Source organism: Aquila chrysaetos, chromosome 24 (assembly GCF_900496995.4).
Source record: "Aquila chrysaetos chrysaetos chromosome 24, bAquChr1.4, whole genome shotgun sequence".
NCBI classification, from domain to species: domain Eukaryota; kingdom Metazoa; phylum Chordata; class Aves; order Accipitriformes; family Accipitridae; genus Aquila; species Aquila chrysaetos.
The window spans coordinates 8,803,768-9,092,125 of record NC_044027.1 but is presented as its reverse complement, the minus strand read 5'-3'; the positions used below and the strand labels follow the sequence as shown (position 1 = coordinate 9,092,125).

The 288,358-nt window shown below is 45.8% G+C and overlaps 1 protein-coding gene across 42 annotated transcripts; it reads left to right on the top strand.

Moving 5' to 3' along the window:
- Positions 1-123,121: 123,121 nt before the first annotated feature.
- ZNF618 (zinc finger protein 618) lies at positions 123,122-287,670 on the top strand. Of its 42 annotated transcripts, XM_041120041.1 has the most exons (20): positions 163,919-168,943; positions 169,804-169,923; positions 191,878-191,921; positions 208,830-209,086; positions 212,939-213,034; positions 215,754-215,831; positions 222,759-222,797; positions 235,975-236,058; positions 241,258-241,347; positions 242,763-242,798; positions 243,556-243,633; positions 244,677-244,766; positions 246,744-246,842; positions 252,145-252,333; positions 255,865-255,948; positions 257,060-257,116; positions 264,390-264,434; positions 272,339-272,416; positions 277,498-277,599; positions 278,689-287,670. In XM_041120041.1, exons 4-20 carry the CDS (start codon positions 208,918-208,920, stop codon positions 280,251-280,253), a joined length of 2,979 nt encoding a protein of 992 aa, XP_040975975.1. In that variant the 5' UTR covers positions 163,919-168,943; positions 169,804-169,923; positions 191,878-191,921; positions 208,830-208,917; the 3' UTR covers positions 280,254-287,670. The 42 variants fall into 42 exon arrangements, with proteins under 42 accessions (XP_040975951.1, XP_040975950.1, XP_040975956.1 ...); XM_041120017.1 differs by lacking the exons at positions 163,919-168,943; positions 169,804-169,923 and adding an exon at positions 123,122-123,606 and having other exon boundaries at positions 252,175-252,333; XM_041120016.1 differs by lacking the exons at positions 163,919-168,943; positions 169,804-169,923 and adding an exon at positions 123,122-123,606 and having other exon boundaries at positions 255,868-255,948.
- Positions 287,671-288,358: the final 688 nt, after the last annotated feature.

Sequence of the window (288,358 nt, the reverse complement as noted above, 5' to 3'; positions counted from 1 at the left end):
AATTTGAAGAGCTCCCCATAACACCACCTGCGACATCGACGGGCAGCGCCCAAGACGAGGCACCTCACCTACTGGCAGCGCCAGCAGCACCCTGGGTACACCAACCGTGGAACCCGCAAGCAGGGTTCGTGGGCGGCCTTTATGCCCACACCTGGGGGTTCGTTTTCAGGGAGTACCCAGCTGTCCTCCAGCTCCTGCGGCCCTGGCTGCAGCAGGAGCTGGGGCGCATCTTTGGGGAAGAGCGTTCCCAGGCTCTCATGCTGGAACACATGATCCTGAGCGCCCTGCCCGTCTGCGGTCTGCATGAAGAGCGCCTGGTCGAGGAGCTGCGGGCCGACCTCGGAAGCCGCACGGCGCCGTTCGTGCGAGGACTCATTGCGTCCGCTGTGGAACGGTGCGAGAGGACAGCCCACCACCTCCTGCTCCGTGGGAACTCCCATGCTGCCAGGGGGCTAGGGCAGAGCCGCAGGGCCACCGTCGGCTCCGCTGTCTTCATGAGGTGGCGGGAGCGCAGCCCCGTGGGCAGCACAAGCTGGGCTGCCTACCAAGAGCGAAGGGAGGGCAACCGGGTGGCCAGAACGAGCTCCGCTGGCTTCCAAGGGAGAGGGAGGAGCTGCGTTGTGACCTGCATCACCTGGGATGTCTCCCAGGAGGGAGGGGAGCTCAGCCCCGTGGCCAGCACCAGCTCCGCTGCCAACCGAGGGGCGCGGGAGCTGAGCCCCGTGGCCAGCACCAGCTCCGCTGCCTCCCGAGGGGGACGGGAGCTCAGCCCCGTGGCCAGCACCAGCTCCACTGCCTCCCGAGGGGTGCGGGAGCTGAGCCCCGTGGCCAGCACCAGCTCTGCTGCCTCCCGAGGGGGGACTCCTGTGGCTGGACCAGCCCCCTCCAGCAGCGCGGCCGCAGATGAACTCCCGGGCACCTCGGCCGCTGCGCTTCAGGGGGGTCCCGGCTGCCCCCTCTCTGTCCCCGCTCCCATTCCAGGGGAGCAAGAAGAAGACCTGCACGAGGAGCCGGGGCAGGCTGCGGCAGGTGCCTCTGCTCCCAGGCGGGACAGGGGCTGCTCACGTCAGGGGCCCCGGCGCCCTCTGAAGAGGAAGGCTAGCAGCTCCGAGGACTCTGCCGCACCCGCCAAGAAGCCACCTCGGCGGTGACGCTAGAAGGCGGCCCCGGCAGCTGGCGAAAGGAGGGCTGGGCCAGCAGCGGAGCCGTGCACCGACCCCCACGTGGAACAGAAGGCTCTGCGCAGCGCTCGAAAACCTAGCTCCCCCAGAAAATAAAGACATGCGAATGGCAGAAAGAGTCTGAGTGCTATTAACAAGGCGGCTGGCATCGTTATCCCCACCCATGCTGCTTTCTCCCCCTTCCCCTGGTGCTCGGCCCACCTTTTCCGCCCAGCTCCGCTGGGCCCCAGGGCCTACGGGGTCAGTCTGCTGGGAGAGGGACTACGGCGATGGACGTCATCCATTGCCTTGGGCCACGCTAGCTGGATGGTGTCTGTCGCACCTCCCGAGGCTTATGGGGTCAGTCTGGTTTGGAGAAGGGCTACGGCGATGGGCGTGACCCATTGCCCGGGACACGGTCCTGGGCGACTGGCTCTGGGTGGCCCAGGCGACCTCCAGAGGTGCCTTCCAACCTAAACCTGGCTGGGATTCTTGGGCCTTCCGTGAAGCCTGGGTTTGCTCCCCACGTGGCAGCAGAAGGCACAAGTCGCAGCCTGCCGGCGTGCGCAAGCTGCTGCTTTTTTCTTCCCGCTACGGCATAGGGCCTTTCCTTTGGACTCCTTGCTAGTCTTCAGTAACGTGACGGTTGTCAGCCGGTGGTCGCCACAGTGTGGTTTATCATGTTCGCGTCACGCGCTGTCGTGACCTTCCGGCTGGTGCCTGAATGGCGGGGGAAGGCGATATTCAGTGCCAAGGTTTTCATGGCTATAGTCTGCAGCTTCTTCCTCCTCCTGTGTCCATTCTCAGCATCACAACACTTCCCGCACTTTGTGCCCTGTTACAGCTTTGCTGCCAGCCATGCAGCATGACGACTTTCTCCTTTAAAACCAAAGGCAACGAGATCACAGAAGAAATCACCTTCCAACGACTTCAGGAGGGATAACACGCACGCCAAGGCTTTCCAGGGAGATGGAAGGACCGTCCCAGAGCGGCCGGTTGTGCTCAGGCAACGGCCAGGACACGTGGCCTTAGGAGGGAGGCCGAGCTGCAGGTGGGTGGACACAGGTCGCTCCCTGCGCAGTGGTGCTCGATTTGGGGCAACTTTTGATCCTGTGGCTGCTGCCACACTGAGGGCACGAGGCCGAATAAGCACCCGACTAAAAGCTTGCCTCCAGTTCTCCTTGTTTCTGCTAGTTTGTCACTGATGCAGCCAGGGCTCCAGTTCTCCCCGCCTCCCCTGTAACTGCAGCTGCTTAGCCAGAAGAGGCAGCAAGGGGGATGCTGCAGGGATGAAGCTGCACTTGGGGCGGAACGGGGAGTTGGCCATTTCAGGTGAGCTCAGGAAAGCTGCGGCACCCGCTGAGGTTTGCATATACCTGACATTTGCAAGAGGTAGGTCCATCCCTCCAGCCCCTCAGTGAAAGGGTCCCAAATTGAAATCAAAGCACAGCAAAGCTCGGGAGCCACCATGCAGCTTTTGGAGCCTTTGCAGAGTGCAAGCGCCTGAGCTGCAGAGCTGCAAAAGCTGCCGGAGTCTTACGAAAGAGCTCAGGAGCACGGGGGCAGCGGGGCCGATCTCCAGGCCCCTGCAGACCTCCGGCCAAGCAGGACAGTAACCTGACGTGCCGGCCTGAGGTTTGCTTTTGAAGAGGTATAGCACAGCAGAGGCACGGAAGGGGAGCTGTTTCCACGAGCATGTGCTCCGAGGCAAGCCCAGAGCCAGGAGAGCCGCGCTGCAGCTTCTGGAGCCGGTGCTGCTTACCCAGGCACGTGTTCCCCCAAGGCACGTGAAGATCATTCACCCAATAAAAGAAAAGCCCTAAGCCGATGTGGGGTTTTTACCACTATCTCACTTTTAATTTGGGACTTCTTTCCTACCTATCTTGTCTCCTAAACCGTAGCTCTCCTTCTCTGTTGTGCACTTCCATGTGCTCCTTTCCCTGGCTGCGGAGGTTTGGGGCAAGAAACTGGAGGGATCTTTGGCTCAGATCCCACGCAAAGTAGGGAGGCAGCTGCGGTCAGTCGGTGTAGAAAGGTTTCCGTCTCTCAAGAGTGGCAAGGGGAGAAAATGGTGATTTAGCTGTTGCTTTATCCACGGGCAGAGACTGCATCCTCTCTGGCTGTGGGCAAACTGTAACTTGAGGGAACTCTGCTCGGGAAATTAGCAGAGACTAACAATTAGAGGGGAGGGCTTTATAGACCTAAGCTGTCAATAGAGTAATTAACTAGTGTTTCATCAAATCAGATGATGGGAATGTACTTAAGTAGGCCCGAAACAAAGATGTCGGCAGCAGACCCTGTATCAGTCAGCGATAGCGAGGGCACTGACAACAGCACAAAGGTAGGGAAGGCTAACGTTGCCAGTTGTGACTTCTCCCTGGCAAGAAGCAGGAGGCACTGGAGTTACACAAGTGTGATGAGGGCCTGCTCCTGTAATCCGTGGCAACTCCTGAAGCATCTGAGGGATCAACACGTAAAAGAAGCTGGGTCCAGATAACGGACGCAGAAAGCAACGTCTGGGCTGGTTGGCGGGGTCTTGCCCTGCAGCCAGATGGTGTCTGTAGCATCCCGAGGCTGCTCAAGCCACCTGGAGCGCTGTGCTGTCGGCTCCTTCTTCTTGTGCTGGGCTCCCCAGGAAACCTCTTGCTGCGTGTGCCTGGAGACGTGTGCCACCTGAGGCCAGAACGACCTGACGGGGCCCAGGGAAGCCACGGCCAAGGCCTCGGTGGCTGGCTTGAAGCACCGATGAAGACGTGGGGGACGGAGCGGGCAGTGGCACTGCGGTAAGCCCCGAGGCGTGTGCCGGGGCCGCGGGGCCGCTGGGGCGAGCGCCGCAGGCGAGGACGGCCCACGGTGACATCGCCAGCCATGCGCCGCGACATCCCCCAGCGACGGGCCGTGACATCCCCCGGCCGTGCACTGTGACATCCCCCAGCCGTGCAGTGTGACATCGCGGCCCTCGCTGCTTACGTTCGGGCGCCCAGCCTCTCCCAGCCGGCTCGCGCCTTCACTCCGGCTGAGTGTTTCGGCGAGGCTCGGAGTGCCGAGCAAGCCTTCGGCTCGGTGCTGGGCTTGTGCCCTGGGAACTGGGGGCTGGGCGCTCAGTGCCCGTTCCCGGAGCCGCTGCAGGTTTTTGCCCGGCCCTGCCTGGTTCAGGCAGCCGGGGCACCCAGGAGGCGCGCTCGCCGCGGCAGAGGTGAGCTGTGTGGGGAAACTTCACCCTGGGGAGCCGGGCGGCTTTCCTTCTTGAGGGCCCTGGGCTTCTCTTCCACCCCTCCCCGGGCCAGCCCGTGACCGTGGCCTCTCTTCCTCTTCTAGCGGGACACCCGCCGCTGCAGCGTCGGAGAGGAGTCCTCCTCCGTCCCCACCAGCTCTCCCCAGCCCACCGCAGCGCGGGCTGAGCATGGCCACGGACCGGGAGGAACGCTGCCCGATATGCCTCGACACCTGGGACGACGCAGCCTGTGCCATGCCGTGCCTCCACCGCTTCTGTTTCAGCTGTATCCGGCGGTGGACAGACATCAAGCCCGAGTGCCCCCTCTGCAAGAGGAGGGTGACTTCCATCCGGCACTCGCGGCGGGGGGACGAATTTGAAGAGCTCCCCATAACACCACCTGCGACATCGACGGGCAGCGCCCAAGACGAGGCACCTCACCTACTGGCAGCGCCAGCAGCACCCTGGGTACACCAACCGTGGAACCCGCAAGCAGGGTTCGTGGGCGGCCTTTATGCCCACACCTGGGGGTTCGTTTTCAGGGAGTACCCAGCTGTCCTCCAGCTCCTGCGGCCCTGGCTGCAGCAGGAGCTGGGGCGCATCTTTGGGGAAGAGCGTTCCCAGGCGCTCATGCTGGAACACATGATCCTGAGCGCCCTGCCCATCTGCGGTCTGCATGAAGAGCGCCTGGTCGAGGAGCTGCGGGCCGACCTCGGAAGCCGCACGGCGCCGTTCGTGCGAGGACTCATTGCGTCCGCTGTGGAACGGTGCGAGAGGACAGCCCACCACCTCCTGCTCCGTGGGAACTCCCATGCTGCCAGGGGGCTAGGGCAGAGCCGCAGGGCCACCGTCGGCTCCGCTGTCTTCATGAGGTGGCGGGAGCGCAGCCCCGTGGGCAGCACAAGCTGGGCTGCCTACCAAGAGCGAAGGGAGGGCAACCGGGTGGCCAGAACGAGCTCCGCTGGCTTCCAAGGGAGAGGGAGGAGCTGCGTTGTGACCTGCATCACCTGGGATGTCTCCCAGGAGGGAGGGGAGCTCAGCCCCGTGGCCAGCACCAGCTCCGCTGCCAACCGAGGGGCGCGGGAGCTGAGCCCCGTGGCCAGCACCAGCTCTGCTGCCTCCCGAGGGGGACGGGAGCTCAGCCCCGTGGCCAGCACCAGCTCCACTGCCTCCCGAGGGGCGCGGGAGCTGAGCCCCGTGGCCAGCACCAGCTCCGCTGCCAACCGAGGGGCGCGGGAGCTCAGCCCCGTGGCCAGCACCAGCTCCGCTGCCAACCGAGGGGCGCGGGAGCTCAGCCCCGTGGCCAGCACCAGCTCCGCTGCCAACCGAGGGGCGCGGGAGCTGAGCCCCGTGGCCAGCACCAGCCCCGCTGCCTCCCGAGGGGGGACTCCTGTGGCTGGACCAGCCCCCTCCAGCAGCGCGGCCGCAGATGAACTCCCGGGCACCTCGGCCGCTGCGCTTCAGGGGGGTCCCGGCTGCCCCCTCTCTGTCCCCGCTCCCATTCCAGGGGAGCAAGAAGAAGACCTGCACGAGGAGCCGGGGCAGGCTGCGGCAGGTGCCTCTGCTCCCAGGCGGGACAGGGGCTGCTCACGTCAGGGGCCCCGGCGCCCTCTGAAGAGGAAGGCTAGCAGCTCCGAGGACTCTGCCGCACCCGCCAAGAAGCCACCTCGGCGGTGACGCTAGAAGGCGGCCCCGGCAGCTGGCGAAAGGAGGGCTGGGCCAGCAGCGGAGCCGTGCACCGACCCCCACGTGGAACAGAAGGCTCTGCGCAGCGCTCGAAAACCTAGCTCCCCCAGAAAATAAAGACATGCGAATGGCAGAAAGAGTCTGAGTGCTATTAACAAGGCGGCTGGCATCGTTATCCCCACCCATGCTGCTTTCTCCCCCTTCCCCTGGTGCTCGGCCCACCTTTTCCGCCCAGCTCCGCTGGGCCCCAGGGCCTACGGGGTCAGTCTGCTGGGAGAGGGACTACGGCGATGGACGTCATCCATTGCCTTGGGCCACGCTAGCTGGATGGTGTCTGTCGCACCTCCCGAGGCTTATGGGGTCAGTCTGGTTTGGAGAAGGGCTACGGCGATGGGCGTGACCCATTGCCCGGGACACGGTCCTGGGCGACTGGCTCTGGGTGGCCCAGGCGACCTCCAGAGGTGCCTTCCAACCTAAACCTGGCTGGGATTCTTGGGCCTTCCGTGAAGCCTGGGTTTGCTCCCCACGTGGCAGCAGAAGGCACAAGTCGCAGCCTGCCGGCGTGCGCAAGCTGCTGCTTTTTTCTTCCCGCTACGGCATAGGGCCTTTCCTTTGGACTCCTTGCTAGTCTTCAGTAACGTGACGGTTGTCAGCCGGTGGTCGCCACAGTGTGGTTTATCATGTTCGCGTCACGCGCTGTCGTGACCTTCCGGCTGGTGCCTGAATGGCGGGGGAAGGCGATATTCAGTGCCAAGGTTTTCATGGCTATAGTCTGCAGCTTCTTCCTCCTCCTGTGTCCATTCTCAGCATCACAACACTTCCCGCACTTTGTGCCCTGTTACAGCTTTGCTGCCAGCCATGCAGCATGACGACTTTCTCCTTTAAAACCAAAGGCAACGAGATCACAGAAGAAATCACCTTCCAACGACTTCAGGAGGGATAACACGCACGCCAAGGCTTTCCAGGGAGATGGAAGGACCGTCCCAGAGCGGCCGGTTGTGCTCAGGCAACGGCCAGGACATGTGGCCTTAGGAGGGAGGCCGAGCTGCAGGTGGGTGGACACAGGTCGCTCCCTGCGCAGTGGTGCTCGATTTGGGGCAACTTTTGATCCTGTGGCTGCTGCCACACTGAGGGCACGAGGCCGAATAAGCACCCGACTAAAAGCTTGCCTCCAGTTCTCCTTGTTTCTGCTAGTTTGTCACTGATGCATTTGGGGCTGTTGCAGCTCTAGAGGCTGCTCAGCCACGACACTGCCTACCCAAATCTGGCTGATATCTGCCCCAGCATGTCGGAAAAAGGGAAAGTGGAAAATTTCCTGCCATAACGCAGCATTTTTCTAATCACTTACATCAACAAGATGCTGCTGGGTTCCCTGTTTCACTATTCAAATCATGCTACATGGTACAGTCATTTGTAAGCTGTAGCTCCAGCCTCCACCTTTACTCTCTGGATCTCTTCAACTGAGAACCATGACATTGTTTTTTTGGGTTATTTTTTACTCAGCTGTGTCAAACCGAGACAGGTTGTCCACTGGCAATGAGCAAGGCAGGGATACTTCAGCCTATTCTCCTTCTCATTGCTGAGTCAGCATGTGGGGAGCATCCAGCTGATGGATCAGCTTTTGTTCTCTTCCTTCCCTGCTGCTTTATCAATGCAAAAGATCCTCCCTTGGTCAGCCCTCAGGATGCCAATTCAAGGAAACAGAATAGATCTGATGGTCTGTGTGTCTGGCCACTCCTCAAAGTCTAAGTTTCCGTCAGGGGATGAAACAGTTGCAAATATGTCGTGAAAGTAGAGAGAGCAAGAATCAGAGGAGTGGAACAGAATTTCGTATTTAGCATTTGACCAAATGTTGGACAATGAAAACCCTGTCATCCCCATGAATATTTGTGTAGAAGTGTAAATATGGGCAGTGCCAGGCTGATTGGGAGACCTCATATAGAGCCTCTACCTTAATGTTGTGCACTGGGCTGTTACTTGGATGATTTTCAGGCACAGAATAAAGCAAGTTCTTTCCCTGCAGAGTCCCTTGTGCACCATGCCTTGGCTTCTTCACATCAAGTAGGCAAGTCCTCCAGAGCTGGGGTGGAAAGGCCCAGTCTGGAGTACCTCAAATTTGAGGGCAATATTTATGGAGACTCTGTCAGCCTGCAGAAAGCCTGGGAGAGGATGTTGGTTGTGCATGAAACCCTTAGGCACAGAAATGTCTCACAGCAGGGGAAAACGTACAGCAGCAGCTGAAGAGGACTCAGAGTTTCAGGGTCTTAGTCAGAAGATGTACAAAGAGAAAACATCAGTACAAATGGTTAAAGGGTGACTCAGAATAAGCCACATTTTATCTATTATTTCTGGTCTTTTTTGTGGAAGAAAATTGCTCTCTTTGAAAGAAATCAGAAATTAAGACCGTCCATCCTCCCAAGTGTAGAAAAACACAAACCCTCGTTAGGTAGGCTGAAAAGCAATTCTCAGGCCTTTATCTGACAAGCTAAGAGCATGATTCTGTCTATAGCATTTAGGGAGAAATGATGAATTACCTGGCATGGGTTCAGTGCCTGAGCTTGGCATTGGGTAAACTCACAAAGAAGCTTGAAGCCAATCAAGCAACAAATCCTGCTGAAAGCAGCCCTTTGGGGGCATGCTGTGAGGACATACACCAATAAAATAATTCTGAAAATAACAATGAACATCCCATGCAAGATCATGTGCTTGGAGCGCAGTTTACAAGAGCAGCTGGGCTTGTAGCCTGGGAACACATGGCTGAGCCATGAGAGACACTGGTTGGCAGAAGGAAATAGGGGAAACAATTTGGTACAGGCTGTTTTCAGACCCTGATTTGAAAAATAACATGGTTTAAATGCGTACTGATGCTGGAAGCACTTTGATGAGAAATAAATGCTTCTGGTAATGGAAAGTGATGGAGTGGTGTGAATGTGAAAGGCTTGCTGGTGCTGGAAAGGCTCTCATTGCTTTCCGGAGTGAAACTCTGCTGCAACTGCATTTCTCAAAGTCAGTGTTTCCTGAGATACTTTGATATTTTCACCTCAGTGGTAAACCCTTGCAATGCTGAGAGCTGTCCCGGAAAGGAGCTGTTACTGCTGACTTTACAAGCAGGTCAGCTAATGCACTGGAAGCTGCCACTACCACCCCTGTGCTTTCGCCTCTGACATCAGTGAGCACTAGAAGAGCTGGTGCTGTGCCCTACAGCACTGTCCCCACTGCTTGGAGCTGTCCCCTGATTTCAGTTTTTGTTTGATCTCTGCCACCATCCATGCCCATCCCAGGAGCCTCTCCTGGCACAGCTCCTGTTTTGCACCACCTCCTCATGGGGAGCAAGTAGCTGCTGAGGTCTGACCCAGGCCAGGCAGGAGGTTGAGGTTTGCATCTTGCCTTGTGACCAGTGCTCCAAGTGGGACTATACCTACATCCTCAGACGACGTCCCTGGAGGGTGCAAGGCTGGCAGGTGTTACATTTTTATCACTAACCCTCCTGCAAATAGCTTACTTCCCACAGCCTAGAGGCAAATCTGCCTCCTTCATGGATGTAGTGGAATCTGGCCCAGTTAGACAAGTGATGTTAGTCCATCCCAGGCTTTCTCTGTGTTGGAAAGCTGCGATAATCCTCTGCCAGCTGGTAAGAGACTGCCAGCTCTATTGTGGCAATGCAGCTAGGATCAGTAGTAAAGCACACATGAACGCCTGCCTTTCCACACAGACCATGTGAACCAAAGCAAAACTGTCTCCTGCAGTGCTGGGAGTGTACTTCTGAGGGCCTCTGATGGGAATGCTACTGTGAAAAGTGAAAAAAACTAGAAGGAATAATAATTGCCAAATGAGACATAAATGCTAATCTATCTGCTAGGTCCATGCAGTGCAGACTGCCGCTGCTTCCAACAGGCTTGATAATAAAGGAACTTTCTGCTGGTGGAGTCTGAAGGACCTGAAACAACCTGCCCTTAAGTCCTTCCATACAGTGCCTTGGCCAATTCCTGATGAAAGGTTTGTCCAGGGTCATTATGAAATGACTGTTACTAAAGGCATTAGGGCTGGATTTTCTTGTTCAGTGGGAGCTAAGCTAATGAGAAACCATCTTTTGATTCATTTTTCACAGTCTATTTTCTGGATCTAAGCTGCGTTTATGGCCAGGTGCTATGATTTGGCTTCTACTCTAAAAAACACTTGATTATCAAAAACATATACAGCTCTCCCCAGCATTTCTCCATGAGATATTTCTTCAGTTCAAAACCAGCACCAATACATTATATATGAGCACAATGCTTCACTGGGCTGTTGACATAATTCTACTTTTCTTCTGGAATAGATACTTCATCTTCTTCCTGTGGCAAGATGTAGAAGTCATCCTCCTGTCAGGCATGATTCAGCACTCATCTAGGAGCAGTCCTGGTGAAGCTGGCTGCTTGGGCTCTGACATGCAGCCCACCTTGTCCAGCTGTTAGTGATCAAATTAGGAAAAAGAGAATTTGGTGGGAGATGGTGATGACTGTGAGACTTGAGGAATTCAGCAGGGTGGGCTACGGAAACTTAATGCAATTGCACAATTTGGGGATAAAATGTGTGTTTCTTCCCATCTCTATCCCAGCAAGCCCTATCTTGCTGAGATGTTTACCTAATACAGCTGGCTTTTCCCATTCTCATGATTGACTTTTGCTCTGGTCAATCTCATCATGCTGGCTGCTACTTGCTCATGGAGCAGTATGCATTGCACTTACCCATTGTGGTGGGTTGACCCTGGCTGGGTGCCAGGTGCCCACCAAAGCTGCTTTATCACTCCCCCTCCTCAGCTGGACAGGGGGGAGAAAATATAACAAAAGGCTCGTGGGTCAAGATAAGGACAGTTTAATAAAGTGAGAACAAAGGTCACGCATGAAAGCAAAGAAAAACAAATGATGTTATTCTCTACTTCCCATCAGCAGGCGATGTCTAGCCACTTCCTGGGAAGCAGGGCTTCAGTACGCGTACTGGTTGCTCTGGAAGACAAAAATGCCCCCCTTCCATCTCCCTTTACTTAGCTTTTATATCTGAGCCGACGTCATATGGTGTGGAATATCTGTTTGGTTAGTTTAGGTCAGCTGTCCTGGTTACGTGCCCCCCCAAGATCTTGCCCTGCCCCAGCCTGCCATTGAGGGGGGGGCAAAAATGTTGGAGAGACAGCCTTGATGCTGTGCCAGCGCTGCTCAGCAGTAGCCAAAACACTGGTGTGTTATCAACACCTTTCTAGCTACTGATGCGGAGCACAGCGCTATGAGGGCTGCTATGGGGAGTATTAACTCCGTCTCAGCCAGACCCAATACAATCGCCAACCCTTATTCCATACCATTTGTGTCATGCTCAGGTCCCACATAATTTAGTACAGATATCTTCTAACCATGCCATTGTATTTAATTCTCATTACTGAAATCCCTTCTTACCAACGCTTACAACTGAAACTACACACTTAAACCACTTTTATACCCAACATACAGATTTATACATTCTTATTAATTACTATCCCCTGTCCTTTAAGAGATAGATATTCCATGGGCTTCTTCCACTCCTCCAGATGTTTACACACAGGTTATGACTTGGGCCCCATCCATCAAGATGAGTGGTCAGGACAGGAGAAGCAGTGTGTTCGATCGTTGGGCACCAACACTGGCTTGGTTTGGGTCACCGATGCACTTGTCTGGTTCCTTGCAAAGTTCACTCCTCTGCAGTTCAGGTCATTCCCGCTACATTACTTCCTACAACATACAACTCACATCACAGTTTATTTTTCCCCCAAGGTTAAATGTCCTAGAGGCACACACTGGGTCTCCCCATCCTTCTGCATTACCCACCAAGTACACCCAGGTCCTTGAGCAAAGACAATCCCACGAATGGGTTTGCCTTTTCCCATGGGAGGAGAAATCCACACTGCCTTCCCCAGCTACTTCCCCATGTGCACTACAGGGACCTTATCTCCTCCCACAGTATGTAGGGGTTTTGTCTGGGCAGGACCAGGACGGTTAGCAGATCCTCTGGTGTTAACTAGCCAAGTGGCTTCTGCTAAATTTGTACCCAATGCTTCCATGCCCCATTGCCTAGCGCTCTCAACATAGTCTTCAACAGTCCATTATATCTCTCAATTTATTACAAATCAACCAGAGTAGGGTAATGAGAAATAAAACCAAATCTCAGAACACCTTCCCTCCACCCCTCCCTTCTTCCCGGGCACAACTTCACTCCTGGATTCTCTACCTACCCCCCACTGCGGTGCAGGGGGATGGGGAATGGGGTTTACGCTTCATCCTCCTCAGGGGGAGGACTCATCACACTCTTCCCCTGCTCCAGCATGGTGTCCCTCCCACGGGCTGCAGTTCTTCACGAACTGCTCCAGCATGGGTCCCTTCCACGGCGAGCAGTCCTTCAGGAGCACACTGCTCCAGCATGGGTCCCCCACGGGGTCACAAGTCCTGCCAGAAAACCTGCGCCGGGGGCTCCTCTCTCCACAGATCCGCAGGTCCTGCCAGGAACCTGCTCCAGCACGGGCTTCCCACGGGGTCACAGCCTCCTTTGGGAACCCACCTGCTCCAGCGTGGGGTCCTCCACGGGCTACAGGGGGACAGCCTGCCTCACCATGGTCTTCCCCACGGGCTGCAGGGGAATCTCTGCTCCGGCGCCTGGAGCATCTCCTCCCCCTCCTTCTTCACTGACCTTGGTGTCTGCAGGGTTGTTTCTCTTACATGTTCTCATGCCTCTCTCCGGCTGCCATTTCCGTCTGTCCCAACTTTTTCTTCCTTCTTAAAAATGTTATCACAGAGGCGTTACCACTATCGCTGATTGGCTCAGCCTTGGCCAGCGGCGGGTCCGTCTTAGAGCCGACTGGCATTGGCTCTGTTGGACACAGGGGAAGCTTCCAGCAGCTTCTCACAGAAGCCACCCCTGTAAACCCCTGCTACCAAAACCTTGCCGCACCAACCCAATACACCCATATTGGCTATTGTCAGTTAAACTTTATCTGTTTAGCTATAGCAAACTTAAATATTGCCTGACCACTTTGGCAATACCTGTCGAGGGATAGACTCCCAATGCTTACTGCAGATTCCAACTACCAGAAAAACATCTTTTAGATTGTTTCTCCTATCAGATGATTCCTGTCTGTGTGCCTGTTTTTTCTGATCCAGACTGCTCAACAATGCTGTTGAGTTGTCCCAGTTTTACCTATGAGATGTGGAGTATGAAAAGCAAAACTTGACAGTTAAAAAGCTTCTGCTTTTCATAGAAAATAAAAGCTTCCACCGTGTTCTTTGCTTTTACCCAGAGATCAGGGAAATGGCTACAAAGTGGAAATGTTTGTGTACAGCAAATTAGGCCTTATTGGCATGAATCATGGATAATCTTAGCAATCTTCAAAAATATTTTCTGAACAAAAGTCATATAAAGGGAGTCACAGGACAGTGACCTCCCACTGCTATGTAAAGGCCAAAGCTCAGCAATGGGTAGCGTCTCTTGCAATAAAGCAACAAACCAAAACCGAGATGTTTGTTTTCCATAGCTGGCAACATCCATCCTGAAGCAACAGCGAGCTTTGGTGACATTATTTACAGGGCTATTTATCTACAGCAAAAGAAATTGTTATGTCATGTTGGATTTCTAGCAAGCCAACAATAGTAGCCCACTGGAGCCCAGCTTTCAATTCAAATTGTGTGATACTGTTGATGAGAGACCACCTCATCATACAAACAAAGGCTTGACAATGTGATGGACTCCGTAAATGGCATGAATAGACCCTGATAATTATTTTATCAAAAGCTAATAAGCTGCATACTATCAATTATAAGAAACCTGACAAATTTCAGCAGTACATTTGATCTGATGCATTGGAAAAGGAAAAACATATTTTGTTATTGCTCTTGTAGCCATACTTGAAAGATTTTTTTTTTTTAATCATTCTAACAGTGGGAAGATGAAGCTAGATAAGTGAAAGCTGGAAAAGTTAATACAGTATTACATGGCATGGGATTCCTTCTGGCCTTAAAATCAACCTTGAAGTTTGGCTCTCCCAGGCTCTCCTTGCCTGCTGGTGCTTGTGAGCAGCCCAGTGGCAAGCATTACCTTAAAGTTGCTGGCTTGCTTTAAAGTACCCTTGTAAAGTTTTCTTGGAAGCCAGTAGGAGTTGCTTCAAGCTCTGGAAAAAAAATTGTCTGATGTTTGGAATAAACATCTTGCTCCAAGCGTGCAAGTTTTGTTCCCTGTGCTGAGAGAAGAAGAATTATTTCTGGAATGTGGCTGTCTCTCTTTACGCTGCTGTAACTTCTCCCAGGAGTCCCCCTTGGAATACAAAGTTGGTCAAAATTTTACCCTTGACCCCCTTCAGATTAGCAAAGAGCAAAATCCAACTTTGAACAAAGTGTAGCTGTTAGTGCTGTGCAGGCCTAAGGAGATTTTCAGACACAAGTCAACTTGCCTTTCCAAGAATTTTCAAGAACACTTGTGAAACATAAAGAAATTGGTATTTCTCAGTATTGTATCAGCCACTTCCAGTCCCCCAGAAGCACAGGGGTTTATGCTCCAGCTGGCAATTTGCATTTAATAGGTGCAGGCCAGCAGCCTGCTCTGCCATGGGCACAGCAAGTCCTGCCAGGAGCCCAGGGCCACCACCCTGGAGAGCTGGTGCCCATCACACAAAAGGCCTGATGGTCCCCCCTGGTCCCAGGAGGGGTTGGCAGAGTCACTGCTTCTAACAAGGTCTGTCATTGTCTGGGAACAAAACCTCAGCTAATGGCAGTCATTAGCACCTGTCAGCACAACAGCCCATAATAGAGGAGGATGTTTTCTAGACAGATGCCCTTAATTACAGATGAGTTGCTAAGCTACAGGAACTTAACCATTTCTGAGCCATGTCAAACCCCCCAGCACTCGTGTTAGCTGCAGAAGAAAAATGACTTTGGTTTATTGAGTAAGTCTCAATGCTGATCTATATGTTAATCATAAAGAAGAAATAAAAGTAATTTCCCATCCTCGGGATAAGGGGTGCAGTATATCACAGGTTCTGATGCAGTAATTGCTAGGATAGACTAATAATGTAAGTGCATAAAAATAGGGGTTTACACTTCTGTTCTGAAGTAACTACTTCAGCAGAAGCAGAGGTATAAGCTGTACTGCTTCAGCACTGTAAAACACGGTGTTTCAGTGCGCAAATAAGCAAATATTGCCACTGTCATTTTGCTGTGTCACAAATCAGACCCAACAATGTAAATCATACAAACTAGAGTGTGGTGAAACTTCCATGCTGGTCCCTGACAGCATCGGTGCTTGCTCCTCATTTAACTCTTCTCCAAAAACTCAGCTTGTCAAGGCTCAGATGAAAGGTTTGGGAAAGCACAGCACCCCCTGACAGTTCAAATACTCATCACAGCTCTGTAGAAAAAAAATGTAAATACTAGGAATGCAACAAATGCAAGTAACTAAGTGGCAGGAAGGCATGCTTTATGCCAGAATCTCCTCTGGCTGGATCTGGCAAACCATCCGCTTTCCTGCAAATATAAGCTAGTACAAAATGAGAGCAAGAAGGGTGTGAAGAGCTTAGCAATCCTTGGGTACTGCAGAAAATTCTTGGCCCCATGATTGGTAATGTCCCCCTGTAAAACTCACAGAGGCAAAGCCAAAAGCAGTGGCAAAGTCTCCCACTTGCACAGATGACCTTCACATTGCTGCTCTACAATACTCAGTGTAAAGGACAAAACCAGCGCAGATGGTCTAATACAGAGCTACATATTGTAACGTGCCGTGAGATTTACACTAGATGTGTTAGGAGTGACGCTGTACATGTCCAGCTGCCTGATGATAAGGATCTTTCATACCATTTAATTTCCAGGAGACTCACTCCAGATTGTAACTGCTGTAGCTGTAACAGCACCACATGGTAAGTTTGCAGAATTAATGGAATTTCAAGAGGAGATTTAAAACTGTGTACTGTAAAAATCTCATTGGAATGCCAATGTTATTTTCTTGAGTGCAAAGGCTCAGACCTAGCTCATCGTGGGCAGCAGGAGCACACAATTTAGGGACAAAATAGGTAGGACATGACAACAGGAGTTTGTTTGACCCAAACTGCATCATGAGACCACCAGACAAAGCACCATTCTTTGTTGTGCCCTGGTGAGGATTCATTCACTGCTGCATGTTGATTCCTGCCTGCGCAATGCCAATGCTGATCAGAAGGGTAGAAGACAACTTCTTATCTACAGTAGAAAAGACATATGAGCTGAGCAGGCTGAGCTTGACTCAATAGTGGGTCTACCAGGGCTGAGTAGAAAAGAGATGGTCCATGACTCATAACTGTGGCGGAGGGTATAATTCACTGGGGTGCATTATGGACCCTTGGGTACTTACTAGACACCCAGCAGATGTAGAACCATTGATTCCTGAACAAATATTTCCACTCTGGCTTATTGCAATTGCTGGAGATACCATCTTTCGTAACTAATCTCAAACCAGCAGCAGGCACATTTGTAGGATTAAACAAGCTGTTGTTCATCCAGAATGACCAGGATTAGGTGGAGGACTGTCTTCTGGGTGCCCTCAGGAAGCTGTCCCTGAAATCTGTTTCCCATCAGACCCTCTAATAGCATACATCCTCATTTCTGGTCTTATCCTGAGCAAAATTCCCTCTAGGTCTCTTGGAAAGGCTGTTGTTCATTATCTTTCAGGGCATTGCAAAGAACCACCAGCATGTTTTCTCTCTTCTTGGCTTGTGCCATTCTAATGAACGTAGTAAAAAAAAAAATTAAAAAAAAGCTTCAGTACACCTGAATGACTGGTGGGAATGAAGAAGCTTAAAGGAGCGTTTGTTTTGTCTCCATTTGTTTAGTTGGTTGGTCAGAGTTCAGTGGTTTCCAACAGAAACCATTGTTAATCCCTTCATTTAGAAGATAACATACTGCAAGAATCACCCCAGACTTCCCATAGCTTACTCTGTGCTGTTCACACCATTAAATCTGTGCTTGAGGGGGTCTGGCTTGTATTCATTTGGGCAAGCAACATCTGGGAACAATTAAGTAATCTGAAAATCTTCCCCCAAGTTTGGAGAAATGTCCTTATGAGAGACACATTAGCTGCTCTGTCCAGAGCTTATGCAACATGCTGGTAGCACCCAAAATCCAGTGCTTTTTCATTGCTACTATCACGTTGTGGTTTGGGTGATTGTCAGCAAGGAACCGCTGCAGCTGTCTTTCTCTTCTGCCATCCGTTGTAAATAAATAAATTCAGTTAAGTAATACAGTAATTTAGAAGAAATATGTTAGTAAATAAAGCAATTCAGGGGATTTAATGAGCAAAGCATGACAGCAAATTAAATGGGTCTTGCTCAAAGTCATCAGGCTTAAATTATGGGGACGAGATGGTGCACTTTTCATGTGAAAAGGCAAGGACCAGACATTGCCCTCTGGGACGGGCCCTTGCTGTCCTTCTGATTTGAGTAAGGTTATCCAGCACAAACTAAAAGCAAGGCTTTTCCTCTAAAGCAGGTACAGCCTGGGGATGTGTGATCTCTCTTTTCGTGGGTACAGCTATCAGCAAATGGACGGGGTAACTTTAGAATGAATAACCAAACTCACAACAAGCCATCTACAAAATAAACACTCCAGGGACTAACCTGAAATCAATAACTCTTCACATAAACAAAGAAACAGATGGTGTCTAAATCAATTACAGTGTACTTAGAGGTGTTTGCCTACCATTTGAAGGGCAAGGAGATGGGGTTGCAGGGATCTTAATATCTCTATTTGACACACCTCTGAAATGTTGGCCATGCTAACAGCTGAGATTCAATATGTTGGCTTATGCAAGATGAGCTTAGGTCAGCCGTGACCTACACGTGGAGATGAGCCCTTCCAGAAGATCTCCCAGATGACTGCATGAAATAAAAGCTTCTCTGCAGGGATAGAGGAGGGTGGAGAGAGTATCACAAGCCTTACGGTCAGCACATGGACTTGGCATGTCAGGCTTTTCATTTTGCTCTTCATGCTTTGGAAAGGCTGGTAGGGTGCACTTAGCTGTGTAGCTGGCAAGTGCTGGAGCTTTAGGGAACATACCATCAGGTTCCCATACCTGCTTCCTCAGAGACGCTTTTCTGTTGGGTTGTCTGCTAGGGTGTCTCTATATATTAGCTGTATTTTGGGACATATATGCTTCTTTCTGCAGCATGCTATCGTGGCATGACTAAGGAAAAGCAGTGGCATGACTGTAGAATCCGGGAGGGCGGTGTTAATACCCAACTGCCAAATGTTACAGTGTGAGAGTCTATGTGTGCACCAGCCTCTCTTCCAAAGTTTGTGTTCAATCTTGCTCTAGTGAAGGAGCTCTTGGACAATAGAGCAGGATGTGCCAAGCTGTGGTGTGCTCAGAGGACACAGCCAGGTCCCAGAAGAGCAGCAGGTGAAGGCACCTCCAGCCAAGTGAGTCAGACTGTGGTCAGACAAAGAGGGGACACAGCTTGACCCCCAAGAATGTGGTGCTGTGCAGGCCCCTATTTCCCTGCCCTTGTGCTGCTACTGAGGTGCTCCGCCTGGCTAGGACAGCCCTGTCCAGCTGCCACAGCCTCATCACAACACATTGCTTTAAGTACTCTGAGGAATATGGTTTAGGGGCAGATCTGCAGGCTTGGTGCACCTTGGCCAAAGCAGTTTGTCCCTGAGCTGTAACGAGGCAGAGGGGTACAATTACCTTCTAACTGCCTCCAGTGCAATATTGCTCCGAGTCACTCATTTGAGCAGTAATTAAAATATTTCCGTTTGAGTTTCATGTGGCCCAATCCTTTTTTTTATTCCAGACCTTTTTTTATTTTGTCTGTTTTGTGAAATAAGACTTCAAAGGAAGAAAGACACTCCGAATCCAGTTTGCCTTCTTATGGGTCTAGAAAAGCCAAAGGAGCATGCTTTGCTCTTCCAGTCCTCTGAGCTCCAGCAACTGGAGCCTGGCTTGCACGGATGGCAGTTATACATGTGCTTTGCTCATTAAATGCAAACAGGTTAGAAGCTCCCCTTTTTCTTGTTAGGTAGGCTGGATCCTGTCAGCTACAAGCGCCTGGTGCTGCTGAGGCAGAGTGAACTCCCCCCCCCAGACACAGCAGTCCTTGGCTTTGCAAGTTCATTAAATTACAGCTGGATCTCAGACCTGTCCCTTTGTGCTGATCCTCTTTGTGAAGGAAATATAGCATTTTGCACTTGTCCAGTCCTATTCGGAGTCGTCAGAGCTCTCCATGCTGAGATCGCAGCAGTGCTGTCAGCAGGCCTCTGCCAACCTGGGCCCAGTGACTGAAAGACATGTCACCCCTGCTTTGGCTGAGTCCTCGACCTTTCTTCTCTCCAAGGACTGCCTTCTTCCTACCCAGGTGACTAAATGGAAAACTGGTCCTTGTGAAGGAGCTATGTCTTGCTGTTCCTTGTGAAAGAAGCCCTGCCTGCAAGGGACAGAGGCACCCAGCTACGAGCAGTGTGGGGTTGGCCAGACCAAGGGAACCTGGGTGTCTAGGCCGTGTCCTGACCCACCAGGCACCATCTGAGCTGAGAGGCCCTGCTGCTTCCCTTGGAATGGTCTCACACGTCCTCTGTAATGGCCAGTCCTTCACCTCTGTACATTTCTCCTGGCCTGAGAACTGGCTTGATGGAGATGGAGCAACTCTTGGCTACTCTGCTAAAGTGCTAAATAAAGTCCTGAATATTTCTCACTTCCCATCAGGTCAAAGGTGCCCAACTGGTGCCAGGCAAGGCTGGGTAGATACACTGTCTCCTGGCACTTCTTAACTGTAGATACACTGTCTCCTGGCACAAGGAAGCCTTGGGACTAAATGTTGGGTTGGCTGTGTTGTACCATCAGTCTGCTGAAAGCTGCATCCTTTTGGACACGATGGGACTAACACCTCTCCTCCACACATCCCTCTTTTTACATGGTGGGAAATGTAGAGATCACAAGAACAAGCTGAAGCCAAGATAGGTGAGCAGTCTACAAGATGGCTGGGGAGGAAAGGAAGTCATGATGGTTGTGGTGGTGTCTCTGTGTCTCTGATCTCCACCTCATCTCTAGTCTTCCCCATCACAACTCCTACCTCCTTAAAATAGACTCCGAAATGTCCCAGGAAATGGCCAGTGGTTTGGGCAGGAGGCTGGTTTTGTGCTCTAAGTGTTCAAGTGCAGCCCATGCATGTGCATCCCATTAGAGAGAGACAAGAACCGGGCATCTGGCAGGCTGGAGGAAGCTCCTTGGAGCTCTTCTCCAATGGCCTGAAAGGACAAGAAAGCCCAGAAATCACTGGTTTGTGAAAGCAGCTACTAGCAAGTAGGGAACAGGACTTGGGGGATGGGCAGAAGACACTGACCTCTCAGCAAGGAGGCTAAGCTTTCAGCAAGGAAAAATAACTATCAGAAGAGAAGAACTGTCATATCAGAGAGAAACAGCACCTGTGGATGGCTCTGGGGTCCTGTTCTTGGGACTGTCAGCTGAGACAGTCTTATTTCTCTTCTCTCTGAGCAGGCTTTCATATTAAATCTCTTATCAGTGGGTTTGTGCCAGCACAGCACAATGCATGTCTGTGCAGCCTGAGCAGGCAGAGGTCCTCAGGAGACAAGTGTTTCCAAACATCCAAGGGTAGAAATCAGCCATAGGAAATGAGGTCTGTAGGTGGGTTTAATGAAAGGAACTTTTGCAGAAGCCCAGAAAGCAGGTTTGCAGCTCTATCGGAGGTTGCTGATGTCTGGACTCCATCAGACTCAGGCTTAAAGGTGGGGGAATAATGGATCAAGCACAGCCCTAAAAATCACTGCAGTGAGAAACACTTGGGCCCATGAACTCAATATTTACCTACTACTTCACACACCAGCCAGGGCCTGTTTTGACTTTACGTATAGAAATTTGCATGTGTCAGTCTACCAAAATGACCTCTCTGCCTGTTGTACACACAAATCCTTGTTCCTTATTCAAGTAGGAACCAAATCCTCCTCAGTGCAAGCACAGCCCATTTGGGGAAGCTCAAGTTTTCTCAGTTAATGCAAAAAGTGTCAGTCAACATAGTTTCCAGCTTCTTGGGAAACTAAAATGTGATCCTTTTTACTTCTTTATTAAGGCAGCACAAGGCTTTATTATTATATCCCTAAAGAAAGGACAGGGCAGAGGTGATTAAAGCAGAATTTTCAGGCAGCAGCACCAGACTCCAAGTGGCAGCCCAGATGGATCAGTTGCCTCAATAAATAAACTGGCTACAGACAGGAAAGTTGTTGTCTAACGCTCAGCAGTGCCATACAGTAGATGTGATATGGGGAGTTTATTTGCCATATATATTTCACGTCATCTGAACTAAACCCTGACAGCAAGTAAAAACAAGACTTAACACTGAGGAATCTGATCCCTGTGGGACTGGATTTTGGCAGCAAATGCAAGATCAGGCATCGTGTGTGGCAAGAACTGCATACTGTGGGGGCGACATGGTGGCTCCTGCCAGAGAGGGTTGACGTTGTGTTGGTTCCTGCTGGAGATGGTGAGTGAACTTCTGTTCCAGTCGAAGAGAGACTTTCATACTTTCATGAAATTGCCTTATTCCCATGTGGTGGCGGTGACCCTGGAGCCCCTTGTGTTTGTCACCAGTTGTACCAGTTTACACTTATCTACACCAGATTTCCTCTTCCATTTCACTGCCTGTTCATACAGTCTGGTAAGGTCCTCCTAAAGCTAGTCACATTTTGCTTTTCTCCTTACTACTTCGAGTAACTTTTTATCACCAGCAAATGTTGGCACTTTGTGGCTCACTGCCTTCTCCAGGCCATGAATGTGTTGAACAGCCCAGGTCCCAGCACAGAGCCCACAGGGTCTGCTGGAGACCTCCCCGCCATGAGAGCTGACCATTCACCTCTGCCTCCTCTTCTCTACCTGCTATCAACTACCAGTCCATGCCAGGACCTTCTCTCAATTTCCGTAAAACTTTTTATAAGGATTTTGTAAAAAGCCTTTAGAAATCCAAGTAGACTGTATCAACTGGATCACCCTTGGTCCATGTGCTTGTTGGCCCTTTCTGGTCTCCAGAATACTGATGAAGTAGCATTTCCACTTAGGGCAGCCACGTTAACTCTTCTCGAACAGATCACATTTATGTAGGTGCCCACTCATTTCTACCTGAACAGGCCTAATATGGCAGATTGAACACCCCTGCTTGGCCCCTGATGCCTCTAACAGATCTGGGAGCCTGAAACAGCCCAAGAAATACCAGGCTCCTACCCCTGTTTGAAACTGCTCCTGAGACAGGGCTGTCCCTTCAAGGACAATGAGACCTGCACTTCATACATCTCCCTGCAGACTCCAGAAGGAGATTTTGGTCGGGAGTGGAAGGCAGGCAGGTGTAGGGGGGTTTCTCCATTGCAGTCCCTCTCCCTCCTCATGGCGCAGCCGTGTATCTCCCCTGTGCGCTCTGGTCCGACTGCAGCCTAGGAAATAGCCTAAATCTTTCTGGAAAGCATCTGCACAACTTTTGCATGGCAAGAGTGCCCTCTAGTGCAGACCCAAGGCTTGCTCTCCTTCACCCCAACCATTGTGCACCTCTGAAAAAGGGAGCCCCAACCTGACCCCCAGGCCTTAAAGACAGTGCACTCCCCATGGGCCAGCTGCACTGACTGAGTTAGTGACGCCTTTGCCATGGGAATAGCAAAAAGGAAGAGGGACAGGGAATAGCTGTTTTAAAAGTTGTCTAATGCTTTAAAGAAATTCAGGTTATTTTAATACTTTTCAAATAGGTCTGAGATTTCAGCATTGTTATGGAAACTGCCTTTCTGATGATTTGTTTCAAATTTTGCACACTTGATGTCTGGGAAGAAAGGCAGGTGAGAAATGTCTCCCGTCAGGTGTCACTGAATAGTTACATAATACCAAAACATGTCACATCCACAGGATTTCACAGCAGAAACCCAGATCATCTCCTGAAGGAGAAACTCCCATCAAGAAAAGCCCAGTTCATGTGGGTAGGCTTCCCTAAAGGGAAAGGATGGCTGGTGCACCCCGTTGCTGCAGAGCAGAGCTGGGTGTCAGGCCACCTCCATCCCGCTGCCTTCCCTGTAAGAACCGGTATCAGAGCCACTGTGCTGCAGCGACAGCAACTCAGTGCACAGGGCTGAGATCCTGGGATGTACCCTCAGATAAAGCATTCAGGCACAGGGGAGTGCATGGCTGTGGGCAGGCCTCACCCTCTGAAGTGCCAGTGACTCAACCAGAGCATGTTGCACCAGGATCAGGTCAGAGTTTTATTGAGATGGGCAAATTGCCAGCTCTAAAGGCACCTGGCTTAGGGTAGAAGTCCTCAGGAGCAATGATTTGAGTCGTTCATGACTCTTTTTATTTTCTGCTGATACTTGCAGAATAGTATAAACTTTCCATATGGGCTGTTAACATCACGCAGGGCAGTGTCCTCCAGGGTCTTTGCAGGGTAAGTACCAATGGGCATCATCAAGAGGTTTTGGGGGTTTGGGTTTTCTTTGCCATACCAATTCCAAGCTGTGGTGTTGCGAGTGGGCGTTGCCTAGTTACTGGAAAGAGAAGACTTTAAAAAACATGGCCAAGGCAGACAGGCTGAAGGGAGGTGCTTTTCCTCCAGAGGACCTGTCTGAAGCTATTTTCCTCTGAGCCTGGGAGGCTGACCTCGGAGCAGTGCCAGCAGATGAGTTCAGGCAGAATGAGGTAAAAGCAGGCTTTTCCCACAGAATATGGATGATTTGTCTACACTGATTTTTGACAATTCCTTCAAGCTGAGTCGGCTTTCAGGGCAAATGCTAATTTTCTTTTTTTGTTGTTGTTTTCTCTTTAATCAGAGCAAATTCTAGTCTGCTTTCCATTTTGTGAACTATTTTTCTGTGGCTATTTCTAATAGCCCTCCTTATCCAGCTGAGACAGGACAGAGATGCAATATCACCCTGGTAGCCATTGCCTTGGGTCCCAGCCTGGGACTAGGGAGGCTGGAGTATCCCTTGGGTAGTCTGTGCAAGCCAATTTCTCTCTCTCTGCCTCATTTGCAAAGTGGGATAATGGCCCAGTCCCATAGCCCAAGAGTGATTCTCTGCAGCAGGGATCCAAGAGCTTTAGCTAAATTTCCTTCAAAAATCCCTTTATTTATAAAGCTGCCCTAAATTATACCATTTAAACTAATATGACAGCATCCGTGAAAATTGCATTTTCCCAATTGTTGGCTCCTCCTGAATTTGGGAGCATGTTAATTTTCTAGAGCAGCTAAATAGTTCCCTCTGATGATTAAAAAATGAATAATAATAGCAGTGCCCGCCTTCCCGAGGCTCATGTAGGACTCACCAGCAAGAAATTAAACACAGTAGGAAATTCCTTGAAAGAGTTAGAAAACAAATGATTGATATGATCTCTCCCTCCCTCCTGGCTCTGTGATCTGCTTTTAGAATGATTATTAAACACAGCAAAATTCATTTGGTGCTGTAACATGAACAAGACAAATTACAGTCTCTGGAGCTCAGTTAATTGCTAAAGAACATACTGACCCTCTGCGGGTTCATCAGTTATGGTAACTAATGAAAAGAAACGTAAGCCTTGCTACGTGGGTCTGCAGCAAGACTGCCCTCCCACTGCATGCAGAGGCAGGTCCACCTCAGCCCTGTGTGCTTTGGGCTAAATGATGTGAAACAAAGAGTCCGCACTAGCTTACTGGGCAAAATGTGGTTGCCCAGGACCCATTGAAGGGATGAGCAGTTCGGTGATCAGACTCCCACTCCTGATTGGCTGCAGCTACCCTGAAGGGTCTTGCTAAGACATTGAGTCTTCCTGAGGTAGGGTTCATTTCACCTCACTTTAGATCTTTGGAAGTTCCCCATTGGCTTCACCAACACCCAGCAAACCCTGTGGGCATTTTCCTTACCCCTGCCACCCAAGGGCAGGCAGCAGCTGCTCTGGCAGTTCCACACCTTCCTGCGGGTTCACCAGTGTGATCCCAAATCTCATGGCAGGTTGACTTTGAAAGATTACAAGACTGCCCTAAAAATCACTGGGTAATACTTAGGGATGGGGGGTGGTTCAGGCCAAATTCGGGTGATCATTTTGATTTTTTTGGTGTCATCACAGAGGTGGAAGTTTGATATTTGCATGTGGACTCTCAATGCTCAGTGCAGGCACTGTGCACCACAGGAATGATGATAAATTCATGAGTGCTGACAATGCTGCATGCAGTTTCATAAACAGACCCATTGCTCTGTTTTCATCAAAACATGCCCAAATTATTTTTTCTTTTTTTCTTATTCCCCATTCTATTGTATTAGACCAAGATGTAAAATTATTAATAGAATAGTCCATTAATTTTATGATATTTCATTATTCAATTATTTCCTCCATTATTCTTCCACATTAAAGCTGAATAATTTATTCAGTGAATTTTGCAAGCAAAGTGTTCAATGCATAATTTTCTCCTTTGTTAATATTCTCCCAGCTCTAATTGTCCATGAGAATTTGATCTAATGCTCTACAGAAGAGCAACCTGAAGACAAAAGGCCCAACACAGTGCTATGCTGAGCACGACTGTTGATGTTTGTTCCCCATTTAGGCTCTGAATGCACCAAGTGTGTGCTGTGAAGCCAGCAGAAGGAGGCAACAGGCTGTACCTGGCACGGGAGCCAGCAGTAGCTCACACTGCACATGAAGCAGTGTCATTCCATGTGGGAATGTAGCACAAAGCCTTGAGAACAGCAGAGTAGGAAAGTGACAACATGAACAACTCCCTTCTCCCAACATCATCCTCTCTGACCCTGTGCAAAGAGCTCGCAACCCCTGGGGGGACATCAAAATGAGACAGAAACAACTTCTTTCCCACCCTGTGCATCAGATCTGTGCTGATCTCCACTGGAAACCTCAGGAAGAGGAGGCAGGTTGGCTTAGGGGGCTTTCCTGGGGACACACTCTGCACATTGACTGCAGCCCCCCAGCCCATGTAGGAGTCCAAACTCATATCTCTGAGCTCCCATGTTGGCCTTTGGGCGTGCTGGAGTTCCCCCTTGCAGTGCATGTGGGTTGAACACGCTGTGCCCAGCCCAACCATCTCCATCTGTCCCCTGGCACTGGCGATGCAGTCCTGTGGCTGTGGAGCTGCTGGAGTCTCCAGCTTGGGTTTTCTTATAGCGCAGGCACACACAGACTGTGCCACAGGCATCCTACGGAGGGGAATACAGATGTGCAGGATCAGCTCAGGGTGTGATGGGCTATGACTCACCTACTGCACATGCAGACTTGGGTCCAGCGAGCATGGGCTGTGTCCACATTGTACCTAAGTCCTTTCCTGTGGAAAGCAGAAAGTACAAGCACTAGGTAGTGATGATCTTAAGGGTAGGATTGGCACCATCTGTATTTGGCTGCCTGACAGCCTGGTGGCTGCCCAGAGACCCTTACAATCAGCCATGAGAGAGCAGCTCCTTCTGCTGGTCATTCAGACCATTTGTCAGGGTGGACAAACAGCACTCTGCAGGTACATCTGTCTTTCCTACACAAGGAGCCTATGCAGATGGCCAGACACCAAACTTTGAGAAGGCAGATGTTAGGTGACTGAAACTCTATTCCATCATGAATAACGTCGATGACTTCTTTGCAAACAAGCAGGTCCAGTTTTATCTTCAGTTAAGATTTGTTTCCAGTTTTCTGTTGTGCACTTTTCAAAAAGACACTCACTCTGCCTGATATCTGCTAGCAGTTACCAATTTGCTTGGAGGACTTCTAGTCTGGGGAGTGCCCGTGAGCAGGGACTGAGCTGGGGACGGTGGGAGACCGGCAGCACATGGGCTGCTTCCTGACAGTGAATGAAATGTTTTCAAATGACAGAGTAGAAAATAGTAAATAAGTAGCTTTAAGTCAGAATAATCTTTCGAGCCAAAATTTTGGGGAACTTTTGGAATTCACCTTCATTTCCATGGAAGCCTCAGCCATCGCTGGGATGTTTTTAGCAAACATGGTGAGCTCTCACAATTTCCCAAATGAAAACCATAAGAAAACTGAGCCCTTTTGTTTTCTTTGAAAACCATTGACCAGCCAGTCACCTTCACTGTTTACTCAGCTCAGCTGCCTGTGCCGTTTTATAGACAATATCCAGTTAAAATGGGACACAGTAACTCCATATTAAGAGGCTGCTGGAGCCACGATGAACTTAACGTTGGCATCATAACAGTTGCAATTCAGGGAACAACATTTTTCCTAGCCTAGTCAATAAATTAGTGGTAGAAATAATGGTAACATGAAGTGGTAAAAATAGAGCCCCACAAATGCAAGTTTTCCATGGTAAAAGCTAATAACTACTATTTTCTAAAATAATATATTAGTGCTTACCAGCCCAGCAGAAACATATGGACTGTATCAATCCATTGCAGGGTTCCCACCAACCCGCATGAATGGAGATTTTCCAATCTACTTGGACAAAAGTCTCTAGAAACAGACCTGCCTCAAATCGCCTAGAGGTAGACGCACTCGAGACACAAAGAATAACGGGGCTACAGTGAAACCCAAGTGCTCCGGCAACCCAAGGAGCCTAGTCACCAGTTGGAAATATCCATGCCAAGTCCTGCAGAGTGTGAAGGCAATAACAGCTTCAGACCCTGCTCTCCAGGGAGGGGAATGTCTCCTAGAGACTTTGCTGAACTGCAGCCGCATTGTCCCTTGGTGGTTTGGCCATTCAGAGGGGCCAGCAAAACCCAGCCTGGAGCCTGTATCTCTCCAGGGAACTCTGGTTTCTGCCCAGGAGTGTCTGGCTCAGCCATAGCTGGTGACTTTGGGTTAGTCCCGATGGGTGTTTCTCTCAGAAAATCTGTGGCTGCCCTAAGCTCTTCAGGGGCACCCTGGAGAACCTCATTCATAAAGGTTTGCTCAGGGTGGGGATGGTCTTTACTACTGACAGTATTGCTCCATCAGTATTTAAAGCACTGAAGATCCTGGACTGGATGGAGAAGAGGGGGGCAGGGAGACCAGCGGGAAGTGTTTCACATGCCCCAAGGGAAGACAACATCTTGGTTTTTCACTTCTGTGGAAGACTTGTCAGGGTAACGTTAAAGGTGTTGTCAGGTGGTTGGACTTCCCCTTCCTCCTGCCTTGTCCAAAACAGATATAAAAAATTGACCAAGGAAAGAATGCTCACTTAAAGGCTTCACACATTGTCCCTGCCAAAAACAAAGAGTTAGGACTGCAGCCAAATACAGCCCATACAATACAGGCACCCAGAAATAATGATCTAAATTCCCTCAGTAGGAGGCTTCATACTTTTAGGAATCATTAAGAAAACACAAAATGTAGATTAAAAATAATATTTTCCAGGCAACACAGAAACCATCTTAAATCTGACCTTGCTGCAAGAACTGAGCAGAGGATCCAGTGGACTGAGCAAGGAGCAAGTATGATGGAGCAAGGTATTTGCAGTGGGCTTCAGATGTCACCTGTGGTTGCAATACCTCTGAAAATAGTTTTCTTACCCAAGTCTGGGCATGGAGCTCATAACAGGAGAAAAAGCCAAGAAAATAAATGAAGGAAAGCTTTTTTTTTTCAAGTATTATTTCTTGTGAGGAACAAGCGAGACGCTGCTGTAATAGTAGTGTCTGATGAGTACTATGACTGTAGACACGAGGATACTAAAAGGGAGTATTAGCTCTTTTAATTGAAATAAAAAAGCCGAAAACAGACTTGATACTTCTTGTATAGTGCAGAGAACTTGGGAATCCACCTAGTACTTTGGAGCCATTAATTATTGCTTAATTAGAGCAAGGAGCATTTGCAGGCTATGTGATAGCAGTTAATGGCTGATTCTCCTGAGACTCATGGATCTGGGTACAGAAATAGCAAGTTCCTTACACAAAGGGCAGCTGATTTTCTTGGGAAAGAAAGAGAAGTGGCTGATCGAGTGTGTGTTCATGGGCAGGGTATATGTTCATGTGGTAAAGCCACATGAACATCCCTGTGCCAACACCAATCCCAGCAAATGTTTTAGAGAAATTAAGGGGAAAGGGAGGTGACCTGCAGGAGAAGGTCTGGTGCTGGCGTTGAACATACATCCCTGTGGAGGATGGAGAAACCTCCCTTCTCATTAAAGACGTCCTTTAGGGAAGCTGCCACCAAGCCCCCTAACTTCTGTGTGGTCATCCCGATTTGGGGTAAGGCTCCCCGTGCCGGGGCTAGCCCTGGTCTGTGCAGTGATTTGCTGCCCAGCAAGGGGTTGTGGTGGGGTGAATCCATCAAGAGCAGCAAGCTTGTGTTCAGAGTCATTCCTGCTCAGCACTCAGCAATGGAGCAAGAGAAAATCCTTTCCAGACTGTCATTTTGGGTATACTGGTGCCTCTCAGGTCTGGGCTAATAACGGCAGGTGATGCTGGGTCAGGTGGACATGGGATAGGCACAGAGGGCTGTTGAGGTCAGTGGTGCCTAGCCCACGGCTGCCCAACAGACCCGAGGCAAATTGCTGGGTTCCAGGGGCCAGGCAACACAGTGTACCCACGGGGGCACACCTGCATGGGACATTTTGCATCTGTTGTGATATGGTAATAATATTAATGTAACAATTGAAGCAGAAGATCTGATAAAAGCCTGCAAGAGCCAATAAAACAATCTTTCCTTTGGAGTCAGCTACAGGTGTTCTCTAAGTCCCAATGTACAGAGACCATTTGGATTGTGGCCTCTTCAAAGAGACAAAAAAAAATGTTTCTTGATATTCATCAAAAACCACCCATTTAAAATTGTTTATCTCTTGTGCAAAAGTCAGACATTTGAGTTACAACAAAGCTTTGATTTGCTTTTTTGGAGTACATGTGTATACTTTCCACAGTGCTTTTTAGAATAAGAAGGTACAGCTCGCTTTGTCCCACTTGCGCTTTCCCTAGCCATCACATTTATCCCTTTAATAGACATGTTTGAAAACAATGGTGTGTCCTATCACCATGGCTCCTGTTGACAGAGTTGCGTGACTTGAGTCCTGCTGTTCAGGACCTTCTTCTAACTCCTAGCCAAATCTGTTTATGGTTGCCTATACAGCTCTGTTCTTGCACTATCATTGCTCTTTAGAGATCCCTTCCTTCCCTAAAGGTTACTCTGCTGTTTAATTTATAAAGATCAATCAATCCTCTTCCAGCCTGGCTTCACAAACCAAGCTTTTCATCTCCCCCTGGAGAACAGACTCTTCATGCCCCTTTGTTGCACTTACTCCAATTTCTACTCACCTTTTTGAACTGCAGCTATACACGGTGTGGCAGATGATGTTTGATCAACAGCTTGTGCAGCAATTTTAACATGTGAAACTTCTGTGGAAACACTTTATCTGTTATTGTCTCATACCTTTCAGAGTTTTCAGTTACATCATGATAGTGGCAATACAATGACTGTATTTGAGTATTTCTCCACCTCTCTTTCTTCCAGCTGGAAGCCCTATAACATAGCAAAATTCTGGTACTGAGCCCACAAATGCATAACCTAAAGCCTTACTTGGGAATTTCATTACATTTCTATTGCTCCAGCTCTCGAAGTCACCAAATTCTTTGGATACTCCACTGAACCACCCTCGCCTCCCAGTTCTGTGTCAGTAGTAATTTCATGACCTCATTCCTGCTTCCTCTGCCAAGGTCACTGAGTAAACGATCAGTTTGATCTGCTCTAAGGCTGAGTCCTGAAACCTCACCACTCCCCTCCCCAAGCCCGGCAGCTCGCCTTTCAGCACAATGCTTGTGTGTTTTTTCTAGCTAAGTCTTTAGCTCCTTACAATTCTTGCACTAATCCCCATCTTTTCCAGCTTAAATAATAATTTCCCAGGAGGCACTGTATCAAATATTTTACTGAAGTCCATGCAGATGAGATCTGCATTTCCTTTGCCTAGAGTATCTGGTATCTAATTGAAAGAGGGTACTGGGTGTTGTGTTAAAGGGTAAAGTTTGGCAGAAAATAAACCCCCTTGCATTCCAGCTTGTCCTCAGATATCAGAGGGGCTGGGGGTGGCTAGTCTTAGATTCTGAGTGATGCCCAATTCAACACTATAAGTCCTGTTGCGTTCAATATATATTGAACTATCACGATCATGGATGCACTAGTAGCTTAATATACTTTCAATCCAGTCGCATTCAAGGAACTATCATGGCCAGACTTAAGGAGCATGGTCATGTTCAATGAACTATCACAGCTAGATTGTAATGAACAGTACAGTTTATTAAAGCAAGACTGGGTTAGTCTGTCTTGGACTGTCTTGGATAAATAGGTGTCCCTTTTCCTCCTAGTCTCTAACTTCACTTCTCTCATCTTTCTTTTGAAATTTGTTTTAAACTCCCATGTCCATGGGGGTCAAACGGCATTGTTCCTGCAGTTCCCATACTACCTTTTTCAGTTCAGCACAGAAATTCAGTGTATTAAGTGCTCTGATTCAGGCTTTTGCCACAGGCACAGGAATGTCCAGTTCAAAACTTTCATTCATCAGCCTTTCTAAAGTTGATCTATTAGTGTGGTGCTGTTACACCTCATTATTTTAAGCCTTGAACCAACCTTACTGTCTGGTAGCCCCATATCTTTCCTCATCCTCCTGTTATTCATAAACCTAACACCACCTTTTCTAATAGGATCCCATAACACCATGGCATGATGTAATCCTCCTCTGCTGTCTGCTCTCCTCACCTCTCTCACAGGAGCCTCCTTTTCTGCTCAGCCCCTTGCTCCCATCCTCAGACCTCACCACTCACTGCTCATATCCTTCCTGAGGTTGTTATTTGTGGAGTCACTTGGGAGTCTTTCCTGCCTACCGTTTCCTCCCCGCTCCACTTGAGCTGTAAATTCCATGGTTTTGGACCTTTGACTTAAAGAAATCCCACATCTCCTCCACATTTAGCTCCCTGTGCCTCTGTGTCCAGTTGACTTCCCTAAATAATTTTCTTAGTTTCTCCTAACTTGCCCGTTTTGAAACCAAAACCCCACTTACAGGCTTAGTTGTTTTGGTTTTTTTCCCCTTCCCTTTAATTCAAACTGAATTAACTCCTGATCACACAATCCAAGGTTATTCTCTACAACCAGTGCCTCTACAAAGTCTTCATCCCTTGCCAAAACCATGTCTAAAATAGCATCCACCTCTTACTGTTTCCATGACTAATTGATGAAGAAAGTGGTCACTGTTCCATCCACGAATACCTGGCTCCTTCTATTAATAGGACCATTTGTCCTCCAATCTATAGCCTATAAGATGATGCTTACCGCTATGCTCTTGCTACCAGACTTTTCAGCTCTCAGACTGAGCTCCGTAATTCTCTTTACAGAGAATCTTAAATGGATTTTATGTTGACTCCAGCTATGTAGGAATACATGTTTAAGGAGATCTACAAGAAGATCTGCAATTGCTATCCAATGTTCATACTAGAAAACTACTAAAAAGCGTGTTCAAATTCACCCAAATAACCTGTCTCCCTATTACAGCTTTGCAGTGAAATAGATGACTACAGATGAGATTATCTGTGAAGAAAATTCATTCATCAATAGCTTTGAAAAATTATAAACCATCATTATGTGCAGTGATTTTCCAGTACAGTGCTTAAACTAAACATGTCTGTACTTAAATCACTCGCCCATATTGTCTTGTGTTGGACACAGGAGTGTACACAGCATGTTAGCACAGGAAGGGCAGTGCACATGGCCGGGCAGGAATTAGCCACTGGCCCCTTCTGGTATTGTGTCTCTAAATATGACATTTATTAGCAGCAGTACCAGGGGAAGGTAAAGTTCAGCTACAGTGACCATGACTGTGTAATTTTGATAGACTCTTAATTTCAGTTTTCCCAGCTTAACAGTATTTTAAATCACACTTTAACTTTACAGTCAAGTGATTTCTACAACCACAGAGTGCAAAACAGAATTAGATAATTATTCCATGTTTACTGAGCCTTGCAGTCTCAGAACTGCAAAACAGGGACCGAATCCAGTTTTGTCACGAGGCATGATCTGCCTATTTCCATATTTTCTGAGGCAAGAAAGAATATTTGAGGCAGACGGTGTGACAGTCTCCCCGCAAAGGGCTCAGCAGCCAGGTGGGTTGGGGTTGTACCCAAAGGATGGAGTCGTGGGCATTTTGATGGGCAGTGCTACCCATCCATCATCCCCACACACCAGTGCCTGTGGAAGCCGGACGGACCCCCAACACCTGGAAAATGCTTCAGTTTTTGAAAAACTCTGATTGCCTTTGCACCACTAGAGGGAGGTGCCTGTGCTGATGCGAGCTCCGGAGCCCCGCGAGCGCTGCGACTTTAAAGTGTTTGTAGATAACATGAAAACATCAAAAAGGAACTTGAATCCGTGTTACCAGGCTGACAAATGGCAAATGAAATATAAAATAAAAGCTGTCAACTAACAAATGTGCTGCTGAGGGTATGGAGAGCTATCGAAGGAATCAGAAGGGAGGGGAAGGCTGTGGGTGCAGCTCTGCTTCTGGGTGATGGTGGGGAAGGAGCTGGGGGTGAGCATGCCACTGAAGCGGATGGGAAGGGAAATGGATTTTAAGCAGAAAAGGTGCCAAATCCCCAGAAATTGCTCTGCAAATTCCACTCACTGTCAGGTGTCTGGTCTAGAGCATCTAGAGTCTTCCAAACACCAGGCTTTTTCCTACCTGCATCCCCCAAGACATCACAGCAAAGCTGTCCCCCAAGGCTGTGGGGTGGGCTCATGGGGTGGCAGGGGAGCTACGAGATGGCTACGGGGCTGTGCCGACTTGTGGGAGCAAATGGGCGGTTGCCCAGGTCTGGTTTATTCTCAGTGTGGGACAGAGGGGGAACCTCACCCAGCAGCATGTGCAGGAAAATTATTTGGGCAATTGCATTTCTCCTGACCTTGACTGCAGCAAAGCTAAGAAAGAAGAGGAAGAGAAAAGAGACCTGCAGTGAGATGGGCCAAGGAGAACTTGTTCATATGGAGAACAAGTCTCATTGCAAAACTGCTGTAGGGAATGATTTTTTCCTGTTGTGGCATCTGCCCCCCAATTTTATCAAACTATACACACTCATGTGAATCCACCTGTTCATGTACTTTACCCCCTCTGGCACAGGACAGTGTCACTGTCACCATGCATGCCCTGCATGTGCAAGGAGGCAAACACGGTGCTGCTGTCACGTGCTGCCTGCCACATCCATCCAAGCAGCCCAGCCTTTCCTTGTCTGTCACTTTGTTATATGGAATGTACAGCAATTAGTGGCTCAGACTTCTGACTGTTTCCTGGTTTTTGCTTTTTCTTTCATATATTATTCATTTTTCCTACTTGTATTAGATGTTTGCAAGTCTTCCTGCTTTGAGCTGTGAAGAGAGCATTGGGCTTGAAATGCTTGATGGTGGTGACATCTTGGATTTTTCATGCTGATGTTTGCTTGAGCAATTTTTTGTATGAATGTGGAATTTATGAGCCGGGAAGAGAGGGTTGGGATTTGTGAACCAAGCTGCATCGCTGCCATGGGCGTTCCTCCAAAAAACAGTCCTGGAAGGTGCTCCTAACCTGCTCTGTGCCAGGCTCCCTCCCATCTCAGGCCGGGTCTACCTCAGAGATGCTGAGGAAGAATGAGGCTTGAATATTTTTAGATGGTGAACATTTTTTATATACTTTCTGCAAGGTATCTGTCCTAAAAGGCCCCTTGTAATGCAAAATATCCAAGCTTTGTTTACCCAAAATACAAAAGACTGAGCTCTGTGTCCCATGGCATTGAATGAATTTGTTAATTGTTTCTAAGTAGGTGCCTCTCACTTCTGCAAAATTCTTTTATCTATTCCTGAAAGATCAATTAACCGAAATGGATAAATTTTTTTTTAAATCATTTTAGAAAGTTAGCTCACACCCCTTAGCATTTCCCAAAACATCTGTGTGAATGTGCACTTCCATCAGCACCCAAAATGAGCCTCTGTGAGGTGCTGGGGTGAAGTATTTCCTGGAGAACATTGACTGGATAGGCAGTGTGTCCAGCCAGAATGGCTGAGAAGCACATTTCCAGGCTCAAAAGGCAAAGCTAAGATGATATCGGAAGGAATATTAATGGCACAGACTCCAATATGACTTTCATTTGGAAACTGCCAGGCAGTGGTTTAAAAATGCAGCATCTAAAAAGATGTCTGTCTTTCAGCATTTAAACAATAATTTTAAATTCAGTTCACATCAATAACGTCATTTGAACACAGTATCTGGCATTTATTTCACCTGGAGTTGTAAGTGCTAAGCTCTTGTGAAAATAGGGACTCAAGAGCAGAGCTGTCCACAATCATATTAAAAGATCTTGCTCTTAAATTTTTGAAACATACTACATGAGTTTTGAAGGGTCTGCCTTCACTGCAAGATGTATTCAATATTCCTTTAAAATATGATTATGGCCCAAGCATCAACATCCTATTGTTTCAAACAGAGATTGTCAGAGAACAGAAGATTTTGTCAAAAGATTTTGAGGAAGGAACATATGGGGGGCAATTCTTGCTTTTGTCAGAAGAATGAACCGCCAAATTTCAGCAGATTTTAGGCAAAGAATGGGAACTCAGAGCTGGATAACTTGCCTGATTTTTCAGAAGAACCAAGCTAAGTTGCTGCAAATGATCCTTCCATACAATGTTTAATTTGGTCAAAACAGAAAAAGAACACCCTCACTCAAGTGTTTTCCTTCAGTAATAGTAGTGGTGGTACTTTTTCCTCTTCCAACCATCCTTGAACAGTATTGGAAGCGCATATATATATATATATATATATATATGATTTTAGTGGTATCAGTGTTTTATCATGTCAGAGGAGTGGGTTTGTCCATTCTTACTAAGATTTTGGTTAATGTATTCAGGTCTGGTGGACTCTGTTATTGTGTCACACTAGAGACAGATATGGAGAAATGCAACAAGTCAGTCCCTACACACTTATTATAGAAACATCCACAGGGACTTTGCTTTGGTCAGTCTGTCTTGAAGGAATAATTATTTCAAAGTGGATCAAATAATGCCGTACGGGGTGGACTGAGATGCAAGACTAGGATTTTTTTGCCATTCTACGAAGATTCAGACCTGTGGGGAACCATTTCTACAGCATTTGGCAGACTGACTGGCAGATGCTACCAGACAGGTTTGGGAGCAGCAAACATAAGGGGGTTTTGAGGGAGATCAGTTTTATTTCTACCACTTGTCCAGATGCATTTTATTACAGTTGCTTTGCAGTTGTGTAGGAATTTTAAGTAGGATGGAGACTGGAAGGACCTGACAATGATAATTAATGTGGGACCTGGGACTCATCTGTGTGAGAAAACAATAACAAAGTTAAAGCATTTTAGCTTTGTCTGTAGCAATCTGTAGGCTTGGGATAATTCTGTTAAAAGGCCTTAAAAATGTTTAGCAATAGATGCTCTGTGTCACTGTATCCACACAAGAACCAAGGGGGAGGAAAAGTTGTCCTAAACCAAACCAAACCAAACCAATAAAAATCTACATATGCTTTTCTGATGAAAAATAATAATGAGCCCAAGAAGAAATGTGGGGAAGTTTAAAAGGATCCTGTGGTGGAGGGCAGAGGTTGTGGGGCAACTGATGAGGAGTTCTCTGTGTATTGTACAACTTGGTAGGCATCACAGGTTTGGTCTTTGCTCCACATGATGGGTGCTGCACTGACCAAACTGGATGTAGTTCCTGACCTGTTGGGGTTGTACCCATGTAAAAGGACATTACCTGATCTTTGGTTTCACACAGGTTTTGCACCTACTTCCCACCACCTGCAGAGCAAAAGCCAATGTGATGGAGAAGGCCAGCAACAACTCGGACCCTGAAAGTTCTCAAAATGGAGCAGCAGCTCAGCACTGGAGGGATTCAAGGGCACTTTCCCATCATTGGGAGAAGCCGGGGTAGGGGGAAATCTGCCTTTAAGAAAATAGGTAGGCTTGGTTTGAGGCATGGCACAGGTCCATGGGCTCCATCAAGGAAGGTATGATGGTGAAAATGGACTCCCCTCTACTGGGAGAGCCCAAATCTTTTAATATTAATGATCGTCATGGTTTTGTACTCAGTACAGACATGTCTGGAACTACAAAAAAAGCTCCAGGGAGTTGCAAGGTGTACAAAAAAATTACATTAAAAACTGTCCAAATTGGAATAATTTAAAGAGAGTTAAAAAAGGGTATTCAAGAATAGACTTGTTCTAAATGTCTCCATGCTGATTTCACTGCCTCCAAATGTGAGGTACAGGTATTTGTGGAGTTATAAGTAGGTCAGTTATTTTTGTCACTCATTATTACTTGTGAAAAATGTGTGTAGCAAACGTACTAACATACTGTAGCAGCTGAATTTGGGATGCTAGCATTTCTTTTACACATTTTTAGGATATGTCTAAATGACACAATTTCCTGATTGCAATGTAAAAGCCAATTATTTCCAAAGTCCAGCATATTGGGACATGCCATATGAAACTCCATTCTGCTATCATGAAACTGCCTCTGAAAATATCTGTGTCAGTTTGCTGCACTGTGGTTCTCAAAGGAGCTGGGTACACCTTGCTGAAGCTTGGTGAGCTTGAGCCTCACCTGAGCTACAGGATTATTTCTTTTGCTGTTATTTACAGAACTGTGTTCAGCCATACAAAGCACACAGTACTCAAGACCCCCTGCCAGGGCATGCATAGTGTCATGGAAGGATACCTCTCCTCTTGCTTCAGAAGTCAATGCTGGCTGCCTCTATAGTCAGCAGAGACATTTGGGCTCCCTCAAAGGGGAATCCACCTTGTCTGGAGGTGGGGGCTGGATCTTCTCCAGGAAGCTTTTATCTCTCTATGGACTTGAGCTGGAGATGGGCATCTTAGATGTTAATGTTAGGGTAGATGAATCTAGAGTCTATCACCATCAGCAGGGATATTTCCACCAGCTGACAGATGCCCTTGGTGTTCACCCTTTACAAAAACCCTGTTGTAGCCAGGTGCTCTAGTTACAGCATGAAGAAGCACAAGTAGCACAGCTACATGCACAGCCGAGCATTATGGGTAGATGAGGTGCGACCAAGGGCTCATCATCCTTGCACTGAAGGGCAATGGCTGTAGGGAAACAAGGTGCTGGCTCCTGAACTTCTGAAGAGCAGACAGGGACAGATCAGTTTGCAGGGCTTCCCCTGAGGTGTGTGGATAGTCACAGGGGAAAAATGAAATTCTGGGCCAGGTGGCGTGGTGTGTTGAGCTGGCTGCCTGGGTAGGGCAAAATTAAAATGGCAGCTAGACAGATTTCAGGATAATCAACTCTTTTTTGGAAAGTTGCTGAATATGCTGATTTATGGTCTTTGTTCCTGCTTCTTTCCAAATGGTAAGTCATCTTCCAACATACCTGCCTTGAAGGGGAAACCGCATCTGTATTTTCACAATCAGAAAAGAAAATTTTTGCTCCTTTTTTTTTTTTTTTTTCCCCTTTAAAATACAATGGATGACAAATACATGAGTGTCTCTTTGGTTAGGACTCTCCTGATCTAGAACTCCCTCTTGCTCTCTGACTGCATTTGCTTCCAGCACTGCTAACTGTGGCTGATACAGGGAATATTCCAACAAGAACAGAGTGACTTTTGGGCATGAAATATGGACAGAGCTCCTGGAAATGCCTATGGGAAGGTCAGGTCAGCCCCACAGGGCTTCACTGGGATTTCCCTCATGCTCTTTGGGGTGTGCAGGGCTGATGGAAGGAGCATGGGATCCTGCACCAATGTCTCAGTTTGCACTTAGAAATGTCAGTAGCAATCTGGATGTTCTGTTGGTGTTTCTCATCCTGCGCTAGCAATGTTCACTAGAGTTCAAAAGAAAATTTTAGATATTTTCCAGGTAAAATGAAGATATCCCCCCCCCCCCCCCCCATTTTGGATCATCTCTTGGAGCTTTTCTTCTTCCTTGGGGAAGAAGACAAAAAGGAAAAAAAAAGTTTTTTCTACTTCTTGCGCTGTAGACTCTGCTAAAATTCTGGCCTCGAGGCTAAATTGTGACATTGAGTCCCTCAGAGTGTTCATTTATTGCAATTTCTTTCAGTATTTTTAAATTTCATGTCATTCAACTTCATAGAATATTCTTTGGTGTTCCAAATACAAAAATAATGAATGAGAAAATTACTTCTTTCCTCTAGACCATTCATTATTTCCCATTACCTTACGTAGTCCCCACTTTTTTTCTCTCCTTCAAAACTTAGTACTCCCCATCTTTGAAGTCTGTCTTCACAAGAGTGCCCTTCTCTTTCTGTAATGCTTGTTTTGAGATGGAGTTCTGCTATTCAGAGATGCCTAAGGGTGATCCTCAGAGATGTTTAAACATCTAAATTCCACAGAAATTGAAGGGAATGAGCTTTCTAAATGCTTCTGAAAAGCTGGGGCTTGTACTTCCACATTAGGTGCATTTGAAAGCCCAGCTCTGAGCAGAACTGAATGCAGCCGCAGGGATGACATGCAGACAATCTGGGCAATGGTTTTAGGATGTCCTTTGGATTTATTTTTTTTCCCACTTGTTCCAAAAAATCAGTCAAAAGGCATTTATAAAAATGGTTGAGTCCATTTGGACATGCTCTCAAACTGAATCTGTAATTTCATTCTAACAACTGTGTGAGAACAATACTTTGAAATACTCCCTCACTTAAAAATCAGAAAAGTTGACCAAACCCAAAGAAATCACACACAAAATGATAGATGATACTCACCAGGCAAACAAGGCATTTGCTGTTGAGCAAGTAAGCACTTGCGAGCAATTGTGAGCACTGTTGCCGATTGCCTTATTACAACACTGACCTATGGACCCAGTTATCCATGCTGAAATTTCACATTCTCCTTGAGTAAGTTTTCCATCTCCCAAATCTCCCTCTTCTTGTTTAGACCATTCCACTCATCTGATTTGACTTTTAATATGTCTGAGAAAGAGAAGTATGACTTTTAAAATTTGGACTCTATTAAGGTCAGTGGTAGTACAGTGCCAGCAAGAACTGGATTTGGCTGAGTGCATATATATTTTTATATATATATATACACACACACATATATATATATATATTTCCCAGCTCGAGGAGAACCCAACTTACTTTGTGTCCCAACCAGTGGTAACAAACCCCTAATTAAACCAACACAGGCAGCCAAAAAGATAGCAAAAAGAAAAAGCACACCTGCAGTGCTGCTGTAAGAATATATTTAAACAAAGCCAGAGGTGCAGGACTGAGAAGCAAACATCACCTACATAAGAAAGGAAACCTGGAGTTTCTTTATCTGAGCAGGAAAGCACCACTCCTCTTAATTATGTAGGAATCCTGGTTCCCCTGTGACTTGGTCCTAGGAAACTTATGCAAAAGGTACAGACTTCTGAATGCTATGGTAAATCCCTGCTTCCACAGAGACATTAGCTTAAAGCTGGAAATTACATGTGAAGAGGAAAAAAAAAAAAAAGGAGGGTGAGGAGGTGCCGTCAAATAAAGGAATACTTTCTTGAATAAAAACTGCTTTGCTGGCAAGTGGCAAGGATGCCCTTCTGGCCAGGTGCTCTGTGTGTGTGTGATGAGTTGGGGGCTAGAACGCATCCAGGGTAAGGGACCAGCGCTGCTGCAAGGAGCCTGCGCTGAGTGTAGGATGAGTGAAGAAAATAACTCACCCGGGCCACTCATCAGCCCCTCCCTGCCCAAAGCAGGGCTGACAAAGGGCCCCTTCCCAGAAGGAGAGGAGGAGAAGTGCTTGTGGACCTTCTGCGTGTTACACACACCCCACCCATGTCCCTAGATAATGGGATGTGGAGGAATGGAATAATGCAGGAAAAGATTATTTTGTGAAATGCCCACTACTGGTACCAAGAGATATAACTAAGCAGCCATGTTTAGAAAGGAGCTAGAAGCATTCTGAATTTTGGACGTGTTATTACCCTGATTTAGTGTCTTTAGCCACTGAGTAGGTTGAAACATGTCATGTCCTTCTGTTGGGCTTGCAGTGTTTAACGGAAGGCAAAACCTGACTTGAATCTGTATTATGCTATGGGTTTTAAAAATAAAACCAGAACAGGCTAATTCCAGACATCTTTCCTCATTTTCAAGCTGGGCTTTCCTTTGCTGCAGCTTTACAAACCATTTTTAATAATGGAGATGAAACATCAGACTGTGACCTATCACATCACATTGCATCAGTCAAATTGTGTTACATCCAATAATAAACTACTGCAACTGATGTTACCCAACATGACAAGCCAAATATAAACCTAGAGCTGGAGAATTCAAAGAAAAGTGCAGTTTTGATAAGCCAAGATCTTAAAAATATCTGAGGTGCTTTTGATGGTGATTGTTAGATTTATTCTGAAGTCTAAAACCCTTGGAGAAATTGGACTGGCTGTGAGCAGGCATATTTTCCTAGGCAGTTTTGAGGATATGTGTCCTATAATTACTTTTAAAATAAACTTCAGCTACTGTTTCTACAGAAACAGCACTTCCTTGCATGAAGCGGGTAGTAGAGAAACAACAAGAAAACTAGGACCTAGAACTTCCTCTTGAAATTTAGGGTGGCAATTCTATCTGGATTTTATTAATTCAAATATCCAGTTTCAGGATGCTCCAGGCTAGCAGTGAATTCCTGTCAAAAGAAGAATGGGTGAAAATGTATGGAAAAATCAGAGTATTTCCAACTTTTCATTTTCATGCAGTTCATTTAGAAATTTAGTTGTATGGGAATTTTTACTAAAGGGAAGAATATTTCATCAATCAAGGCAAACCAACTTGCTTTGGGTGAAACATTTCGTGATTTTGCATTTGGAGAGATTTGTTGTTTTAGGACACAGGAAGGACACAGAAAATATATTTTAGATAGAGCTAGTTTTAGATAGAGTGCAATAAAAATATGAAATCCTTCACCTTGGAACTGAAATGAAAGCTCGAAGTCCTAATTCTTTCACGATCAGTAGCAGCATCTTATTTTCCTATATCCACTGTATTTTAAGGGTGTGCACAGGAGGATGAACAACAGGGTCAGATCTGTATGTAGTTCAGCAGAGTCATTTTCAAAATGTGAATGTCTTGGCATGGTTTAGCCCATTTTGTTCTTAGTTACTTTTGATCTAGTTTAGCTCCATGTTTTGTCATGGCTCAAAAAATGTGTACTCTGTAGCAGTAGTATGGTATGACTTTGAATAATTCCATATCTAGTAGCTATCAAGAATAACGTTTCAAAAGTACCTATGTTTATAAACTACTTTGCACCTGCATTTGAGAGATGCTTATGCATTCAAGTTGTATATATTTACTCATAAATACCTATTAAAATCTACTATCTAATAGTCTAAATCTCATCGGCCATACTTTCTGGTCTTTCTGACCAGTAGGCCAATCAGGATCACCAGCTATCACAAAATCATCATTATTTTGAGCTGTGAAAAAGTCCTGAGATCAGCCAATTATGTTGGTAAGTGCTGTTTTGGGTCAAAAACTCATGGCAGCAGCTGCTTACCTGAAAATTCAGACAGATCCCTGTTCCTGTTGTTCTGGGGTCCATATTATCCACAGCAGTGTATTGGACAACACATGCTTTCACACAGTATAGTTGAAAGACTGGGTGATAAGGCCATAAGGATTTTACATGACAAGTCATGAGTCATTCAAAGGAAAAATCATATTAAAGCTCCAAGTATTTTACTACTAAAATGAAACAAAAATTGGAAATCCCCAAGTTTTTAAATATCTCAGTCTGTTTACTGGATGCTTTGATATTAAACAAAACTCTATCAAGTTGCATCTACTCTTAGTATGTCCATGTACATGGGGAAAAATATCACACATAGTATATCCACTGTTTCTTACTCTTTTTCTTTTATTCCACACAAAAAGAGAAAAAAGATTGATAGAGCTGAAATTTGAAGCCAATCTCAGGGGATTAGTTTCATATTCACTTAGTTTCCTGTAAAGCTTCTACATTTATAGTTATTTTTAAAGAAAAACTAAACTGAAGGTTGAAAGCCATTAGCAATAACTCACTTGGATTTTAACTCATTCTGATGTTTACTTATTTTGATTTTAATGTACTTTGATATTCTTATGCCGTTTGTTGGCATATTTCCATGTATTCAAGGAGCTGAATTGTTCTTATTTGCAATACTGCAAGCAAGAAAGAATACAGAGTACCAGACCCACCAAACAACCAAGTCCCTTAAGATTTAATCTATCCATTTAATTGCTATTGATAAAGATTTAGTTTAACCCCTTCAGAAATTTTGCCTTCATCCAGTTTGATACAAATGCCTCCAGATTCATTGAAGAGTTTTTTGAAGGCCATAAAATCTCAGAGCCACAATGACCAGAAATATTTTTTTGTTTAGTGTAACCACAAAGGTGAAGAGTAGGTACCAACCTGCCAAGTGCTGACGCCCAGGCTGACGGGGGCTGTGTGTGACTGCGGGCTCTCTGGTTCTCCTGTGTTCTCTCCATGTTCTCTTGGATGGCAGCACATCAAGTCAGAGAGCAAAGTGAGAGTTGTGCGAAGCTGTCTTCAGTGGGGGGTGGCAGAAATCAGTGCTCAGTGCAAGAGGAAAGCCTGTTTCTGAAATAAAAGTGCAGATAACTCACGCTATGAGTGCTCACCGGCTTCAGCGAGAGCAGAGGATGGATGGGTTGTGTCTAGCACTGTGACTCCAGACCACGCACAACCAGAGGGTAATTCTTGGCATTGGTAATGAAAACACTGAGCATTAGAAAGCCATGGTTCTTGTCGAGCACTGTGAACAGTGACGGTCTCCTCCCTCCCTTACACAAAATGTACCAGAAAGCCCACAGACGATCCTCAACTGCAGGGCTGACAGAGAACACAAACTCAGCATTGCCCTGCTGAGATGCAGGGGATGCTATTTTTGGCCAGCATAAATGTTGACAGTGTTAATGTTAAGCCAAGAAGTCCCCAGACAGATCCCCACTGGTGTCCCTATTAGATTACCTGGATAAGGGCCTTCCCTGTGCTTTAGATGCTGTGAACACGCTACTGTTTTGTGTTTCAAGGGAGCTTGAGTCTCTCTCCCCTGCCTTACTGGTGTGCCTAGGGCTGGCTTCATGGCTCTGCTCCAGAGGAGGGACAGAAGGGGCTTTTCCTTAGGGCCAGGAGGGTTTGACCAGGACTGTTAAAAACTACGCTTCTCCTCCACTGCATCACCCTGAGTGGTTCCTCCCGCACAGACCCTGCTTAGCTCTCCCATGGGTCTTCTCCAGGTCTGCTGGCACCCAGCATCCCCTCTACTGCATGTAAGTGGTGAAGGGCATGCATGTAGCTCATGCGTATGCCATGGATGCATGTACATACCCAGCATGTGCCCTCCCAGAAATCACCACTGGGTCTTTCAGACACAGAATAATAAAATATATTCCCAACACACCTATTCACACAAGCACACATGTGTGAGTACACACCCATGCACCACGTTTCCACTCACTGACTCATTTCCAGCCAAAATCCCCCAGTCGTCCTGACAGGGAGTAAACTCAGGCCTTCAAGGCATCCAGAGTTCCCTGGACAGATCCTTGTTTTCTGCTTGCAAGCTCCATTAATCTTCATGCCTGTGAAAGTTATTCTTTTTCTTCAACCAAATAAAAAGCTATTATCAAAAAAAGTGAGTGCACTTCTGGCTGGAAAGACCTTATTCAAGACTGTCAGTAATTGGCTTCCTCTTATATGGATGATATTTCTAACAGATTTCACCAGGATAAGAGCCGGGTTTGACTCTCACCAACATTTCTTTCATAATGCACGTGGTGGCATTTGAAGTATACTTGTGAAATCCACTTCTGTGCATGAGGCTGGGAAAGGTTGTGAGCACTTCATGAGACAGCATTAGTGATTGTGAGATGCTGGAGGAGGAGTGTCAACATCTTGGAGAGAATCCAGAAAATAACAGTAAAAATTATAAGAGATTGGAAATCACGACCTCTGAAGACAGCTTAAAAGAATTGGGTTTCTCTAGTCTAGAAAAGTGGAACAGTCAATTGTTTCTCATGGCTGCTTTGGAATAATTGTAGGAAAAACCTTTATGTTATGTTTAGGATATGATATTAGGATGGTTTTGCATTGGACTGGATTATCTAGAGGAGTTGTAGAGCCTTTTTTGTTGAAATATTGGGGTGTGGGGAAGCGGTACACAGCACTTCTCAGAGCAGCGCAGTGCACACTTGGTCAGAACTTGTTGGCTGAGGTCACATTTGCAGGTTCCCAGCTTTCAGGAGTGGAAGGAGGGTGCCCTGACTTGCACTCTGCTTCAGGAAATTGGGAACAAGTACATATGCATTGATGCCAGTAGCTTGTCATTGGCCAAAGGTGATTTTCCAAGGAGGCAATCCTGGCTTGTAGACATTAGGAGATGAGAGAACCACCACTTTCCCCTGTGGCTAGCTCCAGTAGCTTATGTGCCTCTCAGAAACTTAAGCTTTATTTCTCATCTCAGTTAAGTCTGGTTTCATCTTCCAGCCACTGGCTCGAGCTATGTCTTCATCTTCCAGGTCAGTAACCTCTTGCTCTTGTTAACTTGTGCTTAACTCAACACAGTTAAGCAACTTCGCCATCTTTTATATACTGAGACCACAAATCCTACACATTTGTCTTGGATGTTGCTCCTGACTAGCACCTACTGCACCTCATCTTTTATTAAAGGAAGTGATAATGTTGAAAAAGAAAGCCCAAAGTTGAAACAAAAATCTGAGACGTCAAAGCTGTAAGACTGTAAATGTTCAGAACAGAAACCTGTTGATTGGACCTTTGGCTGTCACCACCTTTAACCACTCACCATGAAGCTTGCCCTTCTGCCATCTCCAGGCTATCATGGCCACTATATTACTGTTATCTTCCATGATTGCTTGGTGTTAGTGATCCTTTTAATACATACTGATATCCCTGAGTGCAGTGCTTTTTCCCAAATGCTACGCTATGCAGCTACGATTTGAGTAGCTGCATCCAGAGCAGCTGTAATCTCACCTGATGAGAGAGCAGTGTAATCAAAACAGAAACCAAGATGTGAAATGTGCTTGGGAACTTGAGGAAATACTCAAAAGTCTTCCAAGCTGAGCTTCACTACCAATTCTTCATCTGCTTAATTCAAATTATCTTAGCTTTGACTACACTAGCTCCATTGCTCCCCTGGGTTGCAGTGTAGACACTCTGGCACACCACACTCCACCCGTTCTGTCAGCTGCAATCACATCTGCAATGTGAGAAAAGGAGGAAATCAGGTTTATTTGAAATAGTCTATTTTTCCATAAAATCCTGGTGATTGACATTCACCATATTGCTAGCTCTGCTTTCATTAGCAGCTGGAGCTGATTCTGCCTTTTCCATTATTTTGCCAGGACTGATGTTGGTTTGCAGTTTCCTCAGATATCCTCCCTGCCCTCTTAGCACACAATTACCACTCCTGTTTTCTAGATATTTGCCTTGAACTCCCAGAGGAGTCAAAAATGAACATCTGTAAGACAGAGATCTCAGTCAGCTCTCTTAGGGCTTTTGGTACAAGCTACCCAAGACTGCTGATCTTAAAATGTTCTTGCACAGCAGATGTAGCATGTTTTATCTTTGGTTACTGATGATCTTGTAAATACTTCATTGACTTTATGTGGGAAAAATACATCAACCTCCTTCTTTCCAAGCATATAACAAATATTTATTGCATATAGCCATTCCCATTTTTAAATATCCTCTTGGCAGTAAATAACTACCAAAGTAATAAGTATTTTTAAAGTACCACTGCTGGGCAATCTGCTGAAAAATAAGGATGTGTGTGGTTGTCTCCAGGCAGTGTGGATGCAATTAGCCTCCTCTTCTTTTTGAGATGTCCAGGTTGCTGAGGCATCCTTTGCAGAGAATACAAAGCTGTATCCCAAGTCTACCCCACAGCCTCATGCAATGGTAGAAATACTCTCCAGCACGGTATCACCACAATACCACCCTGCCTGAGGTTATTGTCTGCAGCACTGATTGCTGGAGACAGAGGAGGATACCAGAATGTAGCATCTAACATCAATAAGGAATAAACAGCAGGGCTGCTAAAAAACAAATCATGCTAGGCAAACCTGACGGCTTTTATTTTGCTGTATGGCTGAATTGTTCCAGTTCTGTGGCTTTTTTGCTGGGAAAAATGAATCTTTTTCAAGCTTTTTATAGTGAAGGTCAGAAGACAAAATGTTCAGGACAAGGTTTCTCCATACTGGAATAACCTGATAAACTCAGGGAAGAGAAACAAAAAATTGTGGGGGAAAAAAAACTTTGGAGGAATTTGCTCTTGGAGAAAGAGTGAAAGCACTAACTGCTATAAAATATTTAAATGAATTCAATAGTATCGCAGTGTAGATTCTGTCCTCAGTATGTGACTCCAAACACAAGTAGTGAAATAAGTTACAGAATCAGAGTTTTGTAGATCTGCATCATCAGCCTCCCACAGATATGAGCAAATGGGATTGAGTACCACTCTCCTAAAATATTGTTTAAATGATCCACTGCAAAATTCTCTGCTTAGATTTTGGCAGCGGACCAGAACTTGGATTTGACTTCACTGACAGCATGATACAATGGGTTTTCCCAGCTTGAAAAGTCAGTTGGATGAGACAGTCTTTTGTCTTTTGGTGCAAGAGCGAGGATGCACAAGAGATACCGGACAATACTGATAGGAGATGCTCTAGATGTTTAATTTCTGACTCCTTTCTTCCCGTTGCACAGTCAGGATGCTAGAGTTACTGCTAATGATGGTTTTGCCACAGCAGCTCTAGCAAAAGTGCATTCAAGTACCATGTTGAACTGTGCTGACTGAGGATGTCCACTCTGCAGATGAACAAACCCACAAACCTTCACCTCACCTGCAGATTTTCCAGCCCTGGTCTACTGAATTGAGCCTGGTTCTGTCTAAAAAGAGATTTAAACTGTCCTCCTTTAGGCAGCAGCACCTCAGGACAAGCAGGCGCCCTCTGGAGTTACGTGCATATCTCCCAGTGTCTTGGTCTAAGATCATATGGTATGTGCAGCTGGAGGTTCTACCAGGTGAAACTAAAGAGGTTTGCACATTTGTGTAGACTTCATCATCAGTTTTAACCTTGCTCTGTCTCTTTGGCATGAGTAACAGATGCTCAAATTATCATGAGGAAGGCTGAAACATATTTCAGAGTCTGTAAAAATTCCATCAATTAAACCAAAACTGTATGAAACAGTGCTTTTCATTGGCAGGGTGTCGTGGTTTAATCCCAGCCAGCAACTAAGCACCACGCAGACGCTCACTCACTTCCCCCTCACCGAGTGGGATGGGGGAGAGAATTGGAAAAAAAGTAAAACTCGTGGGCTGAGGTATAAACAGTTTAATAGAACAGAAAGGAAGAAACTAATAATGATAATAATAACAACAATAATAAAATGACAATAATAATAATAATAATAAAAGAATTGGAATAGACAAAACAAGTGATGCACAATGCAATTGCTCACCACCTGCTGACTGATGCCCAGTTAGTTCCTGAGCAGTCATCCCCCCAGGCCAACTCCCTCCCCCCAGCTTATATACTAGACGTGACATCATATGGTATGGAATACCCTTTTGGCCAGTTTGGGTCAGCTGTCCTGGCTGTGTCCCCTCCCAACTTCTTGTGCCCCTCCAGCCTTCTTGCTGGCTGGGCATGAGAAGCTGAAAAATCCTTGACTTAGTAGAAACACTACTTAGCAACAACTGAAAACATCAGTGTGCTATCAACATTCTTATACTGAACCCAAAACATAACACTATACCAGTTATCAGGAAGAAAGTTGACTCTATCCCAGCCAAAACCAGGGCACAGGGTCAATTCAGAATGCAACAAACCCCACTGATAACAGAGGCCAAACCATGCTGGGGCAAGGATAAGGTGTGTTACCTCAGAGATGGTATTTGGGAGCTTCATTCACCTTGAACAAGTAACAAGTGTCCTCTGATACAGCCGTCTTGATGTGACAAAGGTGAGGACAAAACCGGTTTCATTTTGTCTCAGAGTCATTCTGCTAGCTTTATAAATAAAAAATATGTGACGTTACCAGTTCACAGAAGAAATCTGAGTATTTGGTTTCGTTCCAATTCAGAACACCAACAAAATGTTGAAACATCAAATGAACTGGAAATTTTGGCCAGCTGTGAGGGGGACTTCCTGCTGGTTCAGTCCAGCCTGCAAGCAGAACCACAGACGTGGTGCCAAGAAAAAGACACAATTAGTGAGCGGTATTTCATCTTTTGGTGAGATTGAGGATGTCCCCCTGCTGCATGTGGGATGATGAGGATGTCTGCCATAAAATAACACAGCTGTAATGACAGTGTCTATCTCCAAGGCTTAGCAAGTCAGAAAAGGGCAATTCCTACCTTGACCCATGAACAGCTCTGTACCTCACCTTTTAATTCAAGCCAGTTTTGTACTTCAGTCCCTATCCTGCTGCGGGGAGGGACTGAAACTGCCGCTCTCAAACTTATCACATCCAAAGAGCTGAATCCAACCTAGTTTCAACCTTCCCTTCTGCAACTGCCATCTGATCGAGTGCAATGGGAAGAAGCAATAAGGAAATTATTGCTCTTGGGAGCATATTCACCTGGTGTTCCTATAAAATACACAGAAAATGTACAGTGATTAATGCCAACGATCAGCACCAAAGGAAGATTAGGAGCTTGCTCAAATACAGTGTGTCTACCATGGATATGTGCCAATAGCTTAAAGAAGTGTATCTATGCAGTGCACTTGATGAGCTGTGATCTTTAAAGTAGTTACTTTGGATGGACCTTGGTCTAATCCATTTGTGTTGTGAATTATCAAACCTTTTCATTATTACCTTTTCCTTTCTGCCATCCTGTTGGTCTGCTTGTGATCAGCCCTCAATCCACGGTTCATAAGATTCCTCTTAGGGCTGCTGCTATGGGGAATCATGAGCACACATTTTGTTTCTATCTAAAAAATCACTGGTCTAGGTGATCACTTTAATCATAATTGCAGGAGTGCCTAATGCCAAGCAAAATAAATGGGAGTTGCAAGTACTTCTGGTACCTCCGACCTGCATGAGCTCTGGTAAGCAAGAGGAGGTCAAAGTGGCTTTGAAATGGAGCAGAGGCACCAGAAAGGCCTTTTGGAGCATCTTCTGCCCATAGGAACTCTTCCTGTGCTTTGAGCCCAGCACATCTCAGGAATCTGCCCTAGCTGACCCTCCTTTAGGCAGGCGAGTTGGACTAACTGGTCTGCAGAGATCCTTCCAACCTCAGCAGTTCTGTGATTCTATTATTCTGTATACTTGCTTTCTTTCTCTCTCTTCTCTCTTCATCCCATGCCTTTCTTTTCTTATCTTGCTTCCTGGCACAAATGAGCTACTACGCTGAGATCAAGCTATCAGGTTGCTCTAAGACCCACCCCTAGTTTGTAAAATGAGCATAGTAACAGTCTTCTACATGGCAGGAGAAGGTTAGTTCATTCCAACAGTATCCAAGAGGTGGTAAATCACCTGCCTTTATATCAAAATGTTTAGTAACAGTTCATGTGAAGCACTGAGCTGGCACAAGACACTTTGCTGGCTCAAATTTCTTGGAGATTGTTTACAGGGGAACTTTGCCTTAGCAGGCTTTCTGCCTGATCTGGTATTGCCCCTCCCGCAGCCAGCAGAAAGACAGCATTAATACAATGTCACATGGTCTGGTTAATTCAACAGGAATCTGATCAACACTCGTGCTTGATCTGGACCAAACTTGTACTGAATGGTGAGCTGAGACTGCACAGATTGCACTACTAGACACAGCCTAGGAAAAGTTACTCACCTTGAAATTCAGTTAGAGTAAACCTATTGTTTTACTGAAATAGTAACATTAGGAAAAACCCCAAACGTTATGTTAACCTTCAACTGCAATGACAGAGAATAAACAATAAACATCCTGCAGCCGCATCCTATTACCTTCAAACCTCCATCATCTTAGGAGAAGGTCCTATGCAAATGCTGTCGGCAGAAAGTTTGATTGCTCCATGGGGCACCCATGGTTTGTCCCTGTTAGCTGTTAGGACAACCTTCCTGTCACCGAGTTACATGTGGGCAGATCCATCGCCCTAGTGTCTGCAAATAAGATAAAAGCTCACCTTCTTGAAGTGCCCCTTTAGCACACAGGCAAATTTGCTAACATCCCAAAGAAAACAGAAGTGTGCAAAATAAAAAGCAAGTTGCAAACCCAGCCGCAGCAATTGTGGCTGGAAGTATAGTTGAATGCTTTGCTTCTCTTGTGAAGTGCTGTCAGTTCAAACCAAGGCTGGAATCTTGAATAAAATGAACTAGTTTTTCCTGTCTGGAAACATCCCAGGACTTCCAAGTAATCTGGTGTCACATTGCCAGCAGAATTGGGCAAATGATTTATTCCACAGTTTTGGTCTCTTTTTTTCTCTTGCAACATCTGTGAGTAGTTCAGAATGTCTTCAAATATATTGCTTGATCAGATTTCTTCAATGAAATCATGGCAGGGCTTTTTTCCACTCCGTGATCATTATGCTAGGAAAATCAGACTTCTGCCTTACTGTGAGCTGTGTTGCAGTTTCCATTCCTGTACAGTTTCCTGTCACCCTTACAGGCTGAATTAAGAGCCTTTAGAAGTTACCCCAGGTATGCCTGTGCGATGCATACTGGGATTTAGGTTGCCTAACATATGTAACTCACAGTTGCTCAAAGCAAAAGGAGCAGTTGTCTTGGCTGAGCCAAATACTATCCCAGTTCCCCTTGTTGGACCACTTGGGATACATGGATGGTGTGTACCTAACCCAAAGAGGAGAGCTGGTAGACATGCGTAATGGCTAGAGGAGAGCCATGGCCACCTCTGGAGTGACGCCCCAGAGAAAAGGGTGTTTGCACAGCTGGGAACAGGAGGGTCAGTCCCTCTTTCAGCCTGAATGGGGGGAGAGCTCACAGGTCTTGCAGATCAATAGTATGCCCCAACAGCCAGCCAAGGCTGCAAACGCACTTGGGCTCCAGACGTCTACTCAAGCTTGTAAAGTCCTACTGAAATATTTGGGGAACTGAGATAGGCTTGCTGGACTTGGCCCAGTCACCCATTCAAGAGACCTAAGAAGTTATGTCAATGTCTACTGTGCAACTCCAGAAAAACAGTGATAAGAAATCAAAAGCCCACTAAGGATCTTTAGTGCACACAGACAGGTGAATATTAAATTTATGTACAAGGTGGGGGGAAATGGTGGAGGCAGCCAGAGATTGTTAGTCCTAGCTCAGAAGAGTTCAGGCTTTAGAGCAAACTAGAAAGAAAGAAATATTAAAGGTGTGGTGGAAAATGGGATTCCATGCAACAAGGAAATTGCCTTAAAAATAATTCAATATCTACTCTTTAAATGGTTGGTGTATCGGACAGCAAGTTGCAGCAGAGTGTTTTAGAAATATATTTCACTGGGAAAAAAAAAATCATATCGTGCAGATAAGTGTTTCCCTCTTGGCAGACAGCTAAAGAAAATTCACTAAACAAAGAAAAGAGAGTGGCCTAGCAAGAAATGTAATCCAGGTGAACAGGTTTAAGGCAGAAATCAACAATAATTGCAGACAGCAATGCCCAAATGTGCTGACACTTCCCATTATGAGACTCAGTTTTCACTTTTTGATAACTTTGCTACTTTAATTCACTTGGGCTGCAGCTCTCCCAACCAGGGTCTGCTTCAGACTTAGTTTGAAAAATTGCTACTATGGATCAGCGCTGGGGGGTAAGGTCTTTATGAATTTGTTAGCCCTGACTCTGACAGCAGCACATGCAAGAATGACTCCATGTTCTTTTCCTCCAAAATGTTTTGAAAATCAGGAAATCCATCCAAACATTACATTAAAAGGAAAGTGAAGCTCTAAAGGGAAGCACCAAAGAATTTGAAAATGGCAGTGAGGAGGTTGCCCTGATCTGTTGGCCATATGGCCAAAGAGCCCCAGCTTGCCTGCCAGGCAGAACGGTTGTGTAACATCACTGCAAGAAGTCAAGATATTATAATGCCATATAATACCAGATTTTCCATTTTAGCCTGGGAAAGAAAAGATCTGTAAAAATATGACTTTAACATTACAATTTCATTTGAAATATTTATTGCTGTTTGTGCATAGCTTCAGCAGTGGAGAGAATCCCCCACTTCAGGTTGGTTATGACTATTTCGGTGAGGGTCATCAGTTACATTCACAAATGGGTTTTGGTGCTTAAATATCTCTTCAGCTGTTTAAATCCAACCCGCAGGCTCCCCTGACATTCACTAATGCTCTACCTAGCAGTCATCTTCTCTTGGAGAGACTCAGACCTTCTACGCTTTATGGGCTAACCCACCTCAAGTCCTGGCACTACCTCTCTGCTTACAACCCCGACTGGAGTCTGCTTCTGGTGAAACCCAGGTTAAACTCTCTGTATCTGATCCAGACACACAATCAGAGCTTTCCCAGCTCTGCCAAGAGATGACCAGAGGGAGACCCTGGACCCAGAAGAGCGAGCTAAACAAGTGTCTTCTGTATCTAGAAGGGTGCCCTAATGCGGACATGCCAATGTGGACAGGCTTTTTTGGTCTCCCACACTGGACAAGATACTCATTGGTCAGGAAGAAAAAAGCCTGAGATGCTTTTGCTACAGCTCAATGGCTTTGGCCTTTGCCAGGGATTGATGAGAGCCACGTTGGCACCCTCCTTTTTTGCTGGTCTGACACTGGAGCAGGTTGCCCAGGCAGGCACTTCCACGATGTGGAGTCTCCATTCTTGGAGACATTCAAAACCCAAACAGGACTCAGTCCTGACTGACCTGCTGTAGCAGGACTAGGTGATCTCCAGAGCTCCTCTCAACCTCAGTAGTTGTGATACTTCAGAGTTATCTCAGACTCTTGTCTCCTGAAGATCTACATCCCATTGAGGAGTGAAGTTATGAGATCCTTTATTTTACAGGGACTAGAGGAATTCTCAAAATTTGGTGTTTTTATAAAAAGCATATGCTAGTGGTAGATGATAGGATTCTGGGATAATATGAACCAAATTTGATTTTAGGTTAGTCCTTGGAACAGAACTTTGTGATGCTCAGAAAGCTATTAAATCATAGGCTGATTTTGCTGAGTTCTTCAGCTTCTTGCTTCTTTTTGCACACATTCCCACAGAGCAGATGCAGGTGGAGATATGTGACACACTTTTATTTCCATCAGTTTGTTCTGTATTTGGGCATTGTTTGGGTCAATAGTGGCAGGATGTGGCCCTTTATGATCATGTTAAGCTACCTGCCAGTGGTCTCACCTGCAGAAGATCTCACTTATTTTTAGATGAAGTTTCAGTGCAGATCCCACTTTTCCTCAGACAAACATGTACTAATCTGTTCTTCGGAAGGCTGCTGACCTCCAAATGTAGCTGAGGCACTTCCCAAGCAGTCGTGTCCATCAGAAAAGCACCAACTGGTACTTGGAGTTTGAGGTGTGCTCCAAAACAGCCCCCCAGTAATAAACAATAGCGGCTAAAAGAGTTATTAGAGGGTGCCCAATCCTAGGAACACTTTTTATCACCGTGAAGTCAGAAGAAATCTCAGCACTGCTGCTGCAAATTTCAAAGGAATACAAGGATGCATATGGATGTAGGCACACGGATCTAGTCTGCTTGCAAAGGAAAATTCAGCAACTTACTTTACCAGGGTAATTATAATCCTACAAGTACAACTCCTCACATGAGCACTTGTATGCAGCACAGTTTTTTGGTTTATCTTGCATTGCATTCAAAGCAAAGCAAAGACACAAAACTGTAAAAAGCATCTGTAGGAAGGGATGTGAGTGGGAGTTGTACTGGTAAAACTATAACGGTGGTATAATTATCCTGATCAATTTTCCATATAAAACAGACTTCAGAAGAACTCATTTGTTAAACTGTAAGCCTCAGCCTTTACTCTAGTGGTGTCTCTGTTCACCAATCAACATAATGAACATAGGCAATTAAGGTGCACCAGAAACCTGGTTACATTTCCTAAAGGCATTTCCCAATGTCCAAATGCTTGATTTGCAAAGTTAATGAGCTGCTAAGGTCCCTTGGTATAAATGAGCACATCTTGACTGATTTCAGCTGAGATCCTCTTATACTTACCAGCTGAAGGTTGGGTCCTTTGTAACCCATGGACTGCTCTGGGAAGCAGAATTATGGTTATTTTCAATATTCACAATTTGATCCTAGAAGTTAATTTGGACAGTGTAACCAGTGATTGAATTAAATAGCAGCCTCGGCACAACCGCGAGCACTTATGCTAAGAAAAAAATGGCAGTTTCCTATGGTGTGATTTCTGCAGAGTGAGGTGCCATTCAATGCCCTACCATAATGGCCAGGCTTACAGCCCCTAGTTTTCATCCAAGTAAATTTCTTCCCAGAAAACTGCATAAAAACTGCAGGATTTAGCCCCCCAGAAATCGGGAACCAGCACTGCCTCCTCATTAGCAGTAGGATATAATAGTAGCTGTGGTACATTTGCCATTTGCTAGGTGAATACCATTTAAATGTATAAAAGATTCTGGTACTTGATTGTTCAGCAGCAGAAAGCGAATGGATGTCAAGTCCTTTGCTCACAACTGTGTTGGCTAATGCTGCCCTCAGGGGGTGAGACTCTTTCTAAAATCTGAAGTGTTTACGGCTGATTTGAGTGAAAGTGATTTGCTCAAAACCCTCCCTGTATTTAGCGGTTTTAGTGTTAAAGGACCGGCCCTGCTCCTACAAAGGATCCGATTTCAATTCTGTTACCAGCATTTTGTTCCAGAAAAGTGTCGAGAGGAGAAAGAGTGCAAGCAGCAGTGTCAGAGAGGTAGCAAGTCCTGCATTAGCAGCAGTGTGACCCCACAGCTTCGTCACCCTGCCCGCAGGCATCTGTTCTTACACCCACTTGGGAGCAGCAGTGATTTGTAGGGAAAGGTGCCACTTGAGAAAAGGGAGGAGTTTCGGATCTGAGTTTGGTCCATACCTGCTGGCTGCATCCCTTCCCAGGGCTGCCGGCATTCCTCAAACTCATGCTTAGGAGGTATCATTAGGACAAGACTGATTATTGGCCCCCCTTCACTGCTCTTCTCTTGCATGTTTATTCTTATTGACAAGGCTCCAGGCTACGCTGTACTAATCAAACATCATGCAAAGTAGGGCTTGCGTATCCCGAGGCAAACTCCCTAACTTTTAAGGCAAGAGTTTTGGCCAACTAAAGCAGATGTATGGAAATCCTAAAGGAGACATGTAATTTTAAATGGATGGTGAATTATGGCTTTCCCATGAACCTGATTATGTGTAACTGCTGGCATAGTGGTCTTGTGCAATATCAGAAAGGTGATTGCAGCTCTGCAGCTGAGCTACTGCCATAGAACAGAATAGAGTAGAATAGAATAGAACAGAACAGAACAGAATATTTCTATTGGAAGGAATCTACAATGATCATCTAGTCCAACTGCTTGACCAATTCGGGGCTGACCAAAAGTTAAAGCATGTTTTTAAGGGCATTGTCCAAATGCCTTTTAAATAATGACAGGCTTGGGGCATCGACCACCTCTCTAGGAAGCCTGTTCCAGTGTTTGCCATGTAGTACAGTAGGGCGGCTGGGTGACTTTCAAACAATGTTTAGGGATGAACATCCCAAGGAAAGCCAGCAGAGCACTTCTGTTTGCTGGGTCTCAAAATAATCTGAAAATCAGGATGCGCATGGTGACAACAAAGGACAAATTCTCCTCTGCAGCCCACTGTTGGGGCAGTCACTGAGGCCATGGGGACAGAAGACTGAAAAAGAATTAGAAACTACCCCAAATATTATAAAGACCACCAGTGACTCTTAGGGGAGTAAATATTATTGCAATAAGCATTTATGTTTCTTGGTACATTAAATCACATTTAGAGCTGGTAAAACTTCCCTAATGTCCTTAAGGGTGCAGACATCCTGTTCACTTGGCTCACCTCCTCTTACAAATGTGCCTCATTTCAACTGGTATCAGACCTGGTGGACCTAAGTCTGAAATGTTGGTAAATGGAGACTTACACTGTTGATGTTGGGGTTTATTTCCTGTTGGAGACACCACTTAATGGCTTTGACAGAAAGTGAGGGGTCGGATTCTAAATCTTATACTAAGTCAGGAATTTTTAATGTTTTCCTGAGATACCAGCCACACCAGAGAGACAGGTCAGAGCATATGAAAAAAAAAAAAAAAAGAAACTCTCAGTGGCAAAATTTCAGTTTGCTTTTGGTAGCAGCTGTTACATAGCTGCTCTGAAGGCTGGGTTATTAGGAATAACTCCATTAGAGAAGATGGGTAGGCTGGTGGAGGACAGATGAGACAATCAGTGGTATGTAACAGAAAGAAATTTTCTTTGTACGTTAGTCACTAGAAAGATCAAGGAAAGGTTTGATCTGCTATTTGAGTAGAGTAAAAGATATCAATAGGTGACACGAAGGTGATCAAAACATTTAATGTCTCTTTGGCATTCACTAAAAAAGTCAAATGCAGTCAGACAGAGATTACAATTAAAACTGGCGTTAAATGGAAAGTCCTTAGCCTTGAATATTTGCAAGGACTTGTAAGAAGATACTGTATTTGTATTCAACAAGAGCAAATTGTCTGCTGTTTATTTAATTTCATTCTAAGACTGGCAAAGGAGTTGTGTGGACAAAAATCGAATTGTATACCTGTACTTTAAGGACATGACTTCCAAGTGCCCCCACTCTAGTAAGCAAGTGAGGAAAAAAAAGGTCTGAGTGAATCCACATCTGAGTACCACAGAAGTTGGCATCAGTGGCTACACAGAGGGATGGACTAACAGGGACTCCACAGATGTCTGCCCCGGGAGCTGGGTGATGAAGTAAAGCCATAGAAGACATCAAGTCCAAAGGGTCTGTTAACATGTCAAAAGACAGAGTTAAATTTCAAAATTTCTTGGTAAACTTGAGAAACATTCTAGGGAAAAAAAACCAAAGAAAGGGTCATACTCAGAAGTGCTTTGGTACCAGTAGCCCTGGGTGGAACAGCTGGCTGGAGAGCAGTATTTAGGAAGAGATGGAGCAATACATGAGCAGTGATACTCTGCTGCTACAAAAAGACCAAGCTACATATAGGAGTCTATAAATGGGTCTTTCGCCTGCTAGATATGGACCGCAACCTTGATGTTCTTATTAGCGCTGGGGCAGCCTCAGCCAGAGCTGGGATCCAGGCTTGGGCTCTGCACTTCAAGAAAAATATGGGACAGTTGGCATAGAGGACAGTGGTGAGGGGGACTAGAAGTCTAGAAGGCTGTGGGTTGTTGAAGCTATGGTAGAGAAGGAGGGATAGGAAAAGAACTAGTAGTGCTATCTTCAAAGAGGTCTTGTCCAGTCTCTGGGGCAGGCAGGAGGAGAAATGGGGGCTGGATTTTCTCCAGGGATGATTTGAATTAGCTGCTGGAAAAGCATTCCTAAGGATAACTAAGCACACAAGCTGGTTGTATTGAAGACTGTTAAGTGTGTGTCTTTGTTAGTCTTACAGAAGGACAAACTTCTGAGTTTCACATAGACAGAGCTCATCTGACCCTAGGGCAGAGGATGGACCAGGCAGGTCCATGAGGACACCAGTGACCTTCTGACTGTAATTGTGAAGCGCTCCGTTGTTTGCCACAGCACTCTAACATGAGTTTTGTGCTTCTGTCTCTGTGCATAGTCATAATCATAGATAGACATGCTTGCATGTATGGCTTAAGTGTTTGGCTCTGTACAGTCTCTGCCAGCAGAAAAGCCTAGGAGAACAGCAATTAAAGATCTGTTCAGCAGCAACAGGACTATGAAGAAGGGTGGAGATGGTGCAGGAAGTAAGAGCAGAGCTGTTGCCCCACCGTGAAAATGCATCCTTGTGGTTCTGGGACATATTGAGCCACAGTTCAGGAGAAGCACAGAGACTTTTTGAAGAACCCTATACACTTCCAGAAAAAGTTGCATTTCTTGTAGTGCACAAATAGGCCAAGCTGAATGTCCTTCACAGAACAAGGACACTGAAGTATTTCAGATGCAGAATTTAAAGCATTTTTAATGACCCATTCTTTACTCACATTCATTATTTAGGTCTGTTTCAGAAACCTGACTATTTCTCCTTATTCTTAAAGACAGATACTGACGCTGAGCTGGAAGTTTTTCATCTTGTATTTACTTTGAGTTGACCTCTGTCTCTCCTCCTAACACAAACACTGAAATACAGGAAGACAAATCCAGAGTCCTCATTCTGTTCTGAAGGGCACAGAGGCTAAAGCCTTTCCTATCACTGATAAATTGGTGTAATACAAGTTATGTCTTTATCTCACTGGGCATCTGTATCAGGCTTATCTCTTTGTATCATGAGTGCCTTACAGCTTCTCAGAGTCCACCCTGCTCTTCCCCTGTGGCACCCTCAGGCCTCATCTAACACTCAGCTATTTCTGATAAAGCAACAGCAGCCCTAAAAAATGACATGTTGTTCCTCAGTGAGTACCCTGAGAGTAACACAGGGCCCTTGCTCCTGGAGAAGTTCATGCCAGACCATGCAAAAAGCCAGCCTAGCTCTGGGGGAGCTAAATCAGGAGCGGGCAGAGGAACACAGTGGAAGCATAACATGCTGTACTTTGAATTAACCAGTTCAGTTCATTAGTCAAGCACACTGGCTAACTTGTCTTTGTTACCTCAGTTTGCTCTTGCAAGGCTGGGTATGACTGCACAGCATGGCTCCATCAAACAGAGGGTCTGACGAGGCCAGAGACTTTGAGATGGTTCATACTGCAGTGACAGATATATTAAATAGTGCCTGCTCAGGAGGGACCGAGCTCAGCTGGAGACATTATTGTGTCATGGTTACCGTAATCATCACACACGCTGAAAGCAAATATTCACCAGCCTCCAAATTTTCTGCAGCAAAAGCTCAACAGGCATGGATGAATACTGCCACCAGCTGCACCTCTGGGTTTCAGGGGGTTATAATGATTTAAATGGGGCAGAATTTGGTCTCTCACATGCTGTGTGGAAAGGGGCAGATAGAGGGGGACACTGAAGTTTCCATGTAGAGCCAGTTGTTTTGGCCCATATTTCGTATTTTACAGGTTTTTATGTGTTCATTCTAATTTCTTGCTCTGGTAAAGCCTCTGAAGGTTGCACGTCAGAAATGTGCATAGGAGAATGTCAATCTTGCACAGATTCTGTAGATGGAGATAGTGTTTTCTGACCTGAGTTTGGGAGGGGAAGACAGGGACAAGCCTCATCCTGCATCTGCAGGTACATAAGTAAAAGCCTTTTACCTTTATAACAAGTCTGAGCTGCAGCCTGAATTCTGGAAAAAAATGACTGATGGGGACCTAGCAACCTTTGGTATTTTAGTTCTCATTTTACAGTATCCATAGGCAATTAACATTCTGCAACCTCCTTTAGAAGCTCTTGTGCTCCTTTAGAAATACTCATGTTCTTTTGGGCAAGCTGACAGGCTCTGCCAAGTCACTGTGTCACTTTGATTCAAAATGTTCAGAATTGCTGTTATCCAGTCAGGAGAAAATAAAAAAAAAATCTTCCTGTTTCTGAGGCACGAACTAGCTCCGGGGGGTATTTTTATAGTTGTAATCCTAAAAACCACAATGGAAACCAGGGTATCTACTGTAGGGTAGCATTCACACACAACAGCTCCTTGGCTGTTCAAAGGAGACCTGCAAAAGGAAATAAATCTGTTTCTGGAATTTTTTTGGTAATGCTTTGGTTTTGCCTCTTCTGATGCCTATTTCAGTTTTATGTTAAAAAGTCAAGTCCTGTTTAGTCCACAAAAACCATTGGGGCATTTGGAAATAGCTTAATAGGTGTAACAGCCTAGAGAATGGAAGTTGAGTGGTCACAAAGAGAAAGCAATGCTGAAAATGTTTTTCTATGTGTACAAATAAACTGAACTGTGCACTAAACCTTGAGATCAAACAAGAGGAAAAATTACATTTGGTAAAAGCAAAACCAAAAGGCGCTTCCCTCCCCCCACCCAATTTGTCTCTCTGTGACTAAATATTGCGTCTTTGTGTGGGTCAAAGTAGCCAATACAATTTCTGGCTTTGAAAATGTATACAATTTCATATCTCTGTGGATATCAGATTGGACAATATTCTGCAAAGTCATTGTGAAGAGGGTGTAGGAAACACACTTGTGAACTCCAGAGACAGTAAGTGGAGGAAAAAAGCCTACAAGAAAATAAAAACTGTAAGTGAATTTTAAGAATTTAATGTTGGTTTTGTTTGGCTGAAAATGAAAATCATGTGGAGGCACGGCAGAAAATATTCTGTGGATAATTTATTTTCTTTTTTCTTAGGCTAAGTGGTCCTTCAGGATTAAAAGGTGGAGAAACATTCATCCATGCATGCAAAAGTGAGACACTCCCTTTGACAATTTGGGCTGGAGGGGACAATGATGATCTGGGAGGAGAGAAGATCAGGCTGCAAGCAGTACATAGGTACGATGGCATTCAACGTCATGAACAGGTTGCTCCCCTGTGTGCTCCCCAGATTACAAGATCAAGGACCACAGTACCTCCCTGATAATAGATTTTCTGAGAAACCGCTGTCTTTAAAAGAGACTGAAGATTTCAGAAGGATAGTTTAAAATGAGACATAGCCTGCTGCTGTCACTTTTTAGTTTTGCTTAATTTTCTCAACAAACCTGTAGAGCTGAGAACCTGCGACTACACACCTGGAGTGAAGGACCTGAAGGCTGTATTTCTAATCTGAGTCAAATGTGGCTGAAGATATTTCAGTCAGATGCATTTCAGGACCTCCAGCCTGAAATGCTAGGAAAAAAAATCCATAATGATTTCTCCTGAAGAAATACACCAAAAATAAACTGAAAAATAAAAGACAGGCTTCACATACAGTGCAAGGAGCTGAATGCTAAAATCCCTTCAAACAATAAGCAAAATGTGCACTCAGCTCTTTCTCAGTTATATACGCTTGAGCTGTCTAGTCTAGTTGTGCACCTTGGTGTGCTGTGGTGGGGCATGCACCACCCTGTGGGGCTGTGTTTGTGTAGGTGGTGTGTTGAGTACCAGGTGGCTATAGGATGCTGTCAGTGTGTAGCTGCACCGGCCTGTCTCCTTGGATCATTTGCTTTGTGCTATGGGACCTGAGAGTGCCCAGCGTCCCTCTGCCCGCCAAGCACCAGCCCATTGCTTCTACAATGGCAATGACTGGTCCCTGGGCAGCTTTGGAAAATTAAAGGTGATGAAATGGATAGGATATTGTCCCTAAGCTGTGCATGAGCTTCAGTGGAGCCATCTTCACATACGGATCAATACCACAGAAACCTGGGCTGGACCAAACAGGTCTTCGATGATACTGGAGCCTGCGACCTCATTTTGTTAGACTGATCTCCTGCTCTCCAAGGATCAGAGTGGATGATGTTCCCCAGGGAAGGAGTAGATGTGGAGTCCAAGCACATAGTAACATGCAAGGAAACAACAAAGTCTGGGAAAAGATGTACAACTCTGGGCCAAGTTTGGTGTGGGTTGTATGGCTTCAGGTTTAGGACTTCTTGGTTGTGGCAAGGTGTTTGCCTCATACCAGGAGAAGAGACCTCTCCAACGTCCCTCTGCTCTGCAGGTTTCTCGGAATTTATATTTATGGGTGATCACAAATTTTCGTGTTTCTGGAGTGCCACCTTTTCCTCAAGCTCTGCCCATCTCCCTGTTCACTCAGAGAGGTACTGGAGCTTGACAACTGGCAGAAAATTCCTGTCCACCCTGATTTCCTCAGGCAGCTTTCACTTAATTAAGTCCTCATCATGGTGCCTTTGTCCAGAGAGCACCTTAGCACCAGGCACATCAGATTCTTCTCCTGACTCACAGGTAATGGGTGTTTTAACCTTTAAGTAAATGTTTTTACACATATAAAGAAAAAAAGATAGGGAGGGAATTTACTTTTGAAGAATTGAGGGGCACAGAGTGTGTTAAGCAGATTTTGCCATCAGGCTCTCCGGAAAGTGAAACTTTGCTCCAAGACCATCACTTGGCAGCCAGACTAAATGTGCCAGGGAGCCCAGGAAGGAAGAAATCAAGAGGGAGAAAGTTTAACATGGCAGATTGAAAGGTCTTCAATCAAATTCAGATCCTGCTGATCCTGACTCTTGCCTTGAAGTTTCTACCCCGCTCCTCTCTTCATTGGCACAGGTATTTCTGATCAAATCAAAGGCTTTTGTCTTTGGTGGCTGCTCTGCTCCTCTGGGTTTTTTTGGCTTGCTAGAACGAGCAGGGAAGTGACCCCAGCAGCTCCAAAACCCAGTGCCCCCCTGCAGATCTGGCAGCATCTTTTCCCTTCTGCCTCTGAGCTACAGAAGGGCATTTTGGCAGCCCAGGGCAAACAGTGTAAGTAGGATTCAGGGATGCAGATGGATGGGATGGGTCAGAGGTATTTAAAAGTGAATTAGAAACACAGTCATAGAATCATAGACTCATAGAGTGGTTTGGGTTGGAAGGGATGTTAAAGATCACCTAGTTCCAACCCCCTGCCATGGGCAGGGACACCTTCCACTAGACCAGGTTGCTCAACCCCCTGTCCAACCTGGCCTTGGCCAGTCAATTCTAGTTAAAGCATGTGTCTGTTTTATATGGGTACCAAAGCTTTTTGAGACCTCAGATACAAAGGGAAATTCAAGAAATGAGAAGCCAGGAATGTGAAGTATGTGTGATGTCAGGCGGAATGGTATTTAATACTCTGGACATTTGATGATGCAGTTTGAGGCGAGAGGGTGTGACACAGTGTTTACCCCAGAAAGAGAAAGAAGGGTGGGAGGCAGAATAAGGGACCTCTCAGAGGTGCTGGTGTGGTGGCAGCACCGCTGTTTCCAAACTGCGCTGTAGATGATATGCAAACACGGAGTGTACTAGCTAGAAACCCCCGTGATGGGAGGTGACCTGCTCCTAGCAGGACAGGGTATCAGTTCTATTTGTCTGGTTATTCGGTGCCTGAGAAGATGGGTAATTCCAGCAGTTTCCCATTTCACTGGCTGGGCTAGCCCAGACCCTGCACTGCACCAGTGATAGCTTTTCCTTCCGTAATTAGCGATAAGTTTTGATGCCGCCATGGTGTCAGCATCAGGCTGACAGAGACTTGGTGGCTGCCTTTGGAGAAAACTGGCTGCATCAATTCATTAAATACTAACCCAACTTGAATTTGGCTGTTGGTTATTCGTGTATCTTTGTAAACACGTGCCCCACTCCAGCAAAGGTCTGTGTTTCCCCCCATCCCCTCTGCGAGCTCTGCACTGCTGAACTCCAATGCAATTTCTTCTTAACCAAAGCAAAACCATGCAGTTCTTGAAAGATGACTTATTTCAGAGGGAGAGCGCAGAAGCCCAGTGACTCACCCTGCAATGTTATACATATGAATGGAAACACAAAAGGGCAGATGCTGAGGCACAATGAGGCCTCAGCATTTAGGGGTGAAGCATGGAGTGAGCAGGGTGACATCCCCCCATGGCTCTGAGCATCTCATCACCACGCCTGTGAATGGGGAGGAGGGGGCACTGAGCCCCTCCGGTCATGGACAGAATCTGGTTACTGCCAGTCCCTTCCAGTGGGACCAAGAGGAGCAGATCACCCCAGGTGGCCTTCCTTCAAGGGCTGCTTGTCCCCAGACCAAACACTCTTTGAAAAACCTAGATATTTTTTGATAAAATGTGGTTTTTGTCTTGTGAAGGATGGGCAGTGCCTCCCAAACCAGGTGCTGTCAGTGATCATGTTCACCTTCAATCTGCTGCTGCCACAACTGACGTTGTCCAAACTAGCACATATTTTGTGCTTGCCACTAATTGTTGTGCTGTGGTAATCAGGCGTGTTTTGCCTTTCCTACAAACCTGCTAACTCTATTTGCCTGCCTGTTTGCCTTTTTCACATTAAAGTGCTTAGCAGTTGTGCTTTCTAATTCTTACTGCTTTTAGAAAATAGATTAATATACAAAATAACATCATAAGCAGCAGGGATCTGATAAACTCAATTGGCTAAATGACTGATGGCAGTGTTTCTTCCTAAACTGGCAATCATTATGTAAGGTACAGGATTAAATGAATAGTGAGGTTCAATGGTATGTTGTCTATGTGTGTGTGCAAACGTGTGTGTGTGTGTATATAAGCACTTGTGGGTGTTTTTTTAAATCAGCTCAGCATGCAAATATATATTTCTGCTGAAATTATGTTCAAACAGTCAAAGTAGAAACAGATGTATTGAAAATATCAATACAGGGCTTAATAAATATTTTATCATCAAATATTTCAAAAATGTCATCTTTAAAAACATGAAGATTCAGCCTCAGGAGGACCAAAATATTTAATCACTCTCAAGAAATTCTTAAAAGGGAATCTTTTTCTATCAGATTCCTTCTAAATAGTAGAGTGAATTTCCAGGTGCTGTGAGCTATATTTATTTTAATCAAAATCAGTCACTCAGTTAAAGGAGATAGAATAATCAGTGAGGTCATTATTAAGTGAGATAACAACTTCTGAATGAATGCTCTCATTAATCTAATTATAAAATGGAATAGTATCTTACTAATCAGGCTGTTAACTGAATCACTGCAAATGTAAGGCTGTAATCACAGTTACTTGAACCATGCCAGGCTCCCGACACCGATGCTGTGGGAAATGAGCAGGAATCACGTTCACCACAGCCATGCGGGGACAGCCGTCCCCATTTGCACAGGTGCACACTGGTGATGCAGATACCTGCCGGTGGAATATTACCTGCCTCTCATCTTCACACAGCTGAAAGCCATTTAAAAATTGTCTGAAAAACCAATAATTATGAAATCTGCATGGGGCAGCCTCAGTGACTGGGGCGAGGGTTGTGTCTGGGGGACGCACACCGGATCAGGCTGACGGTCCCTTCTGAACCTCCTGCTTCACCTCCACTTGTTACCATGCCTTGGACACAAAGCAAGCATGAGCATTCCCAAGCACCGAGGATCACCCGGACCTCCAGCAAAGCCCATATCTGCTCTGCAGAGGAGGGTTTATAGCTGGGGGGGTTGTTGGAAAAGGCAACATTTTTTGGAGGAAGCACATTCAGCTGGGCCCAGGCCAGTGAGGAGGGCTCTGGACAGCCATCCCCAGTGTGGGATTCACAGCCAGGGCTCCTGCCACCCCAGCTTCTGCTTAACCTGGGCACACCTTTATAGACAGAAATACCTGGTTTTAACATTAGGACTTCAGAGACCCTGGTGATCTTCATACAGAACACCAGGTATGTCCAGATGCTCCAGTGCTCAGCTCCACCTACCAAGTACCCTTTGCTTTCATTTTATGGCATCTTCCCATTTTCTGTGTATGTTATGTATTTAATTAATTTTTGAGGGGTTTTTCCATTATCCAGGCAAGCTGTCCCCTTGGCCTGCCCTCACCAGGGGCATCCAACTCCCCCCTGCCCCCATCTTAGCAAGCATCCATGTCTGTCAGTGTGGGAAAACAGCACGAGGGCCCTGGAGACCAGGGTTGGCAGACCTGGCAGAGGGGGCAGGCAGCAGGTCTCTCAAGGGCTCTGACTGTGTCTCCTGCAGATCGCAAGTAGTTTCCTTCACCAGTTTTTCTCTCTAAGTTGGTGATTGCTGGTGATTTACCAGTGTCAGTGTTCCTGGTCCACATAACACCAGGGTGAGGATGTATCAGTAAGAGTAAGCACACACACAAGGAGTATCGACCTACCATTGAGGCACATTGATCAGGCATATTGAGCCTTCCTCAACCGGAATGGCTAAAGCAACCTGCGTCTTCCATTGTTAAAATCAGGCTGGTCAGTCCTGACCTGGCTTGTCAGTCATCTTGCAGAGTGCTGGCACCTCTGGCTTCTGAGGGTGCAACCAGACAAGTTTTTGTGGAAGTTTGTGTTTCAGCTCTAAACCGTTCATCCAGCATTGCACACAGGTATTGCTCCTCTTCTCAGCTCCTCCCTTTGCTGCTTGCAAGGCAGGACAGTTTGGAGCAGAAAATGCTGTCAGTACATCTCTCCCTGATCCAAGTCATCCAGTAACCGAACAGAGATTGCTCTGCTCAGGAGGGAGAGCTAAAAATTCCGCATGTCTAACTGATGCCAGGTGAATGAGGAGTCCTTGCTTGTTTTAAAATGTATACTAACAAATATATGCATTGGAGCTTGATGGAAGGCTAAAATGACATACCCCTGAGTCAGCTTTCCAAACAACACAACAGGTTTTTAAATATTTGAGAAGAAAGATAACATTGTATAAATTGCATAAAATGTATGCAGCTGTACCACTGCACCAGCAAGGAATGCCTTTCAAGGGGAGCAAAGGTTTATTTCTTGTCCAGGTGTTTTCATAAATCCCACCCACTATTTTTCTGCATTTTTAGTTCCCAAATTCCTTTAAATTCTGACATAATCATTTATTTCCCTGGGGTGGAAGGAAAAGAGAGAAAAGATATTTCTCCTACTTATTAACGCCTGCTAAGAATTTTCACAGCTATTAGTAAAAACACAGTATTTTATTTCACTTCAGCAGATACAGGAGCCAAGTGATATCCTACCAGACATGTTTTGAAATTTCCAGTAAAAATACTTTGCCACAAATAATACGGAGAGTGCAGTTCATCACAACACTCACTCTATTTTCTGTTGTCCATATAAATGTTCTACAGCCAAGTGCATTCAGATTTTGAAATATGAGATAAATTTAAGTTTAAATTAAGTAAGAAAGGTTACTGGGAACCTGTTGCAGAAAAAGTCTTCCTTCCTGAAAATTTCTGGTGAGTTCCCCTGGATTATGGGAAGAAGGTCCTCAGAGAAGTGGAGCATGTGAGGAAAGAGCAGCAGGGTTGGACTGAGGGGTCAGGCTGGAAGTTGCACAGAGGTAGGGCTTGTTTTCTGGTGCAGTAATACACATCATTATTTTATATTTTCTTAGATGAATAGTAAGAATTACTCAGGTGGTTCAAAATAAGTGCTTGGTTTTGAGAGTGGCCAGGATCAGACACACCAGCGGAAGGTAAAAGATGTCTTTGCTGAAGGATGTATGTTAGCACATGGAAGATGCCACATGATGGGGCAGCAGACCTGGTCCTGCACGTAGAGGTCCTCCTGTCTCAGGCCTCTGCCTTGCTTCCAAGCTCTTATTTGAACTTTCCATTAAAGGGAAATTTTCAACCCTTCATAGTATCTCTGCTTTCCATAATTTCATGCATCATGCCATACTTGGACAACTTCTCAATCATGAGTTCAATGGAGGATGAATTTGCTGAGTGACTTAGGGAATTTTCAAGAACATTTGGAAAGTCCTATGCCTGAGCTAAGAAAGCAAGCAAACAGTGTCACCCTCCTGTGATACTGCATTGATGCACATCACTCTCTAACATTGAAGTCACTGTCATCCAGATATTTCCAGAGGAGATCAAAGCTACGGTTCAGGAACACTGCCTGCAGTTTGAGAACATTGAAATTCAAGATGTGAAACTATGAAATGGGAGCATTAGCCAAGATGTAAGCCTGATTGCCCAAATCAGTGCTAATATATAGAGAGAATTATAAGTGCAGGCTTCTCTTGCCAAGCTATGCCCTAGACCCTGCTGAAAGCTCAAATGTTTCCATGGAAAGTATCCAGAGGCAATGGTCCAAAATCCAGACTGATTTCATTTGGCTTGTTGAGGGAATGGACTTCCAGGCTGTGGTGGTTTCTTACTTAAAATAGCCGGAGATGGTTTTAGTCTTATTACAGTCATCTACCACAATCACCTCTGCTCTTTGGGAATTGGTACCATTTGTGGGTTAATGCATAACACAATATCTGAGGGTGGAAATGTCATCACCTTCAACAAGTTGGAAGATTTCATTCATAGCAACCTGACTTGAATTGTCATCAAGGTGCCATACAAACAGCCCCCCCATGTGATGGTGAGGCTGAACAGATCATACAGAAGTCAAAGATGCCTCAGAAGGGATTGCTGACGCTTGGCGGGCTCTCCATCACTCATCAGGCCAGTCTTTATATGACTGTTGGAGTGAACCAAGTTCATCTGCTCATAGGTTGATATCTGCAGTGTCACAACCCTCATCTATCTAAGTCCTGACACAAACAGGATGCTTTTTAGTGTATTTGTCATTGTGTCCCTTGAGTTCCTCTGCGTTGCAGCACTCATGTTTGAAGGCAACTATGGATTTGGAATAAAGTAGACTCCTTCATCAGCTATCATGTCCTCCACAGCTGTTTCATTGAGATCTAAACTGAGGAAGACAAAATCCAAAGTTGTTACACTGCTCAGGGGAGAGCATCCTCAGGCAGCACTGCTCTGGATGAGCACCAAGCTGTGCTGTTTGAGGACATACTCTCAGTACACAACACAAACAAAGCCTTCCTACATCATTTTAGTGACTGCTTTGTAAGTGGAACAGCACGTGATATGAACTCCCTTGGCACCAACGAAGAAGCTTAGCTCATGTGTGACACCACACAGAACTACCATTCCCCTCGTGCAAGGTGGAGGCAGCATCCTGGTGTCCATGTCCCAGTCCCTGAACTGGATCGCTCTAGTGGTGAGGACTGTCCCCCAATAACATCAGCCCCCTCTGACACAGCCCTTTGTACCCTCAGCTCTGGTGACCGATGGCTCTGGCTCCACTGCAGAGCCCCATCCTACACCTTAGCTTATCCCCCTTCATTACACCCTCTTTCCTGCCCTAAACTACCTGCACCTATGGATCCCAGACCCCTCGGTGCTCCTGGACTTCCCCTCTCACTTTGTCTCCAGTGCAGCCCCCTTGGCCCAGGCCCCCACAGAGATGCCCCCTGCCCACCCAGACAACCCTCACAGCAGCACCTGGGATATGCATCGCCCTCATCCTGCCCCATGTCCCCCTGCCCCAGCTCTCCCTGCAGCAGGAACACTCTGCTCTGCGGAGGGGGAACCCTGTGGTGGGCTGCACCACAGGGACTGAGGGAAACCGTGATGGGGCTGGGAGCCTGCAGCACCAGGCAGGGATGCTCCATCTGCAATGGGCAGGCACTGAAGTACTGCTACCATGGAAAAATTTCTGCAGAAGGCACTGAAAAGGCAGTCAGGGCCAAGTCCTGGTGTGTTTGCTGCCATCAGCTTAGCTGCTTCGCTGGAGTGGGTGTGTGTCTGCTAGATGAAGGGTGAAGCACTTAAGATAAAGAAGAAAATCCACCATTATTAAACATTCCCTTCCACCATTTACCAAATCACATAATACTGATACTCTCACTATTTCGCCTCAGGAAAGGCATGGTGGGTTAAAATTAACAGTGATTCTATATTCATTGCAAGCTCCTAATTAACCAGGCTGGGCTGTACTGCTCCAGCCAGATAATTCCCCAATATTTAGCCATTAGTTCTTTCCAATTTGGCCTGCTGCTGCTTCTGGCAAGTTTTGTCTCATAAACAATTACAGTGAATGCCAGATGTCCCAATGGACTGCTCGACTTTCACTAGCGGCTGTCTCATCAGGCCAGTTTTGCTGGAGCTGGGGAGACAGTTTGACATTTGACATCCGTGTGTGTATAAAGCTAAGGGTCAGCCAGGATCCCAGGGACGACTTTTAATTACAGCAGCCTCACGGGCTGAACACACACATCTGTATCACAGCTATTTTCTGACAAGCCAGCACCCATGTTTCATGCTCCAGGGAGACCCACTGCACATCCAAGCTCCCACCATCCTCTTCTTCAACTTGAGTTTGATTTGCACAGAGAGGGATTTGGAAACTGTGACCTGGATATGGGGACAGGGCAGAGTATGTATCAGTATAAAGTTGATGTTTACTCTGAGGAGGAAAATAAAATAAAAATGCAGAAAACAGAGACTCAGGTAGTCTTCTCAGCTATCCTCCTGTGTGCAAGAGCCCTTGAGAAGCTGCAGGTCTTTTACCTGCAGACCCCCAGCAGAACCATGCATAGGGTCCTCCTGTGGGCAAGATTTACACCTCCAGCACAGGATGCTCCCAGTCCAGCTCCATGTGCAGTGGGGCTGAAACCGGAGCTCTGGAAACCCGTGTGTGGGGCCACCTGAGTGGGGCACGATAGTGGTAGATGATACCTTTCAAATTTCATGACACCACCCTAGCCAGGTGGATTTTGCTGAGAGTCCCATGGCCAGCTCACCCCACAGTGGGGATGCAAAGAGGCACTGGGGTCGGTGGGATCCTCCTCTGTGCCCTCTCCCAGGAATGCCCTCCCTCCATCAGGCTGCTCCTGGGATCAGGGATTTCCACCAGCTCAGGATTGGGGTGCTATGCTCGGCCACGTTTCTCTAGACCTGTCTTGGTGGACCAGGGTGTGCAATTGCAGGTTTTACCACAGGAACACAGAAGATTGCGGGCCAAAGAACTGTTTTATTGTTTATTTTAAGGCAAACTTCACTAAAAGTTGTGTATTACATGAAGAAACTTTTATAGTTGAAAAGGCTTGATTCACATTCATGTGGAGGAAAGCAGTTGCCAGCTGAAATTCCCTGCAAGAAAGTCTCATGAGATTCAGAAGAGAAGCAAAGAAATGTGCATTTTAATATAATATTCTTTCAGTTTCCCACATAAAATGCTGCATGTTTTTATGCTCAGTGTGGCAGGTTACTTTTATTTTAAAATAAACAAGTTCAGGTTTAATGGAAGGGCACTTGTTGACAGACACATTAATTTCTCACTGGAGAAACAGAGAAAAAACACAGGTAAAATCCTGAGACAAGTGTATTTTGAGATAAAAGGCTAGTGATGTTTTGTATTCCTGAGCTGCTGGTGTAAGTAGCTGAGATGAATTGATCAAGCTGGCTCTAGGGCAAATAAATAGTGTGGTGGCACTAGTGGGTACCGGCTGTGAAGATGCAGGGGTGGCACACAGGAAAACAAAAACTCTTACAAGACAGGGTTTGTCTGTGACACTTTGCTGTGATTTTTAAGCAAGTTGAGAAATAAAATAGAGGAGATTTTCTACACTGTTGTCATTGCTAAAATACTCCACTGGTGTCCACCCCTGTCCTAGATCATTCTCCCAGCAAACACAAGTTAGTAACACTTGCTCCTAATCATGAGCATGTCGTAATTTAGGTCCTATTCCCACTCTTCGTTATTTGCAGAAAAACAGTGAGCCCCTTGAAGTGACATGAAATTCACTTCTGAGAAAAGTTAGGTACACCTCTGTGGTCCTTCAAAGTGACTGCCCTTTCTCTACCTCTTAAATCAGGTTCTTCTTGGAAAGCACCAAAGGAAATTACATTTCTTGCTCTTGACACTGGAGCTGTTTCAGGACAAGCAGAGAGGTTGGGCACCTTCCATCAGAGTCAGCATCGCGCTCTGGCAGGCGAGACGCAGTTCATGACATGCTTCTTCAGACTGGACCACCCCAGATGTTCCTGCCTGTGACAGGCAACACAACTGCTCCGCAACTCTTTCATCAACGGGGACTGATACAGCATTACATTTGGATTTGACTAGCAGAGCCAGTCACTAATAAATCATTTTGGTTTGAATTATTTTAGTTCAGACAAATGGAGGGCTCACTTTATTATCTGCAAATAAGGCTCTTGATTCCAAAGGGCAGAGGATAATGTGCCAAATGAACTAAGATGACTGTCCTGAGCAGCTCAGGGACATCAGTGAGGAAGCAGTAGGAATGTATTGAAATCAAATGTGCTAAAGTATCTGGCATGGGCTTCCAAAGCAAGTGGAAAAATCCTGGAGGATTGGGCTCCAGGTGCAACACAATGAATAACTTCATCCAAAAGTCTGTTAGGACCAAACAGAGAGGCTGCAAGGACAGGAAGAACTGAGCAGCAAATAAACCTACATCTTGAATCTCAGAAAGTGTAGAAAAAAGTGAGAATTGGTAAAAGTCAAGCTGAGCTAAAACTGAATTGAAGCAAATTGTAAAGGAGTCATTCGTGTTACGAATAAAAAGAGAAGACAGATGGAGGTTTGCTGATCAGTAACAGTGAAGATTAAAGCTCTTCTGGATATAGCCCCAAAGCTACATATATATTTCGTGTCAGCCTTCACTAATGAAGAAAACGTTTAATGCAGATGCAACAGCAGGATGCTGCTGTGAATGAGAGTATGAAAACGGAGCCGATCACATCCATGGAGGAGCAACTTTTGAACAACTCAATGCACTGGAGCCAGGGGGCCCGACAATCGCAACCTCAGACATCTAAAAATAACCAGAACATCAAATTGCAGGTCCAGTAATGATTATTTCAAATAAATCTACTAAGTTGAGGGTGGCACTGGAGGAACAAAGAGTAGGCAGGGAGTTCCCAGGGCAAAGGAAAAGAGCAAACAGGCACCTATCAGCTGGCTAGTTTGATCCCTGTGGTATCTGAGCTGTTAGAGCCAATTTAGACAGAGAAGAATTAAAGATGTGGGATAAATGAAAAGAGGTTAGAGCTCAACATAGGTTTATTAAGCTAGATGGTGCAAGACTAACTTGATAACTTTGAATAAAAAAGTGGTTTTCTCGGTAAAGAAATGTATTACATCTAACTGCTCACACTGGAGGAAAGCTTTTGATTCTGCATCATATGGGAAAAAATTATCTAAACTACAGCAAGGGACAACCAAGACCAGTCTGAAAAGGTACTTAGGAGACAAGTTAGGGCAAGGCTGCAAGGGCTGGCTGGAGAGAAGCCACTAGGGAAATTGTTCTGAATTCAAATGTATTTAATATCTTTGTTAACGAATATCACAAGAACCAGTATCTGATGTGTCCATGGAAAAAGCAAATGTGAGGCTGGGATGGTTTCAAGAAGACTCAGGAATTACAGGTGTGATATGACCAGACACATCACCTGCAGAGCTGGGTCCAGGTTCTGCCAAAGCCACAGGGGCAACCACCCACCTGAAAAGAGGAAATGACACAAACTTGTGCTGCCACAAAGCAAGCTGATAAAGGGTGGGGTTATTTTCCCTAAAGACAATGGGGAAAAATAGTCAAGTAAGAGAAGAGTGAGTTTGGGAACAGAGGAACAGCAGCACAGGAGCAGATGGGTGTCAATCAGGGAAATACTTGTCAGCTGTGTGTTGGAAAAAGGTTTGTCCTGCAAGAAGTGAGCTCCGAACCCAGTCCTGGGGGAATGTGGGACACAGCAGGGTCTGAAGGCAGATGTGCCATGGCACAGGAGGCTGGTCCTTTGTGATCCCTGCCCCATGCTTCCAGAATCCTCACAAATCTCAAAACATTCACATTACAGTCTCATCATGATTTAGCTGGAAACTGCTCAGCCCTCCATCTAAATTTGAACTGACGTTTGTTAATTCAGCAAATGCCCCCCCAAAGGGGGTTCTGCCAGAAATTCTCTATGGTTTCTCTACCCTTTCTCACCCTAAGACATGATCCATGTCTTCCCCCTGAACTATTTCATATATCTGGTCCACTCCAGCCTTGCTGTAGGCTCACCCATACACCCTACTGCTGCCACACACCTTGTCCCAAATCCTCACCTAGGATTTTCTCAGCTGGTTCATCTCATTTGTTCACTGGCGGATAATTTTTCTGCTTGCACTAACACTGCTTTTCTGTTCTTTCTCATAAAAAATGCTTTGTACGTGCTTACCAGCCTATTCAGCATGTTCTCAGCACAGACCCTGCCCTCTCTGTCTTATCTTCAGCTCTACCCTGAAGGGTCATAGTAGGACCTCTCGAAAAAGCTCCAAAGCCTTTCCTTCCATATTTTTACTGAGTAGTCTTCCACACACTTTTTTTGAGACTACCTTGATACATTCATCATGGCAGCTGGATTTTGTGAATCTCCTTATGTGATACTGATGCATTTGTTTAGCAAACCAAATGCAGTATTTATTAATAGTACAACAAGAAAAAGTTGATCACATTTTTTACTGTATGTCTCCATGTGAAAAATCACATTGCTCCAGAAGTTGCCTCTGCACTGAAAAGTCACCTGAATGGAAGAAAAAAACTAACCAGTTCTATTCCCGAATCTGTCGTGTTCAGGCTCTGGATATCAGTGTTGCAAATATTTTGACTTCTAAATATCTCCCTAGATAGCTTGGCTACCTGCAATACAGTTACACAACCTCCTCCCTTGATAGATCTAAGGTGTTGGTTTTTTTAAGCTGAGCAGAATCTATCCAGCATTCGTTGATCATTGCTTGGTTTCATGGCCATGAGGTTATGGCAGTGTCCTGCTGGTGGAATTTCTTATGAACATTTCTCCAGCTCACCCAAAACGTTGCTGCTGGAGCATTAATTTCTCCGAAGGGGTGAGTTAATCAAATCCCTGGACATCCTTTTCAACAGGAGTCCTGGCTGCTTGCAGGTTTTGAGAAACAATCAGGAAAAAAATCATTCTTTTTGTACCCTAGGATTGTTTTCTCCCAAACTTTCTGTTAGTGCTGGCCCTCTGAAATGCTTTACCCAATTCAGGAGCAACTCTCATTGCTTGGTTAACAGCTCCTTCATGTAGTGGGAGGATCGAGGAGAGGGAACCTGGAGAAAAGCCTCTGATTTCAAGGGCACACGACCACAGGGCAGCCACCAGCAATAAGGACCAGCACCACAGTGGTGAACCGGCCACAGTATCTATCTTTGTCCCTGTTTTGTCTCTGTGAATATTATCTTCTTATTAAGAGAGGGAGAAATAATTAATTAACCAATTAATTAAACTTTCTTTGCTTTTTATTCCAGTTCAACTTGCAATTTAAAACTGGTGTAGTAGCTAAGATAACAGTAATTAGGAAGGCAGTCAGGTATATGCTGGGATTTCAAGATGAACTTTGTGACTTAGAGAGAGAAAAAATTAAAACAGAGGCCCTCACCTACTTTATCTGAGGCATTTCATTCTTCTTCTTAAGACTCAAGCACCATTAAAGTTCCTGTATCGCTACAGGAGGCTGAATAGAGAGGGGACTGTATCTACCCTTCTGCAGAGAGACTCAGCAGAGCATGTAGGAGCAGGAAAACTCAGTATAACAGTTGATAGATATCAGGTGTGTTCCTCAGAAAAAGGCTGGGTGCCCAACTAAGTGCATCCCAGCAGGAGATCTGTGCACCACCTGCACCCTCTTTGCCAGAACTAAGTGTCTGGTTAGTCTCAGCTGGGCTATGTGAAGGTGAATTTTACCCTGAAAATTTTTCTTCAACATCTTGTAACTGGTTCCATAAACAAGTTTCAACCACTATTGTTACCATAAGAGTTTTAAGCATTTTTGATATCTCTATAGCTGGAAAAATGAGGGATTCTTTTTTCCCCCAATGTTTCCATAGTAGGTGAAAGTTTCTGCCATGCCTGGTGATAATGATCCTGTGTCTGTCACAACTCCGGTACGCTCAGAGCCTACTCACTGATTAATGTCAAAATAACAATTTCTGTGCTTTTTGCATGCTTGAAAACTTTTCAGAATTATGCTATCATCAGTAATTATTTTTTTACCCTTACGCAACTGATTATAGTGACTTTAAAATTTATATGAAGGTGGAGTTTAGGACATCAGACATTGTATAATATATTCACTCATCTGCATATTAGAATTCAGAAAGAAACAAATGATCATTTATTTTTATTACAAGAGGAGTTGGCAGAAATGCTTTACTCTTCAGGTTGCCTGACAGCTCTGTTTTAAAATATTGTTCTGAATTGCTTAAAACCTTGCCAGATCTTAAGCATTTTGTCTGAAACTTTCCAAGTTGAGTTCCTGTGTCAGAATGATGTTTTTATATTTACTTTTTTTGAAACTGAATCTCAAATAGGTCAATCATTTCTTTGGATACAATTAAGGGAAATATATTGCTAGGCTAATGTTTAAAAGCTCTTAAGTAGTTTTGTTGAATAGCTCCACTATCTTCCTGGTTTGGAGCAACATTTGAAGGTTGGGAGGGATGGCAGTCTGGCTAGGTATGTGTTTCATTGTTCCTGTGGACAACAGCCAGATTTATTTGTATTATGGACCACAGGAAAGAAAAAATCTTATTTTTTATAAGTTCATGAAGGTGCAGCTAGAAGTCCATCTGCACTGTACGTGCTGTCTGCAGAGTTGGGGTGGAGGTCTGCGATTGCAAATCTTGTCTCCAGGTACAGTGAATGGTGCGGAGATGAGGATGGGCATCCTTCCCCCTGCATCCCTGCAGCCCCCATCAGGGAGGACAAATGCGTGTGGCTCCTCCATGCAGGCTCACTGTGTTCCCAGGGCACACACGGTAGGAGCGCCACAGAAAATAACAGTGAATGTTCACATAATGGAGGTCTTCTGCAAATGGGTGGGGAAAAGGGGCAGGTTTTCACTTCTGTTGCCCCAAAATACCCTTTGCTAGGGGTTTTTTAATAGGGGCACTATTCACCAGTCGCCAGTATCTCCAGGGCTCTAGTCCAGCAAGAAAGGAGAGGATTTTTTCTGGAAGCTGCTGTTTTTTCTGCTAAAGCTCCATCCTGTTCTTTTCTTGTTGTCACCCAGCTAATGACGGGGTCTTCCCTGTCAAGGCCAGAGTCAGGCTGGGCAATCACAGCTATCCCTCCAGCTCTGAGAACCACGAGGGAGAAGCAAACATAAGCTGGAGGGTGCAGCTGGGGGCTCAGATGCCCACTGCCATCCTGCTGCCACCTTGCAGGGTGGGCATGGAAACCCCCAGAGACCAACTGCTGGGTCTTCATTCCTCTGACCTCGCTGCTAAGGGGAAAATCTTCATTAGCAATGCAAAGCTGATTGAAGCAGTGAAGGGCTTCCTCAGAGTGAGGAGAGGGGGACATGAGAGGGGATGGCTTGGCTAGATAGTGATGTGCTGTGGAAGGCGTGGGAATTGCTGGGGTCACTGCCAGAAAATGTGTTTTCCTCCTCCCAGGATCCTCCAGGCGAGCAGGGAGCTGCTGGCAGGGTGGGGAGGGAGGACGGTGCTGGGACTGCAGCAGGGCGTGCAGGCTGCAGGTGCACAGGTTTGCTGGGGGATGAAATGCAACTCCTGGGTGTTTCCTGCAACGGCATATCTTTTTATTTAAAAATGACAAAACCACTAATTAGAATTTTCTTTCTGCATTTGGCTTTGGAAAAAAAAATTAAAAATGTATAAGCCCCTCTGTACTACGTATGTATATTTTATTGCTGTATAATTGGGATCTTCATTAGTTCCCTGGGTGGTGAAGTGACAGACTTTTCATGTGATACAGACACTAATGCATTGCGATACAATTCTCTTTTTTTTTCTGAGATGCTCCTTCCTAACACATGCAGCACTCCGTAATAAGGACTTATGTACCTTTTTGGGGGAAAGGTATCCGCTGTAGTGTCACTGAAAGACAAGACTCTGATTGCAGCAGAAGCGAGGGCGGGGCAGGGACAACATTTGGAGATCGAGAAAGTATTAATTATGTTAATCCCAAACCCCAGGGTATAATTGCTGCTGCTCTCAAACAAAATGTTACTTTTATCTAAATTATTAAAGTGGGAAAAGTGCAATCCGGTTTAATTTAGCACTGGTGCTCCCAAGCAGGCGTGCAGAACCAGGCTGCAAAGGGGAAGGCGCAGTGGGGGCTAGCAGCACAAATGCTGCTCCCTTTGCTTGGAGGAACAGAGATTTTCCCCAGTCCAGAGGTGGCTGACCTAGCTCCATCAGAGGCAGGAGGGAGAGATGAGGGTGGAGTAAACTTCTAGGTGGAAGCCCACCTACCCTGTGAGGGAAAGGAGATTCCCAGTCTGCTTCTTTTTCCCCTTTTTTGCCAGAATTCAAGACCCTCATTCCCTGAGGAACCTGAAGAAGGCTTTCCTTTGCTAGCTGCTGAGAGCAGCCCTGGACCAGGCAGGCTTCATATTCCTCTTGGTGGCTCATGCCTTTTAGAGGCTGGTCACTGACCGATGATTTCCCTGTTCTGAGGCAAAGAAAAATTACATATATGTGTCCCAGAAGTGCATATTTTTAGGCAGAAGGTGGTGAAAAATTCACACCACCCCCATAGAGATGTTGAAAGCCAGCTTCATAAGGGTGTCCAGCCCAGACTTTGGGCATCAAGTCCCTGGATGCAGCAGCTTCTCCCTGCTCATGTCCCTGTATGGGGAGTGCTGGTCATCTCACCCGATCTCCCCTCTCCAGTTCTTCCTTCACCCCAGCTCATTAGGCTCTTGCCTCTCCAGCCTCCTGGCCCAGACCTGGTCATAACTGAGCTCAGATCTCCACAGACCTCGTTTCTCACCTCCAACCATAAAAAGTCTGGAGGGCTTTGCAGCTGGGGGAGGCACAACTTAGACATTCAGTGGGAGGAAAGTGAATTGTGAGATGGTCTGGTCACAGTTAGAGGTGGTGAAAGGCACAGCTCTGCACATGTGCAAGCTGGGTCACCTATACAACTAAGGGGCTTCATCCATGTAAAGCTAATAGACTGCTGGGAACATGGGCGACAATTCAGCGGGTGAGATTTAGATGCCTCCAAGAGGCACAGATGACTAACTCGCCATGCAAGAATCTGACCCTTTATTTATTATTTCAAGTGGGTTTGATTTTGGTGGGGTTCTGGTGTCCTAACACATCACATTTTTTTCAATTCATTGTTACAATCTCTTAAAATAAAAGATACAATATGCTTATGCAAGACATACTGTTTTCCTGGCCAGACCTGACGATGAGCTCCCCAGGATCAAACAGCCTGGCAGAAGGAGCTTTCAATGCAACAAACAGTGTGAGGAATAGAGACAAAAGTCAAGTGACTGTGCAGACACTGTCAAGGGCTGGTCCTATCCTCAAAGCATGTGTCAATGATGCTTGTTCAGTGATTCATGATAGGCTCATTAGGACATGGAGTTACTGGGAAAAAACCCTCCACACCAAGAAATACGCTCATGTCACTGTTGAATCAGATGTGACACCGGCATACATTTTAAAAAGTGCATTTTTTAATTCTAAAAAACTGTTGACAAATACGTGTCCCAGTTTTTTAAAAGACTGATCATATTTTTAGTTCTCTAAACAGAATAAAGATCAGTTTGTTCCTTTGTTGTCAGAAATTCTAATTCACTGCTGTCCACTACTATAATTAGTTCTTCTGTTAAAATACCCGACTGAGAATCTCTGTACTGTGGAAGTCATCAAACGCAGATCAGGATGTATTAAGAATAGAAGACGGGACATCCTAGGTCAGATCCATTGTCCTTATTACCTGTCCCTGCCAATGGTCACCATGGGATGCTCAGAAGAAACAGGACAAACATGGAGTGGCATTTCCCTGGTGACTCTCCCTGCTTCCAGCAGAGTGTGGCTCAGGGATTTTTTGATGAACATTGTTCTGCATCACTGTGTTTCAGGCAACATCTTTCTCATGCATAAATTGGTTTCCCTGCTTTCTGAACCTATTTGTACCTTTGGACTCCATGACATGCTCAGACATTTTGTTATGAAGTGTAATTAAGCATTTTCAGGGGATCTTCCCTTTGCTGGTTTTAAACTTCTTGCTTGATAATTTTGAGATGCTGATTGCAGTGGTTTGTGTTTGGGAAAATAGGGAATAACTGTTCTCTACTCACTGTTTCTATGTCACTCATGATTTTGTACGTCTTTGTCCACCACAATCTTTCTCTTCCTTGTGGAACTATGCAAGCTGAGGTATGGTAGCCTTCTAAAAATCTCCTGCTATGAAAATTATGCTAAATCTCTGATTATCCTTATTGCCCATCTCTAAAGCTTTTCTAGTTTGCCAAAAGATGTTTGGGGCAGTTTCAATAGGAATATACATCATATTGAAAATATGGTCATTCCATGGATTTATACATGCGGTAAATTGTTTTCTGCTTGCTCCTAATGTTTTCTTTGTTTCCTAACATTTCCTTTATGATTTATAGTTTCCTTTATAAGGATCAGAGGGAGGATCTGGGGAACTACAGGCCTGTCAGCTTGACCTCGGTACCGGGGAAGATTGTGGAACATTTTGTCTTGAGAGCACTCACATGGCAAGTCCAGGACAAGCAAGGGATCGGGCCCAGTCAGCATGGGTTCATGAAAGGCAGGTCCTGCTTGACCAACCTGATCTCCTTCTATGACCGGGTGACCCACCTAGTGGATGAGGGAAAGGCTGTGGATGTTGTCTACCTCGACTTCAGCAAGGCCTTTGACACCGTCTCTCATGGCACACTCCTTGAGAAGCTGGCGTCTCCTGGCTTGGACAAGTGTACTCTTTGATGGGTGAAAAACTGGCTGGATGGACGAGCCCAGAGGGTTGTGGTGAATGGGGTGAAATCCAGTTGGTGGCGGGTCACAAGTGGTGTTCCCCAGGGCTCGGTGTTGGGCCCCGTTCTGTTTAATATCTTTATCAATGATCTGGATGAGGGGATCGAGTGCACCCTCAGCAAGTTTGCAGATGACACCAAGTTGGGAGGGAGGGTAAGAAGGCTCTGCAGAGGGATGTGGACAGGCTGGATCGATGGGCTGAGGCCAATTGTATGAGGTTCAACAAGGCCAAGCGCCAGGTCCTGCACTTGGGTCACCACAACCCCGTGCAGAGCTACAGGCTTGGGGAAGAGTGGCTGGAAAGCTGCCCGGCGGAAAAAGCCCTGGGGGTGCTGGTTGACAGCCAGCTGAAGATGAGCCGGCAGTGTGCCCAGGAGGCCAAGAAGGCCAACGACATCCTGGCCTGCATCAGAAATAGTGTGGCCAGCAGGAGCAGGGAGGTGATTGTTCCCCTGTACTCGGCACTGGTGAGGCCGCACCTCGAGTGCTGTGTTCAGTTTTGGGCCCCTCACTACGGGAAAGACGTGGAGGTGCTGGAGCGTGTCCAGAGAAGGGCAGCCGAGTTGGTGAGGGGCCTGGAGCACAAGTCTGATGAGGAGCGGCTGAGGGAGCTGGGGCTGTTTAGTCTGGAGAAGAGGAGGCTGAGGGGAGACCTTATCGCTCTCTACAACCACCTGAAGGGGGGTTGCAGTGAGGTGGGTGCTGGTCTCTTCTGTCAGGTGGCTGGAGATAGGACGAGAGGAAATGGCCTCAAGTTGCGGCAAGGGAGGTTTAGGTTGGATATTAGGAAAAATTTCTTTACTGAAAGCATTGTCGGATATTAGAATAGGCTGCCCAGGGAAGTCGTTGAGTCACCGTCCCTGGAGGTATTCAAAAAGCACGTAGACAAGGTACTCCAGAACATGGTTTAGTGGGCATGGATGGTGGTTGGACTCTATGATCTTAAAGGTCTTTTCCAACTTAAATGATTCTATGATTCTATGATTGCACTGATGTTCCCAAGAACTCTCTATAAATATTAAATCTTTATACGTCTTCATATCACACTTGGCATGGCATGACACATGTCCATACCTTGTATTAATACTTCCCTACACTTCAGAAAAGGCTGGCCATACCCACGCTGACCATTGGAAATTACCCTGGGCTGCACCGGGTGCCCTGTAGTCCCTATGAATTGTTCAGTATGGTGTGAGTTGGCTGGGAAAAACCAAGGCAGAGGCCAGACTAAAAACATAACAGTATAATGTGGTAATTAGTGAATTCCACTGCCCAGGAAGGTTCCCTGGCACTATTTAATTTACTGTTGTAGGCAGATTCCCCTGACTTCAGCATTACTCTCTTGAGATATAAAGGTTTTTATTCCTGCATTTTTTCATGTCACTTAAGTGGTCATTATACCATATAAGGACCTTTCCTTTTATCCCATGACTGGGGAAACTTTACTGAAAGCTTTTTGGAAATCCAGGTACTCAAGGCTACATCTATAGCCTCCAAGATCTAGAAGTTGGTCAATTTTGGATGAGGTAACATCTTGTTCTGTCTTATGTGCCTGCTTATTTTGCTCTTTACTATAGCATCTTCCAGCTTTCCTTGTAAAAAATAAGGCTTCCCATTTCACAGCTTTCCATATTTCCCTTTCAACTCTTTTTAATAAATTGGCAAGAAATTCTCCACCTTTTAATTTCTGGTGCCTAGGTAGATTGAAGTGACAGATTTCCCAGCACAGTTCATAGACTGGAATTTCATTTTTTCATTCCTTCACAGCTCTTTGGAAAATACCATCTGGTCTTGATGAATTTTTATTATTCAATTTTTAATTTCAAGCCTCAAATATAAAACAGTTCCTTATACTCATCCCTTGTAATGAAAATTTCCCATGTGGGAACATTACTAAATTCCTCTGTTTGTTTAACTTTCCTGTTGTGCCCTTTCTTTCACAGTTCTCCCACTGAATTCTAATCTTCCATGAGCTGTACTAGCCCTATGGCATATACTCACCTTCTAATGCTTGAAAAAAAAATTTATCATTAGTTTTTATGTCTTTAGAAAGTTCTTTCTCAAAGACATTTTTGGCCCATGTTAATATGGTTTTACATTAACTTGCCAGAGTTTATTTTCCTCATTTGAAAGTCATCTTTTTAGTTCTAGTTGCTTCTTTTATGATGCTGTATAACCATGGCCAGAATTATTTTTGTCTATTTAAAGTTTTCTAATAACGTTCCAGAGCTTCTAATACAATGTCTTTCAAAAGTATTCCCACCACTTTCAATCATTTTACCCTTCTAGCCGTTCCCTTTAAATTCCCTTTCAACTAGTCTCCTCATTTTTTTTTTTTTTTGTAGTTTCCCTTTAAACTTTATCAGAGTGATTTCTGCTTTTTCCCCCCCTCTCCTATAGAGCATTGAACTTCAGTCTATTACGGTCACTCTTATGGAGGCGCTTTTTGATGATTAGACCTTGAACCAGGTCTCCTGGATGGCTCCATACTAAATCAAAGGTTGCTTCTCCTCTTTCCTGTTCTCTGAAGAAACAGTCACTTATGCTGCCTGAAAATGTAGTCTCAGCACCTCACCCCTTTATAACAGTCACTAATCACCATGGGGGTAATTGAAGTCTACTTTTATTTTCATGTTTTCAGCCCTGAGAGACCAACTAACATTACTCAGTGCTTGATGACCCCATACACCATGATGGAGTTGTTGCCTACCCATAGAGTACAGCGTACAGCCTCTGTGTCATTTCTTCCCACATATGCATGAAATTTCAGTCCACGGGAATTGCATGCTACTTATTGATACAGTGAACGTCTTTACCTTAATGACCTTTAAGATGTCCCTAGCACCTCTGCTCCACTGATGCCAGTTACTCTGTCATTACTATATGAATTACAACCTAGTATGAATGTCCCACTAACTACTATCTCTCTGCCAGCTATCTAGAAGGCCTGACAAGTCAATACATTCCTTTAGAATTGCCTCTCCAGTTCACCCATCTTAATTTTTAAAATTCTAGCATTCAAATAGATACATACAAATATTTGGTATTGGTTCAGCTGTTGGTTTTTTTACCATATTCTTAAACGTCATCTCCATCCAAGGTCTGTTTTGGCCATGTGGGAAACTGCCTCTCACAGGCACATTCCACCAGTTCCAAAAACTTATTCAATTTCTAGCAGGTCCAAATCCTGATCCCATACACACTTTTCTCATATATGCCTTGAGACTTCTACTTTGTCTGCTGTGTACTTGGTTCCGCGAGGATTTCGGAAATTATACTGTTGAGATCTTGCTACGTAATATCTTCACTAGCAAATTAAACTTTGTGTCTAAAACTTCTCTCCCATTCCTCCTTGGGCCAATGGTACTCACACAGACCACCGCCATTGACTTGACTTGGCACCAGGAGCCTAGCTAGACACCTTAGGAGGTCTGTGCCCTTGTGTCTTGCCCCGTGGTCTTCCCAGAGCAGCTACCCAAAGATCCAACAGCAGGATCCTCCCCGCTGCATCCTTCAGCCAGGACATTACATCCCACAGCTGACATTTTGTGGCATCCATTGGGCAGCTGTCCCTCATCTCTTGGATTTCCACAGATGTCTCTCAGATAGTGATAACAGAACAGAAATCCAAATCTTACTGGAAAAACAAAAATGGTATGTGTGTTCTGCTTGGGTTGAATTTGTTAAAAGTTATTAGGAATGAATACGACAAATCAGATTTAATCCCCCCAAATGACTAGCTGCAGCTTTCTCAAAAGCACTTGATAAGATTGCTTGAGAATTTGGATGTCCTGCCAATATTTTTTTGCAGCAAAAGATAATTTAGAAATTGAGCCAAAGCACTATAGAAAACTCTGTGCTATTTCTACCAGTTTTGTGAAGATCAGAACCCTAACCAGTTTCACTAGGGAAAACACTCTTTTCTTGTACCTCTATTTTTATATTTTTAATATTAGAAATGAACTATTGGCTTACATGTACCAAATCACCAAGGCGTAGAAGAGATTAAGTCTAGAGATCAAGTACCAGAAACTAGTATGTATACAAATGCCTTACTCCTGATACTAGGACCACAGGAGAATCAGATACAATGGAGATGGTGGTGGAATTAGATTCCCAGGAGGTGGAGAAGTAGGAAATGATGCCCTTAAGTAATAAAACACCAAGATTTAAATGGAAAATTTTTACAAGTGAAGATATACACACACAAAATGCATGCCTGAGCATGCTGTCAGGAACAGAAATGGTCAAAGACTTGAGCAGGTGGGAGGTTGCCTCTCAAAATGTCTGTTTTGGTTAAAACAATCTCTTAAAATACGTGTGCTGTCCTGACCTTTCTGCTGCCACCAGCAGTCCATTGCAATAGCTCGGTCTAGTGGTTAAACACTGTGATACATTACTAGCTTTCTGTGGAAATGGGCAAGGCTTGTGGTAGTTCTCTAAAGCAGCTGGAGTGACACATGATTAGCCATTAATGCTGGATTTCTTTTTCTCTCAGAAATTAACTCTGAACAGTTTGGTTTGTATAAATGTGCTCTGTTATTAGGAATGTACTTATCCTGGGAACATATTTCTATCCACTGATGGCTTTTGAACTATTCACAGTGGTATTTTTCTTCCACTACTCATTATTTATGGTGAAGAAGCCATCACGCAAGTCACCTGGTATTGCTTTGGCTCCATGACTGGGTGACTGAAATATTTATAGATAGGTGGAGGGATAGCAGAGTATTTTCAAGCTGGCCAAGCAACCATGTGCAGAATAAATGCCAGCACACATGTATTGCAAAGGTAGTCACGATAACATTGCTGCTTGTTGCTAAAGAAATTGGAAATACACTGAAAATCTCACAACACAACAACAAAGATAAGGTCCTGCATACAACTTGGGCAATAAAAGCTTCTTTTTTTTTAAATAGCAGATGATTTTAACATTAACCAGTGTGAAATTAAAATGGGTCACCAAAGACAAACATGAACAGGACTGAAGCTGTCTCTCCATTTTTTTGTGAATAAGCATGGTTCAGTCCATGGCTGCATCGCTGGACTGGGGCTTGTTTATGCACCTGGGACTTGGCCGTGGGAGGGGACCTGTTCATCTTCTTGCAGAGTTCAGGGAGAGAATCAACTTCAGAGGACCACAAAATGCTTCTAGGTGGAAGAGGATGAACATCTCTGTAAGCCCTGACAGCAACATCTGTCAATACAGAGGGAAGGTCTGAGCTGGAGAAGGAATGGAAAATGAGGTACCAATGGCATGGGAAAGCATTCACACTAAACGAGTAGTCTCAGATGCTGAACTGCATTGCTCCAACAGAGACCCTGGGCTGGCAGCTCTTCAGCCACCTCCATAAGCCCTGTGGACCCAAATGTGATATTAAAATACCTTTCATTAGAAGAGCTGCCTTTACCCTTGGCACATCCAGGTGAGAAAGCAATTTTCCACAGCAGTTTTCAGCCAGGATGTCCCATTGCCTTGTTGAGACCCATCCCTCACCATGAGAAAGGGCTTTACTGCTGCAAAAAGACAAATCCTTGATGTTTGGGTAGAGCATATCTTCCAAAAAAGAAGCCCGGACATGAACAGAAGCTATCAGGAGACAGAGGACACTCACCTTCCCTCAGGACTTTGTGTCAGTGTTTAATCACCTCCATTGTTAAAACCTTGCAGCTTATTTAGTCTGAATTTCTCCAGCTTCAGCTCCCAGCCATTAGTTCTTATTATGCCTTTCTCCATTAAATTAAAGAGCCCTTTAGTACCTGGTATTTTCTCCCCATGAAGGTACTTACGCACTAATCGAGTCACCTCTCACTCTTCCTTTCTACAATCTAAACAGATTGTGCTTTTAAAAATCATTCACTGTAGGGCATTTTCTCCCACCCTCAAATTATTTTTGTGGCTCTTTTCTGAATCTTCTCCAGTTCCTGTACTCTTTTACAAGTGCAAACATCAGATTGGCATCTCATAATCCAAGCATGATGTGAGCACTTGCATGTGGAGGGAAGAAATCTTTCCTTATTCTTACTCATCCCTGTGTTAACATACGCCAGACTACATTAACTTTTAATGCGCTAGCAGTTTACATTTGCTCACTTGCCTACAGTGGTCTTCAATCCATTTTGGGGGCCACTGTTTTCTAGGAGGTCCTTTTTGCCTTTAGACAGATAAGCTTGCACTTGGCTTCACCTGTGACTGGGCCCATGCAATCCACATCACTCCATTAGCTGCCTTGTCAGGTGCATTGCAAACATCTACTGCATCCAGGCAATATGCTTCTCAAATCAATTTCCAGCTGCAGCAAAAAAGGAAATCAGACTTGTCTGACAAGATCTAATTACTCTAAAACCATGTAGACCAACATTTGTTGATCTTTTAGGTGTTCGGTCTGTGGTGGTACCATTATTTTACCTAGGACCCATGCCAGGTTCACTTGCTTAGAAATAACTCCTGTTAGCCTGCTACACCAGCTTGAATATCAACACATCACTATTGCAGCATGTATTAAAAATCAGCATCAGAGTATAAGAAATCTCCTCAACCTGCTATTTCAGGATGCTGAAGTATAAAGTGAGAGATACGCCAATGTTAAAATGTTCCAATCTAATAGATGTTATATGTTACTCTGACATACTAAGGGGCAGAAAAAATACATCCGCATGCCTTGACATACATTTGCACTGAGGGATTCAGTGTGCACTCATGCTGTCTAAGTGCCATTTTGCCATTCAAACGCATATTTGGTTTGGGTGTCTGGAAAGGAAAACAGCCAACTGGAGTCTTTCTATATGTCATTTATTAATTCTTTATTTATAAAACAAGGCTGACATGACCAAGTGCATGATAGAGTGCATGTCAGACAGGCTCATGTGAAGGTGATAGTGGTGGGGCTGAAACTATGAAATGACTTGCTGGTTCTCAGATGAGCAGCTCCTGCAGAATATGGTTTTCATGCAGTGCTACCGGCTCAGAGGCTCTTCAGACTTCTCTCTCTCTTTTCAAAAAAAAGTGTATGTATGAAAAGCATTTGTAATTATCATACAGTGCAGCACATTAGCACAAATACAGCTACAGTCCTGTCACTTTGTAGTGATAATAGTATATTGTTGGTGTTGTGTTTCTCCTACAATGACAGCGCTAAAGGAACACTAATACCTGGCAGCCCAGATGCAAAGATACAGCATTATTTTACTACAAATATGGGGGTAAATACAACAGATTTATGGCATGTACAGTGCACACTATTGGATTAGAGCACAACACACTCCTTCCTCCTTATGCCGTGAGTCAGGCTGTGGGAAGAAATGGTGAATATTCCACATATTATAGATCCCGATTACTGCAGAATAACACAGCAGAGTGAAGTCTGTATTGACCGTGCACCCAAATTACAAAATAAATGTGCGTTATGCAGCAACGCTGACACGAAAGACCTACGGAGGTGGCTGAATGGGAGAAAGGACTATCACTATGGAGGAGGAGAATAAACCCAGACTGACAAAATCTCAGCCCCATGTGCCAAGCAGACCCCACCAGCTCCAAGCCCCTCTTGGGTCAGGAGGGTGTGGAGACACCCCACTTTCCCTTTTCCTTTTGCTCTGCCCTTCATTGGACCCTCTCTCCACTTCTTCTCTGTCTTTGACTGTCCTCCTGTGGTTGCTGTTGTTGGGTCATCAGTCAGAAAGCGGAGAGGACCCACTGCTAACCTGGGCGCTTCCCTTGAGCTTGGCTCTGAAAGGAGTCTTCAGGGATCTTCCACACCAGCCAATTTGGGATGTCGAGTTCCCATCCCAGTACTAGAAATCTCACTCTTAAACAGGCTGTGAGATGACAGCACCCTCTGTGCAGAGTATCTGCCTTAACTCCTGCTTTTACTGAAACGGCCTATATTGAAGGAAAAGCAGCTCCACATGAACACTGTGTATAAAACTGCAATAATACGACTCTAACTAGTTACCTAACATGCCCACCAGACAACAGGAGAGCCCACAGACGGTGATTTATCCTGCAACCAGTGCTGGTATTTATCTTACCGTCTTGGCACCAGGCATCCTCAAGACTGACAACAATTATGGTCTGAAGGAGAAAATGGAAAGATTGACCCTTTGCAAAGTGGGAATGTGGCTGCTGGCAAACAGGAGCTGCTGGAAGGAGCAAGACCCAGTGTGGCTCAGCACCGTTTGCTGGTCCCAATCCCAGGCTGGGCAAGTGGCTGCAAGAGCATTTGTAATGAGTGACCCCCAGGAGAGCCTCAGGAGGCAGAAACCCAACATGAACAGCCTGCAAGGCAACCTCAGTTTGCATTTTTTCCAGACTTCCCTTGCTTCTGTTAGCAACAAGGTAAAATCCCAACAGTCCTGAGGAAACTCCTCACACCTACCTCCATCCAGATGGTAGTGAGGCTGTGGCTGCTGTACCCCACCCATCCATTCTGCCAAATATATGACAAACATCAACCAGATGTTTTTGCAACAGTTTGTAGAGACTTACTGGGAGTCCAACTGTATCTGACACAAATTTTCTACAGCACACAGACCCTGGATCTTCAGCCTAGCATTCAACTTTCTGCCCCTTTCAGCCTATTTCTACACTTTCTGCTGCAGGCAAGGTCATCAGGACTTGTTTGATGGGCAGGGAGTCACTATTTTCTCCTGACACTTGATGCCAGCTGCACTATTTTTGTAATATTCTCAGAGGAAACCCACCTAGGAACAGAGACAGAACCCCCAAAATATCAGTCCACAAGGTTTTCAGCAGTGTCCAGCTACAAGTCTTAGAAACAGGAGGTTGGAAAGGCAAGGTATTGGTAGCCTGATTGCACTCACAGATGGTCCTGCTTTCTCTGTACTCTTTGGACTCTAACGCCAATATTTTGCTGATTGAGGGTGACGCAAAAGCCATATCTAAAAAGAGCAGAAAGAGGTGAAGAAATGTCAGACAGCTGCTCTGGCCAGCTTTGTGCTCAGTCTTTGATGGCTCTAAGAAAACCCTCACATAAGCATCACTGATGGCTCTTGGGTCTTCACTCTGTTGACTGTACATTTCCCTTCAGCATTGCCTGGTACACTCCAGCTGCCTGACAGCTCCATGGGCCATTGGCTATGGCAAAGGTAGGGAGCATAAGACATTTTTAAATTATTTGGCTTTTGGGTATTAGGTGAGCTCTGCCCTCTTCTGCCCTCTGAGCCTGGGTCATCTCTCTGCACCTCAACCTGCAAGGTGCACCATAAGCTCCTCTGAATTGCTTCTTCACATGAGTTTTCCTTCCTTGAGGAGCATGTGAGGATGTATTTTTAAGATCTAGGTAAAACAAGGTGGCTTGGCATCTTCACCATCCTGTTGTAAAGGTTGCATTTTTCAGTAGCGAATTAAGAAGACTGATCAAATTCTTCTGGCATTTTCCAGATGCTTTGTCACACAGGGTCACTTCTTTGGCACTCTTCATGCTAAGCCTTCCTGAGACACTGCTGCCAGGAAATTCATTATTTAACAAGGGAGTTTCAAAGCAAGGTCCAGGGTTCCCTGTGTCATGGCCTCTGACAGGTTTTCCAGCCAGCTGGTGACATTTTCCTCCTGCAGCTCCTGCAGCTTGGCTGAGGAGAGCTACAAAGGGAAAAACACCAGGCAGCTTTCCTGGCATGGGCTGTCCGAACTGCCACAGCCTGCTCCAGGTTTCCAGATTCAGGGAGGACTGAAGAAATGGAGGTGTTCCACACTGGCCTTGCAGACATCCATCCTTATGCTGACACAGATGAGCACCACAGTTCCTTTGCTACTTCTCTCAGCTGGAGTCTGGTGACCTCTGCATATGTTAGGCAAAGAAGGCTCAAATGTACCTACTCAGTGGTCTAGAGCTGCTTGACATTGCTGTAGGTACCAGGGCAGGAGGAGGAGACATGACACAACGAACACTATTTCTATAGCTATTGCCATTAGATAATGGGTGTGTACATAGGCTGTTACATTTGAGGGATGTTCCAGAGACCTTGCCCACCAGTGTCACCCCTTGCTGTTGCAAACTCAGGGCTCTATTTCAGGGTGCACACACTGACTTATTTTGCCAGGCTGGGGGGAGACCAGGTCTGCGTGTCACATGTCAACATGCAGTGCAGGTGAAACCAGCACATCCCCAGGGTATGTGGGTGTATGAGTTATGGAGGTGGCCAAGTGCCCCTGGAGCATCCTGACCGACAGTCCTGATGAATCCCAGAAGGTCTTTCAAGCTTGCTGACCCTCATTTGTTTCACGACTCCCACACCTTTTCCCTTACATGATGCAATCATCACCAACACAGTCTCCATTTCTCCCTGCCAAGCCATGGTATCACAGTTCTGAAATGACAGCTGTTGGATGCTTCCCACCCTGTTTCCTTGTAACTTTTCCCTCCAGAAAGATGAGGCAATTGCAGCTGAGCTGTTCTGGGCAGTTTTCCTTAGCTCTAGACTGCTGGTCTGGGTGTAATTGGCCCATATTATGTCTAACTGCTTGGTGTCTTTTGTAGAGGGGGCAGTCAAGGGAGGTGCACAGCCTTTTGAGGTCAGGCCCTTAGCCCCAAGTCTCCCTGTGGAATTTGGGGAACCAGAACACTGAAATGTGGGGAGTGCATTTCCTTCCACCACAGACCTGGGCTTCAGCACGGGAGATGCTCTTGGCTGCTCTATCCTCCTCTCCACGGACGTCAGGTGAATGCCCCCTTTGGGGCTTGTCTGTGCTTGGACTTGTGCCCATTTAGCGTAAGGTGTCACGTCAACATGACTCAGTTCCACCTGAGGAACGGTGCAGCATATACTTTCTTTTCCGTATCAGCCAGGCCTCTTTCAGCTTGCCTAAGATGATGAGGAAGAAGCTTAAGCTCATTTGAAATAGGTCAATGCAACCACACTAAAAATGGCTTTGCATTGGTTGAATTGATCTAACTGGACTGGCTTAACTCTACATGGTAGCAGCAACCTAAATCCTCCTAAGTGAGAATTTTTATTTCTCCAAATGGTCCAGAGCAGAGAAAAATAAGGAAAGAAACACATCTCAGTGACCTTCAGGCAGATGTATATCCTGTAAGTAGTCTGTTATCTAGAAGACACTGTATACTGAGGCATAGAATTATGGTGTCACATGTTGTGCTCCTATAATTAAAGTTTCTCCATTGTAAACTCAATTTTTAGGGGTTTATAACTTTTCTTAAGAGAGTGAACAGCATTGACCTGTTTCTGCATTCTAAGCAGGTTTTAAGGTCATTATGTGAGTGTTAACGTTCCGTTACAGTATATTGTAATGAAATGAGTCTTTCAGAGTAAAAGCATTTCACAGTATTGGCAAAAATGAGCATATTCATCTTAATTTTCGCATCTACTTAATTTCAGGAGCTTTTATAATTAAATGTTTGGTTGCACTGGCAAATAGAGGAAGCAAATCCTTGTCATGATGAAAACAATCCTATTCCATCTGCGTGGTCTGCTGGGGAGGGATGAAAATAACTTTACACGGAACTTCTCCTTAAAAAGCCAAATAATGATTTTTCCATACTGGAGGAGCAGATGGGTGTTATTTTCTCAATGTACTCACAGGCATTGGATCCTGCTCCTCAGCTGGTGATCGCCTGCTTGAGAACATTCACTTTCCAAGGTAATTGCACATTTTCCTGCACTGCTGGATAGAGTTCTACTACAGCACTAAGAGTGGCCAAACACTCCCAGGGAACTGCCACCCTGAAGTTAAAATAGAGCTGTAAGGATGTGGTGAGCGAGAAGCAGCATGGTGCTTATGGGGATCAAGCGATGCCCTGCTCTTTACAGCTGCACAGTGGGACCAGGACACACAAAGTCTTCTGCTTCCCACAGGTGAAGGGTATGAGCCACCACACATACCACCCTTCCTACAGGCAGGTGACTGCCTTCTCCAGGCAACAAAGCTGCCCAGGTGACCACAAAATACATTGAGAAGAGTCTGGTTCACAGTCATTACCTTTTTCCTAGAAGGAGCCCATCATATTTTGCAGGATTCCTATCGGGATCATTGCTCAGGTGCATGACTGCAGAGCAATTCAGGACAGTGCTTAAGAACTTTAGTTTCTCTCAGATGTAGGATTCCACCTTCGCTCATAGTCAGAATTTCTTTTCCTTTAGGAAACTGCCACTCCAGAGTGAGAAAAGTGAACGGTTCCCACAGATATGGGTCTTGCAACACTGTCACCCACCTGCGATTGGTGAGCCCACAACTGGAAATCATATCCCATTGGGGTGCTCCTCTACCAAAAAATTGTTGACACATTGGACAGGTGGGAGAGAATGAGAAAGATTCAAAGGCTGGAAAATAGTATTATAATTAAAAATAACCACTCAACCTTTTTTGTCAGTCCAAAAGATGTAACTCATAGATTTCAAGTTCTTCCATGGGGAGAGGAGCTTAAACGGTGGATGATTCTTGGACAGAGCAGGAAAAGGCAGACTGACAGCCAACAGTTAAAAAGTGAAGGTAGACATGTTCAGGCCAGAAATAAAGCGCAATTTTTAACAGTGAGGTAACTGATCATGGAAATAGGATGCCTGGGGACACAATGGATTTTTCATCACTTGGAGGATATTTTCAGAGGCATTAAATAGAAGTTATGGGTTTGCACTATAAATTATTGGTCAGAGTCTTTGGCCTCTGTTAAGTGGAAGATCCAACCAGCAGTTGCAATGGTCCTTTATGGCCTGAAGTCCCTGAATCCCTGCCTTTCAGCAGCTTTTTCAGTCCAATGATAAGAACATTCACATCTTTCAAATCATACATCTCAGAGAAGCTAAACTTCTTAAGCACTGCTCTTGAATTGCTCTGCTAATAATTAGGGTGGGAAGTAGCTAAACTGAAGGATTTACAGACACAGATCCAGTTCAGGAGAGCACTGCAGCATGGGTTTCTTCAGAAAAATGTCCCTGAATGTGTTACAGCGAGCTCTAGTCTCCATCTGCAAAAGAGAATACAAACACCCTGAGTGTTGCTTGACATGGGATGGGATGGGACATGAGCTGCCTTCATCCTTCTGCTGCAGTGGGGCCAACACTCAAGGTAGTGGAGATTGCTTAAAAATCATGAGTAGGCAATGAGGAACAGGAGAGAAAGTGACAGAAAAAGGAGCTTGAATGGTGTCAGTTCTGGCTATTGGGCTGTAGTTTGTTGAACTGGACTATGAGTTCTCCTTGCTCGTGTTCAAGAACATGCACTCAGAGCTGCCAGGGAATGGGGACCCTTTCTGACAGGAATGAGATAAAAACCTGCGTCTGAGCAGGCTAGCAAAAAAAAAGTTTACTGTTTGTAAATCCACCTGGGGGACATCAGGGAGGGAGAGGAGCTCTTTGAACTGTAAGTCCATGGTGGCACAAGAACAGATGCATTGGCCATAGGTAAATGGAGGCTGTAACCTAGAAGGATCCAAGCCCCCAGAGAACTGGGGTTTGGGTGGGACAGGCAAGAAACCAAACTGATTTCCAGATGGGAAGGAAAACATTTACGAGCAGGACTGTCATGAACATGGTACAGCCCTCATACTGAGGGACACATGCGTAAGATCCTTCCATTTTATGTTCTCTGTTCCTAAATTTCCAAGTCCCCATCAACAGAGAGAAATCTCTCATGCTTCATGAGGATTCAAGGATTTGATTACTTTACGTTAATGCAGCGCAATAGCAGAACAGGTCCACCAGCAAAGGAGAATCAAAAGAGGCACAGCTCTGACTTCAAAACCCAAGGGTGTCAGAGCTGAGGAAAAAAAAAAAGAAGAAAGAAGAAACTGGTCCTGAAGCCAGATATTTCAACACTTCTGCCAAAAAAACCACCTAGTGTGCACCATCAGAGCCAGGTCAAGGAGTTACCTGCCACTGGCAGAGCTGTCACCGACCTGTCCTTCCATGATAGTCACCCTGCAGCAATGCTCTCCTTGCACCCTGAACCCAGGGACCTGGTGCTGATGCTACTCATTTGTTTGATGTCACCATCTCTCTCTGTTTCCCATACACACCTATATAGGCACATGGGAAACACTGTGAAGGAGATTATGATAGGACATGCATTCCAACATTTTTAGAGTATCCAGTTTTACTAGTTTTACCAAGAAAACTTAGAAAATTTTGACGTGTCTTCAAGATGGAGCACCTCCTGAAAAATGAAGTGGTTTACTGACAGAGATCAGCTGGAAGCAGGCAGAGAAATGCTGTTTTTCTGGTGAGTAAGAAAAAAAGTGTTAGGCTGGGACAAAATTACTGAACAAATCTTCTCTTCATCTCCAATTCTACAGCCCCTGCGTGTGCACAGTGCCACCAAGGTCATATTGAGGATTTGCAGGACAAGAGTTAGTAAGTGGCTTGTGAGAATTAGGATTTTTCTAAGGAAAGTGAGAGGAAAGCTATTTCTGAGCCCTCCGATTCACTGCCTCGCACAGCCCCACACTTCCTCCCTTGAGCATCTTTGCTTTCAGCAATGGCCCTGCTGGGTGTTACTGCAACCAGATGAGAAATGATCTCACCCCTAGGAAAGGGATCACCTTGTTCCCTGGGCAAACAGGAGAGAAAGAGGTAAAGAAGAGTTTGTAGCTGAATGCAGTGGACTCATGGGTGCAGGGGGGCTGTCTCAGGGTATAGTCCTGCCTGGTTTTGTAAAAGTCCACACCAATGCCCTGGGCTTGGACAGGGAGCAGTGCAGAACACAGTCTCTCTTCAGACGTTTATCAGAGTTCACATGGTTAACTGAAATATTTCTGCTCCTACAGCTTTAATTCATTCAGTGTAGTTCAGAAGCTTCTGATAATAAGACCTAATTTATAATTAGGCTTTATCAGTAATCAGTTAATTTATAGAACCCTAATTCTCATGAAGGTATTTCGGAGGCTTTGCTTATTACATTGTGGAGCTAATGCCCAGAGACAACCAAATCACAATGATGGGATGGAAACAAATTTCAGGGTAATCCTGCTCTGTAACTACTTTAGTTATTTACTTCAAATTTCATACAGTGGGTGTAATACTGTGTATCATTTATGCAAGCAGCCAGGGACACGGGTACTTCATTCAAACATGTCAGGAATAACGTATCAATAACGGGTAACCTTCCCTGTGCATTTAGCTAGCTGTTAACTCCTGGGGTTTTCCAGAGGCCTGATGTGTGCTGAGAAGCAAGTCCCACACAAGGGAAGGGAAGATGCTGGTGGGGAGGGATGCAGCCAGGGCTGGATGGTGAGAGATATCACCTCCAAGTCTGAATGAACAGCCCATGGGAAATGACAGAAACCCTCTCATAGGCTTCATATCTGATGGTTCCAACATTGCCAGTCTGGAATCAGTATAAGTTCCCCAAAATTCCCAACTGGTGGTTTATTTCTGGTGGAGCTGGTTCCCTAGATGGATGGTCACTGCTCTTTTCTGGCTCTTTGGGATGCATTCCAAAATTGTTCCAGCCTTTCCTGCAACCATATGACCCTGCAAACCCATCTTCACCTTCCCATCAGCTCTCTCCATGCTTTCAGACCTTTCCACAACTCTGACTCCTGGTTTCTCATCCAGGTAGCACATTGCTCTCACATTGTTCCCTCCAAAGCACTGAGAAAAAAATCAAGACAAACCCTCTCTACCTCTCTAGGCCCTTTCAAACCACATCGCTGTCCATTCATGCTTGTTTCTCTTCCAAATAAAGTGCAATCCACAAATATTCTTGCCGTGCTTTCTTTCAGAGAATTGATAACTATTTTAAGACCAAGACCCGGCCCTAATGAGCCCAGATTGTTGCCTTGCAGTGCAATGCTTTCCTTGGTTGACTGTCAGTTCTCCAGCCCTTAAGCCCTCTGAGAGTTCCCAGCCAACCAGTTTCAATTAAATTTCAATTAACATATCTGAGCAAAATGTTATATGCCATGAAGTCGCCAGGAGGGCTGGATTAAAGTACAAACACGAGCAGCTCACCCCTGAGGCACTCGCTTCTGGGACTGTGTGGCCATATGAAAACGTCTCTTTGCTCTGAAAATCGTGGCTGTTCCAGGGGCAGCAGGCTTGAGAGCAGGCTGGTGAGGGCAGTGTTGGTGGGAACTGAAAGGAGTCACCATCCCACCAGGGACCTCCCGGCCTGCAGAAGTCCTGGGCCAGCACGTCAGGTGATGCTGCCCATATGGCACAGTACAGCTGTTGAACCACAGCACAGTCCTGCCCTCAGCCCCAGCAGGATGCAGAGCCCTGCACGGGCGGTGAGCGTTGGTCCACATTTTCCAATACTTCTCTTTAGCTCCTGACTTCCCTTTGGTTTTGTCTTGTGAGGGCCTCTTTCATGATTTGTATTTGTTTTACTGAAACTCCCTTTGTGAAGAGAGATTTTATTAAGCCATTCAGGGTCTCAGATCCAGCAGCTGTGAGTCACCATCCATTCCATCTTTCTTCCACAGGCACTGCTTTCCCCAATGTCCTTCTCCTGCCCATCGGCCCACGGGATATTTCTATTCTCCACATGTGTGATGGCAGCGCAGATCGCACTGCTGTTTTCCAGCCCCTGCCTTCTCCCTTTGAAGTCCATCATTCCCTGCTCCGATCCCTCCCACTCCCCAGTCCACTTCTAGGACAGGTTTTCTTTTATCCTCAGATCTATGAGCTGCCTTTTCCTGATGCCACATCAACCAATTCTCCTTCCTTGTAATTGCAGAGGAGCTGCAGTCTGTTGTGCTTTAATTAAAGTGTATTAGTAGTGGCATGTTATTGATTTACTATACATTTGCATTAGCTGAGTACTTTACACTCTTATCTGATGGGCAAAGGATTGATATCGTGCACTGAGCCTCCCTTGATGAAATACAAACGGGAGATGCAGAAGGCCCACCTGGGTAGATCTGCGGACCGCCGGCTGGTTGGCAGTAGCTTCTGTTATTGCCAGCTGCAAATCCAGATGATAAGGCATGAAGCTTGAAAAACAGTTTTATTTAGACTGACAGAACTTTCCAATCAAAACCTTTCACATTTCATGTTTCTGTCTTTATTTCCCTGCTTGTAGCACAGAAAAATGCTTTGGCTTGTGCCCCTTCACACAGGGTGGGAACTGCCCGGGACAGTAAAATGCACAGAAAATTGCAAGCAAGTTCCTCCCTTCAGAGCAGGCTCACAGTGTGTGGAATCCACATTATCAAAGTTCATGCCTTATGGTTTTGTGACCGTGAGGATACCCTCTAGGTCTGCAGGGAAACCTGGTTTTGTCCCCACCAAGATGAAAAGGCAGCTCTTGTGCTCCAGTGTGTCACTCCACCAGCAGCACAGCCAAGCCAGAGCCATCTTGGTACCATACCATGAAGTGGAGCTTACTGCTTCCTCTTTCCATCCCAGAGCCTTTGCAGAGATGGGGACATTTCTCTTCTCACCTGGTGAATGTCTCCTCTCTTCTCCATCACAGGCCGTACTTAGCAGCCTATTTATGTAGCAAAGAGAGGAAGGGGACATGGCGCATATCAATTTGCTCAATGAACCGTACCCCACACAGTTGAGACAAGTTTGGCAAGAGAAAGTGTAGAAAGTGGTCATTCTGCTGTGATTTCAGTTCACAGAGGGGCTAGGGCATGCTGAGCTGTGGATGGGGATCAGGTACCAGAAGGGTTCCATAAAGGATCTCAGCTGATCAGACCCAAGTACCTGGAGCTGGGCAAGCTGCACTTCACAACTTTTGCTTGGTGTCATGGTCATCTGTCATACTAAGCCAAGCAGAAAGCCCTGGCCAATATGGGATGTGTCTGTAGTGCTGATCTGCACAGCCTCGTGGAAACGCGGCTGTTTGCCTACCCATGAATGTGCTGGCAGCCCCAAAGAGGTGGTGAGGAGCCCTGGCTGCCAGCAGGCTCCATCAGAGTGTCAGTGGACTGGTTTCCAGGGCTGGCTGAATTGGACTTTACTCTGTAAGGCTCCACACTGGGTTTCCAGTCCCACATGCCCTGAGCACATGCAGCAGCAGAGGAGAATCACGCTGACCCCACTCTGGAAAGGCACTTCTGCCTCATAGCAGGGTATCCTCGATAGTCTTTACCATCACGATCTCTGTACAGGCGCTATCAGCTCCTGCGTGCCAGGTTCTCTGACTGGCACTTATGCATCACCTGCTTTAGGTCAAACCTTTCCCTGCAATCTCTTCTGATGGCATCTCAGTGGCAGCTTTCACATGAATCAAGAGGGGATCCAAGCCAAACAGCAGCACATGGTCATGGTCAGCACACTGGTCTCACAGCCCAGCAGAGCTTTTTTCTGGTCTCTTTGACTGCTTTGCTATAGAGATTGCATATTTTGCAACAGCTGCAGTCACAAGAGGTGCACTGGCTTCTCTGCAGTGTCTATCAGACCAGCTCATAGAGGGCTCAAGTACTTGAATGTTCCTCTCTTCCTGGCTCTTCTGAGCATCTGAGCAACACTACGAGGATCTTTGCAAGTACCAACAGTGAAACCACATCCCCCTGCATGTGCAGAGCCCGGAATTCCCCGTGCTTAGGCTAGCAAAGGCGCTTCCCTGAAAAGTACCCTTACCCAGAGTGATAGCTTTTCATGTTCATGTTAGAACTGATTGAAATTTGTGTCCTAAAAAGCAGATTTATCAAGATCTGAAAGTGTCATAGAGCTGTATAATTTTCAACAGATATTTGGGATTTAATTTGTTGAAATACTTGAAAAAAGTCATAACTAATTTTTCTGTACAAATTTACTACTCGTATTTACTGCACAACATTTTTCACTGACTGGCACGTTCTTTTTTCATTTTCTTTTTAGAAGGACTGCTCATTTACAGGTTTATTTTATACAAGTTGCAATGTAGTATTCATTCATAAAATACACCTCATGAAATAGAGCATAGACTAAATAAAAAGCTAAAGTAACAATATGCAAGAAATGTGCTAAATTCCTTTTGGCCAGACATTTTTGCACTTTTAAAATATTGAAAGGCACATTGCAGGGATTCGATTTACTTTTCCCTCCTGTTCTAGTTACCATGTTTCTCTGTACACCGAAGCACTCACATTTCATCTTAGATGGTATGCTTCAATTTTAAGAAATCAAATTTGTTAAATTCTCCAGCAAAAGAGAGAAAACGCAGAGAGTCGCTCTGCACCTGAGTGCTGCTTGGAGCTCTCACTCGATGCTTGCCAGGCAGAGCAGGTGCATCCCTCCCAAGGCCACCTGCAAGCCGTCGGGGTTTCTGTGCAGAGCAGCCTGCCGTCAGGTCTGGTAAATACTGCACCGTATTGATCTGGGACCACATTTCTGCTCTAAGGGTCAAAATCGCAGCATCAATTCTTCCAGTGACAGCAACTGGTTCCTGCTGCTCAAGTGTGACTGGCATCGCCAGGAATTGTAGCCTCTGAGCTCTCCGTCAGACCCAGTTCATCTTCTGGTGTTTTGGGGCACCTTGAGGAGCAATGTGATAGCCCCCAGGCAGTGCAGGGGGGCTGGGGCAGACATGGGGGTTGTGTGCCACATCACCCCAGCCCTGTGCCAGTGCACAACCCCAGATTTCAATGCCATTTCACTATTGCAGTGATTAACAGAATCAGAGCTGGTGATGCTCATTGTACTATTACCAAGGATTTTTTTTATTGCTCATTAGGTGGTCAAGGAGAGCGTTAGCACAAAATGCAAAACAGAAACAGCAAAGCCACGCACAGGACACAATCCCACATTGATGTCTCCAGCAAGGCCGAATAAGACTTTTTGTCTCACAGGAGTGTTTGCACCTCCCAGCCCAGCGCAAAACTCCAGGGGAAGGACCGTGCTCATGGGCTGCAGCTGTGTACATCTGCTGAGATTAGACTGGAAAAGGAGCCAAACACTCAGCTCATGTCTACATGAGCTCACAGCCCAAGACCAGGGCTAAACCCCATATTGGCTGAATGACACCTCATGTTCTGGTCCCAGCTGACCTTGCAAGTGTGGAGGAGAATGACCTGCCGTTAAGCTCCTTACCCATAGACAGCATGGCCATGATCAACATGTACCTCAGCACAGGAAACTTGACCTCAGACTGAAGGAAGGCTCCCAAAACCAGTGTGGGAACAACCTCAGCTTGTCTAGATTCAAGGCACGGAGGGTTTGTGGCTGGTCTGGAGGTAGACACCAGCTCTCCAGATAGCACTCTGGTACAGCGCTCCTGCTTTTGGCCAGGTTGGTCTGAGCATGCCATTTCCTCCAAGAGAGAAGCTGAACATTTGACAGCTTTAAATCTCCAGGGTTTCACATGCACCTTCTGCCTTGGGGGAACAATTTAGGAGCAGAAGCGAACTCCACCCCACTGGAAAATCCCAACACACATTGGGAAGTCCCATATAACAAGTTATCTGCGAAAAAACTTGTGGACTTGCCTGTGCAATGGCACCATGGAGAGTCCGCTCTGCTCCTTTGCCCAGTGGGCATCCTGCCCACCCCAGGGCAGCCTCCTGCCCACACACATCCATGGCATATCCACACTTGCTATCTGCCAATGCCCAACTGAGCAGGCAGGGAGGCCTCAAGCAGCATCCTGAGCTGCTGACTGCTCCTCGTGACATGACTGAAGTCCTGGCTAGCTCTGTTTTCTGAGGAGGAAGGAGATGGGAGGTGGTGCCCAGCCAATACCACTCAATCATCATTCCCACAGCCTCTCCGGCCACGTGAACTTTGAGGCTAAATTAGAAGCAGTCAGGCACCTTCCTGCCACCCCCAAAGATGTTCTGCTGCACTTAGGTAGACCTTTGGGAACGGTAATATCTCCTGCTTGCCCAGCTACGGCTTCCTCACAGATTGGGCATTTCGTGCCTGTGGTCCCCTCTCAATGCCCCAGCTGAATGCACTCCTCACTCCTTTTCATAGGTCTGTCAATGCAGAGTCCATCTCTGCCTAGTTTGCAGTGATATCAATTGAGTGACTATATTCAAATGCTCAGACAGTTGTAAATAAACAAATCTTTGGGGTAATTCAAAAGAAAAGAGAAATGAGAGAGAGTTGGCCTATATTAATCTCAACTGGTTCTCAGCAAAAATATATGCAAAAAGCACATTTCTATATGGAGGCTGTTTCATTAGTTGACAAAGACAAGCTAAATAACACAGTCTCTGTTCTCCGCTGCAGATGTGGCAGCTATTTGAAGTATTTGGGAGTTCAGAGTTATCTGCTCCTGCACCTTTGTTTAAATTGATTTGCAATGGTGCTTTATTGACCTTGCTGTATAAAGCAGCTCAAAGAAAATAAAAGAGTTAGACCCTCATTAGAAGATCTGGAACAAGCATCAGCCAAAGTGTGAGCATTGTGCATCCTACCACCCGGAGCAAACTTTAGCCTGTGTTTGCATCTAACTTATATTATCATTTCACTTGCGTTCATTATTGCAGAAGTCCTGTCTGCTCTGTGGGTGCAGAGATATCACATGCCACTGCCCACAGTGAAGCCCAGACCAGGGAGTAATGCACAGCAGATGCACCACTTGCGCTTGCAATGGACACAAAAACAGACTTGGAAAAGCACCCAGCTAGAAACTCTGCTGGGAGACTTGCTTGCTCTTACACTTCAGCCCACACTTGTCTTTCTGCTTGTCACTGCACTGCTGAGATCTCTACCTTGTGCTGCATTGTAAGGTGCTGATCTGCCTAGTAAATCCTCTAACTTGATCACCATCCTCTTTATTCTGTGATCCCATTTCAGAGATATTCCCTACCCTGATTTTAATCCCTGCCTTTCACAGGCCATGTGCCACAAATGTTCTAGCTAAAGTAACTATTTCAGCCTCCATGAGAACACTCTGTCTTGACAAACTTGTACCTTTTCCCAAAATTCTCCTCTTGGAATGAATCTGTTTTATGGAAAGTTGGAGGGAAATCAATTTGGCCACATTTGCACTAGGAGAGAAGGGCGAAAGCATACTATTTTCCTACCTTGAAAAAAAAACCAACCCAAAACTACATTTTTCACATGATGCAAATAGCTCTAGAATCCTGAAAGTCTGCATTCTGCCTAAACCACTGCAGCGGGGGGTGCCAACAGGAGCAGGACAGCCAAGGGGCAGAGATGTAGAGGAGGAGGAAGAAGCATGGGGCTGAGCATTCTGACATTGTTTGTTGGCCACCAATGTGATAAATCAGGAAAAGAAAAGAAGAGAAGAAGAAACTGTTGAACAGATAAACAAACCTTTACAGGCCCACGTGGAGCACTTTCCTTCCAGTTCCATAGTTACGTCATCAGTGTACATTCCTACTTATCTTTTTATATCCCATATGTTTCAAAGGACTGGTTGTTCTACCTGGATGCAAGTAAGCATTCTCCCAGCAAGCCAGATAGAAATACAACAATTCCAGTCCCTTCCCAAATGTCGGAGCGAAGAAAGCAGGGAGGGATTCAAAGAAGCCTCCAATGGTGTATGATCATTTGAAGGCACGCCGGTGAAGCTCTTGTACATCATCTCGCTTGACCACCAGACCAGGACACGGAGGAGCTGGGAGATCTTCACAGGGGTCTTTCTTACTTCCTTGCTCTTTGTGTGTTTTTCCCATGTATTTTCACTGCAACAGCAGTCTCATACTCCAGGTATCCCAGAAAACCCAGGTCTTCTTGTGGCTTATTGCAGTAGAGACTGTCAAGCCAATGTCAAGCTTTCTTCAAGAATGTGCTTCTCTGAAGAGAAGTTTTATTCTACGTTAATAATCTCTGCTAAAGACATGGGGAGCTCAAGTAATTTTTCTTGGTGGTTTAAGATAAAGACTCTCTCCCTGCATGTTTTCGGTTCTGTTCTTCAGTAGCTATTAAATAATGCTATTCTCCTCTCACTGCCTCTGGAATGCTGTTGGTGTTTTGCTAACACACTTAGATCTGAGTGGGAAATGAACGAAGACTTCAAGACTTACAAAATTTTCCCACTCTAATCAGGCCAACCCAAAACTTTACAGCGTTTTGTATGAAGCCCTGTAAAACCCCTCACCTCTCTTATGCTCAATAAGCAATTCTTTTAAACGAAGCAGAACAACTGCAACCTGCCAAGTGATGCGAAAAGGAATAGTTGTGTCTCTGGTCACAAGGTTTGTCTTTGGTAGTCCAAACTAAGAGCTGATTCTTGGTTTGACTCAGAGAGCTGGGAGATTTGAGTGGAGGTTTCACCTACAGCACAAATGTATGAAAACCAGAGGCAATGTGGATGTGGTCACGGGGGACTGTCCCACCACATTGTTATGCCCTGGCTACTTGGGAGCCATGGGAGCACCCTGTCGGATGGGATCAGTCTGGCTGACAATCCCTTGGCCTGTATGAGATCTTCCACTGGGAAAGGAGACTGTGCTCAGCACTGGAACCAAAACCAGAAAGGAGTTTCTGTCTTAGATCCTGCACATCCCAGTTTCACCTTGTTTCCATTGGGCTGGGACCAGTGAGTTGTTGAACTAACATTTCCAGAAATAAGCCAGTCCTGAGCAAAAAGGACCGAGGAAGAGACAGCTCAATCTCTTTCTTAAACACTTTATTCCAATGATTAATTGCCCTCATTGCTAAAATGAGTGCCCAATTTCGTGGGCACAAAATTGGAAATAAATTTCCAATGCAAACTTAACTGACTTCAGCTGTTGGTGATGGTTCTTTTCATGCACACCTCTACTAAACTAAAAATCTCTCTAGTACCTGATATTCCCCACATGCATACACCAATACAGAAAGTCAGGACACACTGTGAGTCAGCTCAATTTTCTTTTTGATAAATCCCAAATTGCTGCAACCAAAGTCAAACACGGCTTACCTTGCAGAGTGGACTTAAAGCACAAAAAGGGTGTCCTGTCAAATGACATTAAACCAGAAAATGTGCCTCAACAACACTTGGTGCTCTCCATCCACTGATGTGCCACAGGACCATGCCAGACATAGTCCAAAATAACCCCACCAGAACGCACACATTATGGATGCTGACTGCTCCGTGCCAACTGTTTCACTCTACACATCTGCTCATACTGAGCTGCACAACTTGTTGGAGTAACAGTTCACCACTCTCCAGACAAAGAGAAAATACCCCACTTTGTTTGGGCAGGGTTTCTTACAGAACAGTTTAAAAGGCTCGCAAACATACAGTGTGTCACAGGGAGAGAGGGGATTGAAAGCCTCTAGACAGGACTTTCTGGCTGGTGGGCTAACAGCTGAACACAGCGGTGTCTTCAAGTGGTTTTTTAAAGGTTTACCTTCTGGAGAGGGTGAAGGTCCTGTCTGTGTGGCTATTATAAGATTGTAAGACTTTTGGAAAGACAGTCTTCCTCTGGCCTCTTCCCTTTTCAAATGGTTTGTTCCTATGGACATCATCATCATCTTCATCGGGGGGGTTATTGGCCACCCCACCAGTGGCCACAGGAGACGCTGTTACAGAAGGTACTGAGGGACGGTCCTTGTCTATGGATGAGCAATGATGGGGTTTCCTGGCAAGCAAGCGTAGGCAGATGGTGATGGAAAGCGTGTGGTGGTGTGTGGAGGTGGAGAGGGATTCAGAGGAACCACCAAGGGGACAAAGCTTCAGCTGTCCCCAATCATGACATGGGTGACTTGGGATATAAATTAACATTGGTGTGCCTACACAGCGGTATCCAACTAGTTTATGTCTGTCACAAAAAGGTATGACTTTGTTTTAGTTTAAACTTTTGTTTAGTTTGTTTTAGCTTAAACCAGTTTCTAATTGGCTAAAAATAAACAAAGGAAACTTGGTCCCATATTTAATGAAAGGATCTATAGGCAGACTTTTGTCATTTAAAGACATCGTTTTTAAGCCACACGATGGTCTATATGACCAGGTTTCATCAGCTTGACACAGTTCAAAACCTTTTGGTATGTGCTCTGTTTGGAAAAAAATGGTTCACAAAATGTGATGCTCCGGCTGAGATATAAGTAAACACAGACCTGCCACATTACTGCAGCTTAATGAGTTACCGCTCATCAGCTGAGCTACAGGCACTGGCCTTGTGTGTACCCTCTTTGAAGTGTAATGTACTCACGTAAGCCACCCTAAGAGGCTTTAGGTAGGGATTCTTGTTTGGGCAAAGCTTCACAATGCCTGGTGCTTGGATTGTCAAGAATTAGGTGGTTGCTTTGCTAATATTTTCCTCCTGTCCTTGCCTCCAGTTGAGTCTCTACTTCATAGACTAGCTCTAAACAACATCCCTGAGCTTTTATCTGCAGGTGACAAGCAGAGGCATACAAACTGGATTGGCAGGAACACAAAGAAGGCTTTCATCTCATCATTGCACGAGGCACTTACAGTAACTTCTCAAGGAAAAAAGAGATTATGCATCAACATTGTGAGCATAAAGACAATTTAAAAGGGATGTTAAGAAACTTCATGTCAGGAAAATATAGAACATCTGCAAACAGACGAGTATTCAGTAATAAGCTACATCAACAATCTTGGAGGAAAGAGACTGTTTTCTTGCAGTGACAAGCCCATAGAATATCCCAAAGGGGATTTTAACAGGCTAAAGTGCTCCTTGTGGTCAGAAAAATTAGTTGGCTGTGTGCCACACTTAGGGTTGTTTGGCTGGGTTTGTTTCACCTGCTTGAAGCTCTTTGCTGCCTGTCTCTGCCACATCTCACAGCTGGGTTCACTCTTGGTGCAAGGTGGTGGGAAGGTCTCCACCAAGACTGTGACAGCTAACTGTCCTAGAAGATTTCTGGACTTGACATATACACTACCATTTGGTTTCATGGCAGTTTATGGTATTTTGCCACCATGTTTGGCAGGACTGGGGTTTCAGCGAGGGGTGAAGGAAGCGGCAGGATAGTTGCAGGCTGTACTACACTCCCTTCTGGCTGACGCTGTGACCAGTGGTGCTGTGCAGGAGCACGCGTCGTAATTGTTAGTATTATAATAATCCAGGATGACAGGGAAGACTCAACCACTAAATAACAAGCTGGCTTAACTGGTTATTAGCCTACTAATTAATGGATAACTAATGGTAATACATGTTTATTCCCAGTTGTCAGTAAACACTACTTACACTTCTGCAGCTGGTGCTTTAGGGGTGCTTACATCCACCAGGAAGGCATTGAGCTGAATTCATGTGCTAGCACAAACACTGCCAGACCTGCCAGGGTGACATGGTGCCTGGGTTTCCCCGGCTGTCTTCACCTCTTCAGGGCTCTGTGCACTTTCCTCTGCCAGCTGGATACAGCATGTGTGCCAGCTGGTGGGATTTCTAACTTCTCTGGGATGTGCCTCTCTCTGAGCTTGTTGCCTTCTGCTGCATTAACAGTCAATGGAGAGCTGGCTTGGAGGGCCACTGTGGTTCAGGGTGTCAGTGCCGGGTTGACCTGAGACATCCTGAGGTGAGCCATGCCCCACTGCACGAGGCGTTTTGCTCACTTCAGTGCTGATGACCATGTGCAAGTCAAAAGTAGCCTCCTCGGGTGGAGTTAGCCAAATGGCTGTTGCTTTTGCAATATTGTCTACTTGTGACGCACTTTTTCAAATACCTCCCTACTACTGAGCTGTGCCAGGATGCCAGCTGGGACAGGCTGTCCTGCACTTTCTCCAGCTGCTCTTTTAACTCAGGGCAGCATAAACGTCCTGGCAAATGAGAACCTGGGGAAGCCAGTGGATTTTGACTTGTGCTACATACAGTGTTTTACATCTCGAGCTTGAGGCCAACAGGTGGGCACTGTCACTGCTTCTCTGGTTTTAAGATGAAACCGTGTGAGATTGGGGTTTCAGCACAGTCTGGAGTCTGTCCCACCAAAGTGCCTGTCTGCAGTCCTGAGGAAGGTAGTTAAGTCCAAGGTATATCCTGCTCTTTGACATTCCCATTGAATGAGGCAGCCCAGTACTCAGCCAGTATGCTCCCGCCAGCCACAGCCCCAGAGCTCTGCAGTGTGGGCACCTACCATAGCATTGCAAAATCCACTCTGAAGTCCAGGGGCTAAATTTCGAGCACTGGTTGTTGTCACAAGACCTCTTGAACAGCACATGCCCCATTTCTGCAGAAGAAACTGAACTACTTCAAGGGAAGATCCTGTCACCTCCAGCCACTTGTTGTTCCCTGTTTGTCCCTTCCAGTGCCACTCTGATGGCAGAAAGAAATGTGTTAACTTGCTTTGCCTGCAGTGGATTTGGGAGTGCTCCCACTGCCCCTGCACCTAGCAGGGCTGGTCGATGGGCAGGAAGAAGTAGCTGGGGAAGTGGCCATGTTTTTTGCCACTTCAACTGCTTGAAAGTGAGCTCATACCTTGCAAGGAGGACAGGGAGAGCTGGAGGAGCAGCGGGGGGAACTACACAAACCATCTGAGCGCAAGCTGCTTCCTGCATGAGTTGGCTCAGCAGAAAGCAATATTTCGACTAAAATGTTTTAAACTGCAGTGGCCATGAAGGGTGTGAATTATCTGACTCACAGCAGATGCCTGGTGCTGTTTTAAGCACCTAGATGTTTGGCAGTGATTCCTCTCGACTCGACTACCCCAAACACCAGCAAGATGTTGCTTCTGTGAGTGACTGCATTTAGCACACTCTGTGCAGAAAGATGTCTACACCGTCTGCCAAGGGCTAGCTCACCATGCACAGCCCAGGGTAAGACTTGCTGAGATTCACGTCCTTGAGATGTCTTCCAGTCCCTGCTGATTTTCTAGCTGCTTACCGCTATTTGTCAAAATAGCCATTTCTCCCCAGATCTGTTTTTTTCCTTACGGGGTGCCTTTCTATGAACTCAGGCTGCAATAAAGTGATGCACTCCCTGGACCAGGCAGGCTTGTGCCTTCCCAAGGACACATGGCTCACCAAGAAGGCAGGAGCTGTACTTGTGCCCTCCATGGGGTGGGTGTGTGACACCAGCCAACCATCCCTGTCCAGTCCCAGCGGTGGCATGGAGCTGGGCTGCAGGAGGGAGGGGTGCTCAGCACACAGTGATGGCAAAGCTGCACCTTTGCTTTTGGCACGGTCTGATCCTGAGGCCTCCCTCCTGCCATGGTACATGGTGCTGATGGCTTGTGGAGCTTGTCTCGTGTGTGAGCCCTGGGACACAAGGAGACACATCAAAGGTCTTCTGGAATAAGTGACTTATGCAGGCATGATGGAGGAGGAGAAGTGTGTGCAGAAGAGAGCACTCAGGAGACTGTGTGCTTGTGTCTGTGAAGGGGTTTACTGACTTTTGACCACCTTATGAGCATCTTTTATATGCAAATGGCTGCTGATGTCCCCATGAAGGAGACTATTTGGTCTGCATGGGAACCTAGACAGCTGAAAAGCCTTTTGTGGACCAGCTGGTCAATACATCTGGACCACAAATAGGCATCTACTTTAGAAGAGTCATCTCTCTTTACCTGGAGAAATTCCACCCAAGGTAGTTACACACATAGGCACTGAAACATGGAGGTATAGATCTCTTCCCCTATGTTAATTGTTTGGGACTTTTTCTTTCTTGACTGAAATGACACAGATGAAGATCTTAAGTACATGGTCCTTCCTGCCGTCAACTACCTTTCCCAAGTTTTGACTGAATTTCTACTTAATGAATCCAGCTTTGTCATTTAGGGGATGTTCCGGCAATAAGATATGACAAGTTGTGAATTATAGTACAATAATTCATGCCTGGAGCATTGTCAGGCACAAGGCTGAAAGCCGGGTGCTGTCCATGCAACTCAGTGTGAATTATTGCATCGTAATTCAAGCCCTGAGGAAACAATAAGGGACTAGCCAGAGACTGTCAATATGAAAAAAAAAAAAAAAAATTGGTTTAAATGTATCAATTTTGTTTAGGTTGCTAGATTAAAAGGAAAAATTATGCTATTTGCAACATTCCTTTCTGTCCATCCCCATGTTTTCTTTGCAGAGAAGTCAAATTAAAAAAAAAAAAAAGCCCAGCTGAATGTGAAATGGGAGAGGACGATCCAGGCTCCTTGAGGGGAGAGCTATCAGCTGCAGGCAGAGCAGCTGGCAGCTGGTAGCTACCTGCTCATTTTTCCCCCTTCCCTGCTTTAAATATTCAACACCTGCCGCTGGATCCTAAAGCACTTTACAAACTTAGCACAAAGTATGAACACGGATCGCTTCACCTGCCAGGGCAACAAGGCGGAGCTCAAAGGGGGGTGTGGAGGGCGCACATGGGAGTATGTTATATGAAGTGGGACCCAAAGCAGAAGGTTGGTCACACACAACACGGACGTGTTGTGAGTTGAGTCTACTGCTGAACCTGAAGATGACCTTCCCCTTCACCCAGGCAGAAAAAATCAGAGCAACTGCAGAAAGCGGGCTAAGAATTTGCAGCAGCAAAAGGGACATGACAACATAGCCTCTGCCTTAAGTCAACTGTTGGGCTGCTTCCATTTTTTTACTGCTTTTGATGTCCAGTAGGGTATGCAGCAGAGACTCTAGAAAAGGGTTTGCTGAACATTTTAAAGGCTGGTTTTGCAGTTTTCATGTAGTCAGTCCACAGAAGGTCACACTTGTGAAATCTTTTTTTTTTTTTAATCTGAGAAAACAGCCCTCAGTTTTATTCATCCCTTCCTAGAATCATGCTACAGTTCAAAAATAAACCAGCCAATTTTCCAGGGCTCTGTGAGAGGTGATCTTCCTCCAGGAGCCCCTAAAACCAGGGCGGGGGTTGCAGTAGACATGATCCAGCTTGTGCTTCTTGGGGCTACAAATCCAAATGCCCTAAAATTTCCTTCCAGGATTTCTTCTGTTGAACAAGGAGACAAGTCCTCACCCTGCAAGATGTGCTTCTCTCTTGATTTCTTTGTAGGGGTGTCTCCAATCCGTCCTCCTCAATGACAGACCTGGGACAGCACTGAACAAGAGGAAGCCCTCTTCTTCGCAGAGTTGGCCACCTCTGAAACCGGGACACTTGGTGATTCAGGGTTGGCTGCTGATTGTGGTGGACCTAAGGTGAAAAGCAATTTAAGGTTATCCAGGGCAAATTTTAAGTCATTATTTGGACCTCAGTTGCCCAGTCAGTATAGATCTCATTTTGAAGCGTCTCCAGGTTAATTGATTGCTGTTTCAGTTATTGATTTTCAAATAATGAAAATATTTCCTTGCAGAGTCCCACACAAGAGGTTGATTTTTAGTATTTCCATTTGACGGTGGGACAGTGAGACAGAGCAAGGCTTCTGGACAGAGCTGCCTCTTACTCTGCCCCTGGAAGGGACACAGGACCGACCATGTCGTCTACCAGCAATGAAACAAGGGATGACCCCACACCCCCTGCCACAGGGCTGCCAGGGCACAATGCAATATTTGTCATGAGTGGAAGTGGGTGATGTGTTCATGCCAACTCTTTGGACATCCAGGACAGATGCTCTGCATGTTGGTTTCTGCTGGCCTTGGGAGGACCCACCTTCTGGAAACTGGAGAGCCCAGATGAGCTCAGCTGCTCCTCACCTCCCAGGATTGCACATGCCCCTGTCCGCATTAGCGCAGAAAGCTTCAACAGATTTACCCCAGCCTTCAAGACTGCAGGAGATACCAGCTCTGTTCCATCCCTGGTTCTGCTGACAACAAAGGACTCCCTGTGAAACTGAGTATTACTGTTACAGAATTATTTACCATTTCACTTACAATGCCATTTAATATGCCAAACAGGAACAGGACTTCTTTCCCAAGATCTGCACAGATGTAAGATGTAATCTAAGCTCCAAAGACTAAAGACAGTCAGGCTTTTTCCAGTCTAAAACCAAGCAAGAGGAAATAATAATGGACAGAAATAGAATGACAATGTTGATTTAAAAGTCAGTTGTATTCAATAAGCTTGGTTTTTTAAATCGCCGTTTTTCATTACACTTCTCGAATTTTTTAATTACCCTAATCGATCAAAAATATTTCAAAACATCTTTATAACTTAACACATTAGAGGTGGGCTGGATGGGATTCCCTCCATTACTCTGGTGGGGCACAATTCTTAAGGTCTTCCATTCACGCCTACAGATTTGTGCTTGCCTGGCATTGCACAGTGAGGGGGATGGATAAGTTGGAGGGTCTTATGAAGGGTTGAAGGACCTTCTTCAAAAGAAGAAATTCAGGGCATCGTGAGTGTATGGAAGCAAGATAGGAAGGAATATAAAGAGAAGAAATAGTTGTGATATCTTATCTGGCCATAAATGAGAGGAAGTGGCAATTCCCGCTATTTTGATAAGCAGTAACATGCGCATGGTGCAATGTGTTAACTAACGTCGTGGGAAAAGGCTGGTTGTGGGCTGGTACATGGCATCATACCCATGCCGGGTGCACCTGTCTGTAGGCTATCAAAAGAAAACTTGCCCTTTTCCGCAGGAAGTTACTGTGGGAGGTGAATGCTGGAGACCTCCTGCAGGTAGTAATAAAACATCAGTGGCATCTCTAAAAATTATATATGATAATTTTCTAACACAAAAGGGATGGCACCTAATGTGAGGTAATTCTATTTTAGATCTTATTATGATGGATAAAGATGAATTGATCACTGAACTAGAAATCGGTGGTTGCCTAGAGACCGGTGATCATGACCTGATTACATTAATTATGGGATAATAAAAGACAGTCCCAACCAGTAATATATACCTGGTGCTTCTCTCTGGATCTGTGAAGCTGAATAAAGAGATGAGTGAAACTGGCTGGGAAGAAAAATAAACACATAAGTAAATGAGTGAAAAATGAAAAGTTCCCACAAAGAGTTCACAACCTGACTAAAAAGTTACATTTCTACTATAATTTTAAAAGAATGGTGTTTGATTTTGAGGTCTTTCTAGGTGAAAATGAAAGCAGCAATTAGAAAAAGAAACAGCATATAAAGAATGGGAAAAAAGGGAAAAACTAGTAATCAAGATAATTTAACATTTCTGAGTGGTAGAAAATTGATAAGGGAAGCCAAATGCATTAAAGAAAAATTTGGCTGATGAGTTATACATAATGGGAGCTGTTATTATCAACAAGAAAAGAACCCTAATTGTGGTCTATACCGACTACTTGAAAAAGATGATAAAAATGATAAAATTAGATCATAAAATTAATAACAGTGACACAGAGAAGATCCAAAAATGTCAAAGTGTCATTACCTTGGTCAAGCAGTTCATAAGCTCCTCAGGACATTGGAGGAAGCTTGAATTTAGAGAGTCTACAAAAGACTTTTTCCTTTGAGGGCTTTAGGGCAGTGTTGCAAATGGTACACTGCATATTGCATGGAATCTCTGAAATATGGCATTTCCCACCCTTCGGTCATGGTTGTGAACCATGCCACAGATTTCTGTTTCTCCTGAGCTTGTCCTCTGTCATTGTACTTACAGTATTTGAAAACCATGTCTTTAAAAATCATGGCAAATTGCCCTCTCTTACTTTGTATAGATTTTATCTAGGGCCAGCTGCTGGCTTATGGCCTGCTGTTGCAGAACATTTTGTAAAAAGCAGACAAAATCATGATTATTTTTAAGCTAAAACCGAGATTATTTGTATAACCATCATTATTAAAATAGCTGAACCCCTTGCAGTTTCTGATATATTTATCCTTGAAGGAAGCAACAAAGTAGAGAACAGGGTTAGTGTAGGTCTCCACCACAGCTCACATAGATGAAATGGAGCGTTTGTCTACAAGTAGGATGGGTCCCACGCCCAGTGAAGCCACAGCCGTGTCACCACCAGCACTGTGTCCGTGCCCAAGTGTCTACCTGAGCTTGTAAGGAGGTTTTCCACCCTGTACTGACCCCCATGCTACCACAGCCATGGACACTGGCCTCGTCCCTGAGCTACACCAGCTCCAACACCCCCGTACTACAGGTAGCGGGTGGGACCGTGATGGGGTACAGGGCCCTTACAAGTGTTTGTAAGGGTGGTCCTACACAGACCTAGCGTGAGACAACAGCCCTCAGGCACGCAAGGAGCTTGCAAAATGGTTGGAACGGGATTCAATCTGTGAGCCCACAACCATTTCACCGTCCCTCTATGGTGATTGTACAATTGTGCTGCTGCAAAATGAATGGAGTGAAGGTGGCCCTTGCACCCACAGCCAGCCACAAAATTCCTTTTGAGTTAAAATTTTACTACTGTCTTATTTATTGTTTGCATTTCTATAGTATCAGGATATCCCCCTTGGGAACAGGGCTTCCTTGCCAGCCTTTGCACAAACATCAGGTAAGATGCTCCCTGTCTCAAAGAGCTTCCAATCTCTCCAGCAAATGGAAAAGGAGGAAAGACAACTGCTTCAGAAATCAGTTGTATTTAGTAAAATTTAAAGTTGCTGATTTTTGCCAAGCTGTTCAGCTCTCTGGATAATCCAAATGAATCCAAACCATTTCAGAGCAGGTTTCAGCTCCACTTGCCGTGGGTGGAGCTGGTAGCAATGCTGCACACCTCAGAGCGCTTGGAGACAGGTCTCCTGTGCCTGATGGACCTCCCTGCTTGGAGGGAGGTTTTCAAACCAGCAGCTTTGGGACCCTTGAGCTTTTGGTGCCTCCCCAAAGACATCACCTTTGGCCCTGACTTTTTAGCAGATACTGAGACATGCTGGTCCCCACTTGAGTAAACTGATCTGACGCTTGTGTTTTGGAGTCATGCCTTTTTCATTAGAATCACAGAATCATTTAGGTTGGAAAAGACTTTTAAGATCATCGAGTCCAACTGTAAACCTAACACCGCCAAGTCCACCACTAAACCCTGGCCCTCCGTGCCACATCTACACATCTTCTAAATACCCCTGCCAGGGGTCCCCAGTACGAACATGGGGGCAGAGATGCTGAGAGTGAAGCTTCCCGGCCATGGGACAGCATGATCCCTGCAAACACGCTACTTTCTCGTGCCATCCTCTGTGGGCTAAGCCAGGCATAGAGGTTTAGAAATACTCGTTATGATTTCTGACCTAATCCCTCACAGTGCTGCAGAGGCAGGAGAGCCCACGTCCCTTGGGCACCCCAGACCCGGAGCCGAGGGGTGCAAATCTCAGCATCCCAAGGCAAAGGACCAGCTTTGGATCAGAAGCTGCAGCTGAATTCCAGACCTCGATTCGTCACGTAGCCCCTAGAGGGGGCAGGGAGCCACTCCGTGCTGCGGGGGGCTGCGGGCACTGCTCCCCTGCCCGGGCCGGGCTGGGGGTGCTCGGCCCCCCCGGCCGGGGAGCAGCCGCCTCCGGGGGGAGAGCGGGGGGGTGTCTCTGCGCTTGGCACGAGGAAGTGTTTGCCTTGCTCTGGAATGTAAAATACAGGTTTCCAGAATGCCAAAAAGGTAATTTAAATGTTAAAACATTTGTGATTGCATAAATTGCATGTATTATTCCAATTGAATTGTAGTGGGATTAATCTGACCTTAATAGAATACTACTAATAATTTATATTATTATCTTTAATAATATTAATTCTACTTAATTTTTTTCCATTTACTTTGTTCATTTAAGGGCAGCTCCATTGAGCTCTGGAGCATTTAGCTCTTGGTGTGCGGCAGTCACTTATCATTTGCACAAGTGGGGATTCCACTAGGCAATTTTCAGAGAAATAAAGATCATCTTTCAGTGAAAGGAACTTTAAAAAAATTATAGTATTAAATGAGTAGATATTAATGTGTCATATTTAGAATATAAAACAACCCATAATCTGTTCTGAAGTCTCTTCCACCTAAACATATACTTTTTTCCTTCTAGAGGGATCTTTTATTCTGCTGTTTAACTTATTAGGCAGTACCATTCTAACTGCTAAAATAAAATTGTTAAGATCATAATGTCAGGGAAACAAAAACCTTGGCAGTGTGATAGTGCCTTCTGAGCAGAGCATCACAGTTTGCTGCTGATGAATTGGAATTGCGCATTTCATTAGAATTTATATCACAAGCCAAGGGATGAAGCATTATTTCATTAAGTATCTTGAAATTTCACCAACCTAATGAAGCTGTCAAAATTCTATTAATAAAGCACTGGAAATATTTATTTGTTTGTTTGTTAGTATGCATTTGCCATTATTTAATGTTGTATTTGCAATTTGTTAATTTATGAGCACAGGCTTAGCGGCGCAGCAGGAGGACGAGCGCCGAGGGCCAGGAGAGGGGCTGGCAGCGAGGGGCTGGTGGCGAGGGGCTCCCGGCTCGGCGGAGGAACCGGAGGGTCCCGTACGGCCGAGGAGCTGCTCTGTCCTATGGTGGGATGCAGGATGGGGCTGCCAGCCCTGCTTCGTGGGGAGGGGTAAAAATGCCTAATTGCTACATACTGCTAGAGCATAGGTGCTCAGGGAAGGAACGGGACTCTCTTTATCAAAGCTAATGCTGTCGGGGAACCCAGCATGGTTCGGTCAAGTAGAGCTACATGCCGGCGCTTCATTTTCAAAATGCATTTTTAAATGTGCCCTTTTCTGACTTACTTGATTTTACCATTTTTTTTCTCAGTTCATCTCTGAGGGGTAGAAAACTTCAGTGAGAGCTGAGTAATGCTAGTGATTATTACCATGAAAGAAATCCCAAGTTTTACTGAGTGCCATCTGGTGAGGATCCACAATTTTCTGCCAGCTGCACAACTGGGTTGGGCACAGCCCAGACTTACCCAAGGCAGGTCAGCAGCTGCGGCAGGAGTATAAATAACAATATGTTACGTTTTGGTCAGGCTCTTTGTCTTGAATAAGCCCATGGAAGTTTACGGGCTGTTTTCAGAGGTGATGCTGTCTGCGGTGGTGCGGCACAAAGGGTTTTACTGGCGTGCATCTGGGATGGACACATTACTCACGCACAGTGAAGCTGTGAGTGGATGCTTTGGAGCACCCCCCATGAGTGCTAATAAAATTAATTATACCAGTTCAGGCATGTATTTAGTATATTCTATTTGTGACAGTAAAAAATAGTTAGGAAATATTTCACTTCTTCAACCTCCCATCCCGTGGCCCACAAGCAATGTACTAAAGGTGTTCTAATGACTTTAAAAGACAGTTTATGTTCATTATTCAAACTAACGCTTATGGCCCGACTCTCCCATGTGGCTGGCTGCTTCGTGTTGCTCCAGAGCAGCCACAAACCTCCAGAGCTCGCTGCTCCGTGAAGCTTCACTCCGGCTGAGCAGCACGAATGCCCCAGCAAACGTGGGCTGGGCTCGCACTTGGGACCCTGCTGTCGGGCACCACGGGAGCTGGAAGGGAAGCAAATCCTTATGGGAAACTGAAGGAAAACCTCGCAAACCAGCCTCGCTTAATAAACTTTCAGTTATGAAGTATAATCTCGTAAGAGACCATTCACTGTAAAATAAATTCTCCGAGTGAAATTTATGTTTAAGATTTCAGTGAGTATTAATTACGCAGGAAGGTTGCAGGGTCTGCATTATTCTGTTAATAGGATCTTCAGGAAAAAAAAGACAGGTCTGACACAATGCATTAGATTTGTTAAAGGACCGATTTTTAATTAGTTTTAACTGATAAGTTAATTAATGAATTTGCAAATACATACCCAGGACATGTATTCGATATTCAAAAAGTAGATGCTGGGATTTTGCAGGGAATACTCTTTAACAAAGAGATTGTGTGCCTGCCTGAAGTGCAAAATTCAACATAGCCATAACTATGGATCCCTAAATAGTGATTTCCATAATTATACAATTAAAGCAGAAAGACTCAATTTAAGGCATGCAAATATTCTTAATTCTGCTCTGCCATGACACTGTAAAGAAGAGACAGATGAATCTGATTATGGGCCCAGAAAGCTACAATTCCTCTCTAATACTCAGACGATGGTTGCATGTTATCGCAGAGCAGTGTTAGGATTTCCTCGGTGAACTGCGTGCATTTCTTTTAAGTACAACTTTAACTTCCAATTTCTTCCATTTATACTACTTAGCATGGGGATAACTGCAAATCACTTTAATCTAATTTACCCCAAAATAGTGATGATACATCTCTCAGTATAAACTCCTTCTTAACATAACATCTCTCTAGGAATATCAATACCACATACTATTTTTCAATTAAAGCAGAAACTCAACCTTTTCTGTCTGAGGAACGTTTTGTTATCTTTTTCTAAGCTTACAGCACCTGATGTGTGGATAAAAAAATCTGTCTTCTGGGGATTTTCAGCTAAATCTATTATTTAAATCCCATTTATTAAGGTTCTTTGCTTCAGTGTCTGAATTTTCTTGGACACCTTTTTCCTGCCAAATACAATCCTCGGCATAATGCACACCCTGAGCCGTACCCCAAGCACGCAGCCCTGCCGCACGTGGAGCCAGCGTGCACGTGCCAACCCTGAACATCTCCTGGGGTTATCAGCCAGGCTGACTGCACCCGAGGGCTTCATCCACGCAATGTTCTCCTTCGGTCCAGCATGCATTTCCCGGACAAGGCAGAGCTGCTCAAGCTCTGTTCACAGCCCTAGCACCCAAACATTGCCTCCGGCACAGCCTCTGGCAGGGCAGATGGGCTCCAAGAATCCTCCTCCCGTAAAGGTAGGTGGCCAAGCACTTTTGGCTGCTGGTGGACCCCCAAGTGGGGGTCTGCTGCCTTGCACCTCCAGGTAAAGGCAGGGTAGATTCCCATCCTGGGAGGTGGCCATTGCATTATTTGTCGGAGGCAGAAGGAAGCTCTTTGTGCAGCAATAAACCTCTCACCGTCAGCAGAAATGTGTTGCACGGTCATTAAAGTGTGGGTAAGAGGTGCCCCACGGCTTGGGATTTTATTGCTTTGCAGTTTGCTCTGGAGAGTGTCGCGTTTATACAATCTTAATGCTTTTAAAACCAAAGGTTTCTTTTTTGTGTAGGTAAAGTAGGTGCTCACATGCTTATAAATGCTCCCACACCCTTGCATTTGCTCCTGAAATTCAGCTGCGTCCCGAGACGTGCACGGCTCTGGCCTCTTCACAAAACCACTCAGAACAGGGGGAGCAAAGCACCACGTGCATCTGAAATCAGGCCATCAGCTCCGCTGTCAGAGGTTATGGCTTTCACCAGAATTTCCCCAGGTCATCACCCAAACAGAGCCGATCCTAATGACTTAGCCGCTGTGACTTCTGAAGAGGCTTTGATGCAAATGACGAATGTGTTAATCACTCTGCAGGGAAAAGTACTGTACCTAAAACCCTGTGTTTTGGGGGCTTCTGTTCCACACAGCTGGTTATTCCGTGCATTATTGGTATCAACCCATTGCAGAGAGCACCAGTCTGTGCTGGATATAAGATCACTGTAGTTCCTTTAGAGGGACCTGTCAGCATGGATGGCGAGTTCTCAGAGCACACGCGGTGACGGCAAAGGAGGGGACGAAAGGGATCACAGCTAGAAAAGGAAGGAGCAGTTCAGTGCTGACAAGGACAAATACAATTCAACATTTCCTTTTATATAACCGTTGGCAAACATTTCTGATGAGCTTTAATGCCTCAGAGTGAAGAAAATAGATGGCGCCGGGGTCAGGAAGAGTGAAGTGGGGATTTTTTTTTTTTTTCGCTGGTCTCACAAATATCTTTGCAGATAGCGGTGATTATAAATAGTCCTTTTGCCATTTCCTGATTGTGGTTTGCCGACTCTGCCTTATTTATGGCAGCGCACGAGAAGCGTTCAGCATTTCACCCTGGCACAGGGCTCAACTTCAGCAGTTCAGACACAGAGTTCAAACTTCAGAGTGGGCACTGAAACAGAGGGATCCCTCGCGTCCCATCAGGATAGCCTTTGGTGCAGATGGGAGAGTGCTGTGGTGGGATTAAGGGGCTCGTGAGCTCTAGATTTACTTGAGCAGACTGCTGTCAATAATTTCCTCCTCCAGACTATTGAGCATGTACCACCGCGAAGAGGCTCCTCACTGGAAACAGCACAAGTGCCTTATGCGGAACCCTCACCACCTCGCCGGGCTTTGCCTCCTGTGTGTCGTAACTTCATCTTCAGCTGCACTTTTGTGAAATGGAGTTAGTTGTGCACTGTGACACCCTTTGCAGGGGCTAAGTGGCATCTCCCCCTGACTCATTCACCCAACAGCCTTCTCCTATGACCAACATCCTTAACACAACAGCTTACGCAGAAGTCTATGCCGCAGCACGCAAACTCCCAGGGCGCTCCATCGCTTCATGATAGATGCTGTGTGGGCTGCAACACTCGTACAGAATAGAAACTGTTTGTGCTGCCTGCTTTAAAAACACACCAGGGTAATACATGCAAATACAGCACACCGAAAGATTATCAAGCTTGCAGAACCAGCCCTTGTAAGTATGTGCATTATGACAATCTTTAATCATATTATCACATCGGTTTACTGCAGGACCCTACCTCCTCCAGCACATGGGAGGTGGATTCCTACCAGGAATCTACTCCTGGTTCGTAGCAGGATGGCATTCCCAGTCTGCAATGACTATAGAGCTTCCCTGGGAATGGGGAAGCATTGCTGCTGCCCCATTTTACAGGTAGGAAAGCAGAGCGAGGTCACTGAGCTACCTGTGACAAGCCTGGTGCCGTGCAGATACCGAGGTCCCAGGAGGAATTCAAGGCTTCCAGGCTGGGAATCCTGTGGAGGCGTGAGCAACCGCTGTGCTGTCGGCTGCAGACACTGGGAGCTGGAATAAGAGGAGAAAAGAGATTGATCTTTATTGGAAAGTCCGTTTTGAAATGCGGTGGGGAGAGCTCCCAGCTGGAATGGGCCCATCAGTAGTTGTCACCCAGTGAAGGTCTGAGGGCACTAAAAAAGTAAGGATGTGGGTTTTCAGGCTCTGGCCACTGATCATGGGGAAGTTTTGAGAGATAAGGTGAAAACTTGGTACCAGGCAGGGAAGAAGAGCCCACCGAATGCTACCGGAGTGGCAGGCTGGGACAGCCGAAACGTCTGTCCCTAACACGCAGAAGAAAAGGCCACCTCATTGATGGTGAGGGACTTCAGCCTGAGTGACACGACGGATATCTCATCCTGCCGGGATTAAAATATCCTTGGAATTCCTTAGACCTAATCAATAGAAATTTCCTAACTCAGAATGTCTTGACTTGTAGAAATTCTGCATTAGACCTCACTCCAGCAGAGGAGAATGGGCTGTTCTTCTGGCAGAAGGGATCATCGCTGGATGATATTTGTTATGTGTAAACAGCATGAAATCCACGCTCAGCGGTAGAAACACCCGCTGGTTTTGGAGGGCCAGTTCACAAAGCCAAGACCAACCAGCAGCCAGTCCCTGAGGAGGAAGGCTTCAAACTCCGAGATCTGACCAAGAACTGGCAACTCTCTCCTGTGGGGCCCCGGCCCCACCACCCAGCGTGACAGCCGCGTTAGTTGGACAGCCAAAGCAGACTGCAAGGCCATTTTAAAAATACACATGAAAACCAAGACCTGGTCGGTGTCTCTGGCAGTTTCCTGGTTGCTGCGTGATTCCTGCATCCATTCTGTGTCCACGATCAGAAGAAATGGGAGAAGGTTTGGGCTGAGGAAGCTTGGAGAGCTCAAACACTGCCCTTCCACAGGGAAGAAATATCCCAAAAGAAGGCAAAGAGATTATTTACCTACGCGGCTCATGGACGCGGGATGGCAGGAGGCTCTTCCGCGTTACAAACGTACCGAATGAGAGCAAAACAAGGTTCGGCTAGAAGTGAGTCACGGTTTCGTCTTTCAGCAGTGGAGGTGACGAATGGTTGGCCAAGTCACCACGAGTTGTGATGGATTCCCCAAAGCTGAAGATGCTTAAAAGCATGCCGTGACTGCTCAAAACGGGCCCTTAGACATCATGGGTACACAGAGGGGCGGAGATCTTTTCTCTCCAGGCTTTGATTTCAGGAAGGAGGGCAGTGAGCAGGTTTCCCGAAGGCTGTTGAGGGTATCTTTTATGTGCCTTCTCATCCTGCAAACTCCACCTCAAAATGGCATTTTCTTCCAAACCTTCCTCAAAGTACATTATGTGTTAAACACCCTATTTTGCTTTATTCTGGTCCACGGGGGATTCCTTCTGGCTCCTCTTCACGCTGACTCTGGGGGTGAAAGAGCCTCATGAGCGGTTTTCGCCTCCTGACTTCCCACATCCCTTCTAAGCTCATTCGGAAAACATCTTCCCTTGCCCAACGTCTCCACCAATTCCCCTGCCCCTTTGTTTTTATTTAGCTCTGTAATTACATTATCTGACTGTACAGCGTTTTGGAATGAAATCTGCATGAAAGATATTAAGAAAAATAAATTTGTGTTTTGCAATATCTTTGAAGCGATCTTTAGTCTGGGCAACAAGAACAAAATCAGCGTTCGACTCTCCACAAATTTCTAGCTTAGTGGAGCTCTTGGGAAAGAGGGTATCACGGGCCGGGGCAGGGAAACCCATCAGTTCAGATTATTTTATTAATACTATTAATAACTATTTTTGGCAGTGCTTCACGAGGGAGAAAAACACCGGGTATGCACGAGGTGTAATTAAGTTTATCGTTAATGCTGTATGTTTATAGTTAATGCAGTTAACGCACGGCTGCTTTTTTGTTTTTGGAGGAAAACAGCAGAGTTTGCTGGGCGGCACCGAGCGTGGCGAGCACGTGCTGAGGAAGAGCCCTTTGCGGAGGGAGGTGGCGTCGGGATGAGTTTCACACGAGGATGGGGAAAAGCTTTCCCCCGTTTTGCACCGTGGCAAAACAGCTCTCAAACATCGGGAAGGGGGGGGGGGGGGGGGGCAACACCTGGGAGCTTCGGGGCTAAACGGACAGACGGTGCTTCGAAGGGCGGGAGTGAGGGGAGCGCAGGCAGGGGCGATGCTGCCCCGGCCCGTCGCCTTCGGCCGCCCCGAGGTGCGACCGTCCCTTCCCGGGAGGCCGGGGGGTGCCGCGCCGGACCCCGGGCTCCCACCCCAGCTACAGCCCGCCGGAGTTTCACCCCCCGCCCCGGCCCGAAGGCCGCCTCGACGAGGGGCCCGCGGGGCCAGGCCGGGGCGAGGCGGGGCGGGGGGGCCCGACCCCGGCGCTTTCCCCGGTCTTCCCGGGGGCAGGCCGCCGGCCGGGGTCCGCCCCCGCCCCCGTCCCCCCCCCCCCCCGCCTCGCCCGCGCGGGGCCACCCCACGGGGGGCGCCGCCGCGGCGGCCCCACGGCGCGGAGCGGAGCGGCCCCGCGCCCGCCGGGCGGCGGCGGCGGCGGCGGCTGCCGGGCTGGGCGGCCGCGGCGGTGCCCGGCGCGGGGCCGGGCCGGGCCGGGGCCGCGCGGGGGCGGAGGGCAGCGCGGGGCCGGCCGGCGGCGCGGCGCGGCTCCCGCGCTGGGCCAGACTCAGCCCCTTTCTCCCGCCGCCGCTGGCTGCGAGCGCGCTGCGGCTGGAGCTGCCCCCAGAGCGGCTCGTGATGGCGGCGGCGGCGCGGGCTCGGCAGCGGGAGGCGCCCGCCCAGCCCTGCGCGCCGCGCCGCTAGCGGCAGCGCCCGTGCCCGCGGCGGCCGCCCCGGCCCATGCCCCCGGGGGGAAGGGGGGCTGCAGCAGCCCGGCGAGCCGCCCACCCGCGCAGCGGGGGCATCGCCCCCACTCGCCGCTCCTGGGAGGGCGGAAAGGAGGCAGCGGCGGCGGCGGCGGCGCCGGCATTGTGCGCGGCGGATCGCAGGCCCCGGCGGCGCGGGGCTCGCCTGCCTCCCGCCCCAGCCTCATGAACCAGCCGGACGGCTCCGCTCCGGCGGCGGCGACGACGACGACGACGGGAGCGCAGGTACGCGGCGGCCGGGCGGCGTGTCCCCCGGGGGGAGGCGGAGGGAGCGGGGAGGCAGGGAGGGAGGGCGGCAGCCGCAGCCGCCCCGTCGCGGAGCCCCGCCGGCGGCGCTTTGGCGCAGTGCGCGGGGGGCGCCGCCGGGGCACGGCTCCCCGGACCGCCGCGGCCCGCGCCGGCCCCGCCGCCCGCCTCGGACCGGGGCGGAAAACAAAGCGGCGCCCAGCAGCCATGTCGGCGGGGACGAGCCGCCGGCCGCGGCCCGGCCCGGCCCGGCGCCCGCACCCCGGCCCGCCCGCCCGCCTGCCCCCGGCCCGGCCCGGCCCGGCCCGGCCCGTTGGGCCCGCGCTCCGGGCCCGCCGAGCTGCCGCTCGCCGCTCCCCCACTCCCCTTCTCGGGGCTTTTACTTGTGCCTTTTTTTTTTTTTTTTCCTCTTCTCTAATTTTCCTCCCGAACGGTAAGGTTTTTTTTTTTTTTTTTTTTTTTTTTTCCATTAAAACGACGCCACCTAGAGGAGACTATTTCGTAAATAAAAAAAAAAGAAATTAAAATTGGGGAAAAAAAAAAAAGAGGAAATATTGTGCTATTTCTTATTTTTCAAGAAAGTTGGGGTCAGCGGGGCGGGCGGGGCCGGGGTCCCCCCGCTGCAGCCGCCTGCTGCGCCGGGCTCGCCCCCCAAATTTCATTTTTGTCCCTTTGGAGGCAAAGCCCAGCTAATATGTAAATGAAAATTAAGCTGGAATTTGAATGAATTCAGGTTCTTCCCCCCCCGCCCCACCACCCCTTTTTCTGGAGGAAAAGGGAGGTTGGGAGCAGCAGAGTGCTCGGAAATGAAAGTAATTTAAGTTTGAGATGGGCACCCCTGGATGAGCTGCAATAAAGTGATTAGTTTGGGAAAGTGGGAGAATTGCTGTTACAGAGCAATTATGAATTGTACTTCATTGTAATTTTGAACTTGTGCAGCACGCTATGCCAAAACTCATTTTTTTGCTGCAGTGCTTAAAGTTACTTGTTTTAAATGAGGAGTTTTGCAGGAAAATTTGAGCATAGAAAATTTGCTGTGGACACACCCAATTTTTTTTTTTTTTTTTTTTTTTTTTTGTGATTTTGGATTTCATGCAAAACTGCTCTTAAACAATGAGGTTCTAAACACAGTCCAGGAAAACACGAGGACAAGCAAAATTAAGAGTCGAATGTCAGTTTTATTTTTGAATTTCTTGGCTTTTCTGATGGTTTCTCCTGGCATAATTAAAACATAGTTTCCAGCATTTAATTTCCTACTTCTTTTGTAAAGAAAAAAATTTCCATAGTAGGGTTTTTAGGTTGGTTTTTTTTTCTTCTTCTTTTTTTTGAACACACACAGTGTAACAACTCCAGATACTGTGAATCATTTAAATCTAGTATTTACACAGGTTTATTATAAGGTCCGCCATGATATTATGAATATGCATAATTAACAATATTGTGAAAAAATAATTGCAGATTTAGTGATTTTGATTTTTTTTTTTAAACAGTAAAACTAAAGTGCCTTTAAAGGGCTCAGCCATGATATTTTTCACAATTTCAAAATCCTTTTTCTCCTTGACTCTCACTATAAAGCCTCCCTGGAGTTTGAATTGAAAATCTTTTTTTCATAAATTTTTTTTTTTTTTTTTTAATGCTGTTATGTTCCTATTATTTTGCTGTTATGGGCTGCCTGTGAGTTCTGGACTGTGCAGACACTGGTTTATTATTGTAGGGTTGCCCTTGAATACTGGGGTCTTGGTATTGATCTTTTTAAAAATAAATAACAAAAGAGCACTGAAACATGCATTGTTTCAAGAAAAAAGCAATATAGGAGAGATACATGGCCTTTCCACCCAAAAGTGGGGGAGGGAGAGGAAGGGAAAGATTAGGTCAACATTGAGTTTTACCAACCTTGACACAGTCTCCTCTCTAAAATGGGGACAAAATAGCAAGATGGCTGGCTCCACAGCTGCAGCAGTTTGGTTTTTTTTTTTTTTTTTTTTTTTTTTTTGAAAAAGGCATTTTTAAATTTTGAACTCAGAAGTGAGTTTCTGGAGCTGCCGGGCACGCATCCGCAAATGCTGAAATCCAAGCGCTTTAAAAAAAATTAAATTTCAATCCGGAATGAATTTTTAATTCTGCATCTCAACCCCCCGAAAAGTTTGGTTTTTTGTTTTTTGGGTTTTTTTTTCCTGTTTTGATTTTTATTTCATTGTAACTTGATATTTGCTGGAAATTAGGCAGGAGTGGCTAGTGAATTCAAGGTTCAGGGGCTGTTTTTCACTCTCCTCCCCTTTATTTGTTTCATGTTTTGGGTTGCTCAAAGGGGGGGGGGGGGGGGGCTGGAAAAAATTTGCAAAGCAGGATAACTCTTGGGTGGAGGAGAAAATACTCTGAAATGTCAACTTCATATTTTTATTTTTGCATTTATTTCCCCCCTGGCCCCCCCGAAAAGGACCCACCCTCTTCCTGAATCTCTTTTTTAGCAAATAATGAAGCGAGTACCACAGTGACAGACCAGCAGTGGTGCAGTTAGAGTGGGGTGGCACATATGGGTAAAAATTACGCACAATGCTCTAAATTGGATTAAACAATCCTGGAGAATATTTTATTCATGGTTTCATCCAGGAAGCTTTTAACGTGGTGGCTTTTCCATATTCTTATACTCCCAAGAATTCCCTTCCTTGAGCTGTACCCCGTAACTTTCACTTACTCTATGATTATATCCAAAGAAACTGTTTAGCTGTTATATTTTTTTTTTTTAAGGTTTCATACATTTTTTCCAAACAGAGATCTTTTGATGCTGCTTTTTCTCTGCCCAGCCCCACACCCTCACCCCCAGATCTGGGGAGCAACACCGTGGCTGTGCTTTGGGACTGGGGGGGGGACACATTGGTGGGTGCTGCATTTTAATTACAAATAATGACATATATTCAATTTTGGGTCACAATGACAACATTTTACAGTTGTATCTTTAAAGTTTATCATGCTATCCTAAAATAGAGGAATTGAAACTTGAAAGGCCCTAGCTTATATCTGTTTTAACCTGTTTTCAGCTGTTGTGGGAATAAGTGAATTTTCTGTTGATATTTGAAATGGGTTTGCGTGTTGCACATCTCCTCTGCAGAGATGAAAATGCAATGCCATAGTACTCGGCTGCAACTTGTGGGGATGCTGTCATACCGTAGGTGTGTACCGCAACCTTTACAATCTTTAACTCTGTGTATATCAGTTTCTTTTAAACAACGGCTTCCATTATATGTTCTGCTGGTGATGAAAAGCTACGCTTGAGGTTATAATGGATTTCTGAATCTAACCTTTCTGTGTGCCGGTGTCCTTCCAGGGGAAACCTCCTCCTGCTTGAAAAATTTTTCATAATTTTTCCTTGCAATCTGCTTTCAGGGGGATTTAATTAATTAATTAATTTATTTCCTGGAAAGTTGATCAATATTTATTATTTTAAAAATTGCTGTTTGGCAGCCTGGAAGGGGGAGGGGGAGGAAGGGAGCCCGGCAGAGCAATACCAACAGATTTCTTGTGACATAATTGAAATGTATTTTTCAAAAAAGAAAAATTTCAAATACCTCATCCTCAGTGACGATGAAAATAGACATAATATTATTAAAGTAGTAGATAATATTTACACAAGCGCCATATAAAACCTTACGACGCTATTCGCGTAACTCCAGAATAATTTAAATATATATCACTGCCATAATGCAATGCCGTGAATAGTTCACTTCACGGGTGCAGTCACGTGGCCCTGGTGATGCACAGTCAAGTTTGCAATTATGCAAGTGCGGTAGTGAAATTAGCGTTATAAAAATTAGATTAATTTTGGGGGGGGGGGCTGCAGGGGGGCTGAAACCTGCTGTAAGGCTCGTGCTGATATGGATTAAGGATTTGTGCCCGCTTCTTCGGATGCTGCGCCTGTTGAAGTATTTAGACCTTCCCACCGCGGCATGGTGGGGCTCAGTCCCCGGTGCCGGCTGCTGGGCTGCTCCCGGCTGGTCCCCACGGCACAACTCCCCGCGGGGCCACCCTGGCTGCGGGTGGGCGAGCGGGGGTGGGAGTTGGACCTTTCAGCGTCCCTGGCATTGCCAGCTGGACTGCCGGCAGCTTCACCTTGAGCATCTCGGGGATCGCTGGGGTTTCGGAAACGGCACGGTGCAGGCGTTGTCCGCGTAGGGGAGCGTGTGGTCACCCAACCCAGGTAGCTTCTGTGGGACTACGTGCGTGCATGAAGCATATTGCACGTGCAGAAGGGTTTGCTGGATCCCACCTTAACCTGCTGGTGTTACACAGGGTGCTGTGGGTTGCTCTGGTTCATGCTCAGATCCACGTAAGCAATTACTTGCGTGCTAATCGTGCTGGGGGATGTAAAATGGTTAGGGTTAGTCCCGCGGTTGTGGGGAGCTGCCCATAAAGGTGAATTTTATCAGAGGTGCCGTTTGCAGGATTAGGCCCTGTTTGTACATAATGTGCCAAATGGGGAGCGAAAGGGGAGGGCGAGGGGAAGAGGTGCCTGGGGAGGGGCTGCAAGCACGGCTGGAGGTTGCGGTTGCTTTTTGCTAAGGGACATGAGTAAATGGCACTGGGAGATATTTATTTCTTGTAATTTCTAAATTTCTGAGCATCTAGCATGACGTATATTTAGAATTTCGCATTTATGGATTCAGTTTGGCCGTACCGTGTTTTCTGGAGAAGAAGTTTTTAATTTTTAAAGGTCTTTTATGGATTAATTGCTAGTCATCTGCCTCCTTTTTGCTTTTGTTTGGTTCCTTGAATGTCTCTTGATTATTTTGTACTATGTGATGCCAATTTAGTGGTTAACTAGTATGCAAACTACATCTGGACGTGTTGACTTTGCATTAACAATCGTTGATTTGTCTGGAGCAAGGGAATAGAAATGAATGATGCTGTTTACCATGGATAGTATATGAAAAATAACCATTTGCGAAGTGTCTTTCATCAGTGGCACACGGCTCTGGTGCAACTTGTCACAGCAGCTCTGCCTTCTCGGCAGTCGTGTGAGAGCTGAATTTTTAAGCCAATGGCACCAGGAGCGGGAAGAGGGACCCGGGAAGGCAGTGGCACGTGGTGTACGGTGAAGGGGTTGGCTACGTGCCCTGCGTGGGAGAGGCACGGCGCGTGGCTCCTGGCTACCTTGGTTCACTCTGATGACAGTGGGAGTGGGGTAAAGTTGTAGCAGAAAGGGAGTGGAAAGAAATTAATATAAATAATATTTAAAAAGAAAAATTAAAAAGAAATTAATATAAATAAACATATATAATAAATAACATAGTACACAACATGTATAATATATGGAGAGCGAGCTTTTCACTTGGGGACATAATCAGGAGGATACAGAATTTAATAACCATAAATAATAAGCAGCGGATTGAGTTGATGGGTGGCTTCAGCGACAGTTGGTTCTCCACAAAGCCTGTGGCTGCAGCGGCATGATTGGCTCTGGCTGAAGCAGAATTTTGTGCTTCCCATCCCTGCCTCGTCTCAGGGAAGCTGAGATGCACCCATAGCTGCTGCACGTTCAGGTGAGTCGTGGGATGTAGGAGGCATTGCTACAAGCTTGTGTCTTCTTCGGAAGAAGGGAAGGGCTGGAGGAGATGCCCCTTCTGTGGAGCGTGTCCCTTCCCAAGACATATGCGTGCTGGAGACATCAAAGCTACCATGCCCCACTCCTTGGACAGGGTATTTATAGGGGCAGGGTTGCTTTCCGTTGGTTGATATTTAGACCTTGAATTTATCCTCCCGTAATCCTGGGCCTTACTTGCGGTCTCCCGTTGAGTGTTCCCATTGCCGTTGGTGGGACTGTGGTGGTGTGTGAAGTTGAGCATTGAGCATTGGTCTTCCATTTGGGCAGGGGTGAACAGTCTGGGCTCTTCCCACACAGAAGTTGCTTTGCTAGCCTCTGAAATGGGCATGTGCTGGTCAGACACCAAAATGATGGACAGAAGTGATCTCCTGTAATGCAGGTTTCGTACAGCGATGCTATTGAGTGTGTGAATGCACGTGGAGGTGCTGGGCAAGCTCCATGATGGCTTTTCTAAGTTACTTGGGTTTTACTTATTTGAGTCTCTGTTGCTCCCAAAGTGAGCAGCATAAGACATGCCAGAAAAAGAGGTTAAGCAGGGAAAATCCTCCTCCGTACTCTTTGAAAGTGCAACTGCAAAGAAGTTTCTTATTCAGAGAGGTGTATTTGCGGAAGGAGACAGCATTAAGGATACGAGTTGTGTAGAAGTGATATTAGCAGATTAGACGCTGCACCCCTACTTAAACCACCTCCGTACCCATACAGAAGAGTGTTTGTGCTCTACATTTTTTAGGTTTTTTTGGCAATTGAATGGCAGTTAGCTCAGGTTCATTGACCGGCCTGTGAGTGCTTGTGCCAGCACGCTGGAAGCCTTTGCTCCAGCTGGGATGCTGCATTAGGCGGCTCGGGGAGCGGAGGCAGTGTGGGGGGGGGGGGCACAGGGTGCGTTGTGCCTCCCCTGGGGAGGTTGAACCAGCTGAACCCCCGTGCTTGTGCCTCCGTGGGTGTGGATGGGCCTGGGTGACTCTTGAACGAGGTCAGGGCAGAGTTTCAGGCTCCTGCCAGGCGATGAGACTTGTAGTTGATGGAGTTGTGCTACCTCCGGAGAAGCTGGAGGCCACGTGGCCTGTTTGGGTGAAATTGCAGAGTTCTGGGTCAGCCTGGCAGGTGGCGGGGGCTGCGCACACCCCCACAGCTGTCCCTGTGTGAAGGGCCTGGGGCGGCCATGCGTGATGCTTTTCGGTGGTGGGACTGGTGTCACTGTACCAATTCCTCTGCTCGGGTACCTCTTTTTGGGAGTCTTTCTCCTCTGTCTTTATTTCTCTCACCTGTATTGCCAAGGCACTCTTCAGTGTGCGCTTAGAGGGGTTTAGCTGCTGTACTGTACCTGCAAAGATTTAATTATATAGGCAAAGCCTTCCTCGCTTGTAATTTACAGTACTTCTGTTTGTTTCGCATCTGTATTTGGCTGGTGTAATGTGAAAAATAAGGCTGGAAGTGGAAAAGCGGGGACTGGAGATTTTTCCTGTGCCAATAATGGGCTGACAGAGGGAAACACAAATGTCGGTGTGTGGAGCAGAGGCTGGGGGCTGCCGAAGCCGTCGAGGAGTCGCCGTATATATGAGGGATCAATACGTGTGTGTACGTGTTTGTGCATATGGACGTGTCTTGAGAGACTCATTGATGGAGAGTGCAGATCTGCCGTGAGTCTGGGATGCTGCGTGGGCTGCTGGGTCTGTACCAGCAAGGGGCTCAGCAACGCTTGGGTCAGATAACACAGGGGCTCAGTGAGCCATCCGTGTCCTCTGTACTGTTTTGGAAATTAGGGATGTTATCACACAAGGTTCAATATCTCAGCAACTGACAGAAGTGAGAACAGCCGTGTTTGTCAGACCTTTCCATTGGCAGTGAGCTGAGCAAGGTTCTCGCTCAACAGCTGCGATGGGCCAAACGTGCTTACGTCCCGATGCTGGTGCCCTGAGGGCACCACCATGTTTCCAGGGTCTTCAGGTTTTAATACTTGTTGTGATTTCATTTTACTAGATACACTCAGGCAGCAAGTAATTTTTTGAAAGTTCATTTTTTACTCTGTGTGGGTGTCGGTATCCTTTCCTGCCCCAAAATAGCAGCAGAAGTAAGTTTTCAGAAGAGGTTGGGTGTGCTTGCGTTGAAGGCCCGTCATTTAGGTTCTGCTTCCAGTATGTTGAGAACAATTTTAGTACAAGTATTTAATTGCTTTAGACCTATTTTTAGAAGTATTAAACCTCAGTTTTCAAAACTCTGCAACCAAAGCCAACAGCTCTGCCATTGTGGGAGAGCTGGGAGGGGAAACTGGAGGAAAACCCGAAGCGATGTGGGTTGACCCCATTGGGAGCAGAATGGGGTCGTGGTCCTTGGCCAGGGCTCGGGGCACTGCGGAGCCTTTGGGGTGCCCTCTTGAAATTGAGTTCTCTGTATTTTGTGAATTTTTTTTATTACTATTCTAATTACTTGGCTACATGAGGGGAGAATAAATGAAACCCTATTTCAGCAGGTTTGTACAATTTCTTATATTAAGTCTGCAGACTGTTGGATGTAGTTTGGGAACTGAGCTGAGAGCATCCCGGTGAACAGCATGCAGGCGGCCCCAGTAGGTACCTAGCTTGAAACCCAACAACAGCTACTGCTTTCTGGGTGTAAATCTGTCACTTGAGGTCTGATGTGCTTTAGTCTGTGGGCTGCAAATCCTGAGCTTTTACTGGCATTTGTGATACTTGTAATTTTGAGGGTGGGAAGGGAGGGTTGTAAGGACAGAGGATAATTATTTGCTGGAAACAAAATACCTTTTTGAATTTCTGTATGTGTTTTTGAAACCTGTGTAGGGATGCACAACTGGATTTGGATTGGGCTGGTAGCAGAGGGGATCTGAAAATCCCCTTGGGAATCAGTGGGATTTCTCTTTGCAATCAGGTGATGCCATCGACAGGAGCCTGTGTCAGGCTCTCAAGATGCTCAAGTGCATCCTTGGGATGACAATAGTGGCAGCAACACGGGGGGACGGGTTGGGACCCGGCAGTCGGTGGTCCTGGGGTTGCCAGGTGCTTGGTGGTGGGCACGATCTGGTGGGACCGGTGCAGGCTGGCAGGGCTGGAGATGAACTTCGGCAGTGAAAGAATTAATAATTGAACACCAGGAAGACTGTTCTGGGGTGTGTTTTGACTGTTGTGTTTAGGCTGCTTTGGGGCATGTGGCTTCGGCTCTCTGGTTATGGTTAATACCACTGAGGAGTACTACATATTAACTCCAAGGGAGGGATATTTTTACCTTCTTATCTGTATTTTAGAGGCCTACAAATTTGGCTGGTTGGTGATAACAGCAGTTAGAATTAGTGCTGCTTCTTAATTGGGTTTTTTAGGACACTGCCAGAAAGACAGTCTTGGAGGGGGACCTGCTCTGCCACGAGCTGGGGAGAACACTGGGCGAGAAATAAAAAATGCAAATGTATCCAAATAAGTTGCATTAGGTGGAGGTAAAATACATCTAGAGCAAGTTTGCAAGAACCAAGTTGTATCACACGTGGTCTGAGAGCCGCGGTGCAATTCCAGCTCCTGGAAGCAGCTCGCAGATGTCGGAGGGATGTAGGCATGAGACCACTGGAGCATCCTCTGTGGATATAGTGGTGCCACTCGTAAATGAGAAAAGCCACCCCAAAATCACGAAGAACAAGAGGCCTTTTTACTGAAACCTTGCATGTATTTAATTTTTTTTTTTTTTAATGCCGTAGTCTTAATTGGTTTAGTTGCTAAAAAGTAGATTTGCTGAGAATGCTCCATTTGCTTTTGGTTTCTGATAATGTGGAGGAAATAGCAGTCACACCTTGTGGATGTTTGTTTGTCTGAGTTGTAAATGTTTGTGTTTTCCTCCTTTTATGGAGAGCTCTTTGGCCTTCCTACTTCAGCATAAACAGTGTTTGTGATTGTAGTTCATTATGTGATATTTAAAATGTATAAAATGAAATGTTCCTGTCTACTTTAAGCAGACATATGTCTATGTTTTACAAATTAACCTAATTAAATATATATGTAGAAATTTGTGATATTCAGCTCCTAGCATAAGGTACGCAATTAGCATCCATGGAGCCAGGAAGGAATTTTCCATTTGTATTTGTATCTTGACTTTTCCTCATAGGATGTGTGGTTTGCCTTTTTTTTTTTTTTTTTTAATCTTCAATGCTTTAATTTTTGTTCTGCTTAGGAATTCACTTAGGGACCATTCCTGGAGGGATTTAGGCTTGTGGTTAAATTTCCCCACAAGTAGCTTTGACTGAAGTCAGTAAAACGGTACCTAATTCCTGTACTTCAGCCTACCCCTTTGACTCTGCAGGACAGAAGGATTTCATTCTGTTAAGAGACTATTATAATGAGCAAAATACCATTCTGGAGGAAAAATGGCGTTAGAATATTTACATTTTTCAAGCCTCTTCCTTCCTCCCACCCAAAAATAGCAAAAAAAGTTATCTGTCTCCTCTGGATTTATGTAATTTTCAAGTGTTTGGTCAGCGTTGTTTCCAAAACACTCAGTCCCCCTACCGTAACACTCTCTATGGCAAGAGAGCCCTTGCTCAATAAATAAAAGGAATATATTCCATTAATACATGCTTTCATTTAGAAAATTCTGGCACAAGGAGTAATACATTTTAGTTTCTTTTCTGCCAAAGTGTTGGGTTTTTTCCCTAATATTTAAAGTTTGATCATGTTATAATAGTTTGTTTTATAAATAATAATTTGGTCTATTTTGCATATCAATAGTTGAATCCATTTTATTCACAAAAAGCCTTTTTTCCCCCCCATAAACATCCCCACTGTTCCATCCCAGAAGGTACTCTTTCTTAGCAAAACCAGTGAAGTAAATGACGTTCCCAGCTCAGCTATTTTAATGATCCCACAAACCCAAAAAAGCAGTAGGAAATTTTTCAAAAGCAAATTGCAGAAACATTTTTTTGGGGACATCATAACTTTTCAACTTTTTGCCCAATTATTTGTGTTAGATTTTTCCAAGTAGACATCACAGCGAGCTGTAAACTTGAAAAATTTGGGACTGTTCTTTCTTTCTGGAGATAGTTTAGGGGTTTCAAAGGTGACCCAAAGCTGACTTGATGAGCATTCCCCAGCGAAGCTGAGGACCCAGCAAACGCGCTGGCTCTATTACTAATTTTTGTGCAAGAACTATTAATAATTCTGCATGGGGAAGGTGAGATGTTGGATCATAACCATTTTTCCCCTCTTGGACACCTCTACAAATCCATCCTCCAGTATTTTCCTTTGACTTCTGCATTGCTGTGTTTCCCTGTCTCTGTATTTCAAGGCAGGGGAAATGTTGCTCTAAGCCCTGTCTCCAAGTCTGTCCCTCTGCATGAGCTCTCTGCTGTCTCAGGTTGAGGTAGCTGGTTTCTCCTTCCCTCCCTAGATGCTTTTGTGCCCTCTCGCTTACAGGGGTTGCCTTTTTATATGAGGTGCTCAAGCCATTCAGCAGCTTTGATTCCCAATTCTCCATCACCAGGTGTTGAGTGGTGACCAACTGCATAAATTAGAAGAAGAAAACAGTATTGCAAACTCTTTTGTGGGTTTCCTTGTGAGCCTGCAGCCTCGCCAGCAAGCTCTGTAGCACAGGAACTGTCTTATACCTGTGTCCTGTGTAACTCCAGGTATGAGACAGCTGATTTACTAGTAATAGCTTTATTTTCCACTCTGGCAGCATCCAGCTGTGCTGTGCCCACCCTTTGGAGGCTCCTCGTATCTTGTCCCGAGGAAATGCTGCAGCCCCTTGTTATGTGGATTTTTAGGAGCCTGGTGTTACTGACCACCAAGGCAATGATTTGGATAATTGCAGCGTCTGCAATCTATTTAGGCAAATAGGAGCATGAAAAATATTTGCTTTCCCTTGCTTGTGGGCTTTATTTTTGGGGTTTAGCTCTGTGCTTTGGGAAGCAATGACCAGCTGTCCTGCATGCCACTTCTCTCTGCCTGTCCTTGGGGTGCTGCTCCTCAGGGCTGTTCATGGGTACCCTGTACACGCAAGCCACAGGAGTTTCTCTCGCTGGATTGCCCTTGTTGCCCTCCTTTGCTTCCTTTCTTCCCATTTTATTTCTGCAATCGCTTTCAAGGTGGGATCACCAGAACTATGCACAGCACTATGGATGCAGCTTTATGCATCGGCACATTTTCTGTTTCTTTACTCATAATTAGTTGCCTTGCTGGCTACCATCGAATGCGCGCTCGCACTGCAGCAGAAGTACCCTCAGTGTCTCCTCGATTGCTTTTGTGAATGCTAATGTCTAATTTAGATACCTTGATTTTGTGTATGTCGTCGTTTTTCCTCCGGTCTATCACTTTCTCCAGATCTTTCTTACTCGGTGCGTGGAGCAGATGTCTGCGGGACCCCACTGTGATAACAAACTATTTCTGCCCTTTATTTTCCATCTTTTAATCAGTTGTTAATCAATGACATGACTGCTTACTTTATCATGTGCATATGGAGGTATTGTGAGTGTACTTGCTATAAGAGCCTTCATAGAGGAAACTTGTCTAAGGCTTTTTGGAAATCCAGGTATGCTACACCGCTCACTCACCCTTCTTTACTTGCACATTGACTCTTGCCGACAGTCCTCATAGCTTGGTGGAGTTATTACCATGTACAGAAGCCGTATTGATTCCTGGTGTTTCTTTTTTATCTGTGTGAACATTGAGTTTTAGTTTTATTTTTTTATTTACTGTTTATACTAATTTTTCTGCTACAAAAATGAAATTCTGCAGTTTGTGGTTCCTTGGATCTCTTCTGGAGCTCTTCTAAAACGGTGGGATCACATTCATTACTTTCTGGTTCTTAGGTACTATGGTTGATTCTAGTGATTTTTAATAGCTTAATGCCTTTCAGGCTTTTGGATGGATACTGTCTGGCTGTGTAGGTTTGGGGTTTTTTTTTTGGGTTTTTTTTTTGTTTGTTTGTTTGGGGTTTTTTTCTGTTAATTTTGCTGGGCAGGTCTGCATCTTTTTCTGGTGACCCTGCAGTCTGAGGCAGATACTCAGCTCATTCCTGATGAAGGAATAGTCCAGGAGGGGACTTGCTGAGCCTTGTCACAAGTGAGCACTGGTGCAAAGAAGTTGAATTTTTATCCTGTGGTTTTATTTTTCTTCAGTGCTTTATACCAGAATGTGGCAGACTTCTGGTGCTTGTGCGTTTGATTTTTTAATTTTTTTTTTAATTAGGTTTTACTCCTTCAGCGACCTGTTTCTCAAAATCTTTTTCTGGATTGGATTTTTATGGCTTTAAGTGTAGCTTCCTTGAGTTTACATACTCGTAATTTTGATTTCTTTCTGAGGGTGTCTTTTTGTTTCTAATGGCCTTTTTCACTCTGCTGTTAAACTATGCTTATTTGTTTAACAAGCCTCCCTTGGTAGGTGATAACCATCTTCTTCAAGTCCTCCATCTCACCTGCAAGCCCTTTTAGCTGCTCCATTAACACTCTTTTAACACATTTTCCCATTTAAGTACCCTTTTCTTTAGTTACATGTTAGGATAATGGACTTTTTCTGTGTGGCTTTTGTGTTCTGAAGACTTTTGGTTTTGCCTGCGTGGTGGGTGGGCTCTACAGCAGGGCTGGGTTTTTGGTGGTTATCTCTTGAGTCAGATATATGCAACCAGCCCCAGAGGGGACAGGAGCAGCAGGGCTGAGCGTGGGTTGAGGGGCTCCACAGAGCTCGTACCTCCATCCCTGGCAATGCCTGGTGTCCTTCTGCTTGTGCCAAGGCTCATTGTCCAAGAACAGCAGAGCAGGACTCACGGACAGCTGCGTTCCCTGATGTGTGTTGGCTGGGGACACGGTGTGGGGAGAGGTCCTACGTAGGACCTAGAGCATCATTTCTGCATTGAACCTGCTTTCACATTTGCAAGTCTTTGGGGGATTAACTGAATTCTCCTGTAACTGAAATTTTATTTTCTGCCTTGGCAGAGACCTGCAGCCTCTCTGGTATTCCTTGACATTTTGAGCATCCTTCTGTGCTCATCTATGGTGTAGCTGTACTCTGCCTTTCTCGGATGGGCTTCCAGTCCATAAAGGTTCTCTGCTACCTACTGACATAATGATCACGTTTAATTTATGGGGCTGCACTTTGCTTCTCTGTTGACACAACTCCATCGTTCCTACATAATTTGGATATGGACTGTAATGCCTTGAGTCTTTTGTTTCCTACCTGAGTTTTTACAAAGTTTTTCAGGATTACAGTACATTCATGACCTCATCAGTAGAAGATGCTTTGCTTAAACTGGATGTTCTCCTGCCCTTGTTTGATTTTCTCAGGCTTTAGTTTAAATAGGCCTTTATATGCTGGCATCTGTTTTCATTTTGGTTTTGGTGGTGTCTGGCTTTCTTGTAGGGGTTCTATCCCCTTTGGCATAAGCCCTCCTTCAGATCGCACCTTGCAACCCTCTTGCCTGGCCGTACAGGTGGGTCCTCGTGGGATTTCACAAAAAGGTACCATGTGGGTCCTGAGTTTTACTTTTTCAGGGTCTGTTGTCCTCTGTGTCATTCACGGGTGCTTTTTAGCAAAGGATGGTCTCTGCCATGAAATGAGAACCATAGTCTGGGTTTAAAATTGTTCTAAAACAAGGATGCAGCCTGTGTTGTGCAGGACCCTGAGCTCCCCTCTCCTGCCTCCTCTCCCGCTGGCCACCCTCCCACACGAGCAGGCTGAGCTCATGCCTGAGCTGGTGAGAATTAAAAAAGAAAAAAAGAAAAAAAAAGGGGGAATAATAAAAGGAAGAGATGACAGTTATCCTTGAGGTAGAAGTTATCAAGTGCAGAAAATTGATAAAGGAAGTTAAAAACACAAGGGAAAAAAATCTGTGACTGTCAGTGCAAGGAACAGTAAGAAAGTATTTGTATTAGGAACAAAAGAAATTCTAATAATGGTTTGTGTAGACTTATCAAGACTGAGGAGAGGTAAAATGCATAATAAAGCAGAAAACCTAGACATGTTTAATAAATACTGCTGTTCCCTATTTGTAAGGAAGAGGTATGATACACTTACAGCCCATGTGCAGAAGAGCTTCCAGGTCCAGCATTAACCAGGGCAGGGGCTGAGCAGAGGCTGAGAGCCGGGAATGTTTTCCAGCCGGCACGTGTGGATGATGTTCACTAGGGACTCCTGTGGGGTCTGGCCATTGGGTTTCCATCTCTTTTTTTTCTCCTGTAAGACTTGGATGTAGTGAGAATATTCCAGAAAAACTGGCAAATGCTGCTGTTGTACTTAGCCTGACGTCAGCCTGGGGACGAGGACTGACAAAGCAAAGGAGTACACAAAACATGGGGGAGGAGGTGATGTGAATATCAAATTGGATTTGTTTTTTAGCAGAATTGATGGAGGACGTGTTGTTTGCCGAGCTGGCAAAATGTCTGTTTTGGTGTCATGCACCAAAACACCCTCTGGCAGCGTCAAGCTGGTGTGAAACAGGTTGTGAATGGGGTCTTGGACGACCACATGCATCGCCAATGGCCCTGTGGGGTCCAGCCCCACAGTGCTGGGGGCCAATGGGTTGTGCTTGCAGACGGCCAAAGGGTTGGTGGAAATGAGGTAATGAGGGAGCATAGCTCTTCAGAGGGATTTAGATTATTGGTTAGTCTCCATTGGATGAACTTTGTTTGATATGGTGAATCACAGGAGTCATGCACCTGTAGGTGAGAGCTGGAGGGAGCGCTGTTGGGGTGGGGAGACCAGAGAAGGAGCAGAGGTGCCAAACAAGGCTGTGGCATGGGAAAGAGACAATTGCTGCAGCATAAGCAATGACACTGAGTCTGTGGGAATGGGGTAATGCAAACCACGGGTGTGCAGAACAAGAGCGCTATGTGAGAACAGCTATTCTGTCTTCTCCTGTTGCTTATGCTTTAATACAATATCGCCATTTTCAGTTCTCCTGTTTTTTTAAGATATGTTGAGAAGTTGGAGAAGACACAGACTGTGTGAGTGGAGTGAAGCAATTCGAGGAGTCAAAGGAAATACTCATTGGTATTTGTTCCTAAACATTTGGGGATGTGCACCATATTTTGGGAAACTCTCCTTGACAGTAAGAGTCTGGAAAAAAAAAATCTCACTTGTTGATTTTTATCTTCATGGAGCCAGTTCTCCATGGGTTTAAAAAAAAGAAAAAAAGCAGGTACCAAAGCCCTTCGTTTTAGCAAACTGCATAGCAAGAAACAATACCTGGAAGCTGGATCCAAACATTCAGATGACAAAATGAAGACGCAAAAATATTTTTAAGAGTAGGAGGTGGAAATTTTGAACAGCAGGGGAGATTAGCTATTAGAACAAACTACCAAGGGAAACTGTGGACGCTGCATATCTCGATGCTGTTGCTTATTCTCTGCATCTATGGAATATGTGTTTCAGAGTTTTCTGGCAGAGCTTAGCAGTTAGACAGGAGAGAATTGCTGTTATGTTATAAAGAATGGCTATTCTGTGGTTTAAACAAAAGATCTTGCTTTCTGTCTCTCTCTTTTGGTATCCTGTTTCCCAGTGTCCAATAGCAGATGGTTGGGGAAGGATTGTAAGGAACAGAGAAAATATTGAGTAAGCCTCCCTTTAATATACTCTCTCGCTCCTGCCGAATGGACCCTAAATTACTCTCACTTCCAAACCCTAAGGGATGCTCCAAAACCTCCTCTGCCAACGTCAGACTATTGCACGTGTGCATGAACACGCCGGCATAAGCCCTTGCATGAAACCAAAGTACTTGCAACTGTTTTTTTCCCCCCTAGTAGAGATATAACTAATGAAATTCATAGGTAATCTCCTGTAACATTGAGCACAAAAGGCTATTTGTTTACTTTTTCAGGCAGGAAATGATAATGAATAAGGTAGTTAGGGAACACATGGGACGCAGTCATTAATAACCTGCTTAATATTCCTAATGCAAAAGCGATAGGCAAAGCAGTTGAGAGAAGTGTGCTTAAAGCAATATATAAGAACATGGATTTTTCTCAGAGTGCTTTGTGGTCTAGAGGAGACTTCGTTCCCACTCCCAGATACAAGGGAAACGTATTGTAGAAAAAATGGGAGGTATTTACAAACAGCTGTAGAGATCAGAGAGGAAATTTCCCCTGGTTAACTCTGAAATCAGGCGAAAAGCAGCAACGGAGCTGAGGTGGCAGTGAAGATGTAAACAGTATTAGAAGCAGTAAGCAGTAGGCTTTTAAAAAGTATAAACAGTCTGGTAAGGAGGAGGATAGGAAGATCTATTAAAATAAGCAGAAGGCAGTTAAAAGGATAATTAGGAAGGCAAAAAGAAATAGAGAAGATCTAATTGCTAAGAATATTTTGACTTCAGAGGGTTCTTTAGATATATTCAGAGCAGACAGAAGCTAGCAGAGGAAATTTGTCCACTGAAGATGATGACAGCAATTGGAGGCAGGAGATACGGGAATAGCATATTAGTAAATGAGCTACTTAATGCCTCTGGTAGGTGTTTTATGCCTCTGGTAGGTGCTAGGCATACCTGCATCCAGGACCCAGTTTGTGTCACATGCTGGGAGCTCCATGATCAGCAAAGGGAGTTGCAAAACACTTGGGCACGTTCATTTTGTGTGGATATTGTTTTTAAAGTAAGAGGTATATGCAGCTTGCCAAGAAGCTTGAAGTTTTCTCGTTGCACAACAAAAATGCCTTGTTGCTGCACTCACCTGCTAAATGTAGAGGTGACCTCAAGCCACAGACAATCCTGAAGGATTAGCTTTTTCTTATGACCTTCATGACTGTTAGGTACGTATATATACATATCTGTGTGTGTGTGTATATATATATATATATGCATATATTTGTATATATTGTGTGAGTGTGTATATAGAAATACTTTGCACAGAAACACAAAGCTTGTCATCTGGAAGTGGACGTTCCTGGTAAAAATGACTATTTTTGTGTGTGAGTGTTTGTTGTATGCTTCACCTCCAGAATCCTCCATCTCTGAGTTCAACAGGTACATAAATCAGAACAAAAGGTAATGCCACAAATGAAATGCGTTCTGGCTAGAAGTTCATGAGTCTTGTGCATAAAAACCCGGGGACAATTTATACAGTTACTCGGTAAGCTCACTAGATTTTCTTTTTTATGGTGTATAGAAGGGGCCTGGAAGTTTTGATCAGAGTTGCTTCTCTCAGTAAGCTGCCCTCGCGGTAGAGCTGGAGTGTTACAAACTCCTTTGTATATGTAATCAAAAGCTGTCTTCTATCTTGATATCACACTGTGGTTAATGTTTCATTTAGAAAAATGAGTTGACTTTAACAGGCTGGGAAAGTCGGTGATTCTTTTGGTGGCTGATGGAGGGGCAGATGGGTCTGTGGGCTCCTCTTCGCCTGCTTACCCTGATTAGGAGAGTTGGATTAGCAGTGCCAGAAGATTTTGTTTTGTTCTGGTTTTTATGTTTATGAGGATGGATTCCATGTGTTATGACACTAGGTAAGTTGTCACAGCCTGTGGCAGGGAGGCTGTCCCAGCGGTGGACACCTCCTGTTGGGTCCACCAACATGCCCCATCGCTGGCTGGTGAAAGACATTTCTGGAGTCCAGGGTTTGAATTCCTGCTTTTCACCCAACCACCACCATAATCTGAATTTCAACAAATTTGGGAGGAAATTAGCAACGTTTCAAGCAGCTGCAGTGCACAGCTCTTCAGTTATATTCCTGGGGTGCTGTGGTTGCACGGGCAGTGCCTCGCCAATAGACTGAGTTTCCATGTCAGTGAGCGCCGGATGCCTGGTGTCACATCTTGACTGGAGGGTGGAATTCGCCTTGTCGGGAATGTGACCAGATCTATTGTTCGTAGATTATGGCTTGTCCCTTAAAACATTACAACATTTACGCAGAGTATTTCAGACTCGGAGCCTTGTCTGTGTGTGTTTAGCTTAGGGTTGCCAACTCCATCTGCTTGAATGAGGTGTCCAGCTGTGCACGGCGTTGATGCTGCTCTCTGCACGGCCCGCACTCCGTGTCCTTGTCCCAGAGAGGCCCTTGGGCCTCCTGGTTGTTGTTCCCTTTCACAACCCTTCTTTTCTTTGCAGGCAGTGAAATAGCAAGATCATTCCTCGGCATAAATGAGCCAGTGGGGTAGGAGAGCGGCAGCAGCACCCTGGATTCACACCTTGGGGCTTGGGTGTAACCAGCAGATAAGTAGTTAGCCTGTTTCGTGATGGCAGCAGGATGGTATTCTTTAAGCTGTTACAATTCTAATGGAGTGAAGAAATGTCCTAAATATCGAATACTTAAGTTTTCAAATGGGATTTGAGAGGTTTCATGTTGAACGTTATTAGCCCAGATAAAGAGTTATAGTCTTATGAGTGAAAGAGCTCCTCATATAGAGAAAGAGCTTAGCATTGATACTGGGCAAGTTCCAACAGGTCTGGAGTGGATGTTTTCCATGTGCCCACACTGTTTTAATATTAAACCCCTTTATTTTCACCTGCATTAAGTGCTAATGAGAGCAGGGTGTCTTTTGGGCTCAATGGGAAATAAAGCAAGACAAGAGCGTGCCGCATCTGTTGTCGTGCTCTGCTTTCCTCTTTTTCTCAAATCTGATATCCTTCAACTTTGTATTTCATTCGACCAAATTATGATCAGAGGAAAATGGTAATTTGATTCAAGAGTAGAAAAGTTAAATTAAAGTAAAAAACCAATATATGGGAGATATTTGTGCAAAAGTAATGTAGATCTTGAGGAAAACCTTTTGTAAATCAGCAGATGTAATCGGCGGCAAAGGAAGTTGCATGTTGTACTTGAAAAGAAAAGGAGGGGTACGGAGTCCTGGAGCCACCAGCCCAGACAAAGAGGAGATGAAAGCAAGAGATCCTGATGGAGGGAATGGTTTGCTAATGAGATGTGGTTACTGCACCAAGCCTTGCTTGTGCTGGAGCTGGCACCGCTGCTGTTTTCAAATCACAGCCTGCTTTGGAGCAGAAAGTGAACATATTGCTTGTAAGTGTGCCTGCAGCAGAGGACCTGCTCTCGTTCCAGCTTCTCTGAGAGTGTTTATGTGGTGCAAATTCAGTATCGGTAACTTGGTGGATGGAGGAAGAGAAGACCTCGTGGTTAGTGTTCAGGTGTGAGAGGACGTGGAAGTACCCAACCTCAAGTCTCGGTGTCTTATGTAGCTTGTTAGCCCTAGGTTGCATTGTAGGAAAATAAGAAATATGTCCTGTGAGTAGTGAGAACTTGAAATTTTGGCAGACCTGGTCTTGAATTCCTTGTTTGCCCTGCAGTGATCCCGGGGTTAGCTAGCCAGCTTGCTCTCTCCACCCCAAGGTTGACTGCTGCAGCTATGAAACTGATGGTGCCAGTCATCAGGTGATTTCCTCTGAAAGCAGAAAGAGTGACCAGGGGATAGTGGTTTTCACTTGATGCAGGGGCCTAGGTTGGAACAAGAGCAAACCAGAAGAGGTGGCTTGGTTATAGAGTGCAGAAGTTAAGCTGTGGGGAAGAAGTGGCAGGGCTTGCTGTGTAGCTTGGCTTGGAAGTACAGCAGTGCTGGACTCTTTCATATCAACCGTTCTGGTTCATTACACGGAAAAGGGAAAATGTGAACAAACCCTAGAGAAAGTTTCAGATGCTGTGACCTGCCTTTGTTCCTCTTCGTGGAAGATAATTGAGGTAGAAAGCTTCAAAATTAGATTAAGTCTGTTGGCTAGACTGTGTGAGAGTTTCTTTCCCTGTTTCTGTCTCCTCCTGGGAAGTGCATCCTTGGTATTTGCTGTGAGATTATGAAGCCAGAAATGTGCTGGTAAGGGGCATTGTAAGCTGGATGCGGAAAGATCTCATCCAGTATACAAAGATGCTTTTCTGGTATAGGACCAGCAGACAACTTTGAGGCTGTTTTTACCGTGGTGCACAGAGGCTGGGAAGTTTTATTCCTGTTCATAGATGGATAGTAAGAAGTTTCCAAGGAAGTCTGCATGGTTCAGTGAGACGTGAAGACTGTTTGTCTCAAAGTAGCCCAAACTTGTCCATGTGGCATTGTGGCCATGTGCTGTGTCAGGGGCAGGCTGGGCTGCTGGCTTGAGGTTCAGGTTGGGCAGGGCACGTCTTCAGGGTCAGTGGAAGACAAATATCTGTTCCCATGGTGCAGATTTACCATAGGCACCTTTCTCAAACCATGCAAAGATTCAGGTCTGGGGTCATTTCATTAAGGCCCAGGTCACCCCCAAAGCTACAGCTCCTTGCTCTTTGGGGTAAGATCCCACCAGTGTGTTCAGATGGAGGATGGATTTCCGTGAACTTGCAGGATCTTTCTGCTGTTTAAATGTCTGCAGTTGCTGGCTGTGACAATACAACATGGGCTGAGGCTTAGTATAGAGTCTGAGTGGTGTTTTGGCATTGGAAGTTGTGCCAGTGATATGAAGCAAAGGAAGAAGACGGAGGTAACAGTCTGTGTGTTTTCCAAAGTGTTGAAGGACAGGGATGCTCGAGGACTCCGTTAGGAAGAGTCCATATGGCTGTGATGTGAGGGATCTCAGGGTGGGCACGTGTAGGAAAAGGGAGATGGTTCATGGAGAAGGTGGGAGAAAACTAAGGGTGAGATGGATGTGCAATGTTGCTAAAAATGTGGTGATACAATTAATATTTTGGGGGTCAGCCTTGTCAGTGGAACTCACCGATTTGCTTGATGTTCAAAAAGAATGTAAGAATGACATCTCTGCCGTGCTGATACCTCTGCTCTCTCCCCACACACTGCAGTGGGTAAGGTCCCTCCCATCAGCCCAAATGTAAATGAAGGGGGAAGGAAGGAGATGACTGAAGGGAGTCCCTTAATGTGCCTTTGGGATCACGGCACAGGTGTGAGTGGCTGCAACAACATCACCTTGGGATGCAGGACACTGTGTTGGGACTCATCGCTCTCAGGAGGCCTTGCTCTGGGAAAACACGTCCCCAGAGCTCAGGTCCTGGCGGAGGAGAGGTAGTTGCATAGACCTTCTACCTGTAGGAGTAGTCATGGTGGATGAGACCAAGATGTTGCCTGAGGTGCCCTCCATGAATTGTTCTCTCTTCTCCTCTGTTTTGTTGGTGAGAGATTTTCCAATAGTCCTGTCCTTCAAAGACATTTAGTTTGAGGTCTTACTGGTTTTGATCCGTCCCGGTTACTGGATTTGTAGTGATATGTTACTCCTAAAAATAAGAAATTCTGTTCTTTCCATTTCTAGAGATTAATCCTTTCTCTTCACTAGTTCTTCCATGAAAGGATTGTTGTGAGCCTTTAAAGGCTGGGTAATGTAATTTTCACTAAAATTCTCACTCCAGTGAGCTTTCACTAATTGACCTGTACTCATCAACTCTTACGAAAGCAAGTGCAAGACTAACTACCCACAATCTTGCGCATTGCTCTGCATGATGTGCACTGTGTCCTAACAGCCATCGGCACTGCGCTATGTTGTGTTAGTGATTTCTGACCTCCAACAAACAGCTGATGTGTCCTCTGGAGATCCTCCTGCCATGCTGCTGGCCATGCTCTTGTGTCTTTTGGCATCCATCAACAGGACCATGGCTTTGGCCGGCACTTCAGCATCATTCCCTGCCTGGCCGCTGCTGCTGGGGCAGCGTAACAACATGGTGTCAGGCTACCATATCCAACCCATTGACTCATTGGCTTGACGTACCTTTGTGGCTGCCTGCTGCATTCATGTTCAGAAGCATCCAGGATTTCCTTTAACAATAGCTATGCACTTTTTATGAGAAGTATTTTCCAAGTGCAATCTGAAGGCAGACCAGCACGTTATAGTCTCCTTAAGTTTGTCGGCAGCGTTACCAAATAACTCGAGGTGTGAACTCCCTTAGCCCTTGTTTGTTGGATGTTAATGACACTGCTAGTCATCCCGTGGAAGGGAGGAGTGGGTGGCAAGCAGAGCCTGCAAGATGGGGAAGGGAGCCCGGCCAAGAGCATGCTGTTGCCAAAAGATGGAGGTGCTGGTCCTCTGCCTTCTGTCCATGCTCTTCTGCTGCCTGTCTCGTGGGCTAGTGTTTGTTGGAGCCTTCTGTGAGTTGATTTCTCTCCCTAACCCAGGAAAAGCACATTTTAAAAAAAAAAGCTATGGAGGGGAGGGAAAGACAGGGCTTTCTCCCAGGTTGGTGGGTAAATTGGCTTATGGAGGTGAGGAGCGAGTGGGGAGCAGGCACAGGGAGAGGAGGAGGATGGGTGGGAGGAGGAAGGCACCACACTCTGTACCGTTAGACCACTTCAGCCACTCAAGGGCTCACCTCCGATGTGGTGTAAGGGGCTGAAGGTTGTGGCATTAAAAATAAAGAGACAATTGAAGTTCAGCAATGGTGCGGATGTGAAGGGAGAAGTTCCCTTCAGCAGCTTTCTCTGCAGCGTGGTCAGTAGCTCACGTGGTTGCGGTTGAACCTCCTGTAACACAGCTCGTGGGGTTGCTGTGACCTGGGTGGGGATGTTGCCTCAGCGTCATACAGCAAAAGCCAATGTCTTGTGTCTTAATTACCCACTTCTCAGGCAGGCTCTGCCGTCCTTGGACTCGCTGTCTCTAGGTGTGCTACTGCCAATGCCTGCCGCTGTTTGGGGACGGCTGCTCTGCCCGCAGCCCGTCCCAGCCGCCATGGCCATGGCGCAAAGCAGAGGCGTCAGCTCCGTTCCCGCCACGTGCTTTAAGGTATGGCATGGTTCAGGCTCAGCACCAAATCTGGAGTTGTCATCCCTCTGTGGTCACAACATCAGGGGTCCCACACTGTTTTCTGGCATGACTTGATAGCAGTGGCTCTTTGGCTTGTGTTACATCAGCTCCTCAGCATTGCTGGCTGAGGTCAGGTCTCATGGAGTGGAGCACCATAAATTCACACAGTTTCTAGTCTGGTTACAAATGGTTGAAGAATAAACCATTCCCAGGGTTGCCAGAGCCATGGACAGGACCAGGACCTGGGTTTCTGAGCCCTGGAGCAGTGCCAGGTCCCCCAGGTCACGGTGCCACCCTGCTGTACCCCACCTCCACTGGGCTTGGACCAGACCCTGTGCAAGTTCCCGTCACGCCACAGAGTCCTGGGACAAACACACCTCCAAGCAGCACAGTGACCCTTCCAGCTGCTGCTAGGCATCCACTGGATTTTTACGACATTAACTGTATTTTAGCCTGCAGGCTTCACCGCAGAGTTTGTTAAACTGCTGCGTTGCAGACAGTCAGCTGTAACCATGCAGTGGCCTTTAGAGTCCTTGTTTTCCAAGAAGCTGGTGGATCTTACTCTTAAGATGAAGTCAGATGGAGAATTTTGTTTTAGCACGTGCTGTATAAAAATATTTGTGTTTCAAGATCTTTCTGGTTCCTGCAGTCATTGATGTGCCAGGTCTTGCCCTGAGCTCTTTTGCAGCCCCGGGGCAGTCCTAGAAGACTCCGAGAAGACATGTGGAAACCCTCAGGCTCACTCCTGTTGCCCTTTCCAGCCCTCTGCCCTCTCCAGAAATCTTGCAGCCCTGCTGCACCCTTTGGACATTGGCTTTGAGCAATTGCATTAGCTCACAGAAGTGGTTCTTGAGCAGATTCCTTCAGATGTACCAGCCAATTTGGCTCACACAGAGCAGAGCTGTTGGGTGTGGGGGTAAGAGTGGTGGCTCGTGCCGGGCAGCCCGTCCTTGCGGGTGGGAGCCCAGCACCCCTGTCCTTCAGCGTTGGGTGCTCCTCCCGCAGGGCAGTCACTCCTGGGCTGTCACCCACTAACTTGGAGCCTGTGGTGTGAGGGGAACCTTCATGTCCTGTGGTCTGACCTGTCTTCTCCTAAGGGACTGGGAAGCGAGGTGTGCTCTGTGCAGCTCCAGCTCTGATGCTGGTGGTGGAGTATTTCTATTTCTTCCAAAATTTGCAATGACTTCCCAAACTGTAGCTTGCCAGGGTGTATAAAAGGTGGGTAACAAGAAATGAGATGAAAGCACCTCTGTGTTCCTGACTTTGGGGGAGGCTGGTGCGCTGGAGCGTGTTTTTGGTCAGCACCATACCTCAGGAAAAAAGGGTAAAAATCTCAGAATTGGGGAAATCCGGCACTTTTCCTGAGACACTGTTCTTTATGTGAAACCTCTTTATCAGGAGAGTGTCAATGGAGGGCAGCACCTAATTTCACCAGGGACCAAACTCATTTCTGAGCAAATTCTGCTCTGTTTGCCGGTGATACTGCAGGGATGGACGTGAATGAACCAGCTGGGTTTTTCTGTTACGGTGAGAATTTATTATGGTGTTTTACTTAGCCTGGCTTGCAGTGTCAGTATCTGGCCTACCCTTTCCCTGTAATTCTCGCTGTGCTGTGAGGATGGGGACTGCTGATCGCCAAGTGCTGGAGATGGAGGTAAAGGGCACCTGAATTTGCCTCCTGAATTTTGAAATAAGGCACACTCTACTTTTACATTTTAGGGTTTTTTTCCCATAAAACGCTGGTGGCCAGAGCTACACGTGGCTACCCTAAGTGGACGGTACCTTAAGTGTTGTGTCTGATGGTTTATCGATACACATTGCGCTGCTTAAATTTACATTAAGATTTCACCCTGTTACTGGGATTCTTTTGAGCTAAACTGAAAAATGTGAAAATAGATATTATTGGTTTAAAGCATTACTAAGTAAAAAGCTGTCTTTTTAAAAAGTTAAATAACCTGCTTGAATAATTAAGAAAACATATTTTGTACTTCTGTACCCCATTTCCGAAGTAACAAATACTTAAAGCTTCTGCCCCAAATGCCATCCCTGTGTCCTCCCCTGCCTCTGCGCCAGTCCTGGCAAAAATCTTGGCACTGCGGCTGGCAGCGCTGGAGTGATGGAGTAGTGAAACTCGATGGATTTCCGTTCCTGAGGTCAAACAACGCATAACTCATCCCCTGCTTCCTTTCCCTCTAACTCAAAGGACATTCTCCAGCGAGCTGTAAGGGGACCAAGTGGTACAAAATACTGCACCTCTCTCCAAGTGAAACGTCTACGTGCTGCACAGGGGAGGAATGGCTGCGCTTCGGGGTCTGCACCGGTGCCGCGGTCCTGGTGCTGCCATGGACTCTGCTCTTCCTCGCCTTGGCAGGAGGCTGCTGTGGGCATCACCATGCACACGAGCTTGGATCTTTGCCATCTTGGTGGTGTCCAGGCTGGATCGCAAGAGCAGTGCAAACCCCGACCCTCCCGTGCCATCCTTTGCTCACACCTGCAGCACTGGAGGATAAATTTAAACATCTTTCACCCATGTGAGGGGTCCCGTCTCCTTTCCCCCATTGCCTCCTCTAAGCTGGAAGGTTTTTGTTCATTTTAGTTCTGCTGCTGATCATCTTGCTCTCTGCCTTCCCCAGAGGTAGTCTTTCTTTGGGACAGGATGGCCAAACCTGCAGGTTGTTCAAAATGGTAGGGACATGTACGTGGCACAATTGTGTTTTCTGTTTATTTTGCCTGTTTTAACAATTCCTTACCTTCTCTTTTCCTCTTTGCTAACGAGCACTGAGCTGATGTTTTCCCTGCACATCTAAGACTTAAAGGCCAACTGAGATCAGGTTCAACCCTTTCCTAACATAAAGCATGGATATTTTTGTAGTTCTACTCTGATTTGAGGTTGATTTTGGTGGTTTCTGCCCATTTTCCCGCTGATGGTCTTCAGTGAGAAGGTCCCCGGGTGGGGTTTGCACCTCCTGCCCCCCCGTCGGAGCGTGGTCAGCACAGAGGATGCTTCAGCCATTTCATCTTTGCTTTCCCCCCATCTAGTCTTGGCAATTTCTTACCACTCGGTTTATCCAATTCACTCTGAAACCTTCTTGGCTGTGTTGTGAAGATCTTTGCTGGTGTTTTCATGGGCAAATGTGGCTAATTGTATTTGGGGTTGAGGGGGCAGATGAGGAGCGAGCCAGGGGAGTATAAGCCCCAAAGAGACCCAGACCATCAATTCATGGGGCTGTTGGGAGGCTGGTTTAGTTTTGCCAAAGAGGGGTTTGGCTTTCAGACCCTGAAGATGGCCATGCCTGTATGGGAAGCATTTCACACCTTTTAATGTGGTAATTAGAAATGCCTTTGAGGGGCTAAAGTCTGTATCATGAGCATGGTCTCTACCCACAGTGACACGAGAGATGCTCGGTACCCACTGGGTGCCCCATGTCATTGCCAGCTGGGAGAAAAGCAACTACGTATGTGTCCTGGGCTCTGCTGGAGGTCCTGCTGCTCACTGCAGCTATGTTTGAGCTAAGGAAAGATCTGTGTGGTGTGTTGGAGCCTGTCCTGTCACTGAGCTCTTGGTGGCTTCTGAGCTGATCATGGCCAGATTTTGTTGATCAGGCAGCACGTGTAGCTGCACATGCTGGCGGCTACTTGATCAGCTAGTAAGTTTTGGGGGGGGACAAGATAGGCCCTTTCTGCAGTCCCAGGAGACTAGAGAAACCCCCTATTGATACCTTTGTTTCTGTTCGTCCCTGCGTGGGTCAGCAAGCTCTAGTTGCAGCCTTCAAAGCTGGTTGCTCTCCAGTAACTTGCTGGCTTTTCTCTGTTTGAAGATGCAGATCATGGATGATCACATCAGTTGGTGTCCATGCCTGCTGGGGTGTTGGTGGGATTTACTATGGACAAATAGACCATTGGCTTATTGAAAACAATGTGGGTCCTGGAATTCTTATTTGGATTTTTTTATGAAATGTTTCTCTTCGAGCAAGCAAGAGGTGGTGTTGGTGTCCTGCTGCCTGAGAACCTGTTCAGTGGGGCTGCAGCCCTGCAGGTGTTGCCTGTTTGACTTTTCCCACCTTTGGCACCTCTCGAGTAGGTTTTGAGGCAGCATCTCATATAGGGTAGGGGATGAAAGCTGGCTTTGGCTGCTGCCTTCATTGCTGGCTGAAGCCACTGAGGCTATGGATAGACATCTTTCTGGAAGCAGCACTGCTGGTGGAAGAGCTTACTTCACTTAATTTGAGCAAAGTCACCTGGGTTAGCATTTAGGTTTGATTTCTGGTCTGAGTAATTGCACTTTGTTTGCCCAGAGCAGTTGTGTGTGCTGCTGTGGCTGTGCTTGGGGTTCAGTGTGACAGTCACCCCTCTGCCCGTGTGTGCCTGGAGGACCTTTGGAAGGCTCTGCTGGAGGGGGACACGTTGCACGTGTCATGTTTCAGCCTCGTAGGGCTGAGCTGGCAGGATCAGTGTTAGCACAGCACAGCGGGAGCAGGACCTGCCAGCTTCTCCTGCGTGAAATGGGGGTGAGCATCCAAAGGAGAGAGCTCACACAGGGTCATCAGACTGCTTCCCCCAGAAACTCCACCGTCCTCTTCCCTGGGCCCTTCTGCTGGGCATGAAGCTGCGGGAGGAGGCAGCAAGTGAGCCCCACTGCATCCCCTATGCAGAAGAGGCTTGTTTGCACCATGATGGTCCCACCGCATCCAGAGCGGCCAAGCAGCTGTCCAGACATGCTCGGAGGACGTGGTGGTATGCGAACCTGCCTTTACATTAAGCATTAACAGAAAGGCGGCCTTGCCCCTGCTGCGCGGGTGAGGCAGCGCGAGGCTATTCCTGTTTTCTTGGAAGAGCCTGCTCCCCTGTGCTGCCCGTGGTCGTGTTGCTGCTTGTGGTCTTGTGTTTGTCAGGGCTGGGATGCAGCTTGTGCTGTTCGTAGCTAATCCACCTCTGGTTGCACTCTTCTGCTCTCCTGTTGTGGAGAAAGAGGGTCCTCTGATCTTAGACATCCCCCAGCTAAGGGGAATGATGCTCTGTCCCATTGACGAGACCAAACACCTTGCTCCTGCTGTGCTGGCACAGCGAACCGTGAGGGACCATGCACAACCCCCATTTGAGACATCTGAGTCTCAGCTCTGGTCCTGCTGGTGCCGGTGCAGGCAGTGGCCATGAGGCCAGTGGCACCTTTCCTGGTGGGAATCAGGCGCCCATCCTCAATTTGTGCATGCACTTTGCAAAGCACCCTTTAGCTGTGAGCTCACAGAGGGATTTTTCCTCTCTCCCCCTTGCACAGAGGGGCGATTAATTAGAAATGTGTGGTGGGTGTCCATAGGAACCAGCTTGGATAGCGGCTGAATGGCAGCAGACGGGGCAGGGGATGCAGGCGAGGAGAGGAGGTGTGCGGCTGCTGTTTATTTAGGAAAGGAAACGCTCCACGTCAGGTCATGCCCTTTAGGATCACGTCCCCATATGGGTGAAGGAAACTGGTTGAAAGGTTGGATTTTTCTGGACTGCACTGTAAGTGGTTTGAAACTGTTCTTGAAGTTTTATTTGACTGGAAAGCATTTAGGAAGTGATTTTGAATCCATTTGGTTGATTCACTGCTATTCCTGCACTAGGATGCAGAGCAGTGATTCTGTAATTAATTTAATTACATGCTTATTCAATCTTTCCTAAACTAGTAAAATTTCAGAATGCCTTTGAATTCAATGAAATGTGATTTTCAGGGATAGGAGGAAGGGAAGGCAGGGAAATTTCAAGTTAACATTTTTTTCCCTTGGTAGGTGTGCCAGCACTCTTTCCCTGATGTCACCGCAGCCCCATGGACCCGCAGTGCCCACTGCAGTTGCCTCTGCTCCCTGTGGCGATAGGCACCCCCAGCCATATTTTGGTTGTTTACCAAATTCCTGCCTGTGCTCGGTGCTTCCCTGCTGAAGGGAAACCTTTTAAAGAAGCTTCAGAAATAAAATCATAAAAAGCCTTTTCTTTTTCTCCTGTCCCCTACGTTTACCATCTTTGCTGTTACCTAACATCGGTTTCTCTTGCTGCTTTTATTGCCTTCGAATTTGGCCAACATAATCTATTGTGTAATTGGGCTAATGAGTTCCAACCCACTCTTCATCTTCCCATCGCGGCGCAGCAAGCAGCTAATCTCTTCCCAGTTTACCTTTTTCCCCTTTTCGGTTGTTAATTTAAAAGTATCATTTCCAAATGTGCCACTCCTCCTCACTAAGTCTCATTTTTATTTTTTTTTTAAACTCTGCAGAAGGCTGTGAATGAGTAACCGAATATCTCCTGGGCTCTGGAATTTAACAGTCTTTGCCCTTTGTTCGGCTGGGTCAATGCATGAATTCACAAGTTACTAAATTAGAAAAAAAGGCAAATGTCTGATTGTGGATTGGATCTGTATTTTTTTTCCCCAAAGAAATGAAGTACAAAGAGGAACTAGTATTTTCAAATAGTTTAAAAAGTAGTAATTTATTTTAAAATATAGTTGTACCAAGGCCAATTTTTAATACAGAACTAAACATTGAGCTGTTTTTCTAAAAGGAAAGTAGTAAAATCCAACTTTCTATATTTAAGAAGTTAGAAAATATAAATCTACTTACAGCATAAACACGGATAGACTGGACAGAGGTTTGATGGGCAGAGGTTATAGCTGGAGCATAAAATTACCACGATGTAAAGATGGTTTCCTTAATTTTTCCTGCTTGAAGAAGAAAATAATGTCAGGTGTGTTGTATAAAAAGTCAGTGTAAAGCGGCAGAGCACGGAGTGCACACAGGTCCTCTTTGCAAGGACGGACTGCGACAGCCGGAGCAGCCTTCTGCCTGGTAAGCCCGAACAGACCTCCATTCAATTTTTTATGAGTGTGTCTTTATAAAAAATTTAAAAAAAAAAAAAAAAGTGATGTTTCCATTAAAAAAGAATTGAGGGCAGCAGCTCTGGCTGGTGTGAATGGGTCTGGTTTAGACCAGCTGAGGGTTTGGCCTTGGCTGTAGCTTTATGCCTAAATTGGAAGCCATCCCCTGGCCCGGGTGGCTTCTGATGTGGGAAATGGTCTGGGCTGGTGACTGTGGCAGGAAAACGGGTGTCGGGATTGCTCTGCCTTTGTTGCTGCTCTTTATAAACCTGAGGATGCTTTTCTGTACCTTTTGGTGAAGAGCTGCCCAAGCAGAGCTTCCTTGGGAGGGACAGGAGGAGCTTCAAGCTTTTTGTAGGGATCCTGCAGTTGCATGAGGTGGGCTATTATAGTGCTGCAAATCTCCACAAATGACTTATTTACAAATAACCGGACTCATAAATCTCAGCAAGTCGGTCACTGGGTTTGATATTTTTTGGGAGGGATCACTTGAACATTGCTTACCTTCTCGCTCCCATATGGCACGGCGAGGGGGCTGAGCTTTGTGTTTGGGCTGTCGTGATGGCAGTTTGAGCTCCAGCAGTGCCTCTGAGGGCTGGTTCGTGCTTTGCAGCTTTGAGATATTTTCCATGTTGGTGGGAGACACCTCCCACCCTTCTCCCGGTGGCCTTTGAGTCAGTTCTGAAACATGCCTTCCTTTGCTCCAGCTGCTCAAGAAGATGACTTCCATGCTGCCTCCTCCTCCTCCTTGTCATCGTCTCTCCGTGTTTTTAAGCTCTGAATGGAGGATTTCCACGAGTTGAGCTGGCTGGTGGTGGCAGGCAGAGCTGGTGGCGTTAGTGCCTGGTGCCAGCGTGAGTCCAGATGAGCAGCAGTGTGACTTGAGGACTGTTGGGTCTGCCATGGGAGATGGTTCAACCCCAAATTTTAGTTTATCTCTGTTTCGTGAAGCAGTGGCAGTTGATGTCTGGCAGCATGCGGCAAGATGAGACTTGAAGCCTGGGTTCTCTTAAAACAGAAAGGCATTTTAGTGTATTAAAATTGGCAGCCATCCCCAATTTGAGTGACTTTGGCTGTTGGCTTCCTCAGCATTGCCTTTGCCTTTGAGAACTTTTTGCATTCAAAATGATAAATGCAACTAGAGACCTTAAGTGACCTTAATTTCTCCAAATTGGATGCCTCATGCCCAATGTGACAGCCTCAGAGTTAAAATTAATATAAATTTTGTAAATCAGTAGACTGACCTTTTGGTGAACTGGAAAGAAATGTCAAATTTCTGTTCCTCCCCTCCCCCCGTAATCAGCAGTCTGTAATGAATGAATTATTCCTAATTTCAAGATTGTAGCTCAAAAGGGCACTCAAATGGCTGAAATCCCATAAGAAAGGCTGACCTTTTGGTTGTCTCTGATGAAAATTCAAGATTTTCCCTGAACTTAGCAGTCTGTAATGGACTGCATGACATGCTACTGTAGCTCGGCAGGAGCAGCTCCCCATTTCTTTTCTTAATGTATTTATAGTAACAGTGTATGATCCCCCAAAGTGCCTTCACAGTCTCGTAGGAGCATTCGAGGCGTAGTTAAGATTCGGTGCCAAGACTTCTCTTTAGGTACAAAGCAACTGTGAAATAAATAATTCCCCTCTTGCTCCATGAAGAATTGATTATTTGTCATCCCCTGCGTCGGACACAGTGACTGCATTTTCCTTGTCTGCTCCAAGTTGCTACTGCAGGTTTTGGTGATGCTGGGTATGTGCAGGAGGGTCCTTCATCTCTCTCTTGCTTGAGGTAATAGCACTTTGAGGTCCACAAGGAGCAATAAATCTGTGTTCCCCACAAAATACTACCAATGACTGCCGATCTGGTTTTGCTCAGAAACTGCTGGAGAGAGTTCTGGGCTTGGAAAATGCATTTATCTCATGGTAACATTGTGTACTAGCAGGACTGCGCGCCGGCAAGTGTGCATTTGGATGCTTCTTGCCAGCGGGAATTTTCTTTTGGGCATGAGGTGGGAAACATCATGGAGCTGGGTAATAAATTGTATTTGTATATAGTATATCCTCTGTGTGGTACCCAAGTGTGCTCTTGGTTGTGATAGCTTACCTGGCTTTTTGGCTTCTGGGTACTGGTCAGGTTTATGGATGATGGATAGATGAGGAATCACACGTGCTTTGCCTTCGTAGCTTTTTCCACTGTCTGTGTAGCATGGGCTTCTCCTTAGGTACAGAAACATCTTTTGTAATAGAAAACAACTGAGTTTAATTTATGGAGAGAAAAAGTTTCATAAAACTCAGCCGCATTGCAAAATTCTCGACCACGCGGGCTTGGAGGAGCTGGCCGGCTTCACCGGCATTGTCCCTGCGGCAGCGGTCCTGCCGCTGCATTTCAACACCCCTCAGCCACGAAACCCCGCCGGGGCTGAGCCCTCCCCGCAGGGCGGTGCTCAGGTGTCTCTGAGCTGCCTGATTTTGGTCCCTGCCCAGGTGCTTGGAGCCTCTCCGGTGGGCTGCGGGAAGTGGGAGGCAGCGCGGAGCGCGGGGCTGTAGTGGTTGGGCGTCACTGAACCTTTGAAAAAAGGGATCCAAATTTATTTGGGAAAAAGTCAACACTAAAGTGGAATGGGTCACTCCTTCCTTACGTTGCTGGCAGAGACAAAGGTTCCTAAAACCAAATGAAGCAACACATCTGTCCTAGAAAACTCTCTTTTGCATCTCAGAGATGAAAGCAGGCTGAGATCACTTTTGGTTTTCATTTTCTGGTTCTGCTCCACAACTGCAGCACAGTAAAATTTTGGAGGCAGCGATGTGAAAGCAGTATTTAAACTTGTGCCCAGTTAGCATTTTAATTTTATTAAATTGTGAAAATATTTCTAGTAAAAATAGATTTTGAAATAGATTTTGCAAATTATACCACCAGCAGCTTTACAATAATAAATGTCAAGTGCTAAATTATTTGGCACTGTTTCTGAAGTGTCCAAATGCTGGATAACGGTTTAAAACCTGGTCTCCTGTTGGCCTTTTCAGCTCTTCTCTCAGGTAATCGAGACCACGAGCTGTGCAGCAAAATATTTTGCTTGAAGTGCCTAAAAAATAATAGGGCCTTAGAACATAATAGTAAAAAAAAAAAAGAGCAGGTTTAATGTCCTTAAGTTTGCGTAGTTCATTTAGAAATTAAAAAAGAAGAAATCCTGATTTTTTTTTTTATTTTCTTTTTGAGCCTACTGTAAGTTGCAGGTATGTAATAGCGTGTATACAGGAGTGGGACTGCGCAGCACCTTGGCTTGCACTGAGGGCTGCTGGCCAGCTTGTAATAATAGTCTCTCAAATCTGAACATCTGGTTCAGAAATGTTGCTTAGCCCACCTTCTCACACATTGGAAATATTTTGTAACAGTCAAGTGTGCCACAAAGTTTTTGTTTTGTTTTTCAAAATACGTGCCCCTCTTATGTGGCAAAAATACCAAACCCCAAACTGAAAAATACTCCTCCTGCCATGCAGCGATCTGGCAGTGCAGTGTGTGGCTTGGGAGGAAAAAAAAAAAGCATACAGAGATGTGGCTGCAGCCTATTTCTGGTGCTGAAGTGTGAATTTAAGTGGCGTGGTCTGCACATCGTCCCCACAGCATTGCTGCTAGTGGTCCCTGTACACCGGCGGAGCAGCACTGCTGGTACCCAGCTGCGCTTGCTGGCATGGTTCTCAGCCCATGCCCACGACAGGGGCCTTCTCGCTGTGCTACTGCTTAAAAATTAGTTAATGCCTCCCCCAAATTAATTATGCTTCCAACCAGGGGTGAGGGGCTCGTGTGTTGAGAAGGTTTTGTCAGGTCGTGCACCAAGGAGTGGGTTTTGATGGCTCTGCTCCCTCCAAGTTACCTTCAGTAGCTCCTTCTCTGTTTCTTTTATGCGTGTGATGTGTTGACACTTCAACGAGCAAGGCGTTTCAAAGGGTTTTTATGGGAATGTTTCAAGCTTCTTCTGTCCTATCTGTTTTTGAGAGTCTGGTGTTAGGTTTTACATTTATAAAATAGTAAAAAAGCAGCAGCTGGATGAATTAATGAAGGAAATTTCTGCCAGCAGCAGCCAAGCACAAAGGCAACACCTCTTGCTCATGAAGCCCCTGAGCTGCAGCTCGCTGGAGGATGGGAGATTATTCTGGAGATGTCCCACTTAGGCTTTTCCTGGTTTTATATACTTTCCAAACCCAGCCACTTTTGGGGACAGAATAGTAGCTTATACTGACCCACGGTCTGAACCTGCTCACTCTTCCTCACATAGGCACTCTTACAGTGGTCCAGCTGCTTTTCAGACGTTTTTTCAAGGGCTTGATCCTGCATGAAGCTGAGTGAGAAACAGCGGATACAGGAGCCAGAGTGAGTTTCGCACTTGGTGTGTGAAGACCAACAGGTCTGGAGCAAGGCCAGGACTGCTGGCATCTTGCAAGGTCACGCCCTGAATGAGGATGTCTACCTGCGCTGTGTAAGCATGATAATGATGCTTTTCTTTCTGAGAAGGGCTCTTTTCTTCTAAGAAATGCTAGAACAGCCAGAGAGGCGTTTTTCATTCAAGTGTGCTGGGCTGTGCAGCTCCCGTTGCTTTCGCTTGCTCTGTTCACAGCACTTGGAGACCTTTGCTGGAATAAGGTGAAGAGCCTGAGCCTTCATCTGTATCCACGAGAGCATAATGGTGGGGCTGATGTTGTGTCCACAACCTCAGCTGGGCCCAGCAGCCTTCATTATGGATTCAATCCATACGCAAAACTCTTTGGCTACCTGGAAGATTGTATCTTCTTGGCAGTGTAGATGTGGTGTAGGGGGTGAGATGTGCTCAGAGAGCTGAGGAGGTGGGTGCTGTGCAGGTGGATGGAGCTCTGAGCAGAGGCATCGGCCTCCGTGCACATTTGGGATGCAGCGTGGCACTCCTCCTCTTCCCTTCCCTGAGATCTTGCTTGTTACAAAAGTTTTGAGTTGACTCTGAGTACAAGAATTTTGAAAATGGTCTTAAGTTGCCTTTATCTTTTGGTTCAGTATTGGACGTCACATTTATTCATAGATTCAAAATTTGTGTTTCCTTTTTCCTGTGCCTTGCCGGGCACTGGGAAGCACGTGTCAGGAAGCTGTTGTTACTGGCAGCTTTCAGACCGATAGCATAACTTTGCAAAGGGAAAATATTCTGTTACCACCCCTACTTCTCAAAACTTGGGCATGGGTTTGCATTGAAATGTTACTCTGAGCCATGACCCATTCTGCGATGCTGTTCTCAGGTTTCACTGGGCATTGAAAGCGTCTGAGCCCATGGCAGTGAGTGTATAAATGTAGGATGAGCTCAGGGCTCTGGTTCCCATCCTCCAGGGCTGCATTAAGGGCAAACAGTCCTAATGGTGTTACTGGTCTTAATGGGTAACTGGTCCGCTTGAGCCAGCAGTGGTATGGATGGACCTTTGGCTGTTTCTCAGTTTGTAGCCCAGATCATCCCTGCTATAAAGAGCCACATTTGTGCTCTGAGTCCACCTGTATCTGATGGGAGGGGATGTAGCAGGAGCACTGGTTATCACTGGGATGGGTTTAGGCAGCCCTATGGGCTGTACATGGCTGGAAGAAGGTTACTGGGAAAGCAAGCCTGTACGAGTGCGCATACCTCTGAAATGTTTGAGAAGACCAAAAAAACCCAAAGATTGAAACCTGGTCAGTTGGAGCAAAGCTTTGTGCATTGGGCAGAGCAGCCCATCTTGGGGCTGGGAGGAGCTCTTTGGGAAGAAGCAGTCTGGATTTAGCAAGTCCTCCCCTGCCACCTGGCAGCTTTCTGGGCCTGTCTCTTTTGGCACTTCAGTTGGTGGTGTTCTCTCCTGTACATCAGAAGCTCTCAGTTGGTTTCTAGGGGATAGGGGTGGTGTCCAGGTGAACCCCCTTGTTGTATTACAGTCTCTGTTTCTGCAGAGTTTGAGTTGCTAAAAGCTCCTATCCTGCCTTGCTGTTACCTCCCTGCTGCCTCATCTCTGGTGTAAGATGCAACTGGAATAACTTGTGTGAGTATCTTGAACTTCTCAGGTGTGCCTGAGAGTGATGAAAAGCACCTTCCAGGGGTAGCCAGAGACCTGGCACTGAACCTTTTGCCGTGGGATCACTTGGTGCATTTCCTGAGAGTGCTCGGCAAGGCACGCTGGAGCTCTGCAAATGCATTGATGCATCCTTCAGACAGTGCTGAGCTTTGCTCAGAGGCTTTCCTTCTCTGTAAAGGAGAGAGTGTGTCCTGGAAAGCATGTGTCCATGTGGGAGGAGGCTTTTCCTCTAAACACTGTGAAAGGTGAAGGTGCTCCCACATCACACTTGTATTGTCTGTTCCATAAATGAAAGAAAAAAGGGTAAAATTCCATTACTTGGTGTTTCCAAATATATGTCCTCATATGATAAAAAGCTTTTGCTATCCAGCAGTTGTGCATAACTGTTCTAATGTAGTCATCCTCCAGTTTTCAAGAAGGCAAAGAGCTTTGACTGGATGAGGGCTCTTCTGTTGGCTCTGCTGCTCATCTGTGTGCCCTTGTGAAGGATGGCTGAGCAGTAACAGGGTTACTGGCAGGAGAGCAAGGACCACCATTGTCCAATAGTCCAGATTCCTGATGATGGCTGCAGGGTCATAGGTTTGAATGTCAGAGAGTCAATAAAGGCAAAAGACCTTTGAACAGAAGTGTGTAATTCTGAAAATACCTTCTGGTTACAGAGTCTATGTTGGTTTTTGTAGGCAACCTCATTGTAGAGTTCCTGGTCGTCTTCATCTGTCTGTCTTAAAACTAGCTGGGATGGATCGTTTCTCAGCTATGTGGCTAATGTGCCATTTGACAGAGGATTTTCTCATCTGGTATTCAGAAGCTTTAAAGACAGGATCTGTGTAGTGCTGGAAGTTAAAATACATAAAAATAAAACACGGAGTAAGTGTTTGGCTCTGAAAGTAAGTATGTGGGTAAGGCGTTGAAGAGTGCAGGTCGGCGTGGCATGTGTAGTTGCCCTTTCCACCAGCTTATTTTGGTTGATTTGTTCTACAGTTCATTAAAAAATGAATTAGTGTTCATTCAGACTGACATTAACAAGTGACACCCAGAGTTGTAGGCCCTCAAAGTTGTGGGTAGCCACATATAGTGGGAACTGTTTATGGTTTTCAGCAGTGTTTGGCAGTTAGCTCAAAGCTATGGAAGATGGTCAGAGAAAAATACTGAACATGAGTGGCCTGAGATTTATGCTTTATGTTCAGATTTTATGTTTTCCTACACATTGCTGGAGGAAGACAGTAGTTGCATTGGCTTTGCAAGGACATAGATTAGACCCTTAAGACCAGAAGTAGTTGATCTGGCAGTTTGCATGCCAAGCCACGTGTGTTGGCCAGCACTGTTTGATGCCTGGCCAATGTGCTTGGATGCCCAGCCACCTCCGCAATTGTCATTGCCTGCTATTCCTGTAGGAGTACTGTCACTGCTGGCCATAAAAGCTCTACAGTTGCATTGTATGGCTGGACAGGAGTTGAGGATACCTCCAATTGCCTGAAGAGCAAATCCACTTGATTGGTTGCCAGAATGGGGTGGGAAGTGCCACTTCTGTTCCAAGAAGTTACTGTGTCAGGGGGTGACTTGAAGCCTGGGCTCTGGCTATTTGAAGATCAGACCTCGGTGGAGAGCTAGAGAGTCCTTGGTGGGTGGGTTGAGAGGACGGAGTGAGGTCTGGACTCTGATGGTTAACAAGGAGAGGCCAGAAGAGGCTTTGGGGTCTCGCGCATTCATGTATTTTTGCCAAGTCCAAATGTCATATTTGGTAGAAGCAGGAAGCTGTGGAAACTTTTTGATGTTCCTGCTTGTTGAATTTGTGTTTCTGCTGAGCAGCTGATTACAGTGTCTGATTATGTTACCTGCCACATGGGAACGCTTCAGGAAACCTTCATTTTTTTTCTGAGAGAAAGCTACCAACAGACCCCAAAGAGCAGTATCTGGTTATATATCATAGTTGCTTGTGTGTCAGTCTGCATAAATGCTCTTTGCATAGTGTTCTCCATCACAGAGTTCACTACCAGGACCCCTCCATCCTGGAACACCCTTCTTGGCTTTGGAAAGCAATCAAATGACCCTGTTTTAATTTAATAATTGCGGTAGCAATAAGTGGTTTGGAGTGCTATTAATATTTATCCTTTAACTGGCCAGGTTGTGTCTGTTGGCTTTTTGATGTTTTGATTACCCAGCAGAGGCTGGGGATGACCCTAGACACTTAGATAACCTCTCCAAAATGAAGAAGTGATTTTGTGAATAAAATGCAAGACTGAAATTCAAGAGACAAGTGTCTGGTTCTCACAAAATCTTTTTCTGTGGCTCTGGGCAAGTTGTATAATCTGTCTTAGATTTCCCAGCACAAGAACTGAAGAGAAATTACTTCACTAGCTCACATCGAAATTGTCAGTATTAACTAGTGTTTGGGAGGCATCAGGATGTTTCAGATATTTTGTTTGGTGGTACTCATAGCTTTGAATGGGTAGAGTGATTGAGTGAGATTTACTTGACCCTCTGGTGCCCTCTTTGCATAGAAGCTATCTTCATTTGCCTTGTCCTTGTCTTCTTGAGAGGTAGAAAAAATTACCATGTCATAGCTTCAAGGTGGCTTTGTCCTGGTAGACTTGACCAAATTTTTTGTGGGCTGTAGGTAAGCAACCAGTTGAGCATCAGCCAGTAGACTTAGCAGAGGTGTTGGGGATTTTGGTATACAAGGAGATCAGTTGCTGTGTCATTATGAAGGTGGTTATTTCCAGATCAGATCTGAGGTACCCCAACAATAAATTTTCAACACCTTGAGTGTATTATGCTCAGTCTGTGGATAAATGCATTCTTTATTGCTGTCAGTCTGCCATCTTTCACTGGCTTTGATTTTTCTTTCAAAGTAGCAATAAATAATAATTAAAAAAAAAAAAAAGTTGCTTCTATTTTGTTTTTTTGAGCGCTGACAATAGCCTTTGGAAAAGTCCGGTTTTCCTTTCCGAGAAGGTCGCCATGGCTACTCTCCGTGCTGCGTTTAACAGCCGTGCTGGCTAATGCAGCAGAAACAGATTTGGCTTTTCCTTTTGGATGTAATGAATAGCAAACTGCTGCGTATTCATTAAGAGAAGCAACTTGCAGAGGTTAAGTGTTTCATTTCTGGAGCTGCCGTCTAGGGCAGTAATAAAAAATAAATTGGGCAGCCAAGGAGGAAAAGGGGTTTATAAGACATAAAGTGGGAAGAAAATAATTGGTACCTCATTCCTGGTTTCTCTCCTTGGGTTCTGCAACTGTAAGTCAGGATCTCTGAGTCCAAGCTATGGAGATTTTTGTTAGATGTGATCAAATTTGCTGGAGAATTAGCTTTGTTTTTGACAGGAACCCATCTGACTAATTCAGCAAAAATAAACAGGCTCTTGGATCACAGTCGTCCAGTCCAGGAAGGATTAAGGAAAATGGGTCTGGCTTTAATGTCTGAACAGCACTAGTGTGAGTCCAGATGATGCTCTGTCCACCTTTTGTGGACTTGAGCTTTCAAGGCTGGAAAGGCTCATGGTCATCCAGCTGCAGCCTCTTGCACTGCCCAGGGCAGCAACTCCAGAGTCAAACCCACGGGTTTTGTTTGGCCCAAAGTTTATCTTTGTTCATAGCCAACGAGGAGGGATGGGCCCATTTCAGATATCTGCTGTAGGATACAAGGAGTTGCGTGGTGGATGTGCCTCTTTCTCTCCCATCTGGTTTGTGATTGTTGCACGAGAAATGGAAACAGCACAAAATAACAATGTCCCTGGTGGTGTCGGTACATTGCACAGCCTCGCTGTCCTCTTCTGAACACCCCTGACCTCCTTCTCCATGGCCTTACGTGGGCAGCAGGACTCCCTTTGGTCTCTACCATGATGACTAAGTGGTTTCCAGCCGTTCTTCAGCATGTTGGGGTTTTTTGTTGTTTTGGTTTTGGTTTTTTTTTTTTTACCCTAGTTGTACAATCTTGTGTTTGGCTGCTTAAAAATGTATCTTGTTTAAATGAGTCCAGCACACCCATCGATCCAGATGGCATTGTATTAGTGACCTGTCCTCTTTAATTATGTGCAACTAATTTTTAATTTTATGTTCTCTGCAAACATGACTGGGAATGATTTTCTGGCTGCTTGTAAATCATTGATAGATATTGAATCCTTTCAGGTATTGCTTTCTCTTGGAAGAAATGAGGATTCCCTCATTACAGTTAGTTTTCAAAATTTATCAAATAGATATTTTTTGATCCACTTAATATATGTTTACATTGATTTCTGTTCTAGGGCTAATTTGTTTTTTGAATCAACATCTTTTGCAATAGTAAGCCCTGCAAAAATCTAAGTCTCTTATACTAAAATAGTTATCTTTCTCAACCAAAGCCATAAATCTTAGGAGGAAGTAGTGCCAAGTCTGTTTGACAAGGCTGGTTTTCTTTCTTCTTTTCCATATGAAGACATACAGGCTGAACATCTTGCTAAGACATTTTTAGCCAGGTTGGCACAGGGTGTTCACACCTGCAGAAAATTGATTTTGAATCCTTTCCCCATGTTGTCCTGTCTCAGGTGTGTTCATTGTATCTGCCATGGGTATGGTATCTCTTTGGTCTGGCAGCATCACACAGTAACTATCATTTCTTCATAGTTACATTTTTTCCACCTTTTTTGTTAGGGAGGACAATGTTACATGGTGCTTATAGAAACAGACTGAACTGTGAGCTGTTTTGAAGCTCCATCTATGTTAAAAGGCCATGTTACTGTTTCCTTGTGACCTGACCTGTTGACATTTGGTGTGGTAGGATGTGGTAGGGATGCCCATCAAAAACCCAGTCCTTTTTTAGGAGTCTGAAAGGAGTCTGAGGAGGAGGACCTGGACCTGGGAATAGTCCAAGGGGAATGAAGGAATGGGTGTCCCTCCACCCTGCTCGTGGTCATGGCCACGTTTTCACAGATGGGTCAGCACCAGCTGTCTCATGTCCATGAAATGGCTGGGCATGGAGGTGACACTGCTGTCCCCAGGGCTCATGGCAGTGGGGATGATCGGAGCAGTCACCTACAACTCCCAATTTGGATTGGGTTGAAAGTGGTGTGGAAAGTTTTAGGTGTCTTCCTTAGCTGCTGCCTAGACGTGTTTTAAAGACCTCTGTTTATAACTCATCCGAAATGCTGCCGCCAATGTCGTGGAGGGGATAGCGCGCATGGGGGTCAGCTCTGTGCCTACCCGCGGGTGCGACTGGGGTGCTTGGTGACAGCGTTTCTGTGGCCAGGAATGAGCTACCTACCTCCAGCCATGCTGGCAGCACCCATTGGTTGAATGGCTGTGAAAGTCATTAAATCTACCTCTGCAGTGAATTTTCCCCCTTTAGAGCTGGTGTTCAGGAGTCAGTTGCCTCTCTAGGTAGACCTTGTGGTGTTTACTTGGGGAAGAACATGTGGTGGGTAACGTCTGACCCATACAGGCAGAGTCACGCGTCTCCTGTGAGTCTGCAGTGGACCAGGCTTTCGGGCAGAGCTGCCCTGCTGTCGGACCAGCATGTTGCCTACAAAAGGTTTTGTTAGACGAGAGCTACGTGTGCAGTGGAGCATCATTAAGAGGCTCAGTGAGCCTTTTCCAAAGGCCATTGAACTCAAATGAAAGACTCGATAAGTTGAAAAGCCTGGAGACAAGATTTAGAAGGAAGTAAGAGTTTTTGAGTGTGTCTGTATGGGATTGGGGGTTGAGGAGTGCTGGAGGTAGTGAGACCTATTTACCCTCTTTTCCGAGCTCTGGGGCAGGAGGGTGTGAAAACAGCGGAGGAGAGGGTGGGCAGTGGGGATCCCATGGATGTGGTTGGGAGGAAGATGAGAAGCTGGAGGGTGGAGGGACCGTATCTATACTATCTGTCTCTTCTGGCATCAGCCTCCTTATTTAACCTGTTTCAGGGGTTTCTCCAGTGGTGTTTTGGGCAGGTACTATCTGTGCAACTGCCCTTGGCATATACACAGCTATGGAAGGGGTGGAGAGCTTGGGTCTGCTGGGCGTTTGCAAAACGAGATGTGAGAGTTTGTGTGCTGGAGCAGGGGTCTGGGTCCTGCGGGGTGTGTGTCCTTGAAGGTCCATGGTGAGCAGCTGACCCCAGCCCATGCTGCAAACCTGCAATACAGTGCCAGGAATCACTGGGGCTGATTTCTAGATTTAAGTAGGACCCTAAGGCAACAAAGAGCTTGGCAGCAGGGTGCCCTGCCTAAGCACGAGCCAGTTTGTGTGAAGCTGTGTGAACAAGCATTTGTTTTTCATGCATTGGGCTGAAATGCTTTGTTGCTTTAATGGGTAAAATGAAGCCTGGTGGTGAATCAGTCCCTTTAAAATGACACACAGAGCTGTAGATACGGAGCCTACTGCTAGAAATCAGTGATAGTAAGAGTGTCAGAATTTTGAAAGTCTGTATTTGGATGCTAAAAGCCTCTGTGGTTAATACAGCTTGGGTATAAAGGTTTTTATTAGAGAGAGAAACCCCTGCAGTTTAGGGTAAAAGCCAGCCACCAGCTGATCAAATTAAGCAGAAGCATCCTCATGCATGGGATGGTCTGTAATTGCTCACTTCAGAATTTCTTCGCCTCGTTCTGCCTTTCAGCTGATGATGGCACTGCCACAGTCAGGGCATCACTTCTGCTGCTGCGATTCATCCCGACGGCTGGTTTGTGCTAAGGGGACAAAGTCTCGGGAGGTGAATTCTGGTGATGCTTTAAAGGAGAAGATAATTGACTCGTGGGTTGGAGAAACATAACAAAAGAGGGGAGTTTGGGTCTGTGGAGGCAAAAGCAATGCTTGGTTTAAGAAGAGGTACTGTAGGCACCCTGAATGAGCTAATGCAAAATCCTAATTAGGCAAAACTTCTGTGCGATTCTCAAGAAGGACCAACAGATCAGAGAGCAGATCCGTGTAGAGTAGCATGTTGTCTGTGTAGAGTTATTGTCGCACTCCTTGAGACATTGCCAGAGAGATGGGCTAGATGACGAGAAGCTGGGAGAAAGGCTTGAGAAGGCTTTAAAACCAGTGTTTGAGCATTTTTTTGATGAATCGGAGGGAGAAGCAAAAGAATTTAGGAACAGGAGAGTTGCAAAATTAGCATGGCATGGTGTGACGCAGGAGAGGGACAGTGGCCTCTTGTGGGAGGTGCTTGAGAAGATGCTGATGCTCAGTGATTTCCAAACTTGCAGCTGACATCAGTGATGACAGAGCCTGGGAGTCATCTGAACTTGCCCATCTCCTACTTGGTCGCGATGGAGATCTGTGTAGATGCCAGAACACAGTGGTGCTCTTACCTGAGTCGTGAACAGTGCTTTGCCCTATTCAATTTTTACTTTACTAAAATGAATATCATGGGCTTCTTAATAGTCACAGGAGCATAAAAATCTCAGTGTATCACAATTCATCATCCTTTAAAAATTGAATTTCTGTTGAATTATGCCTTGCTGCTGTAGTGCTGTGGAAAAGCTCTTATTATTCATAACTATAAATACAATGATGTTGAGATTTAACTGGTGCCTGAAGGCTTTATGCTGTACTTTTGTATTGACAAAGCAAACAGTCTTATGGATTGGTTTAAGTTTATGGGATGGGAGGTGGCTGAGCCCTTCCTCGCCGTTGGAAGCAGTGATCTTCCTCTCCAGTCCCAAGCCATCTCTGAGTAGGCAGGAGGGTTTGGGGCTATTTTGGCCCTTTAGGACTGAGATAAACGGCCACCAAAAAAAAGGAAATAGAATAAAGAAAGAAATAAAATCCCTGTTGGGTGGGTGCTTTTCCTCTTGGGTACCAGCTTGGTCAGGCTGCTGGAGGACACGTTTCAGGACCAACGCCAGCTTGGAGGAAGTGCTTGGGTTTGTGATAGCAGGTTGCATGGCCTGTAGGACAAGGAAGAAGAGCTGGAGAATGCGATGGATCCCCAGAAACTGCCTGAATCACCCAGGTCTTCATCAGCACAGAGGAGTGACTGGACCAGCACAGTATAGTGACTTTCTGTAGGAAGGTTCTCACTTGCTCTCCTTGGTGGACATCAGTAAACACTTTCATGTTCTTCCTTGTCCCAACTGAACGTTTAAACAGACATTGGCCCAATTGTGTGATTGCAATGAGGACAGACCTGGCCAGGTAGAAGTTTGCTCGGGTTTGCGTTTTGCTTTGCGAGCATCTATTTTGGGCCTGAAATGTGGAAAAGTCCTGTAATTTGGTGCTCGGTTGAGGCCAAATTTGAGGCCTCCGCATGGATTTTACTGTAACACAAAAGAGAAGTGAGTTAATCTTTTACAAGAAATAATTAACATATGGAAATAATTTTTAAAACTGTGATTGGGTAAATTTGGTCTCTGGGGACAAGGTGGGAAGGATTCTGATTGGATTTGGAGGGATTTTTTTTTTTGTGTGGTTATAATTAGAAATTTACACATAGCAAAAGAAGTATTGCTGTTGGATGTTGGTTATCATGGCCTGTAGGTTGTTTGGAGTTTTGTTTGTTTTATGATCTCTTTTCTTAATATAGCGATTGGTCCTTGCAGAAGTTTGGCAGTGGCATGTTAACTTTTGACTTAGTTTGGACATTCAATATTTTTGTTACAAAATAACTCTTCTGCTTTTTTTTTTTTTTTAAACAAAAACTAGTAATCTCTTGGGAACTGAAATTCTGTATTTGAGAAATTGCAAAGCCTCCATTTTGGGCTTTCTTCCACTGAAAGCAAGGCAACAAAATTGGTGATTTCACAGTAGTTGTATTTTCTAATGCATTTCAAAACTAGTTTCCACGTAGGCATACAGAGAGTTACAAAAAAAGTGTTAAAAATTAGATGCCTAAATGTTTTGCCGTGTAGCAGGTCGAAACAACGGGCTGGTCGTTAAGTGGTGGTTGACATGGTGAGCCCCTACAAGTGAAGGGGCCTAACACCATTTATTTGCCTTGGAGTTATTTAAAAATCTCGCTGAGTGTACTGGAGGGTTGCTGCTGTCACAGGACCTGTGAGATGGGGCTCGTCTCTCCATCTGGGTCTGACATCCCGGGCTTGCTCCCTGCACACGTCAGGGCAGTTGGGATGTGTTTGGAGGAGGATGAGGATGGTACCAGTGGCCAGACAGGAATTCATCCCTTCTTGTTTGCAGAAATGTTGGGGTTTTGCATGGAGATGACTGGTACCTGAACAGAAAACATTGCAATGGAGGATTTTCTTTGGTGGAGAAGACCTTGAGACCTGCTGGGTGGTGACTTTGTAATGGTCACTTTAACGTGATGCTGCTCAAACAGGAGGAGACTCATGCACGTGAAAACCTGGTGGGGCTGAGCACAGCTTGTGGCTGAGCACAGCTCACTGGGCTGGACCAGACCTCCTCCTCCTCCTCCTCTTCTTCTTCCTCCTCCTTCTCCTTCTCCTCCCTGCTGCTGCAGCACCACTGGGGAGCGGCCCTGACACCTTGCCCAGGGGGACCCTGGGGGGCTGCAGGCACTGATTTGGGGGGACCATGGGTACTTCCCCAGGGGGGATGGGACATGGGGGCTCCTGGAAGCTGCCTGCGTTGGTGCAGGGACTTGAGGGGTGGCAGTGGTGGGTGCTGGAGGCTGCTTTGGTGTGCCCGCTGCGTGGAGAGGAGAAGGAGGTGCTGGCATGGGCTTTGAAATCTGACATCCAGTTCCCCCAAAGGGCAATTTCTGCAGCATTTCCTGGCATTAACACCCCGGAGATGCTCCACCATGCTGCACTGCTGCCAGCAGGAGCACCCAGTGCTGCTTTCCCTTCAGTGGTGACCATTAATTTGAAGTAAAACAGGAAAGACTGGTTCAGTGCACTTAGGAAACTTGAAAATGAGATGACTAATGTACCTGCACCTCTAGAAATGGATGAGGCGGGGGGTCCCCACGCCAGCTGCGGGGGGGCTTGACCTTCCCTGCTCCCCCTGCGTTCGCACCCAGCATAATTCGGGCAGTATTTGCACAGGCTGTGCACTTCACCCCCAGGCTCGGCTGCCACCATGTTTGTAAAATTGAGATCAGCTAAATGGGTAAATGCTGCTCAGGTTCGGCTCCAGCTGCTCCCAAAATCTCACTCAGACTTCTAAAAGATTTTTTTTTCAGTAAAAGACATGGGTTTTGTGACTTGCCAGCCTTGAAGGACCCTGGAGCTGCAGGGTGCAAATACCAGCGCGGAGGAACGGCGAGTTGATTAACTGAATCCCTGATAAAAGGGGAGATGAGGTTTGTTGTCCTGCAAGCCCGGCTGGTGCAGGGGAAACAGTGGAGGGGGAACGCTCTGGTTCCTGTGGGCAAGATGTGGCGCAGGGACAGCTGCCGAGACAGGGATACCTTGGTCACGAGAGTGCTCGCTTCTTGCTTCCAGCGCACCTTTTAAAGCCGGGAGGAGGCGACGGGTTTGTGTTTTGCACGTGCTGATTGGGGTTTTTCCATGGGAATGGGCACTTTTATCACTAAATTGGAGAGTCTCTGGGATGGCGAGCGGTGCTGGTTCCTTAAGGGTGTTATTTCACATGACTTTCCCCTGCAAAGCAGGTGTGTGGACTCGGCGCCCGTTGGCCTCCCTGGTTAATGATTGCCCCGTGACTGCTCATAATTTGACTCAGTAAATGCCTGGAGCGAGCACGAAGCCGAACCTGAGCAGGGGGACCACGTCCTGGCGCTCATCCTGCATCCCGGCACAGTGAGCAGCACTAGGGCAGGAGCAGCGCATTTGGGTTTTGTCTGGCTTCCTTCCAAAGTCGGTATAGCGGTCCCCAGTACTCTGCTCAGATTCAGAGTCTGAACGTGAAAGGAATGGGAGAAATGTTACTTACTTTCCAGAGGTGCGCCTTGGGTGGTGGCACCCGTGATCCTGCCCTGGTCCCCGGCACATCAGCAGGCAGATGGAGGAAAATGCCTGTATGCCTTAACTTGCAATACTTAATTTAAAGACATGCTTTACTCATTGCAAGTCTGCTTCTTGCAAGAGAGAGAAACTCCAGCTTGGAGGACCAGGCCTCCAAACAGATTTTTTTTATTTATTAAATAAAATGGTTATCTCTAAAGAGATGCTTATAATTGCCTCTTTCTTATATATCTGTGTCCGTCTTGAGGCTCTTGGAGGGTGCAAATGCGTGTGGTGGGCACCTGGCGCAGCTCAGCCGCCTTCCCTTGCCGGGACCTGGCACATTGCAGGACTGAAACCAAACCCGCTGAGCACCCAGCACTACCTTCAAATTACATTCACCAAAGGCGATTTTATTTTTATCGATTTACCAACAAACCAGTTATTTTAGAAATGACTGGCTGCTGCTGTTGGTCATTTCTGGGTGACCAGTTGGCTCTGTGTTGCATGGTTTAATGATTGCATACTTTGTGCTGGTTAAATAGTGCTCAACAAGGAAACAGGAGAAAAACCACACTGGGATAATCTAAGAAAAACAAGGATTATAAAAATGGCTCTGAGGCGCTGACTGCTGGAAGCGAAACCTATTTTGTGGGTTTGTAGCTGCACCTTTGCTTGAAAAAAAAAATTGGAGCAGTTGTTCCACTCGTTTTCTCAGCAGATGGGCTACTCCATCGCCGGCACGTTCACCCGTCTGGAAAGTAATTATGTCGCTTGGCCTGGTCTTGATTTGCACTTCTGTTAGCGTGTGCTTAACTATTACTGCCTTCGGAAGAAGACTTGATAGATTAATTCCCCTTTAAAACCAAAAAACCGAAAACAAAACTAAGCCCATGATGCACCACAGAAACATTTATTAAAAAGAAAAAAAGAAAAAAAGCGCCATTTTGAGTCAAAATGTTTCAAAAACTTGTAAGATGACCTTAAAATTCAGGTTATTGGTGCCAATGCAAGAGGAAATTTTAAAATAATTTTACTGATTACTTTGTGCTATCTCTGCTGCCTTTTTTACAACATCATCAGCCATGGAAAATCCTCCTTGTGTAGGTCAAGAAATTTACTGTTAATGTTGTATGTTGAATTATTCTTTCATTATAAGGAAGGACATGATTCCTGACATTGGCATTCCCATGCTGCCAGCAAGAGCTGTTGTAAAAAGCTCCTCTCTCAGTGTGAACGGGGGTCTCCAAAACTGGCCTGGACCAGGACAGGGACGAGGACAGGGACCTCTGCGCTCCCCATTGGGCAGAGCATGCTTTTCTCACCCAAAGAGCCTTGCACTTTTATCTCTGGTGTCAGCCAGTAAATCAAAATCTGGGTGGCTCAGCAGATGGGTGTACCATGGGGGTGAAGCTCCCAGTCATTTATTTTAATATATTTGCTAAAACTTTAATAGAAACTACAAAAAAAGCCCATATAAAGCCCTAAGTGTTCTTACAATTTTTTTTTTTTTTTTGAGTGCAAGTCTTTATGAGCTTCAGGTATTAAAGGCTTTCCCAAAATTCAAATGTGCTGGCGTGTGGGATGGGATTTGCAAAGCACCTGCGTGGCGGCTGCCTGCGAGCGGAGCCGGTGCCCCCGGGCATGGCACGGTGGGATGGACGCCTGCCGAGGCGTGGGTTTGCACTGGGGCTGTTTGTTTAAATTCTTCCCTACTTCCTTATTGCCCAAGCGTCTTTTCTTTTTGTTCGCCTGACAGCAGCGTTGAGAAGGACATGGGCTAGCGATGCTTTTATATTTATTTCCTAGTTCTGTTTGAAAAATAAATGAGTGGGAGTTGCCGGTGACTCTGCAAGGTCACCGGGCACGTGATGTGTACATGATTCATTAATGTTATTTTTTCTTCACTTTGTCAAAAAAGGAAAAAAATTATACAAACAGCGCTGAAAAGGCCCTTTTGACCTCAGTTTGCCTGATCCATGCTGTCTTGTGCCACCAGCTGTTGCGTCCTCCCAATCCTCGTGTCGCCCTTACTAATACAAATAGTTAAAGCCATTTGAATTAACCGCTCATGTGTGCGGCCCCATTTTGGCTTTAGCTTTATTTCCCTGGCTAAAGTCAAGCTCAGGAGGAGGCGTGGACCGGGTGTGCGGGAGGGTCCGTCCCGGCGCTGGGTGCCTGCTCCGGCGCTGGGTGCCTGCTGCGTTGGGCTGCAGAGAGCCTGGGGCTGGCGGCTGGTCGTGGGAGGGCCTGTCTATTTTTGTGTATAATAAAAATACTACTTTGTTCATTACCCAGGGAATATAGGCCGTGACTGACAGCCATTTTGCTCATCATTAATAGCTCTACATAATCTCGAAACAAGACTTTTCCTGTGATATATCTGTAAAACAAAGCAAAACAAAACAATCTTTCTTCCTTCAGTATCTCTAACGCGCCACCCCCCTCCCAAACAAACAAAAAAAATCCCGATTCCTCCTCTCCTCTGACGAACAATGACTCATTCAGCTTATTTTTTTTTCTTTACTTTTTTTTTAAATTTTTTGTTTTGGCCTTTGCTTCCCTTGGGTGGCTGCATTGCAGGCGGAGCTGGCAGCAGTGCCGCTGGTGAAGATTGCCCAACTCCAACGAGCCCCTGCGTTTGACTCTTTATAACTCTGCCAAAACTTTTTAAGTGTTTGGGCTGAAATTTTCCAAGCCAGGTGTCTGCCTAAGGGGGAAATTTGTTTGGAGAAGTTGCAGCAAAAACTACCGCTGCCCTGGCTGATGAATGGAGTTCAGAGGAAGAGGGTTCACTCACAGTGAGCCCCAAAAATTGCCGTGGGTGTGGGGGAAAGCGCGTTGCACTGGACCCAGGCAATTCTGGGCCCCTGCCCCTCGCAGGGGGGGTGTATTTTGTCTTTTGCTGATCTTCCCTCCTAGACGTGGTTGAATGACACGCTGGGCTCTGGTGGCTGGTTCAGGGCTGGTGCAGTTGCTGAGCACTTGGCTTCTCTGGGGCAGGAGGAAAAAAACCCTATCGGGCATCGAGTGGAAAACCGGGAGAACTTTTTGTATTTCAGGGATATGGTACTGTGGAAAAACAGCCCAATCCAGCTCGGAAAGTACTAGAGCTGCAAATGCTCAGCTGAGCCTCAAAAGAAAAGGGCTGCTGGGGTGGCACACAGCAGGGCTGGGAGGCTGAGCAGAGCATCCCTCCTGCATCTTTGGTGTCCCCGCATTGCCCAAACCCAGGTATGGAGGAAAGCACAAATACAGGAGGGGGGAAAAAAAAAGAAAAATCAAAATCTAATTATTTCTAGAAAATATTCTAAAAATTTTAATTCTAAATTAAAAAAAATGATTAGGCACAAACATTGCAGAATCAATGACCTGATCATGCAGCAGCAGCCCTGGCCAGGTCAGTCTGGCTGCTAGAAATTTTCTTTTTTACCCCTTTATTTTCATTTTTTTCTATATCAAACTGAGTGCTGGAAAGGTTGAGGGTCCCGTGGAAGAAGCAGCGTGTATTCAAGCAACTTGGGGCTGCATCAGAGCATGGTGCAGGCTGGCAGCACATCGCACAGGGTGGATTCCACCAAAATTTTGGCATTTTCTGACTTGATTTTGCAACAGTGTTATTTTTCAATGTGGTTTTAATGTAATCCCTCCACGGGGTAAAGTTTCCAGTATGGGCTTTTAAACCCAGATTTTTTTGATGGTGCTGTTCATTGCTGCTTGGTGACCGTGGTCGGTCGGACTCACCGTCGGACTCCCCAGGATTTATGAGCCTGTCAGTTGATGCATCCCATTGTTTACTTTCTCTCATTTTATCTGCTAATTTCAAAATTCTTTCACATTTTTCCTTTCAACCTAATGTCTTAATTCTGGTGCTTTATTAATCTATCTAATTATGTTGAGTTCAAGTTGTTTGAAATCCACTTATGTTGGCATAGGAAGTACTTACTATATTAATCAAACGATCCAAGGTGGCTTCTTCTCTGAAGTCCTTAATTTGTGCTATACATATTCCTCCTAATAATACCGAACTTCGTAACAATGCACGTTTCCTCTATGTTCCCAAGGAGACACTGAAATACATTAATTCTGTGATTTTTTTGAGTATACCGATAATTCATCCAGGGGTGTGATGTTCCCTTGTGTGGACACATCAAACACCATCAGTATCCAAAATGCCAGCAATGGTCTCTGTGGGGTCTGCAAAAGGCTGTAGGGAAACAGCTGCTTATAACATAAAGTAGTTTTCTTAAAGATTTCAAATATAATAACATTTGAAATAACATACTGAGTATTGAATATTTGAATAATATAATAAAAAGTTTTCTTAAAGATTTCAAAGTTTTCTTTAAATAAGCTTTTAGGAAGGACTGCCTAGGCGAGGGGGCGGACCCTGGGAGGGCTCTTGTTTTGGGTGGAAAGCATCGCTTTTGTGATCACCATTTTGTTTCTCTTTCTGGCAAAACAAGAAGATGGTGGTGCTTGGTTTTGCTCGGCATGTATTTCTGAGCAAACGCTGTGGGTGAAGATTTGCTCCATCTCTGCAGGAGCAGAACGGTGTTTCCCACATGTATTTTTTGAATTTTTGTGAGCGTTTTCCCTTGCTGGGTCATATGGCCAGTGAAACCTCATAAAGGTGGTGGTGGGGTTTTCCCCCAAGTTTTGTGTCCTCCGCGTGCCCCAGCTCTGTGGTGAGTGCTGGACAGGGGGAAGGTAATCAAAAACCTGCAGAAACCCAAGTTTCTGAGTCAAACTGGAGGTTCAGAGCGAGAGATTTAGCTCTGGTTAGAGCTGTACTTTAAATAATGCAGTCAAGCCGGGGAAGGGAAGGTGGCACGGAGGAGTGCTGAGCTTAATTCTAGGTCTGACAAACCCCAGTGCCGGAGAAACTAAACCTATAGGGTTTAGTTAGAGGAGCCCGAAAGTGCTCAAGAAGCAGCATCTCAGTTGCTAAGACAGCGGAAACAATACCAGCCACGGCAACTCTCAATGGGAAGAGAGGAGAAATGTAGAAATTAGAGGCATTTAGGACCATGAATGAAAAAATCCTGCATTTTTTGCTGATGCCTTAGAAGTCTCTCCCCACCCAGAGCCGTGCGATGCCGTTAGTAACACCAGGGAAGTGGTGGGACCATTGGCAACGCGTGGCTGGCTCCAGCCTCTGGCAGCGTTGCACTCCGCTCTGCTCGTCAGCAGGCTTTGCCCTGTGCTTTTTTTGGGTCTGGCATAAAGTTAGTTAAATGAGGTGGCGTAAACACGGAAAGCTTTGAAAATTTAGTTTAGTGTTTCTAAATAAATACAAAAGACGGCCAGTGCATGAGTGTGCGTGGGAGAGGATGGCTTGGCTCGTAGGGAGGATGAGCATCCTTCTGCCTTTGCACATTGACACCAGTGACTTTTTTTTCAGACAGCAGCTATCAGAATAAGGGCTGGGTACCAATTTTTTTCTCCCCTTGTCCTGTTTGTGCTCCTCTGTCTGTGGAAAAGGGTTGTTTGCCTGTTGGGTGATTTGGGAGCAAGAGTTTTCCCAGCTGGACTGGTCCTTGCAGCATCGGGCATGTACCAGATAACAGCCCCTATCCTGAGCTTAAGTGTGTCACGCCAATAATAGCATTAAGGTTTCAAACTGAAGGAGGGATACTTTTTTTTTTGTGGTGGTTAATGATTAATTAGGTCAAATTCTCCAAAATTAGACTGCTGGAGAAGGAATGGGCCAACAATTTGCATTTTGACAAAACCTTGTGACAGAAACTGATGGGGGCTGATTCTACCTCCTCCCCCTGCATGCTCTGTCCCATGTCCCAAACTCACTTTTCCCCAGAATAGGTTCATTTTTAAAATTGTATCCAGTAATATCCCAATTTCCTCCCCCCCCCCTTTTCAAATCTTGCATTAAACCCCTGTAGATTCTGCTTTAAGTAGGCAATTAAGCTAACAACATAATTATATCCCTTAATGCTCATTTTAACCGATTTAGAGAAGAAACAAAAGGGGAAAGCAGCTTCAAATATATGGGAATAAAAGCTCCGTTGTAAAGATATTTTTGATACTTGTGATAATTTGTGCGAAGTGCAGAGTTTGCCCATTAGTGGCTGCAGGGAAGCCTGGAGGTCACATTTAAGAGCGTTACAGGCACCGTGGGGTTTTACCTTCTGAATGTCCTTTTTCTGAACCCTCTCCCAACTGCAAATTTCGGGGAATCCCAGGAGACTTGAGAGTATGTCCACTTCATATTGCAATATAGTGGCTGCATAGCTGTGGCATGATAGGTTTTTCTTTTTTTTATTACCTAGGCAATTAGTCACCAGAGACCAATACACTGAGTCTGCAAGCTGCTGCCTTGCCATATGTATGAGCTGAAAAATAGAGCACTGCAAAATAACATTGATGGAGAATTATTGTAGTGAATCTGTGCCGATGTAGTGAAGCTCCTTTGCTGCCCATGCAGAGGCAGACCCGAAGGGCAGCCGTGCCCTTGTGGTAGCAAGCAGAATAACTTCCGTGGTTTGGGAGGCACAAAGTTGTATGAAGACCCTCTGAGCTTAGAGCCGGGAAGCTGCTTCTTGCTGGGGTACCCAAATACTTGGCTGGAGCCTGGCTTTCTGAGGTTGGCTGGTTGACTCTGATAGACTGATGTTGCAGTACAGGTGCAAGTATGTGTAGACACTGCTGTCCTTTGCAGAAACATGTGTTCATTTTCACTCTCCTTTGCCATGCTAATTCCAGTAAGGACATGGAGGTGCCGTTCAAGCAGTTTGGCCCATGTTTGTGCATCCTGGGACAAGCATCTCAGAGCCGTAAGGATCCTGTCTCAGTGTGCGAGTGGCAGCGATGATCTAGATCTAGTGAGGAGCACCAGCTTGACCATCTTTTCTGGATCATTCAGGTGAACGTAAAACAATTAATATTTATTTTTCTTAAGAAAAAGACCTAGGGATAACCTGACGCTAAAGCAGCTGGGATCCTTGAGCAGAGCCACGTACATGCCAGCATGGTCACATTGCCTATCTGCTCACATTGGCCATGCCGTGTAGGCACCTTGGTTTCTGGGGGCTGGGAGCTTTGACAGGTAAATACTCAGACAATCACTTCTTCAGGAGCTTTGATTAGACCTGCAAGATGCTTTCTCACATGTTCACCAGTCCCTGGAGGAGGTGTTATGGGTGATATGAGCAGATATTCCCCTGGACAACCAACTCTTTGGCTTCTCTACAGACACTGCCCACCAGGAGTGCCGTGAGCGTCTCTTGGAGCTGTGGCTTCATGGACTGGAGCTTCTGTTAGCTCAAAGGAGAAGGTGGCTTATAGTTTAGTTTTCTTTATATCAATAAATACTATTAGTTAATAAGAATTTTCCATTTTTGCTAAGGTACTCTGGTTTGAAACCACCAATGTAGGAATTAAAAGTTGTCTATATCATTCCTAGTGTCTAGGGAGATGGTGTGCCTTACATATGGGGTTTTTGGTGGTTGTGGTTGGCAAAGGAATACAGTATAATTAACTGGATATTGGTAGTCTGTCTTTAAAATAAGTGCTAGATAAAGAAGTGAAGGAATTGGGGAAGGATGGGTATTCTCTGGTTTGAATAATGTCTATCGCATGACTCGCTAATGTAAGAGGAGGGGTTGTTTTCAGTGTAAAGTCCTAGGTTATCTCCAGTGCCAGTTCAATCGCCATCCTGCTTGTTGCAGGTGTTCAGCTTGTCTTGGCAGGGTAAAGCTTGTCTGTGAGACACTTACTGGGCTCTTGAGCCTGTGCCCTAACACACTGGAGCAGTTTGACCTTGCTTTTTCTCTGAGCCTGGACATGGGTTAACTTTTTCTTTCCTCTTCGTGCAAAATACGATATCGTGGCTTATTGCCAGGTGCCCACCAGCCCAGAGCAGATCTCTGACCTGCTGTAACTTTAGCAAACGTTGTCCGTAGCTCCAACCAGGGGTGTCTGCTCACACCTTTGGGGATGCGTTGCAATGAGTGAGGACATGTATGGCATTTTTGAAGAATTGGAGATGTCCCAATTAAGTTGCCAGCTCAACAAAGCAGGAAAAGGCTGGAGTGAAGACGCTTTTGAGTATTTGTAATGGTGAAGCTCTCCGAAAGGCTCTCCACACCCTGTCCTGCCCTGCACTTGCCTGGGGATGTGCGTCTCTCATGTGCCCGCCTCTCTGCAGCCAACCTTCTCCTAGACTCAGGAACGCCCGGGGTCCTCCTTTGTATTTAGAACAATGTGGGGGCAAAGTGCATCAAAGCACAGGTCCCTCACCTGGGATCGAGTTTGGGGATGCAAGGACAGTCCCCAGTATTCACTGGGCTTTTACACAGATACCCTGAATTGTCACAGCTTCCCATACTTTTAGTCCCACACTTGGAGTGTTATGTGCGGAAAACAGTTCTTGGGCTGAAGAAATTTTCCAGATGTTCAGTAGAATAATTTATTAAAGGTGATGTGCTTTTGGCCAGTCCTGAAGTTTGTGGTATACCATGTTCCTTGGGTGCAAAAGAGTTCATATAGAAAGTATCCGTGGCTGCTGCTGAGGTTATGTATGATCTGAGTGGAAAACAATGAACCCAAGACGAGTAACTGTCTGTGGGGCTGCTGCAGCATGAAGTGTAGGTGAACATCATTTGTTCTTTTTCAATCGAAGAGCTTGTGGAAGCTGGCACACGTGAGCTTTTCCCAGCCTAGCATCTTCTGCGGTTGGTACTCACGGGGGACTGGAGCAAGCTGGTGGCTGGAGGATTTCTGGTGACACGTCTGAAGGAGGAAACAGCCCTTGGCCTAATATTTTTTTCATGCAAAGGACCGCAGATCCATTTCGGTGGGTTCATTGCTCCATTCTCAACTTGGAGGCAGAACCAGCCCTGTCTGGCTCTGGCGGCAGCAGCCTGTGTTGCAGGGAAACCCAGGCTTCATTGGGAAATCAGGCTTCAATGCTTGGGCTCAGGGATTTCTCCCTAGTTCTTAGACATGACCCAAGGCTGCGTCTGAATTTTGAGGGGGCAATCACACCCCTTGGCTTTCCTTTCAAAGGACTTTGCAGCAGCTGCTGGCCTGCAAACTAGCAGCGGACTAATGATGCTGCCTGCAAAATTCAACCCTGAAATGGATCCTCGTAAGAACTTTTGTACCTTTTTCACATCACAGTGGCGGTTCTCCCGCGCTGCTCCGACAGCTCTGTCTGGCAGCAGGGCTGTGCAAATAATAGGTTTTTTTGGTTTCCTTGAAGCTCTGACAAATTGAAAAATTCCTTTTCAGGTTGAGCCAAAAGAAAAATGTATTGATTTTAGTTTTTGTTGTTGACCAGAAAATAAAGAGTATCTTTTTGGGTTGCATAGTTTTAAGCTGAAGAGAATCTGGGGCTTCCGAGTGCTTCATTTAGATTTTGAGCAAATCTTAGAGTTCTTGCTTTAAAAAATAAATAGGACAGATATTTTGTCTGTATGAATCAGAAAATTTTAAATGTCAGACTCTGTCAATTCCACTTTTTGAAAATGAGTGTCATATTCAATTGTATGAATGGTTCAGCAAAAATGACACTAATCCATGCAATGGTCGGTCTTGCTATAGCTACACTTTTGGCTGAAAATAATTTCCTTGCAGCTCTATGCCCTCATTTTTTTCAGTTCCATGAACTATAGAGAATTGAAGGTCATGCAGGTCAGGTCCGGGTGATGTTTGTCCCATGCAAACTGCTTGTAAAACAGTTTCTTCAGCCCAACCAATTGCTTGGAGATGTCAGTTTGGAAGTGACGAAAGCGAAGGTCGATGGTACAGGGTGACATACCGCTCTTCCTAACACCATGCCCGGTTTGAGGACTTCTGCGTTAGGGTTGTGGGGTCACCATCCCCTCTGCCTTTGGGCAATATTTGGGTTATCTCAAGGAGAGAAGGGGTGTCTCAGCAGGATCGCTGCTGCAGTCTTCACAGGATGTACCCAGGAAAAGTTGTTTTTCCTCTTCCCTTATTTTCCAAATTGCCATCATTCTCGGGAAGCTGGCAAACCCACCGCCCTTGCTGAGAGCAGCTAGGCTTTTCTGTGTTTTTTGGTCTTTTTTTATTTTGGTTTCTTTTTTTTTTTAATCTTGGAGGCTGGTTTGTTTATTTATTGATTTATATCTGCTTGGGGAGTCAATCTGGTGATATTTATAGGATTTGTGGTTGGCTGATGGGAGTTATTTTGCAAGCAGAATTTCTAAGATTTCTACTTTAAGCCTGCTTCTTCTCCAACTTCCTTCATTTCCCCCCTTCCTTCTCTTTTCTCTTTTTTTCTCTTTTCTCTTTTTACTATTTTTTTTCTTGCTTTTTTCTATTTTTTTTTCATTTTTGAGGGAGCCCGGCAGACTAAACTCTTTCTGAATTTTCCCCCTGTAATTACTGCTCTTTTTTAAGTTTGAAAAAGTTATCCAGCTTTGTGTGCCTTCCCCCCTTCTTACTTTTAGGTCGATGTGGTTTGACTTTTTTTTTTCCCTTTCCAAAGTAAAATTACCACCATTTCATGCTATTAAAAAAAAGCCAATCACACAAAACTGGGAGAGAAGGTGGTGTCCCGTAGTTAACCTGCCAACAGTAAATGTTTTAGTTTCAACCTCATAGCCTATCTCTAAATGCTACAAGGGATTTTGTTTATTAGGATAAAATTTATATTTTGCAAATCGACAGCCTTCCCCACTAGCATCAGGAAGGGGTCTTGGGTGCCAGCCTTGCAGGGGACCCTTGGCCAACGCTGGACCTCCTTATGGTCCTGTTCCTAACACTGTCTCGCTGTGATATTTATCAAATTACACATTTCTTAATTCTAGATACTAATTTCTGCCTTGGATTGTCATGTATTTGACAAATGTTTAATTCTTCATTATGTACCTCAGAATTAAGCTGAACGTTGTCAGTACCTGGCATCTATGCAGTGCTGTTAATTATGGAGGGACCCAAAGCATTCTCCAAAATTTACAAAAAAAAGAGGTAAAAACAACTCCAAAATGTACAGTTCTGCCCAGGGATCACATTGCTCCCACTGAAACACAGATGACTTAACCATGAGCTGGAGCAGCTCCTCTGGGACATGCTTCACAGCCTGTGCAGATTTAAAGGGCAAAGTTTTAGGCTTACGAAAGCTTCTTCCAAGAAGTGCTTCATCGCAGGCTCTGAGGTCCACAACGCTGTGGCTGGCCCACCAGTGTGAGCCATCCTCTGAGGATGTTCTTGAGATGAGTTGGTTTTGGTTTTTGTTTTAATTTTTCCTTGCATATTGGGTTGGGGCTTCTTGCAGGTCACAGACTCTTGCAAGAGACCAGCAGGATGGTCAGTATGAGTCTGTCCTTCTCATGCTGGAAAGCATGTTTCATGGACAGATGGGAGGTACCCAGTTCAGACATGTTTTTTCCTCTAGATACAGGTTTGGCTAACTCTTCCCCAGCATCCTTTTTAATGCTCAGAGAGCAGGATTTGAGCATCTACAAGAGCTCGTGATACAGGTGGGCCCATATCTGGTGGGCCAACTTGCTGTCAGGTACTTGTCCTGCTTCAACGTGCATCAGGAGTGCAGGCTAGCGATGGCAGAAAATGCTCCCGCATAGGATCCGTGTTGCAGTGTTGCACCTGCAGGTGTGTCTGGATTTGGACATCCTGCTGTCTGAGAGCTTGAGGGGTCTCCTGGCTGGTCTTAGCTTTGGCCAAACCATGCCGAGCTCTGTGACCACCACCTCCACACCGGGACTGCCTGGGAGGCTGTGCTCCCTGCCGCTCGTCTCCATCCACTGCGAAGCCCTGCTCTTGCCGTGATTGCACAGAGACTTATTTTAGGGTAGATGAAACCGTTCCCATTCAACTTGCGCTGAGTTCTTCCACGTGCACTGGAGATACAATCGTTTCTCAGGTTGCTTCCCATCAGCTGAGCTGTGGCGAGAGCCCGTGCCCGTGTTCCCAGCCTGCTCTGCTTGCGAGGTTAAACTGAACTTTCGGGTCTTTCCCACTGCATTGTGTCGTCCTCCGACAGGGAAGGGCCAGACCTCCACAGGTGGACGGTTCCTGGTGGTTCCTGCCGTGGGGTAACTCCTGCGGTGGGAAGCTATCGCAGCCCCATCACACGCAACGTTTCAAAGCAAAGCCTGCCTACGCGCAGCCAGGAGATGTGCCTGCTCACAAATGCCTGAACAAAATGTGTTTAACGGCACTTCTGTAGTAAAACCTGTGGGATGCCGTGTATAAATAAGTCCTATTTTAATTTTTTTTTTTTTCTTCCGTGTGCACTCATAGCTTGTTAGATATGTTTGTTTTATCAACTTGGAAAAGTGCCTGTAACAGGATTTTTTTTTAAATTGATTTCCTGAGAGTTTCCTGTGAAATTGGAAACCTGGAAAAATGGGTGGATTTCTGAAATGCTATCGCATGGCTCCTTCTCCCCTTTTTTTTCCCCCACGTTAAAAACAATAATCCCCTCCTCCCCCCCAAGGTTTCATTCCATATACATTTATTCTTTAAAAATATTTCCAGCTGTTTCTTTTGCTGGGAAACTCATACCATCTGTAAACAACTGCTTGATGCAGATAATTCTGTTGTTTTGCCCGGTCACTCTTTATTTTCCAGCTTTTATAATATGAGAGTTCAGAAGTAATCAGTAATGCCTTTTCTCCTCTTCACCCTCAATTTGATTATTTTCCTCATAAAGAACAGAGTAAGGAGAGCACTGAGCAACAGGAGATGGAAAAAATATTTTGATTACTTTTCAGTTGCTTATAATCAAGGAGTAACTCTTTAAATCCAGACCAATTTGCTGCATTGATTTAATTCATAATTTTAATTTCATGAAAGTTTTGGGGAAAAAAAAAAGGTACATCAGGTTGAAGCTTTTTAATATCTGCTTGAACATTTGTAGTGCTAGGTTAAAATTTATTTGATGTTCCCTTTCTTTGCTCTACTTCTGCTAGCATGTGCTAGTTGAATTTCCCTGGGCTGCCACGGGAGAAAAATTGAAATTCAAAGCACAGATTCTGCCAGTACTTTCAGCAAGTTCATAAAATTACTCGTACAAATATTCCCCTGACTCAAAGGCAACTGCTTACAGCCCTTAAACATGTCTGCGACTATCTGAAGTATCGGGAGCCAAAGCGAATGGTAGGTGACACGAAAACCTGGGGTCCTTCAAAGGCAATTTTTTTCCATTTCAAGAGGGAAAAGCGCTGGCGTGGTTCAGCGCCTGGCCAGGCTGGTGCTGATTTTGTGATGGGATTTTTCATTGCCTCACTGATTTTGGTGTTTGCACAGCTCTCCTGGTTAGCAAAACCCCATGTGTGCCTTTTCCAGCAGGAATTCGATGTTTTCAGTTTGAAACTTCTTAGAAGAACTTGTAATTACAAGTTACTGAGACAGCTTGGAAATTAGGCAGATGCAGGCAACACACCCAAGTTATTAAATTAAGATTATAAAATGGGAAGAAAATAAACAGTAGGCAAGAAGTAAATACAATGAAACTGAATGAGAATAATTTCTAGACTTTTATAGTGAATAATAATAATAATAATAATTATTATTATTATTAGCCTACTTACAATTTTTACCTCTGTGCAGCAACTTTCTCTGCCCCAGGTAAGAGTTTGGGGAGAAGTTTGAGCAAACCCAGTTCCACCATTTGCAAGACTAAGCAAAAAAAAAAAAAAACCTAAAAAAAAAAAGAAGTTAAAAGAAAAATAATTCTCTTGCCAATACAAAGAGAATTGAAATCAGTGTAGAGAGGGCCCCCGGGTGAAGTCAGAAGTGAAACTACAAGAGCAGAGGGGATCATTCCCGTCTCAGCTTTTCCAGTGAAATCCCGTGCTCGCGCCTGACCTTTGCGTTGGGCTGATCAACCTCCTAGCTGGTTTTGTCATTAGTGTTTGTTACTAATTAGTATTTGGGAGGCACCTAGCGGCTTCACGGCGACTGGGAACCTGCGGGAAGGCAAGCGGTGAGAAATATCATCAGCTGTTAATTATCCCTGATACTGCAGGGATGGGCACCGGGAGAGGGGGGGTCAGTCCACACCTCCATGGGTGGGACTGGAGGAGACCCCCGGCTTCGCTGGGGGTGGCTGGACGGGGGGCAAGAGTGTCTCCTCCGCAGTGGTAATGCTGTCTGGCGGTGGAAGGTCCTGGGTGTCCTTGCCTGAGCACTGTGATCCTGCGGTACTGTTGCCCTCGGTGATGGTGTTTGCTGGCTTAAGATCTTCTTGACACGCATCCTCTTTGGGAGGTTGGCCACCAGCAAGAAGGGGATGTGGCCGGGGGCCTGGCCAAGTTTGGGTGATACTGTTTTCCTGTCTAGAAACCACTCTGATTTCTTTTTAGGCTGAGCAGCCGTCTCCAGCAGGCATTTGTTTGCACATGTAAATGTGGTGGAGGTGCTCGTGTGGGTGAGGTGGCTGCTCAGTAAACCTCGTGAACTTCAGTCTGCTCAAACACGCTCCGGACACGGGGCTTCGGAGCAGCCGTGTGGGGAATGACGGGCTCCCTGTGTCTCCCGAGTGCCAAGTGTCAGGATGCTCTGTCTGTCCAGTATGGGGGTGCTGGGGACAGGTCTTGTCCCTGTAGGTCACAGTCACCTTGGCACCTTCCCATGAGTGAACCTGGGAAATCTCTACGTTAAAATAAGTCTTTCTAAAGCTTGGTTTGCGTAACTCGTATGGCCGGGAGTAACAAGCACCCTCCTCTCACGCTGGAGACTTTACTGTAGGCTGTGTTAGAGCCCAGACAAGATCATTGGTCTTCACACCAATGGGCTGTCCGTGGACTTCTGGTACCACCGCGTCTCAGACGTCCCCATGCTCCAGCAGTGGAGGTGTTGAGCATCACCTGCATGTGTCCCCAGCAGGTTTGGTTTATACCCATCGTCAGCGCCTCCGTCATCCTTCTCGCCTGCTGGAAAGCTCATCCCTGGCTTGGCAGGAGCTGCACACGCTTCTGTGGCTGGGATGGGAGTCGTTGCCTTTTTCTTCTGATGACCTCAAGTAGAAAACACTCCCGCTATTCTCATCTAGAGGGTTCAAAAATCTCAGATTCTTTTTTTTTACTGTTGGGTTTTCCCCCTTGCCGCAGGAAGAAGCACTGACCTCAGCCCATCCGCGTGCTGTTTGTTCCCGTGGCAAGGCTGCGGCTGAGTAAAAGGGCGAAATTCCTCCGGATGCTCACGAATAATTTTGACGCTACTATTTTTTCAAGCTGCCGCCAGCATCCCCGACCCGCGTCTCAGTGATTTTGCCCCACAGTCGGGACGGGGGTTGTTTGCAGACCCCACAGTGAACACGGGGGGACGGGGGAGCCTGGCTCCTGGGGCTCAGCTCTGCCGCGGGACTGGAGAAGATGCCCTGGGTAGAGCTCAGGTTTCCTCCTTGCAGATATTTTTTTTGTTATTATTATTTTGGTTGTTTCTTGAGGGGAAGCTGCAGCTGAGGAAATAGGCAGCGCATTCCTCCTGCCCAAGGAACTTACTTGTTCCCTGATGGAAAATTCATCCCTTTTGGAGGCTGCCCTTATGGATCTGCAAAGGCAAAGGATGAGGATGGGACAAGGCACAGCAGCCTAAAGCGTCGGAGATCATTTTCCTGTGTGCAGGGGGTGCCCGGGCACGGGTCCTGCTCCGCTCAACGTTGCTCCCTGCTCTTTATAAATACTGGGGGACATCGCTGAGCGTGTTGGGGTGTGAGAAGGACAACGTGGGGGTGATGTAGGGGACTGCAGCAAAAGCTGGGGTTTAGGTTTCCTTAGCATCAGCTGTATTGGCAGGAGGAAGCAAGGATCCAAAAAGAAAGGGGCACGGGTATATTTATGGGTCCTTGTGCGCTGCAGATGTTTCGGTGTGATGTGGGGCTTTTTTTTTCTTTTTTTTTTTTTTCTATTTAATGAAAATTAAATAGGAAACTGCCAATGTCTTGCCCTTTGTTTAAAAAAAAAAAAAAGGCAAAAAAAAAGGCACTTCCTGCATTTTCTGTTGCTCTGAAGTTAATAATAACAGACAGCGCAGGTAGGCAGGCCTGCAGTTATTTTTATGGCACATTCCTTTGTGAGACCTGTTTTCAGTTGCTTCTCCCATTGCCAAATTTTAATTATTTGGAGTGAAATTTTCCACTCTGGGTGCTGCTGGCTCATTTCTAAACTGTACGTGTGTTTTGTGTTTCACCAAAAATTATTCAGCTGCCTTTGGGAAGGCGTTCAGGGAAAGTAGGTTGTGGGTTTGGGTTTTTTTTTTTTTCTATTTTTTCCTCAGGTAAAACAAACAACTCGGCCCTCTTACAAAGCATCTGGAGAGTAAAGCTGACTTTCCCTGCTCTGGGAGAGGAGCTGGGGCGAGCGGCTTCTGTTCCTCCTGCAAACCCCAGGCAGAATTGGGGGCATCTCCCCTTGGCAGAGCCAGGATGAAGTTCAGAGGCAAATCATGGGGCGGGGGGTGGCTGTGTACAAATAAATAAATGGATTTAAAACCTTTTCCCCCCTGGGGAGGGCTTTGGCAGTGGCGGATGGGGGGGTCCTGGCACCCCTGTCCTGCGCTGGGTGTCATGCCTGTGGGAGCAGATCTGAGCGTGGTGTACGTGGATGCAAATCCAAGTGATTTGAATAATTGTTTTTAATCATAATTTAAGTGATCAGGCAGAAAGCCCATGCTTAAATCTTCCGAAATCTCATTTAACATTTTTATGGGTTTTAGTTATTTTTTTGTTTTGCAGTAACTGTTAAAATGTTGGGTTTTTTTCCTAATATAGTGCAGCCCTTTCTATAAACATGGATTTCTCAGGTCAGTTATACATCTGCTTGGACTCCTAATTTTTGACACTTTATCCTGTTAGGAGATGTTGACTGATACATTTCTCATTTATCACATGATTTACTTTTCGCTTACGACTTGAGTCGAGGAGCATATGGCCAGAAACCACATTCTGCTTTCATGCATTTTAATTTAAAAGATATTTATTAGCGTTAGTTAAACAAAACTACCTTAAACATACCCGATATATACAAAAGCAGCTTTAGGGAATCATATTTTGAATTGTAAATTATTTTATGTGAGAGATTGTATGACTAATTATCCAGTGTTTTAGAGCCCCGCGCCCGTCCTCCCCTGCTCACCGACTGGCAGGCAGATGCAAACTCTGCTCCTCTGCTTTTTCAATTATAAATGAAGAAGTCACCGAATTAAATTACCTGGGTAAACTGGTGCGCAGGAGATTTCTCTTCGCCCTTCCCAAAGACGCTACTTTGTCGAAAGGTGCTCTGACCCATTTCGGCACATTCTGGTTGCTGGCAGTAAAATGGTGATTTCCAGCAATTCACCACTTCGACTTGCTTACTATATTTGTAGTCCTTAAATATTGCTTTTTAGACTCTAAATGCAATGTTTTCTTTTAAATGGATTAATAGCGTGGCCTGCAAAAGGCATCATCCCTTCACATTGGATTCCAAATGGGTGTACTGCAAAAAATAAAAGGAAAAAAGCTTATTTCAGCCAGATTTTAAAAAATATGTGTATGGATCTCCCATATCCATCATTTTCCCCGTGCTGAAGGTGAGCCCCAAGCGGAGCAGGAGAGGAGGAGGTCGGTTGCCTTTCGGGTGGGGTGGTGGGCTGGAGGCCAGGGGGTGCACATCTGCACGGGGTGCAGGTGTTCTGCTGAGCGTTGAGGTGGCAATTACCCAGGCTGCCCCGGGGGGGGTCCAGCCGGCTGCAACGGCTGGTTCTTCGGGCAGCACAAGGGGTGCTGCCACCCAGCCCCGCGCCAAAGACACGTCCGCTGATTCGAGTCCTCAGGTCTTTGGCGTCAGGGTTGTTTTTGAGATTTGCTTTGTGACAGCTGAGGGTCTGAGCCACCTAAGAGGGTCCTGGGCATCGTGCCGCGGTGGCCCTGCCTGTTTCCGTGGAGAGCTGAGGGACATCAAATGGCTCACGTAGGTCAACTTCTATGCGCTTTGCTGAAATATTTCCTTTTTTATTAAGCTTGTAATTGTGTTTATTTTGCAATGTTTGAGGAGAACACCACGGTGCTTCCTTATTATGCTTTTTCACCTTCGCATACCCTGTACGATTGGAGGAAATTACCTTCCCGCGCTTTGGCTGGACACGCTGTGGTCTCGGGTAGTGCCCGTGCCGGTGATTTATGATTAAATCATCTTGCGGCCTTAGGATGGGCTGGGTTTCGCTGTGCTTGGCGCTGCACAAGTGCTGAGCTAAACAGAGCTGTTCCTGAAGAGTTTGTAACCAAGACAAATTGCTGGCACAGGAAATTTGCTAGTTAGTTGCATGTTTGGAAACTGGAGCAGTGTGTGAAGGTGTCTCTGGCTGGCACTTTTGGTGAGGATGGGCTTACTTAAGCATCCAGGAATGTTTAAGACAGCTAGATCTGATTTTGTTCAGACTTTCCTTGCTGTTTAGGTCTAACAGATCCAAACCAAGAAGTCAGCCATGGGCTTGCAGCAGCCCAAAAACAACTGCGCCAGCTCTGCCCATGTCCATTGGTGGGTTTTTAGTGTTGCCTCCATGGGAGATGCCTAGGAGATGCCTCCTCTCCAAGAGCATCTTGGCTGGTGTGAAACCATCTAGATTGAGAGCTCTTACCTCTTGTGGTTCCCTTTTTTTCTTTTTCTCCTTTTTTTTTTTTCTTTTAAAATAAAGAAACTCCGTAACACTGGTGGGGTCACACTGTTGCACCTCCTTTTCTGTGCTCTTCATGCACGTCTTGTCCTTTGCACTGGTATATGCTATGTTCTGAGAGAGGAGAGTCCATGAATTGCTCATGAAAAGAGGTCAAAAAGCAAAAAAATGGCATTATAAAAAATAAATTAAAAAAAAAAAGACAGAAAGGGGAAATCAGACAGGGCAGACACACACAGAATAGGGAAGGTAAGCAAAAAAAGAAGTAAATAATAAAACTGTGTATTGGCCCCAGAACGTGCTGTGCAGTTGGTTGGTGATGGTTGGGAATCGCAGAGGCTGCAGTCACCACGTCATTTATTTCCAACAATTCGTTCGCTCAGCTCCAAATACAAATATGAAAAGGAACATAAAATGAATTACATGCATGATCCTTCAGAGTAATACTTGCATTAGGTTGGGTGGTAAATCACACCAGAGGCACTAGCTAACATGTGTGTATAACCAGGAATAAAATACAGCATCGTGACATCAATACGCTTCATATTGGGAGAACGATCCCTGCACGACGCGTTCTCAGAATGAATTTATATGTAAAGAAATTCTGGCTTACGTAGAGGATGAATAACTTTTCTATCTCAGACAGTTTTCCAAAGTTTAGGTTGGCTACGTGCTTCCCAAACTGAAATATTTAATTTTTGGTAATATTTGGGTAACACTTGGTGTTCCAGCTGGAGTGGTCCAGCAGATGACGTGAAGGCAGAGTCGAGGCTGTGCTTTTAGCTTTGGCTTCTCTATTTTGCGGCTTTCATGAGCACTCGTCCAGGCGACCTTTATGTTCAGCGGGTGTTTTTCACGTGGAATTATAGTTGCAGGAGCCTGGGCGATTGCTCTGTGATTGGGGAATGTTGGCTCGCAGGGTGACTTGCGGGGTTGGGTTGTGCAGAAAGCTCTTTAAATGGACGGGAATTGTAGCGTACCCCATCACTAGGGGATTTTGGATAACACCGATGCCCCAGCACCCCACAAGGTTTCTGCCCTGGCTGGATATTAAGTCTCCTTTCTCCCTTTTTTTTTTTTTTTTTTTTTTTTACGCACAGATCTAATCTTCTAGAAAATGCCCCGAAGGTTTGAGCAATCTACCAGTTGCAGGAACCCATAAAGCTTTTTTGCTTTTTTTTTTTTTTCCATTGTGTAAGCATGACAAATCATTAATTTTTGATTGATTGCTTTGAATTATGGGTGCTCTGACATCCTTTCTGTAGCTGAACAGCTGTATAACAAATGAACATATCAGTGCTCACAAAAGATTGGAGATCTAACAGAAGCAATTACATTGTCAGCTCCTCCCTTCTGGCTTTTCCCAGGCAATGGAGGGAGGAAATTTTTTAACAGAAATTCCTCAAGTGTCTAATAATAATAATAATAATAATAATAATAATAATAATAATAATAATAAATATCTTTTTGTAATTGAATTAGATTTTTATCTCTTCATTTCCAGTGGATTTCTTAAACCTTCAGAAGCCAGGATGTGTTTCTGCTTTGTGTAACTTGGAGAAACCCTTTCAACAAAATTTCACATGAAGAATTAAAAAAATAAAATCAAATTGCAATTTTTGGTTGCTATTCCTTTAAGATTTCAGAATTGCACCAGTGCACTAAATGTGACCTCCATAACTTTTAAATTAAGAATTTATGCTGGCTTGAAATTTATGAAATATTTCAGCATGAAAGAAAGCCTTTTTCCCCTCAGGAAAATTGAGCAATAAATCACAGCACTCTCGATTTACTGCCCTACAGCCAGCCAAAGATAGGATTTTTTTTTCCTTCCCCACTTCGTTCTGAAAAAAAAAAAAAAAAAGGAAAAAAAAAAGTAATCATATAAGACAGCTTAGCTGCTATCCTCCCACTCTCTAGAATTTTTAATTTCAGCTGTTTCTGCTTGGATTTATTTCCAATATTCCTGCTCGGCTTTTCAATTTCCTCAGTTATTAAATTTTAATTCAGTGCATTAGCATTTAAATTAAAAAAGGGTTTATTTTATCGAAATCGTTGGCTAGCCCCCATCCTGCTGCACATGAATTGCCTGTTTCTGCCATTTGCACAAAATGTGAAATGCAGCTAATATCTTTTAACTTGTGTTTGCACAAATTCAGAAATAAAATTTCTGGGTTTGGAATAATATTGTCTTTCCAAGGAAGCCTCTCATCAGAGAGCTGGGGGAAGGAGGCGAAAAGGAGGAGACCCTGGTTACTCCCTGGTCAGCCCCTTCTAATGGCCCGGAGGGGCTCAATTAGGCAATTCATCACTAACGAAGGGAGGCACGCTGGACCTGCCCCTCTAATCCAGGAGCGGGGCCGTCTCAGCTTGGACAGGCCATTGAATTTGGCTATTTCTGCCTTATTTCCCTCCTGCAAATTGCATATTTTTGCATAGGAGGCATAGTTACTTTAGACTTTGGTAAAGCACAGTAAAATAATTGCACAAGAGCAACTGGAGGGAATCGACTCAGAAAGTCGCCTCCGTGGTGGGGCTGTGTCCGAAATCCTGCCTCAGCCCCCTGCAAACCTGGATTTCGGTGCACATGTCCCACCAACACTGAGCACAGGGCATGTGTGGAACTTAGAATGGAAAATCCCCAGGTATTTTGGGTGCCGTGTTCTAGCAGGAAGAGTTTGGAGGGCAGTCTTACCTTTCTTAACCTAAACAGCTTTTTATTTTTATGTCTTTTGCCCCCTTAGGCCGACGAGAGCAACAGCAGTGGGCGGAGGAGCTCTTCCAGCAGGTAGGTGGATGGTTTTCTCTGCTGGGGTGGGATGTGGTGAGCAGACATGGCTCTGCTCGGTTGCAGCTCTCCATCTCGGAGACGGGTGGTGAAAGGTCACCACACAAGAGCGATGGGCTGGGAGCTGTTAGAGCACTGTGTCCATACACCCATTTTTGGATTTTGCTAAAAAGATAGATGCAAGAAGGATCATTTTGGCCTCGGGGGCTGCAAGGAGACGTGGTTTGCATGCAGTGCAGGGTGGTACAGCTGAGTCCGCCCAGCCCCACACCCACGCCGTGGTGCAAAGACCGTTGCAGGATGAGATTCTTGGATGGAGACCTTGGGCCATGCTGCGGCGGTCGGGAGCGGACCCCCCTGTTCCCGCGCAGGAGGAGAGGAGAGGGGTGTCCCACCACCCCAGCCCCCTCTGATCCTGCTAAGGGATGTCTTTGCTGGTCCCACGTGGGGGACTCTGCTCCAGGTGTCCCGTTTGCTGCCACCCCCAGTGTGCATGGTGCTGGGCACGGTGCCCGGGGCATGCAGCAGCTCCCCGGCCGGCGTCTCCTGGCAGCCCTGCGTGCTGCGGAAAGGAGGCGCGCAGCCTCGGCACAAGCAGCAGGAGGAAAGCCTGGCACAAAGGAGAGGGACGTGCTGAGGTTGGGTCTGCCCTGTGCTGTGGCCTCTCCATCTCCTGCTGATGCTGTAGGGCATCTTACCTTGCTGGGATGCGGTAAAGATGGTGCTTCTCAGTCCCTCTCCATCTCTATCTGGTGGAGTCAGTCCAGAGCTGTGAAAGCATGGATGAAGGGGCAGCTTTCCTTCCTTAGCCAGGCACAAATTCCTTTTAGCTGCGTTTCCTCTGCAGAGCAGCACTGATGTGCCAGGCAGCGCTGGGAAAGTGGTGGGAGCCGGGAGCAAAGCATGGCTTTGGTGACGGTAAGATTTACCTGGTCCCGTGCGTGCTCGAAGCCAATTCCTGGTTGTCTGCCATCCACAAGCAAAGTGGCAAACTCACCTCCCAGGTTTAAAAGGTTTTGTGGTAAAAACAGCTGGAGATGGAGGAGATGAGATGCCAGGCTGGAAACAGGAGCAATGCTGAAGATGCACCAGCGAGGGGAGCGTGTGGCCTTGGAAGGGGAATGGGCTGCAGCAGAGCACAGAAACATCCACGAGAGTTGGAGAGGATGGTAGGAAAGTCAGGGAGGTGCCATCGCATGGTGGGATGATGCACAGCTTGTTGTGGGGACTGCCGAGCACCTGAGGCATATTTGTGGGTTACATCAGCATGGATGGGGGACGACGGACAACAGAAAACCGGAGCCAGTTTGCCTGCTGTGGAAAAAAACCAGCACGGTATGGGGGCCTGCACCCTGTCCTAGCGTCATCTCCATCAGTGTCACCTGCCCCTTCCTCAGCGAGGGGGCACAGCAGTGCGGGCAGCCCCCAAATGCTGCAGTGACACAAGCAGCGAAGCTGTGATGGTGTGGCAGAAGCCACCACTCTCTCCGCATCAGCGTGGTCTGCTCGGAGCGAGTCCACCGCCAGTGCACCCAGACAAGGTTTACCGGTCACCGCTACAGGGCTCGGCGCTGTTCCCCTGCCCAGGGCAGGCCACCGGTGCTGCGTGGAGCAGACCCTGGTGAGACATGAAGCTTTTCTCCAGGCACCCACAGCCCTCGGCAGTGAAGCAGCAAGCACCAGTGCTCCCCTCCAGCACTGCCTGTCTCCTTCACAGCTCGAGCTGCGTTTCATGTTCTCCCCTTTGCACTGCCGGTGATACTGTTTCTCTGCTAACTGTATGCCAGAGCACCCTCTTGCTCCCTCCGGAGACTTGAAAGCGCTGCTGAAGTTTTATCCCTCAGGTGAAACACATCCTTCCATGTTAAAAGCCCACTTTGTTCTTCTGATCTCCGAAATGCTGCGGTGTGGGTCCTCCCCCCACCTCCTGCTGCCGAACGTGTACCGAGTGCTCCCCGCCACGACAGCCACGGTCCCTGCCTGGCGCCCCAGCTCCGCTGCTTAGTGTTTCAGAATGAAATACCCTCCTTTCTGGCAGCTTTTTGGTTCGGCAATGCTGCCGGGCATTGAACACCTCTGGGGCACCTGCTAGGTTGGGCTCGGCAGCGGGGAGCAGTGCCAGCATCCGGTGTCTTACGTGGAGGAAAACTCTTTTCCCAGTTTTGGGGTGGCTCATCAGTGCAGTCCAGTGATGTTCGCTATCGGGATGCTGGGAATTAGTCTGAACAAAGTGCTGGAGGGAAAATTGGGCATAGGCTGAGGAGCAAAGGTAAAGGAGCCTGGCATTGCTTCCTTCCCCTAAATTCTTTATTCTGGCTTGTAACTCAATTTTATAGCTCTCGCCAGAGGGTTTTGCAGAGCAGGTGGGTGAGTGCATTCTCCCTGTGGGAGCTGACCCCTCGGGGTGTCCCCTGTGGGTGTCCTGCCTTCCTGGGCGTGCAGGAGGTGCCCTTGGGGCCGAGCGCCTAAGCATCCTCCTGGGCGTGAGTGATGGCCTTCCCAAAGGCAGGTACCCAAGCACCCATCGGGGTGGCAGAACTTCCTTCCATTATCACTGTTATTTTGTACATACATAGAGAAGAAGTGTGAGGCTGGCCATCATTTTTTTCTTTTAGAAAAGTGGAGAGAAAATCCACTTCAGCATCTACCTGACTGAACAAAAGATGGTCAAAAAAAGGAAAATTACCAAGTCTGTTTTAAAAAAATAAAACAGAATAAAAATTTAATATTTCAAGAAAGCTCTGTCAGTGACTGAAGCTTGAAATGTGGCTTTGATGAAATCTGTGTGGTCATTAGTGGCTGGAGATACAAGGTAGATGTTTTTCAAAGTTGTTGCTGCTTGAAACTCTCGCTAATTGGAAACTATTGAGGAAGCTTTTAACGATTAATTTATATCAGTAAAAAATATAAGCAAAATAAGGTTGCCAGGACAACTTTATCTTTCTGCAATTTTTTTTTTTTTTTTACTATAGCATGCTTGATCTTAATGTGGTGACTGTAGTATTGGGTCGATCCTATTTTTATTTATTTATTGTATTGAATTGATTTTATTCTGTTTCAAGTAAATGTTTAAAGCTCTGAAGGCACAGGATTTTTATGATCTTATCACCCCCACAGCTCTGATCAGGCCTGTCTGCTGCCTTTGAAATAACACGGTTCAGTGCATGCAGCTGTTTGCAGCTAAGAATTAGTGGTGGCAGAAAGCACTCACTGTTCTCCTACCTTATTAACTTGTGTGTGGTTCCTGTACCTCACTGAATGCTTATTAATGGGAAATTTTAAAAAGTGAAGAGAATTATTAGTAGCATAAAAAAACCTTCCTTTAAGGGAGCTAGAAGAGAGATGGCTGTTTGCCTTGGAGAAGATGACAACTAAGAGACAACATGACAAAGCTGTGCATGTTTTTGAACACACCAGAAAAGGTAGATCAGAGGCTTCTTTCTTCCTTTTGCAAGAAAAAAAGAGACAGTCAACAAAATTAAAAGGCAGCAAATTAAAAGCCAATAAAAGGCGGGATGTTTTCTTGCATGATGGGCAGTTAGCTGCTGGAGCGCATCGGGTGCTCAAGGGGGGCTCAGAAGGGACTCTACTGGTAGATGGCATCAGTAAGTGATGTGGGCTCTTGTGGATGAGGCATGTTGCCTGGGGATCAGTTACCCTGCTGCTGTCTACTGGAAGGTTTCTTGAAGCTTCTTCTGAAGCCCCTTCTGCACATGATGGACGAGATTCAGTATCACTCGCTGGTGTGAGTCTGCGTCGACAGTCCTGGAGGGCTTGGAGGGACTGGAGGGCAGTGCGGGAACAGCATTGGGAGCTGCAGACCTCGGGGTAATCGTTGGGAGCCTCCATAATGCTATTGTAAAACTAACTACTTACAATAATTAATGTCAGCATTCAGATGGTGGGCTCTGGATCTTGACAAGAAATAATTGAAAAACCAAATGTGCAATTATGTCTGACAAGCAGCGTGTGCTTTTCTTGGTCACCAGAGCCTTGTGTAGTCATGTGTTAGACACGGTTTTATATAATTATTATTGTTTATATGGTGGGTGTCAGAGGAAGGAAGAATTTTAGTTTCAAGTCCTCTGTTGGCTATTTATTTTAAAGTCATTAGATTTGTTTTCAGACTTAACTACACTTAATGTGCGAGACTCCTGCTGAATAAATCAGACCCTGATATAGGAACTGCATCTGTTTGTGGAGGGAACGGAGCCAGCTGGAAGCTCAGCCCCCGTCTGCACCAGGGCTGTCACCAGCCGGGGAACCCGCTCGCAGCACAGATGTAGCTGTGCAGAAAAGCATGCTCTGCTCCCAAAACGGAGGTAAAATCCCAGACCTTCTAGGGTTATGAGCTGGCTGTGAGGGCGTGGACGGGTCTCGTCTTTATTGCAGTGTGAACAGCACTGTGGTGGAGGTCCCAAAAAGGGTGGGAGGTCTCTTGGAAGTGGAGGTCCAGCAGAAGGGCTCTGCGGTGCTGGCCTGGTGGGAGGCAGAGTGCTGTGCAGGCAGGATTGTTTCCAGTGGGTCCTTTAGGCTGGGGCATGGACGTCTCCTACCTCTGACGTTGTGCAGTTTTCCCTGATACACCAGACCGAGCTGTGGTGCCTAGGTAGTCTGGTTGTTCCAGTCTCTACCTTAGAAGATGTGACTTTCCAGCTGGAGGAGAAGATTCCGAGGAGTGGTCGCACCTGCTTTCCTCCTTCTCAGTTCACCCTTCTCCAGCCTCGCTGGTGGCACCTTTCCCTCTCCTCCCCACGTTTGCAGACATGTCCTCCCTAGCAGCTCCTGTAACCCAAGGGAGGCTCTCCCCTGGGATGGTACCAGCTCTTCTGCAGGCTCCTCTCCCAGCTGACCAGTCCTCACCAGGTTCCCAGCATTCGGGGAGGACAACCTCTGTGCGTGCCCAAGCTGGAAGCTGTGGTCCTCCGAACCTTGGGAGAGGGCTCCACACCCTGTGGAGGGACTGGCCAAGGGCTGAGTGTTTCCAAGAAGCAAAACTATTTAAATTGTTTCCCCTTTCTTTAAAAGGCCACCTGTGGGATTTTCAGTCCCAGCGTATGAAAAGCTTCAGACTCATCCTGCGTCAGAAAGAGAGAAAACTATTAATAATTAGGCAACGTATTTAATAAGCTGTGGTGCTCTCTGAAGAGTTCTCACCAGCCGTCTTCAAAAAGAAACAAACAAACCAACCAGCACAAAACCCCCCCAAAAGTCCCCTCTGGCCAATTTAAGGGAAGTGGATAGTTGAGTTCTGTACTGCAACCAGCACAGAAGCTGTGGGAGACCCAGGCGGGTTTCCTTGAAACCTGAAAGAAGGTCAAATGTATGCATACAAAGAGACGACAGCGCTCAGACACATCCCGGCTCCCATGGGACTGGCATATTTTCTGTGTAATTCACACCGATTTGCCAAACGCCAGACCTCGGAGGGCTTTGGATGGCGTGAGGTGGGGAAATGTCCCTTTCTGGAGCTGTAAAGTACTGAGTTGCGGTAGCTGTAATGCCTTCAGCAAAGCTGAGTTACCAGGAAATTGTTTTCCTTGGGTCACCCCCTCTCCTGGCCAGCTTGGGGTTGTTCCCATAATGGCATAGAGCCTCATAGCTTGTTTACGTTAAGTGTATGTATATCTCCAGCAGCAGGACATCTGCCACCTCATTTGTATCACTCCCCAGCTGGAGAGTTTTCCCAGTCTCAAGGTCCTGTCTCCTTTTCTGTCTGTCTTTTCCCATTGCTCACTTTATCCCATTCATCTTGCGGCCATGCCGTGCCGTGCTGCTGCCGGTGGGTCAGTAGCATGGTCCAGCGTAGGCTCCTTGTGGCCATGTTGGGGGACCTATGGACATTTGTAGACAGTTGTCACCCCCTCAGTCATTTCTTAGTCAAGCAACATCGAGCTTTTTCACCGATATAAATAAACCCTTAATCTATTCTCTTTGTTTTTCCCAGAATTTCTTTGTTGACATTTCCACGCTTGAAAATTTAAAGACGCTGGCAGCTATTCTATTATCATCTTAAATTTAGTTTTAACCTGCATCATTTGTATGTCGCATTTTTTTATCTGACTGAATTCTTTTGCTTTTGGCAAACAGTGCGCTTTTGTTTTTTGTTGGATAAGCCAAATTTTTTTTATATTTGGTTAGACTTGCCTCTTCAAACCATCCTCAAGATATTCCTAATAAGGGCTGAAGGGGAATTTGTTTTGCTAATACCTTAGGAATTCTTTGTGGCTCTTGACTATTGTTCTGGTTTGTATTTTAATGTTTAATTTCTAGAGGAGAGGCAGGCTGATTTGGTCTTGTAGTTTACCTTTTTTGAAGGATTTGGAGTTGCCAAGCATCCCTTGAGGAATGCACACACGATTAAATTCCTCTTAAAATTACTGAAGCAGTGCTTGTTGTCAGAAAAGGTTGTGTGTTTTAGTAGACCAAGATAATTGCAAAAATTATGCTGCTTTTTTTGTTTGTTTTCCGTGGATTTGAGCACTGACACCACTCCACACCATACCACCAAGTGTTGCATCAGTTATTTTAGGGTTTTTGAAAGCCGTTGCCTCTGTTTAAAAGAGCTGGCAGCCCTCAGAGGCAGGTAGTGATCCTACTTGAGGCATCTCTCTTCTAAAAAGCCTTTACGTCTTTCTAAATTTATGAAGTCCATAACAATATTGGTATTTATTGAGCATATTTCTTCCAGGAAGACCTAAATGGCAGTTACTGTTATACTAATGCCTGCAGAAGGATGTGGCCTCATCTTCTGATTTCAGTTTATTTTGGGGGGAGAAAGCAGAAAACTTAAACGAGTCCCAGATGAGGACAGGGTTTTCGGCTGCTTCTCTTGACTCAGAAATTTTCTTTGCATGCCCAATTAGTGTCATGTCCTGAAATCTAATTGCTTGATTTGGAGCATGGGCCTCACAGCCTTTGAGAGTTGCACATGCATTCTGGTTAGCTTCAGCTTATTTTGGTCAGTTTATAAGTGATCAGTACATTCAAGAAAGTCATGTATGGCAAAGGGTGGATCCACCAGCCTTGTGAAAAAAAGCAACCAGTCAGCCAAGGATACAGCCTATAGGACCACAGACAAAACAAGTACAGAGATTTGAAGTAACACTTGCAACGTAGCAGTGACCTTGAAGTACTTGAAGCATGAGGTTCATATGAGCACATTGCATGTGGAAGATGCCCTGAAGCTCTGACCAGCTTTTTCTTTTTTTCTGTTCAAGCAAGTCTTCGCTTCTCTACTGCTGGTGGAGGAAGGAGTACCCATTACCTAAAATAACTTCAGAGAATGAGAGAAGAGGTTTTTCCTATAATGTTTGCTTTCAGAGGTTAAACCCACACTTTGAGAATGTGCCATGGCATCTTGGAAAATGGTAGTTGTGAAGAGAACTGAAATCTCCTGGTGGAACACGAGTGACCATGAACTCCATGTACAACTCTGTGACCAAGAGAAAATTTGGGTTTCAGCAGACACATGCACCAGCATGTGCAGCCACCACGTGTGTTATTAAGGGTGCTGGCATACTTTGTCCTGCTCCGGTGTCCGTGCTTTGAAATGTGGACAGGTTCCCAAATGCTCATGGAAAGAGTCAAGAATTAGAAGGTGTATTTTAGCACATATACAGTATACATTAAGGAATTGTGTTTGCTTTGCTTCATTCAAGAGACAGCAGAAGAGGTTGTTCCCTCCTATGGTTGGGTGATTCCTAGTAACAGAATATCTTTTCCAGCCAGCCAAGTGGATTCTGGCTCAATGGCTGGAGGCAGCAATCCATGCTGGAAGTATGGTGCCTGTTTTGGAAAATAACTACTTGGAGGAGAGACTCAGAAATGTGCTGGTTACTCCAGCACTTTATGCATCAAAATCAAGACAGCCTTTATAAAAGAGGCACTGGCTCAAGCTGCAGACATAATGTAGTTTGGAGAGAGGAACAGCTCTGTGAGCTGTGACACAGAAGCTTGGGTTGGATGTGTCAGTTAGTCTCTGTGGCTTTCAAGTCTGCGAGGAAACATCTGAAAGCTGAAGCAGGAGGCATGGAGACTAGAAGAAAAGTGCTCAGCTGTAACACTGGAAAAAATAGCTCCCATCTTTTCCCTCTTTGAACCCTGAACTTGAAAATCTTTTGCCGAGTAATGTCTGCAAAAGAGATGTCCCTGATTAAGGACACGAGTAGGTTCCTCTGCTTCCTGACCTGCTCCACCTTCCTCCTCCTGGTGTAAGGCACAGCGCCCACGCAGCTGGGCTGCCCCAGGGAGCAGATGAGAGCTATGGGGAAGGGGTAGGAGGGCCACCAGAAATAATTTATCAGACAAGCAGATTTTAAATTTACATCTTTCTTTTTCTGTCTCTGCATCATCTCCATGTAAAATGAGAGTTCATTTACATCTGTTTGCCCGTTCCACTTCCCTTGGCTCCTGTCATGGCAGGAACCTTCTGGTTCTTTTAAAACCATGGCAGATGTATAAATTGAGCCCAGTTTCAGCCCTGTCCATTATTTGCTTCCTTTTCTTTCTGACAGCTGTGGCCTTTTGATTTGGAATGGGAGGAGCCAATGGCACATCGGTTTCAAGAAGATAAGTTGTAACATCGTACTGATGATACTGTCCTGGTGGTCTCTCCAAAGCATGTTCCCTCAGGTGCCCACTGCACCGTCCTCATTACTGCGCTCTTACAAACCTCTTGGGTCCTGCAGACCAGAAGAGTGTACCAAGGACTGTACAGGAGTGTGTTTCAGTAGTGTAAATGGGCACACAGCATGCTCCACCAAGGGGGAGTTGGATATCAACATCCTTGATATCATCCAAGGCATTAGTGATGTGTCTCTGGTTCTTCCAGCTTGAGTGGTGTCCAGGAAAAAATTGAAGATGCTCCACATTTGCTGCTGGGGCGGAAGAGCTTTGTAGGTGTTGATTCAGAGTGGTATGTCCTCCTCCACATTTGTTTCCTTTTCGTCTCCTTTTGAGGAGAAAATACACAGGAGCTGATGTTGAAGACTGATTCTCTACTGATCTCACTTTGCCCCTCCCCAAAAACTCAGCAGGATGTGTGCTATAAAAATAGCCTCATTAGAAGCCATCTGAGTACATATGCAATTGCAGATCACTCAAAAGGGAGCACAGAGCATGCATGTTTCTGTTGCTGTCTTCAGAGAATTACATGACAAATTATTCCTAGCTGGAAGAAATGTCCTTTTATAATTGGGGTTTTTTCTCATTCTTTCATAAGGGAGGAGTGTGTGTTTTTTAAGTAGCTTTTAGTCACTTTCATTATTTATGAGAATGCTACTCCACATCAGAAAAAGCAAACTGCAAATGCAAGTTTCTTCTGGCTGCAGCAGCTGACAGGCCCCATTTGCTTTCAGTCATTGCCAGTTCCGCTTATCACAGCCAGAAAGAAACACTCTCCAAAGGTGAAAACAGCACCATATTGCAGCTCTTCAGTTTGTACCCCCTTTTCCTCCTTTCCTTCTTCCAGAGGAGACCAACTGGAAGGGGGGCTGCTAGCTTCATGGGCAGAGTGTTACCGTGCAGAGGAGACCGATGTGAAGAGTCAGCTGTTTCCTTTCTGTCCTTCCATCTGGAAGAGCTCGTTGCATTGCCCTTGTGTTGCTCCTTGCATTGATGCTGGTGAGGCATCGTCCAGGCTACTCAGCTTTATAGCCAAAGCTGGACTTCTGGCACAGTCATTTGTCCATATTGTCTTGCTGCATCATCCGTCTGTGCTAAAGCAACGCATGAACTATATGGGTGTAGGACCAAGGGAAGCTGTACCTAAATGGGTCCAAGAACACATTTTTACCCCTACCTTTCCCGTTCCCCACAAGGAGTCTTCATCAAGGCCTCCTTAAATCTATTCTGCCTTCACATGCTTGTATTTGACATGAAAGTGGCCGTAACGTCATCGCAAGATGAAAGTCTGATGATCAAAGCAGGCAGCAATGTTGAAATGAGCATTGTGAGATGGCAGAGCTGGTAATGCAGTAATTGGCTATGTGGCCTACTTAGTCAGAGGAGTGATACATGCAAGTGCAATGTTTGTTTGCCTCTTTAATGTTTAAAATCCATAGAGTCTGTTCTGGAAAGTGAAACAGTACCTCACCTGTAGGAGCAGCCAGGCATGCCATTGAGTGATGGTGTGAGCAGTGTGTGATCCCAAGGCTTCTTCCTCCTCTCCTCGGCAAGGAAGAGCCTCTTGGATTGCTAAGCTCCACAGCTCAGTAAAGACAAGACATTAGACAGTAAAGGAGGTTGGTATTCCCCAGGAAAGCTCAAAGACATGGAGAAGAAGTTAGATGCACCCTGTGGAAGGAGGTAGGGTTTAAGCCAGATGTACCTGTGCACTCTGCTAATATCTGGTCTGATTTCTCTGAGAAGTTTTTGTCCTATGCAAACAGTGCTTTGTTTGAAGAATGTCCTCTTCCCAGGGAACATCATTCCATGGATGTTAAATGCAGGTTGGACCTGCAGAGGGAACTGCAGCTGATCCCTGGAAGGCCACACTTGAACACTGTAAAATTGCATTGTTTCACCCAGAAAAGTGGTGGCATGAGGCTGGGGACTGCGCTCAAGAGCCACCATGAGAGGCATGGCTGCAGGTCCCCAGGAGTGGGATCTGACTCATGGTAGGTTCTCCCTTGGTTCATGTGCGCTGCTGTCTCCACCAAGTGGAGGTTCTGACCACATCACTGTTACCAGTGCGTTACCCAGCAGTGCTCCACAGGAATTCAGAGGATGGGGCTGATCTCTATGTTAGCACAGTGCGAGCTCTGTGTCTCATGATCACAGCGCTCTGAGATGTGGTCGCTTCATGGTTTGTGTTGGGGAGTACTTCTGCTTCCAGGACCAAGTACCATTATTTGACTTAGCTGACGTCCCAGAAGCTGTGTAGTCCTCTCTGTGTGCCCCCACCCAAAACCAGTAAGACTAGCTTCCAGCCTTGGGATCTGCAGAACTGAAAATTCACTCCTGTTCTTACTCATCCCTTTTTGACAACTTTCTAGCAGTTGTGCATCAGCTCTGGCTGTGCTGCAAGCGGGAGAGGAATGGCAGAACCAGGTCTGGACACAGGTGGTGCTGGGGCCTGATTTCTTCCCTCCACCAGGCAGCAGGTTCCCTGTCACCGTGGCTCTCAGGGAATTTCTGGAGAAGAATTGTGTTGTGGATCTGCTGCTGCTTTATCCTCCTCTCTTGGAGGCTCTTTGTGCTGCTTGCAAGCAGGGGAGGCAAAATTTGGCACAACACTGAGCAAGTGCAGCGTCACAGGCTTGCGAGGGATGCAACATCCAAGCACCAAATGGCTGGTAAAGAAATAATGCTTTACTGGGTCACCTCTCTTGGGTCAGTGCATGTGTTCCCTCCTGGCTAGATGCCATGCTTGATGGAGACTCTGGTGAATGGTGTCTTCTAAGTGAAACGAAACCTGGTTCTGCTGTGGCTGTGCACGTACCCCTCTCCATCCCATCTGATCTTTGCCAGTGTCATTAATTTCCTTTCCTTTCCCGTTTTGCTCCATTATGTTGGTACTGTTTCCCCAGCCAAACCAGGAGGCTTCAAACTTCGATGTCCCATGAGGGTTGTTCCTTCAGCCCAGCTGCCCCCTGCACCCTGGGGACAGTTATACCCAGGTTGGCGCAGAATCGCTTCAGCAAATTGGGTAACTGAGCTTCAGACCCCAGAAGCCTGGACTGATCCTAGTTTTGCTCTAGCCACAGGAGCACTAATGGGATTTCATGTGGGACCAGAAGAAGGTGATGCTAGTTCTTGTTAGGAGCACTGTCTTCTGCCATTGCTGCCACTGCCTTCTCTCCAAAGCTGTGTAGCCCCCAGCAGAGACATCGAGTGAACTTTCTGAGAGCTCAGACCTGCTCCCAGGGGTTTCAGTGCTGCTCCGTTGGGGGTACTGCCATCTGCAGCAGCAGCTCTCTGTCAGCCCTGCACCTCCTGCCCTGGAAAGGGACCCACCTTACTGCCTGGGGAGCTTTTTGGTTGCAGTGTCCAAGCAGAATGAGAGATTGAACTGTCACTGGACAGTCGCCGTGCGAGTGATGATCACTGCAATGCTGTGCTGTTGGGGACCGCTCTCTCTGTCACTGCTAGCAAGAGGCCGGTAAGAGTCCATCCCATCGCCTGTCAGGATCTCATTTTGCAGTCTTCAGACAAGTTCTCCTGTGTAGTCTGTCCATCAGTCCTTTGAAGGCTGTAAGGATGGAAGTGAGGAAGATGTTCTGCACGTACAGGGAAGGTAGGAGGGGTCCCTTGCCTTCACCTGCTGTTATCAGCAGCAGGTGATGCCCCTCTCATGCATCATATGAAGCAGTCAGAGTCTTCTGGCTCCTCTGTTGCCTGCATAGCATATCCAGAGGAGAAGGAAGGAGGGCTGGGACTGTGTTGCTGTTTGATTACGTTCATTTTAAGGTATTCTGCAATGGCATAATGTTCCTCTGGACATTGAGCTGGAGAGAGTCTGCAGCTAAGTTTGGCTAAAGCTTGACATCAGCCAGTGGCTAGAAAATCTCTGTGAGATATGAAATAATAAGAACAATGTGAGAACACAGCTCTTCTTTCTTAAGCAAAACAGCAATGGCCATGAAAACGGTAGCTGAAACTGCTCTCAGGTGGTGTGGGACTGATTCCAGCCTGGTGCAGGTCAACAGCAAAGCTTGCATTCAGGGATGGTGTTTCCTGCATTTTGGCTTGCACAGTCCGGGCGCTGGGGCCCTCGGTGCTGTGAAACAGGACCTGGCTCATGCAATAAAATGCTGGCACCTCAGGGTGTCAGCAGAGAATGTGTGTCCTGGGGCTGCCATGGCAGAAAGGGGTGGGAGCTGGGTGCAACGAGGGGATGCTGCCAGAGATGCAAGTATCAGCCCTTCTTATACATATACATGCATATATATGTGCGTGTGTATGTATACAAACACACACATTTTTATATATGTATTTGTATTTTTATAGATGCGTATAATCTGAAAAAAAATCTTATTGCTTATAATTTATTCCCTTTTCACCACCTTAGAGCTCTTTCCCTGGGATCTGAGTGGGACATGGGTCTGTGCAGACCTCTCTGCTGGGTCACTGGGCAGTGCCTGGCCTTGCACATGATCATAGAATCGTTTAGGTTGGAAAAGACCTTTTAAGATCATCGAGTCCAAATGACAGGGTACTTGACGGGGAGCATCACGGGGCTCTGGGTTTACCTCCCTGACGCACACAGTGGGTACATCTGTAGCCATTCTGTAACCTGGGTCCATCTGCTGCCTGCTGCCTTCATCTCTCCTAGAAACTGTCTGAAGCCAGAGAAGGTCTCTGTTTGTTGTAAAATTGTTGTAAGATTGTTGTAGAAATCCAGTGGTGCTGTGTTTTTTATGGTTTTGCTTATTTTGTTTTTGAGAGGATCAGCAGGCTCCTTTCAGGGCTTCTGTACTATGAAATCATGCAGAAGACGGTTGCTAAAATATTTGGGGCTGGTGTCCTTCTGTCCACCAAGTACCTGCTCAGGCTTGTAACATATGGGGCAATGTCAGAGGAATAGTATTGCTTTCAATTAATATTTGCAGGTTTAGGCCCCACCTAAGAGCAGACAGCCCAGCCGGGAAGTTACTTTCTTGGCAGAGATGGATCCAGGAAGTCAATGAGTGTAAAGAGCAGTTTTTGAGGGTCTGTTGGTCTGGTCTAATAATTCATATATTCCTACAGCTTCAGGCCACCAAGTCTGGCCAGTGCACATCTGTACTGAGCCCAGTAACCCGGGGCCAGCCAGATACGGATACTCTGGGTTTGAAGACTTGGAGAGATTTGTGCTCTCTGAGCACATCCTTTGGAAAATGGTTGTTCCGGTGGACCACCATCTGTGCTAATATTTTATGCCTCATTTCAACTGGTTCCAGCTTCCAGCGATGAGCTCGTACTTCACTCTTCCCTGCCAAATTAAGGGAAGATGGTATTTTCTCCCCATGAAGATGATAACATGCTGCAACCAAATAATCTCTTAGTCTTCCTTTTGGCATGAGAAACGGGCTGAAGTTGTTTGGTCTCGCAAAGTCATAAAGTATCTTTTCCCAGTCTTGAACCATTTCAGTGTCTCTTTTTTGAATCGTCTCCAGCTTTTCTATTCCCCTTTTGAAAACAAAGGCGCTCGGTCCGTCTGCAGCACGCTGGGACTGGCTTCACTATGGCTTCGTAGAGGGAGAAAATTACCTCCTTGTTCAATCTCAGGCGCATGTATGTGAAAATTGCATTAGTCCTTTAGGTCAGAGAGTGTCTCTGTGTGGCTGCAGCGTGACTTGCCTGCTGGCATCACGGCTGAGCACTGTGGGTGCTGTTTTGTGGGTGCACCCACATTCCTGGGCACATTTGACTACAGCTGTTTGTCTTGGGCAGAGCCAGTTTACAGAGTGATGGATCCACTGGTGTTGGTGTCGCTTTCACAGTCATTGCTCTCCACCCCTCCATGGGTAACCCATAATTTTTAGCAACGGTGATGTTAAATTTAATTCCAGAGCATTAATAAATCTGTCGCACATCAACCATTTCAGAAGCCCTGTGGAAATACCTCTGCTCAGGAGCAGTACACATTGAGGACAGCATTTTGCCTTGCAGCACATGGCCCATTGCTCGCTTTGTGCTGTGTAGTGCCGATTTGTTTTATATCTGAATGTGATGCGATGCAAAGCCGGGTGCCATCAGAGGTCTTTTACATTCTTACCCAGTGTATAATCTCTTCAGAAAGCTGTATCCTTAGCCTCACTGCTAGTTGTATTAGCTTTTAATTTCATATCACTTGGCTTCTGCATTGATTTTTGTGTTGTTTTGTCCAGGATTGGCAAGTACAGGTTGCTGTACCATCTATAACTGAGGCATTTTGCCTTCACTTTAGGTGGAAAGCTGGCTTTCACTGACTGCTTTCACCTTTCTGCCTTCCAGTGGGAATTGTACTGGATTGATTTTGATCTTCCTCCACCGTCCTCACTGAAGGAGGGATGTTTTTTCCCTTCACCCCATGGCTTTTGCTACCTTTATCAGTGTTTTGCATTTCACACCTCAGTTTGATTAATTTGCAATTAGTCCCACCCTTTGCTGAGTGTTTGGTACTTGTGCTCCTGGCTGCTCCCTTTCCCTCAGCTTTAGAATGGGTGCTCAAACCACACTGCTGTCTGGTGAGATTGATGGACTTTTTGGACATCCAATAATATTACCATAAAGATGGTCTGGTTTTCAACCGTATTTTCTCTGTCTTAATTCATCTTTCTCATTTGTAAAAGCCCTGTATGATTTTGGGAGCATGGCAGGAGGGGAGTATGTGTGAGGAGGATGGGAATGAGTGGGGAGGCAGGTCAAGGCTGATTCTTGCTATTTAGGGGCTATTAATTGTACATTTCATTCCACAATGAGAATGAAGGGATGAATAATAAAATATCTGGTGATATGATGTGACCGACCCATCTTGAAATAGCAACTACATGTCCGTGTAGGAGGTTGTGCAGTAATTATTGCAGATTGTTCTCTTCGTTCATCTGCTCCTCTCATCTCCATCCTCCCAGGATTACCTGCTGGGCTCTTTTGCCTTCAGTTGCAGCATTTTGATTTCTCTACCAGCTCCATAACCAGTATCAGAAACTATTGCAGGTGTTAGTTTTCTAACATTTTAATTCATACTTTGTTCTGACTTTCTGTGATGTTCCAAGCAATGGGATTTCCTTCTGTTTCGTTATTGCATGGTCTAATAACTCTCATCTGTAAGTTCAGCCTATTTTTTCAGCCTTAATTATGTCTATTACTTCTGCTTAAAACGTTTTCAAACACCTTCGTCTGTTCCCAGTGTTTACATGATTCTAAATATGTCACAGTCTTTAAAAAATCTCTGTTTCTGGGTAGTCTAAGCTATTGTTATATATTTAGTTCTTCTGATTTGTGCACAGACTGAACCAGCAATTATTTTATCTTTGCATTGTGTGTTGGAATTTATTAATAACTGGTCTTAAAAGCAGGGAGCCCATAATGAGTGGTGGGATGGTGCATTTGGAAAAGGCTCCACACTCTGGATTATTACCTGGTCCTCATCTGTCATGCTCAAAATCCCTCTGCCTTTTGCCGCCATATCACTTGTTGACGTTGTTTTATAGCTTTGGGGGGGTCCAGTTTCCTTCCTTTTCTTAAGGGGTTTTGAACATTTATTTATTTAGATTGTTTTCTCCCATGAATTTTCAGCTTTCTCTTTCCAAGATGAAAACACATACTCTTTCCTTCACCTGTTTCTAAATACACTGGACCCCTCCTTTCTTCCCTCTGCCTTTGCCCATCCATCATGCTTTCTCTGTCATCTTTGATACTTTCATCTGTCCATAACGTAAGTCTCCCTAAATATCATTATACTATGTATGCTCCCCTTTGATCATCACCATATATGTTAAATAAGGCCATACAAATACCATAGGATGAGAGGTAGGTTGCTTTGCAGGGTTAAAAGAGAAGATGTGACAGTAGATGAACCCATGGAGAAGTACACAGGGGCAGAAATGGCTCCAAATTAAAAATGTCAGGAGGATGTGGTGTTTCCTCTGCATGTATGGGCTAGTTTTGTCATAATACTTGATGTCAGGACTGCTCGAGTTGTGCTCCTGGCCTGCTAGGAACGAGGTGAAATTCTGTGCACTTGTTTAGTGGTACAGTCTGTTTATGACTGCTACTGTTGTTTGGGATGATTAAGGTTATTTTCATTACTAGCAAATGGGTTTATTACTTTTGTCTGGTTCAATTTTAATTATTTACCATATATGACAGATACACATACCTAGCCATACTTATTTTAAATAAACTGCATTAAACAAAAGTACCTTTAATTAGGTCCTAGTGATGCGAAGGTGAGTGCTTGACAATGAGGATTCATGTTTTCTCCTCTTTTCCCCCATTCAGGGAGTGTTTGAAGAGGAGCCCGTGCAGCCCGAAAGCGGAGGGCTCCGATTCGGTGACATCTCAGTCCTCACCCAGTGAAGAGGCTGGAATGATGACTGAGGTGAAAGTGAAAACAGAGGTACCAGATGACTATATCGAAGAGGTGATCTGGCAGGATGACACCAAAGATTCCAAGAAGAACGTAAAAGACGGGCCAGGAGATGTGCCCGCAGAGATCTGCGTGGTCATAGGTGGGGTCCGCAACCAGCAGACACTCGGTAAGCTATGGGATAATGCACCCCATCAGTCAGTTCCCTGAGTCCGTGGTGTGCGGAGAGGAACAAAGCTCTGGAGGGCTGTTCCTGGAAGCTTGGCTCTGCTAGAGGGACCATAGCGAAGGTGCACATCAGTCTCAGGGTCCTGGCTCAGGATTATTTACCTTCTGTAACTTTTGCTATCTATTTGCATCTGGTCACCCCTAAAGACTCAACCAAGATCAGGGTAACTGTAAGAAAAAGCTTATTATCTTCTTTTGATGTGTTAAATGACTTGCCCACCAGTCACATGCAAAATTTGTGGTGAACCCAGGGCTGGTGGTAGGTATGTTGGGCCTAGATGAGGAGGCAATCAGGAGGAAAGCCTGAGAAGCAGTTGAAATGTTTTGAGGAAAGTTGCTGCTTTCTGTAAATAATTAGATTTAGCTCAAAAACAGGTTTTACAGGTTGCTGTTTGTTTTTCTGATTGCTAGTAACGTTGTGGGAATAATTTTGACTTTTGGCTGGCTGTGGTGTGCCATTTCCAAAACAGTACTTCCTATCCCTACCCCATCTCAAGCTGTGATGAGAAGCAGCTTTTTCTTTTTTTCTGTGAACTTCAGACTGTCCTCTCCTTCTGCTCCAGGGAAAGGGCTTTCTGCGGGATCCTGGAGAGGCACCACTCTTGCTAAAGGGACTCCTCTGTTGGCTCTGACATGGAGCTGGTCCCACCAGTGACTGTGAGAGCCAAAGGAAGTTGCTGATAAAAAGAAGAAAGACCAGTTGGATCATGTTTCCTTTGAGGGACTCAGGAGAAAGCTAATTTGAGCTGCCCAGTGTTGCTGTCAGGGTTGGTTTGTCTTGCAAGGAGAGAGAAAAGAGGTATTGATGTTAGATTTTCTCCTGGGTTTTGCTTGATCATTGTCCACGCTGCTGGGAAGAAACCCTGGAGGGTGTCATCAGCTGGTGACTGTATTGGGAGTATCGTTGTCCTGCCTGTCCTCCCTTCCCCAGTAGGACAGCCACCAAGAACGGCAGGGTGGGAGGTCACTGCTGTTTATGCAGGGTCAGAACATCTAGGGAAGGCCTAAGAAGTCCATAACTGGTTCCAACTTAAAGATTTTACAATTTGGAGGACATACTCTGTGAATATTCAGAGCTTTTGTGTCCCCACAGCTCTGGAGAGGTTGATCACTCCATGGGCAACCCTGAAATGCGGAGGTGACCCTGGCACCCCGGGAGGGATGGGTGGAGAGACTGCTGCTGATTGGAGGCAATAGGAGCTTCTCCTTCAGCTGTGGTCACCAGCCCTAGATGAAAGCATCTGCAGATTGGGTGTCTGCCATGTAGGACCCTCTTCTCCCCATGGCTTCTGGCTGGGCAGCAGCAGCTGTTCTGCAGATGATGTCCCCCGAGTTGACTATATTGTTGTGCAAATTGGGGAACGGGCTTTTGCTGTTGGCTAACTTGGATGTACACCATTATGTCATACCTACAGAGAGCGCTGGGGACAGGCTGACGTGAGGGGGGACACTACTCAACATGTAGGCATCATGGGGAGAGGGACAGAGAGTTATTTACTAGTTAACAAGTTATGGTTGAAAGCCGTAGAAAGTAAACTGGAGAACTTCTATCTGGAAGGGCCTTTTCAAATGAAATGTGCATCTTATTTGTTATTTTATAGCCTTGTGCTGGGTTTCTTTAAAGGCAACTTGGTCCTCAGGCGATTGGCAGTTGGCGGCCGATTCCTTTGTGAAAAGAGCCCTGTAAGTGCCCCTATTCATCCGCCATTCACATAACTCTTGTTTGTTGGGGAGGTGGCTCTGAATAACTTTTCTGTTTGGCCACCAAATACTGTGCTCTGTGTGGACCGACCATGGTGCCCAGATATCAATTCCTTGTGGTTTCTTGAACTGGCTCCCAGTCAATTCTTCTGGTCCCCTCTGTCCCCCCACAGAAACCACAGACAGGTACTATTTCCATTGCTGCAGACATCTCTGTAACTCGCACAAGAAATGTCCCGTGCCTGCTGCTTCGCTGGCAATTTCGGCTGGGGCTCTGGAACAGCCCAAGATTGTGAACAGCTGAAGACACCGGTGCCTCCTACCTCCAGAGCAAAGGCTTCGTGCTCTCTGCTGCTGCTCACCAGCACTTCCAGGATTTTTTCTCCCTGAAGCCTTTCTCATGATGTGAGCTTGTAGCCCTGTATCTGAATCACTTCAGCTGTGCAGAAAGGCAAGGCTTTGGTAGGATGTTACTCACCTTCATCAGGGAAGCTGAGGTTGGAGGTGTCAAAAACGGTTATTTTTTTAAAGTAATTAATGATGCAAGATGAAGTGGTGAATCAGAAGTAAACAAATCCCGCTTCTTCGCATGGAAATGCCGACCCCCAGACTATCTCCTTTCGTGGTGTGCTGGGGACGGTCAGTTAAATGGGGGATGTGTTGTCTGAGTCAGGGCCACAGTGCTGAAGGCTTCAGGACACACGTGGCTCCAGGTGACAGACAGCTTTCCTGCGGGGCTCAGCTTCGGGAGTTGGCTGAAGTCTGCATTAGAAGATTTATGTCTCTTTTCTGAGTCACACATCTCCTGCAGCACCGTGCTATATTTATATTGTTGTTACTTGGAATAATTTGTAACAGGGATTCCCAGCTCAGTTGCTGCTATTCGCTTGTAGTGTTTTCATCAAATTAGGCCTTGTGTATGCTTCCTCCTGTTTGGTTACACGTTCACATGTCTCTTCCTGCACTTTGCACTACTCCAGACTCTGTTGCCATCCCTTTGGAGCAGCCCAAATCCCGCAATGGATGAAAGTGGATGCAGCGAAGCGGGATGAGTGGTGGCAGTGGCTGCAGTCCCCCAGCTGAAGAGACGGTGCTGATATTTGTGGGTTTGGACCATTTCCCTTTCATCTGCTTTTCCACAGAAGTCTTGTAAGCCCAGTGGGGTCTCTCTTCAGGCATCCCAAGCAAAGAAAGCCAACAGAGAGGTTGGCTGTATCCCTCTGTCCACTCAGCAGCAGACTGATCCTGCTGCTGTGGATCCTGCGCTCCTCCCCATCCACGGACCTGTACCCTGCCATGGTACCGCCAGGTCTCCCTGCCTCATAGGTGGTGCATTTCTTGCCCTGCACAGCTCAGAGATGTGGTATTTCCTGTTCTTTTCTTCTTTTTTCTTGCTAGCTTCATGTGCTGGCCTTGGGCCAGGGTCATTTGAAGAGCTCCAACACATGAACATTTCTCAGGGCAGGGGTATCAGGGTGGAAAGGCAGAGAAGTCCACCATGAAGCTATCTAGAAAGGAGAGGAAAAGAAAATGGCACTTGGGTTGTAAATCAGGAGAAAGGGGGAGAGACTGTTCGGCGGATGTGGATAATTTTTTAATGTTGGGAATACCATCAGGTCAGTATTTGTGTTTTGGAGGACTGAGTTTATCTGCAAGTTGATCGGGAGAAGTTTTACACAAGACTATGTAAGCTCTCAGTCTGGTCCGTGCTTTACGAGAAACGTTTTGGAGAAGATTTTTCAAGTAGCGCATTAAATCAGAAATGTTTCCGAGACAAAGTGAAGAGTGAATCCTTCTGCTTTGAGGCTATCAATCTTACATGCACATGCTTGATTCATGCCGTGATGCTGATGTCTCAGTTGCTCAGCTGTTCAGCATATGCAATTCAAGAGCACTTTGGATTCTTTCTAGTTAGACCAAATAAAATAGTGCTGCAGAAGCCTTAAGAAACTCTGTGTGACCCCTGACATCGTGTTAACAAGCCACAGGGACAGACGAGTCTTGGAAATTTTTAATAGGCTTCAGCCATCATTATTCTTTGGAATGCATCCACTTTAAGGGCTTTTTTCTGATTTCTTTTCGCACAATTTAGATGGAAAAGCAGTGGAACGTGGCTCTCCCGTTGGATATACACGAAATCGATATTCAGGGACCTGGATTTTTGACCATGCATTGAGATACACGTCCGGTATGTGATGGAAGGGTGTGAAACTCTAACCAGGGATCAGGGAGCAAGGGAAAGCTCTGGGTGTGTTGCCCAAATTCCAGCTGCAAGGCTCAGTAAAAGCCTGGCAAAACTGAATGCACCAACTAACCAATAACCTTCCCCATCTCCCCTCCTACTACAAACAGCTTTAGCCTGCATGACACATCCTGATGTGGACAAAGTCTGAGATAAACCATGACCATGGTGGCAGTGTCCAAGGCAACATGGGCATGTTCTTTGTAAGGCCTTAACACATAGCGATGTCTTTTCTTTTTCCACTTCACCTTTTCTCCACTCTAGTAATACATTTATTGTGGTAAGTCATCCCTCTTTTTTCTAATATGAGGATCTGTGCCTTTGCCACTCAAATCGTGGTGTTCTCAGTACACAGTTGTGGCTGTTGAATTGTCTCTCAGTGCCTGCAGGACTTAAGATCTGTAACACACCTCCCTTACACCCTCCACAAACTCACTGTCCTCCTGGGGCAGTGCTCTACTGTCCGCGTGTAGGAAGTGGGTAGAGGTACCCCCCTCGAAGAAGATGACTCCAGCCTTCCCAGATTGCACTTGAGACCTGGATGCTTCAGGACATCCACACAAAAGCACTGGCCGTGGGAGGCACCGGTCTCTCTCCTGCCTTTGGCTCCTGCCTGTGCTTTCCAGGCACAGCCCCTGGCATGAGGGCTGCAGCACCGGTTTGGTTTCGTGTTGGAGAGTGAAGGCACTACACAGTTACTTGTACAGGTTATACTCTTCTTGAAGAACTTCTGCACAACTAAATGCATTTGTGCCATAGACCATCTCCAGAGGAAGGGGGAAATATAAGAAAAAATGGGGAAAAAAATTCAACCTTCAGTCCTTCACTGTTTTTTATCTGTTTTCCCAGTGCTCTGTGTGTACACGGCACTGTTTTGGGGTATGGGTGGGTGTCAGTCGCATTTTCCTGTTGGTACAGCTGAGCCTTAACTCTTGCACAGGGTTACTGGTTGGTAGGGCACAAGTGATGGTGAGTTCACTTGTTTTCTGGCAGTGCTGCTTTGGGGCTCCAGCTGGAATGGCTTTCAGGAAAGAATTTTGGAGGTTGGTGATGAATATAAGTCGTCCTTGAGTGTGGAAAACGAGGGCTGGCAGATGCTGCTGACATGCTGATACCCAGGATTTCACTTAGAAAAGCCTGTGTGGAGTGACCATGGATGTTATATGCTGTCCCATATATGTATATCTATATATAAAAATACAACTAGCTATGATAATTAAAAGGCTATGGAGCAGATCAGACATAGTCAACTGACTATAATATCAGTATTTTAGAGTATTTTTTCAGATGTGTAGTCTTGTGTGTTGGACTGTAGCGAATTACCTCTTTCAGCATCAATGACAAAGTAGCCTCCTGAGCTCAAAAGACAGTCCCAAGTGATGCTAACAATGACAGACAGGGAATTCAGTGCTGTTACGAACTGGAAGGAGGGTTGTTTTCTTCCCAAGCTGTAAGCAATAGGGCATGGGAAGGGGAAAAAAAGAACATGGGTATAGCATGTTCAAAAAACACAGTTGGTTTTGTTCCTGGAAAGAGCTCGCTTTGAGTAGCGCTGGGTAAGTATTGTAAAATGATGTTGGGGAATATTTATTTGGATGTGTGTATGAGTATTTGTTCTTGTTTGTGGCTCGTCTCTGAGTTTTACTGTTTTGCATGGTCAGGAAAAGATTGTTTCAAGCTTGCGTGAGGAAGCGTCCATAGAAATGAAATGCTGTGTTCACACAAAATAATATTTAGCCCTTCTTTCTCCCACTTTCTCTTCCAATAAGTGCTGTTCTCGCCCTATTGAAGAGCACAGGTAGGATCACAGTTACTTGGCTGCTGATGGACAGCTAAGAAATGCAATACATTTTGCAAGTGAGAGCATGAAAGGTGAATTTATAGCCTGTTCACCAAATTGGAGTGGGGGAAAAAAAGGTTGAATCAACTTAAATAACAAATCTAAGGAAATTTCTGTCTGCCTGTCCAATAAACAGAAGAGGCTAAATTCATTGCATAATTTCATCATTACAAATGATTCTCCCAGCTCTGTTTCTCTGGTTTCATTTCAAATGACTGTTTGCAGATGTGTGTTTTCTGGAATTAGAGACACAAATTGAGAAGAGAGACTACTGTGGTCATGTGCTTTTCCTTAAAAAGGTCAAAAGTTCTATTTGTATCTATTTGGTTTCCTCTGGGTGGATATTTACCAAATCTCTGTGGGTTTCTTGAGAAATTTGTACATTGTGCATTTCTTGAGAAATTTTGAAAACTCCTTGCCTCAAGATAACATATTGCCTTCTTTTTTCAGTGGAAAAGCTTTTTTTCCCATCTACTAGGAACTTACTGAAAAGTAATTCAAGGTTATTTCTGTCCATAGGAAATATTAGTCATTATTATAAAGTTATAATTCAGGCTATTTTGAGAGTGCCCCTTTCATGTTAGCAAAGTTAAAAAGATATACTGAAAATGTAAGTTCAGGGTAATATGCCAAGGAATCTTAAATAAGGCTGAAAAAAGAATTGAGTCTGGGATAGTGATTTCCTGCATTTATCTCCATGAACCTTCCAAAAATTACTTTGCTGCAAACTGCATTCTTTTGTCCCCAGTTTATGGATAAGTATGTGGTGAGGCTGTTTTTCCTGATCTAATATGGTGATGTATACTTTTCTGTCTTGTTTTTCAGGGTCTTACGAGTGTGGAATATGTGGGAAGAAATACAAGTATTACAACTGTTTCCAGACCCATGTGCGAGCACACAGAGGTATCTCACTCCTGCTCAAATCTTTGGGAATCCTGGGGTAACATTCAGCTTCAGGGACTATTTTCAGGAAGGTCTTGAAGATTGCTCTGCTGCTTCTCTGTTCATCAGTAATGTTTCTTTTGGGTGGCCCATTCATAGGATAAACTTCGGGGCTGTCTAAGCTTTGTGGCTCTCTATTTCAGCAATATTTCTTCGGAGGTCAGGAGCAGCCCTTGCGTTCGGTGCAGTCTTTACTGCATGGGGCTCTCGGGGCATTGCTGTATGTCGGAAGAGCTGCAAATCAAAAAGTTTCTCCTGGCAGATACCACATGCCAGCAGAGTAGTTACCACCGCAGGGGTAGGCATCTCCCCAAGGTGCTCTGTACTCCTGCCCGGCTGGGTATTTTAGTCCATCCCTGTTAAGTCAGGATGGGAGGATATGAAGTCAGATACCGGCATTGCTAGACTGCTGTATTTTTATGTTAAAATCAAAACGATACTTGAACTCACCCCCGTACACCTGCTGTCAGTGGAGGTCACTTTCCAAATGTATTTTTTGTATGAAGCATCTCATGCTTAGTCAGGAGTGACTTTATTTGAATTTTCTGTAAGACTGGCCAATTCAATGTTGCTTAATTGCAGAAATGTGAAAGTTTTGCTTGGTGTTTTGTACAATTAGCATAGTTCGTATAATTTGGAGAAATACATACCTGAAATAACAGAACAACAGGGACTTGAAATTAGCTCATGAGCCTTTCAGTGGTTTTATTTTCTTCACCTGAGTTGAGCACTGAAGTCTGTGTGTCAAACTTGGAGGAGCATCTGCTTTAGCTCCTCAGTTGTAACTGGCAGTATCAGCGCACGTGATCTTCAATAGAACAATTGACTGGAATGTCTAAAGGAGCATAAAGGAAACTCCCAGTGAAAAGTTTGAAAATCCAGGAATAATGAAGGCTAATGCAATATTAAATTTTACACGTGTAAACTCTCAGAAGTCAGCAAATGCACAGCTGAAAAGTGAATATGCATCCTTAACTTCTCAGAGCTTTTCACAGTCTCATAATACATCCTTTAATTGCATGCTTGCATATTTCTTGTGGGCTGTTTAACATCACAGAGGTTCTTCTGTATCCTTAGATACATGCAGAATTGTTTTTAGATGCTACTATTCCTTTCTAAATACTAACAACATTCCTAAAAGTCCTTTAAATGTAACTACAAAGTAGCTTCACTCTGCAGTTTAAGAAAAAAAATCCCTAAAATAGTGAGCAGCAGTTATTTGCTGACATGCAGAATGCTTTACTATTGCATCACAGCATTGAAATAATTTTGCAATAATAATTGCAGTATTTAGATTTGGGACAAGGATTGCTTTTATTCTACTTGTCTTCCACAAGCACTATGGGATCCTTAATTCAGCTGGAATTTTAGGAGCTATATTAGTATGAGGTTACCTCCTAGTGTGTGATCCAATTGATTTGTATTTATACATTTATTTATATTTTGATGATGAAATCAAGCTATATATTAAATGTTCTGGATGCATCAACATACACACATACAATTTATATCCATAGTTTTGTCATGAACTCAGTGGAAACATGACTTTACCTTTTGCTTCCAAAGCCTTTTTAATGTATAGCTATAGAAGATGGAAATTTTCAAAAATTCGAATGTGGAAATTTATTAGTAATTTTCACATCAGTGGTGGAGAAGCACAATTTATATGTGTGAAACTTAGAAAATGTTGTTTCATGTTGCTGTAAATTGATGCATGTAGTAGTAACATTTAAAGTGCATTTGAATTGCCTTAAGACAATAAAAACCAAAATGAGATATTTATTCATGTACACTGTTCAGCAAGAAATCAAACTGAAAACTCTATGCCACTCTGTAAATGTGATTCTCCCAGAAACAGAACCCGAGCTAGCAGTTAAAGCAGTTGGGAAGTGCACCTGTCTGCAGAGAAATAACGTGCCATTGAATATGCATGTAATGTATAGTTAGGAAACGAAAGGTTTATATGGGGGAAAGCCCTGTGTGATACTATCCAGTGAGAATTGTACAGAGAACTGTACCAGTAGCAGTGCTGGAAATAGCATAAGACTGCAGGACTGAAAGACATTTTTGTGAAAGATCCTTTTATTTCCACGCATATGTAAGGTTTCATATAGAAGAAGTGGCTAGTACTGCACCATCATAACAAACATGAGATAACTTGGTGGCTACATGTACACTGAGGATGTGATTCTGCACTTGGCATGTTCTCCCTGCATATCTTCAGTCTGTGTCTCAGACAAAAACCCAAGGCACTGGCAGGCCAGCTCTCCTAGGTCTGCTTGTCCTCAAAGCACTGAAAATTGAGCTCCCTTGGCCAATTACGTGCAATTACCAGCTGCCAGAAACTCAGATCCTGAATCTTTCAGTCATTTCTTTTTGGCTGGGCAAGGAAGGAGCTGTATGGCAGCGGCAGGACCTGGCATTCCCTCTTTGCCAGATGCATTTTCTGAGCATCAGCTGTGGTTTCCCTGAGGTCTGAGCCACCCATCAGTCACGTAACATCTGCCTTTCCCTGAGCATTTGACTGATCCTAGGCAAACTCACCAGCTCAGCATCACAGTAGCAAGAGCAAACTCAGGCCCCTCTTTCTTCTCTTGAGGTGCTTTGTTCCAGGGCTTTTTGGGCATTCAAGCAGAAATACCTGCTTTTTGTGATTTGCTGAAGGATACTCCCCTTGCCCTTGAATAGCTCTCTGCTTTTTGCTTTCTAGTGTGGTTCCTGTGTCACTAACGGTCATTGGCCAAGCTGTGGGTTGGTCCTGCAGATGGACAGAGCTGGTGATGCAAAAGGTTCAGCCCATGGGAGAGCAGATAGTAACTGTGTTGGATCTGGTTTGGACCTTTGGGGCAGAACAACTGAAAAAAACATATGTCTACCCAGCCCCACTGTCACTGTTCAGTGACACAACTTCTGTCCCTGGGATGGGAGGTTTGGAGGTCTCCAGTTGTCCTTGCTTTGAACTGGGTTATTTCTAAGGTGGTTTTTGTACATCTCAGTGTCCAGTTTGGAGCTGTAGCGGGGGAGCCTGGGGCTTACGGCTCGTGGCCAGCATGGGTGGGAGGTCTGTCGCCCTCTCTGCTCTTGCAGTTGGTCCTTAGTTGTCAGCTGCTTGTTTTGCCTTGTGCAAAACTTAAATTTCTTCTCATCCTTTGAGCTATTCAGTTCCACATTAATATTCTTGCACTGGTGACATCATGTTTTTCTTTGTAATGATCATTTTTGGGAGAAACTGACTAGATTTTTTTTTTTTTTTTATAACTGCACCTGCCCCCTCTCTAGATCTTCATGGTAGAGAAGCTGTTTTGGAGGTGACCTGTGTTCTTTAGGCTGATTTTTCTTCTTGTTTGCCTTCAGGAATGGGTGGTTTCTTATTGGAAATGGGGCATTTTCTTAGTTTCTTGAGCCTTCCCTGTGGTGCTCAGTATTGGCTGGAGAATTTCAGGGAGCGATTGATCCCCTGGCAGTTTGCAAATGCAAAGGGTTGAGGCAGCTCTTGATCAAGACATGCTGCCTCGCAGGGGCAAGGTCCCTTTCTGCTTTGCTCTGAAAGCCGAGATGCAGGCACGGAAAACCCCGCGTAAAGGGTTCTGCAGAGAATCAGAAACGTAGGTAAGAAATTTACTCACTACATTTTATCAAGAAAGAAATGAAAAGGTTGTGTTCCTTCCCCTTCGCCTCCCCAAAACGCACAAATAAAATAAAAAAGAAACCCAACAAAAAAAGTTATGTTGTCAAGCTGAAAGGCTCCTTTGTGAGCTGTTGTGCAGCCCTGCAGGATCGCGGCTCCTTCCTCCTGCAGAGCTGCTGGAGTTCAGCTGGAGCAGAAAGGCTGCACATTCCTGGTGGCGATGGAAGGCTCTGTCCCAGTGATCGGCGCTGACAAACGTTACCTGCTTCGCCTACATGCAACCCAGGCCTTAAAAATGTTTTGCTTACAGTGCTTTTTGTTTAGCTGTGTGGGGTTTTTCAAGTCATTAAAAGGTTTGGATTGCCTTCAGGAGTTAGTCAGCTAGAAAGTTTTGTTTTGTACGGTTGGGTCATATTTAAGCAACATGAGCAGCAAAACATCTGCATGTTTTGAGTCAGGAAAATTATTTCACTTTTAGATAACTAAAAAAAAATGGCTGAAATTACTTTATTAGACTTTCAAATAGTAAATTTAAAAACCTCTGGGCTGAGGCCAAGCAAGGGAGATTTTTACCCAAAGGAGAATTCTTCAAAAAGCAAATGAAAGAAAATAGCAAGGCTCAGGTTTAACCCTCGCAGGATATATCGCCTCTGTCCTAATAATTGGTGGAAGTTCTCTGTTTCCAGATAAGCTTTTCTGGGCTGAATGATCATTTTGCTCAAGTTGTTTTTCTTTATTATTTATTTACATTATTTAGTTGCTGCATTGCCTCCCTGTGAACTGATCAGCCCTCCATTACCCTCCTGCATGGGTGTGCCAGCCAAGGGGCTGATCTACCATCATCAAATAGATGCTGAATGCATTAGAGTAGGATTATTTTCTCCAGGTGAGGTTTCTAGTTTAACCAATTGTTAAAAAACTTCTCAAAGCTTTTAAAGTTTCAGATTAATATTTTCCAAGAATGGGTTCTGCTTGATTCCAAAAATACGAAAAGGAAGATGACTTGTTCAAATTGTGAATATAGAAGAAAACGTTTTTCCAAAGTGCACATTTTTGGAGTCTAAGTTGAAGCAGTTCTGTGACTGAAACGATTTTGAGGTGAGAAGTTGAAAATTAATAGCGAAATAACCATTCCTGAGGAGAGATGGTGTTTCTGAGCTGAAGAAAGTTGGGTTTCATATGTATGATTATCTCCTACTGAACAATCATAGGGTTTTGGGGGGGTCCTTTGCCCTCAGTGCTGCATCCCAAACATCCATTTTTTACTGTGTACATTTCCCAGGCTGCAGCAGATTTTCATAGGAGATGCAGAAAGTTACTTGAGACACAGGAGTTAACGTGCCTATTTTCCAGCTTTCCTGCCGACCTCCCTACTCTTACTTACTTTTGCAACTTTCTCAGAAATTGGTCTTTTGTTTTAAAGATGTAATTACTTGGTCTCAGCCCAAAGGTGATTTAGAGTGGGCTGTTAGGGGATTTTTAGGTTGTTTTTTTTTAATTCATGGAGACTTCAGTCTGTCTTATGACTAAGAGTAACAACATTTCTTAACACAGTTCAGAAATTGCTGCTCCTTAAACCTTTGTGCGTTGCTTGATTCTTGTTAAGTTTGACTAAAGTACTTTTTAAAGCTATTTAAATGACAGAAATGGCCTGGTGCATGCATAGTACGTATCTTTTGTGGTTTATTTAAACCGTGGTCTGTAAACGCCAGGACAGCATTTTGCAGAACTCCATTGTGCCATAGCTAGCTCTTTCCTTGAGTGATAGGTGGTAATTCAAACAAGTAGCAGCTGTGGAAAAACACAGGGCTTTGACTGTCGAGGTTTTGCGTATGATACTGAGGGTTTCTGATCTGGCCTCTCAGTTTATGAAGTTGTGCCAAATTAATATCGTTGCCTAGAAAAGTGATCTAATCAGGCAGGTTAATCAAGTAGAAATGTACAAATTCACAAACCCACAATCATTTGTTTTTATTATTTTTAAGAAATAAGGAAATTAAATGCAAACAGTGTTCATTACTTAAGGTTGCAAATTTTAAATTCAAAAATGCTGTGACACTCTGCAGCTGTGGTTTTCAGAGCAATGCAAGCATGATTCCAAGAGACATACGGAATATCTTGAAACGTAGTTATGTTATTAGATAATGTGACATACAGTATATGCAATTTAGGGTGAATATGAAACACTTCAAAATGGCTTGGAAATCCTAATCATTTATGATCCTTGACTTGTAACATTGGGTTTTGTTTTCCAGCTTGCAGCTTTGCCCATTGCATTCATTTAGGGCTTGAACGTGATCTTTGCTGCGTGCTTCTTGTGGTCCCACGCGTTACAGCGGAGGGAGCTTTTTCTCCCATCTTTTCTCACATGTGCCTTCAGTAAGACCAGGATAGAATAGCCCCCCGGGGGATTCTCCTGGCCCATCTCTTGTAGAGGCTTTTGCCATTGCTGTCTGTGAAGGGGAGGCACGCAGCGGAGCAGGCTGTGCCATCTCCCATGGGAGGCTGAGCTGGGTGTGCTGTTCACCGCTTGCTTTCCTGCGTTGACAGCACTTGCCTGGGAATTAAGCACACGAGTGATTTCAACAAACCTTCAGTAGAAGTTATGAAACTCATCGTCATGAGCTCCATTAATGACGGCGGGACTGTTAGGATGCGTCGGTCCAGTCCGTGCACACCTCAGCCGGGGCCCCAGTGCCCGGAGACCCAACACAGGCTGCCCCGAGGCAGAGGAGGGGTAGCGGCAGCGGGAGAGCGGGGAGGCAACTGCAGCCGCGCTGGCAGGCAGCCCTTCGCACCCCGCGCCTCTCCAAAGCCCTCTCGGGGCTCCCCCAAAGCTCCTCAGGGCAGGCTGCCTGCGCGCAGGGCCGGGGTAGGGGCGTCCCTTCTAGCGGCCCCATTTCGAACCCAGGCCTCTGTGACAGCTTGGGAAACGGGAGCCCCAGTTGCGGAGGCTCTTCCCAAGGAGTGCGGGCAGCTGCGTCTTAACAAACAGCCCGTGAGGTGGTCCGGCGCGGCCCGCTGCGTCGGCAGCAGCCGTCCCGCCGAGGGAGCCCGCGCCTTTCGGCAGAGGCAGCCGGTGCAGGGAGGTGCTGAGGGAGGTGCTGTCGGCTGGGCGTCGCGGGCCGCGATGGCGGAGAGCCGCGGCCGGAGGAGAGCGAGCAAGCGAGGCGCCGGGGACGGCCGAGGCGCAGCCCCGCGCCGTCGGACGTGGGGCAGGGTCGGCCGTCAGATCTAAGTGCAGCTCTTTCTCTTTGCAGACACTGAAGCTGCCTCAGGTGAAGGAGCCTCACAAGGCAGTAAGTACTCGTGGCGCTGTGGGTGCGTAAGGGGGGACCGGGGCGTGTGCGAGCACCGCGGGCGTGTCGCGGTGCGCAGGGCCCTTTTGCGGGCGCTCTCGCCTCGGGGGTGCGGCCAGCCTTGCTGACCGCGGTTCCCCGGTATCCGTCGCCCCCCATGGGGGTTGGCGCGGCCGAGGCGCCCGGTGCGGGGAGCGGGGGTGGCGGGGCCCTTCCCCGCAGGCCGGGGCTGCGGCGCGGCGGCGCGGCCGGCAGAGGGCGGCCCGCCCCGCCGAGATGGCGGCGGCGGTGGGCGGGAGGCGGCGGGACGGCCGCCGCACGGCACGGCCTCCCCGGGGCGAGGGGCCGCGGCGGAGCCCGCGGCAGGCGGTTGCCGTCGTCCTCCCGCCGAGAGGGGCGCGCGGTGCCTGGGGGAGCTGGGCGCTGTGAGGAGACGGAGGGCGGCCGTGAGCCTCAGCCCCCACGGGGGAGATGCTGGGCGCTGCCAACCGCTCTGGTGTGATCAAGTCTTGTAGGATTTTTAAACCTACCATTTGGGGTGCGCGTGTGTCCCTGCCCCGAGGAAGGACGCTGGTACACCGGAGCAGGTTCAGCACAGGCCCCTGGGCTGCCGAGGTGAGGAGGGGCTGAGGCAGCGGGGCCTGTGCACCAGGGGAAGAGGTGGCATGGGGGGGGGGACCTGGTGACAGACTGACTGCCCTGTGAGGGGGTGGTCGGGACGATGGAGCCAGGCGGTTCACAGTGGCGGGAGAATGAGAGATAATGAGCATGAAGTGGAAAGAAGAGAGGCTGAGGCTGTGTTGAAGGAAAAGGTTTTCCCTACGCTGTGGTGCAGGTTGTCAAGAGAGGTTGTCTTCTGCATCCTTTGGAGGTTTACAACACCAGCCTGGATAAAGCCCCAAGTAACCCTGTCTGAGCTTAGAGCAGGCCCTGCTTTGAGCAGGAGGTCAGACCAGAAACCTCCTGAGGTCTCTGCTGACCTGGATTTTGCTATGATCGTATTAGGTGACAGCCACGGTTTGCATTGGAAAGGTAAGTTGCCAACCTTGGTGGTTACAGAAGGCAGCTTGGAAGCGCCAAACTTACCCTCGGTGGGTATTAAAATGTTAGATAAATAGTAAAGAAAAATAATAATTTAAAATTGTACAACCATGCCACCTTTTTTGAACTGCTGTTTCTTCAGGCCTGTTCTGTGATAGGTGAAGAGTTGGGGTTATCATGGGGGAGTCTTGGCTTTCTGTCAGCAGAAGGAAGCAGGCCTGACTTCACTGCAGGTAGGGGATGAAGTTCCTCAGCCCTGAGCTGAGACATCTCAGTAGCAACCAGCCATTGCACAGTGTATACCCACTCCTGCTGCTCACTGGAGGGGAGATGGGAGCTGGGCCCTTTCTCTTTCCGTTGTCCTAGTGACATGTGGTGTCCAGCTCTGTGCAGGGGATGGAGACTCCTTCCCAGACTCCTGTCACCTCCTTTGTTGTCTCTTTCAGTAGGTGTTCTGCTGCCCGTCGGTGTCTTACTTATCCTGAGTCTTTCTAGGCTCATCTCCTGGCCCCCTTGCTCTGAATTTTGACACTGGGCCCTACTGTGTTCTGGGCTAGGCTGTGTGCATCCTGGGCTTGTTATTCGGGTATTGGACATAGTGTCCTTTTTGCCAGAGCTTGGGAACCACCGTGTGCAAAGAGATGTTTTTTTCTGTAAGTCAGCTTTTCCCCTTCTTACCTGTTGTGGGAATTCTTTTGGATGAGAAAGACACAGGCAGAGTAAGGTATGGAGAGTAAGAGGGGGAAAAAAGCATGAGGGTTCATGCCTCTGCTATGTGGGCAAACCCCATGTCGTTCGAGCCATAGAAGGATTTCTGCGGACATAACTGCCTGTGCTGTGGTGGCTGGATCTTGGGGAGCAAGAGCAAATGGAAAGTCACAGGCAGCGGAAGTCTCTGGGAGAGAACAGTGACAAGCAGCTTCTCACTGCACCAGGCTTCAGAGGAGCTGCCATGGTAGCAGTGGAGATGGAGCAGGAAGCCGTAAGAGAGGCAGGGGCTGCTTCTATCTTCATGCAGGGCTGTACAAATCTGGCCTTCTCCCCAGTGCAGGAATTACTGAACCCCCTTTATACCTGCTACACTCATGGCTATCCCCAAATAGTCTCATCTAGCTGAAAGACCTGGAGGCAAGACCAAGCCACCAGAGCAGGGAGACAGTGAGTGGTGGGCTAGGGGATGGGGAAGGAAGATCCAGCGCAGCTGTCCAGTGGAAGAACAGACCGGGCGTGTCACCTGACTTATAGAGCGAACATGAAACTGCTTGGCTGGTGCTGCTGTTCCTAAGGGCACATGGTTGTAATTTCCTGACGAAGTCATCTTCCTCTTCCCCTCCTTGCTGCTGCGGTGAAATAGTTCAGCTGTCTTGTTTCCTCCCTGTGCCTTCCCCTATGGGGCTGGATTAAATCCCTGGCCTACCCTGGTTGCCTCTGCATGGCTATTCTACTTCTTCCACTCAATAGCTCTCTTGTTTCCTTGTCAGTCTGTTTGCTTCTCATATATTTTTGGAATTTTTTATTTATCTTTCCTTTCCTGCTATTTTTGTTTTGCCTGCTGCTCCACTGCTATTCCTCTGCGACCTCATTTGGCTGTTTGCACCCTTTCTATTACAGATGTCTGTATTGTTCAAATCTTCCTCTGCTATTTCTATCTCATTGGGAACCTCTAGATTCATGGTCTCTGCAGGCATGGTTTGCTACATTCTTCCAAAATTTCTCAGTATTTTAAGGGATACAGCAAGATCTTAGTTTCTCTCATGTGCTTCTCTCCAGGCCATAGATTGCATCCATCCTAAACTGGTGTGGATGAGGAGCTTCCTTGACCAGCAGTGGGTCCTTGGCGTTAGTTCAAATAACTAGAACTGCAGGTTTTTAAAAGCTGTTCAGTTTTTCTCTGTGGTGACTTTTTGGAGACAGCTGTTACTCAAAGCCACAGCAGTCACCTAAAAAGTTTTGGTGAAGGCAACCTTGTGCATCAAGTGAGGAGACATGTCGGCTGCTGCCTCTGGAGAGCACAGCAAGGGCACCTTGGCTTGGTGCCAGGAGTAATTGCACTTTGGTGGCAGTTAGCTCTGTTGTGCTCCCTAGACTCACCCTGAGAGCAATGAGTCGTGTTTGTTCTTGGGAGGCAAAGTCTGCCTCTTGTCATACTGGGTCTGAGAGCGAGTCGTGCTTGGGCTGTTGGGAGGATGAGTTACTGACATGGTGGGTGAGGCTGTGTTGTAAAGTGCCCCTGCCTTCAGGTGTGAAGGACTGTGGTAAGACCAGGCTGCTGCGGGATGGACTGACCTGGCCTTGCCTTTTTTTCATGGGAAGAAGGGTGCCATGGGGCAAGCTGGGACGCAGCTGAGGCCAGTTTATTTGCTGCCTGCTTAAAGAGGAGATGGTGGTGGTTAGACTTTCCAGCTGGGAAGGCACTTTGAAGACTCACTTGAGGAAAAACTGTTGCACTTGGTTGGTTATTTTCAGCCTTTGGGGTTTTTAGTGTATAGATTGTGTCTCTGGGACTCCCTTTTTTTGGACCCATTCTTGAAGGGACATGGATCTGTGGTATTGAGCAGAGGATGTGCTCATGGGGACATAGTTGCATGGCTTTGGGAGCTACTTTTCTAGCCTTGGCTCAGGGTCCAAGACCAGAATTCCCACGTGTAGAGAGAAGAAAACAATGCAACCCACAGTGCTAATGTGTTAATAAAAAGGCTTGTTTAACTGCTACCAACTTTGACTGGCAGGGAAGAGGCAGGGAGGAGAGAGGTTTTGAAAAAAACTTTCTATTTGATATTTTTTCCTAGGCAGGTGTGGCCAGTTTGACATCTAGGTCACTGACTCTTCCTGTAGAAAAGTCTGGCAGTCTTTTCTGAGGTGTTCGTATGCCTCTGTGGTTTGCTCCAGACTTCAAATTCCTCTGGAAGGTGTTTGGGCTAGATCTGTGCCATCATTCTCCATGGAAATTCCAGTCATGTTTAGGGGAGTTACAAACTTTGTAAAAACAGTCTCCCTCCTGCTGCTCACATACCATGGGAAATTCTTGGCAACCTGACAGATAGCTAAATAAAACCACTGGCATGCAGGGGTCCACAAGCCCTGCACCAGCAGGGACAGTGTGCCAGAGGCACGGCTGTGGGAAGCATCACCTCTGATATGAACAGGTATTTGCACTGTGCTGGGTCATGAAGCAGGTAGTGTTCAGTGCACGTCACAGTTTGGAGACAATAGTTTTAAGAGTTAGGCTGGCACCAGGGTTGGATCAGCAGTCCTACCCATGACAGTGCCTGTACCTGGGAGCTGTGGTTGGATTAGGAAGAAAGCCCAGGATGGTCTCCATGTTGACAGCTTGGTTTGGGGCTCATCCCCAGGAGGTAGAGGGGAGTATGAGCTTTCACCAGCACAGCCGTCTTCTCCAGAGCATGGTAGCCTTTGCTGTTTCCAGATCTGTAACTCTGCTACAGATTATGGACTGTAATATTCAGGCTATTGCATTTTGGTGTTATTCTTTTCTGTAGGAAAGAAGAATTTACATACAGGAACATCTCCAAAATAACCATAATTGGCTTGCAGAGCTCAAAGTTAGAGTGTGAGTTTTATGGTTGCCCATGAAACCTTAATTCATCTGGGAGTGTGTAAGCACTTAAGTTTTTGTCTATTTGCTCACTACTGCTTTTTATAATAGTGTCTCTGCCTCTTTGGACCAGCCTAGGACAGAATTAAGGTTGCTCTGACAACTGTTAATATGGCACTTGCATAATTTCAGTTTACCACCAGCTTTTTAATACCTGTTTTCAAAATATCAAATGTTAACAAATACAGCAAATAGTGCTACTAGTCCATAGTACTTCTAAGCCTTTTGCCTGGATAAGCCTCGGATCACTTTACAGAGGAGTTTGGTATTCTGCAGGCAGGCAGGGAAGCAGCAGGACAGAGAGAAAGTTGACTTGCCAGAGGCAACCAGCGGGCGAGTGGCAAAGGAAGAGAGCGCAAGTCTCTGGGCTTGCAGCCAAGTCCCTGTCTGCTGGGTACAGCCTTACACTGTTGGATTGTGTTTCTGTGCCCTGTGAAAGAAAGCAGAAAACAAATGCACAGAGAAATGGAAGGGGAAGGATTGTTAAAAGCTGAAGGTTTCTTAAAGTATAGCTGTTGTATTAACTGAAGGTATGTCTGGTTAGCTATTTGAGACTTAGTAACTGTTCCTCTTCGCAAGGGAGAAGTCCTGAGCCTGATGGAGCAATGCTGATTAATATTGTGGGGAAGAGTCTTATCATACCTGGAATCTTTAAATAAAATGCTGTTAAAAGTGGGAACAATCAGGAAGAGGTGATTTCAGGAGCCTTGAATTCATCTCCAATGTGTCAGTCAGGTTGGCTGGGTTCAGGGGAGCTTGCTGATAGTGTGGTTTGCTCTGTTCTCTTGCCCTGGTAACAACTTTTTTGAGGACCATGACAAGCAAGATGTAGTTTAAAAGCAGGTTGTGCTCACTGGCAGTACTAGCCATGAGTGTGAAGTTCGCTCTTTTAGACTGTCAGCATGCCACCAGCCAGTTATTCTGTGGTGTGCAGGAAAACAAGAAAAAGCGGTTCCACTAAAACAACCCAGTTCAAACACTCCACTTGCTTTCATTCCTAGCGGTGTTGCAGTTTGTTACTATGGCAATTCAGTGACATTTGCTGGAGGTTGGAAGACCACTAATGGTTGTTTTCTGGTAGATCCTGTTCTTTCTGTCTCCATCTCCTACTTTTCTGTGTATGCAATTCTGTTTAAGAGGCAAAGCTGGATTTTGTGGTGTTTCTCAAGAGCAGATCCCTGTGCTCATGCTGCCAGCAGGTTACTCCTACACAGCTCTTCAATGTACTCCACCATTCGGGAGATGCCTGAGAGCACAGCATATAAATCCTGTCTGTAAGCCTTCACCTGGCAGTGCCTGACAGCCTCCTTGACTTGTGCCTTAAATTCTAGCATAAACGGGAGCAACTTCCGTCGTACATTTATGCTTGCAGCCCCATAGGTTGAAAACTCCTGGGCCAGATCCCACAAAATCCCAAGACTGATCCCACGTAATACAACCTGTTTTTTCTTTGTGTCTGTTGGCCTTTCTGTGGTGTTGGAACCCCTTTCTCCTGTTTGCAAATAATGTTTTAGAATTAGTATTACCATCTCACAGGTGAGGACATTTACCAGGTATTTCAGACCGCCCTGTTGTGTTATCAGGTTGCAGGAGGGGTAAAAAGTGGTCTTTGGATCTTGTGGGATGATGTTATGTCACCTCCGCACACCCCAATGAGTGGCTCTTTCCAGACCATCATGGTGTGAAGTTTTTCTGGAGTGGGTCAAAGTTCTGGCACTAAGGAGAGGGTGTCCTGCCTGAACCTCTTCTGGAAGGAGGCAGGAGTCTCTCCATGTTGCCGTTTGAAGGGGACGGAGAAGTTACTGCATTTACTGGAAAAAAAATGGATTTACCAGAGCCCTTAATGGTCCTGCGACTGGACATTGGGGAGAAAGGTATGTGGAAACTGGCAGAACCAAGGACGAGCAGCAAGCGCCTACATGCCTGAAGCAAGGCTGAGGACAGCAGCCATACAGATGGAAGAGGACCTGTGTCCAAGCTGTGGCCAGCAGGGCCGGTGGGAGGCACTGGCTGACCTGAAATAGTGTCATACCTTCACCCAGGCTGGAGCCCCGCCTGAGCAGGAGCACCCTGTAGAGCAGGAGTCGGTGGCAGCTGGCAGAGCACAGCCGCAGCAGGAGCAGCCACAGAGCTGAGCTGCAGAGCAGTAACTCCCATGCCCTGCACGGCAGCAGCCTGTGGCTTCCCTCTTGTCTACCACAAAGGAGGTGGGTTTCAACTGTGCTTTCCTGAGGGAGGAAAAGCTGTTCTCCTGTGGTCAGGTAAACGTGGCATGTGCTGGGGTCAGTCATGGATCTTACTGGAGGAGCTGCCTGAGTTAGGGACCCTGCTGTGAGAAGTGTTGGAAAGCCTGTGCAAGAGACAGGCTCATAGCCTGCTGCAAGGCGCCGAGTTAACTGGCATTCATCAGACTGTATGTGAGGGCACTGTGTGTCTGTTCATTAGGAGTAGCTGCTGATTGCTCCTGAAACTAGAGTTCATGACGCTGAGCTAGCATTTGAATGCACTTTTCCTTCTAGTCATCTCAAGAGAACTCCTTCGCCTTGTACAAAGACTGGGTAAAAATGACTAGATGAAATTGGTGATTGTCACTGACAAAAATTTGGGCTGGCATTGATAGCTGTGAGCTTGCAAGAATTTTAAAAGTAGATTTGGGCTCCAGAATGTTTCATTGCTTCATAGGTAGAACATCCTCAAGGTTGTTTTTCTAACGTGTTCTTCAGAAATTTGCTATGCAGACAGTTCCTTAACCTCTCAGACATGAGGCCTTTCCCAGTGCTTTCCCTGCTAGCCCCGGGTGGGACCTTCTGGCAGTAGGCAATCTTAACTGCTCTTTGCTGCAATTAAACTGAAGTCTTGACTTTCCCTGTATGGCCGGACTCGGTCACCCTTCCCAGTTCATAGCAACTTTTTAATGTATTATGTGTTACTTTCCCTATTGAAGTGAGTTGTGTTACTGCGTTGGGAGTACAAAGTTTGTGTAATCGAAGGTTTACACAGATACTGGTATCCTACAGAGAGAAAAACACAGATATGTCTTCCAGGGAAGACAAGGTGCAGCTGGTGATACAAAGAGTTCTTGAGCTCTTTTGATACAGTCCAGTCTTTAGCATCCTCTCCAGCTCAGTACTGGCCCTCGAGAAGAGACTGAGAAATGGATGGACTACACTCTCCTCTCGAGTGACAGACTGCTGTAGTACGGACCAAAATCAAACCGCAAACTACAATTATAAAATGCTGAGAAGCATTTCACCTCCAAGGCTACCAGTTCTACCAGTGCAATCTAGGGAAGGAAAAGCCAGTCAGCATGTTTTCCTTGCACTGCATCACATAAGAGCAAATACCAAGGAAGGCAGGGATGCACAGTGTCTGCTACAGCGTCACAGAGTTAAAAATAACTGGTTTTAAGGATAGATATCATTGTAATACAAGAGGTACCAAAATGGTCTTCAGAGGAGGTACTCCAGTCCCAGCAATGTACATGATGAAGCAGGCAGGACAACCCAGTATCTCTCGGTCTTTGTGTTAATAGCTGAGTGCCATCACCATCCCTCGTTCAGAGCTTGACTCCAAGTTTGGGCTTTGCCATAGCCTCAATGGAAGCATATCGCTCTGGTACAGCAAAGCTGGCTGCCAGGGACATTGCCAACCTGTTCAGCTCTCTCCTGCTGAAGCTCCCACATTGTGGCACAGTTTTTTAGTGGGTGCCTTATGATGTCCGAGTTATTTTTCTTTGCCAGATCTTCAGTCCACCTTATCAAGTACCTAGATGCAGTGAAGCATTTATGCCTCAGTGCAAGATATGTTTTAGTTTGTGAATATATCCCAAATCCTGGTAGCTGTCTGCAATTCTCATCAGATTGGTGATTGGTCAAGAAGCGTGTCTTTTGAAAATTAAATATAACTCTGCTGTCATGTGTGAGCTTTATTTTCTCCTTCCCCATTCATAGTAGTATCATACTTGCTTATTGTGTGCTAGATTGTACTTGGATGCTGGGCTAAGATAGGACATTCGGTGGTAGGGGGGACACTAACTTTCTTCTGGGTCTGAGGATGTTGTAGGCTACAAACAGAATGTTTTTCTTTCCAGTTTCTTAGCCAAATGCATTCAAACCCATCTACAGGACAGCATCCATGAGAAGTGTGTGTCTAGTCTGTGTGACATTATTTAGTTGTAAGGAGAAAAAAAGAAAAGCGCAATTTCCCCCCCCCCCCCCCCCAAATGGAATACATAGTAAATATTTCACAACCCCATAAATAAAAAATGATTGGCCTGATCTTTTAAAAACATATTTCCCTTTGGGCTCTGACTAAGCATGAGAAAGTTCAGCCTAAGAGGGAATTTATTTGAAAAAGCAGTGAAAGGTTAGAAGCAAGGATGTGGGCTGGAATATTCCTTGCAAACGTTAACTGTGGAGGCACAGTGCTAATGCCTTGCATGTGCAAAAACATTTTGAGGGTTGTGAATTTAAACCATGAAATTAATATATTCAAAATTAAGGTTTTCTTGCCCAGACCTTATGCATACAGGATATGGTGATTTTAATGTTCTGACTAGTGATGGAAAGATATGTAAGTGGTTTGCTGATGTTAATTTAAGGTTAAGGAAGAACCTTTAGCATCTCTGTTTCTTGATTAATTTTAAATATTCAAATTTGCAACCTTAATGTTTCCTTAAAGTAAATTTTAGCTTTTTATTTCCTTGTACTTTTGGGGGGTACCAGAGCAAAAAATGGAAAGTTCCACTGTTGTGCTTGGTAAAACTTACTAATGCCTTACACAATTAAAAGCCTGATGTAAATGATGTGTGTGTGCGTGCACATCCACGTACACATGCCAAAGTGAATGGTTAGTCATTTACAACTTTGTGATTAATTTTTCCAATGTTCTTATTTAATAATTCTCCTGTTCCTTGGGGAAAGCTATAAAAATGGATTTTATTTTTCTAATGTGTTTGCATTTTAAGTAGGTAAAGTCTCTTTAGATTCTCATTTGCCTAACAAGTAGATGAATATGTTCATCTTCAAATTTAAATGACCAATGGGCTGAGACCAAGAATAATAAATTTCAGTGCAGGAGGAGGACATTAAAGAAATAATAAGAAACTTAGTTCTGGGATCTACAATGTGAAGAAATTTTGACCTCAAGGCCTGAGATACATTCCTTCAGTGCTGTAGTTGTTGCCTTTCACAAAAGCATATTTCTTTGCAGCTCTGGGGCTGGGGTCATTCATTCTCCCCTGGAACAAGACTTTTTTGGCAAGGTGCAGTGCTGTCCATTGCATCTTAACACAGGTCACTCCTGTCTTGCTCTTATGTTCTGCTTCTCTGAGTACATTGCAGGACTGGAATGAGACGAAAAATTTATCACTGCAATTTCTCAGGTTTTCTGTAACATGGGAGATCCATATCCCTTTGCCTTTCTCTGCTGCTGTTCGCTAGTTCTGACCCAGCGCCTTCACATTACAGCACCAACGTCTTTTTTGAGGCTGGGTGAAATAGGTAATGGTTCCTGGACCTGTTTTTTAATAGGGTAAATTTGAAGTTGCTCTTCTGACATAACTGTTATACTAAGGGTTCTTCTTGGATGTTCTCACTTTGGGTATTCTACTGGGTGTCTTGCCTTATAACCACATAAGGTGTGCTCAGGAGCATGAGACACATGCAGTCATGCTGGAGGTTTTGATGTTCGTGCAGGTTCATAGCTCTGGAGAGGACCAGTTTCTCTGTATGTAGTTTTAATCTAAGGTTTTAGAAAAGGAGGCTTTCAAGTTGTCTATAAATTTGTGATCTTCACATGATCTTACACAGAAAATTGCTAATATACCGATAAAAATTATATTTCTTCCCATTTCCCAGACACTGACCAAATAGACAATGTTTACAGAAATCTGGATTTAATACTTTGCAACAAATCTTTTACAGAGTTCCTAGGCAGTAAAATTGATGGAGAAATATATTTATTCTACTAGAAAAGGGTAAGAATTTTAGTAATCTCAGGCTGTTCTGATCATCCATCAGTTTGTCCTGAAAATGCCAGGAGAGCTTTACTGAAGATGGAAATACATCCCTCCACCGTTCGTTGAGAAGGAATAAACTTTCCATCTTCCAACATGAGCTGAAATTTAGCAACAGAAAAGGTGTACAGACAGCAGTGCTTTTAATTATTCCAAATTCTTCTTTCAGCCTGAACCTTTGTTTGTTGAGCTGCTTGTTGGCGTTTCAACAACGCTGAACCTGAACAGGACACAAAAACCAAAAACACTTTAAGTATTTTAAGTTCTCAGTATTTTCACTTCTAAGGATATTCATAACCAGGAATGGCAGAGCAATACAAGTATTACCTTCTTAAGACCTCTCCTTTCAACCTAAGCAAAAAGGTTAAGAGTTCTTGATTATCTTGGGTGATTGTAGAGAGGAGGGTTCTGCATCCTTCCTAGTTTATTTTAATTCGATTTTGTTCTTTACGAAGTTTTATGGAGCCAGGATCTATTCTTCAGTGCTGCTCAGTCCTTTAACTTTCACTTTTCCTTTCCACTTTGGAAACTAGGCAGAGACACTCCATGTGAATTCCCATCTGGAAATCACAGTAAGAACAAAATTTCTAGTCACGGACAAATGAGTAGGAAAAAGTCAAGATGAGGTTTGCTTTTCCTTTATGAAACTCTCAATGCTACATCATTTAATCTAAACAGTTGTGAAGTAGATAAGTAGTGTGTTCCCAGCCAAGCCATTTTGATTCCAGGAGGAGGTTAAAATAAAATGGCCTTTATTGTGTGTTGTGTGTAAGTCCACAGTGTGGGCTGGATTGAGTTTTTCACTTAAGACAGAGATTCAGCATCCTTATTGATACAAAAGACAAACCTTCCTGTATCAACAAGTTAGGTATGTACAAGTACACCTATTTTAATTATGCAATTATTGCATAATTGCATCGTTGAGGCTGTTAATTGTCATATTGCTGGTAGTAGCACCTTAAGACGCTGTTTTCAACATTCTTTATCTTGCACTTAGTTACAATTTGAATAAAAAAGAATCCATCACTGCCCTGAAGTGACTCCAGAATGAAGTATGACACTAGATCTGCTGGCCTTAATTATATTGTGTGGTGTGTCTGAATTTTGTCATGGAGTCTGAACATCCTGGCTCATAACGCTGATTTTGTGGATAATTGTAAAACGCCGTAATATTTTTGCTTTAAATTGCTGATGTTTGCTGTCTGTTTGGATTCAACTTTAACATACTTTTAACTGTGGGAGAAGGAAACTCATTGATGTGTAACATCCTGAGAACGCCTGGGAAGTCTTCTCTCTCTCAACATCCAGTGAGTAGTACCCAAAACAGCTTTTCAGAAAAATGTTTAAAAAAAAATTACGGTATGTGACTATCAGACTATTATGAACAAGAGGGCTGTCTTTCAGAAATTAATTCAGGATATTCCCCTCTGTATGGAAGTTCCTGCTAGTCTGGCATCAAGTTTCCAAACCTGGAGGGATTACATAGAGCCCTGGATGGTCTGCACTTAAATCTCCATCATTCTGATACATTCAACTGACACGTGGTTTGGATAAAATATTACAGAATTCACACAGTTCACTGGCCACCTACTTGAAAGCAGCTTAAAAAATGCTGTGAGGTGAAGTCAATCCTGTAGCTACTGAATGCATCTGCAGCAGCTCTTCTTAGGAGCTGGGACTAAGCTCTGAAATGCTTCAGCAAGAAACCGAGCACAAGTCTGTGGCTCCATGCCCTCTCACCTGTCATTTAGCCCCTTGCCAGCTTGAAGGTGAGCTAACATGTTGCACCATTTTTTGGTAATTTCAAGGGAGTTTGCCCCTCTGTGTGAGGGTTTGGTTTGGTATTTTGCAGCCTGAGGACCCCTCTTTGTGAAGCATGGGAAGCACCATGCTAGGTTAAGCCAGTGTGTGCCTAGGTATCTGCTGTGTTCCTGACAAAGGCCAAATGTTTGTGGGAAGGAAGTAAATGATCGTGAAATGAGTGATCTTGGAATAGTTTGCCCACAGGCAAAGTGTTTTCCTAACCCCCACTTAGGAGCTGGCTTGTGAGGGTTTCTGTCCTTTCCAAATTTCTGGATTTTATTATTATTTAATCCTTACTAATGTAACTCTGGATACTTTAATCCTCTTAAGGGGTTGCTGCTGACTTTGGGCTCAGTCCTGTTCCCTTTTCAAGGAATTTTGCCATTAGACACCTTTAAGTTGAGTTCTGATGCAGATTGCAACTGATTTTACTGGCAACTCTCTATTTGGCTGTAAAATGCAGTTGTAAAGCTCATAACTTCTGTGCAAGAACACAGTTTGAATGAGGAGTAGATGGAGGTCTACAGGCAGTAAGCTTTATGTCTGCAAACTTGCATTCTACCTCTCCCCACTGCCAGTCCAGCATCTAGAAAGAAGCCCCTAAAGATGCCAAAGGGTTAGGTCAAAGGAATTGTCTGTGAACCTGCGCGGGGAATATCGTGCCAGAATAGGAAGCCATAAATATGTTCCTTTCCATCTAGGTGCCCCTCTGGCTGCGGAAAGGGAGAAGAAACCTCTCTCCAGAGCTGTCTTTGTGCTGCCCTGGGTGGAATCCACAGAAACAAGTGAGGGTCCCAGATGTTTTTGCTCCCTGCTGTGTTGTAAGGATGCAGTAGCTGCACATTCTGTGTCTTCTTCTGGGGAGGCTGCTCAGGTAGTCTGTGCTCTGGACACAGCTCAGAAAGGTGTTTCCCAGAGGCAAGCATGTAGCACATATCTCAGAAAATGCCAGCCTTTCCTGTTTCTTTGCATCAGGTGGTTTAGTCGTGGTGGCTTTGACTCATACTGAAGAGTGTTGGAGTTGCTCATGGTTCCTTTCAGTGGGGCAGACATCCCAGGAAAGATGGTATTTTCTTCAGGTACTGCTACACAGCCATTCACTAGCTACAGCCCTCTCTGTTTATCACCAGCGGAACTTGTAAGGACTCCAGAATCTGTCAGCAGATTTTCAGGAAGCAGTTAAGGAATGTGAAACTGAGTATCAGAGCATCTCATGGACTGTCCTGTGATCCACTGGGCGTGGCTGGAGGGATGATGCTGATACTTCATTGTCACATAAGCCTCACTCAGAAAGCCCATTCGCGGGGAGAAATACCACAACCTCAAATAGAGAGATGACAGAAAAATGTATTGCAGCAGGCTTAACTGTAAGAAATCCAGCCCCCTCCCCTTTCAGAGATGCTGCTGGACTTCATGAACTGTTTGGGAAGCCTTGTTTCCCAAGATGAGCCAGGAATGTGGAATTCTTGGAGTTCGGTGCTTCTTTTGCCACCCTGACCATGGAGCAGGACAAGTAGTGCTGTCTGGACTGCCCTCTTTTCTTTTTTAAATTTTGCTCTTTCTTGTTTGGGACCCGGAATGCTGCTGGATTTTAAGAATCATTCAGCAGGCTGTTGCAGTCTGTTTGCATTCAGCAGTTTTGCCCTTCCACAGTTGGAGGCTCTCCCTACTAGACAGCTATTTCTGCAGTGCTCTATAAGAGTAGGATCACTTAGGATTCAAGAGTGTCTGCAAAGTGCCTAGTTGCCGTGAGAGCTCCTCTATCAAGTAGCTTTTCTGGCTTCTTCCATTTGAAAGGTCAGTATGAATTTTGGGTCAGGTGACAATTGTTCTTCACCTTGGAGAAATCCTTAAGAAGCTCCTGCAGCCTGCTGTGCTGAGACCCCATCATTCTGGACCCTTGACGCGATGTGCTGTCATCATTGCAGGGCTGTCATCTGGATGATGTATGTAACTGTTTCCAGTTTGGGTTTCTGTGATGCTGTGCAGAGCTCTTAGAGGTCGGTGGAAACTAGTTTGTACACAGTTTCTTGTGGTCTCAGATTCCTGCACTTAGGAGGGTGGTTTAAGTGATCTGTATTTTTAGCTTGTGATACAGAAGTCCTGACCTTTCAACAAATTTCTGATTGCTATCGTTCCCTTCCTGGGTTTCTAGAGCAAAATCCACTGAGGCCCTGGGCCAAGTGCCCTAAGGACAGAAGCCTCTTCTGTCTGCCACGGTTGGGCATGTGTTTTCTACCCTCCCTGTTTCCTGCCAAAATGAAATACGTGCTTTCTTCTCTGCTGAATATTTGAAGCAAACAAAAAAATCTCAAAATATTTAATGCAACATCTGGGAAGAAAGATGACCTGGCTGATCATCCCTAGGGCAGGGTATTTCAGCAGCTACAAGTCATTGCTGAACACAGACCACATGACAAGAGGCAGCGAGCAGCAGCCCCTGGAGACAGGCAGAAAAAAGCAACACGTTCCCTGTCTTTTACTGGAGGTGCACTTGCAAGCAGAGTGGTCAAAAATACTTGCAGGTCCCATGGAGTTATTTCTTGGGGTACTTGAAAAACCTGCCTCTTTGCCATCTCAGTACGTCAGTCCTTTATATCTGAGGAACTGCCTTGTAACAAGGTGGTTGCTTGCCTTTTTTTCTAGTAAGATGTGATGCTGTATTTTGGTGCGTGTATAGAAGTATGCAAGGCCATTACTCCTTAGACCTCTTCTGGAATCACTGCTCCCCTTGGAAAGACTCATGAGCATGAAGGAGGAATGATATTTGCTGGAGTTTGCGTTTTAACTAGGTGTCTTTTGAGCATTTTGAAACTCTAGGTTTGCAGCGGCGTAACAGTGATTTTTCAGCTTGCAACAAGGATGTGTTCTGCAGGACTGTTGCCCGAATACCAATAAGGGACAGCACTGAACCTCTGTGCTAGTGGGCTAATTAGTATCTTTCCCTGTATTTTTCCTTAAGTCCTAATAGTGCCAGGTTTTGCTTTTGGTGGAGCTGCACTGCGTTAATGTCTACCTGGTGATAGGAGAGAGCTTGAATCTGAGCAGACTTGCTTAATTAGCATTAGTTTGGCTATGTCTGGTACCATCTCTTCAGAGGTTTAGGGATGGGGGGGGTTCAGTATGGGCTTGCAGGCACACGTGAGCACTTGAAGCACCCCTTGTAGCTCTTCCCTTTGAAAGCTATGTTGTTACATACATTGGGTATGGTGCCCAGCTAGAGTCTACCTTGGTGTAGTAGTTATAACCCAGAGCAGGAAAAGTACTACTGTACAGGCTAATTCTGCTCAGTGAGTTTCTTGCTAAGAAAGCTGTTGCTGCTGGGAACAGCACTGGAAGTATTCAACAGCTGTCAGCAAAGACAGCTTTATTGGGTAAGAAGGAAGAAGTCTGGTGCTTCCATGCAGCCCTGGAAGAGTGACCGTTGTTCAGAGAGGGTAAAGCTTAGCTACACATCGGCAGTCTCGTGATACTTTCTGAATTCTCTGTAAACCTCCTCATCTCTGAGACTTGGCACCATTTGCTGGGTGTTATCTCCTTTAAAGAGTCGAGGAAGAGATTAGTACCAATACCAGTTGGAACAAATTCTTACTCCTCATAATGACTTGTTTCACTATAATCTCTGGAGCTCATTCTTCCTTAGGGACAACAGTTCCCTAACAAAACAAGCAAAACCCTATTCTCTTGGGGCATGCTGTTACACTTTTTATTGTGTTTTAATTTTCCCCACACTGCTTAGGGAAGGAAGTGGTCATACCCAGCATGTGCTACTCAAGTTTCTGCTGTTGACAGTGAGATCCCCACAATCTTTACTAAGTTACAGAGACCACAACTAGCCATGCCTGCTTGAGTCTGTGAAATAGTGTCCCTCTAGCATTTAGTTTTATTCTATTCTAACAAGTCTCCTTATTTACTGAGCAGTTTTCTTCTAAACTAAGGCCATAATAGTTTTCTTCCTCCAAATGGAGGTATTGAAAATGGTTGGTATTTGGTACTCCTTTGAAGAATTAGTCTTCAGTTCATTTACCGCATGGTTCATTACACTTCAGAAAGGAGGTTGATTTCTTGTCTAGGGGACACCAGTGATGTGGGACTGATTACTAATGACACGTTATGAATTTTCTCTGCTAATAATTGACTGTATTTTTTTTTGCAACAGATACACAAATATTCACTAGCAATCATTAGATTTGCTTTGTTGTCGGAAAGGGTCCAGGGTAGATTGAGACCCCTAGTTCCCATGTATGGCCACAGAAGGAGACTGCATAAGATTATATAATGAAACATAGTTAAATGTGACCCACCAGTGCTTTTATCACTTGAATGTTCTTGCAGTCATGTTTTGCTTCTCCTCCTCTTCTTTCTTAAGCAATGCACTGTCAGAAGCAGTGAACCCTTTTCGTCTCAGTATATATGCCTGGGCTCTGTCTCACTTGTTCAGCCTAGACTTTTAAAAATCCCTTACATCTAGCTTAGCATTGCTGTGCTCTGATTAAGATACAAATATTTTTTGGTAGTGGGGTAAAGTTCCCGTGCTCAGCTGTGTAACACCTTTTGTATTTGGCATTTTTTTCTTATAGATCACCATAGCTTCTGCTTTCATTCTGCCAAGCAGAATAAAGGGTGGAAAGTGGTTCTTCATTTAGTGTTGAAATCCCGTGGGCTGATGGACTGCAGTAGTGAACCCAAGTGAGCGATTAGACTGTACCAATGCATACTAGCTTAAAATATTTATTTTAAAAATAAAATTATTGAGAAGTAAAATAAAAGCTTACTTAATGTGCATACTCTGGTATGTTTGAACACAGTATGGAAGAGGTAAAAACAAGACTTTATCTTTGCTAAACATATGGATACATGAATACAAACAACTGAGCTACTGCAGGGGAGCTTACTGAATCTACTGGAGCTTACTCATCTGTGGAGCCACGGTAGCTGATGTGTACATTCCTAGCTTGATCCTGTTGTGAAGTAAAACATTAGTTTCAAGATCCTTTGTGGCTACACAAGCTGATGTGGTTTACTTTGTTTGCAATGGTCTAGTAGCATGCAACCGATCAGCTACTGTGGTCGCCTGCCAAGTACAATGCTGTAAGTTGCAGTGGGGTGACTACTTAGGGATGTCAGTCTGTACCCCGAGGTGTATGTCAGACATCAGAAGATGGAAAAACCCGACCAAGTTGACAAGTGAAATTTTCCTCTTACACTGATGTGATAGCTGAGCCAAAGACATTCATTGTGCCCAGTCAGACCAAAATGAATTCATAAGCATCTTGAGCTTTTTTGCATCTGTCTTCCCCCCACAGCTGTGGTGAAGGGGGTCTGTTGTTGCTGGGAAGAAGGGAGGGGAGTCTGGGGTACAAACATACATGAAACCAGGCTCCATCAGCCCTTCTGTTCATTGAGCATCTTACTGTTCTGTGTGTTTTGAATTGTTGGTTCTCTTTGGTTTTGTTTGTTATAACGTGCCCATATGGGGTCTTTGATGCAGTTAGTAATCAGTAAGCAGCAGCAGTGAGAACCAAGTGGAGTATGAGCATGTAGGCACATGCAGTCCATGTTGTAGTTGGCATATTAAGACTTTGACTTGTAATAGCTCATACATTGGCTCTGTGTTTAGTTCTGCCAGTTTGTCCCCATCCTGACCAGTACTTGCCTGCTGTAGCCCTGAACTTCCAAAGGAGATTTCAGCAGGGCCTGTTGCTCTGCGTATTCATTGCTTTGCTGTGAGGTCTTCTGGAGGCTGCACCGGAAAGCAGAGCTGCTTGAATAGGAAATAACAAGTCAGAATATGCCCCAAGCCATATGGTGTGGGGCACACAGGGGACATTGTGAAGCAGTGGTTGTCTGTGTGCCTTAGAGATTTGACAAGAGTGTGTGGGATGAGTGTAACTGCATGGGGGTGTCTGATTGAGCAGCGTTGTCTGGAGTGCTTGCTTTTTACCTCAAAGTTTCTAAAGTGGCCTGTTTTCTTCTTTCTACAGACAATTTTAGGTACACATGTGACATTTGTGGGAAAAAATATAAATATTATAGCTGCTTCCAAGAGCACAGAGACCTGCATGCTGTGGATGGTGAGTACTGTTTCGACACTCAGACACCCAAACTAGAATGAGAAGTCGTTGGGGAAGGCAAAATGTGGTTCTGCAGGACCGTGCGGCCCATGATGTACAGGACATTGCACAGCATGGCTTGCTCGCCTTTGCAGTGGAGGCACAGTCCACAGGCACTGCAGGAAGAAGTTTGCTGCGCTTGATTCTCTTTGTGTGCATCAAAATAACACCCTCTGCTGGGACCTGTGGTCCTTGCAGTCCTGTCTGTGTTAAGGTTCATGGTTAGGATGGATATGCTAGAACTGAGTGCCTCAAGGTAAATTGTCAGTCTGGCTACTCGCTGGGTAAAAGTTGGTTGCCTTTTGGTTTCTGACTTCACAGATTTGTTCCCAACATGCTCCTCTGTAAGAAACCACATTTCAAAGTTGAGAACTGTTACTTCATTCTTACTAATCACTGTGGTAGTGAACTGATGCAGTTGTCAGTGGACCTTACAGGCCAATTTTTCCTCTGTGAATGTAGATGTGGCCTAGGCTGGTGACACTTGGACAGAAGCCAACACCCTCCTCCAGAAGCAGTGTTTGTTTTTATTACGTTAGGGGAAATAGAAGCAACAACATACTGGTTTTGGCTTGCTCCCTGCTTACTGGGCATCTAAAGCTCCTCTACTCAGAGCCCACAGATACTCCAGTCCCTCATAGTGCATGCTACAAGCTTGTCAGTACTGCTCCTTACTTGGCCAAGGAGGGAGCACTAGCAGAGTTTTAGAAAGAGGCTGCTTGGAAAGCAGAAGTTTTTGAATGGCTGGACTGTCTCAGAAAAGCAAGTGGTTTTTCACAATATGTGGTGTCCAAAAAAAATTGCTGCTTTTAACGGGAACATGTGGACATCTGAACATGCTCTAAGAACAACCAGTGTTCTCCTGCAGTCCACCACTGCAACCTCCCTTCCTCCCATGGGGAGCCAAAATTAAATTACTGGGACTGAAAGTCACTGTGAGATGGATGTGTCTGCTTCTGTCAGAAATGTGTCTTCAAAGCTATGGTTCAGGGAGCTCTCCCTGGGATTATGAGAGGGCTTTGGAAACAGCTTCCACTTGTGTCTTGCAAGGACTTTTTATCTCAGTTCCTCCAAGGGGATGGTTGTGTTTTAGCAAACACAAGTATGAGGCAGCTGTGCTTCTGAACTTCACGTGGGGCTATGTCAGTGTCAGAACAAAGGCCTTGAGAATCTGCGTATATTAGGGCTGGGCATGCTCAAATAGTTCCTGTGTGAATGCTGCTGGGAAGCAGAGGGACTGGGGCACACAGCCTGGTTTACTCTGTGGGGCTGAAATATGCTGAAGCGGAACGTGAAATACAGGAGGAAAACAAGGCTGTTTAAGAGGATTTAATTTCTGTTTTGTTTCTTCCCCTCCTTCTTCTATTCTGTGTTAGTTTTTAGTGTGGAAGGGGCCCCAGAAAACCGGGCAGGTAAGCTGAGATCCTTTGTGTGCTTTATTTCACAAACTTTTTCAAGAATTCAGTAGTTCAGGCACAGCAGGTCTGATTCTACGCTTGTAAGAGTCAAGGGAGTTTTGTCACTGATTGCAGTGGGAGAGGGAGCACCCTCTCTCCCTCCCCCAATGTCTACAGCCAGTAGGTTGATGCCCAGCCCTAGTAGATACCAGGCTTTTGTTGTACATGCAATTGATCAGGCTTCTGAAAGTCAAAGAAACAGGTGTCTCATGTCTTTGGTCATTTAGTGAATTGTTCAAGGCATAAATTAAATCATTTTATAAAATGGGTTGGGTTCTGATTTGTTGCTAGCTGTGCTGTTAGATGGTAGAAAGTCACTGGTCAGTATTTGTTAGCTGACTTGTTTGCAGACTGCATTACCATGCCCACTGTCAGACAGTGTAACATCATTAGATAGGAGATGCACTGGAAGAAAATCAGAAAATATGAATCAGGCTTTGCAATGTGTTTGTTCAGTCTTTCTCTGTATTTTTTAAACATTATATACCTACAAGGCATGTTACTGGCCTGGAAGTGGGGGTAATCCTGGGGCATCTGAGGAGAAGGAGGGACAAGTCAGACAGAGGGATCACTGGGTTTATAATTCCTGTCTTGAATTCTTGTTACAGATCGAAATGTCATTACAGATGCAGGAGCATTCAGTGCCCATGCAGCTGTAGAAGGAAAACCTGAGGGTGTTGTCAGCTCTCTTGCTGGTTCTGTTCTCTTGCAGACCCCTATGACCAGGCCGTCATAGCAGCAGATGAAGTGAAGGAGGAGGAGCCGGAACCGTTCCAGAAGATTGGTCCAAGTATGAGTTACTATACAGCTTCAAATATGAAAGAGAAAGCACAAGGGTTTTAAATCTGGCATTAGCTGGAGTACCTCTAGAAAACCAGAAAGCACTGTGTTACACAGAGGTGTTGGGACCTTAAGGGTGCTGAAAGATATGTTTAGGTTCAAATGAACACCAAACACCAACAGTCCTGGCCCTAAGAAATGCAGCTTTGTGACATTTTCTGCTCAAGAGCTCTGCAAAGAGAAGAGGAAAGAGGTTCAGGAGAAAAGCAAGCTGGCAGCGATTAGAGAGGGTCTTAAGGTGTATTGACAGAGTTGGCAGATGATTGCATTCATATTGCCACTGTGGTGTGTTCATCAAACAGATCAGAGTGAAACAAAGAGAGGACCAGACTTTGCTGAAGCATTTCTCTGAATTCTTCATTTTGGAAACAGTTGATTAACCCTGGATTTTCCTTTGGCTTGCAGCTTGCTGTCAGTTCTGTGCTTCCCAGCACTGGCAGGAGTGGGAGGTGTCAGTGTGTGGTTGTGCTACTTCATTATTTTAAGTACCCCCAAAGCAGGAGTTAGCACAATTACTAGAGAAAAGCCCCTCCTCCTGCAACAGAAATCTACAATCCCAATATAAAAGTTCTGTAATTAAGACTTAAACTTGACAACATGTTTCCTGGTTTGACTGTTCCTGTGTTCCACCTATCACAGACTTGTCTATAACCAGAAGACAAAACTGTCATCTGTAATACAGACTTCAGAAATGGATTCTCTCCTTTGTTTTGCATACTTACTTGCTGCAATTTTGGGATAATCTCCTGTAGCTTGCTCAGTTCTACTGGACTTTTTATGCATGCTCCATCCCTCTGGACACCGGCTTTAACTGTTTCCTTTGTTGGGGAAAAGGATGTGTGAATTACAGGGCAGATAAGTTCCAAATGCACAAGGAATATGCTCTAGTTTTTGTCACCTGGCCAGTTTCTGTGTAAAAAGTAGGGAAGTTGGTGATGGTGTGAGAGGGTCCCGCACTCCTTTCTGATGTTAGTATTTGTTTCATCTTCACAGAAACTGGCAATTACACCTGTGAATTCTGTGGCAAGCAGTACAAATACTACACTCCCTACCAAGAACATGTGGCACTGCATGCACCTATTAGTGAGTATCCTGCTGGAGATCTGTTTCATTACAGACTGTGATTTACAGTGGTTGGTGGTAAACACGAGGGTTGCAGGATAGAATACCATTCTTGTGGATCCTTCCACTGGACCTGTGGCATTGCAGCTGGCAGGACGTAGATCATGTGCTGACCAGGGCACTGTAAAGCTGAGCTGGAATCTACTTTCAAAGGGACATTGTTACTGTTAGATCTGTAATGTCACTGAACTTTTACCAAAGTCCATGCAATTATATGTATGTTCCTTGGGGGTTTGATATTTTATTTTGTTGTTTAACTCTCCTAAATAAAACTGAACATACATGCTAGGGAAGAAGCATCTTTCTTACGAGCTTCTGAGAAATTATTTCAGACAGTGAGATAAAACTGGTTTTCAAAATCATGTAAATGACCTTGGCAGCTTGCTACTAAATCACAGGCAATAAAATATTTATTTCAGGAAGCTCGGGAAAAGGGAGTTCTCAGCATACTACACGACACTACGATCTGCAGTCTGGAGGGACACTACGGTCTGCACTCCCCAGACAAAGGGGAGGTTTTAATGAGCAATTAAGTGTAATTCAGCACAAAATTTTAGTAAAATAGTTGAGAGAAATTCTTGCTATATGCTGGTTTTGGATCCTTTAAAAGTATGCAGAGAAGTTCTTTACACCTGAACTTCATCTTCTTTCATAGCATTGCCCTGTGCTTTATTGCGATTTTAATGCTGTGAGCCAGCATGGTTGCTCTTTGCCTATGTCTGTCCAGCTGCCAGCGTTTTGGCTGATGATGAGGATGGATGAGCTGAGCTCATTAGCTTAGTGGGTTTCTTCAGCTGCTCATCCGCAGCCAGCAGAGGGAGCGCACACTCCTTCCTCACCAAATTCAGCTTTAGTTAGGTTTTTAAGTTATTATTATAAGGCAGCTTTGGTTTTAGACATGAATAGAAATAAATTTGGAACATAGTCCACCAGACTATCACTTTTAAGGTGGGTCAAGGCTTGGTGGCTCTTGACAGCTCCCATGCAGGTTCTCTGAAGCCTGGAGATGGACCAAGATTGTGGTAGAAGGTGTAGGGCATAAAATAACCTCTACCACCATCATCACAAAGTTAGTCTTATTATCTCCCATCTGCCTGAAGGAACCAACCCAGTGCTTATGATTGCACACATAACAGTTACTCCTAAACATCCCTGCACACCCAAACTCTACCTCTTAATTCAGGTGTTTTCAGGTCCTCAGAAAAGCTGGTGGTGGTGATCAGCAGTAGGTCAATCTCCTAGTATAGATGGGCCCTCAGACACCAAGTCTTTGGTGTCTCTAGTCCACCCCTGTACAGATAGCTAGGGAGCAGTATGCTGTAAGGACAGCGCATTGAATCTCTGCTCAGCAATAGCAGATTCTTATCTTCCCAATACTTCCCATTTCAAGGGGATTTATCACTATGGATATCACTCCACCCTCCCAACCATCTGTAGTAATAGGCTGCAGTTGCTGGTTCCAGTCCAAGCTCTCCAGCATAAAAGAAAAACACAACTGTTCTTCTCTGAGAGGTATTTGCCTGAAGTGGGCCCTGCAGGTCTGACTGCAGATACAAATGGTCCACACAGATACTGCCCTTCTCCCTGTGCAGAGTGCAGCTGCAGGGTCCTGATGCCCAGTTTTTGACTACTGGAAGCCAGTTTTGGGGGAGGAGGAGGCACATCCTTTTGGATGCTGGGGTTGAAGCCATTTTTGCACCATGGTTTCTGCAGTAACCTTTGTGAAAGCAAAAGAAACTGCTCCTGCTGCAGACTAGACCTGCAGTCACTGAGATGTGCATATGGGTTTTCAGTCCTTTCAGCAAATATCTTTAACTATGAGGACACTTCAGATCAGATCAGGATAATATTTTCATAAGGTTTAACCCCCTCCCCATAAACTTTTCTTTTTCCTTTTTTTTTTTTTTTTTTTTAACTTTTTTCTTTTTCCTCTCCTAGCTCCCATGATGAGTAAGATTTATGATTTACAGGGTCAAACCACTAACCCTGATGGGCTTACAGGAGAGGGCGTGATGAGCTCCCAAGGCAGGCTGGCCAGTACGTCCTCCCACCTTTCTACTGCTCATACTCTGCTCTTCCTATAAACCAAGGTCCTGTGAGGCAGCTGCAAACACATGTCTTTTGAAAAGCACAGCTGGCTTTTCTCAGGCCCTAGCAGTTAGAAGTAGTAAAGCTGAGACTGTGTTTTTACTCTGGTCTTGGTTCTCTGGTTATAAGGCAAATGTTGAAAAATTAGCCGTAGTGGGAGCAGGTAGGGAAAACATTTCAGCATTACCAATTCAATTTTCTGGGTCTCTCTGTGTGATTGCGAGCTTCCCTTCCGGAGCCTGTCTTTCTGGTTTTCTGTGATAATGGATAAAAATTTGTTGAAAATGGGCTAAAACAAGGACTTATATCCTGCAGGGTCAACAGGACCTTGCAGGATAATTTTTGGTCAGTGCTGCTGGATACCTGCTGTCTGGAAAAGAGTTCTGCTGTGGCGTTCCCTGGAATTGTTAATGCCAAATGTCTCCTTTGAAAGTTCCCTTTTATTAGTGAGGAGTAGGGGCTTTTTCATAAGCTTAGAACTGGGCTATTCCTCTTTTAAAATACATATTCTTATGCTGTTTATGTCAGCCTGTTCACTCTTTCTAAGAAGGGTGTCAGAGGCTGTTTCCAAAAAAAGTGGATTGTAGGCACATTCATTGTCCCAGTTTTAGAAATGTCTCTGAATGGAGGTGCACAGGGGGAGGGTTCAGAGATTTTTCTGTCCACCAGGCTCTGTCTTCTCTGTAAGATGGAACTTATTTAATGACGTTTGCAGGTTGCTGGGCTATTGTGATTGCTGTGCAGAGAAAACCTAGTGTGTGGGATGTGGACTAGAAAAGCTACCAAGAGTGGGTTTTAGCTTGGTAAGTCCAGGCTCAGGAGTGTGCACTTACCTCATCCTCTTCTGGTAACTGCAGGTAAGGCAACAGACTCCCTGGTCATGGAAGTATGTGGTGAGAGCACTAAAATTTGCATAGCTATCCATGTCTGTTGCTTCCAGGATGAAAATCTAAAGTGATGTCAGGGCCCTGAGTGCACTAAGAGGTCTTAATGGCCCTGACCAGCCTGAGCTGGTCCCTGCCTGAGCTACACCGTAGTATGTTGGTCTCCAGCTCAGTTGCAGACATGCCCATAGCTGGCCATGGATGCCATTGGTCTGTACACCAACCTGTAGACTGACTTTCCAGCTTGACGTTAACCCTGTCTCATCACTCTGGATCTCCCTGAAGATCACTGGTATGTGTCTGGCCCTGGTTGACCTCACCAGAGGTGATCCTGCCACTGACCTCTGGCTTGACTTCCCAGCTTGACCACGGTCCTGTCTCATCGCCATGAACTTCCTGATGATCTGGAATCTTGCTTGAACCTGTCTGTCATCTCTGGTCCTGCCTTGCTCACCTCTCCTAGGGGCTGTGGGATGGGCCCTGGCTGTCAAAGACCCTGCCCTGCCAGCCCCGTGATTGTACTTGGCTCCATAGTGGACAGACAGATCTACATCCACCCTGACACCTGAGATGCTCAAGGAAGCCTCTGCTCAATTACTTTTCTTATTGTGAAGGACACTGGATACAATTTATTCATCAAAAGTGCTTAAACGCAGTGTTTCTTGAAGGCAGCTGCCATCATGGCTTTTCCTCTTGGGGAAGGGGATCCTTTTTGGTAGCACGTGTAGTTTCCACACAGGTCCTGCCTAACCAAGAGAAAAACAGATCCAGATTCCAGTTGGATGGTGTGTCTTTGCCTCCTCCATCTCAGTGAGTGAAATCTGTGAGTTCAGATGTTTTTCCTACTCTCTGATCCTACAGTGCCTTAGCAACAGGCTCCACTGGCAATATTTGTATGTATGTATAAAGCAGCACATTAAGAATTTGGTAGGTTTGAGCACAGGGTTTTTCCCATGGAAACACCTGTTTCCAATAGCAGAGGTTTCCACTCAGCATCTTGATTTTCAGGCCATTGTTAAGGAATCACTTTCCATCCTATTCATTAAAGATAGGTTTTTCTCCAGAGATGACGGTATAATTCCATCTGAACCACCCAAATGGTTCCTTACTGATCCTGACAAGATCTTTCTGAAAAAATGTGATACACTAATTATTAGTCAGAATTTTTACCTCGAAAAAGCAAAGTTACTGAGATAATCTGATCTCTGTTCTGTTGTGGTGCATTGTGGTAGCGTGTGGATTTATGTATCTTTCGAGGAGACGTGTTAAAATGTCTTTGAGATTTTCTACTTACTGCTGCAGCTTACCATTCACAGGGCTTGAAGGTCTTACCAAAACCAGGAGAGCTGGGAGGGACCACTGTGATCTCTAGACTGACCGGAGTAGTACATGCTGTAGGATTGCCTTGATTTAATCACGTATATGTTTTAGAGGCATCTAATCTTGCTGTTAAGAGTGACAGAAAATACAGCAACCTATTAAGGTAATTATTTTGATGAATTATTGCCCTCACTAATTTAAGACTCAAAATATCCAGCTGTAGCTTTCAGACGCTGGATCCTATTTATAACTTTGTCTGCTATGTGAAGGAGGACTAAGTTACCAAATTTCTGTCCTTTCTAGACCTTTGTATAGCCTGCTGTCAAGTCACTTCATACTGACTAACCTCCCAGTTAAGCCAAAGAAATGACTTGATCTTTCCATTGTAAGGTATGCTGTTCCTGTCTTCTATTTATCCTCTTGCCTTCTCATCTGAATATTCTCAGGTCTGTTAACAACCTTCATGAAGGGCATGCACCAGCACTGGGTCTAGTGAAGTTACTGAGAGCTGACATTGTCTTCCTGATCACCTTTGAAAGTGCCCTGATTGCATACTCAAAGAGTACCTCAGTCTTTTTAGCTACATCTTTGACCTGGGAGTTCCTCTACAGCCATCATGACCAAGCACGACAATGAACAAGCTCTTTTTCCTGCTGCCAAGGCAGAGTCCTCCATCTTTTAAGTATCACCTGCATCATCTTTTTTCTTTAGCACACCATGTGCCATTCTGTGTGGCTGTAGCACAGTGCACTCAGTTTACGAAGTGGCTGGAGGTCATTCACTGAGATTTACCCTCTGCATTACTCATCTCGTGCCCTCCCATCTCCACTATGTCAGCTTCAACTGAGGCATCTCTCAGATGCTTTCTGAGAAAGTTTAAAAAACCTTCATAGCAGCAGCTACGGGATCTATGTCCACAATGCTGTCTCCAACCTTGCTATCTAGCTACAGATTTTGAGGCAGGAGGTTTTTGTAACCAATCAGCAACTCGGTATTTTTATTTTTTGAAATATCTTGAACTTGGCCTTTTCGTCAGCCTGAGGCAGTGAGTTCCACAGTGAAGATGACTTTTCAAGAGCAGAATAGGGGAGCTATGTGATTGTCTCTGCCTGTGTTGCTTAGTGTTCAGAGGGAATTTGTCATCTGATGAACTAAAGACTAAAACTTTTTTTTCAATGAATTATTAGCATCCTCCAGACTGCTAGAACTGATATTCTTTTGTCTGTCTTGCCTTGCTGGCTCAAACTCTGTCTCTGCCTAGTGTCAGATGGAGCAGCCTTCTCTCTGGAGTCTGAATTTGAAGACATGCTATTTGTTTAAGTTGGGAGGAGAAAGAAGTAATTTTGGAGGTCTTCATAGCATTGAGACTTTTTTCTTCAGATCTCAGAGAGCAGTATCTGGACTGCAGAGGATTCGCAATGATGCTCTTTGTTTCTGAGACTGAATAGTTGGCTGATTGCTGCTTCTCTTGGTGTGGACGGGGAATAAAGCAGCAACTGGTGGGAATGGGCCTCGTGAGAAACTAGATGACACCTAAGCGGGAAATTGTCATATCTGACTACGTTTTTGCCGGCAGTTTGGCAACAACTGGAGGAAGATTATCCATGGAGACTGAAAGGAAGTATAGGAAGCAAAAGCAAGCCTCCTGCCTATTCAGCTGGCCAGAGACCAAGCAGAGGAGTAGTATCTTGACCTAAATTATGAGAAAACCTAGTGCAGAATCTCCTGCAGAAGTACGCTAACATTTACAGGAAACGTCATCTTGGACCTGTGTATTGGGTCAAGTAAAACAAAAAACTGTTCCCTTTGGGTATCTTTTTGCAAGCCACTTTGAATGTAGACATCCTCACTCTCCAGTGCTGCTGACTGCTGACAGGGAAGATGAGAGCAGTTCACATTCGAGGTCTATAATATCTCATGGGATTTTGGAAATGAGCATCCAGTCCTAGTCTGGGTGACTTTTCTCCTCACTGGTTTCAGAGTGAGGCTGTTGTGCTGCCATGGCAGTCCCTGACGGAGAACTTCTCAATGTGGATAAGTGTTTCTGAATTACACTATATGGGATGAACAGGTGCTAGTGTTGTCTGTCCAACTTTAGGGACCCTAAAATATCACTCTATAGAAATTACTGGTAGTGAGCTTGGGCTGTGGGTTATGTGAACCTTGTTTCTTAGTACTTCTTCATGGCAGATGGTTGGCATGGGACTTGGGCTTCAGGATCCGTATCCAAATTTCCATGGAAGAAGCCACTGAGGAATGAAGAGGGTTGTTAGGTTGTTTCTCCATTTTTGTAAATGTGTTTTTAATCCATGTGGCCGAGACAAAGGGCTGTCCTCCCGAAGGTTTTTCATATGACTTTTGGCATTGAAAATTCCAGGTGATCCTCACTGTGCTTTGCAGAGACCAAAATGTGAATACGTTCAAAGAGCATATCCCAGTAATACTCAGAATTTCTCCACATGTCACCAGTACTTGTCTGGAGATGGGGCCAAAAGGCCTTTCCTGACTTGCAGGATGAGAACACTGCCTCCTAATTCCCTTCCGTTACCAACAGCCCCCTTTCCTTTGTATTTGGTTAATGAGACAAGGAGTGTAGCCAGAGATCTCTAGGACTTATGCAAGGCTCAAGTAACAAAGATGTAAACTTCTCCCTATTCAGAGTTCTGAGTATCACATTAGAAACCTGCTCTAAAAATGCAAACTCTTATATACACAGAAATGGAGGACAGAGTTGCAGGTACACCCAGCCAAGCCATGGCAATCGAATAGTACTCCTGGATGGATGGGGTGATTCCTGCTGGAGGAGGAATGGGTTGGTCACGTGGCAGTTAAAGGTGTGGAAGGGAACTAACAAGCTTAAAGAATCTGTCCCCTGGGGTGAGTGGGGAAAACAGTTTTGTTACATGGGATCGGTGGATCCACAGTTGCTGCAGGTCGCCATGCAAGGGATTCATGAGTATGGCTGTTAGAAAGCAACCCTCCCAGAAGGCACACAATCTGGGAGCTGACTGACTGTCCAGGCACTAGTTCTGAGTGTTCATATCCAGAGTTCTCTCGATCTCCACTCTTCGTGGCAGTGAAGACACAGGCGAGCCAATCCAGCAAAAAAACACCGGCTTCAATAAACCGATGTTCTACCCTCCTGCACCGCACCCCCTCCGGTGTCCCACCCGCATCCCAATCCCAGATGTTCCGCGCTCCAAATTCTGGATCCCCAGGAAGCAAGGCCATCACAGGTACCAATTGCCTTTCTACCATCAACTTTCTTAACTGCTTAGTGTCCAGTCCTGCCCTGGGTTGGCTTTTGACCCTTCCTGGATTCAGTCTGCTCCATCCATGACTGTCCTAGAAAAGCTACTCCAGAAGCAGTTGAGGGGATTAGATCCTTTGGCATGTTAAAAATCTACATCAGCAGTAGGTCTTTATAACCTCTTCCCAGTGACAAGTTGGGTTTTTTTAAAGCATCATGCTAACCACGAGGTACAAAAGACCCTGTTTCAAATCCTGGTGTCACAAACTGAGGAGAGCTTCCTGACAAGGATTGGTGTCATGGCTTGTCAGATATGGAGATTTTTGTTTGGTTTTCAGCTTTGTTTGGCATTTAGTGTTTGTTTCCCTCAAGGCGATGTTTTCAGGGCTAGGCCTGTGCCTGAGGAAGTAAAATGGAGTACAGGTGTTTTCACAGTGCTCAGCTCCCCACAGGAACCACCAAGAGATAAGCTGGGCTCCAGCAGCAAAATTAATGGTACAGAACCATTACAGAGCTGTTAGAAGACTCAAGTTAAGATTGATCCTCCCATAGTCCCTGTTTCCTCCTTCCAAACAAGATCAAACCTTAAAAAAAAGAAAGGATAAAAAAAAAGCAAGCAAAGAGCACTGAAAAATAACTATTAATAAATAGGATGTGTGAGATGTAGTGTTCATATGTCCAGGCAGCAAGGAAGAACTCTCTTAAATCTGTTGGATTGATATATACATATTCCGTCTCAGTACTGGTTAATCAGCTGGTGTTTAAATGCCCCTGCAATGTCTGGCATGGACAGATGCCAAGTAGCAGAGGTGGCTGTGGTGGGAGAGGCCACAGGATGCTGAACAAGGATGCTTTTTGTTAGATAACACACACATCCACAGCTACCAATATTGCAGTGAGTGACCTGTCTTCTTAAAGCTTGTGAGTCCTGAGATTCCATATTGTTATTGCACCCCTTAAACATTTATATGATTTTATTACTAATTTGAGGTCCATTCAGTTCAACCAAGTTAGGAGTTAAAGCTGAAAAACCTTTTTCATTGTTTAGTTAAACTTGCAACAACTTCTTCCAGTTTCATGTCTCTCACAAAAGTGGAAAAACTGGGAGCCTTCCTGGGTCAGAGGCCAGATTCATCTGAGCAGTAACTGGGAGATGTTTTTTGTAAAGGCACTTTTTTCCCCCCACTTCTCTAATCAAAAAGTATATCAGTACATTGGGTAAAAACTTTGAGCTGTTCTCTTCCTGTATGGAGGAGGGAATCGCATGATGCTTGAGCCTGGTAGATTGATCTTCAAGAAACTAATATTAGTCTGGAGGTCCCTACCCTGTCTATCTGGTGGCATCATTTCCATGGTGTCTTTCAAGGCAGTGTCTTGTACAAAGGCAATCTGAGCAGCTTCTTGAATTTCTGGTACAAATGCATTGATCATAACACCTATCAGGAAGACGGTCTCCAGAAGGGATGCCTTCCAAGTGCTGTGGTTAGAGAAGTTCCACGTGGGCCTGGATAATACCAGTGATAGTGGAGTACCGCTCCACTGACAGTGTTTGCACAGACTCTCAGTAGAGTGGCACTTACTTTGTCTATACAGATAATTTTGCTTTGCATGCAAAAGGTTCAGGTGCAAGGGCGGGGAGAGAGAGAGAGAGAGACAACTTGCATCAGCTGCCCTCTCCTCTTTGGGAAGGACACTGTAAAACCAAGGAGATGCATTAAACTGTTTTTTTCTTGTTGCCAGACTTGGCAAGTTAAAAAGGATAGGGGATGAGGACAAAACTACCATGCAAATTTTTTCCAAATGTTTTTGGAGACCTCGAACTCACTTCCACTTGTGACGTAAGCCAGGATTTGAACCTGGGTCTCTTGAGGGGGTAGGTTGGCCTAATCCATTTTGTCGTGGTCTCTTTTTCCCACTGTGCCATCTGATTTTCTAGTTACTTAAGGCCTCTCATTCCTATTACTTATCTGTCAAGGGGGCTCGACTAGATAATGTCTCCAGATCCTTTTCAGCCCTGTTTTACATGATTCTGTTTTAATCGATTTGATTACCAAGTTTTCCTGTTCTGCATTTTAGAAAGAGTCAGGGATGTAGTAGATAGAGAATTTGAGAAGCCTGCTCAGGAGTTGGAAGGGTCCACTAAGGATTGGCTGGACCAAAATTCATGGGCTGAGAGCTTCATGCAGTTCAGGTCTTTTCTAGCCACATTAGACATAAAGCCTGTGTGTCTGAGCCACATTTCAGAACAGGGAGGCTGCGAGGCTGCAGGGAGCTGGGGCCTCTTTATGAAATTCATGACAGCAGTTCTGACCACTCCAGTGGTCTGCAGAAATACATAATGAAATAATGACCTGATATCAGTTTTCAGCAGTCCCTGTCACTCCTGAATGAAAGACTTCTGTCCCCCAGCTCCCTCCCTATACAATTTGCATGCTGCTGAGCCCAGCAGAGCCTTGCCAAGCCACGTTCAGATGAACCAGTTGGGTGACAGTGGACTCCATGAATCGAGTCCACGTATGGGAAGAGCCTATACAGCATAGACCATACACATTAGTTTGGCCAGTTCACCTTCCATTTTATTTATTTCTAGTTTATGCTTTGAGTCACTACAGTAAATACTTTTCCCCAGATATTGCAAACCTAGTTGAAGTGAGACAAGACCTCACACTATTTGTACTGTTGAACTTGTGCTAAGGGACACCAGCTTGAGGATGGGAGGCATCTCAGCTGTGCTGTACAGTGACATTTCAGGACACTACAGCTACCGCCAGGGTCAGGAACCACCTCTGCACACTGGAGGAGTCCTCCCATTACAGTTACTGGGAAATTGCCCAGTGCTGTTGCTGAAGTGTGTGAAGCAAGTGAACTGACAAGAGCACCAGCTGCTGAGGAACAGAGCCTACCTGTTTGGCCTTGGGGAGGGGTGCGGTAGGGAGTTCACTGTTGGAAAGCACAGAGGGCCAGAAGATCTAGTGCAGCTTTTCCAGACATCGTGGGCAGGCTCTGGGGCAGCCTTTCGGTCCTCCACTTGAACATTTCAGGGAGGGTGTTTAGGAAGGGAATGCAGATTACTGGGAAGCACAGGGATAGCTGGTATAGTGCTTCTGTAGGTGACTGGATTCTGTTGTGATGAGGACTCAAGTTCAGTCTGCAGACCTGGTCACCTGTGCCAGAGACTTTAAGGGCTGCTTATTGCCTTGAGGAAGAGTAAGATAAGGGTTGGGTTTTTTTGCAGGGGAGGAAGCCATGACCCTTCTGGTTCAGTCAGGACTGGTGTTCATGGGCTCCCTAAGAGCCAATCCAGGCCACCTCAGCCAGAAGGCATTCAAGAAAAATATCTACCTGTTATCCCTTCAATGAATATGGCCCATTTGCCTCCAAAATGAGGTATTTTACCTTTCTGCTGTATTCAGGGTATACAATTATGTGGCACAGGAGCATGTTGTCTTGCCTCCTGTCTGTGTGGTTCTGCACCCAGTATTGACCAGTCACCATCCCTGCTTTGTTTTCCACCCAGCAGAAAGTGCTTTCAGCAGGAGAGTGGAAGGCAAAGCGCAAAACAACTTTGAAGAAACAAACAGCAATTCTCAGAACTCCAGTGGTAAGTGTGTTCACTCCTTCCTGCTGTTGCTTACTACGTCCCTCTCCAGAGCAGGGTTCAGCTGTGATCAGTGATTGTTTATATATTTGGGGTGCCGCCTTTAAGCTTGCAGGCAGCTAGCCTTCCTGGGGTAGTGCCCTCTTCTCACTCCTCCCCAGGTTCATGGCACTCCAAGCCTGTAAAAAGGGTGATATGGGGATCCTGCTTCCAAGGTCCAGATACTTCAGCATAATTTTTAGAGTGGGGATCAAAGATGTAGAGAAAGGGGAATATGGATGGAGGTAAAGCAGTACTCATTCTTTGTCTGTGCATCAGTGAAGTCCTTGTGAAGCAAAGCCATTTGCAACAAGCAAGAGAAGTTTAAGGACTATGAATAGAACAGCAGTTTGCATATTACAGTGATGCTAAATGTGGCGGTTTATTTACATGTCACTGTAACCAGAGTCCAGCTGTTTGTGAGTTCACTACATGGAGGTCACAGCATACCAGATGTGTAGATGTGGGACCAAAATTCATGTGCTAGAAGGAGTTGACATTTACTCCACTTCCGGAGTTTCCTTTGAGTTTTAAGTCCAAGTGGTAGTAACTAAACCACTGGCCTAGACAATTTTGTTTAGATACACCATTTATAGAGTTTTCTTTACAAAATTTTTATCCCGCCAATGTATCCCCCTGCCTTCAAGTGGGACACTGCCATTCTCTTATGCTCCCTAATTGGAGCATAACAGACAAACCAGATGAAATGTAATTTCAGCATCTTGATGCAGAGATAAACAACATGCCAGCAGAAAAGGCTGGCCTCCCTCCATTCCCCATTCAAGAGTACAAAACGTGGTGTTTGCAATGCTGCTAGCTGGAAGGAACAGGTAAGGGAAGGGGTTTCTCCCTGGAGCAGGTTACACAGCATCTGTTGTGGGGGTTTATGTCTACCTCTGAAGCAAATAAGGGGCTTTCTGGAACCATGTTGAAAAGGAATGAAGTGATGTTGGAAAACCATTGTACAATAGCAGAGTGGGTGATAGTGAATGGGAAAAAAGTTGTTACTAAAATACTGCATATTATGTTTTGGGAGAAAATCCTGTACTAATCCAAGCATTCACCACAATTACAGCTGTTCATTCGGGGACAGAAAAACCTAAAGAAAAGAGGTGTAAGCAGAACCCATCAGGTGAGCTTGTCTCTGTGTTTCAGGCCCTTGTACTCTTTAGTCCTGTTCCACTTGGGTAGCAGCAGTCAGGAGTCCTTAAGGGCTGGCCAAGTCTGTCTTCAGTCAGCCCAACCAGGCTGTTAGACGTGACACAGAACAGCATAGTTCACTGACTGCCGAGAGTTACCAGCCTGACTTGCTGCTCTGAAAGGGGCCACTTGCCTCTCAGCAGGTCTGCTCCTCATGTCTTGTCTTCTGTGGGTAGTATGAGTGGTTTGTCTGAAGGGTTTCAAAGCCTTTAAGTGCATGTCTTTAAATGCCACTATGCCATTTGGGTTCCTGACTCCTCTGGGGCCCTTTGAAAGCAGCAGCCTTAGATTGTTCCTTTTTTATTCCTGTCAAGCCCTGTATAGCTTACAGAGGAAGGACAGAATTATCTTCTTTCGTATCAAACAGTTTGTCCCTAAAGCCAAGAAAGCTGCATTGTAAAACCTGGCTGCAAACCTCCTCTTGTTAAGTTTTGCAGGAGGGGAAATGAACCTGTAGCATGGGAGGGGGCACAGGAACCACTGAGAAGAAGCACACACAAAGAAAGAGTGGCTGTATTGAATAGTCCAAGACTTTAGTTCTGTCTGAATTGCTGTTAAATACTGACCCATTGTTGCTGTGACACATCTCACAGATTCTCCCTGCCATCTCCTTGTACCAGCTCACATCACACTCATCCTTCTGAATCTGTTTCTATCTGAACTGCAACATTTAAAGCACATGAGTAAAAGCTTACAGTACAAATCAAAACAAAGGCAGAAATTCTTACAAATTGAGTAGTGAGTTTCATATGATTTGCTCGTCTTATTTCATCATAAGAAGTGTTTCTCTCTGCACCACGTGTATGGTCAGTTTATTTTAGTGGCTTAGTCTAGGGTCTGGCAGGCTGCCGAGGAATTGCAAGGTGTTCACCTAAACTTTTGTTTGAGCCAGGAAACCTGAGGAACTTGAGTGAGCTGCTCAGGACTGGTTTGAGGGGAGTTGGACTCTGGTTGGAAGCAGTTATTTTCTGCATTAAGCAGCTGACACACTCCTCAAAGCCAGACTGGTGCATGGGGATGTATAAACTTCTTCCCTTTTCCCCCTTCCCTTATCTATCCTGCATCCCTCTTTTCTTCCCCAGCCCTGTTTTCCCCCCTTGACTCCATCTTTGTGCTGCTTCCTATATGTCCCATTCAGTGCTCTTTTCCAGCTCTTGCACCAAGCCATTTCTTACTCTTATTTCTTCATGTTCTCAGGAGTCAGTCTAAATGTTCTCACTGATAGCAGCCTGAGTGAGCATCACCATGTCACACTATGAATGGCACTGGTGATTAGAGAGGCCATGGAAAGCTCTGCAGGCATCTGCGTGCTTGGGTGTCCAAGCAGGGCTCTCAATAACTTCCTTTTTGAAGAGCTGACTTGTCCTTACCTCCCCATTTTCCTTCTTTCCACGGCTGTGTTTCAGTAGGTGGGACAAACTCTGTGAGGCTCAGTATTCACATGTGTGATGTGAACTCTTGGGAGTAACTCTGGCATTGTTGGCTTGTCCTCTCTTGTGCTCCAGCCAGCAGATTTTGCACAGGCAGGGAAGCAGCTGGTGATAATGTGCTTGAGAATGACAGAAGGACAGACACTTCCATCCTCCCCACTCCCATCTGCTGCTTATCACCAAACACCTGCTGCTGTGAAGAATAGTCCCCAGGTTTGGAAGGTAAATGTAGGTCCCAGTTGAGTAGCCTGAGGACTCTGTGGCTTGGCCTTGTTAAATGCTTGATTCCATGTACCACTTGCTCTTTGTGGATGTGAGGCTTGTGTTACAGGCTCAGTTATAGGGATATCAAACAAAGCAGCAGGATTTTTTAGGTCACCTAGCAGGGTACAATTATGCTTTTTCACTGTGCCACCATCCTGACTTGCAGTGCCACAGACCGCTTCATGTCTGGAGTGAGGGGAAGGACAAGCAGAGCAGGAAGGTCAGCAACTAAAGCCACCTAAAATACACTTGGATGCAATGCTGTAGGGAGTCCTAAGTGGGAATAAGAAAACTAGAATGGAAAATGTTGGATTTCAGATGTCTCTTCCCTATGCACAGCCTCAATCCTTGTCATAGTGAATGCAGGTACCTGGTATCCTTATCTGAGTAACCTGGCATCTTACTGCCCATAAAACAGTTCCTGTTCTGTATGGCAAATGCTACTTTGTGGTTGCGTTTGAGTCCCATCTACTAGCAGAAGGTCCGTCTCCCAGCAGGGCATGATGGAGCCACAGAGTGGATGGAGGAGGACTGCTTAGTTGCAGTCCACCTCATGACTGGGAGAATGTCCTTTGTATTAATGGCAAAGAGTCTCCACAGCCCCTTAAACTTGCTTTTTGATGAAACCTGGAAGTTTCACAGTGCTTTAAAAATAGTATCTGGTAAAATGTGCAAATTGCTTCCTTGTGACGCCTCTGGAGCACAGGCAGCCAACACAGAGGTCCCAAGTCGTGTGAAGCTTGTGATTATTCACTGTTGAACTAAGCAAAGTCCAGAAAACAATGACAGGACCTGGTCCCAGAAGATGGAATTGGCTCATTGCGATGCGTAAGCTGTTAATCATCTTAAGATGCTGTAAAGCTGCTTTCAAGAAAACATTCCTTGGTGGTGGTTGTTTTGCTGAGTCTTGACATGTGCAGGGGTTTTCTGTACTAAATTCTCAAGATGCCAACCAATATTTGAAGGCCAGCTTGTGAAATACTCTTCTTGCGAAAGCTAGTGATTATCAGCCTGAGCATGGGAAGGAAAAAGCCCCAGAAAGGGGCAAATACTTGTATTGTGTTCAATAGTGAAGGCTTGCTGCCTTCCTCTTCCACCATGCGCAGCTAGAGTGGGTAGAGCAGCATTTGACTGGGAGTCTGCAAACTTGGTTCTGCAGTGATGCAGTGTGTAACCACACATTACTTCCCAAGCTTTTGGATTTCTCCATTGTCTCACTTTTTGTCTGACTTCAGAAAGCCTCAGGGGCAACAACCATCTCTAACTTAGTGTTTAAAGCATAATCCAGCCTTGATCTGTTGTTTTGGACACCATGGATGACTCCTTAGTAAAATGAAGAATTTGGGGTTACACCACCTGTAGGTTAAGAGGGATGAAGGAAATTGTGAGACTTCAAGAAGAAAAAAAAAACAAAGCAAAAAAAAAGTTCTTTAGTTTAGATACCTTAAAATACAGCCATCAGAAGGAAAAAACTAATTGAAATTGATAGTACTTGTTGATGTCTAAACTTGCTAGACGTTATGAATTTGAAAGAGACAACATTTAAAATTGTGTAGGGAATTGGGAAATATTTTTAACTTTCAAGGTTGATTTAAGCTGTATAAATATGTCTCAATTTCATCTGCTGCATTAGGTAACTATTACTGTCATAAGTTCCAGTGGAACAAATTTTAGCATTTACAATTTTTAAAATGTCGCTGCTTTTCATTCATATTTACACAGGGAAGCTTTTCTTTCCAGCAATGTTTATTTCAGACTGGGTAAAGGGACAAGGGAAATATCTTCTTTTTTGAATCAGTTCATGCCAAGCTGAGGTGAGATCAAGACCAAAAAAAAGTTAATTTCGTCTTTTTGATTTAGAAGTAAAAATTTTTGGAAAAGCCTGAGAAGTGCTGGTTGTCAAAATTTAAAGGACATAGGACCAAATTTTAAACATGTGCTTAGTGGGATTTTCAGAACTGACAGACTTGTTAGTTTGTCATTTCCTGATCTTATATGCTATATTTCTTTTTAGTGAATCAGTTCTAAGTGCAAAAAATTTTTCAGTACTGCACTTTATTTTCCTATGTATGCAGCACACTTAAGGTAGTTATATTTAGCTAGTGAAAATGTACATAAGCAGCATCCTAAAATGTATTATGGTTCCTAATTCCCATCCAGTTGTAGCATGGAACTATTTCAAGCAGAAAGATAATTAGAAATGTCTCATTCACCACTTGCCATGTAAAACCAGTATTTTTACTGTGTGTTGAACAGGGTCTCTTAAACAGAAATATGTAGTATGTCTTTCTGGCTTAGCAATGGAGCAGAACTAACCTTTAGTTTTAGGGAAAGCAGCAGAAAGGCAGAGTGCAAATCAGTGTTAAACTCGTGATTTAAATCTCTTCTGAAGCTTTGTTTGGTGGTGGGAGCAGATACGATGTCTGCTTGAGTCCCCCATAAAACTTGTGTTGCAGGAACAGTAGTTCCATTCCTACTCTTGCCCTTATAATGCTAGGTCCCCTAGTGCACCTGAATGGAAGGCCACACTAAGACACTCAGCAGTGGCTACTGCCAAACTTCTATCCAAAAAAGGTTTTTTGCACTGAAAGTGCAGATGGTCATGGTGCACATATGGGAGGAGTCAGCTACACTGGGATCTTCCTTCTTCTCTGTTGTTGGCCATACATCCTCTTCTACTCTTTCTCTGTAGTCCAGTGACCATATAGCCCATCTGATTGGATTTGTTCTGGGAAGACATGACTTTTAGGCTAGGATTTTTGGTGGGTGAGTACAGCTTTAATGCTTGGGGCATAATAATTCTTGATTATTGATTACAGTCTGATAGCACAGGCAGCCCCTTACACCTCTGCCTCCTGAGCTGCACCCAACTGTCTTACAGGTTATGTCAGCTGGACCAAAGCACAAGATACAAATCCCATTCACATGGTTCCTCTCTTGGTAAATCTTTCTTACCTTTGGTTGGTTTGCAAATGGTACAAGCCTGCTACTGCTGCCTTTCCATCAAGTTGGGAGGTCCAAGCCTGCTTATGACTAAGTTTGAGGAGTGAGGAAAAGGGAGGACAGTTGTTGTTATGTGAGCTCCCACATTGTTGTAACTAAGGTGTGCAAAGCACAGGTAATGCTGATGATGGGGTAACACATTTGCACATGCATAGAACTGCATTTTTCGAAGCAGCCTAAAAATGATGTGCCCAGGTGAAGGATTACCATCTGAGCACTGTTCTAACCATCAGAGTGACACAGGGAGAGGCTTCAGCTGAAGAAAGCGTTGCTTTGCTCTGTCGCATAAATAAGAGTCACTGTGTCCACTGGGCATTTGCATGGAATTGAGGTTTCTGGGAATGAATTTTTATTTCTGGTGCCACATTCATTTAAGTTGTTCCGGGCTTGTTATGTTGAACAGGCAACTTGTAGACAGGAAAAAAAATATCTGGGTTAAAATAACCACTCAGCAGCAAGTCTCTGTGGGTGATAATCCTGCCAATTGCTGAAAAGCCCTGAGACACCAGGAAGGACATTGAGACAATACATATGAAAGACATTGAGGCAAGAGTGTGAGCAGTCAGCAAAATTGGAAACAAGTAGCCAGTGATACAAGCTGTGGATTGCAGTCTTCAAGCACAGATATTGTGCTGGGCTGGGGCTGGACAGACATGGCAAAAAGAGTCACTGACAGACCAATGTATGGGCAGAAAAACATCAACTCCTGTTTCAGTTTTGCCTGGAGTATCTATGGAGTGAAAGATTAGCAAATCCCCAGAGCAAGCCAAATTATCATTAATCATTTAAACTATGACACTTCTGTGACTATTCTCTGAGTAGGTGGCTTTAGAGGAACTGACTGTGCTGAGGCACATTACAGTGCATGGATAACAAAATGACCCATAATGTAAAGACCAGGAAAAATCCCAACTGTCTGTCTTTGCTTAAAATACCATAGTAGCAATGTTTAGCAAGTGGCCTGAACTCCTGTTGCAGACTGACAATGGTTTTCATATGTATAGAAAGTCAAGCATAACAAGGAGACTACATTAGCACTTCTGGCTGGAAGGCAGCCAGAGAGTATGTTGAGAATTCATTGCAGTGTATTAAGTGGTGTATGCCACTGCTGTGCACTGTGCGCCTCTTCCAGATCAGGTTCACTTCTGGGGGGACGGTAAAATGTTGGGTTTTGGCTCTCAAAAGCTTACTTGCATCTGGGGTGCTGAAAGAGCCCTTGAAAGCCTGAAGCCATGGGATGGTCCAGTGAGCATCCATGTTCACTGAATAAGTACAACAATTCCCAAAGCAGAGGCGGAGAGAACAAACAGTGAAAGAATGGTACCTAGAGGAGTCTGCCCTGTTCAGCTGCTCAGTAGGACCAGATTAGGAACCTGTTTCAGTGAAGATCTTCCTCCAGATACAGACTTCATCAGCTGCAAATAACACTCTTAGTACAATGTTGGGTAGTAGAAATGTGTTAAGCGATCAGCAGTGTTCTATATCCAGCTGGTACCTTCCATGCATACCCTTTCCATAGCACTGTCTATTCATGTCTTTGCCAAGCATCCTCCATGCCTTCATATTCATTCCTTACTGGCTGGCCCTGCCAGTTGAAGCCCTCTTCAACAGCTCAGATCCTCATCATGTTGAAATATTTAGCACAAAGGCTCACTGTGCTTGACCTATGCGGTTAATGAGTTAAGTTTTCCTTCCAAGCAAACCAGTCCAAGGCTGTCAGCCCTGAGAGCCTCATTCACTGATGTGTCAATTCATAACTTTGGACCTGGGACCATTCTGTAAATGCACTGAATTGATGACTGAATATTTAACACTAATGGTTTCTTCCCCTCTGCAGGGGTTTGACACTAAAGGACCTCGCCTGGAAAATATAGGAAACTGCACAGGGTCTGAGGTGCTGAGAATCACTGCTTCTGCTCCAGTGCACTGCGCGGTGGATGCAGACGGCCTCTGGTTGACCAAGGGTTCATTGAGCATCCAGGGTTTCCATTCCTTTCAGTCACACCTTAAAGAGAGGCAGTCTGTGAGGTGTGCTCGACAGAAGATGTGTATTCTCAGCCTGAAGTAACGTTCCCTGGTTAGGAACTCTTTCCTTTGGCATACCATCCATTGAGGCTAAACCACCTTGTTTTTCTTTCCCAGCTTCAGTTTGAAGAAGCTGCACGGTAGATCTGAGAATTCGCATCTGGGCCCCCAAAAAAAGCATTTGTAAAGGGTTTCTTTCCCCCTAGTTTTTCTTCTGCTGGCCCTCCCCACTTGACCTCTGGACATTTCAAAATGGGAAGGAAGGATGCAGATTCCTAGCCATGAGAAACTTAGCAAGACACAGAGAGAAAATTCACAGCTGGACATGTCGTAATTTGCGGTAAATGGAGACCCCCATCCTGCCACAGTTAAATCTGGAAGTGCAGAGTAAGGATAAGGATCAGTGAGCAGATAGGCAGAGCTGTGTAGCATGCAGCGAGGTCTCTGCCAGTCTCAATATTTAAATCTCTTTCTTTTTTGCAGAAACCGCAAGTCCCCTGATTTCAAATCCTTTCCCGCTTTTACAAAGTAAGTGTGATGGATGTCTGTGGTGCGCAAAGGCGGGGACTTCCACCCGTCAGCCATGCTGGCCTGCCCTCTTAGCATTTTTCATTAATAAATGGGTTTTTATTATGAGTCCAGGTATCAAAGAACAAAATGCCTCACTTCTGTGGCTCTGGTTTCAGATTTAAATGCAACAGAAATCCTTCAGGGTGCTTCTGTGCAGTATGTGGCTGCTAGACCATTTAGACTCACAGCCTTCTGGGAGTTAAGTTTTGTGAAATACATCAATAATACATGTTCTCAGATACGAAGGTTTGAAGATGGAAAATTAACCCATGTTTAAGTTACATTTATGCACAGGAAAACTTGTCTTCATGGCTCAGCTCACTAAACACCTTTGCAGAGACAATTCCCTTTGGCCTGAGAGCACAGGTGAGAAATGGGAGCCCAGGGCATGGTGGTGAGCAAGCAGGAGGGGAAGGAGAGCAGGTTTGGGATGGGTGGATGCAGGTGGTCTCTGCTTGAGATTCTGCCCCGTGTTCTTGATGCTTTCAACAGGCAGAACTTCTTCCTTTGCCTTACAGTGTGTTTGTTTACTGCTTGGCTTGCGTCTGGATTTTAGGGGTGATGCTCTGTGTGCCAACCTTGTAATCCAGCACTGCTGTCCCTTAGTGTAGGACAGCCCTGAGTGCTGCACGCTGAGCATGGCCACAGTGGCAGAGGACTCTTGTTCTTTCTCCACTTACAAATCTGAGAGAGAAGTGAGAACTTCATTCAGAACATGAGAGTTCACGTTGGAAGAGAAATTAAACTAGTGCCAACAAATTTAACAGCTGTGAGGCTCCCCTTTTTAAAGCATGCTTCATACCACCTTTTTATGTAGCACCTCTTTTATTTGTCTGATGGCTGGAAGTGACAGAAGTTCTGTTTTCAAGAAACTTCCACTTATTTTGGTGTGTGATGGCATTTTGCTAGGAGACTGCTGCAGATTCTCATGTATTGTTTCATTGGTTTGTGTCAAAGGTATGGGAAGATGCAGTTACAGTGTTATTAAAGCTAAAGCCAATGGAAACACTGGGTGAAAATGCTGAGACGTTTCCCTTACAGTTCTTCTGCATTTGTTCTTCATCAAAATGTGGACAGAAGTGTTGAAATGTGGGTGTTTTCTGCTGAGGAGAATGCTGCCGTGGGGTCTGCTCCCTGCGCTGCCATCAGTTGTTGAGCTGGCTGCTGAGTTTCACTTGTGCACAAGAAGCTCAGGGCATTTTCTGTTTAAACTTTCTGTTAAAAGCTCTCAACTCATGTTCGCTCCTGGTCTCAAACCAGGCTCTGCTATTTTCTCTGGCTTAGATGTGGCAATGAGAGTTAACATGGGAATTAGAGTGATTTATTTAACCTAAGCGCAAATGCTGGTTTTTCTCTGTCTTGGCTTATACAGCCTGCTGCCTTACTCTGGAGCCTTGTTCACTGGGTATATATAAAGCAGTAATAAAAGTGTCTAATAATAGCCCTGGGGAAAGATGTTTTAAATTGTACAACCAACTGTGAGCGTTAGTTCTGTGTGGCTCCAGAGACTGAAGAGGCTTCAGCAGCTGCTGGTGCTTTCAGTTTCTGTAAAGGTGTTTTCAGAGAGTACCTGGGCAACCAGTAAAAGGGTGACATGACAGCATGTCTTGTTCAGAGTGGAGAGAGACCTGGCTCACAAAGGAGGTCGGTTCTTCTGGGAAAGGATGCTACTGGGGAGAAGGAGTGCTTTGTGCTCAGCAGCCAACACCCAGTGCACCACAGACAAATGTCTCTTCTTTTGGGGGAGCAAGGGTCTTTGGTGCTTGATAGGAGAATGAAATGCTATTGGTTCGGAACGCTGCAGTGCATGAGTTTCAGACAGCTTGCAAGAGGCTGTTAGAAGTGCCCTGGGATGAGTGTTTGCAGTTCCAACAGCACTGCTTGCTTGCAGTGGATTTTCTTGTGCTCTCCACTACGCAACCCCTCTACATTGTGGACAAACTTGGGAATGAGAGTCAGACTCCACTGAGATCAGCTGGCTGTAGAGTAGCCCTTTTCACATGTTCAGAGTGATTTCCTTCTCCTTCCAAATTTTCAAATATTTTGCCTCAGAAGAGCTGTTCAGAGCCAGGATCCTGGCTCAGCACAGTGCGATCCTCAAGTTGCTGGAGAGAGGATAGCACTGCTGCTTCAGAGATGCCCATCTCTGAGCGCTGGGGTCTGCTCCTCTGCATGGCCAGCACTGGACAGAGTGGGTAGCACAGCGACAGCTAGCACGGCTCAAGAGAAAAACCTGCTAACCTGCTGGGTCTGTGCCATGAGCTCTTGAGTGGAAGGGGACAGGCAGTGAGGACAGAGGGATCAGAGGAGGAAGGAGGGACTGGAGGAGGAAGGAGATGGGAGAAGATGGTGGGTGGACAGATAGCAGGGGAGCAGCATAGGTGCTGTGTAGCCAGTCTGCCTGTCATATACTCAGTGTTGTACCCTCTCCCCTTCTCCCATGCTGTGTGGACAGGTTTGGCCCACACAACATTTGCCGTTTCATGCACAGACTTTCTGCTGCCAAATTTAGGCTATGGGATTGCACAAGGCTTCTGACCATACAGAAACAACTCAGAGCCAGGGAGACAACGGGGCTAATGTGGCAGCCTGAACTCTCTGAGGGTCCACTTCATGATTTCTTATCCTTTTGCAAAGACTTAGAGCCTGTTTCCACCCCTTCTGCAGCAAAGCCTCTTGCATGCAGCTCAGCCATGTGGCAGAACATGGAGGATAGGAGATGCCCAGAGCCTTGCTTTGCAAGGCTGCCTGTGCAGCAGCATGTGTCAGGGTCAGGCAGAGCCATTCCCTGTTGCTGCACAGGCTCTCCAGCTTTTTCTGCTACTGCAGGAAAGTGCATTGTAGCTGTTGCTGAATATCAACCCATGGGAGAGCTTGAGATGTGTCCCAAGGCCTGCAGTAAATGCAGCTTATCTGACTGCTGCCCCAGCTTCACAGCTCTGGTCTTGGCTATGTGAAAAGCTTGCTTTCTGGAGGTGGAGGAACAATAGCAGCCTGGCATTTCATCTTCTGAGATGTTTAGTGAAGTGTGAGAATGCCGGCCTACAGGTTTAGAGTTGAGCGTTGTAGGATTTTAATGGCTTATTTGTTAATGTGAAGTTTTTGTAGGATGCACTGGTGGCAGTAAGTAGTAGAGAGGCCAGTCTGCTACATGCAAACTGCAGGACCTTGTGCCTAGTTCACAGCCTGGCCAACAAAGCAAGAGCAACCAAAGCTTGGGATTTCAGCCTGTAAAGGGGGAGTGGTCTGAAGCCAGCCTTGGTGAGCTCTCTGCCTATCTCCTTCCACCTTTCGTGGCTGTGTAAGGTGAGCTTTGGGCTGTTTTTACACCCTCCCTTCCCATCACCCAGCTGCTTTAGGTTGGGCAGTGGTTACTGGGAGTGAGCTGTGGCAACAAGAAGAGGAAGGGAAGGCTTCTAATGCAGACTGGTAAATTTATCCTCCACTCCCTTGAGATACAAGTGTGAAGGAAGTTTGTGTGAGTGCGGCAGCCCTGCGTGCCCGCTGGGAATTGGTGGGGTCTTGGGATGATGTAGCCCACATCCTGCACCAACCCAGGAGGGCTCAGGGCTCTGGGAGCTGTGGCTACAGATGTGAACTGGAGTCCCACCCTGCAGCCTGAGCAAGCCAAGTACACAGCAACAGACCAGCTGGCACCAGCATGTGTTTAGCATCTGCCCAGGGGAATGCAAATTAAGGAAGCTTGCAGAAAGGAGAGCACGCTCCTCCCCAGCCCATGCCAAGGGAATAGATCTACAAAGTTCACAGCACCTGGCATTGCTAAGAGGCCCCTGGCCCTAAGTAAGAGCCAGGAGCCTGTTTGAGCATATGGGGTAATGGCTGGTTTTTTTCCCATCGAAAGGGGATACTGTTGCTCCTGCCATAACTCCCAGCCCCCTCAGATGTGGAGCAGCAGGAGAAATTGGTTTCTGAGAAGCAATTAAGGGTTTGAGGAGGTGAAGGAGAAGGTTTCCAGCACAGTGAGACAGGCTGTCTGTGTTGGAAGTCTCTGAGCAATTTCTGAGCTGACTGCACAGCCGCTCTTCCTACTTTGCTTGGCTTATCTTGGCCACCCAAAACAATTGGAGTTGTTGGGGAGCACAGGTGTTCTTGGGGGGGTGGTGCGGGCAGCACAAATGGGTCCCAGCTTTCCTTGTACTGCCACCAGCAAAGCTGAGAGGGAAAGGAGAGCTTCGCTGATTGGAGCAGTCATGGGAGGACCTGTGGGTCCTTGCTGAGTTCAGATGATCTGATGGAGAACAGATCCCTTCTGGATGCTGTAAACCTCAGTCTGAGCAAGGAAGAGGAGAGCTGAAATTGCCCCTGGGAAAGGAAAAGCAGAGGTCCTGCAGTGGTGTGGAGGGGCTGTGGTCTGAGGAAGGAGAAGGGGGCACAAGTGTGGCTCACGGGTGTTCAGAGCAGTTCTGACAACTTTTCCAGTTAACTGTACCTTTAAGTTGCAAGCAGAAATCAAAGGGAGAGGGGATTCACTCGCACCTGTGCGTACCAGCCCAGATGAGCAGTTCTTTTCCAGCGGTGGCTTTTGCCTGGTTTCAGATACAGATTGCCTCTTTCTTCTCTCCACCTTCCAGATCCCTCTCCCTCTTCTAGCACTGACACATCCCACCCTCCTTCCAGCTGATCTGACTGTTCCCAGCTCTGCGCTGTGGAGCATAAGGGGCTTAGCACCTGACACCTCAGAAGATTAGGGTTGAGAAAGCCCGGGGAAGTAAAATGAGTTCATTCATTCCTACAGGGATTCTGCACATCTTCCCAAGCATCCCTTCCCTCCTCCCCGGGAGAGACTTTTGAATTGTTGGATGAATTTAAGTTTTATTCCTAGTTTTAACTTCACTCATTTTTATTTGTGGCAAACTAGACTTCTATGACTCTGTCTCAAAAGTATTTAGAAAATGTTTTTATATTTTCAGAATGCGAAACTAGTTTTGAAAGTAGACGGTGGTTTTGTTTCCAGAGGCGGACATTTCTGTAGTAGAACAGAAGGGGAGGCTTTTGGAAATGGGATGAAAATCAACAGGATTTTTCTGAGAAGAATCACAAATAAAAGACCTTTCAGAGTCACTGAGTACACAGTATGTTGTAGTGGCAGAGGGAGGAGCTTGAGATGAAGAACCGTGGAGACCTTGATGGTCACTGCATGATGGATGCAGATGGGGAGAACCCAGAAAAGACTGTTCAGGAGTGAAGGGAAGGCAGGCAAGGAGAGAGCTGGAAGAAAGACCAACACGGCTTTGAGGTGATAAAATAGCTGAGAATATGACAGGTGGAACGTAAAGCAGCTCAGTGAGACAAAATAAGCTGAGAAGGAAATGTGAGGATGTAGTGAAACAGTAGAGAAAAATTAATGTGAGAAATGTGCTGCTTGGAGAGTGCTGGATGTATATGAGTGATTTGCTTCCCAGTGAGGCGCCTTGTAACACCTTAGGGGAAGAGTTGTTCTGGTGGCTACTTGGAAACCTGCTTCTAGGGGAATTGTGGAGTTTATGTACTTGTCTGGGAGCAGAGAAGAGTCCTTGGACTGTGGCACTGAAGGATGGATTGCTCCACCACTGCTTTCTCTGGCCAAGGTTACTACAGGCAGAGATGGCAGAAGGGAATGCATGTGCCTGCTTATGTTTAAATGGCACACAGAGACCTGAAAGTGTCCCAGGGAACCACAGTGTGACATCTCTAAATTTCAGACTTTCTGAAGCACCTGACATGTACAGCACATTCTCCCAACTCTGTTGTAGGGGAGGGGGCTCCAGCAAAGCAGTGGGGCAAAGAACAGGGATAGTAGCTTTGTAAGCTGCCCTGCCTGCAGCACCAGAGCTCTTCTGACCCTGCCAGGAACCTGTCAGCAACATTCAGCAGGCTCTTTGAAGTGTGATTTCTTTCATTAGATTAATCAAATGTTTATTTTGACACTTGAAGGGGGAGTCAACCCACTTAGTTTGAGACATTTCTGAGCAGTCTAGGCTCCATGAGCAGCAGAGGCAAATAGGTGCATCTGTAACACGAGTCATCTGACACTGAAATACGTATCTAAGAGGGATCATTTGCATCCCTGTGGGGTCTTCTGCTCTCTGACAATTACAAAAGGAGCCTAAACAATTAGATTACATTGTACCTTTTGTGGCGTTTTACCACAACTGACTATTTCACTGCTGATGATTTCAACAGAAACAGCCAGTCCATATTAATTCCCCCAGTCCTGAAATTCCTGTGTGCCACTCAGCTGCCAAAGTCTTCCCTTTTTTTCACAAGCAGTTATTTAAGTACAGCATTTCCAAACTTCCTCACTACAGCAAAAAAAAAGGAGTAGCATCACAAGACAATACAGTAAGTTAAGTAATGCATTGAGCACAACTCCTCCAGATGGAGCTGGCTCCATTATTTCAGAGGGCTGTAGGTTTTGTGGCAAAGGCACAGCAGGGTGTTTAACCTTATGGCATATAAGAATACCTTATATGAACTGCTCATGGTCTCTTTTATGTTTTTTCCTCACAGCTTCCTGTAGCCATCTGATGAATTCTGGGGTTTGTTACCTGAGATAGACATCTTACAGATTATAGCCAAGTCAGGCTTGTGCTTTCCTGTATTTTGGTTCTTCCATCCTGGATGCTGGTGCTTTTGCTTATGTGCAATAGATTCTTAAGTTTCACTGATGCAGAATATGTTTTTCCTTTCAAACGCAGATAGAGATTTCTGGTATATTGTAGCAATAGATCTTGCTCTCTGTGTGTGCCAGGCATTTATATGCAAAGTTGTTTATATACCAAATGCTTGCATTTGTCCATTCTGCTGTTACGAAAAAAATGTCACAGCATAAATGGTGGCAGTGTGCTGGTATATCTGGAGGTATAAAAGCAAAACTGCAATGTTAACATGTTTTAGCCACTGTAGTTTGATATTACGTCTGTCAGCTAATGCACCCAACTAATACTGTTTAAATGAGGAACTGCAAACATTTGCTATTAGGTTAATTAAGTGGATAAAATGCACTTTCAACACACTTGTTAGAACAGAACTAAATGTATCTTTCAGCTCATGAGGGAGCTCTGCACCCAGCTCTTTCCTGACTCCGGCTCATCCATATTACTCTGGCAACATGGCTCTCCTGCTCTGCTCTCAGCCTTCTGGCACAGCTCTGATTTCTGTGCTTCTTCCCCTCCACCTCTGCTTACCCCAGTGACTTGCTGCTGCTGAGCCCAGTGGCACTCTCTGTTCCCCAGTCTCGCTGCGCTTGTTGACAGCCACAAAAAACCAAGCTGAGTTCCCCCATGGCACTTCTCCATGCCCCAACTTCTGAGCAACAGGATTTTTCACAACCCAATGCTCCTTGTCTTACTCAGGAAAGGCAGCAGAGACTGGAATTTGACAGAACTGGATGTAAAATTAATTCACCATGCTTTGCTTTCAGGCTTAAAAAGAAGAAGGATATGCTTAAAACAGCCTGCAGCAGGCATGAACTAGTAAACCCCAGTCAGTATTGTAGCCTCTCAAATCTTTGTGCAGCTTCACCAAGATCCCCCCCAAACACACATCAGCAGGTGCTTCACTTTAGTGCATAAGCTATCCCTCTGCTGTCCCAGGCCTTCTCGTGGCAGTAAAGTGAAGCACATGGAAAAATGCCTGACCCCAGCCCAGGAAGCAGTGATGTGCCCTAGCGCTTTCCCGAATCACAGCTGGAGCCCTGCGGCTTTGGTTCTAAGGAGCTGCTGTGACGAGCACACGTGGGCTGAGGTGACAAGGACCGGGCCCTAAGGCACTGCCCCACTACTGTACAAACTGAAGTATGCACGTGTGCTGCTTCCCTGCATACTCTGTATAATTCTTCTGAACTGATTTCTCCCAAACAGAGCCTTACACCTGTGGAGCTTGTGGAATCCAGTTCCAGTTTTATAACAATCTCCTGGAGCACATGCAGTCCCATGCAGGTAAGCTGGGCACTTCGACTCACTTAAAGCGGAGAATTAAATTCTGCGCTGATGCCTGATGTTGACCCCGTTGTGTGTCAATAGAGCTTTCTGTGCTCACAGTTTCCAAAGCCCCAGTAATTTCACCTGCAGCAAAAAAGATACTCAAAGGCTGGAGCACGTAGCAGTGGCTGCAACAATGTAAGGCTCACAGTATATCATAAATATTACTCCTTTCCCTAGGAAGAGAGGAAACATGCCGTGCTAGCACAGAGCACATCAAACTACTCATTCCCTTTATCCAAAGGTATCTAGGGAATGCTCATTGCGTAAGCATTAATGGGTTACTCCTACAGCGGATGAAATCCCTCCTGCAAAAAGGGTAGTTCTCGCTGAGGCAAACAAAGCAAAAATGCTTGCAGGGCAGCAGAGCCTTTGCCCACACAAGTCTTTTTCTGTGCTTGTGTCTCCTGGACTTCTGCAAAGGACTGAAATGTGTTCTCAGAAGAAGAATTTGCTATTTCAGCAGTTGTGTTCATTTCCTTCTCAGTTCTCTTCAAAAGAAAATTCTGAGCAGTTCACTACTTTGTTTCTAAGCCACCTTTTTTGTTTTCTATCTCAATACATAAGAAAGGATTTTAAAATTCCAAAGCTGTTTTCAAAGACAGCATTCAGAATATTCAAATATGTAGAAACAGGACTTTTTTTATATTGGCAGAAATTTTTTCTTTTTTTCCTCTTGAATGAGAAAATTCAAGTGAATTCACACAGGTTTACAAATTAAGTCACCTTTGACAGACCTGTGTCCTCTGACAGACAGCTGCTCTGTTGAGATACATGTTCAGTGCTTGTGTTTGCCCTTACTTTACAGGTAAGCCCCAGATAGAGTGGCATGGAAGGACAAGTGGTTTGAGGAAAAGCATATTTTCCGTTCTGTAACAGTAATTCTAATCAAAGTTCTTGTCTTGTTCTGTGTTTTAGTCCTAATTTTAATGAGTGTCCCTTGAGTTCTTTATCTGCGCGGTTCCTCCATTGCAGTTCAGTTCTCACTGGTGAATCTCAGTGCAGGCTTTGTGTGTTGTTCAGCAGCTACTTTATCATCTTTGTAATGTTATTAATAGACAGTTAGGGTGATTTGTTAAAGTTTTGTATGAGTTTTGTGGATGTTATTTTCTGTTAGACCATAAGCTGGTTAATGTGGGGTGATTGGACTTCATGTTACGCCAGGGAGTGGTGAAGCTCCACTCACAGTAGGGGCAGCTGTCACTCCATGGTGATGGGGTCTGTTCTTGCTGTTTGTCGATGGCAATTTCTGCTTGCCTCCAAGCTGCGTCCTGACCATCCTGTTCCTTGTTCTGGTCTCTGGTACTGAAATGCAGCATTTGAGTTGTAGCTCTTGGTGACACTGAGTAGAGGAGCTGCAAAGGAGGTACCAGGGCTAAGGTGTCAAAGGGGAGAATGGCAATTCACTGGCAAGGTATGAGCTGTTGAAAATTTTAAGCTAGAGCTGTCTGCACCTTCTTCCTTTTCTCTCTTCTTTACAAATGACCCATGGCCTCTGGGCTTGTTCATCTGGGTTACTTTGGACACAGAACAGGGCTGGAGGGAGCAGGTATCTGTGATCTGACTCATGTAATGTCAGCAGAGATATATTAATGGGTAAATCCCCTCTCCCCAACTCAGGATTACTCCTGTTAAACTCTGTATTTTCTCATCTCTCCCTGCTCTGTTTGTAAGTCACTGTCTTCTGCTTGGCTGCTTCCCCCCCGAGTCTCACTGGTACAGTGACAGCAAGCTTGTTTGTCGTCTTTAAGTGCTTTCTCCAGGCATCACCGAGGCTGCCCCTTGTGAAAGCAGCTGTCCCCTGCTGTGTCATCTCTCTGGATGGTGTTTGCCAGTCCTGTGCTCATGGTTCTTCCTCTGCAGGGAACAGCAGCCTTTCCTGCAGATCTGTGCAACTGGAGGCAAGCGGCACAGAATTTGCTACTGTGGGATGAGGGTAAAACAAAGTGAAGAGGTGTGAAAGCTACAGACAGCTTTGGTGGGTGTCCGGTTCTGGATGTCGTACTTAAGCAGAGCAACAGTGGAGATTACACAGGGCTTGCAGTTACTCAGGTCACAGTTTGTTGCCTTTTAGCCTGTCAGAACTTGGGGATTTCCATATCCAAGAAACAGCATTGGCACAACATCTCTGAAGTGTGGGGGTGCAGAGACCTTGCGGTAGTCAGCAGAACTGGTGACATAGGATCCACGTACTGGGGACACTGGCATAGTAGCAGTTTATACCAGTCCAACACGTCTGGCTCAAGCAATTTTACATTATGGGGATGCAGAGATGCAAGAAGCCCATATGGGTCAAATCCTCCTTCAGTTAATGTGTTCAGGAGTCCAGTTTGGCTTATTGTGTCTGATGCAAAGGGCTAATCTCTTCCAACTAAATGTGATGCATCCCCTGAGCCCCTCTCCCAAGTCACTGAAGACAGGGAATGGCCTCGAGGAGTGAAAGCAGGGACATACTGGCTCTTGAGTCATTCAGAGGGCTGAGCCTGGAGGCTAGAAGGTAATAAGGAGAGATTATAGCTCCATAAAGCAGCTACACAATGAGAAGAAGCAATTAGAATGTAAATTGGAGGCTGAAAGGCAGAAATAGAACAGCAGAACACCAGGCAAAGGAATTTGTTCTGTAATTACACTGTACAATATACAGCTTTGACTCCCTTTAGAGTACTTTGTTCAGGTCGAGTGCTACCATATAATTCCCTTCCTACAGTCTAGAGCTAAAAAAATAAAAGGACGACTAGGCTGAACCTGGATTAAAGGATTGGAGGCATGAAGAGAAATTAAAGAACCATGATCTGTGTAGTTCACAGACTGCCTGATAAGGAAGATGAGTCTGAAATGCACAAATCTCATTAATGCCATATTGAATGCTAGTGGATATTTGTACATAATAAATCCCCTATTATTATGAAATGGAGAAAGAGTTGGGGGGGGGAGGAAATATAGAGAGTTTCTCCCCCCACCCACCCCTCACCAAGACAAGGAATGCTTGAACTATGAATAAAGTTAGTAGGCAACATCCAGCGTTTTCCTTTGCCTACTCACAGATGTTTGGGGTTGAGGACACTGGTGGCATTAGCTCAAGAGCAGTTAGTCTAGGCAAATGCTGGGGGAAAAGTGATGTGTCATATCTGATCACTGGCATTTGCTGGAGCACCTCCTGCTCTACTGTCTTCCACACCTGCAAAGACTGACATCTGGCTGCAGTCCTGAGCATGGCAGTGCTCCCCAGGTGCCAACCAAGACCAGTGAATTCCCTGGGCATGTACAGTCCTCAGGGCAGTCCCAGGGTCTACCTGGTTCTGTCATACCCTGGATTACTCTTAGGTATCGATCCGGTCTGTGGCCAGTGCAGTGCCCAGACCTAATAATTGTGCAGTCTGTGGCTGTTCATCAGCAAGGCTTGTGAATGCCCCAGCAGTTAATGTGCAGAGCTGCTCAAATTTGAGAGGACTTGCTTGTAAGGAAGAGGGCAGTGGAGCTTCATCACATAATTGCTTGTCTCTAGATCCTTGCTGGTCTCCCTTCTCTCCCAGGTCATTGCCACACATGAAGGAGAGCAACTTTGCCCTCTCCTGTTTGTTCTGACGGGCAGCCCACTGCTCTGCCCAGCACCACATCAGCCTAGGCTGCAGAGCAAAGCACTTGTGTGTGCCTTAATAAGATATTCCTCTAATTCGTGCTCTGCTGTCTGGAGCACTGGGGCAGGATTCATTTCACTGCATGCTGGTGTGCCTAGGCTATAGATACTGCCATGTGAGCTGGTCAACTTGGACTCCCTTTATAATCGGTGGAGAAGAAGTCATTGACTCCAGGTGAGTTCAGAGCATGATGGATCTTACACTACAAGAGGCATCTAGTTCTGCCTGGGTGAATGAGTCACACTCTTAAGCCTGTTTTGCACCACTGAGTGTAAAACAAGCCCCAAGGGGCTACTTTGAAGAAAGGTGTGTCTAATAGAGATGTCCAAAGTTAGGTGAGATGAGTCCAGCTGTGATGAGTAAAGGGCCTGTTTTGTCATCTTTGTTTTTAATTCCATCCTTCTGTTCAGCCTGGTCATCAGTCTTTCCATCTTTCTCCTTCCTCTTCCACCTCTCTTCATTGTGCACTGTATTGCCGCTTCACAGCCTATTTCAGAGCACAATTTCATGGTGAAGCATACTAAGAATAGAAAATTTCCTCTGGAGGGTGGGGAGAAGTTCTTGGGGCAAAGGAGAGGAAAGCACATGGATACAATACAGAATTTACTGATCTTGACTGCATTTCCTTGAAAGATCCCATCAGATTGGCAGCTGAGGTGTTTAGCCCAGTTACATATACAGAAATGGGAGCATGAACACAAAGGCCCCTAGGGCACTTGGTATCTTTGCAGCCGTAGGGCGGAATGATCTTTGGTCACACTCCAGAAACTTGGGGATTTTTCTTTTTGTTTCCAGTCTGAGGAAGCAGTGAGCAGCTCAAGAGAAGATTGGCCCTCTCTACAGTGGGAGGAAACCATATATGAAGATTGTAGTAAGAACCTTAGATACAGAAGAGTTGAGCATAGCTTGAAAAACAAAGTACTTAACAGTAAAAAAAAAAAGGGAAGCCACCTTGTGGTGCAGAAAGAGGCAGTAAGGCAAAAGAAGGGTAAATGTTTGTTACATCTCCTTTCATTTCAAAAGCAAGCAAATGACACAAGCCAGGCTGCACAAGGAACATCTATTCCTCCTGGTGTGCAGCTTAAGTTGATTGGGAGACATTTCTCAAGGTGTGCTGGTGGCATCAATGTCACTGATGAACAGAAAAAGACATTGTCATTTCAGCCACATTTTGGGAGGTGATAGGTTGCAAGTCCAAAGATAGTTTTCAAGGTTTCTGACAGTACTGTGCCATCTCACTAAAAACTGCTTAAAAGCTACAGAGAATGTAGTAGATTGGTGTCAACCTTAGATAAGGGAATCATAAGTAAATGCTAAGCAGATGGGTACTGTTTCCCCTTCTTTGTGCTTTAAGCATTATTATCTTGTGCTTCTAACACATCTCTGTCTCTTGCCTCACAGCTGACAACGAGAACAATATTGCCTCTAGCCAACCCAGATCACCTCTAGCTGTTGTTGAAGAAAAGTGGAAACCACAGCTCCAAAGAAACAACGCCAACAATAGTACGTAGCAGCATTTGCTCTTCCATCCCATGCTTATCTGTCCACTTTGAACAACTGACTGTCAGAGAGGGTGCAGCAGTGATGGGCATTGCACAAGGCCCTTGTCCTTGCCTCACTGCACTTGATTTCATCTGTAATTCATGTACTACCCTACAGAGCAGAGCAGCTGTTCCCTTTACAGGGAGTGCTCGTATGCAAAAAGTACGGGGAACCCTGGGGAGGCGGTTGGAAAGGTTTGTAAGGAAGATGCATTTAGGAACTCCTGGAATAAGTTAACTTCTGATCCAAGGTCCAACTTCCCGGCCTGGGGTTAAAAAACTAATCCAGTCGTCATGGTGTGACATAGGCATAACCTGTCACTCCCTGTGCTGGCAGCAGCTAGTGTCTGGCTTTATCCCCAGCTCATCCTGTGAGCTTGTGCTTCACCACAGGAAAAAGTAAAATACAGCCCTGTGGGAAATCAGTTCCAAAGCACTTGAGCTGAGCAGCCTGGGGGAAGGGTGATACAAAAACATTGTGCTTTTGTGTTCTCATATGGCCAAAAATGACATTCACGTTACCCAAAATCAGCCACAAAAAGCAAGATTGCTGGAGTTCCAAGGAAGAAGTGGAAACTTGGGCTTCAGCACTCTTTGAAATGGTGGAGGAAGTTGTATGCATCACTGAAGCAGCTCCAGTTAAAATAACTGTCTCAAAGAAAAGGCTCAAATCACAAAAATGGGAAGATGTCCAGCTTTACAGCTGGGCTAAGCTGTGACCACCAGCCCATAGACATGGATAGTGAATGGCACACGATTATAACTTCTATAGGCAGTTCCTTGATGAACACCACAGAGATGCCATTGGTTAAGGCACTGGACTGTGAGTAGTGCGTACTCTGTCTGAGTCCCCACACCAGGGAAAACATGCAGATAAACTCCTTGCTGCTCTAAACAAGAGCATGGCCTGTCCCTGGAGGTTCCTCTGTCTAGAAACCCTTGGGGGAGGAAATCCAGGGTTGGAGACGTCTCTTCCATCATCTGGGCATGTTCCACCTCTTTGGGTCTCTCCAAGAACTGTTTTGTGACTTCTTCCTCTCTCCTGTTGCAGAGGAGCAATGCTCATGTGGTGCTTTCTTTTCCTCCTTGTATTTCACTGCAGCACCCGCGAGCGGTTCAGTAGGGAACAGCGCGATCCCAGAGAAGGAGCGGCAGAACATTGCTGAGAGGCTCCTGAGGGTGATGTGCACTGACCTTGGGGCTCTGAGCGTGGTGAGCGGGAAGGAATTCATCAAGCTAGCACAGACCCTGGTGGATAGTGGCGCTCGCTATGGTGCCTTCTCTGTCACCGAAATCCTTGGCAATTTCAACACACTGGCTCTGAAGCATTTGCCTCGGATGTACAACCAAGTGAAGGTGAAAGTCACCTGCGCCCTGGGCAGCAACGCATGCCTTGGCATCGGTGTCACTTGCCACTCACAGAGCATCGGCCCCGATTCTTGCTACATCCTGACAGCTTATCAGGTGGAAGGCAATCACATCAAGAGTTACGTCCTGGGAATTAAGGGCGTAGACATTCGAGATAACGGTGATTTTATCCACCACTGGGTACAGAATGTGCTCTCGGAGTTTGTGATGTCAGAGATCAGGACGGTGTACGTCACAGACTGCAAAGTCAATTCCTCTGCATTCTCCAAGGCAGGCATGTGCTTGCGTTGTTCAGCCTGTGCCTTGAACTCAGTAGTGCAGAGTGTGCTGAACAAGCGAACACTACAGGCTCGCAATATGCACGAAGTGATCGAGCTCCTGAATGTCTGTGAAGATCTGGCAGGATCCACAGGCCTCTCGAAGGAGACCTTTGGCTCCCTGGAAGAGACCTCTCCCCCACCCTGCTGGAACTCGGTCACTGACTCCCTCCTGCTTGTCCACGAGCGCTATGAGCAGATCTGCGAGTTCTACAGCAGGGCAAAGAAGATGAACCTCATCCAAAACCTGAACAAACACCTGCTCAGCAACCTGGCAGCCATTTTGGCTCCTGTGAAACAGGCGGTGATTGAGTTGAGCAACGAGAGCCGGCCCACCTTGCAGCTGGTACTGCCCACCTATGTCAAACTGGAGAAACTGTTCACTTCCAAAGCTAATGATGCTGGCGTAGTCAGCAAGCTCTGCCACCTCTTCTTGGAGGCGCTGAAGGAGAACTTCAAAGTTCATTCGGCACACAAGGTAGCCATGATCTTAGACCCTCAGCAGAAGCTGCGGCCTGTGCCACCGTACCAGCATGAAGAGATCATTGGCAAGGTCTGTGAGTTGATCAATGAGGTGAAAGAGTCCTGGGCAGAAGAAACAGAATTTGAACCTTCAACCAAGAAGCCTCGGGCAGCAGGGGAAGCCACAGCAGCTCAGGAAGAAGATTGGTTCGGGAAAAATGAAGTCTATGATTATTTGCAAGAACCTCTCTTCCAGGCCACCCCTGACCTGTTTCAGTACTGGTCATGTGTTACCCAAAAGCATACAAAACTAGCCAAGCTAGCCTTTTGGCTCTTAGCAGTGCCTGCTGTTGGTGCCAGAAGCGAATGTGTAAATATGTGTGAGCAGGCTCTCTTAATCAAAAGGAGACGGCTACTCAGTCCAGAAGACATGAACAAACTCATGTTTTTGAAGTCCAACATGCTTTAAGACTGTCTTTTAATTAAAACAAAACTTTAAAACACTGTTCCAAACAAAGAAAAAGAATTTTAAGTTCTAAACACTGTGGACCTCATTATGAATGCCCCTGGAAACCAAGTGCTTTTTTATATATATATAAAAATATAAATATATATAAAATTAAGTTTGAAAGGAAAGCTGAGCACGTGAGAGAGACAGCCCTCTGCCAGGAACGTGCTCCTTTCCATAGATAGTGTGTGGACTTGACAGACTTTCTAATGTTTTCAAGTGGGCAGACGAATGGGAGGCTGATGTTCTAAAGTCTTCAGGCAGCTGAGATCTAAAGTGACTTGAAGTTTCTTTTGTTTCTCCTCCACCCCACCTCTCCTCTTGTCCCCTGGGCCATCTTGCCATGGATAATCAGACTACATTGAACAGACCAGTTCTGCACTGGACTTTGCTCCTTTGAATAACTGTACACCTTGAGGGCATTTGTCTGCAGCCTTCTTGACATACGGTGCATGTTATCAGGGCAGCTGTGTTTTATGAACACCAGTATCTTTAGAAATCAGGAAGGGAGACTTTAAGGGTTCTTTTATTTTATTTTTAACCTTTTCGTATACATTTTTTCCAAAAAACAGAAGTTACTCTTCTGTCTCCACTCCCAGTTTTGAGTTTAACATGTTAGCTAGTGATTCTAAGTTTGATTTAAAACTAAGGAGAAATGGTTCATGGCAGAAAATGTCTGTAATTGTTACGTTTCTTGGATTTATATTTTTACAGCATAACTTCTTTTCTGAATTCCCAGTGTTAATTAGCTTCTCTGTGAATTTTGTACATCAGGGTTTCTCAAACTTGTTCTAGAGTAGCCTATCTGCGATTAAATAATATCCTTATGGGAACCACAGCAGTCGCTTATATGGAGAACCTAGAAACCAGGAAAAGCAAGCAAGTGGTGTCAGCACAGATGTCTGTGGGCCACCAGCAAGCTTGCCGGGGTCTGCCAGCTGCCATTGAGAACCCTTGTACCTAAACTGTTTGTAAAAAAGTTTGTCAGTACACACACACAAAATAACCTTCACAAGGCCAAGGACAAACCAAGGTGTATGATTTTTCAGGGGAACAAAGATCATCAGTTTTGTCAAACTGGGGTTTGAAGGAAGCTTAGAGAAGTGCATGGGCTCAAAGATCCTTCTGAATGTAAGTGCTCCTGATTGAGTGCAAAGAATATCTTCCCATTTTATTTGGAATAGTTTCCTCTAGTAGCACGAATGTCTTTTTAATACCTACAGTGCATTACACTACTTGTTACGTTGCTGAATCGTTCTGGCTAGGAAGGCCACGGGCCCTTAAACGTTCACACTTACTGGCTCACCCCAAATGCAATTAGAGATCATCATAATGCAAAAACATCTCACTCACTCTGCTGTCCACCAGGGCCAGTGTTCTGCTGTGTCCAGTGCCCATAGGCACAGTTCATGGGCTGCTGGACGGGATCTCTGCAGGCTGTCAGGTTTGGTGCCTCTTGGACAGTTCCCAACTGCTGGTGCCAAACTATGAATTTTTCATCACTGGGACTTGTATCCCAGAGGCAAATTGAAGCAAATTCTTATTTTTGAAGTAGTCTCTCCTGCTTCCAGTCATGTGCTCTAGAGCTGTGGTCACAGTGGCAGCAGAGCAGCACTGGAGGTTCAGGAGGATGGACTTGCTCAGCTCCGAGCAGGCAGGCTGGAGGCTGAAGCCCTTCAACAGTGCAGGAGTGTTTTCTGGTTGCTGACAATGCAGTGGTGAGACTGGAGGCCCTCTTTGAAGTGCTGCTGTTGAACAGATGTTAAACCAAGATCCCACCTGCCCATCTCTGGTTGTAATAGAAGTTGCAAGTCCCAAGATAGGAGAAATGGCAAACCCGATCTCTGAGGCTTTGCGTGCAGATGCTTTGAACCTGACGGGCACTAACTGACAGCTTCAGTGCCATGGGGCTCAGACAGGGGGACAGTTTGCATGCTAGAGACTTTCCCTAGGTCGAGGTCACTGAGAATAGCTCTTCGCACCCAGCTGTCTTGCCCTTTTCAGCCTGGAAACAGGACCTACTATTAGCTTGAGTCGAGCATTTGTGTTGACCTGTCGGCACTGTTACTGGCATCAGGGCAAAACTAGTTGTCTCCTAAATGTAAGTTTTGCATATGGATATCTTAAAAGACACAGTCTGCAACCCCACTGACAACTGCAGGAGTAGCAGCACCTGAAGATGAGCTGCCAAGGCAGAGGCACTTGGACATCTTGTTTCTCTGGCAGTGGTTTTTGCAAATGGAGGTGTTGGCTGTAGGGCCAACTTTTCTTCTTGCTGGTTTTATTTTCTCCTGTATAAGTCCTGCTTGCCCAGCCACCAGTTGGGCCTATAGTAACACATCTGTTTGCACTTGCAGTGCAGGAGAAACCTGTAACGAACAATAACTAAGTCTGAAACTACAAACAAAAAACCCAACTGAGATGTGTGCCAATTACAAAGCGTTTGTGCTGTGCTGCTGTTCCCACTGTAAAGCACAAAGTATCCTGCAGCAAGAAGACTTGGCTGGAGGATGAATCCAAAGCAAGATTTGCTTTTGAGGCTGCAAAGTGTGTACTGTGCAGCTCAGCTGATGGGCAGAACTGGGGACAGGATTTGTAGTTCTTTCTCCTGTGGCACGTTACACCTTTTTGCGTGGTTCGCCTGAGACCCTGAATGCTTGGCGAATGTGCAAAACCCTTGCATTCCTTTGAAAAGAAAGTTCCAAACCCCAGCGCTCTGTTGCTAAGGGACAGGCTGATAACTTCTGTGGGATTTGCCAACTTGGGCTCATCGTGTTGTCTGTCTGCAAGGCATTAAGGGTGGAGAAGTGGACAAAGCAGAGTTAGCACAGGTTTAAAGCCCTGGAGCTGAGAATGAGGTAAAATTGCAGTCATTTGTGCAACCATTTGATGCCAGGCTGCGCACAGCAGTGAGCTGGACCATGGCTGCACAGCCAGGGCATGCAAACAGAAAGGCCACAGCCACCCTTAACTCCCAGCCCATCTCCCATTCTCCTTTTTACAGTGTGGTTTTGGCACCCGATCTGGAGCTTTTTTACTGTCACAACCAAAGAGAGGGATTGACTGGCCCTCTCCCCCATCCGAGTAACTGTCCCCTTCAAGGCAATTCTGGTTACAGTTGCACTAATGATGGTATTTAAGCAAACATGCAGCAATGTCTGGTAGGTGGTATTCTCCCAAAGACTTAAAAACTCAACTTAGCAGCTGAAAAAGCGAGATAAAACCAAAAGCCCTAAAATGGAACAATCTAGAAAGTCGGTGAGAGGAGGAGCTGGTTGGCCAGCCCCCTTCTCCAGCAAGTCAGTGGAAGAAGACACATCTTTTCATGAGTTTTAAACGTGGTTACAGGGTGTTCAGCTCAGAGAAGCTATTCATGCTGTGTCTGCTCACAGGCTGACTTTTGTCTGATACGCTTATGCTTCATTAAAAGGAGAGAAGCACACCTGGAGCACACATATTTACCCTAAATGCCAAGCTTTTGCTCCTGTTTCTCCTTCCTCTTCAAGGCTTGGATTTGCATTCTAGGGAGCAAAGATACTTTACCAAGGTCTGAATTTTGGAAGCTCTTAATTTGCCAGGTTACTCGAACCCAAACTATTCTATGATTCTATTCAATGATTGGCTCAGTGGTATGGAGCAGCACCTCCTGTGGTGGGAGACCAGAGAGGAGAGGATCTAATAGTTTGGCCAGAGCTGTCATGAGGTTCTGCTCCCATTCAGCTGGGAGGAGAAGTCCTCAGAATTGGGCTCATCCTCTGGTAGGTCATGTTGGGAATTTGCCTTCTGTTTGTTTGTTTCCTTTACTCGCACTTGAGGAATGTGTTGGAATACAAAAATGGTGTGTGTGTCCTCCAGGCATTCATTTGTTTCTGCTGCTTAACACGGTGCCTGACCTTGCAGACTTTTGACTTCACAGTTTGCTTTGGGAAGGGTTATGATCTTCAGGTGGGGAGCAAGCACCAACAGAAGATGAACTGTTTGAAGTTCGTGTTACTGTCTGAAGTCCTGTCTGAAGATCCTTGTTACTAGAAAACTGAGAAAGTGGGATACAAAGGCAGAGTTCTTCAGAACAGTTGTTTCTGTGTGAGCACCGCAGCCAGAGGGTCAGTGGAGAACATGGAGCCCAGATGTGTCTCCTGTGTCTGTCTCTTCTCCCCATGTCTCTAGCAGTAGACAACAGTTGTGTTCTGGCTTGCAAGATGGGCTCGGTGTCTTGCACCTGGGTCGGTTTCAGATGGAAGTAAACTTTCCTTTTTGTCAAAGCTATATGTTTGTTTTAAGAAAACTGATTTGGTTGTATATGAACTAGTGCAATCTGGAAAACTTTCTGTGAAAGCTGACTGTGGGCTCAGGTTTTGTCTAATCCAGTTTGTTAATTGCTGGTTAAACCAGTTTAACTTTGAGATAAATTGGTTTAAGCATCCCTATGAACCACCTGCACTGGTTTAACTGCGCTTGCTGGGTGTTCTCCCCTGCTGATCAGAGAATACGTCCAGAAGCAGCTCAGGGAGTCATGACCCTTATGTGAATTTTGTAAATGAAGTTGCGGCAGATAACTCTCAAAGCTCGGGAATGACTGAAAATAGAGGGGAGACACTTCTGAAAATTGCTTTAGCTCTAAATGGTGGTATCTGAGTTAATACAGTATTCAGTGAGATGTCTCAGGTTGGTTGGTTTGTTTTTTTCCAACTGCTTGCAATAACATGGAAGGTTTAGTGTGAGAAGAAATTACCACATATGTTTATATTGGTGGATGAGTCTGCTCAGCCTTACCCAGTCTGAGGGACCGTTTCCACTTTCTGGATCCCACAGTAGGCAAGCCAGGACATAGTGTTGCACAGGATCAGGGTGACTGAGGCATTGTGCTACTTGGAGAATGCTGTGTGCATTTCTAGACAGCACCAACTTATTGATAAATCAAAAGACAGTAAAAGAGCAGCCAGAAAGTTATTCAGAGGCTGGGAGTGCTGCTTTGTACTGAGGAAAGACTTGGATCTCTAATTGCATCCCTCTGGCTAAAGGAGGTGGAGAGGAGCTCCTGTGAGCATTCAGAGGGAGGACATGCAGGAAGGGACAAGTTGTTCCCTATGGAATAATTAGGAGCAATGGGATGGAAATGAACAAAAAGACTCTAAAGGCATATTCTGGGAAACCTTTTCAGGGAGGAGAAATCTGTTCATCTGGGAGGAGTCTGTTACGGGAATGTTTTTCGAGCCGTATCATTTAAAATGAGGCTGTACAGCTGCATGGAGCACTCTCCATAAGGCACAAGGCTGCTTTGGACCTTGCCGAGAGAAAAGAAACTGGGTATAGAGGTGGGAAATGCCAGTTCTGCCCGATAGGTCCAGGAGGGTTCACAGAGCATCTTCCTCCACAGCGTCCCAGTCACCACTGGCACCAAACCCTTCCCAGCACTCCAGTATATACATAACCAGGTTTCATAAAGGAGGGAGGTAGCTGAGGGGCAGAGGAGAAAACACCAGTTGAGCAAATGTCTTGTCAACCCTTATACTGGCAAGGCGAAAAGAATCGGGGTGGGGGAGAGTATTAAATGTTTTGCTGCTTCTGCTGTGCATTTGCTGTGCTACACCATGATCTTGAAACCGTGGGATCTGTTGGGAATGCCCAGAAGCATCGACTGAGACGCAAGGTCCTGTGTCAGATATTTCTGAAGATGTCGCTCTGTAGCAATAAGAACTCCCTTTTTACAGTGCATGGGGCCTGTCCCCGTGCCACGGGTTATCAATCTTCCTGGGGCTTCTGGAAATGTCACTGAACAAAACAATAAAATACAGAGAGGTAAACCCAAGCACAGCTGTAAGCTGAATGCCTCATTAGTACTGTGGGACAGTTTGCTTATGCTAGGCCAGAAATGGTAAACCAATGAGAGTGTATTGCCCTGAAATTTAATTTTATACATTGAATGTTTGGGGGATTTCTGTTTAATGTTGGTTTTTGTTTGACTGGTTAGTTGGGTTTTTTACTACTCCTGTTAGAGTCCTTTGTTTTATAACTTGACGGAAGAGTTTCGCTCACATTAGACAACGGTGTATCCAGTAGGCCCTTTAAGGTTTAATGATCTGTAGGCAGCCGAGTTTGAATTTTTTAGAATAGCTTCTGAAATGAGTCACGTAAATGGCTCATTGATGCACAACATCAACCACTGACTGGAAGGATTTTCTTTCTTTCCATCGTTCTAGCATCATTGACAGTGGTCAGCATGTCTTGATACCCAGGTGAGCAGCGCAGCCTTAACGATAGGAATATTTTACAGTGGAGTTCATGAGTACAGGCATGTCAAATCCTCGCTTTTTACAACCAAAGTTCCTTAAAAAGACACTTCCAGCCTCATCAGCCTTGACTGCTTGTTTTCAGACTTCTAGGGATTCTTGGGGCGGTCTCTGCAATGTGTGTGGATAGGATGGTTTGGGGTTTTTTTTTCCAGCGGGCTGGGGGGGGGGGAGGAGCGATTTTTTTTTTTTTTTTTTTTTTTTTTTTTTTTTTTTTTTTTTTTTTTTTTTTCCCCCTTGCTATCTATGGAGAAGGACCTTTCCACTCAAGGATGGAGGCATGTATTCTGGAAGGAGCAACAGTATTAGGAGCTGTTTTCCATGGTCCCTTTAAACTTATTGGGACTATAATATTATTATTTTTAATTATTTAAAAGGAAAACTGATAACAGATGGACTGAAACATTCGTGACAGGTGACTAGCCAAGGCTGTAAGTCCAGGAGGAGCACACATCGTCCAGACCGTGAGGATTCTGGTCCACGCCGTAGCTAGGAAGTGTCATGCCGACAAACCAAACCATCAGGAAATCCTTGTTTGCAGCCAGTCTGAAAAGAGAAGCTGTTCCTCGTTCGTATGTTCGTTTTTCGAAACCTCCTGTTGGGAGCTGAATTCTTGTTGTTTCATCAAGCAAACAATTAATGTTCTCCTTTCCCTCCTCACCCTCCCTCCCCTCAGTAACTTGTGTGCATTTCCTTCCTTTCTGTAGATGCAGATGTTCTAGGCAATACCACAGATGCACCTGCGTGTGTCTCTACCTGCGAGTGCAAGAATCTCATGTCATCTTAAAAAATACAAAAAAATATACAAAAAATATACAAAAAATATCTTTTTTAGGCCAGAGTTTTCTACAGGTATTAATGAATATTTTTCTTAATCCTTATAAGTTTTATGTGTTTAATATTTCTTAATACCGGTAGCATTAATTTATACTTTTGTAGCAACACAATATTTTTATAAACCGCCACCGCTGGCTTTGTCTTCATAATGGGGAAAAGTGCGGGCAACTGGCCCCGCACTGTACCATGTACTGTATTTAAAAGGTTATCTAATGTCACACTTGCTGTGTTAATAAACAAAACAAAACCTGTTTGAAGTCTCATGTATTGTTGGTGTGGATCGAATGACTCAATAGAGAGCAATATTGCACGGGGTTGAGTTGCTGATTTTCATTGTGATATATGAACGCTTGAGGCCACCTCAAGTTCTTCTGATTTTTTTTCTTTTTAGGATTTTGTTTTGTTTTGTTTTGTTTTGTTTTTTTACAGCTAAATAAATTCAGTGCTGTTTGAAACTTAGACTGACGTCAAATGAAAAGGATTATTAAAGAAAAAAAAATCAAGGTGTTTAAATGTTGCTGTTTTTACAAGTCTGTTGCTGTCTGAATGGAAATATTCCACAAGAGAGGAGGAATAGTTCCACTTAGCTTCCAAACAAGCTGAGCGCTCCAGGCCAGAGCTTAGTTATTTGGAGATATCTTAGAGACATGTTTCTGCAACATTCTTTTCAGAGTTGATGCCAAGGCAGAAGACAAACTGTAACTGTAAGAAAGCATCCGTTGCTTGAGGATTTTCATGTCAGTGTTGTATTTATGGTTTTACAATAAAACAACCTTTAGGAAAAAAAAAAAGTGTCTGAGGTTTTCTATTTTTCAAGCACAAGAACAGGACATCGCCCAGTGCTGAGTGTCGTGTTCTGAAGAGTGAAAACATCCATTAAAGTGACCTAAATCTCAGCAGCAGTCCCTTTGATGGACCTCATCAGCCATAAAACTCTGC

What these genes read in the sequence shown, in the direction of transcription:
- ZNF618 (XM_041120015.1), top strand. Translation starts at nt 123,547, where the DNA reads ATGAACCAGCCGGACGGCTCCGCTCCGGCGGCGGCGACGACGACGACG. An exon ending in CCATGTGCGAGCACACAGAG is followed by an intron (nt 215,832 to 222,758) that starts GTATCTCACTCC and finishes TTCTCTTTGCAG; the next exon opens with ACACTGAAGCTGCCTCAGGT. An exon ending in TGAAGGAGCCTCACAAGGCA is followed by an intron (nt 222,798 to 235,974) that starts GTAAGTACTCGT and finishes CTTTCCATCTAG; the next exon opens with GTGCCCCTCTGGCTGCGGAA.